Source organism: Chamaea fasciata, unplaced genomic scaffold (genome assembly GCF_029207755.1).
Source record: "Chamaea fasciata isolate MVZ Bird 193981 ecotype frontalis unplaced genomic scaffold, bChaFas1.0.hap1 SCAF_13, whole genome shotgun sequence".
In the NCBI taxonomy this organism is placed as follows: domain Eukaryota; kingdom Metazoa; phylum Chordata; class Aves; order Passeriformes; family Sylviidae; genus Chamaea; species Chamaea fasciata.
In genome coordinates this window covers 1,219,930-1,441,143 of record NW_027094098.1, presented here as the reverse complement: position 1 = coordinate 1,441,143, position 221,214 = coordinate 1,219,930, and the positions used below count along the sequence as shown (strand labels likewise).

Genomic DNA, 221,214 nt, shown 5'->3' with positions numbered 1-221,214 from the left:
ACTAAAAGGATAGTTAAGCCCTGGAAACAGGTTGCCCAGGGAAATGGTGGAGTCACCATCCCTAGAAGTGTTCAAAAAACAAGTGGCTCTTCACAATATGGTTTAGAGGGCAGAGTGGTATCTGGTTGAAGTTTGGACTTGGTGATCTTGGAGGTCTTTTCCAACCTGAATGATTCTATGACTGTTCTATGACTGATACGGACTTCTTCAGGCATCAGGTGAACATTTCAGCTAAGCTACATTTTGATACTTTAGATACACTGAAGTACCCTGGTACAAGTTTCTCTTCTCAGCATTTGTATGTGGTATGTGCAAAGGGTGCCTTGGCAGTCCCTGGGGCCAGCTGAAGAGTCAGACTTGCTGCTAAATGTCTTTTGAGACAGGTTTCAGAAGTTTTTTTGTTGGTTTGTCAAGACATTAAATGAGTTATTTTGCCTCCTGTACAATGACCTGGTTTACTAGTGGTAATGGAAGAAAATTTGAGATTAGGAGGCAGTAGAAGTCACCATAGCTCTGAATTCCCAAATCCTGTGTTCCTACATGTTTTAACTACTTTTCTTTCACATCGATTCTGTTCAAATGATCAGTATTTAAGTACTATTGCAATAAAAGAGTAGCAATCTTTTAGGCAGTGAGAGACTGGTGGTTTAATCCTGCTGATAAGGAAGTGGCACCCAGCCACTCCCCAGCTGCCCCAGGGGAGAGCTTTGTCTCTGGAAGTATTGCCCCAGGACGGTGCCTGGGGCTGTTGCAAGTGCCACCTCCATCCACCTGACCAGACCAGGAGGGGGCTGTACCTGCTGCTTGCTTCAAGAAGTTGATATTAAATAACACTGTCACCTAAAAGAGTAACACGGAAGCTGTTCCCTCACTGCACACGAAGTCCTTTTGGTTGCCCCCCATTTTTTAAATTCACACAAAGGTGGGAAGTGAGGGCTGTTCCTTTTCTCTTGTGAAGGGTTGGAGCAGCCTGAGGATAGCCCTGCCTCGAGGACAGCAATGACCATACAGCTGTACTGTTTTAATATCAGGTATTAATCTTTAATTCCACATCACAGCAGTCGAGTGAATGGGTAAGGGAAAGGAACCCAAAACAAACGGCAGATATTTACATCTAAAATTCACACCACTTATTTGTTGCTTCTGGAAACATGCTATCACAATATATACAATGAAGTACCTTTAGGACACTTGTACAAATTAATTTTTTCCTTTTGAATTTGATTTCCATTATAGATAAGATAGCTGTTTTCATTTTATTTTAAACATGAATACACAAAAGAGAAGTGGTTAGAGGTTTTCGCCTTTTTTTTTTTTTTTTTTTTTTTTAATAAGCACAGAATGCCAGAGGTTAAAAACACATTTACAGGGCAGAATACCAGTCAGACATCACAATCTATACATTTTTTGCTCAATTTCCTGTACAAATACACAGCATTCAAATGGGGTTATTTACAAAGAAGCATGACCAGAGGAAATTTTAAATATCACATAATTTGTTTCCCAAAGGCTCTTGCTCTCTCCAGCCTCCCCAGTTTTGGCTGATACTCCCTCAGAAGGGATATACAATATCCCTTACCAAAAAAAGGGTAAGTAAACTAAAAACCAAACAGAGGAAAATACGGAAAAGTATCTGAGTCTTGCATACAGCAATAAAACCAACAAAACTATTGGGGGAAAAAAAAAAAGTAGGATTCAGAGAAATTGTTTTAATTGCTTTTCTTCTACCACTGTAGCTCCTTCTCAGTTTTGTTTCAGATGGGGCCAGCAGGTATACTGACAATGGAGAGATTTATAGCAGAATTCCATCAATTTTTCTCAGGAATGCACATGCTATTTTGTTATGCAAAGAAAACCCAATGAAGGCAAGTACACTGAGGTTTCAATTAGGTATAGAACGTCAAGGTCCTGTTCAAAACATCTTGTTGCTGTGGTTTTTACAAGGAATCTTCAAATCCTGTTGGGCAAGTGCAACAACTGCTGTTGCTTCCACCTATGCCAGGACTGAGCTTGATGTTGGAGTTCTACTATGCAAAAAGACACCTCACCCTACAGAGAAATAGTAGTTCCAGGCAATATTAGTTCAAAGATTCACAAAATCTTAATAATAGTCTTTCTATCTTCTGCTCCCTTTAAGGCAAACACTGAAAAGGGAGACAGAATACTTGGTAGATATCAGAACAATAACAGAAATTTAACTCCAGAGAGGCTTAAATTTGGTAAATTCAGCAATTTATTCCACCCTTCTTTCTGTGGACCTGCCATAAATTAGGTATTTGTATACATCACCTGATTGATCTGCAAACCTTTGCAAATACATAGGAATGCCAGACTCCCCAAATGGAGTCACTGCTGTTGTACCAGGTCTCTAACCAGAGCAGGATGATAATTTTCAAATGCATCATTTGATTAGAGCTCTGGTGGGCAGGTTTTCCAGCTATCTGGGACTCAGTCCCATGGTAATTGCATTCTTGGTTCTGCAAAGTTTTTATTTGCAAGACCTGCTGGTTCTTCCCATTAAGGAAGCTCGGTAAGTCACTACATTTACTACTTTTAGTCTTGCTGCCAGGAAAAAAAGAAAGAAACCAGGGCAAGGGAGATGGAATTAAAACTTAGTTCTTTTAAGAACTTCACTGGAAGAGTCTCAGTGGGATTGGAGGATAGCATATGTGAAAACATTTCACCCTTTTCTAAGGAATTACCTTGACTTACCTTTACTGAAAACATCAGTTGTTTTCCTACATTCTTTTCTATACCAGAGATCCAGCCTGGTTTGTTTACACTGAAGACTGTCCTAGCATTGGAAAACTCTCCTTCCTGCTAAAGATGAAACACCCACTATAGGCCAGATTTTATTATCATTGTTTAAATTGTGAAGTATATAATGATTACAAGCAGCCTGTGTTAGTAACAAAATAGAGGAAGCAAGAGAGACTTTGTTCCAGCCAAACAGGCCATTTAAGAAACAAATTCATAACTTAGTAGTTTTGCATGGGCTAGAGCTTGAGAAAGAAAACAAACAAATCCTCTTAGAGTCCCCTTCATACAACTGCTGAGACCAGACTTTATACAGCCAGACCATATTTAGCCAGTTCAGAAACCATGTACTCTGCCCAGTCACTGTATTTAGAGGTAGTGCTAAAGGTGACCTGTAAAAGATTTATAATAATCCTTTTTTGCTTCTTTATGCTGTTTTTAGCAGGAGAAAATGAGCAGTTAGGCAAGAATTCAAGAAGTAAGTTGAGTGCTGTTCCTGTTTCTGGCACTAATTTATTTGGTGAAGGTCTTACTTGAATGTGCTTCAGATTTGTCAGTGGTAGGGAAGAGGGAGGGCAGTTTTTATCCTACAGTGTGCTTTGCAGTCTGCAGGTGAGAGGGTTATAAGGAAGGCTAAAATGTGTGTGGGTGTGGCAAGGGAAAGGAAGGTGGCTTGTTCATCTAAAAACATTAAACATTTGATACTATTGTGATTGAAAATTTCTTGAAAGTATTTCTTGAAAAGTATGAAAACAGGAATAAAAGGTTTCTTAGAACCAAGATCTGTTCTTTGTAAAGAACAATACTAGCCACAGATTTTTTTTTTTCCCCTTTTAAAAGGCATGTTTTGGGTTCATAGACCTGTACTGTCTTCAGCAATGTACACTGGTTTGTGTGGTGTGGCTTGGTGTCCCTCCCAATGTTCTTCAGCCCTTTCTAGAGCTTATCAGTAAAAAAACATGGAATGGGGAAAGGCTGTATTGCTGCCTGAGGAGAAAAAGAAAAAGAAATCAACCTTCCAGAAGAGAAAAGCAGCAGCTCTTACTACACATTCTAAAGAAGCAAAAGAGGAAACAAACACTTGTTCTTTACAGGTCCTGACTGTCCTTTAAGTTCCCTGACTCTGGGGTGTACACTTGATACCAGGCATTGCTCGAGTCTTGGTGTTTTCTGTCTGCTCTGAGAGATGGGAGATTCTCTCTGCACACCAGCTGCAGTGAGTTGTTGGGAGGGACTGAGGATATTGAGTTAACAGGAATGAATCTCAGCTCCTGGGTGATGGAAGTTGGTGAGAATTATGTTCAGCCCTGAGGCAAGGATTGTTGGAAATGATGCATTTAAGCCACCTTCTCTTTACTGGCTGGGTCATCAACCAGCCTGTGGCATGAGAAACTCAATTTGGTTGGTTTTGTTTTAATCTGGAATAGAAATGCTGGTGTCAACAGCCTGCCCAAAGCTGGGCATGGGAAAGGCCTACAATGAGGTTGTAGCTCCAGTAGCCACCAACCTCCTCTCATTCTGTAGCACAGATGAATAACATGATTCCCATGAGAAAGCAGGTTGGCTTAGCCAGTGAAAGCAAACTTTAAGAAATGAAACAGTACATAAAAAACAAAGGAGGCAGAATTTGTTGGAAATTATATCTTGGAGATCAGTGCATCAGCACTGCTTAGATTGCCTCAGCACCTATGAACCAATGCAGGGAGATCACTGCACAGATATGTACAATCCTGCTCTCAAAAGAGCCAAATTCTTCTTAGAATTGCCATCTTTCCACTGCCTGCAGCTCATGCACCTTCCAGCCTGACAGTTCATAGAATCCCTGATTTCAGCAATGAGCTTTCAATTCTGTACAGCAAAGAAATATGTCCCTAGTGCAACTGCTTCTACTCATGTGCGTCTCAGAACTGGGAGGAAAGCAGGTTCAAAATCAACTTGCCACATTCCCCCCGTTTTCCCCTCCACTTAAAATTGTATTTTTCAGCTTCTGCAAGTCTCTATGGCTCGTATGCCGTATGATGTGGTTAAGAAACTGCAGAAGGAATAAACTGTCCACTGCACAGAAAGTTAAAAAACATAACGGAAAGGTGTAAAAAGAAATTAAAAAGGAAAGCAGCAACCTGCCATGCTGGCCCAATTGCTTTTGTGGGCTTCAGACATAACCTTGCGGCAGTAGAAAATCGGTTTGCTGTTCTCCGAGTCCTGCTCTCTCTCTGTGTATCCAGACCTGGAATGCCAATGCCAGCTGTGTACCAGGAGCTGTCCCTACTGCTCGCTGATGCCGTGCTCCCATGCCACCCTGGCCTGCTCTTCCTTTCCACCACTCACTGGTTGGGACACTTTGCGATGCAACGGGCGATGTTTGTCATCATCTTCGATTATCATCCCCTCCTCGTTCTCCATGTTTGGCAGCCGGGAGTGGTAAGGTTTGGGGGGTAAAGCAGGAGGGTCCATGGTGTCCTGAGGAATGACTCCAGATGGAGCAGAGTGGCTTCGGCATGGCTGGGATTTGAGCGACTCCAGGACATCAGGCTCAGAGAGACTGTACCTGACAGGGAGGTAGGGTGTCTCTAGATCTTCATCTGTGTTCCAGGCCTGGCTGGGCACAGAATCCATGGTGTCTGTGCGAGGAGGTGGTTCAGAAGAATGTCCAAAATTGCTCTCGCTCAAGGAAGAGACACCACTGCTGGCACTGCCGGATAAAGTGGAGTTACTGCCATCTAGACCAGACTGTGGACTGGTGGGCGATGCAGGGATAGGATGAAGAGGGGACTGTTCGGAGAGAAACAAAACCAGGTTAAAATTGACAAAGGAGGCAGTGCTGCATCTTGTGTGTTGATCCCCATTTCAGCTTTTGACAGTGTTGTTAACAACGGCACAGTTCCATTTGCATTCCGAATGTCAAGGATTACTGGTTTACATGTATGGAAGTACCACTTGTGGGCAGATAAGTGCACTCAACGACACCAGAGCTGTTAGAGAAACAGCAGCTGAGGTGATGACTGGGGTGCTGAAATCACAGCATATGGTGCAAAAAAGGAAAAGGAAAGGACCTACAACCCGGGAGTTATTTCTATAGCATTCAGCTGTGGAATAGGTTAAGAGCTTTTAGTGGGTTTTCTCATGTGCAAGTTACTAGCATGTTAAAAATAGCGTTTCCGCAGTCAGAAGCTGCTTGGTGGGAGCAGAGAAGGGAGGATCCCTTTCAGGAGCCTGTTGTCCTACATCCCTCTCTGCTCTCCTGCCATTACCTTGCGCAATGTTCGTGCGGGCAGTGCTGGAGGAGCATCACTGAGCTGGTGGTGGAAGGCATCAAAGTGCAGCGAGTAGTGTCCTGGAACGAGACAAGGGTCAGAAATGCAGACCTGTGCTGTTTCATTGCAGCCACAGAGCTGGGTTTAGCTCTGTAATGCCAGGTAACAGCTCCAAATGCCGCCAACTCCAGCCTAAGGCTGCCTGTCTTGATGGATACTGCAGAGTGCATCTGTCACACACAGGCTGCTAAGGAGAAATTAAGTGCAGAGAGAGGTTTTTCACTGCTCCATTATCAAGGATCTCATGGCAAGGCAACAGGCTCTTAAACAATGAACATTTGAAGTTTCATTTAATAGCTTTGTAAGCTTAAATTACTGCTGAAGTTGGTCATTGGTAAGAAGCCACACCAAGCTTCAGCACTCTCACACTTAATTCTAGTCCCAAAGTACACACAAGTCCACATTGCTTAAGGACTGCAAGAATTTTAAGATTTGGAGAAAAAAAAAAAATTGAATACCAGCAGACCAGGAAAGACTATGGCTATGAGGTTGTTGTTTTCACAGAGGTGGGCGGCTAGAGTCAGCTTTCAGGTGGTGTGGCTTTGTGTGTGTGTGACTGCAGGCATTCGCAGCAGGCCTGCTGGGCACGTCCTTACCATGGGGCAGGCTTCGGGGAGGCACTGGTGGGGCCAGGATGCTCCCAGCGTGGGCAGACAGGAATGGCAGCGCCTCTCGGCTTCCGCTGTCCAGGCTCCAGCTACTGGGTGCTGCTGGCACAGCTGAAGGATTGAAACAGATGTAACTGGGGTAACAGGACAGGGAGTTTGTGGGGCCAGCACTGGCCTTCCAGTGTGCTCTTCAGCAGCAGAGACAGATTCCAGGGACTCAGTGAATGGCAGGATTGAAAGCACAGAAAGGCTACAGAGCATTTAGAGATGCTTTGTTAAGGAAGTGAGAGTTAGGTGATTGCAGGGTTAGTCTGCCCAGCTCCCCTCCATCCCTAAGCCCATTTCTAGCAAATCTGAAGAGCAGTAGGAGTCTGGCAGGTTTTTTTGCAAATCAGTGTGAAGGTAAAAATGAGATCCCACTAATGAACAGTGGCTGGATCTCAGGTGTGAGCTGTCCTGCTTGGTGGGGAGTGGTGACAAGAGAACATGACAAAACCCTCTGGAAACACAGGATGACGGCCTGTGACTGCACTGCAGGCTCAGTGAGAACTGAATAAAGGACATGAAGGAAGTTATACCTCAATCCGTCTCAATCTGTTGCAAAAGAAATAACTTCAAAGCTCCACTTTACTAAGCTACAGAGTTGACCAAGAACTTTGATGACAAAATATTTAAAGTCAACAGTTTGGCCTCCTTGCATTACAAAGTCTCCTGAAGAGATCAAGTCTTTGTGAATCAGGAAGTATAGAGAGAGCAATGCTTGCTGCATTTAACAGAGTGAATATTATCTCCATGGATTTAGTTTTTTCATAGAAATAAAAGCTCCTCCTTGACATGAACATGAACCTTTTTCAAGATCTTGAGAATTCTGTCAACCTTGATCATTATTAAAATGCACCTTCCTTTCTTCCAAACAAGACTTGATGTATTCTGAGAAGAGACATGCAATAGTTGTATGTTTATTTAAAAACAAATAAGGAACTGTAATTTCTTCAGATTAGCAAAGAAAGAAAAAAGTAATTAATTGAGCCTGTCCAAGAAAACTGAAATAAAAATAGCTTTTTCCATCTTCAGTTTGCAAAATGGAAGCCTGGAGAAATAAACATGGAGTTTGACATCTGAAGAGGATTTCTCCTTAATTAAAATGCCTGCAGCCATTTTTGATGCATTTCTTTCTAAAATGACTTTGAAAGGTTTATTTTTTTTTGGTCTCCCTAGTTCATGAGTTCGCATGCGCATGGGCTCCCCAAGGCCTAAAATTCCCTAAAGTAAAAAAGATCACAAAGTGACAGCTTCACAAGACAGAACAAACCCCATAAAATATAAAAGTAAATGGTTTTTTATTTGTTTTTTTTTTCCTAAAGAGAGAGGCATAGGAAGAAGACACTAAGAATCTTGTTAGAGAACAGGTTCAAACCAGGGCCTACCCCTCCATATAAGTAATGTGGCTCCAGGTGGATTTTCCCTGTATACATGCCAGAGTGCTCTAATTTCCACTACTGCAATTGGTGTCAAAGGGCTAAAACAGAGGGACAAGATGCACAGCAGTGCCAGCCTTGCCATATCCCAGCATCAAGTGAAAAGGACAGAAAACCTGATTTGCTTGGTCTGTAAAACTATTGCTGTGCTTGTTGTTTTGGGGTTTTTTAAAACACTGAGATGTAGAATGAGAATTTGAAGAAGAACGCATGGTACCCCAGTGAAAAATCCATTTATGCTTTCTCAGTGTTCCCTCATTCACAGCCTATTGAGTATTTAAGAGTGCTAGAAGAAGGTGAGATGATTTTGAAGAGTGGCTGCTGCCCGTTAAAACCAGAGTTTTGGCCAAAATGCTTCAGGGAAGAATGGAAGCAGGGAGTTCCCAGTGCTGTGACTTAGCCCATGTCTCTCTCTGTGACTGTTCAGTGGCTTGGTGGCCAAGTTTAATTAGCGGAGAAGCTGCATTTGAACCATTCTGCTCCAGGCTGCTGATGTCACCACTGTCACTGGGAATTACCCAGCAGAACTTGTGACACTGCCAGGAGGGGGCGGGGGAAGTCAGGGCCCTGACTGCTCACAAAATCCAGGGCAGATGGCATCCCAACAACATATAATGGTGAGGGCTCAGGCCTGCCAAGAGCACCTGGAACTGCATTCTGCCACCAGCCAGACACAAGAGCTGGGATTCCTGCCTCACCATCCCCACTGAACATCACCTGTATCTTTTGTGGCTTCTTGGGATTCTGTCTTTGATCTCTTGGTACTGAACACTACACTCCTGCATAATATCACCTCCAGACACACATTCGAGTATTTTTCCCTAGACAGACAATAAATATTTATCTACCTTCCCTTTCCAGATCTTTCTCCTGTCCAGTACAAAGATCTCACCATCTCTGTTTGGTTCCAACTAACATGGGAGCTCTTAATCCCTCAGCCCCCAGTCTTAACTCTTGTCATCACTCATTATTGTCATCATTCTGCAATTTATTCAGAACTGGTGTTTGGTTTCAATCTGGACTGCTCGTGTTGAAGTAGGGGATTCTGATTTATTCGAAATTCTAAAATAGAATTTGGATTTTGTTTTTTAAGGTACAGTTTAGTTCTGTCACAGTTACTGAAACAAAAAGACAGATAAAAATCTGAGTGTACGATGTAGGTCAGATTAGAGAATTGCAGTGGTCTTTCCTGGCCTTAAAAATCTTCTAAGATATCATTTTTCCCAGCCGTGTGTGACTGTTGCTTGCTTAGGCAGCCTCCTTGTCTCAGATTTTGATTCAGGAATTTTGCCCTCTTCTGCTTTTTTAGAGTGCTGCCTTTCAGATAATTTTTGAGCCCATCGTTTTGTCCATGGCACCTCCTTCACAAGCTGCTCCTTTTCTCTTAAACCAAACAAATTCTTTGTCCTCTTTCAGGTTTTTTTTTCCCCTGCAGGGACTCTGCCTGTTTTTTTCAAATGAATGAGCTTTTAAAAAGCATATATTCCTAATGATAAATAAAAATAAAACTACCTCAGAGAGGGATTACAAGGAATGTTTGTATTTTGAGCAATAAATGTGTATTAAAAACCAGTATAACTCATGAATAAAAAATATAATCCAAATCTTGGGCTGTTCTTAGATAACTTCTCATTTGCTGCTTTGTAAGTTTGCTTGACAAAGGCTGCAGGAATTGTTTCAACAACAAAATGCTAAACTGAGAAAGCTTTCTGAAATAGGGGGGTTTGTGCCACCCCACCCTTCTGTGAAGGCTCTGAAATGACAGTAGGTTGTCAGAAGGCCCCGTTAACTAAACTGATAATTAGAAAAGTGTGAGAGAAATGCACTCTGCCAGGAAATGAAGAAGCCCATTCGTTACTTGCCGTAGCATGACCAGAGGAGTAATATTTTAGCAAGCATGCATGCTGAACAGGAAAAGGAGTACCTTTCTCAGCCACAGACAGGTTGGGATCACTGCAAGGTTTGCATGGTCCAATCATTTGCTGGATCAAGGCGCGCTGGAAATTTGGAGGCTAAGAGAGAAGAAAAGTTAGCAAAAAAGAGTTCAGAAAAAAAAGAAGGTTACAGACCAACTGGGGCAACGTGGGGACTTTCTGTTCCCGTTTTTCAGCAACAAGGTTTTTTACCTAAAGATTCTCTGGGACCTTAGGCTGTGCCTACATTGGCAGGTACTGCAGTGCAATGTGAGTGGATCTCTAGGGTGAGGGCCCACAGTTCTGCTCTCGGGAGGAGTTATTTCAGATTAGCTCTAGCCTGGCCTTGGGCCCATTAGCAGCTGGAATACATTGTTTGTCCTCTGAAGCTTATCTTTGGTTTTGTTTGAACGTTGACTTTGCATACTTTGAGAATGCTCTGCAATGCAAACTGAAGTGTGGTAAGTGGCAAGGATCCAGAGATTCCCTTCAGAAGTGCAGGCCAGGGGAAGATTTAAATGCTTACATGTAGGCACACTTTTCAATTTGTTCAGAGAAATTAGGGCACAGATTTTTTGGAGACCCTCTATCAGGATATTATTTCAGCCTCTCATGGTTTTTGATACCTCTGGAAATCACCATAAATTTATTTAGAATCAACTGGGAGGCTAGACTGCAGGATGGATGGCCATGGTTCTAAACAAATAAAGAAAACGGTGTGATTACTTGCAACGGACCAGGGCTCACAGGATAAAGCTGGGAAGTGAGTCCATTTTCACAGGCTATGTCTGCATTTTTAACAGTCACTACAGTTTGTAAGACTCAACTATCACAGTGGGTGCCTCCAGGGGTGGATTGATAGGAAAAGTTCGGCTTCACCTCTGCAAACGATCCTAAGTTGCTGTGCTTTCCAAAAATAAAAAAAGAAAGCTTTCAGGTGGTCAAAGCCAGCAAAACTGCAGCCACGGTTTCAGGTGGTTGAACGGACACAGAAGAAATCAGAGCTGCTACCTGTCCGTTTTCCATGATAGCTGCGGGATACATGGCGCTGCTCGGTCGGTCCCGGTGGGCTGGCAGCAACATCATCATCTCCCGAGAGTGGCGGTACTTATCTGGTAGAGAGGGAGAGCCTGTAAACAAGTGAGAACAATCACGTACACGGGACAAACAACAGCCATGTCTCTGCATGCCCAGGGATCTCAGTCCTCCTGTGCTCTTGGCTCGGATGCATGAGCTCACTGGACTCAAGGAAACACGGTGCTGAGCCCACTAAGCAACTGACTGTTGGTGGGTGCATAGCAGGAGGATGGAGGAACAACTGGCTTGGTGGATACAATTAAGGACATACCACTTAGGGTGTGTAAGCTGTGTGTCCCTAGTTGTATGTTGCAAAGTGCTTCCTTTTAAACAGGAAAAAAAAAGTGGGCATCTGTGTGGAATCAGCTGTGGCAGTGCCTAATGCTCCCTTGCCCCATAAAGTATTGTAGAGTTACAGAAATGTCATAAAATTGTGCATTTGAGGACTGAATGTGGAAGAAAGGGATAAAAGCTTGAGACACACCATTCAGTTAAAGCAGAAATCTGTGGGAAAATACTTCCATTCCTTGGTTCTGGAGAGAGACAAATGTTGCCATTTAATTGGTGCTATCTTGGTCAGCTTCCTCTTGTTAAAGAAAACCAACCCCAATAATAAATAGCATATTCTATAAATGTGAGAGGCACTTTGCTTACAATGCTGCTGTAATGATGATTACTACTGTGTTGCTGTACTGAGCCCTTTGATGACACCAGACGTTTACCAATGCTTTGAGTTTTATAGTAGGAATGATAAGCTTGATTCATCTATTAGTTATCTGTATTGTTGTTAATCACAACTATATGACAAGATATTGGGGTGTTTAATGTAACAGATTCTTGGCAGGTGGAATTACTTGGGACTCACGTTCTTCAAGATGAGTGCCACATAACAATATACCTTGTGATGTGCAGCTGACAGTGGATTTGCCAGAAGAACAATTCTCATCAGTGACTTCCTAAAGTCTGACACTACTGATACACGCAACCCTTGGGATGTACAATATTAGGCAGGAACTGATGTTGTGAAGCTGCTGAAGTGAGCTGTAATTTGCACTGATTGTTTGACTGCGTCACAAACACGCACCGAACAGATGGCAGCACACAGCGCATTACAGAGCCATGCCGGCTTTTGGGGAATACATGCCCCCTCTGGCAAACTTCCACAACCACACACATTACCTGGACAGCACTCCAACATATGAGCAAAGGCATTGGTGCCGGTTGATGCAGCTTTTACCCCAGCAAAAAGCAAACATGCAGTTTTGGGGACTAATATTCAACACACAGTGGAAGGAACAATGTGTCCAGCAGAATGCAGGATAAAGTCCTACAATTGCAACAGTTCCATTTTGGGGGGGCAGACCCCAGATTAATCCACACCCCCACTCTGACATGAACAGTGGCAGAGTATCTGCATTCTAGTCCCGAACTCATTTTCTCCCCAGACATAGAACAGAAACATAATTAGACAACATTCTTTGCTTTTATGTAAAACATCAGCTTGGAGAACACAGTGTTAATGCTTTGTGCTGAGTCTTTTCCTCACAGGTCACAGATAGTCCTGTTCTGCAGGACAAACGTTAAGATGCTGAACTTTTAGGTGTGCCCAGAACTACAGCACAGCATAACCTACACTGCAAACTTTTCTCTCTTTATTTATCTTGTCATCCTTGCTGTTTTATATCAAATATGCAAACCACCTCCACATGCTGTCAGTTTATATGGGATTACAGCTTCAAAAGACCTTGGACTGCAGGGCCTGAAAAATAACATGTGCTGGGAGAGCGTAGTTTAAAAAACCGGTACCCTAAATTTATCATTAACTGTAGCTATAAAAATGCTAACAGATTATGCCAAGTGTCCAGTCTGAAAACAAATTTTAAGTATTGCTACTTTGGACAGATAGAGAGCACAACAATCGTGGCTCCTTTCAGGGACAGGCAAAACTTAAAAAATGAAGTCAAAAAAAGCTTTGAAAGCTTCCACAGCAGCCAGTGGCCATAATAAAATGCTGCAGCAGGTGCAAGGGCTTACTCCTTTTAGCATGTAGCTCGGTTCATTTGATGTGAGCAGCACCGTACGTACTTGCCAATGAGAAAGGAAAACCTCTGCTACAGCCAGAAATAGTTTTGCTTTTTAAATTATAAATATGTTAATCCACTTGTGTCAAGTATTACTTTTAAGGAATAAGTGAACATTAATGTAAACTCCAAACTCATTGAATCTCTTCTCCTAGTTCATAATTTTTACTATGGTAATGAAAAGTTTGCTCCTGCACCAAATTGTAATGTTTTGATTTAAAAAGGAAGTTTTAATGTAAATCCATGTATTCTTGCAAAGTGCTGAGTAAGACACCAGGACTCATTTTCTACACCCGAATGAGGGGCAGTGTTGAGGAAGCAGTAGGGATGCCTTTAGAGGCCAGTCAAGTGTCATGTGGGAATTGCTTTTTGAGTGCATTGGAGGAGTCCTAACTGTATTTTAAATTACTGATGAACCCTAACTCGCTCCTAGCTCTTTCCAGGCATTTTTGAGTTACAGTTTCTCTCTTTCTGAACTCTGGCTTGTGTAATCTTTTAACTGTGGTAAAGTTCAGCAGTGCCTCATGAGCCACCTCAAATGAAGCCAAACTGAACTGAATTTCTTATTGACCTTTTGCACAACAACAGTGGTGCTTCCTTGACAGGGAAGACTACTCAAGGGTCAAGCCAGGTGAAAACTGAGAGATACATACTTGTAATATAGAGTAACTACTAATGTCTATTGTTAGCAAAGAATTAGAAAATTCTTGCAGTATTCTGATTTCAGTTCTATTTAAGACTTCTGCTGTAACTTGTGTATGTTATAACTAGTGTAAATTTTGATTCCTTAATCTGCAGTTCAGTGATAAAATCAAATCACTGATCAACTTTCCTGATGACTATCCCTTAAAAATTCTTTTTAGATTAATAGCTTAGTTATTTCCTTTGGACAAGCCAAATAATCACCCACGTTGCTATTTTAAAGATCCATAAAAGGGTAATTTTTTGGAAGTGGAGAACAATTTTAATTCCTGCTGGATTCTTAATACAAAAGGCCATGGCTTCCTTTGGTCACTGATGGAACTAATTTGTTATAAAGATATCCATCTCCTCCAGAAAGGACGCTGCAGTAAAACAGAGAAGGTGGTCTAAGTGCCTGCATTATCATTTGAATAAATGAGAGAAATATTTAAAAATTAGGCTAAACCCTAGAAATACTACCCAATCATGCTCAAGTTAAAGCCACAGGTGACAACAACGTTGATAAATTTAGGTGGCCTCTATGAAATTAATTGTTGGCCTTTGTCCATTTCCCATCTGACAAGTGTTCAGCTGCAGCATCGTGACTCTTGTAGCTTTGTTGGCAGTCTCAGCAGAAAGGCCAAGGGTTGGATGGGTCATGGAGACTGAACTATCCTCTCACCTCTAGAGGTGGTCCCTCCAGGACAGAGATGAGGCACATGGGTGGGGGCAGCGTGGGGGAACTTGCACAGCTGCCGCCCATGCTGTATCTGCTCTGTGGGTAAATAGAGGGCTTCAGCCTCCAGTGGTGTCAATCCAGCACCTTTCACCAGCGCTAAATTAAAAAGAATATAAATAAATACCAAAAAAAAAAAAAAGAAAAAAAAAAAAAAAAAAGAAAAAAAAAAAGAAAGGATAGAGGTGCATTGGCAGAGCTGCACATGTCATGTCTGTGAAGTACCTTGCTCCAGCCAGTGATACTGGTCTCATTTTCACAAGCATCAAATTCACCCAGTTAAAAAACAAAACAAAAGGAAAAATCACCAAGGAGAAGAACACAGCTGCATTACCACAGTGGAATTTTAAGTGTAAGCACTTTTTCTCATTAGGAATAGCTCGATTTTCAACAGCAGTGTTGTAATAACCAGAACAGTGACTGGCACACTGGGAAACACAGATTGCCTCTGGGACCTTACTAAAAGTGAAATCCCACGAGTGGGTAATGTCTGAATGCTGTTCTCACTTAATTTAAAAGTAAACAGAACAGCAGAGAAGAAACGCTGTATCACAGGCTGCATAAAAATTTTTCAAACTCATTACTTCTCTTACTGTTTCCCATTTGAAATCTGTCTGGGTCCCATCCTTGGGAGGTGCTGTTGGCTCGCCCAGCAGCCCAGAGCCTTTGGAGCATTCATCACGTTGGTTTCTAAGCAACAGTGAATAATACCGTAAAGAGGGAAGCTGTTGGTGCTGTGCAGTCATCAGACTCAGAAAGACTGTCACAGCCTGTCACAGCGAGCCTGTCACTGGACTTCTAAAGTGGAAAACAGCGTGAAACAGGACAGCACCAAACCCTTCAGATCCCCACAAAGATTCACAGGCCAGCTGAGGCACATCCACTTAGGGAGGTCTTCCTGATATGACAGCCCTCTCCTCAGGTCCATCTTTCCTTTACTGTTATTCCAGTGTCACCTGGTTACTATTTGTCATGATTTTCCTTCCAGCCCTTGGTAATTAGTGCAGCTATATGCCTTTACTTGAAGATGTTCACTTCTCACCTTCCTACTCCATCTGATCCCTCAATTAAATAACCTTGCTGTATCTGTGTCATAACAACAGCCAGTCAATTAGGATTTGACTGGCAGATAGAGAAAAAAAGCCCCAAGACTGCTTGAGAGAAAGGGCTCTTCTCCGTATTCCCTCTCCATCAGGAGACACAGAATTCCCCTACACGGAAAAAGGGGTAAGATGTTAATATCAGCCGCTATCTCTGACTATATCCTGGATACCTTCTTCAGATGCCTGTGAAAAGAGGTGTAGAACCTGCAACTGAGAATCCAAAATGAGAAGAAAAAACCCAAAACCTGGAAGAGAAGTTATGAAAGTCACGAGATCACACGGAGTGGTTTTGCTTCAGCTGGGGAAGAAAATAATTAGCAATATCAAGACCAGCTACTGTAACACAAAAGCAATATGAATACCCCCAGAGTCTGCTTTTATATTTTTTCTTTCTTCAAGAATTTCCCAGCAGGGAAGCCCTTCTTTATCTCCACTTTTTAAAATTCGTATCTTTCAACATTCATCCTATACATCTACTTTTGTATACAAATGTTTCTGCTAAACTGCCTCAAGTTCTTTTTTGTCATAATTTCCTTAAGCTTGTAAAATGATTTCTTTGCCTTTGTCTTCATGATCTCTCTTTTAAGTACTACAACGAGCACTATTCTTGTTTTCCTCTAGACTGCCTGCCACAATTTTGTGGTGGAACAATGGAAATCATTATGAAATTCAACTGCCTGAAACCAGCATGTATTAGAGATACATTCAAAATACAGATGAAAAAAATGCTTAAATGGAGAATGAAACCATTTGTAAAGAAAAAGTATTGAAGAGGTATTTACATGTCCAAAAGAGAAACAGTGTCACATGTCAGTGTAGGTGGTGTTTCACCTGTAAGTCAGCAAGGTTGGCAGGTTTAGGGAACACCTGCAGGTGCCCCCTGACCAGGGGCTGCCCATGCTTACCTCGAGCACTGGATGGGGCAGAGTTAATCATCTGGGATGGTGCTGAGTGAGTGGAGCTCAGGCTGGAGGTGGAAGGACTAGCCTGGGGTGAGGATAAAACAGAGACATAGGTGACTGAACCTTGGTACCTGGGGTTAGGGTAAACAAGCTGCAGGAGGCAGAGAAACCATCGAGAGAGAGCTGAGCACATCAGTGCCTTAGGGATTTACCTGTCTCAGATGAGCCAGGGCAGCCTCTGCCCAGCTTCAGTGCAGGCCACTGTTAACCTGCACTCAGGACTGTGGGACTTGCTCCACCTCCCCAAACCAAGAGCAACACTATCTGCACATGTCCAACGGGGCAGGTAAACAAAATGGCACAAAAATCTCACTTGTGAAAGCAGCAGGGTGACCTTGGACTGCAGTACCACAGTCACTGTACAAACACAGATTTCTTCCCAAAGTTAATCTAGTGAGTTACTGTCATCTTGAACAATATTAGATTCTACCTATTCAATTCCTTGAAAAAGCTGTCACAGACAGATCCAAGCATGTGCACACCTAAAGTGTACTGCTCCTAAGCAAAACCCTCTGAAACATGCTCCATGCTGTTCCCAGCCATGGCTCCTGGCTGTGCTGGAGCTGTACCTGCATGTGGTACATATCCTCAGCAGTCTCCCCCACAGAACTGTCTGTCAGGATAACCAGGTTTCCTGTTTCACTGGAGGTGTGCGATGACAGAGAGGATGAGGAGTGTCGGACTGAACCAAGCATGTTCAGTGGGCTGGAAAAAAAACAACAGACAGAGCAAGGGCATAATTACTTTTTAAACCTCCTTGTGAAGTCTGATTTTTTTTTTTATTCCAAACTATTAAGTACCTGCAGTTACCTGCTGCTTTAGGTCACCTCTAGATGTCAAACACTTTTGAAGAATCAGGCCAAATAAGCTCAAACAAATCCATAAATGAGGGTAAATGTGAAAGAAATGGCAAGAAGATGACAGGTAAAATAGAAGAGTACTTAGGATGTTGAATTTCAGAACCCCAACCCAGGGTGATGTCACATCATGACCTTGGGTACATAGTTGTTTTGTTTATAACAGAACACACTGAAACCACTCACATTTTTAATGCTAAGATGAGTGGAAGCAGCTTAAAAAAAACCATTCCAAAGGAATCCAAGCACAAGATACACAGATCAAAATCCAGTCTTCCTTATTGCATCCACTGGGCCTCAGCATTACAGTTGAAGGCAATTTTGTAGCTGATAGTTAATTAATACAGCCTAGCAGGCTGCACCCTGATTTCCTTCAGGGAATTAACTTTTCTCTGTCACTCTCAACCACACACACAAATACATTGTACACTACAGCATTTTCCTAGTTTGTCCTAAAAACTAAAAAAGCCTTTACAAAGTGAGGAATTTGGAGGGAAAAAAAAAATGGTATCACCCAGACACTGTTTGTCAACTGCTAAGCCATGGGAGCAGTATAAGCTACTTGGTTTTGATAGCATAAAGAATGCCGCCATCCTGGATTCATGGAGCAATTTTCCACAGCTTTTTATGCCAGCCTTTAAAACCAGCTAAAATATAGTGACCCAATAAGAAAAATAAACACAGAAGAGCAATTAGCATTTTCAAATAACTAATGCTGGCAGGATACAAATCCCACTATTTTGTCCTTACAATCCTAATTTTTATCCTCTCTCATTATCTCAGATTTAATATATGGGTATTCAGTTTGAAAAAGCACCACAGGGTCATTTTTTGATGTACTGATCAAAACACCATGGCAGCCTTTCTTGTATTTGGCTTCTGATTTGGTCAGAATTATAAAAATAATGATGTTAACAATTTTGATCCTTCAAAATGGGTACATATTGAGTTGGGCTCTAAAATAAGCCATACAATTTTCCTTCTGTGGTAGATAAGGATCCAGTTATTTGCTGTTGGTACAACAGGAGTAGGAGAGGTTGGGACCTCCAAAGTCAGATTGAGCGTGGAGAACTGAGTGGCAGATTTGTGTTTCTGCCTCTACAGTAAGTAAAATGATGGAGTCACACCTGGAGGTGATCAGCATTTGGTGCAGCTTGGATTTCTCAACTTTCTTATTCCAATTCTCCAACTTCAGTAATAACACTGAATGAAGACAAAAGACACTTCTGCCTAAACTCACGCTGCCCCTCCTGCAGTCCTGTTAAGCACTCCTTAGCTCCTGGAGCCCTGGTGGAGCAGCGTGCAGAGCCCCCGGGTCTTTGGGAAGAGGAGAGGGTTACCTGTGTCGATGCACCAGCTTGATGCTCTCTGGGCTCATGGGGCCGTGGGACACCAGCACGTTGCTGCGGGGGGTGCTGGAGCCCGAACAGGCCGGGCTCAGCTTATCCAAACCAGGTAACTCCTGCGGAGCAAACACACTTCAGCTAAGTCAGTCATGGAAAACTGCAAGTTTTCTTCATTCATGCTACTTCCAATTATGGCACTTCTTTTTGAAGTGAACATCCAACACCTCCCAGTAATCTTTCTCTGTCTTACAGAATTCTCTGCTATGAGAGATAGCAACTGGAAATTAAGCTTTACAATTGCCCTGTGATACAACAAAGAACACACAAATATTAACAATTCTTGCTGAAAGGCCAAGTCAACGTATTTTCTACAACTGCCTTCTTGCACAAAAATCAAGAGTTCCTTTGGTAATTTCGCAGTCAAGTAGGTTCAGTCAATGCTGTTCCTTTGTGAACCTTACTGCAATCAGCCCAGTTCTTTTGTGAAGCTTACTGCAACTGACAGATGTTTAATCATATAATTCAAAAATGGAAGAGTGACTATTGGCTTACATGGTACAGGCTGGATCGCATCATCTGAAACTGGTCTATCAGTTTCTTATGCAGGGGACGCATTTCTGGGTGTACAAATTTCTCATGGACTGCCAGACCCACTCCTAGGACATGTACCTGTGAAAAAGAAAATGCAACATCGGAAACCCAAATAAACCATGTCTAAGAGAGAGAATAGAAGCCTGTCCTGCAGTTCTGGCAATGTGCAAGGAATATGCCACTGTCCATTACAAGACTGCTGGTAATTAAGCAAGCCTTGGAGTCCTGGCAAGTTCATACTACTCCAACAAGTATTTAAGTGTGGGACAAGTCATGTTGCATTGCTTTTCTTAGGAGATAACTGCAAAAGAATACTAGCTAGATTCTCTCTGCAGAGTGAACAGCGTTATGCCCTCACACAGATAATGCCCTGCGACAAAAACTCTTCCTCCCAGTGCCACGGACGGGATCTGAGCTGCCGGAAGAGACTTCTAAAATGAGTTTCTGATAATTGAGATGAACAGCAGCACTGTGACACACGCAGTCACTCCTCCTGTTCCTCATTAGTTACTTCTAAAGGTCACTTTTTCAAAGGTCAAACATATAATATTAACAATTGAATGAGATTATATAAGGTCTCAGATGAAAGAAAATAGCAATGATAGGAGGCTTAAAATGTATGTAATTCCCTACATGATCCAAAGTCTGTACAAACAATAACTAATTAATCTTCAAACATCTCCTGAGGATTGAAGGGAGATAAGCATTATTTTACAGATGGGGAATCTGAAATGCAATTCAGTGATCTGCTGAAGAACAAGACCTAGTAGCTCTATTCAGATTTGGGCACATTGTTTAATGGGGTGTATCTTGCCAAACTTTCAGTTAAGTGGGATGCGATTATCTGATTTCATTCCCATCAAAGCATCCCGCAGCTTTATCTACCAAGATGTTTCAAGGAGACGCTATGGAAAAATAAAACTGCAGATAATATAAATAGGCATTAAGTTTTCCTATATGGCTCTGTCACTTTAATCTCAAGCCTGACGTATTCTGCCTCTGATTATCTTTGAAATTTGTTAGGAAGACACAGTTCAAAATGCCAAAAATTAATGGCAGGCTTGAAATGCAGCAAGATGTCAGTTGGATAACAAATGTAGTAAATAAAATTAATGTACTTTCAGCTGAGCTTCACCTCACATCCCATAAGGTGAATGACCTGTCATAATCTCCTTGCCCACCTCCCTCTTGTTTTTTGTTTGAATGTATTTAGATCTCCTGTACCAAAAGTCTTTGCTTCTGAATGAATCAGTTGGATCTGATGTTTACACTGACTGCTGATGAATCCAGACCATGTAGCAACGTTCTTCTGCACCTGAAAAATAGTACCTGTTCCTGCATGAGTTCCTTGAGCTGTGTGATCTTCTCTGCGTCTCCGGGGTGCTTTGTGATATAATCCTTATCAAAAAAGGCCTGCAGGAAAAGGAAAAAAAAAGTGCCTTTTGCTTATGGGAAGGTGTTTCATCATAACCTGGAGTCAAAGGATGAAAGGAAAAGGTCGAAAAATCTTAGGAAAATGAAATATATTAAGATAACAGCAGAGCTTAGTGTTATTGTTTTTTAGCACTCTGGGATGCAGAGAAAATGGTCGTGGCAGCTGAGGCAATTCTGTTGAATCATGACTCTGACCAAGTTTCCCCCTGTGACAGTGATGAGCAATGCAACTAAGCCTTGTATCTTCCTGTTATTTGAATTTTATAGTTTCCTTCACATAACTGCCTAAAGCTAAAGGAATTTTGTGAGTAAATTGGCAACTAATGTAAAGCCTGAAGAGCGTTCTCTCCATGGCTCCATTGCGAAGACACGTCCCACACCCCTGAACCACTGCTGCAATTTTTCAGTATTTGTCCCTAAACCTACCTTTCGCTATGCTCAGTTTAAGTAACAGCTTGCCACAGATTATGCTGGATAATATATTTAACATCATTTTAGTTCTACAGAGAGTCTGAGATTAGCCCATCAGCAAAGATAATGGTTCAAATAGCATGAATTAGTGGTTTCTCCTGATTCCAGACCTAATCAGTCCCGCAGCCTCTATTGCAAAATGGATTTATAACGTAAGCAGTATTAAAAGAGTTGCCTCACTGTTTTACCTGCCAAGTGAGGATTTCCAGGTAAACAAAGTGTCATCTTTCAGAAACCTTGCTGTTACCTGTACCTATTTCCACGTGAGATTCCAGCTCCACTCTTGGAGCCTCCTTGCACGTGGCTATGCAAGCACTGATGCAGAATAACCAAGTAGGGGGTGTAACCCCATTTTCAGAAAATGCACGTGAGAATTTCTTATGTTGTGAAGCCATACTGTCATTGAAACAGAAATGCAAATAAACGTGAGGAAGGGTGACACTCAATGGGAAGCAGAGCCCGGCTCACCTCCTGGTACCGTGCAATTCCCCCGTTAACGGCGGCATCAATCACTCCGTTCAGACACATGCTGAGAAGATTAATGTTGCCATGCATTTGTTTATGCTGGTACTGGCTTATCAGTGTCCTCAGCTCCTGGTTTTTGTTCTCAACCACTTGAATGGCATTTTCCAAAGGACTTACTTCAACCTCAAAGGCAATAAAATAGACTTTAATTCTGTGGACACTTCACTGAGATTTATGTTCCTTGTAATAAAATGATACTCCAGGATTGTTCAGTGAGCTCCCTTTGCTTTTACTGCTTTGTAGAAAATTAGCTATATTAACAAATTCCACCCTTGGCAGTGCTGGATTTCAGGTCACTTGGTTGCAATAAGAGATGTCTTTCTGTGTACTGAAGACATGGCAGCAATGCAATTATTCCATCCTTTTGGCCCTGTCTCCGTTGTACTGTTAGCTCATACAATACCCCTGCTTACATTTAGCAGTTTTTTAGATGAAGTGGTAGAAAAAGGATGTATTTAATCTTTGGTAAACACCATTTTAAACAGCAAGATTTCAGCCCAACGAGTTTTAAGCTGCCTATCCCATGTCCTCAGTAACTCATCATTTCAACCCCAAATTACAGGAATTATGAATGTTACCAGTTCTCTTCTCTCCACTTCAAACCAACGAGAGATTCCAGGCAAACTGTGAGTCAGGGTCAGAGTGGTGCGTTCAATCCACAAGCTCTGCAAGGAGTAATTGAGGTTGTGAGGGAGGAACAGTGAATCACAACCACATCCTCTGTTACTACAGGTGCAAATGGGGCAAGGCTCAGAAAAGAATGCATTAACTTCCCGAGCATTAATTCTGTAGAAGGTCTTCCTGAAAGTCACTTAAACAACAAATCGAGAATTCAATATGCTTGAAACAACATATTCAACATTTCTATTAGTTTTTAAAACTTGACCAATCACCAGTTGTGTCATGGGACCCAAAAAGACATTGTAGACCTCTAAGTCAGTAATAAAAAAAAAAGTCCAGCCACACAAACAATGCCTCCTGGCACTAAAATAACTCACCTTTAAACTAGACAATGTTTCAATCAGGTCAGAACTCAACAGTATTCAATCAGACCATGAACTTACCCCGTTACTTGAGTTACTGCGGTATCTCTGGCTATCAAATCAGGATTACCTGAAAGGCTCTATCAGCATACAAGACAGTATTCACCTTGAAGAGATAAACACTCAAACACTGCTTATTTGCTACTTGTACCTTAAATTCATTCTCCTTGTCTTTGGGGCCCTTGTGGAAGGGTCTGTCATAGCGGAACTTGCGGATGTTGTTGACGCGGTAAAAGCTCTTGATGCGATCGGGGACACGGTCCATTTGCAGCACGTCTATGTTGTCTGGGATGGGAGTCACCGCATAGATCTGTAAATCTGGTAATTGTGCAGTCAAAGACAACTTTATCCATGTGTTAGGAAAGACAAATGGAAAATGGCAACCCACACAGGAGGCTCCATTTGCTGACGGTGTCCTTATGGTTCAAATCCTGCACTGTATCCGTGCTATTCTCACAGAAGCCGAAGAGTGTGGGTTCCATGACTAAGCTCTCCAAAGTCCCTGCAGTCCCCTTAAATGTGATGTGGTTCGGTCTTTAAATGCACTGAGCACTGTACTGGGTGTACCAAACCCCAGTACAGGTGACCAGTGAGAATACTGAGATTCAAAGCCTTGGGTATATAAAAAGGTTCAGCAGTTTTAAAGAAAGGGAAATTGTGAAAAAGTAAAATACTGATGTAAAAAAAATAAGCAGAATGGAAAATAGTGCTTTGGAACTAGTGTCTGTTCCCAATAAAATATTGGCCAAGAGAAGGTATCAGGAACACTCCTATGGACACAAACCGCGTGTGACGTCAGTGCTGTTGGTAAAGCATTAAACATGGATATAACTAAGCACAGCCCTTTCCCTTCTACATGGAACACGACCTGCATTACTCCTCGAATAAAAAGTCACCACTCTCTCCAACACCACATCCCACAACAAAGCAGTTACTGTCCGCTGCAGACAGGGTCTGTTTTTGTCCACATCCAGCTCTACCTCTGTGCTCTGCCCCAGCTCCAGGGAGAGTCTCCCCTTTCACAGAAGGATACACTGGGCATCACACTGCAGGATGGAGTCATCGGGGTGGTTTGGGTGCTGCATTGCAATGGCTTGGGGGAACTCGCTCAGCATCCTCTGCTGGAAGGCTTCCAGCCTCTCATAGTCGTGGCCCCGACACACATATTCTTTGTTCTGCAAGAAGGACAAGCATAAATTAGTGTCCTTAAAAGTAAGTTAAATTCTACTGACTTCTATATCGCTTTAAATGTTACTTCAAAACCAAAGATAAATGATAGTGACAATATACTAATGTGAGAGTAGATGTATTTTTTCCCTTCCTTTTTCCTTACAACGTATTTCATGAAGAAGTGATGAATGAGGAGACTATTCCACTGATCTCTAAAGAGCACAATACCTCTGATTCAGGAACACCCAGCATTCAGTCTCGTGGTCCCTTCTTGCCTGCTTTTCAGAAAAGGCACTATTTTTAACTGGACTACACTGAAACGTATCAGCTAAAACTTAAGTCACCAGCTTGGCTGTTCTACGCTGGGAAAGCTGCTGTCAAATACAATTTACACCAGATGGATGAAAGTCCTGAGGACCTCAGAGAAGAGAGGGAGATACACGTTTATCATTTTATAAGTTCTCCTTAGAGAGAAGTTGCAACAAACTATTCACAAAAATCACTGTTTAATCACTGCTGTATTATCACAGCCATACAACCCAGCCCTCATCGTGATGAACAAACAATACATGCTCAGGAACTCCCCTGTCTATAGCGCAGTAATACAGAAAAGCTTCACCAAGAATTCTCAGTGGCCACTTAACCAATTCCCCTTCGGCCCTAAAAGCACTTTCCTCTTGATGAACAAAATTTCATTTCTGCTAATAATGGAAAGCTGCATTTAAATATGACTCTTGAGGCATTTAACAACTTGTGTAGAGTTCTTGGATGCTTTTTGAGCCATCTCTAACTCCAAACAGCACGACACAGGATTTCTAAAGTCCTCAGTGCCAGGAATATTGTATTCCAGTGTCTTAACCCTCACAAACCCCAATTTTTATCAGTGTTAATAGCTCCTGGTGCAAGACCAATCAAAGCAGGCAAATTCTCTAATTTTGGTAGCTTAAACTCTCATACAGATAGAATCACAGGATCACTGGGTTGGAAGAGACCTCCAAGATCATAAAGTCCAACCCAGCTAAACCATGGCACTGAGTGCTGCATCCAGTCTTTTTTTAAACACATCCAGGGATGGTGACTCCACCACCTCCCCGGGCAGATCATTCTAATACTTTATCACCCTTTCTGTAAAAAACTTTTTCCTGGTATCCAACCTGTATTTCCCTTGGCGCAGCTTAAGGCTGAGTCCTCTTGTTCTGTTCTGTTCTTGTCCTCTTGTTCTTGTTCTGTTGCTGCCTGGAGAAAGAGGCCAACCCCTCCTGACCACAGCCACCTTTCAGGGAGTTGTAGGGAGCGATAAGGTCGCCTCTGAGTCTCCTTTCCTCCAGGCTAAACACCCCCAGCTCCTTCAGTCGTTCCTCACAGGGTTTGTGTTCCCAGCCCCTCACCAGCCTCGTTGCCTCCTCTGGACACGCTCAAGCGTCTCAACATTGTTCCTAAACTGAGGGGCACTTGGACTTATTAAACTTCATCTTATTGGATTCTGCCCATCCATCCAACCATTCCAGGTCTCTCTGCAGAGCCCTGCTACCTTCCAACAGATCAACACACACTCCCAGCTCAGTGTCGTCTGCAAATTTACTAATCAAAGACTTAATGCCCTCATCCATGTTGTCAATACAAATATTGAACAGAGCTGGCCCCAGCCCAGGGCCCTGAGGGACACCACTGGTGCCTGGCTGCCAGCTGGATGCAGCACCGTTCCCCACCACCCTCTGGGCCCGGCCATGCAGCCAGTTCCTAACCCAGCAGTGAGTGCTCCTGTCCAAGCCGTGGGCCGCCAGCTTTTCCAGGAGTGTGCTGTGGGAGACAGTGTCTAAGGCCTGCTGAAGTCCAAACAGACAACATCCACAGCCTGTCCTGCATCCACCAGGCAGGTCACCTGGTCATCAAAGGAGACCAGGTTGGTCAAACATGACCTACCCTTCCTAAACCCATGCTGGCTGGGTCTGATATCCTGGCATAGTAACTAGAAGGACAGGGAGGGTTTTCACCTTCATTAAACAACTTAAAAATTCAAGAAACAAGAACAGCCTTTTATTTCTTGCACTTAGAAGCTGCAGTATATTCAAGAATGTGTTTTTAATTGCTCTGGAAAAGGAATGTGGCCAAGCAGTTCTTGATCTTGTAGCAAAATTGAAGGGGAAGTAGCAAAACCAGATCTTAAAACACAGCCAAGGAGTTCAGTTATCTTTGGCTTTGCATTTCAACTTTATGCAAAGGATCTCTTGTTCTAGCTGTGACATGTGTCACTTTGTATGCATCAGTCACAGCAACCAATGGACTGGGAGAAGAATCACATGATGAATCATGACAGTTCAGTCTGTAATGCTCAAACTTTGCCGCTATTGTTAAATTTGGAGTGAGCCCATGTTTGAAGGTGAATCTCTTCATGACACTTACTGCATTCTCTGTTTTAGCTTTTGATTGCAGCAATCTAGAAAACTGTAATCCTATAAATAAAGTTATTGTGATTCTAAAAATAATGCCCTGAAAACATCTCAAAGCTAAATTTAATAAGACTTTTCAGACAGATGCCAACACAAGATCTTGAAACGTGGCTTGTCAGGCCTTACTTGAACTTCTGGTACATGGAAGATATGGACAGTTTTAATTTAAATTTACTTATGTAGAAAGGCTAGAAATAGATGCAGAATTCATAGAAACATGAACAATGTCTTTTCTAGACAAAGGGTCTTCAACAATCAAAGATGCAGAAAGAAGTGGTTATTTTCTGTCTTAAGCTATACAGCAATAGAAAATACATAAGAAAAGGGCTTGGAGTTATTTGCTCACTTTGAACCACTCCCGTATCCATTTGAAGATTTTACATCCATGTAAATCTTTTTCTTCTCCAGAATAGCTGCTTCCAATCTCTTTACAGTGTGATCCATGCTGATGTGACAGATAATGGGCTTAGTCTGTGCTCCACAATGTGTGTGCTGTATGGATCATTAGGGAGAGAAAGGAGGAGGATGACTTTTAATGAGATTGCTACATTAGTAATCTGCTATCAGAAGTACTGCTCCCAAATATAATTGCAGAATTAACAAGGATTATAATTATGTACGCTTGTGTTCGCTGGTAATGTCTCCAGCTAAGGATCCACATTGTTACAGCACTTCGCAAAGAGTCAGGGCTGAGCACAGAAAATCAAGCAGTGTCACACACTTTGGCCATGCAGGATCCCAGGGTAAACGTGAGGATCCACAAGATAAAAAGATCAGCTCGAGTCACTGACAGCACTTCAGATGTTAGGAACACTTGTGTGCCAGGATGACTGTATTGTCACTCACTTGCTGAAACATTTGTTGTCAAAAATAAAACCAGGAATGGGCAGTTTTCTCTGGAGATCTTCATGAAAGGGCAGCTCCGGGTTCACACTGCAGCACCTTCCTTTCTTTGGATTCCTCTGCAGGGGTGTTCCACACACTGCTTCAGGCTGCTGCATTCTAAATTCTGTGATGAGCAGCTGAGGGAGGAGGGGCTCAGACTGGAGAAAAGGAGGCTTAAGGGGGACCTTCTCACCTTCTACAACCCCCTGAGGAAGTGGTAGCCAGGTGGGGATCGGGCTCTGCTCCCAGGGTACAAGGGACAGGAGGAGAAGAAACTGCATCAAGCCGCACCAGGGGACATTCAGGCTTGACATCAACAAGAATTGCTTTGTGGAAAGGGTTGTCAGGCATTGGAAGGGGCTGCCCAGGGGGGTGATGGAGTCACCATCCCTGGAGGGGTTCAAGAAACAAGTGGATGTCGCACTGGTGCCATGGTCGGGTTGACAAGGTGGTGGTTGGTCAGAGGTTGGATCAATGATCTCGGAGGTCCTTTCCAAGCTAAATGATTCTGTGACTCTGATTCTGGCACTGTTCACCTTCAAGTAACATGAAACCACCACCCTTTAACCACTGGTATTTCTTCTCCTTGACTAATTCCAACTTGCCTTTATTAGCCCTGCCTGTGTTTCCATTAAAAGACTATAATTAAACCCCAATGTTGAAATCCTTGTTAAAAAAAACCAAACCAAAACAAAAAACAAAACAACCAACAAATTCATAATCAGAGGGAAGTATAAGAGAGCAGCTTTCAAAATGGCTTGGCTGTGTATGGCTCCAGCCTGTGTACCTCGATTGGTGCCACCTCTTATCAAACCATTCCTTCAAAGGGAACACAAACCATGTACCTCCACTCCTTGAAAGCTTCCAGTTACCTTGTCCTGTCACATTTGATGGCATCTGCCATCAATTTGCAGGCAGCTCTTGGAGCACTTGTCAGATTACATTTCTTCCTTGCTCTAAACTAGCAAGAAGACATTGTATAAACAAATATCCATTTTAGGTTTGATTCCTCATTAGGAAAAGAAGAAAATTTCACTTTTTAAATGGATTGGTACACCAGCAGACAATGAGCTCCAAGTGAGGACACGTTCAAAGAAGCTGTTTGGTTTTTTGTTGAAGAGAGGAAATTTTCGCTTGCACATAGCATGAGAGTCATCAGGCTGGGATTAGAATTCTGTCAAGTGAGACTTTTTCTAAAGTGTGATAATTTGAGATGATGAAAATTAGTTGTAATGACCCAACATTGCTGCAATACAGCATTTTGCTTAATATAGAGGCAATTTGTGCTGCATCTGCAGATCATCAAAAATTCACAGTGGCGTGAGTCAAATTTCTGATCTCTGTTCCCAAGAACATTCCCAGTGGACCGTGTCCTTCAGTTCAGCCAGAAAACTGTTTTCATTTGTGCAGGCGTAAAAAAAATATGCTGAATGGTAGACATCATATCCCCAAAACAAAAATACAAAACCTTAACAGCTACTCTGAGCCTGGTCACTTTGTCAGATCCTGTATAGGTTTGGCTTACCCGCAGGAAAAATGGGAATTTTCGACCATAAAAACCAACTCTGAAAAACTCCGGTTCTAAGCGCTGCTGTTCCATGATATTGTCATAATAGGTAGCTTCCATTTTCTGTGGAGGAAAGAGATAGCTGCTATCAGCCCCTTAAAGCTGCACTTAAAACATTAACATCTCAAGACTCATTAAAATATCACATTGCTCTTTTACCCCTGCAGTTTTTTGTGAAAAGACCAAAATTCTGTTAAAGATAAAAATTATTAATTAAACCAGTCTACGTGGTGGAACAGACAAGAATATCATCATACTCATTTTACATTGTGGAAGATGACATATGAATTTTTCCTGGGTTATCTTATTTTAAATTAAACAGGTCTTGCACGTAATTTTCTTTGCATTGCAGAATTAATGGCAAAGCTGAGACTGAGATCCACATTGCCTGGCTCACATTGTCCTATTCTCTCCTACAGATCAAAATCCATACCACTGCCTAGAAAATTACATCTAATTGGGTTTGCCTTAATTGAGTTGAGGGGCATGAAAAAGGATAAAACAAAATTAAGTCTTCTACAGCTCTGTGCACCAGCAGGTTTAACATGGACAAAAAAGCTGGTTGGAAAGAGGAAAAGGACTTTTATCTAGTTCCAATAACTAGTTTTGTGGCATTGTGCCAACAAAGATCAAGAGTAGGATTTCCAGACCCTTTGGCAAACTGGCCCTCAGTGGAAAGGCTCACAGGAATTTCACTGTAGCAAAAGGTGGCTTTTCAAGGAGAAGAACCAGTCTGACACCATTGCTTCCACTGCAAAGAACCCTAACTTGCAATATTGCATCCCTGAACTGAGTTTGTGCTCAGTTCCCACAAACATTAATTCCTTTTCCAGAATGGAGAAGGCTCCCAAGTCATTGCAGGAAGCATCAGAGAGTGTGGTGGTGATGTAATGGCACAGAGAGTGCACAGCCAAGCTGGTCATGTGCTCTCTTTGGGGCCACTTTGGAAAAAACGGGTTCTTCAGAAGTGCAGTTTATCAGACGTTGGTAGACAGGTGTCTTCAGATAAAAATAAACTGGATTTTTTAGAAAGATAATTTAAACCACTGTGTATATGCATGCAGCATAAAATCTCAAATTTGGATACACGTATGCTACCCCCAGGTGACAGGAGGAGCTGAACTATTTTCACACTCAGAAAGTTTTTAAATAACAACAGGAACTTCAGCTTTTTCTGATTAAAGCACGATGCTGCAAATGTGCCCTGATTTCCTCACGTGTTTGGTTGTACCAGAGGACCAGATCCTTGTAAACTGATAAGAATGCCACAAACATTTGCCTTCTTCATTTTCTCTCTCTTGTTCATCTTATCTCACTGAGGCACAAGCTGTCCTTGATTCTTTTGGAATTAAAATGAAATATGTATTAAAAACCAGGGTATTTAATTCAAAAATATATGTAAATATGCCATTGCAATAACAAGCCCAGCTTCTGTGTGTCTGTGCTGTCTCCATATACTCATGGGATTTTACTGCTACCAGACTTGGGAATTATTTCAGTGGACCTACCAAGTAATCAATATGAATCCATGGCAAAGAGTCACAGTGAACGGATGGAACTCTGTAAGGAACGCGGTTGTTTTTTAAATTCAGAATGCTCTGACAGGACAGCAAAATGCTGTGGGGAATGGTGTAAGAGTCTGCAAGGAGAGACAGTGCTGCCACTTACCCGGATCCAGCTGAGGCTCTGGTAGTCATAGAGGCTCTCGTACTGGATGGCCAACTCTCGGCACAGCGGGATGCCGAACTCCCAGCTCTGCGGGGCCAAAGCAGATCACACTCACAGCAAACACAATGCTACTGCCACCTCAGCTGAGAGCAAGATGCAAACTCAATTCTGGGGGTTCATTTGGTATGAAATGGCAGAGATTAGATGTGAAAATGCAATGCGATGAAACCATTTCCATTAAACAGCAGATCAATTCCTTCTAAAAGATGGGAACAGAGGCACGTGTTCCGTGGAAATTACACACGCATACTGCTTGTTCTGACAGTTCCTTTATGAAACTGGGAACTTATCTGGAGAAAGATAATAAAACTAACATTTTTTTCTTTGTGCCAGACACCCCTTCAACCCACCCCCAACAGCTCCTTTGCTTCCTGCGCTAGAACTCCCTGGAGTACAGAGATAGGGCTCGGCTCCCCAGCAAAGTGCTTCCCTTCCCACTGAAGGCACAAACTGTCAGGCACTGGGAACACTCCAACACACAAAACTTTCTCAGAACTGACCTGCATCACTGCAGTCAACATCCATATTCACAAAGCCACACTAATTTCTTCAGCTCCCAATCCCACACAATAAATCTCTCCTACCACACCAAATTCGTCATCCCAGAGGTCAGGAGGGAGAGCTCAACACTGGGCACACCCACACTGAGGGAAAGACTCTCCTGTTACCTCACGTGGCTTTTTGGAGAGCTTGTTTTACACTGAAATCTCCTCTTCCATCACCTTTTACCTGTACACACTTGGAAGCCTTTTGGGGGAGTGGCTGTTTCTTACCATGCTTATGGTAAAGGATTTAGAACACCAAGGTCTCAGTTGAACCTTTACTGGATTAAGTTTCATTATGCCTTACTGGGCTAATTTGCCTGTTGTTTTACATGGGACCCTGCTGTAGTGAAAACAAAATTAACGTGTGAGTTAGACTATCACCTTAAGTGTTAGGAATATGAATAGCAATATTGTAAATTCTTGGTAACAGTCATTAAAAGCAATTATGTAAAATATTAGCACTTAATATGGAAACAGTTTTTCTGGTTACATGTACCTTCACATAAAAAAGTGAATCTCTACACTGTTTAATTTATGAGTTTTCAGTGTTTCCCTTTAAGCCCACATTTGTAATGTCCGTTCTCTCCTTACTACCACTTCCTCCCTACAGATCTTTAGCTTCGGTTAATTACAAACACTTCAATAAAAACTTGCTAAATAAAATATCGTACCTGAATCAATTTGGATATTCTGATAGTATCTGTAGTTTGGGAGAATAGGAGGCCTGAGATTTATTTAGATCAAAGCAATAGATGCAATAGGAAAGGAACTGAAATATCAGTTTCTTGGCTACTCTGAATAATAGTAAGGTGTTTGTGATCTCAAATTAACAGGATTTTTGCTGTGGGTTGTCAAAGTCCACGACACACAAACTGTATCCACTGAATTGAGATCAACCATTGTCACTTAAGTGTTTGTATTTGCGAACTCAAACGCCACTGCATTTTTTATGGCAGCAGCACATTCTTTACAGAGATACTACACATAGATTTTCAGTCCTCGGCTGATCTATGTTCACTTCCAAAACATCTGGCCAAGAAGAAATGGCTTTTTTTCCCTCAGAGAGTGCGAGCAGTCTTACTTCCAAACGGGATGCTGTGACTACAACCTACCTAACTAATCTATGCTCTGGACAGAAGCAGAAAGCTCCCTGGGTGTTTTCCCTCCAGGTGATCTGAGGGATGTAACCTTTTCATGCTCCTTTTCTGATGTCAGTTAAATTAACAACATGTAACCACATCTGATTTCTCTATATACTACCTCTTCTACATGTACCATAATACCATTCCTGTCATCCTAACTCAGGCTGTCTCTTTGTGTCAGTTGCCACACCAAGAAATTCCACTGTGCTACCTGAGTGTTCTGCAGATAGAAGATGAGATAGAGAAGAAGAAAAACAATATGCAGGTAACTTCCTAAAGAGAAAATGGTTTGTAGATATTTGAAAGGAAAAGGAATGAATGGATATCCAAGTCACTGTGGCTTCCGTTTTAAAATCTCTGATGCTAATGAGTAACATCTTCACAGTACAGATAATTAATATGTAATTCCATGTGACATGCAAGTGTCACTTCCCTCTTCAAATAACTTCCTGATGTCTCCACCGGTTATTTTCCCCATTAGTGTTTTCTGTTTTGCTGACCTCTGATGTGTTTGTATGTTGTGTATTACTTGACAGCCACATTTACAGGGCATTGATTGCAGCTCTCTCCTATGGCACCAGGAACTCTCAGCTGACTGCACACAAGGGGGCACAGGCAGAGACAGTCAACCCTTCTGAATGCCAGCCTTTATTTACACCCCAGTGTGTAGATTTCTTTTGGAAATGATTCCCATGAGGCTACACAAGAGAGATGATTTCAAGTGTTGAGTATGGAGCACATGATCAAAACCCAAGTGCTTTGGGAACACTGTTTTGGGTCTCTGTGTGCACTTGGCTGCACTGAGGCCAACAGACCCTGCACTGCCATGGTGGGAGCTGGTCAGAATTGTCAGCTAATAAATCAAGCAGTGAACTGGACAGAAAAGGGTTGTGTAGTTTTCCAGCTATTGCTGTGCAGAAACATGATCAGTCGGGTTCAAACTGTTCCATTCGCGGATGTCTTCAACTAGAGAACTTCTGAGTTTTAACGGTCAAAAATGTAACTGAGGATTAAAAATATCTTCAATTTAAGTTATGTACTTGCCCACACTGCCAGCTGAGGCACAAAACAATTCACAGCATAGCAGAAATCAGCAGGAAGGGGCACATGACCAGTGAAGGCTAAAAGGGCTTTGAACACCATGTTCCTTCCCAGCACAGGGCTGCTGCTGAGCTGCTGAGGGTGGGAGTCAGTTCTGCATGCACTGTAGCAGCTCAGGCCTGCCACGGGCTGTGCCACTGGCATGTCACAAGACACCCTTGTGGCCAGTTTTCCTCCCATTCCTGTACTGAGGAAATTCTCCTATTAAAAACTGCAGAACTTTTACAGCCTTTACACTCTGCCTTGACACCCTCACTTGGTGGAAGAGGCCAGGAGCAGCATGAGAAATGGAACTCTGGAAATGCAACTGAAGGACAACGCCAAATCCTGCTCTGCAGAACCTAAGGAGGGACCATCTCAGGATAGTGCAGAAAGAAGCTGTCAGATACAAGCAGAGGGAAGCAGGTTTCTTCCATTCCCTGAGCTGCTCCGTGTCACACAGCAGGAATGCTGAAAAGGAGGATTTGGCTCCTCAGCATCTTTCACTTCCATAGTCTGAGTGACATACACACCGCTTAAGTGGATTATTTAATCATTCAGCTACCATTTGTAATAAAGGAGGATTAAAAGACAAATCACAACCAAAAACATCCAGTGGGGAGAAAACCTAAGAGGTTAACACTCTGTAATCTGTTAGGAGTTTTATAGCCTAATGACATCAGTCAAGTTTTACTCTCCTTCACTGTGTATATGGATTCACTGTTGTCAAAAAAAAGGCTCACTTGCTTTCCACAGTGCCTCTATCATCTTTGTCTAGTCCAACAGTACAGTACTGCAATATCTGCACAAGCCAGTAATTTGTTTTTAACTGCAGTCTGAAAAATCCCATAAAATTTCTGAAATGAGAGAACCATATGCAGTGTTATTACAAAAGAGCAACTCTGGCAGACACACAAAAAAAATCTTAATCACTTCCTCATAAATGGGCCATTTCTGCTTTTACACAGGAATCTGACTTCCTTTTGCAGGTTCTGTACAAAATGTTTCTGCCATATGCAACTCCTATTATCAGGACCAGGAATGAATTATCTGGAATGGCAGCCCCATAAGAACCAACTCACATTTGTATTTTAATGCCATCACAGGCATTAATGTCATTGCCATCACAGGCAAAATCAGCCCCGAGGCACACTTACAGATGTTATCACCCAAGAACATAAGCTGTAGGAATTTTCCTAGAGAAGGGAAAAATTTGAAAATACTCCAATAGATGTTGTCAATTTTAAGGTCCACCTCTGAAATGTTCCCAAAACACCATGACACAAGGGACTAAAACATCTACCTCTGCAGTAATTGAAAAAAAAAATATAATTAACTGTAGAAAACCCATACTCAATATATGAAATTGAAATGGATTGATTTTCTTCTTGTGCAGTGGATGGAACTGCACTTTAATTGAAAATCACTTTAAAATAAGTGACACAGGAAGGACTTAAACTTTTTCCAATAAAAAGACCCCTATAGCATTTGCCTGCCATTTCCTTGTGTAGGTGAAGCACAAAAAAAGTTCTCAAAGGGAGTCATAGCACAGCAGTTTGCACAGACAGCTACAAAATGCAATCCTGCCCCTCAAAAGCTGAGGAACTGGCACTCTGCCACATCAGCGGATCCAAGGCTTGGTTTAAAGGTTTAAAAATGTTCTGGTGTTTGTCCTGTTTGCCTCCCTAATGCATTCCAAATGCCATACATAATGAAATACCTTTTCTCATCTGTTTTTTTGTCCAGAGAGCCAATCTGTCATGCTAGAAACCCTTTTTTGATACAAATTTACTTCCAGACTACTGAACTGAGATGATGGCTTGCAAGCCCTAAGTCAGTCAGGAAAAGGGAAGGAAGCTGCTGGAAGAGAGAAGAAGTTGGCATACCTTCCCTTTGTTGAAGTAATGGATAATCTTACGGCACAGACCTTCCTTACGTTGCCACTCTGACTGAGATGGGTAATGCAGGAACTCTCTCAGAGGTCTGTCCTCCCACTGAAGCAACTCACAGTACAAAAGCAAAGTGAATGCAGCCTCTGTAGGAAAGGCAGTTATGGAACACTGAATCAATGACAGCAAATAAACACAGCCAATACTGAAAGGTCACAGAGCTGCTTCTGATACAGTCTGTGGTTTCTGATTTATAGTTTGTGAAAAGAATCTCAACTCTTACAGGACCATTAAATGATTCAATTACTTAAAATAGCAGGACACGATTTTTAGGTACAAATCTGTCAAGTGTCTTTTTACCAGCTACTTGATTTAAATGCACAGTCAGATGTTCAGTTCTGTAACTAGATTTGGGGCCTGCAGCTGTAAACAGAGCTTGGACAACACAGTATTAGAGTCCAGACACATTCCAAGCGCTCCCTCAGCACTGCAAGGCGAGGAAACATGACAAGTGATAATTTAATGGTGGTTTTGCTAGTCTTCCTCTACATTTCATTCTGCTGTTGTGATTTTTTTTTTTTAAATCCATCTTCTCCAAGGACACTTTAATGTAAAACTTGAAGTGTAATGCAATGATCATGTGGTTTGTGGGCATAAACAGACAGTGTTGAACTTAAGGGAAGGAACTGGGCCTCAGCTTCTTGCCTTCCCAACTGCCGTAAGTGATTCATGCAAATTCTTTCCAAAAGAATGAACCAGATATTATAACACTGGGAGAGTTCAAAAATGTCATGAGGACTTCAAGCAAACTCTGTGGAATGCCTCCCTCACCTGTGTAGTTCTCAGCCTGCAGGTGCATGTCACACAGCTTGTGGATATAGCGGATATACATCTCCTCCTTGTTAATCTCAGATTTGTAGAAATTCTGTGGAAGAAAAACCACAGTTGTTACTCTTGAGACTCTCCCTTCATTCAAGCACTCAGCAGCATCTGTGGAGATGCAAAGTTATTGAAAAGAGAACACATTCTTAGTGGGAAAGAAAAGTCATAATGCTTTTCACATTCACACTCATCTAACCCACTAATTTTATCATGGCATGATTTTTTTTTTTTTCTCAAAATGAAGGCAGTCAAAAGCTGAAAGAAGAGGTGAGAGAGGTTGTAGAACCCGTGTCTCAGGGATACACAGAACCCAGCTGGACACAGCCCTGAGGTGCCTGACCTATCTGGCCCTGCTTTAAGCAGCGAGTAGGACCAGAGCTCTCCAGAGGATCCTCACAATCCTCATCATTCTCTTCTGTCATCCCAGTGCTTGGATTCTGAAGCTACACTTGCCTGACACAGATTCCTACTCCAGCCTTTCCCATCCCCGTTTCAACAAGATTTCACAGTATCACAAAGAGATAAAGGAAACATCTTTACCATAAGGTTAACAGTGCAGCCGATCTTCTTGTTTTCTGTTTCATCTCCTTTCATACAGTCCCTGAGAAAGCAGAGCAATGTTGAAACAAACATCTGCCAAAACAGTCCTTGTAAAATAAATCTGAAGCTATTTTATCTTCCAGAGTTTCCCTGGATGACAAATGACAGATAATCGTATATTTCATTTTATGAAGTTCCTCTGAGAAAATTTTCCAGATTAGGGCTTAGATAATGTGAGAACTGAGTGTCCCCTTACAAGTTTGCATCTGCAAACAAGCACCTGAAATGAGTGTTCCTTCATTTCTTACAACAATCCAAATAAAAATCAGATAATAGGGGTCAAAAATAATTCAAATGCAAGATCTACTGTAAAAGTAAAAAACTCCTATTTATCCAGATGTAAACATTTAGTCCGAGTCAAAGGGTTGGCTTCCACAAATGCAGCTCTGCAGTGTGGTGTGGCACACAAGGATACAACCTGAGGGATTTAGACTCACTTAGTTAGATTTCTAACTTTTGCACAGGTAAGTTAAATCACAAAATTATTCTTTCTGGAATATTTAGAAATTATTTCTATTCAAACAGTACAAGAGACTAAATTTTGAAAGCAGCAACACAGGCAAACCATCTTGAGAACTACTACAGCTACTGGCTGGCAGCTGGACTCCAAGAAATGCCTCTGCATTTTCAAATTCCAACGCCACATTCCAGTTCCCTCTTCTGGGAATGACAAATCAGCTGCAGATTGAAAATCAAATTAAAACTGGCATGTGTTTCTCAATTAAGCATGGAAATAACGTATCTGTGTGTCAAAGCTGCCTTGCTGGCAGCCATTTATCATTAAAAACCAAAAGCAGAAACCAAAACAACATGACACCTCCCACTTGCCCTCCAAAAAACCCCCAAGCAGCTCCCCTGCATTCCCTTTACAAGTGTCTCCAGTACCTGGTTGTGCACAGTAGTTGTGGAGCAGTTGTTGCCAGGAAAAAACCAGGAGATTGGATCAAAGTGGTAGGGATAACAAAAAGAGCAAACTAAAAAGCACAGAAAAGGATTTGGGACTGCAGAACACCCAGCCTAGTTAGAGGGTTTCACCTCTAATGAGCAGCAGCAGAAGAAAAAACTATTTGAACTCCTGTCTGTAGGCTAAAGATAGAAATATCTGGGGCAGTTCTATATAGGTTCAAATTGTCTATTATTAAAAAAACCCCTCTGAGTGTGCATGTATATATAAATCTAAAGTTAAAACATCTCCTTGTAACTAAGTCAAAGCTCAGCTGCATTGACACAACAGTCCTGCAAACTTCAGTTCAAAACTAAATGAAGGCTGCCTGATTTCTAGTGAAATCTTGCTCATGAGCCACCAGGTGATGTGTCAGAATGCCCAGATGGAAGTTCTCCAGCCCTGCAGGCCTGGGTGAGGCATTCGGCACACCTTGGTTCAATGAGGCCTTGGGGATCGCTCTTGCATTTAACATCTATTTTGCTGAATTAGGTGAGATCATGTCAGTGATAGAGGGAATTCATGTTTTAGCAACCTGAATAAGCCTCAGTACAAAGCTCTCAGGAACGAGCACACAAGAATAAGAATAAGGGCTCTAGAGATGAGGATCGGGGATGTTTGCTCAGAACCCAGCAGTGAACTGTTGGCTTGCATGTATACAGCTTGATAGTCAATGAAAATATTCCCTGTAGCAATTAGGCACCACATCTTGGCAAACCTTTTATGCTTAGAACATGTTACTGCTGGTGCCAGATACCTGTAGTCGAGCAGACGCTCCATGAGACGAGTGACGGATGTGACAAAAGAGATTCCAGTCTCCCGCCAAGTTTCCTGCTCAATCTTCTCCAGCAAACTGTTTGGAGATGGAAAGACAGCAGCTGAGGCTTCCAGGGAAATGGTACAGTGCACACTGACTGATCCAGACAACTTGATTTCTCCCTCATAAAACAAATTCCAGAAGAATTAGCATCTTACCTGGGATAAGGCCCAAAGAGTTGGGTTCTACTCCAAGCAGCATGAAGTAAAGACAAGGGAATTACAGAATTGACAGGAGAAGGGAAAATATCCTCACATTATGAAAAAGAGCAACACTCATGGCAATACTTGATTCCCACATTATTATCTGTAGCTTAAATACTGCTAGCAGCAGTCAGAAACTGAAAAGGAGTCCAAACCTACCGCAAATATTTCTTTTTTTCTCATCCCTCCATAAATTTTCATCTCTAATCAGCGACCAACAACCCTGAATCACATTGTATTTAAACTGGAAATAAAAGCAATCTGCGCCTGCCTAGCACAGACAGTACAGTGAGCACCCATCTCACACAGTTGCGAAGGAAGAGAGAAGGCTGGAATGAGAACAATGGACATCGTGTTTAAAAAGTGAAGAAAGAAAGCAAATTTACATGCCGGTTTTCCTGAAGCTGGATTTCCAGTCAAAGAATTTGCCACTTCTAGGAAAGAAATTCTGTTGGGTGTCACATCCTCCAAAGAGGCAAACTCTTCAGTACTGGAATGATTTGCAGCTGAGGGAGCCAACTCCCTTTTCAGCAGTATAGCTGAGACAGTAGAATTCAGGGTCAACTGTTTTTGTTGACAGCATTTACTAACTTGTGGAATTTTTTCTTCAAACTGTTTCCTCATATTTTTGTCAGACAACTCGGTGGCAAATACAAACTAACTGGTTGCTGGAATTCCAGGCTGTGTTTCTGGGTAATGCATCCAATCACTATCACCTAAACATGAGTAAAAAGCTACAGCCCTTGAATTCTTAACATTTCAGGTAATCAATGTCTTCAGCTGGAGCAAAGGCACACTATTTCTCTTGCCACATGAATAAAAAAAAAGAATAGATATTTCCTTTTCTTTATCCCTGAAATAGACTCACTTTATCTGTACACATAAGATCCAAGATTTCCCAAGGCTGAATATACACAAATCCAAACTGAATACATTTCCATACTTCCTGAGGATATGCACATGGGATGGGCAGGCTTATCTAGCTTGAAATGAATGAATGTGCAATTGCAGATTCACAAATAGAATAATTGGTTCCAGCAAGACTAAAGTTTATGCCTCAAATAGCCAGTGTGCTATTGGGGGCCACGTAAAATTGCCTGGAATATATCCGGCTAAAATTCTGCTGATGATCTCTCTGGGTCACTAGAGTATTAAAAAAATTGGGTTAACTGGTCTGGACTACCAAGAGTTCAAAATAATTCCTTCTGAAATAAACTAGGAACACTCAAAATGAAATTTGGAGACAGATGAGTAATCAAAGGTAGTGAAGTGTAAAGTCAAACAAAATCTTCAAGTTTATCCTTCTGAGTTCGAATTATTGGTGTGAAAGGGAGTGGAAATACAGTGTCACAATGGACTCTGGAGGAAGCAACTGGCAACTGTTGAACCAACCAAAACACGGCTTTCAAAAACAGGAGGAAAGGAGAATGCTGAGGAAAATCTCCTTTGCTCTAACAAGAGCTGACTCAGTAGATAGCACACTGTCCCTCTAAACAATCCTGAGGCCAGGATCCCACTCACTGCTGTGGAAAGAGAAGAGCCCTGGCTCCTCCAGCAAATGGATTTTTGATAGGAGGATGATAACCTGTGCAGCCTTTTGTTAGATGCCACAGAGAAAAGACAAAGAAGAATTTAGGTCTCTATATTACTTTCAGCACTACTTTGCTGAGCTATTCCATGGAAACCTGCCAGGAAGCCCTTTCCTGCCCTCCCCAAGGATCTGTGGCTGCACAGATCAGTGCCTGACTCTTCCAACGGCCCTGCACAACATGAGGAGCACGAACTGGCAAAGCTTACAGCAGGCTGAAGAGCTCCCTGTAGTTCTCATCACCTTTTCCCTCAGACACCAGGCTGTCCAGCTTATCGATCAACTCGGCTTCCACCTGCAGAAGTGACCAAATCCATCACTCAGACACATTTCCAGTGAACCAGTACATCAGCTAAACTGGATCCCGAGCTACACCAGAAAATCCAGCACCACTGCTCTGCTGGTGCAATTCATTTGAAATCACCCAGGCATCATTAGATTGGAAAGTCATTTGTTCATTAAACCCCACTTTTTAAGCCTCTCTGTGATTATAGGACACTTCTGCTTTTTCTTTCACACATATGAAGGGCCACACCAGCATCATTATGTTTCAATAAGAAAGATTTTGAATACATATAAATTTCAACCCTAAATATCGAGTGTGATATCAGGCATTCTTATAAAATTGATTCAAGTGCAGAAATTGATGCACATGACATTAAACAAAACGATTTCATGTAGTCAGAAATCTTGCAGAAGACAGTTTCACTACTGGTGAAGACAGAGGCTCCTGAAGGCTGAAACTATTTGCAGAAATATGGCTTACTTTTATTTAAAGACAAGCATAGTTTGAGCTTCTCTGAATTTTTCAGTTGCCAAATTGCAAAGGAAGGAAAGATGGGAAGGAAAAGCAAATCAGCCAGTGGTACACAAATGGACTTGGTGCTCTTGCTGCTGAAATCATTAAAGGGAGACCTGATTTCATCCCTGAATCAGACTGTATTGTTATCCAGCCTTGCTGAAAAATCCACCTTGTTAAAGCATGAACTACTGAAGAACATTTAAAAAGGGCTTGAAAATGGATTTTCAAGGTTTTTATATTTTCTGACAAACAACTGAATATTCAAAAGGTGAAGAGAAGCTCAGAATAAAAAAAACCCTCCCTTTGTTTGTGCTCTACAGTGACAACGGGAACCAGTAATGCTTGTGTCCAGCTCTCCAGTATTATACTGCAAAGCAAATAACTCCCTGGTTCCAGCAGATAATGTTAATGAGGTTTATTATCTCTTGGGGTACTTAAACATTTATTTAATCACTAATACAGATGATTATTTCATCTTTAACCTTAGAAAGTTACAATATGTTCTTCATAAGGCAGTGTGGAAATTTGTTCCACAGGTAATTTAATAAATTCTTGGAGCTGTAGTTTAATTTACATTAGTGAGTATAAAAATTAAACAAAGATTATGAAGAATTCATCTTGATATAGAAAATATAAATAGGCCCAGAAACTCAAAGGTGACTGTAGGTGCTTATTACTGTAAATTCCAGAGAAAGACTGTTCTATTGTTATGCTAAAACAAGTGGAAAGAGGACTGTGATCAAAATGCTATTGCAATAATAATAATAGTAAATAATAACAGTATAACAGTATAATAGTAAATAATAACAATAATAACAGCAATCACGGGAGTTGAAGAGGAAGAAAAACAGGCTCCTGGTAATACTTTTCCACACAGCCTTTAATAGATCAGGTTATGGGAAAGGTCTGCTACTCTCCTGGAATGATAGATTAGATCTGGCATTTTAATGACTGTGCAAATAATTAATGACACCAATTATGATAATTTAATGGTGATTTACTCCTTCAGAGCACTTCTCTGCAGACACTGGCCGCCAGTATTGCCCCAGTGCAACGACAACGAAACACTGACATCTGAGGATCCAGAGATCCAAGGATCCAAACCCATCCTTCTTCAGCAATGCTCTGCACTTCAGAGACACAGTTTGCAGTAGAAAATCTGAGCAATTCTCTGACCACGACTGGGACACAGAATGATGAAGATTCCTCTCCCTGATTTGCAATCAGAGCTCCCAGCAGGTGGAAACTGCAGAGCTCTTGCTGGACTTAACCCTTCTCGGAGAGACGCTGCAATTTCTGAAAATAAAAACAGCTACAAAGCCTGTTCCAAGGCACGGTATAATGATTTAATTATACAATACCACTTCCTAGCTGCAAATTGAAGACAGAGAAGCAGAGAGCACTGTTTTCACAAAAACTGGCTAAATCTTTACATCCCCAATTTTGGTTCTCAGTCTGACCCGTTTAATGGCTGGCTAAGAATGAAAACCACTGGGAGCAGTGATAGCCCAGCAGTACAAAATTCTTTTCCCCATCTGTGATGTGCTGAGCACATCCCTCCTTTTCCCCATGTTCATGGGAAATGCAGTTTGCATTGGTTAAACAATCTTGGGGGTCTTGTGATAGTTTCATGAATTAGGTCTCGAATTTTCTACATATATTTACATGACATCTTCACAGTCAGAAACAGATCAACCAATACAAACTTCCTTGCTTCCAGCTGGAGCCAGCAGACAGACAGAGCAAGGAAAGGAAAGCTTGGCAAGTGCCCTCACCTGTTTGAAGTTGCCATTCTTTCTCTGTTCCCAGTCCATCATGTCATGGAAGATTGGGATCATGATATTCCGGACTTCTGGTTGTGGAACAAGTGTAACACCCAGAAAGGGGCCAATCATTCCCGGAATAAAGTGAATCTTGTGCTCGCCTGTACAACACAGAGCAATTGTAATTAAATAAAAGTCTTTGCTATCTGTCAGTGAGAAAATAGGGAACCCTTGCAGTAATGACATTTACACAGTAGTAAGCATGAGCGTTACAAAAGCAAACATTCTCTTCCTGAAAAGGAATGAAAAATCAGTATTTGCTTTACACCATTTCTTGCAAAGTCTCTAAGAGCATTTTTTAATTTCACTGTGAAAGCCTTCAGCAAAAATTGTCAGTGCGTTTTACTTGCAAAGGAATTCCAACTGTCAAAAGTAACCAAACTAAAACATACTGACTGGGGGAAAAGAGGCCAGGGGTGCTTCTGATTCATGAAGATTTTGAAAGGGCTGGTGAGAACAATGGTACTTAATGGAGCATGTTTAAATTTCAAGGAACTACAGAGCTCCTGGTCCCCACTGCTGTCTCAATTCTCCAACTGCCATTGACTGGGACCAAGTGGATCTGCTCCAGGAGGGACCTGAGGCTCTTTGCTGACAGTCTCCTCTGAGCCACACTACTGCACTGCTGCAGAGAGAAACTCAACAAAGCCTGGTCTGGAACAGCACCCAGTGATAAATGTCTGCCTGCTCCTCAGCTGAGTTTGTCCAGTATCATTTTCTGGGTATTGGACCTCTGTTATCTTAGAGGACCTTTTATTCTCTACACAGATCCTTTGAATTGTGACCAGTTCTGGCTGTATCATTTCAGTTGTGCAAGACGAATCAGGCTTATTCTGTTTTCTTGCTTCTGTAGTCTCCCTGACTGTTGCCTGAACTTTGTCCAGCTTGCCTTGGGTTTTTATTATTTTGTGTTTTGTTGTTTCTTTTAGCTGTAGAAAGCAGGACTGGGCAAACGAATCTAGAATCAAGTGCACATAGGGAAAACATTGTGACAGTAACATGATCCTTCTTCTCTTATTCCAGATTCTTACATATTTTCTCAAAGATTACAAAATCTCCTTTACTCATGGCATTTTACAGGTAGCTCCCCTTCAGCTGATTACCAGTATGGTACATTTGTTGTCTTTGGTTTGTTTTTTTTTTTTTTGAATAGCAACTCCTACCTATATTCCTACATCTGAAATGTTTGTATTTGGATTGGTGACTATCTTGCTGCCACATTATTAAATTATCCAATCTGACTCATGTCACCTCCTTTGCTCTCTTAGTGATTCACCCCTACTCACATCCTTGTATTTGTGATCTCTATCAGCAAACATTTAATTTTCCTCTAGAATACAGTGCAGAAGAGAGTTCTGGTGGGTGAAGCGCTTCTCTTCAGAGAAGCAAAGGATTCTGTGATGCCACAAAACATCAAAAAGATTTAAAAATCTGACAGAAACAGGGTTTTCCTTTGGCATTGGTTGCCAGGTAAGAGAGGGAGAGGCTTACCCAGGTTCTGCCACATGCTGAAGAGCTCATAGGCCATCATCACTCTCATATCACCATACCTGAGAGAGAACAGAGATACAGCTGCCTACGGAACAAAAACTTGCAAGGTAGTGATGTGAAAAAATAATCAAATGGCTAAAAAAAATTCAATTTACATTTATGTCAATGCAAGAATATCAAACAACTTGACTAATCACTGATTGCTGTATTGGGAGATCTAGTTATTAATTTCCCAGGCATTTCCACATCCCAGGTTTCATAATAAATCACAGATACTTATGGTAAGAAAATAAGGCTCTTTTTTGAGGTGAGAACCCAACAAAACATATCCTTACTTATCCAGAATCTTCTTCCTCTTAGGTGGTGTGGCATTTTCTAGTTGGAGACTCGGCTGGTTTATAAACAAAACTGCCAGGCTGAAATAAGAGTTCCACACCTGTGACAAGGGAAGGAATTTTTTAACATTACACTCCAAGAGTAAGTTTAAAAGAAGTGGAGAAAGACATAGACTCCTTTTGGTTATCAAGGGGTAACTTCATCAATATGTCTCTTACTATGGAGATACATGTTAACTCTTAAGGGTACAACTGGATTATTTAGAACCTGGTAGGAACTGAAGTTAAAACCCCCACAAAAGCAATGCCACTGGGTTTCCTCTTTGCTCCAGAGCTCAAGAATGAATAAACTTGGTGACATCAACAAACTTTTAAATTGTTTTTGTGTATGTTGAACGGATTTTATCTGTCAAGAATCCCCAGAGATCATGAATTATATCATGAGAGACCCCTGTAATTTGGTCTGTTTTCCCAACGAGATGAGGTTTTTGCCAGCTTGGTGTGTGCCCTTGTGCCCAGGTGCATGTCTGGCAGCTCTGAACGCGCTGCCCATCTCCAACTACACCAGACACAGGGGCAACACTCCCTAGGATTGTGTTCCTCCAGGTTTTGTGTCATCAGCCAGACAGGCCTCCGGGAGAGGAAGTTCATGAATTCCCCAGCTTCAGGAAGAGCATTGCCTGAGTTTACACTGCATTATCCATCAGTTTGGGAGACAGCATGCTCCATTAGCCCCATGCTTATGGAATTATTTGTTTCCTTTATGAGGGACTGAATTTTCCTGATCTGATCTCACACTGTATCTGTTCTACTTCCTATCAATTCCACAGCAGATTCCATTCCTGTCCTTTATCAGATAGGTCATCTTCCTGACAGACATTCTAATAAATGCTGCAAATATCATCAGCTAATGCAGAGGGCAGCTCCTGTTCCTTTGTTACTGCTGGTTTGAAAAGATGTCAGAACATTTTCTGAATCAATTCTTACTTTAAAATCGAAGTCCGTTTCTGTGAAATTCTTATGCAGGGCAGAAGACAAGTACTGAACCGTTGTAACTATGATACTGCAGCCAAAAACAAAGAAAAGAAAACAAAAAGAACATTTGAATCTGGACTACAACATATTATAGTGATTAGTGGTGCTGGGTTTACTACAGGTACAGAGAAGAGCAGTCTCTGTGTAATTGGTGATATTTACACAGAAGTCACTGTTCTATGTTTTAATGAACAATTTGTACTAATTAATGCAAGATTATGAATGTTCACTCTTATTTGAACTTTTAGAATTTACACATTTAAAATCCTGTCTATTTTGCATGGCTGGGCAATACGATCACCAGGGAAATGGAGTAATACATTCCTTCTCCTCCTGTTCTAAGCAGAAAGGTTTTTTTTCCCCGGAGGAGAGTGGCTCAAGAATTTTTGAGCAGTCCTTGTCCACTGTCTATACAATGGTCCTTTATCTCACTCTCATTCAACTCAAGAGATTTGCGAGTATTTTGCCAATATTTGATCCCGAGTTATTTTTTGTTGGTGGCTACATATACCTTAGTGAAAGGCAATTAAGGCACATGTTAGATTCAGGATAAGAATAGATAAGTAGATAAAGCAACAGTAGTATCAAAAGAAGAGCACATCTCTGATGTGATGCAAGCAATGCTCCAGCAGTACTGCTAAATGTAACTGTCAGTCTAAAGCTTTGTGGCAAAACTATGCCCAAGGGAACAGGGAACCTGCAGCATCTGAGAGAGCTTCTGTTTCAGGTGGATTTCTTTTTCTTCCGGAACTTCACTGAATCTTTACGCCTGAATTACTGAAATGCACTCCTTTCACTTCTCATTAGCAGGGTGGACTTGCAGAGCATTAAGCTCAGCTGAGCAGGCAGCCTTTAGGAGCATTTCCATGGAGTTTCCTCAGAGTGGGAATGTTCCAGCTGTCATTCAGTCAGTGGGAATTCCACAGCTAGTTTAGCTAAGGAAACTAGTGAACAATTCCAGCCACCCCGTGTTCAACACTGCTGCTGAGCCAAAGAGCACAGTACTTAACCCAGCAGAAGCAAGAAACTGAGGGAAAATGGAGCATTAAAACAGCAGATGACAACTGAATTGAGAAGTAACTCTGTGTAATGCTTTGGTGTCGTGGCTGGGGTCTGCTCCCCCTTTTCCAAATCACCAGAATGCCTCTCCTCACTTGGCTAAGGAGGGATGCTCATGGAAAAGAGCAGATGTTCAGTGCAGGGATTCCCTGACGAGGGAGTGAGAGGCCCATAGACACCCTTTGGTGTGGGGAGCTGGGCTTGCCCTGTGTGCTGGAGCTGCTGGGCCCCTCAGCCTCAGGGCAGCTCCTGCAGCTCTGCTTTTAACTCTGAGAATACTGGTGGAGTTTAACAAGCCCACGAACACACAGGTTTGGTGCAGAGTGTTACAACAGCAGCACAATGAGGACAAGCACTCCGGAGCTCCTGTCTGGATCCTCACATCTCAGGCTGAGGAAAAACACTGCCCCCAGGCTTTAGCTGCCACAGAATGGCAACACGTGACACCTGCTCCTCTACTTACTTGCTGGTGAGCAACCTCATCACCATCCAGTCTCGAGGAAAGACACTCATCTTCATCAGGTTCCGAAACACACAGAAAATCTTCAGGAGGAATTCCTGTCACGAAGGGAAAAATAATTTAAAATCCCCAGCAGTTGCAGGTGAATCTATTTTCTTGATTGTAAGAAAGACAATTAAGATAAGTGTGCTCTGCTTCAGCTTTGTGTTGCAAGACCATTCACCTGGAAACATGGAAGCAACATACATTGGAATATGGCTCTGTTTCTTTTGTTTGCATCCAATACACCATGTGCAGCTTCTTTAAAATCTTCAGTTCTACAGGGAGATGAACATTTCCCCTACGTGCATAACTGTAGTTCACTTCTCATACTATCACCCAGAGTTCCAGTGTCAATTTGCAGCTATTTTCAAATATAATGGACTCATAAACTCTTTTTTATGCATTCATTTTATCAATTTATCTGTCCAAATTTCTTTGGACAATTTGAGAACTAGCCATACCCCCAAGCCCAATAAAACTCCTACACAGGCTTTCTAAAATACTAACAGAAAACTCCATTTCTGGCAACACACAGCAGCAAAGAGCTCTTTGACACATTCAACTGAATGTTTGCTTTCCAAAAAAAAGAAAAAATCCCCAAACCTGAAGACATTTCTGGTTTTTGACTACCTGAACCTCCATGTCTGCACAGAACAACAGCAAAGATTAAATGTGATAAGTTGTTGGCCTTGCAAACTATGATTTTGTTGTTTTGTTTTCCTTCCAGACAAAATCAAAATAGCAGAGAAATTGGCAGAGCAGGGATTCTTCAAAACCATACTACCATTATGCCTTAATGGAGGGTGTGTGATTAATATCTCGGTGTAACTGAGCTCAGAGTAAAGCATTAGAAGCTCCTTGACTTTTGGCCTCATTTTGCCTGAAGTGTAACATTGGTAAGTGGTATGTGAAAAAAAAAGCCTTTCCTTGCCAGAAAAAGTATTGGAAATATTTAAACAGCCACATTTGATGGGGGAAAAAAAGAGTAATATATACAATCTTCAGTCTTTGTGCTACTCTTGGAACATATACTCAGATCATCAGAGATACAACAGTTCTTTTGGGCATCAAGACAAATTTTAGTTCAATGACCTTTCCCCAAGTCTGACATAAGAACTATACTTTAGATGGCTTTTAAAACAGCTATTAAAATTTATTATGAATTAATTTACCAAATCATTTTCCTGTGAGCAATTTGAAAGTTACCAGAAAGGAAGCAATCTCAGATAACTATCAACCTGAGATACACTGAACCCTGCAACCTAAAGATAAGAATTTTATCATTCCAATTCATCTCCCTGATTTATTCAGCTTCTCTATATGCACACAAAATATTTAAAAGCTGAAAGTCTATCCAGAAAAGACTTCTCACTGCTTCTCCATTTCATTTGTTTAAGATAACAGAGTTCCTGCCACATTACATTGTTCTTATTGTGCGTATTTGAGTGCCACGCCAAACAAAATCGTTTTATATAAAACTTGTCTTAATTTCTAGGATTAGTCTGCCTTTTAAACAGGCTGTTGCTGGGGATACTCCTCTTCCCCATCGAAGTTGGGGTAAGAAGTTCTGCTGGTGTGAGATGTGAGATGTGCCATTTCAAAATGTCAGAGGTCTGTGCCCCTCACCAACCCCTGCTGTTCATGGAGAGCCGTAATTCAAGCTGATGTTCACAAAGCATGTAGCAAGTGGAGTGGTAAGGTAACAGCATTCCCAAAAAAATATTTCATCTGCTGAGACACTTGCAACCCCCAAAAGGCTTGAAATTCTCTTCTGGCATAGAATCAATACCCTTAGTAAGAAAGCTCCAGTGGATAGTGAACACACAGTAAAATGCTATACAACAACTGATTTCACATTCACAGGATTAAAAAACCCCATGTTCCTCTGCCTGTGTGTTACATGTAACAATTACAATATCCTTTATGTCCAGCAGCATCTATCCCGGGACTCTATTTGCTGCTATAAAGATAATTGGGTGCTCTGTGGTCTTAACTGTGCTTTTGCAACACTACACCAATGATTCTAAAAGTGAAAGGAACAGAGTGCCAGGGGATGGGAATGATTAACAGAGCCAGTGATGCTGGAGGGATTCCCCTCTGCTCTCTCATTCTGAGGGAATCACCCGACAAACATCACACCCTTTTGTACCTTCAGTTCATCCTTGCTTTGGAAGTTGTCCAGTAAGTGCTGGAAGTGAGTGTCTGACATCTGACGAAGCAAAGATAAAAGGCAGGAGACATATTCTCCCTGTTGACCAAATGAGAAACTCTTTCATTCAGACAGTCTGAAATTTCATAGGTACAAAGCTTAACCCGGGGGAAGGTATAAAGGGAGGGGTCTGAAATGGCCCCAATGCCTATGAGGGGGCAGCTGACATGCACAGAGATTGAAAGTTCTTCAGGCTAACAGTTCCTGAGTTACTGTTAATACAGGGATACACCTCCAGGAGGCTCCTCCACAGATGCCAGTTTTAAAGGTCTTTAAATCAAAGCTGTAGTCTAACAAAAAATAATTTAAAATTATTAATACAGACATTAACAAATCACCCTCCAAGCATGCAGATTTTGACAATACCTTTTTCAGTACTTTAAATACACAGTGTCTGTCAGAGGTGTGACTGCAGCTCATGCCAACAGACCAGCAATTATTTGAACTAAGTGACTCCAAGCAGTAAAGCAGGTACAGCCTGGGATCAGGCTGGGCTACAGGAGGTGACTGGAAGCTTGTAAATAGATGTCTTATTAGTGTTCACCAAGTTCTGTGCTGTCAAAGCTCCAGTACTGACAGGACTGCAATCAGATTTCCTGAGCACAGTCGGGGTAAGCCTACATGAGCTACAGTTACATTCCTGTAATTCTGCAAAGCAGATACAGCCTAACCAGTTACCACAGCATCCCAAAGTGTTTTCCAAACAGGAGCTCCCCCATTTTACAAATCTGAAAGCAAAGCACAGAGAAGGTAAGCAATCTGTCCAAGAGAACAAGCAAAGTGGTGTCAAAAACATCAGGACTGGGTTTGTTGACTGCCAGTCCCTTGCACAACACTACTCTTTTTCTGCAACACAGAAAATAATTTGGAAAATGCACAAATCTAAGCCATATCTAATAAGAATCCACGTATCACCATGCTGTGAAATGTAAATTGAGGAGAAAGTACAAGGGACTGTGCCTTCCATTCTACTGTTTTTCTAAATGGCTTAAGCATCTGCCCAGAAGCTGTGACAAGGGTTGTTGCAATAAACTTTCCAGGGCTGAACTTCACCAGGAAGAAAGATGTGCTCTTCTGTGTGGGCTGGCATGTGGTAAACATCAGTAAGTCAAATGACAGCAGTAAAAGGAAACTGAGATATTACTGGGCATTTGCAAGCCAGTGCCTTCCTTGTCCTGTATCAAAGAAAATCTTGTTATCTGAGCTAACAAGGAAAGATCCAACCTTCTCTCTTGTGTGAGAAGTGCACCTTGGTGCACATCTGCCCCCAGCAGCACTGCTGAGGTTTCAGCCTTTTGCTAAAAAAACAAGTCTAAAAAAAGGATGTTCTGAACAGCAGCTTAACATTCTACATTGCGCAAAAGTGGCATTAGAGGCTCCGACAAACAAAAATACACTAAAATGGGCTAGAATAGAAAAGGGCAGAAATCCAGGAACGAAGAAGGCTGAATAGCAAAATTCTCTTCTTTTTCTTCTCTTCCACTGCATGTCAAAGAAAAATTTCTTCCCTCTGGCTAAGGCTGGCAGCCTGGGTAAAGTGGTGGCTTCTCCCACCAAGCTCAATAGCTCACTTGACTTAGCATCTCTTAATTTCTTTTGAAAAAGTATGTTGTGTTTCATTTGCATGAAATAATCAATGACCCTGGACAGAAGCTCTCCAGGGTGTTAAGCAAAAGGATTTAACCACAGAGCACTGTCATATCTGAAGTTTTGGGGTCACAACCTGATACTCATTATAGCCCTTGGTGATACCACCATAGGGGTGAAGCCCCAGGCAGCTCCCCAGCACCTCAAGTCTTAAGCAATAACTCCTAATCACAGCTGCAAAAACAAGAAAATAATCCAGAAATCCACTAAAGCTTCCTGAGCTCCACTGCTTCCTGCAGCCCTCACTAGTGCAGGGAGGAAGGAATGGGTTTGTGGCTTATTAAGGGAAAGAGACAAAGCCCTGGGCATTCATGCAGCAGAGATGATGATGAGGTGCCAGTGGTGGTGAGGGACTGAACCAGAGGTTAGAGAAGCAGGAAATAGAAACTGATTGTTAGTTACTAACAGTGATTTCTGCTGTGCACTGCGGGCAGCGCTGCCCTCTTACCGCCTCCTGAGACTGCGATTTACTCATGATTGTGAGCAGAGTTTGTAACAGCACGTCCAGGAGGCTCTCCACCATCATCTCAACCTCCTCCATGACATCTCCCTCCTACAGCAAGTGGTGAGCAAACAGTTAGAAACTGGAGAGATGGAACAGGTAAAGACAGTTCTGCTGAGTCAGTCATACCACAGGCTTGCTGGGACAGAGCTCACAGAAGTACAATCAAATTCCTCATTGGTATCCTGTCGTTCTGCCAGTGCATGTGTGTTACCTTGACAGTCTCTGATGGAAACATTCAGGGTCACAGCCATAAAGGTTAGTCTATAATCAAAGGTCTAGAACACAACAGGAGCAAATGATGTTCAGGAACCTTTTCCATGGCAGTATTATTTTAGCTTATTTCCACGATACCTTTCATCTCATTCCTTTCACACAGAACCATGACTTGGAATTGGAAATACACATCGGTATGAATTATATTTAGTATCACGAGCTTCCTACTTTAGTCAGGTGGGGAAATTTCACCACCCCCTCTTTGTAAGCGTTGCTCTTTACATGATCTAGTTACCATTTGAGATCAGAGTGTTATGACCGTCAAAGCTGGGTGTTGAAACTCAGCAGCAATTTCCAAAAGTAAGTGGGATTTCATTGATTGGATAATTTTAGAGTATTCTTTTCATGTGAACCACAAAGTGCTAGTTACTGTCTCTTGCAGAACTACAAGTCCTCGAGCTGTGTACAACTTTTAAACTCCACTGGCATCTAAGTTCTGGGCTTGCATGAAGAGAATTAAACAGTGTCAAAGCTGGTAAGGGTGTGTGTGAGTCCCCTCTCCTAACAGCAAGCACACTGTGTAATGAGGATGCTCTGAGTCCCACACAGAGCCAGACCCTCATTTCAGATGTTCTCCTGCTGGCAGCACAATCTTGTTTTTAAAAGGATCTTTGAAAAAGCTGTATTAACCTATAAAAACGTCTCACTCTTCATTTTACTAAATCAGTTGTGCAAATAAAATATTAAAATCAAGTAGCAGATTTACCAAAGAACTGGTCTTGATTATGGAGAAGATACTACTGAGGATCCCAGAGCAGATCAGCAGCTCCTTCTGCTGTCGTAGGTGAAGGTGAATGTGGTGAAGGACCACAGGCAGCAAGATGCGCCGCGACTCTGAATGAAGGAAAATCGTTTCAAAGGCAAGGAAAGAAAACATTTACAAACAATTACAATGGATGGTTTCAACAAAATTCTGTGGCATTATCATTCTCACCTTGTACTGAGTACAATAACTGAAGTGCACTAACTTGGGGTCCTCTCTACAGGAAAGTGAAACTCAGTGGAGCTTTCTATCTTCCACTTTAATTTCATAATTTCTGTCATTCAGACCTTTATGTATGAAATGCACTCACAAACTTCACCCATTTTCCACTGAGTTCCTGAAGATTTTTTAAAATTCTGTTTTTAAAGTATATGTAAGCAATGATATAAGTATATTTAAGTAAAATTTTAAGAATTAAAGAGTTACTAAAGTGTTGAGCCAAAGAAATACTTAAGTTACAACATAAAGATACTTTAAAGGAATGTGGTGGGTTTCTCACAGGACTATCCCCCCCTGTTTCTCAGGCATAAGCTGGCTGGAAAGTAAGTTTTCTTCCTGTCCTGATAAGAGCAATGCAAAGTGTAAAGTGAGATCTGGCAGTTTTAAAAATTGACTTGATCTTTTAATGTATGTTTATCAACCTTTAATAGCTACAATTTGTCTAGGATGGATTTATAAACATTTCCTACCCTAGTGAAACTTGTAAAGTATTTGTGTTGAACAGAGTTAACAGAGTTACAGAATATTCAGAGTTAGGACACAGAAGGATCATGGAATTCACAACTCTGAAGTGAAAGCCCTTGTGGAAAGAGGGATCAGTCCCACAATGTTGGCTTTATTAGCACCCTGCTCCAACATTTACCAACGATGCTGCCAAGAGAAATAATTACCAACATTACAGGCATTCAGCAGGGAATCACCCGCAACAAAGCCACTGCAAAAGCGGCGCTGCAAAAACAACCCAAGGCGTTGCTGCCCTGGGCGAGCAGCAGCCTGAGCCCCGGCTCACCTGAGAAGGAGAAGAGGCGGCTGTCGACCGTGCGGGCGATGGACTGGAGCTTCACCACGTCCATGGACTGGCCGATGTGCACCGTGCTGGGCATGCTGCCCAGAGTGCCCCGCACAAACTCCGCCACCTCCTGCACCGTGAACATCTGCAGCAGCTCGTCGAAGATGGCGGGGAACGAGTTCAGCAGGGCGGCCTGCGGACACAGGAGGGGGCTCAGCACCTGCAGTGCCCCACCTGCAGCTCAGGCCGTGAGGTGGGAACAACAGGAACACTGAATGAAGGGTCTGCACAAAGATACTACAGACTGTGCCACAGCTGGTGCTCATGGTTTGTGGGACCTGGAGCTCAGAGTGAACAAGTCACATGTAGCATAGAAAAATCAAGTGCTGTTGCAATAGTAAATCTTAGGATAAGTTGCACACATAGACACAGCTTCAAAAAGCTGTGTTTTAGCATACAGCTTATAAAATAGAAAAAAAAACTTGAGATGTCAGAACAGGAGATAGTCCAGTTTTGTTGATTTAATTTTTTCAGTTATTACAACACTTGCTTCTGATTAGAGAGTTCTTTACCATTTGTTTGTACTAAGCAACTACCTAAGACAGTTAAAACTCTTCAGAAAATATTCTGAAGTGAAGAACCTGCTGACAGACCTTTAACCAGTTCTGCCATGTGACATTCCAGGATTTCTGCAGCAGGGGTGGGGTGTGAGTCCACGTGAAAGAGGTGCCACATCATGCGAGAGTGAATGTGATTCTTGCAGTAACAGATATTTCCAGTAAGCTGGAGCTATCCTTGAAAGTGCTTCTTAAAGTGCAGAATTGGTGTCAGCACAACAGCAACAAAAACCTCTTCATGTCTTATTTCCTATTTTTCAATTAATTTTTTTCACAAGAGTAGAAAATTCCAGGCATCACCCTGTGCTCAAGTTCTGCACACTTGGAGTCCTATCAAACAAACGCCACCACCTTTAATGTTTTAAAATTCTTCCCTTCTTCTACATCCTACCCAAGCTCCACACCTGCTTCCTCATTTTAACTATTTAAATTCCTAGATGGTTGCTTTCTTGAACCAGCCTCACCTCCACTTTTCCCTGCCTGCCATTCCCACCTCCCTTCCCTGAAGCTCTCCACACAAAGCCCCAGTGATTTCCTGCACAGGTTCAGATTTACCAGACTTCACTGCAGATCTCTGTTCAGCTTTGTCCTTCCAGAGTCTCACCACTGTCAGTATTTCCTTTTCCTCAGAGATTTTTTTGTTTTCTCATTGCATAAACATTTCTGTATCTCTTCCATACTGACATAACTCTCCTAATCCATGCAATCCCAGCCTCCTTCTTCGCAAAGTCTTTTTTCCTTCAACAGTGAAATCTATTTAATAGTATTTGAGCAAAATCAAGTTATTTTTACAACTAACATGGTAGAGCTCATTAAATTATTTTAAATATAAATTTACCTCCTTCTTCCACTCATTCTCTCTCAAAATCTTCTTTTGTTATAATCAACTCAGATTACACAAACCCCCACAAGGCCTCCTGGGTGTTGTCACCTATTTGTTCCTGATCCCTGCAATGTACTAACAAAATAAAGTATAAATCGTTTCCCTAGCTCCTGGTACTCTTGGAAGGCAGTAACAGCCACAATTCCAGTCACTGTCTTTATCTTTGGGATAATGTAAGTGAAATGACAATATTGGCCCAACAAATCCTTCCAGGAGTTTTCCTAAACTTTCTATTACTTAGAAAGCAGAAGGATTTCTGTATAACCCCTAGCAATCCAAGCGTAGGCATGGGATCTCTTCAGGAAAGTTTGGAGCTGTCCTGAGGTAACATCATTTCAACAGTTCCTTGAAGGATCCCATTATTGCACAACACCCTAAAATATCCTGGAACATTACTCCTGTCCAGCTAATTGCCTGAGAGGAAGGAAGTCAGTTTTACTGTCATTCCTGGAAAAAACTGAGATACTGAGATCTCTCAAATATCCTGGAGAAGAGGACGAGTGCGAGGGAAATTATGTTGGCCAGGGCCTCAAGCATTTCTGTGGGTATTTAACAATTGTCTAGATTTCCAGAACTAATAATCAAATAAGTAGCAAATGCTTGGCTCCCCCAAACAATTTGACTTTACATAATCTTGTGTACACCCTCAGTACTGTCTTTTTAGTGTGTGGATGCCATAAATTGCTCCATGAATAAATGAAATAATCCTCATCTCCAAGTTTTAAAGTACCGGCCACTTAAACATCAAACTCCAGTTTATATGCAGGAAAAGAGTGTTTGGGGTAGGGTAAAGAGATTAACTGGGAACATCCACAAGGAAACACTTGAGCAGTCCTGGGGATCATTACTTACACAATTAAATGTCGGCCTTGTTGTGCCCCCACATTTTTGTGGGGCACCTGTCCCGGCTCCGCTCGCCTGCCCTCCAGGCTGGGGGGCCTATGGGGCAATGGGATCAGGGGGCAACACAGTGGCAAGGGGGAAACAAAAAGTAAACTTTCAAAGATTCAATAAGGACAGGCTTTACAAATTACAAAAGTCCAGAGTAAGAAATATCACGGTGAGAGAGAGGAGGAAAAAAAAAATTAAAAAGAGAAACAAAGAGAAAAAGGGAAAATCCCCCATCCTCCCAAGTGACTCTCCCTCCATATTTGGGACCAACACAAGTGGAAAACATTCACAAGATATCGTCTCCATTCACCATCCCTTCGTCTGCAAAATTCTGTGCACCGATTTCTCTTGTTCCTGGCACACCTTATTAAACCCACTAAAGGGTGATTAAATAAAACATTAGAGCAGCTGTTCTCAAATCTTTCAGAGCAGCTCCTCAAGAAAGAGATCACTCCACTGGCAGCTTCCTGAACCAGCAGAGTCACTGCCTGGTTGCAACGTTCACAGCAGCTGCTTCTTTGGCAAAATACAGCAGGTGTTCCAAACATCTGTAATTCTGCATTAGTGATTACAAACCACCTTCACATTACCAGGGAGCTCTGGGTGCTCCCTCCTGAGATTCTCTGAGCAGAGGCATAAAACAGCATGTTTGACATTTAAAACATAAACGCAGGAGCATGTAATGCAGTACAGTGGTCTTTAAAACTGAACCCAAAACTCAGCAGCATCCTTTCTCACTTGGAGTGTTGTCTTCAGCCCACATGGAATCTTCATGAAGTCCTCTGGGCTATATTAAATGATGCATTAAACATGAGCATGGGCATCACAACATGTTTGTGGTCAGGCTGCACACGATTCTGACTGTCACTTTAGCACATGCTGGAATTGTTTATCTGAGTGCAAATACATCAGTTGAAATTCTCGCTGTGATGCTGCTGTGATTGCAAGTATTGATTTGAAGTGCTACAATGACGGATTTAGAAGTTCTTGAGGCCAACCATAAGACACAGGAATGAGAGAGACATGAAAACGCAGTTTACTTCTGCGAACAGCAAAAATTTCATTCTTATGTGAGAAGTCACTTCTTCTTAGAGCGCCCCCGGCCCAGCTCACCTGTGCAAAGCTACTGTCTAATGGGTGTCTTGTTTCCCAGCATCACCAGCTCCTCAGGGGGGAAAACTCCACTGACCTGCATTTAACCCCCATGTGCCCACACCTCCCACCCGTGCAGGAACAGCTGCCTCGTGGTTTGCCAGTGGGAACGTAGGAAATAGCAAACCTGTGTGAAGATGAGAGTCTCAGAGCTCCTGCTGTCCAAGCTGAGCACAAATCTGATGGACTGGAAAAGTTCCTGGATGCTGGAACGGAACTGCTCCTCCTCCATTCCACAAGTAGCTCTGGAGTAAAGGATCCGAGATTGGACAATGAACTTGAAAAGATATTCCAAGGCCTTAAGGAGCAGGAGAGGAAGGAGATCAAGACAGAGAAAAAGAGAGAAAGAAAATAAAGGAGCTTTAAAGAGAACCAGGAAAGACTCTACATGCATAATAACTAAAATCTTGAGCTTTAGAAAGGAGAATGAAAAACAGGTTTTCTAAGTTACATAATTCAGCTGAGGAAGAGTTACTCTTAGGCAAGTACCTATTCTCAACCAATACTCTTTGATATTTGCATGTCCCACTAACAGAAAAAGTATGCATTTACATCAAAGAGACACATCTGAGTTACATAATTGGAGGAAAATTTTGATCAAGGTAAGAAACATCTGGTTTTCTCACGACTTGGCACAATGACTGAAGTGTCTGAAGAAGCTGCTATGCTTTCTTTCAAAATTTTGTAAATGGCATTATTTAGAACTGCATTTATTTGGCAAAAGGGACCAGGAAGAAAACACATTGTTCTGAGCAGCTGTAACAAGTCACCGCCCTATCAACAGTTCTGAGACAGCAGCCCTGCAAGGTGACACTTCACACACCTCCTTGATGTTGGCTGTGCACAACTGTCAGTGCCAGAATGCACCAAATATCAGGGACATCACTCCTTCCCTTAGTACTTAACAGGATTCACCAGCAAAGCAGGATAATTCATGGTTTGATGATATCCTCAAAACCCAGCACAGGAAAACAACAGGCTGGAGATCCAGCAATCATAGGCTGTACAGAAACCTTAGTACTATGTCATTGTATTCCATGGAAAATATTCTTGTCTCACTTCAAACTGGAAGTTAATTCAGATACAAATTTTGCTCCCAAGACATATTTTTGCACCCATAAGAGTCCCTCACTGAACCACCACCCAATATGCACAAGTATGCAATGCTGTGCTGTAAGTTCTAGAATGCCACACCTTTAAGGATATTGGACGGGAATGTGAAGCTCCTCATAAAGCCATCACGGATTTCAAAATGCCATTGACTCTTACAGCCTTTTTTTTCCCCCAGAAATAATGGCAACTTTGGGAATTCGTTATTATTTATACTTCTGTACTAAACCATCTCCCAGTGAAGCTTCCTTACACCAAAGAAGTTCATCAGGAAATATCAGCTGCGTTCCTGGCTCGTTTCCAGACAAAGGCCAGTCGGTTCCCAGTCAGCTCTCCAAGGCTGACATCCCTGTGCTGACACCAAACCCAGCACATGCAGTGCTCGTAGGAGCTGCTTTAGGGCTTCAGTGCACACAGCCAGAAACCTCATCTGAAGGCTCGTAACTTCAATGTGAGGATGACGTTCTGCAGTGAATCGGAGCATTTGTGTGTGACCCTCCGTAATTCCCTGTGGAAGGTGGGGTAGCAGGGCTCAGAACACTGCACTTCCTTAGCACAGACAATGAGCCCACACAGGCAGAGAACCAAAGAGTCCCCAGTGTCTGCACATACGGCTGGGATGCTAAAAACACAAACCAAGTCTTGGTAGCACAGTCAGCACCACGACTAACTTTGACTCTTGCTATCTATAACATCACAAATCTGATGTGTATTTGTGCCTAAAGGCATTCAAGTGCACTGAGATAAAATCCCAGCTTTCAGTGATGTTTGGCATGATACAAAAGGTCAGTGTCAAATTAAAGTAGGTCCCTTACAAACACAGTCTGTGTGCATGTTCATGTAATAGGTGAGCACCTCTGCCCTGTGGCCAGCAGGGAAGATTCAGGGAAAACCTCCTGAGGGAGGAAAGCCCTTACTGTTGGCTCCCTAATCTAGGCAAAGCCCACCTATAGTTCTGCTGGAAAGTAACTGAAGCTGGAGCGGCATTTCCTTGACACAGTTCCTTAATTCCTAATTTCCTCAGGGACAGCAAAACTGGCCGTGGAGCCATTCATGGAGACTTGGTTACAGAAGTCCCCTGGGAGGCACAGGCAGCTGTTCCTAAATGCAGCTTTTGTGGAGCTTTGTATTTGGGCACAATAAAGGAGCATGGTGCTGTGTTCTAGGTAGAAATTTCCTTTCAGTTATAGCTCCTCCAAGTTGCACAGGAGGTTTTGAGAATTAAGAGCAGTCTTGAGGGAGGTAGGATATTTTGGAAAACCTCTAGAAGTCTGCTAATGCCAGCATTTGAAATTAGAATGCTCTGAGACATTTGCATGTCCATCATGAATGTACGTGATGAGCCAGGAGCCGTAAGAGTGCAGAGTATTTCAACAGCAGCTTTAGGGCACTACACTGAGCAGAAAATTCAGGGGAAAAGATATACAGAGCTATCCTGTTTTCTCAAAGAACTGCTAATGCAAGGAGTGTGGTGAACACATCAAAGACCACAGAAACGCCCAACAGTAGAATCGGGCGCTAGTAATGACACATGAGCAATGATAATGTCTTTGGTACAAACTTGTTCCAAATGCCTGAAATAAAATCTGGAAACAAAGAAGGAAATCAATCACTTCACTGTAATGGGAAAAGATAAAGACCTGAATTTGGGCCTGCAAGAGGTACCTGCAAAGGCAACTGTCTGAATAAGATGTGACAGCAGTGTGGGTGGCAGAGGATGTGCTGTCAGGTCTGCACAAACTCTGCTGGTCATTTTAATTCCTGTGCTTGGAAAGGCTTGGGCTGTCAGGTCTGCAAACTGACCTCCCTCACAGAGGGAACAGCCACGCTCCAGCACTTGAGAGCCCCAGTAAGCAAAGAGCTGCCTTGGAGGCCGAGACACAATGTACCCCATTCACAAAGCAACTTCCCTAACCCAGCTGCTGAAAGGCATTCCAACATTCCTCTTGTTACTATTTCCAAACAGGACTGCTATGAGGTTCAACAAATGCAGATCACATAGGGACAATATCCCACATCTCTTTGCTGCACTGCAGAAAGCACTAATCAGTGGTTTGAGAGGCAAGGAAACCTCCTCGAAGCATTCCAGCTGGAGATCTTCCTCTCATCTCATAACTTTAATAGCTTTTTTTGCAATTAAAAAAAAAAAAAAAAAAGAAATATAAGGATAGAAAAAGAAGAAGAATGAGAAAGTTGCTAATTCCTTGAAAAGGCATCTTTGCCCTATTTTTACCATTCCATATGAATCTGTGGTAGAAAATTCCAAAGATGTCCCTGAGCATGTCAATATCTACAAAGACAAAGCAACCACTGGTGTAATGCCCTGCTATTACGTGAATAGGATCCTAGCAGGGGATCTGGAAAGTGAGATGATGGCATGGGCAGTGCCCTTCACCTGGAAAAGGTTTCAGGTATTTGTACTGACAAGTGACAAAATCCAAGTGCTGATCACTGCCACTGTTTCCAGTTCTCCAAGTGCCCAGACTCTAGGACACCAGACCCCTTGGAGGCAGAAGGTGCAGGTGGGCATTCACTCGAAGAAAAACATCTTCCTGCAAATATTGGCATCTTATATTTATGCACCTAACACACTGACTTCCAGGCTTACTGCTACACATAGTTAAATGAACACTTTATTTATTCTTCAATTTCTCTCTAATAGCACCAAAACATTCCTGGTGTTTCTCACAGCTGTGCCTCCCTGGGACATCATCCCATCACAGAGCCATAGGTCAGGTGCTGTGCTCCTTCTGAGGATTTCCGTCCAGATCGAGACTCATTTATCTGCTGCCTGAAATACCCCTGGACTTCAACCCACAGTACAATGGAGCTGTGTCACAGCCAGAAATGAAGAGCAAAACTTTGATCCATAGCACCTGTGCCTGATCCACTCAAACCTACTGTTGGTTGGAGGGCAAGGTGCAGCCCACATCAATAGAGCAGCCCACTGGCCACAGATATTAGTCCCACTTAAGTTCTCCACAGGGTTGCAAAAGGGCTTAAGGGGACTTAATTCTTTCAGTTTTTTTCAGCACAGTAATGAATCTCCCCCTAAAACTAAAATTGTGGCTATATTTATAAAAATCTGGTTAAACAATTATAGGAAGCCAGTGCCACACGACCCTTGATTCCATTTCCAGCTTCCCCAGCCCTTCTGTGGTCCCAGGGGAAGAGAGAGCAGCTCCCAGTGGATACCTACTCTCATGGCCTCCTGGATGTGGTCCTGGCGCACGAGCTCGGCGGAGCGGTCCATGTACCACTTCAGACAGCGGATCAGCTCCCTGGGGGAACAGAACAGAAACCTTCAGCACCACTTCCGACAGGCATCAAACATTTCGGTTTAGGGAGAGATCTCTAAACCAGTCTCATTTCACGTTATTTCAGTGGTCAGTTACAGCTGTCCTTGATAGTATTTACATTTATTTAAGTTTCAAAACCAGAAAATTATTTCTTATCTGTAACTGACTTGGACCATGAGGAACACTAAGAGAACATTAAAAAGATGTTATTAGAGAGATAACTTTGATAAATGTATGCTTCTAAGACTAAAATATACTTTTGTTTTAATAAGAAATCCAAGCTCTCATGTCAGTAAAAAGCTTTGAGAAACTGAGATCACAAAGAAAATACCTGCATCTATTTTGCTAAGTACAGGACACCATCTGGACTAAGTTACAAAGCTGTATTAAACCCGGCTTTTATTTCAGACATCGGACTACCAAAACCCATTTGTCTTGTCTGAAAGAGCTGCTAATTAACACAAAGCAGAACTCCTCTTTACCCTCTGAACACGACTGTGCCTTCCAGTGTTGTATATTATCTATGGATTTTCACCTACCATTGATAAAGTATTTCTATATTTATTTTAATTACACAAAAATGTGAATTGCTTAAAAGAATCAAAAGAAATTACTGGCCATTTTTTATAGCATACCATGGCCAAAGACAGAATATACTCAGATATACAAAAGCAACGGTCTAAAAGAAAGAAAAAACAACACCCTGAAGGGTGACTGTTACTGCTTTCAAAAAGTCACTCTCATTTTCTGAAGCAAGACTTTTCAACACCAGAAAATGAGGCAGAATCTTTAAAGTGACAGTGAAATTTAGATTTCTGATTGACTGAAATTAAATTGTAACCAAATAGACAGGTATTTACATAAGATGTTCTACTTTAGAAGTTACAATTAGTTCTCTAAGCTTTCACACAAGCCGTGTATCCCAACATCCTTAAGATGAGGAATGCATAAGCTCTTGGTAGCTCATTTGTCCGGACTACAGACTGAAAATGAGTTGTTGCTGAGTGTCCCTTCAGTTAAAAAGAAAAAACAAAACAAGAAAAAGATTAGCCAGTCCAGAAGGGCAGGAGAAATGCCCAGTGTGGCCATGCTCAGCCACTGGTGACATTTGGCAGCTTTTCCCTTCAGCTGTGCTGGCAAACTTCCAGGTGAGCAGCTCTGCTCTCGGGGACACTGCTGCCAGGAAGGCTGCGATCCTGATGGTGCCACCATTCCCAAGCTTGGTGATGCCACCTCTCAAAGGGAGGAACACAAGACCTACTTGTAAGCCAGAGCTCCCGCAAAGTGCTTCTGGATGTAGGTGTCCATCACGGGGCGGAAGTGGAAGTACTTGCTGTCACGGAGCAGGTTGATGATGAACACCTGTGGACGTGGAGAAGCGAACCCAACTCAAGGAATTGCACACTGCTGCCAAGCGTCCACAAACAAGCGTTCCAAACTGAGGAGCATTCAAATACATGAGCTGCTTTAAACAGTCACAGTTGTGTTTTCAGGTATGATCGGTTGCTTCCCCCACGTGAGAGCAAATACTGCTGCCCCTGGATGTGCTGCGGTCAGCCTGCCCACCTCACCCAAGATCATTACAGAAAACACAGCTGGATCCAGCTGAGTATTTCATATTTGACAGAAGTACAGTACTAGCAACACGATCATAAGGAACTTAAAACTCACTGAGCATGAGATGAACAACAATCCAGCAGCTTACCAGAGACTGAAAGACCAACAGACCGTACTTCTCTGTGTTGTCATCCAACACTACAAACAACGTGTCCAGAATGTCTTGTAGGAACTAAAATGACATGAACAAAGAATTTCAACTTAAATTGTATTCAAAAAGTTATTTCTCCCCTGCTTTAATTAGCTCATACGTGTTAATATCTTTGTGAAACACTTGGCAAGGACAAATCACTTCAGGTTCACTCATGTGATGTGACAGATTTTAATTTGATTTTACTTAGAAAAATTTTTCTCTTTGCAAGGAGTATTTTCAAACAAAAATGATAAAAAAACCAAAAAATAAGAAATATGTACTATACACCTGATTTATAATTTTGACTGAGCGTTCCTCTCACTTTAAGCTGACCGGAAGTGCTGCCTGACAACAGTGGCAAAACAACTTGCTCTCATTCTCAAATCATTGGAGTCCCAGGTACTGTTCAGCACCAAATCTGAGGCTGGGCAGTACATTAAATTCTGTTCAATATTGAAATTTTTGTTAAATGACAGAAAGTAAAGCTTTTCTAACAAGCATTAATTGGGGCCAGTTACATGTTGCCAATTGTTTCTTTCACCCTTAACTCCACAGCTTGTTGAGCACTGACAGTTCAGTGATTTTCTTTCTAAAAGCACAGTCTCCAAAAGGATGAGTGTGAAGGAGAGTGCTGGAGATCGTTAACTGCATGTTCTCTCATAATGTTTTAGTCTACTCTACTTAAATTTCTGATGTGGACAACAAGAAATAAATTATTACAATTTATGAAGTCTCTGAAACGATAAAATATCTTTTTTTTTCTGAGTTATTACGTTCTGTTCTTCATATTCTAGTGCCAAATGACAGCTGATTTATGGGGAGAATCAATTACTTCTCCCCATGAAATAATTCAAACCATATATTTCTTTTTCTTACTCTATAAAACCAGATACTTGTACTACCCTACAAACAAAGAGTACAAAACATGACATTCTTGAAGAATTCCAATATAAATGGGATTTGTGTTCCCCTGTTACTGTTACCAAGTTACCATGAAAAGCAACATTCCAGGTATGGCAACACTCAAATGAGTTCCAGTGAAGTGGCTGTAATGATAAACAACCTAAATGATAGGATTTGTCTTCAGTTTCTTCTCCTTGTTGTTTGTGTTAGAAATCAGCTTTTACTTCCAGATTTATAGAAATAAGTCGTAGGGAGAGTTCCCAGCACACCTAAGACTATCAGAGGCATATCTGGAATGTTTTGCTGAGAACACAAGTATTCAAACACAGTTGGAAGTTCCTCGGCCCTAAGGAAGAAGTTCAGGCCACACAAGATTATCATGTAGAGCAACAGTGCCTACAAAACCCGGTGAAATGATGAGCTGGCAGACAAAAGACTGGAGCACAGCTGGCTGGAGGCACCAGAGAGCCCCTGCCAGGGTCTGTGTCTGCACCAGCTGCCGTGTGGGACTGCAGACTGGAACCACTGGTGCTGAGGGCCCAGCACATGTGTCTGAGAGCATCTGACTAAGGATCAGCTCCGGTTTCATCCCACTGATTGACTGTGCACTAATGTCTCAAGTGTATCTTCCTGTCCAGTTTCACCTCATAATAAAATCCCAGCTCCTACAGGGTGGAAGTTCCCAGTGTGAATCAAAAAGCACAGTAAGAGGGAGCCTTCAGAAGTGGTCTGCAGGTCTGAACTCACAGCCTATCACAGATACATCCAAAGGCTGTAATTTCATGCAGTACCTTAACAATCTCCTCGCCGCTGACATGTCTCAGTCTTCCCAGAATATCCATCACTCGATCTGGGTAAGCTTTCCATTTGAGCAGGGCAAGCAGATCCACTGCAGAGAGAGGGAGGAAGAGCTAGAACCACACACAGAGGGAAGAGTGGCAACCCCAGACCCACCAGAGATTCATCACGTGCCACTTCACCTCTTGATGCAGTCCACACTTCTTGGGAAATGACAGACAGACAGACAGACAGACAGACAGATAGAATGGAAAACAAGAAGTACAATATGGAGTGAGTCAACACTGCTAATGGAGAAAGGAATGGAGGAATGGTAAAGTGCTTTAAAAAGAGTGAAGGCTGCATTTTCCCCTGTGTGACTTGACACAGGAGTGGACAATCCACTCCTGTCTGCTCGTGCTTTAGGGATGTTGCTGTAAAAAAATCTCATTTACTTAGCTTCTCTGTAAAAGTCAAGCAAAACAAACTCTGGATTGTGTAAAAGTGCTAATAGTGAATTGTTTTGCTCTCTTTCCTAATTCCTGCTGCCTTGAGCGGTTCTGAGGGATCAGCAACTCACCATTCTGGGTCAGTTTGGTAGAAGAGAGCTGTGTGGAGACTGAGAAGGTCTCTTTGGTGCTGCGCTGGAAGATGAGGCTGGAGGGGATGTTGGGGCAGCCGTTGTAATCCTCCTTGCAGCAGGGCAGTCCCAGGTACAGCGCGTGGTTGTTGAACGTGCTGTTCTCATCACACTGCGGGGGCAGCACAAGGGATGGAGTTGTACCTTGTCCATCTCATCCCACGTGCCCACAGCCTGTCAGCAGTTCCCCAGCAGTGCCTGTGTTGGGATTTTTGTGGGTGCACACCAACACTTTTAAGGAAAAGCTGCGCTCGGGGGCCTGGACATGCCCAGAACAGACCCAGCTCTACAGAGTGGTCTCCACCCACTGCCTCGTTAGAACTCATCAGATCTTCCAGATGCAAACTTAGTGCTGCCACCTGAAAACTGTACTGAACAAATAAAGCCAGGTGAATCAGCAGGAAGGAAAAACCCCCAAGCCCAAATCTCTTGCTGCAGGGCTACCAAGCTGTGGCACTGCAGCACGAAGCACTGGAACCCAGCACAATGTCATCTTACAAAGGCACAGAACGATGCCTTAGGCTGGTGGAAGTGCTGAATGCTCATGAACACCAGCGTGTTTGATGTCAAAATGGATGGGATTAATAGCAGATAAATCATCATCATCAGGATGGAAAAGGTGAGCTGCACCTAGAATAGAAGGCTCTATCCAAACCATGTGAATTTGAATGTATAAAACTTTGAAACTACTATTAATCTGTTCCTCACATACATCTAATAAGGGGGAGAAGGATAACGTAATGACCATTACTCATTTAAGTAATGAAGTAGAGATGAGCAGTGAAAAGTCTGCAGAGAACTGATACCTTATAAACATATAGTTCATGGATATCATCCGACAAGGTCGTGCCATCATCTCTCATCAATGGGGTGAATGCAAAACCAAAGAGCTTCTTTTCTCCCTTGTCTTTTGCTGCAGCAAGAGATGGAAAGAAGGAATTACATTTGTGCATACCCTCTCTGTCAATATATACAAGATCACTCACCAACTTCTCCACACGCCTAAAAGACAACAAGCAGCTTACAGAACAAACAACTTTTCTAATTCTAATTTCTTTTTTCTAGTTCTATGTAAAGGACTGACAAGCTTCAAATCAAACACAGACATGCCAAACATAGCAAAATCTAAACTGTTTATCCTGCAAAGAAAACGTTCTACAAAAAAAAAACCCAACACAACGAAAGAACAGCAGGGACAAACATCTACAAAGTGCTTTGCCCTGCACTGATCGGTCACCATGTTTTTAGTGCACCGTTTGATAAACTCAGCAAAAGGCTGCTTAGCAGTGTATTCCCTGCATTTCTGGCCTCTCTTTGCTGCCTTCCACCCAGTGACAGCTCCCCAGGCAGTGGAGGAGCTGGGCCCTCTTGGGGCACTCACTGGAGCAGTGTCGGAACTCGAAGCGCAGGTGGGAGCCGCGGAAGCGGTCGATGGGGATGGGCAGTTTGATGATCTCCCCCCAGCGCGGGCTGTTGTTGTGGTACAGCACGAAGGAGTGATAGGCGCTCCTGCTCGGCTCCCCCGAGCCCAGGCTGATGCAGTCCTGCCACCAAGGGAAACAATCCAGCATTAAACACATCACATCACCACCCCCGAACCAATCCATCGCCCAGTGACAACCTTTATATAATTCATGGCTTTCTGTAGACATAAAAGAGCCAGAAGCAGAAATTCAGACGCAATGAAACGTGGAATTTTTTAGATCTTGAGACTTTGTTTTGGGTCAAAGGGTGAACTAAGAGACCTGTAATACTGGATGAATCCCAGTATCTTAAGCTATTATTTAAGCTAAGTTTTCCATCAAACGCTGAGTAGATACAATAAACATCTAAGTCCAAATATTTACAATTGAGTCCAAAAAACAGGCCACGATAGGACCATCACTAGTAATATTAGCCTTCAGTGAAGAGATCCTTTAACCAGATTTCTGCTTCAGTATCTCAGTTCAGAAGTGATAACTGACCTTTCCAAGCTCTTTACAAATGTTCATCTTTCAAAACTATGACTATCCAGCCTCACTAAATATCCCAGAAAATTCTAATCAAGTTACTTCCTCAGTGGTAAGCAGAGAATTTCTGTGTAATACTCATCACCTAAAAACATAATTGGATCTAAATTTCTGCCTTCAGATATAACAAACTCAGAGATTTTGCCCACTCTAGGCTTCACAAAATACAGATGAAGAAAAACATGAACTGATATTGTTTTAGAAAACAAAAAATCCTTAGAATACAAGTGAAGGAAAATAGGATAAATATTGAAGTTCTGAAATAAGGTCAGCAAAAGGTCCTCTGTGATGAAGACATGGAGCAGGAAGCACATCTTTTAATATATGAGCACTAACCCATGCTCTAGACCCAGCAGTAACAAAGAGATCCAGGAGATATGACATCTCATAAAAGCAAGCAGAAAAAAGATAGCTTGGAGATTCTTCACTGGCATGTCCAAGGATAACGAATCCAGGAAGAAACAAGCTAAGCAGACCAAGAATAACCCATGCAATATAAATTCTGATGTAAAAACCTCCATGGAACAGTATGATGACAAGAACCGTTACTGGTCATTTCCGCAAGGCATCTGTAAATTCTATCCTAAGAAAATACCAGAAATGTTGATTTTTTTTTAATCTGCAAACCATCTGACTGACCAGTCCAGAACATCCCATTAACCAGACCCAGTGAGTTCAACCCCTGGCAATAATCTGCTGGCTTTGAGAAAGTTAAGAATTTGTGAAGGAGCTCAGAAGGGAAGAAAAGCTCTCTGGAATTCTGGGATTCAGTGCAAGGACAGCCCGCGTGGACAGAGACTCACTGCGAAGGCTCTGATCCAAACTGAGTGACTGAAGGCTGAACTCACACAGCTCAGTCCCCTCAAATAATCCTCGGCAACCACATGGGATCAGCCACAAGCCCACATTGTTTTAATACAACAACAAGAATTAAGTGTTGGATAACAACAGGTTAGCAGAGAGCAGCGCCAGTACTGCAACCCAGAACTGTAAGATCCCAGTTCTTTTCTGTAGCAAGAGTAAATGGTCGGGCTTCAACACAGCAATTCCAAAACCTCATTCTGCATTAGGCTCTTAGGAGCAAACAAAACAGTATTTCTATTTCCTCTACAATTACAGTAAAAATTCAAATTGTAACGTGAGGTTTTTTATTCCATCAAGAAGCCACCTGCTCTGGCTGACAAATGGCCAGTCTTTGAATGCAGTTTCATGCTATGAACTTCAATAAATGAATAGTCTCTCCTTCTGGTTGTTAACTTAGTTTCCATGAAGTTATACTACAACCTATAGTCTGAGGAGGGCAGACTGATAAATCTTTAATTCTAAATTGCGATCTGCAAAATACAAACATCAGACTAATCTCCAGACACCTGGTGACCCTGAGACCCAAGCAAGCAGGGGAATTAGAGGGCAGAGGCAGGGAAGAGAAGCTAAACTAGAAAAACGATCAGGAAATTTCTGTTGTTAAAGGTGTGCCTTGCAATTCATAGGCTATTCCTGCTACAGGAACAGAAAGAAGAAAGAAGTGAGAAATGCGCCAAAGGATTTTGTTTTTTTTTTAATTTTTCAGACATCTTGAAAGATACTAACAATTGAGTAAGACCGTTCTGAGAAGGAAATACTCATTTTCCTTTAGAACAGCACTACATTCTGGAGGCAATTTCACTCCTTTGAATAGGACTATTTCTGGATCAAGATACACTCAGCAGCAATGAGGAGCTGAGAAAATTCTCATTAATGCTGTGCATGGTTCTGCTAAGGGCTTCACAAAGGCACAATTCAGATTCAGATTGTGCTGCTGGTTGGGACAAGTTTAAGGATTTTCCTCTAAACTCAGGCCATTTCCTCCTGTCCTGTGTAACTCTGCACACAGTGTCTCTGTTCTCAGCTCTGCTCCAGAAAGGCTGTGGGGCAGGAATGGTGGGGGGTATTCCAGCCAGGAACAGGAACCAGGATTCCAACCAGGAATAGCAGTGCTCCAGGGTCAGTGAACTCTCAGGGTTCTGCCCACATCCACAGGCATCATGAAACACCAGGAACCAAAGATCTCCCAGACCAAGTGTCTTTGCTGCTTTGACTGCAACTACACAGAGGAGCAATACCATAAAAACAGGGACAGTTTTAAATATGTGGCCTAAATTTTAAAACCCCACAAACATCCTTTATATGTAAAGTCTCTCCTTTATGGCAAATCCTAGAATGATTTGGGTTGGAAAGGAATTTAAAGCTCTTCTTGTTCCAAGCCCCTGCCATGGGCAAGGGACACCTTCCACCAGACCAGGTTGCTCAGAGTTCCATCCAGCTTGGCCTTGAGCACGTCTAGGGATCAGGCAGCCACAGCTTCTCAGGACAATCTGTTTACCCGAATTTTTCTAATTGGACTGACCACCCTTCACACTGTTTGTGCCATGCCTGTCCCACTCTCCCACGTAAAGCCCCAATGTACTTTGCAATCTTAATAACAGGCAAAGACAATGAAAAACCAACTCCATCTCCTGAATGACCACTCCAACCAAAATCACCGAAGTTAAGACTGATAATGTCTAGAAATTATCTGGCTTTTGCGTGTAATCATCAGGCACCATTAGCATTTGAAGATGCTGATATTGCAGTTTGAGGGACTTCTCTTTGTCCTCGGCAGACTGAAATCAACTGATGATTTAAACTTTGCCACTCAGTTCGAAAAGCTTAGGCAGAGAAGGAATCTGATCTTCCTGGAGCAGCTCTGAGCACAAACGAGTTCCTTACAAGAAATACACTTTACTTTTAATGAAACCACAAGCAGTTGGAGTAATGAAAGCTCTCCTTTCAATTAAAACCAGAATATTGTGGCAATGTATTTGGTACACACTTTTAGGTGTTTAGATTCTCCACTGGAATGGCTACAGAGCCCATTTTATTGCAGTGGATGTAAAAGAAAAAGGGAGGGGGAAGTTATTTTTGATTGCTGCTTATGCTGAAATACTTCCTGTTTACTCCTCTATATTCACAACCTCCCACCCACCTCCTTGTCTTCAATAAAACTTCAGATAAAAGAACAGAGGAGGTAAAACAGGAAACATAAACAATCCCCATCCCCAGGTGGAATGGAGCCAACCCAGGGTGAAATTTTATTCCACGTTATTTTCCAGAACTACATTCAGTACTGTGACCCAACAACTCAGATTTAGAAGTCTTCCTTGGAATCACATTTCATCGTGTTGTATGACACACATTTAATTTTAGATGTGCCATATACTCCTCAGTTCTGATTACAGTTACTCTAATTTTTTTTTACTTTAGCCACTGACATCACATTTGGAAATCATGCAGGCTTTACAGTTGATGAGTATTTTCTCCAAGTCTTCTATCCCCATATAAGGGAAGTGTTCCAAATCCTTGAAGATTTATAACTGACCAAAATATCAGACTCTGGAACAAGAGGATGTGTCCCTGCAGGAAGCACCTAAGGCTCCCAGGGAAAGGAGCACTTACCTTCAGGATTTCCCCATCGGCATAGAGCACGTACATGGTCACCTCGATGTTCTTCTGCACACTTTTGCCGCCCCTTTCAAAGTCCCCCTTCTCCAGGGTCAGGTACAGGTCATTCCGGATGTCACCTGCAGGGACAGAGCGCAGCCACAGCCTTAAACTCCACAGGGGACACCGGGGGCTGTCCCAGTTCCATTCTGCAAATCGTTCTCTGTGTTCTGCAAGACGATGGCTGATGCCCAAATCATTCCAAGCAGCAAGTTAATTGTTAATAAGGATGAACAGTTTAATATCAGTGCAGAAAATCAGACCGTTGTTAGTAATGCCTTTAATAATGTGAATTCAGAATCAAGACTGGTTTTAAGTATGTAAGTGGGGAAGGGAAAAAACACCTCTTACTGCTATGCTATGCCTCATTAGCTGAGCTGGAAGTGTCAGGCTGAGCCTGACTAAACGTCCTTAGCTTCAGTCTTCCTATTTCCAATATATTTTATAAAAAATAAGTATTTTTGTGATGATCAGAATAACATTATGTTCAGTTAGCCTTTCAAGTATTTTCTATATTTTTGTAATTTCCTTTTATCATAAGAATAAAATAAAAGCAGCCTTTTTGGGAACTTGATCACAATTCAGTTCAGCTGGATTAGGAAGGAATTATAAATGTAACTTTTGCTCGATTTCTGGCTGGCCTCTGGTATCCATATGCATGGCTATATGAAAGCAGGCAGCATGGACACGTGCCAGCTTCTCACTACGTCATTCTCAGGAGCTTTCAGACCAAATTACTAGATTCAGAAATAGAAATGCTTGAGTCTCAGTATCTTGTTATCCTGAATTTCACAGACTCTACCTCACTTGGTTTGGTTTTATTTTAGAATCTGATTCAAAACTAATGTGGTCAGTTCTAAGGCCTACACCAAAAGGACAGCAGGTAACACCTATTTTTTCCTCTAAGATTTAGTTACTGACACCATTTTATGATGGCTCACACTTAACACTTCTTTTTATCTACTTGCCAGAAAGGCAAACATACTAAAGGGCAATATATAAAAATACAACACCCCTCAAATTAAAAAAAAAAAAAAACAAAAAACCAACAACAACAAAAAAAAACCACCAAAAAAACCCCCCCAAAAAACCAATGCAAACCAAACAGACAAAAACCCCCACCAAAAACCCAAACAGACAAACAAAAAACCAACCAAAAAAACCCAACCAAAAAAAATTTAAACCCTTTCAAGGCAAGTATTTTGTTAATCAGCCCCAAGGCACTAAATAACAAAGTAATGGAACAAAGCAGAGACTCCTTCAATGTCTGACTTCTTCCACTTGGAGAAGCTGATGCAGTTAAATCTCTCTATTAATCAGAAGCACAATGAAATAAGGCAGCATTTGCTTTCAGGCACTGAGGGACATCCTTTTGTGCCCCTCAAAGCAGCACTTCAAATTCTTCCTGAAGTCTAAAACCCCACAGAACTTGTTCCTTCATCTACTATAGGGAGAAACAATAGGAGCTTTCAGTCCTGCCTTTGCTTTCCATTTTATTTCTGGAGATAAGTACAACCCTTTCAGCATGGAAAATCCAGCTCTGTGGCTGCCATCAGTGTTTCCTGGTAGGAACTCCCTGTGGATGGGAATCTGTGCAGAACGTGCTCCCTCTCCTGCAAGGCGGTGCTGGGAACACCTCCCAGCCAGAGGCTGAGCTGCCAGGGGGCATCAACCAAGAAAAGATGACAGCAAGAGCTTGGTGAAAGACCTGGGATATTGGATCTGGTTTGGCTTACCAAAGCACAGCATCAAATGCAACAATCCACGAGCCACAGCAGAGAAAATTAACTGAGGGTTCAAAATCAAGCTGAGATAGCTCTATCCTGATTATAGGGATATCAAGGGAATACAAAATTCATCACAGAATCTGGTTTAAGCTGGGCCTTTTGTTTTGAAAATGCTCCTGCTTAACAGGCTCCATCCCTTTTGCTCAGCAATTTGCACAGTTAGGAAAAAAAGTTTCAATTGGTATGCTGTAAATCTTAATAGAAATTAATTGTACTCACTATAATTAGCATTTTGGAGCTTCCTACTTATGACCTCTTTTCTGGAAGGCAGTCTGGCTACACAAAGTGCAATGTCAGATAGCAAATCATTTTCCAGCCTAAATTAAAGGCAGCATTAGGTTATATATAGCATCTTATCTTCTATTAAGCTTAACAGGAGGGATATTACTCCACTAATTAAAAAAAAAAAAAAAAAAAAGCCTTTGGGGTGGGGTGTAGAGGGACCTTAAAATCAGTAGATTTGCATAAAAATTAAGGAAAAAGATGGGAAAAAATAGTGAAATATAACAGTGCATCTTCTCCTGTAAAAATAGTCTAATTGGATCTTCAAAAAATACAAAAGGTCACTACATACAGTAAAAACAGGAAATAAATCAATGTAACAAATACAAAAAGCAGTTAACCATCAGGCAGGGTGATTACTTTGGCGGAAATCACCTTTCTACAAGGAGCAATCTCCTTTTCCTAACATACCCTGAGGCCTCACACGCCTTTTGTTTTTCTCCATTTGCTTGTGATTTTGAGGGATTTGAGCTCTGATACCCCAACGGGCAGCAGAACCCAGAGCAAATGCTTGAGCACAGAGCAGCTTGTTGCAAACCCCTGCTCTGAGTGTGGAGGGGCAGAGAGAAAGCTCAGTGCCCTGTGGGGCTGGGCACGGGACAGCACCATGGTGGCATCAGCAGGACTGGCCTGGGCAGCTCCAGCCCAGAGCCAGGAACCTGGGCACATGGCTTGGCTGGATTAATTCCATTGGAAAGAGACAAAGAGAGAAATAATGAACTTTATTTTAAGATGTCAGACCTTTCATGCAAATGACTGCACAAACAGCCCTGTGCTTGTGACAGCAAATCCTGCATTTTGGGGGAAAATCAGGCTGGTACCTTAGCTTGGACCAGAGGCTTCAGGCCTTCCCAAACAGCAGCACAGAGCAAAAATCTGGGTGAGCTGTGACCTCCCATCCTCAGAACAGGAATAAAAAGGGCTACAAGGCCAGTGGGCCACGAGTATTTATAGAGCAAAGCCTGCTGATGTCGTTTGAAGCTGAGGTCTCTGTGCTGGAGATCTGTCAAGGATGAACTGAAAACCTCACAAGAGTTTTCAGAATGGGAGTTGTTCCAAAGCCCATCTCTCCACAATTGTTTTCCAGTTAAAAACAAAAGTAAACTTCTTTTTAGCATAATCCATGCAGTTTTTATAGACGTGGTTACTGACATTAATTCCATATCAAATGCCTTGAAAGACAGTATTTTCCACTATAACATTAAAAAATCATTTTCTCGTGTTATGGGGCTCTTCCTTTATCAACTCCCTTCATCTTTATTGAGGTTTTGGTTTTCTGTTTTAACCTATTTATGAAGCCCAATGTCCAACATACAGTTGTTTAAATTATAAATCATAAATTATAGCCTGGGGAGGTTCGCTTGTATCCTTTCTTATATCATCTGAAACTATTTTAATGGCAACGGGGGCAAAAAGGAGCAGTGGAAAAGAATACATGAGCCAAATATTGATTATGTATTTGCAGTATAAAGGAATGTATTGGAAGACTTCCAACCAATTTTTTATCATTTACAAGACTTAATAACCTGAAGCAGCCCAACAGCCACTCCTTGTCTAGTCTCCAGCAGAAGAAATGGGAGTTTATCCTGACAGGGTGTGTAGGTTTTCAACTGGAAGACTGACCAGTTACTTGTACTGCAAAACAGTAACCATTTACAGGAACTGTCTGCATTCAATCAAACACTTTTTATTCAGGGATCCTAAAGATTTTGGACACTGAGGACAGGAATGGTCCCTGCTTTGTGCAGAAGAATACTGTATCAAAAAAAGGTACATTATTCACAGAAGTTTCTGCAGGAGAAAGAGACATAAATTTCTGATCACTCAGTTCTAACAACTTCTTCTGAGCTGTCAACGTTTTGTGACTTTGTGGACATGTAATACATCCCTGCAAGCTGGGGAAAAGTGGCAGATCCCAGAAGTCTGCGTGCGTAGGTCTAGTTTCAACTAAGTAAAATAGCTATTTATGCAGAGAATATTGGATTTTTTTAAGATGAAAGTTTAGTCTTCCACAATTTAGGCAGCCAAGGGAAAAAACCCCAGAATATTAGTGTTTAGGTCTATTTTTATGAAATTGCTGAGCTGGTCCCTATCACTTAGGGCCCCACACGTGATGCACTGTCTGCTGGACTCTCTAACACCCCTAGGTTTGGCATCTCTTCAAAAATAGTGGCATTTCACAGAGGAGTGAACGGACAGAAAAGACAATCAGGGTATCTTCCACAATGGATTCTGAAGAAAATCCAAACTAGTGCATTTATGTCCCACCTATAAATGACCAACCAGAACAAACCAGCACCACCCCACTGACCTGAACCAAGTCACAGCAGCTCAAACTGAGGACCTGGGCCAGCAAGGAAGCGCTTTGAAGCAAATGATAAAGTGTAGATACTTCTGTTCATGTGCAGTGCTATCACAGGTTCCGGTTGTATTTGTCTGAGCTCCTTGCAGGGGAACTGCTCTGCTTCCTGAGACTCTCACATTATCCTGGACATTCCCTTTCTGGATGGCTCTTCCCTGAAGCTGCTGCTTTGGAGGGGGGTCCCTGATCTCAAACAGCAAAACTCCACCCTCGCCCGGGGCTGCAGCTGCCTCCAGTGCAAACACAGCTACCTGCAAATTACAGGGACTTCAGCACAGCTGAGGCTGGCAGGAGCAGCTTTGTGCTCATCACATCACTCCTGCAGACCAAAGGGACAAGGACAAAGTGGCCAAGGGTCTCCAGCACCCCTGTCCTGCTGTCTGTTTGCAGTCTCATCCTCCCACTCTGTGATTCTCCCTGGCTTTAGCAATGACATCCCCTGTGACAGCCCTGTGAAACCCCTCCACATTCCCACTGCATTCCTGGCACAATCCCACACTCTGGGGTCACATTCCATCCATTTCAGCAGCTCGCTTCTCTGCCCCTTCACCAGCCAGGCAGCAGGGGTTTTTTAAGGCCTATATTCTTGAAATAGCTACAGTGAGAGCAACTATTAACATAATTGTGAGCAATATTAAAGCAGCAAGGGGAAACAAAGCTTTTATCTGCTGCCTCTATGGCAAATTAAATTAGCTTTTTTTTTTCTCTAAAGAGAACATTATGCAAGTTTAACTCCGTGTGTTTCTCCAGCTTTCACTGAGCAGAACACAATTGTTTCAAAGAAAAGGGACAAGCAATACTTATTAGGTTATTTGCTACCCATTGTTTGACTTCTATGTATAGAAAAGAATTTATACAATGCCCTTTTTAAATGCAGTGATTTCCCTGGAATAGTTGCCTTTCAGTAGCAGGAAGTTGTTTTTAGTCCTTTTTGTCTCCTCCAACTTCCCACTTCCACAAGTTTATTTATGACAATAATACTTTTTATTCTCTCTGCAGATATTTTTTGGTGATAATTATTACATAATTATGTCTTTTGGTCTCATTAACACTCTTGGCATGAACATTCTGAGAATGGTTGATGGATTTTACCTTGTCCTTCCCTCAATGTGTTTTGCCACGACTCTGTGCTCTCTGACTGAACAGATACTGAGATGTTTCTCACTGATTCACCTGTCACAGTTACTAAATTTGCCTGAAACCCTGCGGTATGAAGAGAGACAAAGACTCCACCTCCCTGTTACCAAAGTTTCCCTGTGATGTTATGATTTGCTGTCTTTATCAATCCCAACATTCCATGGAAGATATGAAAATGGAAAAAAAGCAAGCAAAAAGCAGACATTACACAGAAAAACAGAAACTTACACCCAACAATCTTCATCTCTGCATCAGAAACAAAGGGGAGAGAATAAAGGGAAAGGAACAGGAGAGAAGCCAGGAAATTAAGACAAGGAGAGAGAAAAAAGAGAAAGAAACATCACTCACGAGTCAGAGATGAAGCATGCACTTTTCATCAGAGGATCAAAGGAAAAGACAGAATACTTATCAGCACATGGGCAAGGGGAGGGATGTCCTTGGGGGACTGACAAACACCAAGCCTGTGCAACAGATTTCTGCACAGCAAGTTCTGCACAAAGCTCAGCTGCAATCCCCAAGGAGCAGCACAGGCCTCATTGCTCTCAGCTCTGGGAAAGGTAAAATTGGCAGGATCAGACGCATGGCCTTAAACCCAGGAGCAATTTAGAAAAGGAACAAAAAAAACCGAACCATGAACGAACAAAACCCCACCATAACTTCTTCAGGAGGCTGGTTTGACCAAATTTTCCAAAAAAAGATAACTGAAGTCTTTATGATGCTCTTGTCAGATCACAACACAATAGGAAGCGAAGAACATTTTATCTTTACAAAAGAAGGCAGGAAGGGTTGTTGAAGAATATTAAGCTTGTTCTGCATAACCATGCAAGATACAAACCCATAAAGACCAGTTTCACTTTGTTTCTTAATGATGACCAGCTACCACTGATGTTGCTCCTATCTGAGGGACAGAAAAAGAGGGCTTGATACAGGGAGCTAATGCTACAGTTTGGATAGCAAAAAGGGATAGGAAAACAGTAATGAGACACAGCTACAGAATTTTAATAGTAAAAAAGTGCACATGTGAAAGGATTTCCTGTTAAAATTAAAACATCCAAACTTAAAACAAACAAAAAAAAAGTTGAAATGCTAGAGCTATTTACTTTCTTCACAATAGATTTCTTGGTTCAGCAGAATGATCGGTGCTTTTTTAAAAAGTACCAGGTGACATAGCCTCGATTAATTTAATCATAAAAAACATTTTTACACTGTCCTGAAAAATCTGCATCCTCTTGCAAGATACAAGTCATGAACTCTCTGTGCTGTTCTCTGGAAGAGGAAACCCTGTGTTAAATGACGAACAGTTCTGAAGCAAAGCAAGGGAGAGCTGGTTTGACAAAGATTATTAAAGCAGCAGACGTGGCTGAGAACTGCTGATGTGCATGACAGCCTTCAGGCCTTTGGTTGGGGTTTTTTTTTGTTTCTTTTTTTGGTCATCTGTGTCTCCAGTGAATTATTTTTCAACTTTAGACAATACTCATAAAGCTAAGGAAGAGTGCTTGGCCCTGGCTGTAGAAACAAAAGCACAAAGTCAATTGACAGACAGTCCTTGTTCATGTAGCTGGGCTAATCCATCTGAAAGGTAACAGAACTCAAATGTTCTATCCTGGATGTCAGGCAAGCAAAATCCCCAGCTGGATTTGTTGTTTTAAAAGCAAGCAACAGGCAACTATCTGCTGTCACTTGAGTACGTCAAACATCCTTTGATTTCCAAAAAACCCTGATTAGTAATTAGACTGAACACTGTTTGCTGCATCAGTGGAGTTCCATTACATTTCAATCTCTTAATTCTCCAGAGATTTCATTATTCTGGAGAACACCCAAGATAGTGAAAGGCTTTGTTTGGAGCCCCATTCATGACTATCCCTCTCTTCACAGCTCCCCTCTGCTCTGGCAATGTCCTCATTTATAACTACAGTGAAAGTTCATTCACCCTTGCTCAGCTGCTTTGCTTTTCTTACTCGGTGCTTGCAGACATGTACAAACTGCCTTTCCTCACAAACAGAAGCATTATTCTTACAATGCCTAAAGCTTTGCATCGAAACTCAATATATGAAAACCTCTTGTAGCACACCGGGAATCAAGGAGAAGTTCTGTGCCCTAGAGAGGCAGGAAGCATTTAATAGCAGAATGGTGATCCTTTCACACATTTGTTTCTACCAATCAGCATTTTGGCCTTACATGTATGTGTGTGTGTATATAAATATGTATATGAGTCCAATTCCAAACAGGTAATCATCTTAAAACCCCAGTGTCTTCCCCAAAAAGAACTGTGGTTCTCACAAAGAGGATCTGGAAATTTGGATTAGCTGCAATGAACGGAGAATTTTAAAAGCTTAGGGCAGGAGCACTTTTTGTATGAGCACTGCCGACCTGCTTGCTCAAGCCCTGGCCCAAAGCAGCAAATACAGGGGACACACTGTGCACTTTCCAGTGGGACCAGGGCCCAGAAAACAAACAAACAAAATTACTCAGGGGAACACTGAGGACACAAAGCTGCTCCTTCAGCTTCAGCGGCCTGAAGCACCTGATGTACAGCTTTATCCACAGAAATGGAGGATCAAGCAGTTCTTGCAGGAGAATCAATTCCCTTGCACAGGTGTGTAAATGTGACACATCCAGCTGTGATCTCAATTACAGATCACCTTGCAGCTGCTGTGTCTGTACCTCAGCCTGCAGTAATTCATCTTTTCCGTATTTGAATGCTTTGGGTTTTGCCTGGAACTGCTATAAGGTCACTGAGAACCAAAACTTATAACTGGCTTTATAGCCCACATCTTCTGCTGCTCTGTCACCACCATTTTCAGTAAATACACCTGTTGTTCTAAATCCTTTGACTCTTCAGTTTCTAGAAATGCTTCCCACCTACTCTCTATTGTACTGTGGTTTTTGAAGAGCTTCCATAACGAGGCTACTTCTGGTACTGATGTCTCACTGCAGCCCTTCGAGTAATAAAATCTGATGCTTTTCCCATTATGCTTTCACCAAATCTCCCATGTCTGTAAAGTCATCCTTCTTGCTCATCACAGCAATGAAGCAATTGTTCAAATGCTGCTAATTAGCAAACCCATTTCTTACCACACTGCGAAAGTCAAGCCACTGTAACACCAGGTTTCATGTGGTTGCATGACTGCCCACATTCTGGGCTCTTCTCTAAATGAACTCTTAGCTGTGCTGGGGCTGCCAAGCCAAAAAACATCTCCAGCTGCTGCTCCAGAGGTGAGGAGCAGAGGAAGCACAGCAGGGCTGCAGCCAAGACACTGCACGGACCAGCTGCTCTGTGAGGCCAGAGGGAAAATCCAACCAGGTCTGCACCTTCTCGGCTTCTCCTTACAAAAGGATCACATGAACTCAAAAACATCAAGGTTGCAAAGTGGAAACTCATTTTTTTCCAGGATTTGGATTGTTGGGAAGTAGAAATTTCATGCATTTAAAAAGAAACGTCTCTATTCCGAGTGTACAAGAGGGATATTAAGTGGCCGGGGTCGTGGGGAATATCAGTGCAATCTTTCCAGATCCCCTTCTATCCACGTGATTTTAACACCTTCTATCACTGTAATGTCTGTTCCTGACAATGTTTTAGCATTTGCCTCTCCAAATCTGGCATTTACTGATAAATAAGACAACTTTGTTATGAATATCACTCAAGTAAAGTGACCCATCCCAGTGTCACTTGATTGGGAGAGTATGAGAAAAGAATAACCAATATTTCCAGCTTGGAGCTGTTCTGTTTACCTGGCATTATAACATCAGGAAACCCCAGCTTCCTGGTGACAGAAACGCCTCTGTTAAAGATCATGGGGTTTTCCCTTCGGATCTGCTCCATGTCACCACGAAGAAGCTGAAGAGATATTATAAGTCCTGGAAAAAAACCAAAGAGGTTCATTGTTTCTGACCTAAGAATTAGATTCTGTGTGTACAAAGCATGCAGGTAAACTAATGTTTTGCTCCACAGTTAATTTAATACAATATATAAACACAGAGTTTTTTTCTCCCTTCGAGTAATTGAAAATTGAAATAGAGGAAACAAAACTGTTATAAGGGATCAGTTAAGAACACAGAATTATATTAAAATACAATTACTAACAGTCAGAACACTTAATTTTGAAGACATGTCCCAGGCTACAGAAAGTACTTCCATTATTTCTATTCCTCACATGCAGCAGGTACGAGCATGTATGAGCAACGCCACCTCTGTCTGAGGGACCACCAACCACACAAAGCTCTGGAACATCTCCAAAGTGCCTTTAATCCTGCTTTATGCCATGAAAAAACCTTAAATCTTGAAGTGTATCTGTTCCACTCATTTCTTTAACTGCTTCATAGAGGGATGCTGATTTTAATGAAATTCCCAGCAGTTCCTCAACATGTTTGAGGAGTTTGAACTGGCCAAACTGATTCCAGCAACCAGCTCTGTGGTTCAGTGTATCATCTGAACAGCTGGACTAGGAATAATTACACACTTAATCTCAGTCCAGCTGTTTTCTCTACTTGCTTTGAATTTACAACATAGGAGAGTGTACTGGTAAAATTATGAAGTCCAGCATTATCATACAAAAAAACCCACCAGGACTGAGCTCAGCCATTCAAGCCCAGTCTCACTTGCTGAGCACACTACCAGCTCCACATGTCCAGGAGAATTACTTGCACAGAGCAATTGCCCACATGCTTTATCTCCTGCAGTGTCACTTGGTCCAGAGTTCTTGTTGTCCTCTCTGTTCACAGCCCAGAACAACACACACCAAACCAAACCCTGCCTTGGATGCACATTTTTGCACAAGCCATTCACAGTCCTGCTCTTTCCTAAGCTCAATATCTGGGCTTTGTGACCAATATTTAGTCACCATTTTCTCTGACAAGTTACCAGGGGAACAAAAGCAGGAGTATTGTGTACCACCCACTTCCTGCCTTCTCCCCTTGAAATCATTTTCAAGCCTGTTGTTTGGCTTTAGCCAAATTTGGCAAATAAGTACATACCCAGAGTACATGAAGATTGTATAAATTTAAAGAATTCTGGGGGTCGGGATGAAAAAATGAGCATAAACCCCTAAAATGAAGGAATAGGGAGGCTAAAAAAAACATGGACATGCAGCTGCCCAGCTGGGTAGGCAGGAGAGCACTGCAGGGAAAACACAGGCTCTGAAACCATGTCAAAAATCCAAACCCTTTGAATACCATGTATGAGGGTGCCTGTGTGTACAGAGGGTTTCACAGCCCATAAGAGACACGTTCATTAGAAATCAGCCTTGACCATTTTTGCCACTTACAGGAAAATTTGTTCCTTCTATATCCTTGCTTGATATTAAAAACAAACCAATGAAAAGAAATTTTAAAATCTCCAGGGTAAAAAGATGGGAGCAAATTTGGAAGTTCAGACATGCTGTTGCTCTAGTTTTCAATGGTATGAAGAACTTAGGAAGACCTTTTAATGATGACTAGAGGATAACTTTAACTGTAGCAGGAGGAGGAGCTGGGAATGAAACCAGCTTTACACACAGTAAAACTCCAAACCTCCAAAATGTTTTATTTGCTTATTGTTGTGCTTAATCTCTTCTATGGGAGTGTGCACTGCATATTCCACTACAGTGTCTCAACATGCAAACAAACAAAATTAAGAAAAATTGAGTATTTGGACTTCACCATGATTCAGGCACTTGGTAATGAATGCAGAACTGGCTGTAATGAAGCTGAACTGTATCCTATCAGCTGCTTCATTTGGAATGGGAGAGCAGTGATATCTCTGAATTAGCAACTACAGACATCATTACATGAGGTAAACAGATAAGACAGGATTTACTTTGCCTATTTATCTGTCATTAGCTACGAAAGGAAAACCTCGCATCTCAGTGAATTTCTCTGCTACAAATAAGCAGCTGTTTCCTAAAGGAGCTGTTCAGCTGCTGTTCTGACAGACAAGCACAGGGAGGTATTTACCATAGTTGGAGCTGGGGGCTGTGTATTTGGTGCTGGACTTGCGGATGATATTTTCATGGATCTGGCACCATTCGTTTTCATTGTTACACCTAAAACAAAAGAACTCTCATTCAGGTTAAATGCTTTCTCCTGAACCACCTCAGAACACGACAGTCAACCTTGCTGTAGAGAGAATATGAAAGCTTGTAGGGTTTGGATGGATGAGAGAGATACCACATAACTCTTATTTTTAGAAGTGGAAGGAAATAAAATGTTCTCTTATAGTGATGTCCTCTCAATGGACACCTTGGTGCTGGTGGTGACTCTTCCGTCATCAAAGCTGCCGTTCTACTCTTCACATTATGACAGAATGACGAAAGCTCTGGACATTCTATCTGAATTCTGTCTGTAGAAAATAAGTGCTACACTTCTGTTCAGGAACCAAAGCACAACATGCAGGAATTGAAGTGCTACTGAGACAGGAACCAAGGAAACCAGCCCCACAGGATGGGAGAGACTCGAAGTGCCACACTGGGGAGAAAAAGGCAGAGAACTGAAGTGACCCTCTTTATCAAGCTTTTACATGAAAGATGAGCCATATAATCTTCTCTCCTGCGAAAAAAACGGCACCTTTACCACAAAGACTACTATTGATTAAAAAAGAAAGGAGAAGCAGTATGTTGCTCAAGTCTAACTGCATTTTAAATACATCTGTGCCTTATTAAACCACGACAGCCAGATTCAATGATTCCCCATGAAGTCAGCAATTTTTAACTCAGCAGCAGTAGTGAATCTCATTTCTCCTGCAAAGCAATTGAATTAAACAATTTAATTAAACTTCTGTCCTATTGACTCTTAAACGTTAAAAAAACAAAACCAACTAATAGTCCAAGCTTTCAGCTCTTAGGAGTTTTGAGAAATAAATCACTTTCTTAAACTTCTCCAAGGATATTGCCATTTTTTCCCGTTTTTTACTTGAGGAGTACAACATGTCAGCACAGCCAGGGTAAGACACACGCCAGCTCCTGTGAAGACAGTGGGGATGTTTTTGTTTGCTGCATTATGTAACTGAAGAACAGCATGGCAGAAGGAATTCGGGCTATCTACAAGTAGGAGCTGGTAATTTCCTACAGCTTCAGTCTTGCAAAACTGTGTGCTGCCAAGAATAATGAGGTAACCCTCAAAGCCTGTGATGGCACAATGACTGACACCCCCAAATGTTCTTAGAACAGCAAAAGGAACAGAGACAACTTGGAATAAATGAGACACACAGGACACGTCACTTGCTCTACTGCCCACCTCCTGTAAGTACTTTGTCCCTTCTGGGAGGAGACACCAGTTCCCACGGAGTCACACAAAGCAGATCAGCATGAAGTGACCTTGCAGAATGGAATGCAATTTACCTTCACAGGATGGTAAATTGACTGTATTTGCACTCCCCAAAACAACCCCTCAAAACCAAAACACACAGAGCTAAGGCATTAATGGAGAGTACAAACCCCCTGCCAATAATTGTGGTGGTGTGAACTAATTCAGTGCTCATCGAGAAAAAAAAAATTATCTTCACATTGTCAACACATTAAAAGTCCTTTATCCTACTCCAAATAATATTCTCCTAAAAGTAGAGAGAGAACCTATAGCACAAACTCCATACCACCCTCCCTCCTCACAGTTCCAAACACATGTCTAACCTGTGGTGATTTTTTAGCTGCTCTACCAGCCTATGGAGCATAAGTTAAAATAGATTTCAGCCTCCAGTGACTTATGCCTGCAAATTAACCTGCAATCAAGCTATCCCAAAATCAACTGCAAAGGCAGCTTAAATTTGTACCAACTGCCAGTGGAAGCTGCACTTTGCATTTCCTGAGTGCCAGGAAGGAAGATCTCCCAGCTTTGACAGGCTGGCCTGGAAACACTTGCTTGGAATGTGTCTTACTGTGCTCGCATTTTACTTTGGCCAAATACCAAGCAAAGAATCTATTTCTCCTTTGAATAAGAATTTTTCTCCTGAGCCACCCATCACCTTTGAGGCTGGCTGGTTGTGCAGCAAACGCACATTTGGAATGTTTTCACCCCACAGCAGCCCCCGGTGTCGGCAGCTGGGGACAGCAATGGGATGTCAGCTCTTGTCCAGCTGGGCGAACAGCAACAATGGAATAGCAAAAGGGCAAGGCACTCAGGCATTAATGGGTAAGAACTTTAAGATCTAAGGCTGGAGAAAGAGGAAAAAAAAAAAAAGATTGAAAGAAAATAGGACAGAAAAAAAAGAAACAGAAATAGTGAATATGGGAGACAAATCCATGAAGTTTTCAGGGGACTTGTAAGATGGACACAAAGAGTAACGTTCAATGAGCAAAAAATTCCATTAAAGATAAAAATTAATACAAAATATTAAGTCAAGTTATTTCAGAAAAAAATGGACTAAGAATTTAACTTTCATCTCACTTTTAAATTATTTTGCATATGTATTAAAAAGAATAATAAAAGTAAACCTTTATGCTTTTGCATAATGAGCTTATAACTACAGCTATGGTACTCTATCCTCTTAGGGAGATTTTAACATGACTGTGGGATTAACAAAGAGGAAAAATCTCAATTGTGAGAAAAAATATTTTTCAGACATAAATCTTTAACAATAATAAGGCAAGCTGAGAAAGATTGGTGAGGTAAATTGATTTTTTCCCACCTCCCATAAGCATTCTCTTGTGGATTCAGCAGACGTCTCCATTGACAGATTGTGGATTTGTTTCAGCCTTTGTTAGGTTTTCAGTCTCCCAAATTTTTTCCAGCTTCTCCCTGTGAAAAGGCTTTTCCAGCTGCCTCATTTGCAGCAGCTGTAAGCTTTAGCCACATAGTGTATAAAAGGAATGCTTTATACTGCTCCTTGAAAAATACAAATACACCTCTCTTCTTATTCATCTTCATGATGTTTTGGAGTTGGCCTGAGGCATTTTAACAGTAATCAAAATGAGAGCAGCAGGTAAGAAAATCAGTTCAGGGCTGTTTAAGCACTCATATTCAATTTTAAACTTCCAAAGGACAAAACCCTGTCATGTCAATTGTAGCCTATGAACAGGAGAAGGCAGGTTAGCTAAAGGAATGTGCAAAGAGAAGATGCAAGAGACAAACCTGTGAAAAGTCTGTCCTGAAAGACCAAGAGCTATCAAAGCTGCAAAGGGGATGAGCTGGTGCCCCCTCAGACACACCCATGCTCCCTCCTGAATATTTCTGCTGCAGGTTTACACAGAACACTGCAAACAGCAGTAACATAAAAGAATGATGTACAAACCTTCTAACAGCCCAGGAGGGTGACAATAGCGATAAAGAATTACAAACATCTGATTACAGAGCTGAATTCAGCCAGGGGCTCTCCCTGCCCACGTGAGGAACAACTGGTGCAAATCTGCTGAGGAATTTGGGCAAAAACCGTTGGTGCTCTGGGTGCTGTGAAGGGAATCCAGATTAACAAAATGTTGCAGATTAGCAGGAAGAAAAGGGAAGCTCTGTATCCTGTGATTTTTATTTCATCACTGTACCAAGACTTTGGGTTTCTCTAAAGGGCTGGGTGACTCCACTTGCCACTGACAAGTCCACTGTTTCAACAAGTTTTTTCTGTTTTATTTTTCAGATGCAAAAGAGGCATTAAATGGGCAACAAAACAGAAATCTAATAATCAGAACGTTCCATTTCTGTAAACATTCAAAATGTTACAGTTGCAGTACATTAACACCATATCTACAAAGCCAATAGAGCTATACACCCAAACTCCACTGGTCTGAGATAAGCTGAAACTCAATGTGACAAAAGGCCAAGACTGGCCAGATTCTACTGACAGAGAGAAGAAAGGACCATTTTCTTCCCTATAATTTCACATTTTTTGCTACAATTTTCATAACTTTTGGCTAAGGAAGAATGAAAGAGCTGACTCCGAGAGACTTTTGTTTGGACTTAAGAGATTTCCAATGTATGAAGAGAGAGCCAAGAATCTTCAGTGAACAGTAAAAGACATTTTTTTCATTTCGTTTCCCTTGAAGGTCACATTTTCTGCTGCTGAATGCACTTCTCAAAGAATGACAGAGTTCTACAACCCACCAAATTTTCTTATTACTCCCAATAGTGGCCACAGACCACAAAGCAGTGTCAGCTGTGCCTCAGCCCATCTGTAAAGCAGATCCTGCCAGTATTTATCCTCACTGACAAGGGATTTAAATATTCCCTGCAGTCTCCAGACAGTTTGTCTGCGGCCTCTTTATTACAACTGTGAGACCACATTTCATAATAAGAATTTGTTAGTTCAAAGTTCAAAATCACAAATAACTGAAGACAGATTCCTGCAAAAAAAAAATGTTGATTTGTTTTGAGAATTTTGGTCACACACTGTTGACTTCAGTTGTTTTCTCCTTCTTTTCTTGGTTACCATGAGTGGTAAGGAATAGCAGATGAGGCACGAATTATTATTCCCTTCATCAGATGAAATGCAGCACATTTCTTTGGGTTTGAGCTCAGCAGATTTTAAATAATTCACATTAATAAAAGAGCAGCTTTGCAAGTCACATAGATTTGGGCAATATTCAGTAACTTCTGAAGCATTTCACACACCTGAAACGTCTGTGGATAATATTCATTAGTTTCTACGAGCTGCTGGAATAATAGAGAAGCAAAACCCTTCCCTCTAGGAGTGACTCACGTGTAAACTTTGAGCACAAAGTCCTTCTCCTCCTTGATTTCCGAGATGGACTGGAGCACATCCATGATGCTCAGCACCGCACAGCCGTAGGGGCGCCGATAGTGCAGGTGGGGGGGCCCTTTCTTGGAGTCATTGAGCAACATGCGACCTACAAGGAAGGGAATTCAAACATCAGGGATGGACACGAAGCCACATCCTGCCTGCCGTGTTCAGCACCCCTCTGGGAACTCACACTGAGGACACCTGCAGCTCCAGGCTGACACTCCTGCCTGGCCGGGGAGGAGCTGCAGTGGGTTTTCCCCCCATCCCACGTGCTGGGCTGTGCTGGTGCCCAGGGAGGTGCTGGTGACAGCCCAGGGGTGCTGAGCAGGACTCCGCAACATGCCCCTCTCCAGGAGCCTGGGGGGCACGTCTGGGAGGGGACACAGCTGACCCCCACTGGCCACGGGATGTCCCCCACCGCATGACAATAAAAGGGGCAGGAGGAAGGGGGACATTCGTCACTGCAAGGTTCGGCTCTACACAGACAGAGGCCTGGCTTCCTGGGAAATGGCTAGGCAGCAACACTGCACTGAAAGCAGAGAATGAATCTTTTGTTTTCCTTTGCTTCTGCTCGTGGCCTTTGCTTTATCAGACTGCCTTTATCTTCACCCGTGAATTTCCTTCCATCTCATTTCCCTCCCCACCCCCATCCTGCTGATGAGGAGAGTTGACAGAGAGGCTTGGAGGGCACCAGGTGTCCAACCTGGGGCCAACCCATCACAGCTTTTCACTCCTAAACTTTTCAAACCCAGAGGTCCATTTGAACCTTCATCTCCGCCAAAAACAGTCAAGGGCAAAGTGAGGAGCGTCATGTCTGGCCAGCTTTGATTTGCAGCTCCATGACACATCTTTGCATCCAGCTGGGCTGACTACAAATCATCTGTGGATGAGCCAAGAATATGGCTTGTACTCACCAGTGTGACCCACACAGCGACTCCCTGTGCTCCTTCCTTAAAGTGAACTATTTGCACAAATTCTTATTTTATTCAACTGCTTTAAGGGAATGCATTATATACTGTATATAATATGTAATATTATATATTGGTTGTTTATCATGTTTGGATGGATCCTTCTTGGAGCACAGGAAGGAGAATTCTGAGGTACAAAGCTGCTCTCTAATTAACTTCCTATTATTGAGGAAGTTTTTAAATTGAGCAAATGATGCCAAGGCCAGAAAAATCACTGTGATAATCAAAGTGAACTTGTAACATTACACATAATAATTTGTGCAGCCCTTGCATCAAGGTTAATTCAGCATCTTCCTACAAGATTCATTTTCTACAAGCTTTTCTACAAGCCTCAAGTGATAACAGAGCAATTCTGACACGTAAGCTCTTATGACGTGGGAAGTCAGACAATGAAACCCTGACCTCTCTGACACATTTGTGTCTCTGAAGGCACATTGCCATTCCTTGGACAAGACACAAAGCTCTGTTTAGAGCTGCTGTATCTCAGAAAAGGTGTCTGTGGCTGGTAATGAGTGTGAGCAGTGACTGGGCTGGCAACAGGCTTAAAAATCCTTTCCTTGCAGACACTGCCTGGCCATTATTCAGTCACCTGAAAATCTGAAACACATGAATGGCACTGCATTACTCATTTGTTTACAGTAATACAGCTGAGGAAACTGTCTCCGCTGCTCCTGCTACATGCTGTTAACAATTTAGGCCTAATATTTAAAATAAATTATACTTAACACAGGTAAAATATGTACTTGCACCACAGACTCCTACAGCAGCAAACAAATCTTGATACATATTTGTCCAACGGCCTCTGATTTACTCAAGACATGCTGGTGTCCACCCCATGTGACCCCCATCACCAGTAAAAAGATCTCATTTGAAATTTCTAAACATTAAACAAGAAGTCCTTTTAGTTTGTCCCTCTCCTGTAGATGTGGCTTTTCATCAAAACATTCTGTTTCAGACTCAGAAAAACAAAATCACCGTTAAACAGTCATCAGTAACTTTCTAACACTTAGCTCCATATGGTCTGAATGTCAAACAGTCTATGACTGAGTTTTTTAAATGTATAAATCATTATAAAGTCAGCTAATTAGAACATACATTTAAAAGTGAGAGCTCTGTTTATTACATAAATTTCAAGCACTAAATCATACTGTACCTATTCGGATTACATGGGCAACTATGTACAAATCCCTCTTCATGTCCTTGCTGCTGAGATCCTGAAAGATTGGTAAAAAAAGAGAGACATTCCAACATAAGTGCCTGCAACAATAAATGTGGATGAAAACTCTGAAATCCCACGTTACAGAAAAGCAGGTCAGGACTTTTAAAAATGAGCTTCAAGAAAAACCAAACAATAGGAAAAGGAGAACCTACAGAAGAACAAAAGGAAAGTTGAAGACAAATAAACGTTATTGACTCTGAGAAAAAATTAAAGAAATAAATTTAAGAAAACACACATAGGACACTTCTCAATAATTCATGACTGCAGCATTTTGCATTCACATGTCAGAAGCCACCTTAATTACAATTTCCTTGGTGTGTTGCAGTTTTCATTGATAACTTCATAAACAAACAGCAACTTCTGAGAAATTCCTCCTGTTTTTGTTTGGTTTTTTTTTTTTTTTTTAGCTACAGGAAACGTCTAAGAAGCATCTCTTCCTAAAAACTCAGTTTTCCCTATGCCACTCACCTCCCTGACAAGACTTGAAACAGATACTCTGTACTGGGAGAATATTCATCCCTGTTTTAGACTAATGCAAAAAGGCTCCTTGTGCTCTGCTGGAAAGCTGCTGCTTCTTTCTCTACTAAGTGCAGTCATCTCACTGTCAGGTACTACTTACACAAAAATTAACTGGAACAGTCTCTGATTCAGATAAAATCTCGTGGTTTTCTTTCAAAAGCTCCTCAATACCCTCTGTAAAATGAAATAATGCTATTTTTACATGGAGAGGGGAGGAAATTTAAACTGTGGACATCTGAGATCTGTTATTCCTAATCTGAACCAATTTAGAATTAAGACCTGCATTTTGCTGAGAGGTAAACCATGAACCTTAAATCACACGGGGAATTTCTTTCCCATGTGCCTTGAGAACCCAAAGCTCAACCAGTGAGACTATGATGGCAATGCAACTCCAGATTATGGTGCCACACAGCACAGTAAAAGTGGCACAGTGACTCACAGCTAGGCATAAAGGGAATTTATCCTAAGGAGAAGTTTCAATCCCTTCCCAATTATGTTATATTGCTAAATTACAGCAGGCAAGTAAGAAATTCCTGGCTGTACCTCTTTGCTCTCTAAAAGCAGCTCTGTATTTCCCACGGCAGCATATGCAGGGAGCTGCACAGCCACTGTTTGGGATGCTGCTAACCAGCAGATCTGTCTCTCCAGAGCCAAAAAATGAAGCTACATAAACCATCCTTAGCATTTCCTCTCAGGCTCAATTCTGCTGCTGCACCAAGAAGGGAACACACTTTCTAGGCTTTCTCCATCACCCAATATACCGAGGTAACATATGGGAGCCTTTATCTTGCATGTCTTGGAGACATGAAGTTCCACACTAAAAGGGTTTTGACATAGTTTTAATCTCAGTAATGCCTGACAAGACATTTCAAAAAGCAAAAAAAAACCTTGGAGGTAATACTTCATGCTTTAAGAGCAATAGATTCCTGAAAATATCTGTGCTTTGACAGGGGGAATTTTATTATACCATTAGATTACCAGTTCTAATTAACAGCAATTTAAAGAATTATTTTTTCAAAGGGCAGCTGTCAAAACATCAGAAAACAGCAAGGCACGAACATATTGATGGGTTCACACTTTAGTCGCTTTTCCAATTTCACAAATACACTGTGTCACAGGCAAAAGACAAAAAATGTGGTCCCAGATGGCCTTGCATTTCAGTTTGTACAGCACAGGCTTTTTGCAAGGCAAGAAATTCTTACTATGACATGGACAAAACAACCAAAAGCCCCAACCCCTGTGAGGAATCATTTTCAGATAATTCCTCTGCAGAGAAACCATGTACATCTCCCAGGACCAGGAGAGGAGCAACTACATTTACTGGTTATTCTTAGGACTGCATGCACAGAGTGGGTATTTCCCACACCCTTCTGAGCTTCCTAAACGATACTGACTGATATGCAACATAATTTCATCATAATTCTAACTGAATGGCTTTTTTAGAAAACCACCCCTAAATTTGCCCACCTGAACTGGGTATGGAAGAGAGTTACTCTATAATAGTGGTTAGTTCTTTACAATGCTGGTTTCTAGAAAGGTCTGCTTGTGTGTTAAACAAACCTAATCACCATCACAACCACCCCCAAACCACTGGAATCAAGGGTACCTGTCTGCCACTAATTAGTTATTTCATTCAGATGCCAACCTCATAGGTCACAGAGAACAAGCTATTTAACAAAAATAACAACCTTATACAGTGTAGTTCCATTTTAATTCAGACCTAGGAACATTTCTAACGTGTGCACAGGCTGAGGTTTGCTTGAGTGAGCTTTGATCTCCACAGCAAGCAGTTTCTCACCTTTGCTATGATATGACAGCAGACGTAAAACCAAAGCTCGGGTAATTTTCATATCTTACATGAGGAGACATCTGAACCCTTAGAAGTAACAGAGATAGCAGGAAAAAACAGGGATCCCTTGAATTATCTAAGATATGGGCTGCTTGCCTTGGGGAAAGAGGAGAGTTTTAGGAGGATACTGCGGTGTGCTGAGGGAGGGCAAGGAAATAAATAAATAGATTTAAAGTCAAGATGAACACAAGCTTGGGAGCTGACCTGAAAATCACAGAATTATCTTATCTTAAAAGCATTTCATAATTAAGAAATTATGATAAGATACAACCATTGCAGAAAAAACGGTTTTTTAAAAAAGCAAATATTTATTGCTCTTTTACACACACACTTTGGAAAGTTCTTTGAACATACTGATGAAAAATACTGTTTTAGAAGTGTGTGATTTTTTGCACTGATTTTTCCAATTATAATTCCTGTTACGTAGGGTATACGTTCATTATAGTCCTTGTTATGTAGGGTACACATTCTGTAGCAGATGAGTGAGAGAGTCTGAGCACCTCCACCAGCCAGTGATGGAGTTGGAGCACCCTGGAGAGCTGAGACTGCAGGACCTTTGGTACTTTTGCACAGTGATAGGAAAGGCAGCCCAGGAGGTATCTGTGATCAGGACTGGGGCTGCCATGGCAAATGTCTGCAACCCCAGGGCTGGCCCTGCTCAGAATATGCAGCAGGTCTCACCTGGAACTATCTAATGGCCCTGGAGGTAATTTATTACTGTTATTTAAAGGGTGTAAGAGCTGGTTTGCAGATCACCAGAGCAGAAGTGTTTCACACTGTGCACCACGCTGAGAGAAACGGGACACTTGTTCCACGACCCCAGGTTGTGTAGCATGGGTGAGGGTGGGGAAGTTGGAGGATTACCACACTTGGGATCTGAGATTCCTTACAGTTATTCTGTGAGGAGTTGTTAAGTTTCAGTGCCTCTAAATGTTCATATCCTTTCTGAGAAGAAGTAGCAGATAAAATGATGGTCTGACACTTGATTCTAAGGGAATTTTAAACACAACTTAAGGCCAGCGCAGAAGGGATTTCTGACAAGGGCATGTAGGGACAGGGATAACACTTGTCAGATTTTCGTTCACAAAAAAAGTGCCTTGTTTTATGTTCAGGCCATCACAGCTTTTTCCTATGCACTGCTACCTAAGAGCACAGCACATCCAATGAAAATGGATGGAATTCAAAATTTCACACTATCTGCAGGAACAAATGCAAGTACTTCGGAATATTCACTTAGCCATAAAAATAATTTAGAAGTACATTCACTTTCTATGTTAACATTTACTCAAAACCATAACAAAGCTTAGAAACTAATTCTGTTCTACTGATTATATTGGAGAGGAAGAACTGAGTTTCCTTTCCCTCAGGAAACCTCCAAGCCCACTCCTGTGAGGGGAAAAGAAAGGGAACAGACACGTACTGTGAAAAGCGCACACATTCGATCGATCTTCTCTGGATTCCTGGGCCCTCCGTTCTTGTTTAACCTCACCATGAACCTCTCACTGAAAAACAAACAATGGTAAAAAAACAATCAGCTTTTCCTGCACATACTTGAGCAGAAAAATACAGGTACATTTGGGTTTTACTAAAAAAAAGATGCAGCGGTCGCTATAATTCCAATGTCTATAAAACAGTATTCACTGGTCCATACAAAATCACACGGAGTAGTTATAATTTTAATTAATTTGCTACCAATGCTTATAACCTCAGAGACAGCTGCAATGCCACAAAGAAATCCGAAAAAAAAAGATATTTGATGATCATTTTGAGATATCACTAAGTCAAGAACATTTTACCAGATGCTTCAACGATGTTGTAAAATCCACCCTTTCAGTAAGAAATTTGTGATGTGCTAAGTGGAGAGCAGGACAATACTAGAACTTCACAGTATTATACTGACAGTCACATTACAACATTCCATCTTCATAGCCACCTCTATCTACCTAATATATAAATCAATGTTATATATTGTATTTTAAATTTCCAGTAAGATGTAGTTTTGAACTTTCAAAACCGCGGTTTTTTTAGGGTTTTTAAAATTATCACTGCAGCTCTAATGAGCATTTCATTTTCCTACAGGAGCTGAATGCAATACTGTGTGCCACAAAATCCTGTGCAGACTGTCCCTTGGACAATGGCAGGGAAAGAGCTGACAAGTCTTTGAGCTGAGCTGTCTGCATGGATTTCATTCATTAACAAAAGCCGTGTTGCTTAGTGTGCTTTTAAAGCATCCAAAAAGGGATATTCTGGAGACTCATTTGATGGTCTCTTGGCAAGGCTGTCCTCCATTAATAAGTGGGAATCTTTTAAAATTTGCAATTCATCTTTTCCTTGTTAAAGTCATGGAGAAAATCTGGTTCCTGCTCCAATTCCTGTGCTTTTCAAGAAGTGAAGCAGGCACCACCTCTCTCACCTGCCTATGGATCACCACTCCCTTATTCCAGCACCTCTGCAGTAACAACCTTTACATTCCTTCCTTTAAGTTCCAGTCCTCCCTTGAGTGCCTTCGAGCTTGTGTGAATAAATAATTAAAGGAACTTTGAGTCAATGGCAGCACTTGAGAACTGTGGAACAGGAAGAGGAATTTGGCCAAAGGAGATCCACAGACAGGAGGCAGAGAGTGACAGGGCAGCAGTGCCAAGAAGCCACCGCAAAGGACCGAGCCAGCTCCAGTTCTCCCTCTTTTCTTGCACATCACTTCTCCTAAACCTGTGGGGTTTTTTCTCACCTCCAGCATTCCTCTAATCCTTGATATTACAACTGATCAAGAGGAGTTGACTATTATTCTGCTATTCTGTTATTATTCTACTAAGGTCTCACTGGTGCTGACACCCTCAGGATCCCTGGAATGGTCCCTGGAATGGGACTGGAACCTTTTTACACTGGTGACCCACATTATGAACTAGTAATTCAGCCGCTTCCCATTTTACAACTGCAAATTTATTTCTATGTCAGAGCAAATCTGGAAGAATAACCCTGTTTCCAATGACCTGAAAATCCACTGCCTTCATCTATCACTGCAGGTCTGTTTTTAGACAAAAATACACACATTTAGGGTCAAGAAACTTAATGGGAATTCAGTATCTTAATTTCTTCTTCTAAGAGCTACGTCTCTGGAAAATTTGAGTCTCCAGTGTGTCTTTTCCTCAAGCTTTTCTTCTGCCCAAGGACAAGAGCATGCACAGAATCTAGGCAACATTAAGTCCAGTTTAGTAAGACTGAAACATCATATGTGAATAAACTCCATGTGAAAATTAATTAAACCCCCAGTAGTAGTTTTAACTGCCAAATGAGTGGTGGAAATGAAGCATGGGAGGTACTGAGAAGCAATCTGACTGCTTGATCCTACTGCTGTCCAAAACAGCAAAAAAAAGCCACTAAATACCCACAACCAAAACCAACAACCCAATAAAAGTTTTCAGCAATTTTGAATATGCACCAAAATCAGTTCTTTTGCAGAAAATTTGAGATAAGTGCATCAAAACAGAGAAAAAAATTATCATTTTACCCTGCTGAGCTCAGACCTAAGACATGCCACATCAGAAGCAGTATCTTAAACAAAAGCTTATTTATTCCTCTTGCTCCTATATGCTGTAAGTAAGCGCCAATTACTCTAATTACAGCATCTCCTCCTGTGCTAATTCACATCATAGTGAAACCACCTCTTGTGCAGCACTAAGCCAGGGTTTACAATCACTCTCATGACTAATAATTGCTACAGCTACTCAAATATAGGAACCACTCTTCTGACAAGCAAAGTCAAACAGCTTCTTGTTCATTCACTTGAAAAGGAGGAAAAATGAAAGGAGTTTAGTGTCTCCCTTCTTGGCTTCCCCAAAGTGACTAAAAAGCAGGACCATACTGAACTCTGCAGAAAGGAAGGAAGCCATCAATGGTTTGGGATGTTACATTTTCAGTATGAAAAAGGGGACAAACAGGGAGGAAATTTACTGTTGGGTGCGCAGGAGCGGCGCTGTGCCCACAGCGAGCTTTTGTTGTCGAGATTTGTTTGTGATGTTCTTCACACGATGTGTGAAGATGACAACAAAAAGAAAGGGCTGGCAAAGAGCTTGGGCTGGACTGGTGAGCCCCTTGTATTCCTTCCTGGGCACATTTCATTACTGGGGGGGGTGTTTCAAGGCAAACATCCTGACTAGGCATCAGTTTGGGAATGTAGGCACAGCATTAATAAATGCATAATGCCAAAGCTGTGGAGGTCTGCAGAGAGGCTGCAGATCAATTTTCTGTTTGAATTGGAGGCAGGTGATAAAAAGAACATGGACTAAAAAAAATTAATACTTTAACTAAGTATAGGAGATTGGTTTTCTGAAGCAGGGACAGCAGCACATTAGGGCTTCATTCTCCTTAGGCAGAAACCTCACATCTTATACCCTTCCCTTGCCTTAAATAATGGTCCAGCAGCTATTTCTCCCAGAAACAAAACCTCTTCACCCTCTCCATTCCAATGTGCCACTGAAAGGGAAAAAGTATAAATGCTCCCTAATTTTTCTTATTTTCCTCAGTGCTTCTTATTTCCAGAGGAAACTGGGGGAACGCTGAAAACCCCCAATATTATGAAAAATACCTCAGTCCTTTTTCAAAAGCTGTATTTAATTGGGTTTTCAGAATTTAGTGTGAGCCAACCCCTTTCTAAGAACACAGGTTATTTTAAAAATATGTATTGGTCCATGACACATGTACAAGTGCACAGGAAAGGGGGTAATGCGGTGGTGGAAAAGATCACATAACAACTTGGTGTCTCCCTAGGTTTCTGACACTTTCAGTATCATGTAAAACCTTACCTGCATGCAAAATACCAACTCAGAAACAAAAATCTAAAAATGCTGGCACAGAAGCCAGAAGTTTGCAGGAATAAGCTACAAACACTTGCCTAGACAGGACAGTTCATCTCCTTTCAGTCCTACTGGTTAAAAAATAAATCATGAGCATGATACTATTTCATTTCCCCCCACCTCTGTCCCTGAAAAATTTCTAGTCTCTTCTTTAAAGAATGTTAACATACCTGGGAATAATTCCAGAGTAACATTGGAGCTGACATATGAGTGCCATAAACATTTGAAGATGCTCCTGTAAAAGCACCGTATTTTGTCCCAGATAAATCTCAAGAGCCAGCTCCACACAGGCCATCCAGGAGAGAGTCTGGGATGAGCTGGTCGCTCTATGGCAACTAAACCTTGCCAACATTTCTCTTCAAAGTATCCCAGTCTTGCAATGCAAGACCACATTTTGGGCAGTTTACTTCATCAGAGCAATCAAACGTTGCATTCTTCCTGCCCCTGTGTACACAAGCTCTACAAGGACAATATGTTGACCAGATGAATGGAATTATGTTAGGAATTACTGGTATAGGATCAAAGCATTTTCTTAAAGCTGCAAAAAAAGAAGCTTGTTTCAAAACAGAAATTAAGTTAGGAGAGAAAACACCATGAAAAAGCTCCCTGGGGCTTGGTGTGGGAAGGGGAGAGAAAATTGAACTACAGTCTCAAAACCTTACAGTTTGGACAAGCTAATGTTTGCATGGCTTAACTTGAGAAGCTGTTCCTGTATCAAAGAAGTAGTACACTGACCCAGCAGAGCAGAAGTTCTAAAGCCCCAGGGCAGCAGCATTAGCCAGTTTTCCAGAAAGCAATTACTGCTCCCCACCATCCTATTAGGAGGCTGAGGGAAAACTGGGCTCTACTATCCAGGCTTTCCATTTGTGCTGCACCCTGCAATACAGTTAATGATAACCACATGAGGCTTCTCATATTTGCTCGCACAGCTTCACACAAGAAAAAAAAATAGACTTTTATTTTCATTCCATTGGCATTTGTAAATTTGTCCAAATCTCTCGAGTTTGTCAGCTGCAAGAACATTACCACAGTCAGTGATTGAAACGGTCGCATCAGGACAGCACTGCAGCCTGATGCTTTTGAGAACACCCTGCAGGAACTTTCTAAAAAGGAAAAAAGCCTCACTTCAGGCCTTCTGAATTTCATTTCATGAGCACGGTCTCATGTTCGTGAAGAAAGCACACACCTATATTGACATTTTAATAATTCCCCATTGTGAAAAATAATGGGTTTTACTCTTGAAAGATGATTTAAGCAGTAGGAGCATCCTCTGAAAAAGCTTTTCAAGCTTATTTTCTGTTCAGCATTATTATCTTTCAGAGTTGCTAATTTTTGCTCATCCTCTTGGAAAAAAATCTAGGTCCTTACAGCTGCTGTAAGAGTGACCTAATAACAAAATCTCCCAGAGCTCCACAGAACAAGTCTCCATTCTCAGTGTGAGTGCCACAGGAAGTCAGATCGTATGTACAGAAAGAACCCGTGTCTGTGAAGAACTCAATTCCCACTTCCAGTGTAAACCAAGAGCATCTCCCAGATCCCAGCAGTGTTTGAGCAACCCATCACCGACAGCGGTCACTGCCGGGCCCCAGAGACAGGAGCTCAACTTTCAGTTTGCTCAATGCCTCAACAGTGACTCATGGACTATTTAAAAATCTTCAGTGTGTTTGGTTTTTCCCCTTTTCTTTTGTTGAGGGGAGGCAGGAGAGTTCTTTCCCGAGCTGTCTTATCCAGCAGCTCTGCAATAACCCCGCTGTCACAAACAACTGAGGCACAGTACACTGCTTTGGTTTATGGAGTGTATTTTATAAAGACATCTTAGAGAAAAGAACACCAAATCTGTGAGGGAAATGAAACTGGCCCTGAGAAAACGGCTCCAAGCAACACAGTTTGCTTCCCAGCAAATTCAGGCTTAATGCTCATGAATTATTAAATTACCACATCGGTGAGAAGCCCCGGGGGAGGATTACAGAGCTTACAGTAAGACTGTTACTGCAAACACTGGGTTTCCATGGAAACAGAAAATAATGAAAATAACTACCTGCCATTTCTCTTGCCACATTCAAGGGAAAACCACCACAATGTTAAAGTGTTATTGAGGTTTGCAGGGGAAAGGGAGCTAAGCACCAATTACATTCTCCTTGACTTCTCGTGACTCTACAGCACTCAAACATTTGACACCATCATGAGGATTTTTCTGCTATTTCCGTCATGAAAGGTACATATTTTTGTTCCTGAAAGGAGTTCTGACAATTAAAAAAGGCTTCTATTAAAAAAAAAAATAAAGAAAAAAAAAAGAGAAAGAGAGACTTCAGTCATCTAGTGTGATTCCACAGTGCTGGTGATTTTAACTAATGGAAGGCAAGGCAGAGTGACCCTGCCCGGTGGCAGGTGAGGGAAGCTTTGCAGGGAAGACTTCTAATTTTGGATTTACCTGTATTTTGTAGAATAAGGATTTTATCACCAGCTGTACCCTGGGAGAAGCTAATGGTTCTGAGGTCCGATACAGCAGCTGTCACATTTTATTCTTGCTCCACAAGAGCTTCGCACATGACAATTTCTGTCAGGAATACAGAACTGGCTTCTGAGGAGGAATTCTGCCACAGAAAGAGCTCAAGCGTAACGAGAGGATTCCATACACTAGACCTTCCTACAGACAGAAAATGACTTGGAAGTGTTTTCTCTGAGCTCGCTTAGACATTCAAACAACACAGATTTCCCTGCTGCCCCTCAACTGAGCAGACTTTCTTCCAGCTGTGTGTGTTCACGACATTGTCATTCCTCCCAAGCAGGAAAAGGGAAGAAGTTCCAATGCCTACAGCTCATTGACTTCTCCCTATTAACAACTTAAAAAAATCAAAATAACCCTGCAGAAAACTCTACATCCCTGCCTATTTGTATGTCATATTTGATCTCCAACCCAAAAAGCCCCCACTTGTGGGGGAAGGAGGATGGTGGTGGTGAGAGATAGAAAATAAGGAGGATATTTGTAAAAGCTCCTGCTTTGGAATAGTTACCTATTAATAATTCCATAAGAACTATGAAAGATAGTCATTTTATAGAAAAGAATTAACATCTCTAATAACACCACTTACTTCTCTTACAGCAACGTCCATATACAAATCCAGATAGTAGCAGCTTCTTTTGTATACACTATTAACAAGAAAGGATAAATAGGAAATCCAAGCAAATGCAGATTCCAGAGAGACATCCCAGGAATGAAAATCAGCTGAAGCAACCAATAGAGAAAATGAAAATGCATCACTTGTCCTGTGTCTTTTTCTAAAGATCTATCCACCAAAAAACCTTATAAAATACTCCACAGGTTTTGTTCTCAGTGATGACAAAACTTGTGTTTTTCACAAGTTCTATACTCTAGCAGAAAGGCTCTTTGTTCCAGCACGTGTGCAGCAGACTTCAGAGACACACAGATTTTCCATGGTCACTGCAGTGACCAGGACAAGGCCATTGCTGTGGGGAGCAATATTCCTCAATGTTTGCTGAGGTTTTGAGGAAGTTCATCTTGAGCACAATGAAAAAGTCCTACTGCTACCATTACTATTGCTATGAATTATCTATTGCAGAAAACTCAGAAAAATACTTTCCCTTGAGATACTAAAGCCACATCAAACTAAAGCACAGGAGGAGCTGATGGAGGATTAGCTATCCTAACAGTTCAGATTGCTAAAAGACAGGTAAAAATTGAAAGATGGGGGTTTTTTCATGACTAAGCAGAAGAAGGAACTCATTAGTTGGTAAGGTTAATCCCCGAGAAAATTTTCTGAATATTAAAGAAAAAAATCCAGAGTGATACAAAGTTATTTTTTCCCAGCAGACAAATCATTATACTGACAGTGAATGAGATAACTTTTCTATTTTAAAATAGTTCTGCTATTAAAAATATAACAAAAGGAAAATTTAGTGCATATTGCACAATAAAAGTAAAATATAATTGCCTGCTTCCTTACATAGCAACTGGCAATAAAGGAGCATGATAATATTTTAAAGCAATTAACGGGGGATAAATGCCCACACATTGTCCCAGCACTCCCAGAGCCATCACTTGAGAGAGAAACAGTACAGGAAAAGGATCTTCAGGTCAGTCCCATATCATGGAAGAGAATGCAGTCAGACTGGTTTGACACAGTTTTTCCTGCAGATCCTTCCACATTAATTAACAATTTCTCTTTCAGCTATTCAACTTCAACCGTATTTATCTACCCAGTGACGCTTCTTTCATTTTTCTGACCTTATTAATGCCAGTCTTACTTTTTTTTATTTCACCTGCTCCCCTCTCTGCACTGCCAGCTGCCAAACCTCCCTCTGCCCAAGCAGAGTCTGGTGCCTAGAACATGTCCAAGGTCTACAGCCCTGGCTTGGGCAGGTAGGGCTGCTCTGTACAGGTGTTCCTGCATCAAGGATGGTGATCCTGCACATCACAGCTTTGAGAGGGCTCAAACCCCTTCCCAGACAGGACTTGTGGGAAATTTGCCATTGCATTTCACAAGTTGGCTCCGTGTTTGAAATGGAAGCTCCTGAGAGTGGTAACTGTCTGCATTAGCAAGTGCCACAGGAAAATTATTCAAGATGGCATGTGTAATGGCAATGTAATTTTAGCTACCCTGTTCCTGTTAACATTTTTTAGAAGCTGATATACATTCCTATTGACAGTTTAAAAGTAAAAAAAAACCCCATGACTAAATGATGATGAGAACCATGGAGCTAATGGCCATCATCAAATACAAACAGACATGAGGGATTCCTGTCAAATTTGTCAAGGTAACCTTCAGCAGCTTGGTACAGATTTGTATTCTGACGTCTGAATTGGGAATACTGTGTCTCAAAAACTCCTACTATAGAAAGAGTGAAAATCAAATCCCCTACAAATTCATCATTTCTAAATCCAGGGTTTCCAAAAGGTGCATTTCATTCTGCTCCACCTAAACACTGGCACAAACATTTTCTTTTTATAGCCTCCCCCTGCCACTCAAGTGCTGTACTGCGACTTTCTACAGGACCAGGTTGTACAAGTGAGTAGCAACTTGAGAAAACACCTAACACTCACACACTGGTTAAACCAAACCCAGTGTGGTCATGCCCCAGAAGTTTACTTGTTTACAAGGACACATTTAAATTGATAATGATGTCCTCTAATATTTTTACACCTTTAGTACCTTGAACTGCTTACACATTTGCCTGCTGATTTTTATCACAGAAAATGATTTGGTTGGAAAGTGTCCCAAGATCCGGAGGTGAGTTACAAATGGGAAACCATTATCTCCATTACCTGTGCAGGTACCACCACACCCCACTGCAGAGCAGTACGAACAGCCAAACACTGCCCCTGAACATTTTTTGACTCAGCCTTGAAAAACAGGGGCAGATGATTTTATGTCAGATGACTTTCAAGCAGCTGAATCCAACTATCCTGCTGTAGACCCAGAGCGTTTTTTCAGTCCATAATTATGTTTCCAAACCATGTTTCTCTCCCGAGAACTGCTTTGTCAATGGTGCTAAATCCTTAACACAAGACTTGGGACAGACTGTACTGCTCACATTCTCCCCATCATCCACCCACAGACTGAGAACATTTCCACAAAAAACATCTTTCCGTATCACCTATTAGCAAGAGCTTTAAAGAGCAAGCCTATGTTTTTTTCTCATTTTGGCTACTGCTTTTAAATTTGAACACTGAAATGGATGTTTCCCAATCAAACTCCTGGCCTGTGTTGCAGCGGTTGCAATCCTGTCTCGCCCCAAAGACGTGGCAGATATTTAAAACAGACACTGCAGAGAACACCCGGCCTCTCAACAAAAGGTTTGAATGCTCTCTGTAGGAGAAATGCCCACATGGACTTCCTCAGTCACTCCCATCACCACCACCACGGGCTCTCAGCACAGCTCCCAAACCCCCAGTCACGAGGAGGTCATTGCTATAACGGGAATGGCAAAGGCTCAGTAAGTAGGAGGAAGCAAGCGGAGGGGTTACCAGCAGAAATATGCACAACACCATTTTCCATGCATAATTACTGCTTAGGCCCCTAGATCTTCAAATTCAATCATATCAGAGTTTCTCTTTTGTTTTGTTCACTCTCCATAATTAAGGATATTTCTAGATGACAAGAAAAATTTAAATGCCAGTGGTGTGTAAAATAGGGTAACTGGCTGAAGATGCAGGCAGAGAGAAAAACATGCACATGTTTAAACATAAACTTCATAAAGAAAAAATAAGATGGAAATTTATTTATCCTTTTCCATACTCAAAAGGCTGAGAAAAGTGGGATGATTCAACCTGGAAAAGAGAAGGCTTCAGAGTAACCTAGTTGCCCCTTCTAGAACTTGAAGGGAGACTACAGGAAAGATGGAGAGAGACTCTTTACAAGAGCTGGAGTGAGAGGACAAGGGGGAATGGCTTCACACAGAGTGGGTTTAGACGAGACAGCAGGAATAAATTCTCCCCTGTGGGTGCCCAGAGCAGCTGTGGCTGCCCCTGGGAGTGCCCAAGGCCAGGCTGCATGGGGCTTGGAGCACCCTGGGATGGTGGAAGGTGTCCCTGCCCACGGTGGGGGGTGGAATAAGATGGCCTTTAAGATCCCTTCCAAGCCAAACCATTCTGGGATTTTATGACAGTTAGTGGACTTACCAAGCTTACTTTCAGAACAAAAACCCCTGCTATCATACTTCTGATTGTGTAATTTTTTAAGTTCTGCATAATGCCATGCATTTCCCAGAAAAAAAAAAAAAGAGTTATTACATAGCCATCTAAACCTCACTGATTTACTGAATTTAGTTTAATTTCACCCATCAAAATCATGCTGAAATGTCAAAAAATGTAAATATATCTCTTATTTGTTGCATCTTTCTAGCACAGATAACACTCTGCATCCCTTTGTCTACCACTTTCCAGCTCCTTTAGAGCAGTTTCATCCAGCCTGTATCTCTTCATTGTATCAAGTTTAATACTTCTGGTGAGGCAGGAGATGCGCTCCCATATAACCAAACAAAATTAGTTGGCTCTGATATGATTCGTGCTTGACAAATCTATGTTGACTTTTACTTACCATCTTGTTAGCTTCTTAGTACTAACAAGTAGTTTATTTGTTCCACAACTTCTTGTGGTCAGATTTGCAGCTGACCTTCTTAGGGAGATTGAGGCAAAACTGCCATTAAATACTCCAGCTATCTTGGAAACATCTGCTCATGGCTTAAAGTCCCCTCTAATCTGTTCAGTTATTTCAAGGTTTTTTTGCTGGCAAAGCATTATAGAATTATTCTTTCGTTGTTGTTGTTCTTGATGCCCTTTGCTAGTTGTGTTTTTTCTACAAGTTTCTGTCTATTCCCATCCCTGTTTGTGCAATTTCATTTCTCCTTTATTTATACTGCCTTCCCGACTCCATTTCACCACAGAACATGATCCAGACTTCGTGTTGTTCCTATATATTTAATCTTTCCTTCACACTGAAACAATTTGCTTTTATGCTCTTCAACAGCATCATTCAGAAACAGACAACTCTCAAATGTCTTTTCTCCATACCAGTTTACCTATCTCTGATCCTTACTGACACCTTCCTTACTGAGTTTATCATCTTTACAGTAACATTTTCTTTGCTGCCTTTTTGATATTGCTCTCAACTCCATCATTCCATGATCACTCATCCCAAGGTATGTCTCACAAAGGGGTAAAATCATTGGCTATAATCCAAACTGCATCAATTATCACATCATTTTGCAGTAACTTCCACTTAGCAAACAAACTGAGGTGTTAAAGATGAGTCACAAAGTTGCTAGACTAGTGGCTTTTGTATGCAAGAAAAAAAGAAGTCCCAAATACTTAAAAACAGACAAATAAACTTTAATCCCTTTTATCTGTGCCTTCAAGTTCTATTTACTTACAAGTGTTGTCTCTTATATTTCTGACAGACTAAAAATGAATTTTTCCTTGTGTTTACCTCTAGGTCTGACCCCCCTGATGGCAGTGTTGTTACTCCTGCTGCCCATAGCTCCCCACTGTCATCCTTTGTCTGCTCCACCTTTGCTGACAACCATTAAACACAGGAACATTTTTGTATTCAGAACCTGGGAACCATTCAAATGGTATTTCAGCTGCTGCTCCAACCTCCTGATTGCTGATCCACACCTGGTGCATGCTGTTACTTCAGCCCTCGAAAAACATTGGAACTTTGAGCAATTCTTCACTTAACCTCCCTGGGAAATAACTCTTGGCACCAGCAGGTTCAGGGAGGTTTGTAATCTAGCACATGTCCAAGGCAGTAATGCTGAAAGACACTCAGCCTCCAGCGTGAGCTGCTTGAGTAAGAAATTTATCAACCTCCAAACCATTTCAGAAGTCAATTTTTCCCTTTCATTTAGAGTGCAGTGTGCAGAAGCCTTGCTTGGGTTTTTTACCTTAATGTACTATTTCCCGAGAGGAAAGAAAATGTCTTAAAGTCGATATAAAAACATCATTCTAAATCTGTAGCAATGTGTTTGTCTATTTTCTGGTTTCTTCTCCAAAAAAGAGCACAGCCTCATTACACATTTCTTCCCCAGCACTCTTAGGGATGTCAGAAAATGTAAAAATTATGCTGTTTTCACTACAGCAGACCACTGATGCTTAATGCAAGGAGCTAAGTAATAACAACTGTTTGCAGAAAAATGCATTACTACATATATTTAAATTTGCCTGAACCACTGTTTGAGCTTTTTCTCATTATAACTATAATTTCTTTTTTTTTTTTTAATCACTGGAAAAACCCTTAAGGCTGTCCACTCAGTGTCTACATACAAACTGCCCCCCAAAACAATTCATCTCCTTTCAAAGCAATTTCTGCTGGCAATGGCACCTATCCACCTGTCCCCTTCTCTTCCTGGAAGCTCTTCTCATCTAAATTATTTAATATTTTACTGCTTTGCAGTAGGAACTAGTTGGGTGTTTTTTTGGTTTTGTTTTCCATTTTCACCTTCCCCTCTTAACAGCTATTTTCTGGTCATTCTCTCAAGAGAGGAATCACAGGCACATCCTAAACTACATTAACTGGAGTGTCCAAAGAGCTGCAAAGATGGGAAGGGTCTGGAGGGGAAGCCTTTAGAGGAGCAGCTGAGGGCCCTCAGTTTGTTCAGCCTAGAGGAGACTGAGGGGAGACCTCACTGGGGCCTTCAGCATCCTCCCAAGGGACAGGGGAGGGGACCAATCTCTCTTCTCTGCGCCCAGGGACAGCAAGGAAGGGCTGGAGCTGTGTCAGGGGAGGTTTAAGCTGGATATGAGGGAATCCCATCAAGTCATCAGAGCTTCCTAATACAGACCAATTTTTAGTGGGATGTACTCTGAAGAGATACAAAACTGTTCTCACCTACTCTGAGCTTTCTTCCGAAGAGAGGAAAGAACAATCTGTGGCTCTTCCCTCACTTGGAAACAAATCTAAATCTAACTGCTGAAAAGTAGGAGAGTTTTGACTATGGCAGCAAGTGACTGTCAGGACAGGCTTTCTCCAAAACTGAGAACACCAAACAAACACGGCCAGATCAGACCAAGCTGCATTTGCTAAACTTCCAAGACACAAAATAAATGCTGCAATGCTCTTCTACATACTCTGATGTTTCCAAAACACACGTTTGTAAGAGGAAAGGCAAGCCCATCTCATGTTTGCTAACACTGGTACCACTTAGTTCAGTACACTGAGAGCACCGACATAGGGATGAATGTTAAGAGTTTATGTTGAGAGCATTACAGTGATGAGAAAAAGCTATTTTGTGACAGGCCTGGAAGGCAAGGAGTGGAGGAGAGCTAGAGAGGCACACAGCAGTCCCTTCTCAAACCAGCCCCACAGCCTGGCCCTGTCATTATTTGTGCTTCTTAACCAACAGCCCTAAAGAGGAAGCCAGGAGACACCAAGACCTTCAGTAATGTCTGGAGGCAAAATCAGAAAACAAAAAAATTCAACCATTCTGTGCCTTTAATGCTTCGCTAAATTTTGTATGCAAAGACCAGTACTTGTGATATTCCCACATAAGGATTGCAGGGCCAGCAGCTCATGGCTTACCAGCTCTGTCCTTCCAGCTGGGCCACAAGAACACACCATGTGTTTACCTCCAAAATATTTGATATATTTGCTCTGCTCAAAACTCTTTTCTTAGGAAACTTTTTAGCTATTTGACACGTCCTACCTGATCTGTTTGCCTTCCCGGACATCGTACAATGAAAAAAAGACATCTGTGTCCTCTCCAATGGTGTTGTAGGTGAAGCTCTTCAGGCTGAGAAAGAAGTGATGAGGCACCGGCATCCGACAGGCTTCCCCGTGCCGCTGACGGATCGTGTCCACCTGATTCAAACCAGGGAGAACCATTGGCACTTCTACATATTCTGTAGACTTCTACATATTCTTCTAAATAAAGGACACCCAACCAACTTGACCATTTTAACTGAGATCCTCTGCTCTCCTCTTGCCATCAAGTAAAAGCTTAATCTCAAATACATTCTGCCTCAGAGATAGGTGCTAGATTAAGCTTTCTGCCTCTATTTTTAACGCTTCTTATTTGAATAGATGGATGAAACTGTGATAAGTAGATACAAAACAAATGGTTTATGCATTGGAAATCTGATTTTATCGAGTAAACCAAGTCAATCCTATTTCTCAAATTTTGCCTTGATTCTGGTACTGAAAATGAATTATAAGACGGTACTGGGGTGGTTCCTGGTGATTTCCATTTAAAGCAGATGGACTTCAAAGTATTTTTAGCAACATCTGTTACATCATTTCTTTCGAGCAGCTGCAATTCACTTAGAGAGGCCATTCACGTGACCATTAGGATGAGGGCAGTGACTGTCCCCCTGCACTGGGCCCTGCTGAAGCCACCCCTCGAATCCTGGGGTTTGAGCCCCTCACTCCAAGGAAGAACTGAGGTGATGAAGCCTCTCCAGGGAAGGGAACGGAGCTGGGGAAGGGTCTGGAGCACAAGATGAGGAGCAGCTGAGGGAGCAGAGGGGGCTCAGCCTGGAGAAAAGGAGGCTCAGGAGGGACCTTATTCCCCTGTGCAACTCCTTGAAAGGAGGCTGTTTCCAGGTGGGGGTTGGTCTCTTCTCTCAAGGAACAAGCAACAGGATAAGAGAAAATGGTCTCAGGTTGTGCCAGGGAGGTTTAGATGGGATATTAGGGAAAAATTCTTCACTGAAAGGGTTGTGAAGCACTGGAACAGGCTGTTGAGGGAAGTGGTGGAGCCACCATCCTTGGAGAGATTTAAAGGATGTGTAGATGTGGAGCTCAGGGACAGTTTCGTGGTGGGCTTGGCAGTGCTGGGGGAACATTTGGACTTCATCTTAAGGGCATTTTCCACTGAAAAAAAAATCCAACACTTGGAACCAGGCTTAACAGGCCAGTTTGTCCTACAGGTATAAAAAAATCTTAACAAGCGTTGATAACATGAGCAACCAATCAGGTCAAGTAGTAGAAAGGTTTACATTTTGACTCAACGTATCAAGACCTGTTTATAGCAGTGAACGCTGGGGTGGCCAAGGAAAAATAGCGTAAGAAAATGTATGCTTTCAGTTTTTACAATCCTTGACATCCATTCATGCTGATCTTAATGAACAGGTTGCATGGATATCCCAAGTTCATTATGCTCATCACCTCTGAATGCATGGACAGGTAGATTCTGACCAAAAAAATCTTAAAATTTCCAGACTTACAATTCAGATTTGTACTGGTTTAAAAGGAATGTTGCTCTGGATTTTAAATTAAATCCAAGGAAATCATCATTCTTTAAAGACAGGTACCTGCGGAAGCACAGATCTCTGCAAAGATCAAAGCCACATTCCATGACCAGGACTGGATTATACTAGTACAAAAAGGATGTGTGGAACAGAAGCCACAAAGCCACGTGTCAGCAGGTAGAGAGAGGAGTCACATGGGCAGAGTGAGGCTTTTGATCACACTACACAATTTTATCTTTTAAGAACAACACTTACGAGCTCAGGAAAAGAGACCTAAATGGAATTTGAAGCAGGACCATAGTGACTTAAATACTTGGGACGCTTATGAGGAAGTGTTCTGTTGGTAAGGACTTACCCAGTAATCTCCAGCATGCCTTTACCTACATTACCAAGAACTTAAAAACAAAAAAAAATTCAAATATGGATGTTATTTACCTGTGATGTGCTCTGCTGGACACTGTGTCTACTTGACAAGTGCTGTGGAGATACAAAACAGTAAAATTTAAACCTTTTTGAAAGTAAGAAATATTTACAGTATATTTATGTAGCATTAGAACAGTGATTCTAAAATACGACTTTCCAAATGATTACCAACTTTTCATGTCTTTTTTTCACCGTGTATCATTGCTCACAAGACCACTTGCTTTCCTCAGTTAAGCTGTTTCTTTACCTGACTATTTGAATTTACAGCAAGTATTTACCTTAGCTTTTAAAGTGAATGGCTGTCACAAGTTGGGCAGAATTTCAAAAAGAAATGCTATTACAGTGCTGGAAAATGTCATTATTCCGTATAATCTCTGTCTTCTCTTGCTAAATGGGAAGATACCTCACCGCTAATCCTCATCTCCTGCTATGCTGTCTGCAAAAAGGTGCATTTGTTAAAAAACACAGCCATCTAGAAAGAAAGATGGATTTTAGACCTTGTTAAAACTTTTTTGCTCTAATAAGAAAATGAAATCCTGAAAATTGGTTAAAGACTCTTCTACAATTTCAACTGCCCAATGCCTATAAAGAAGAATCAGTATAAAGAGCTACATGTCAAAAATCTCGGAGGATGATGCTGTATTTAAAGCCTTTTATGCTAGAAGGAGATGTTATAATCAGAAAATGGACTGCAAGACTCACTGAAACCATTTAATCTCCAAAGGGAGATTTAAATACTAATCTAAATTGAAAAGGTTTCAGGGAGCTTTAAAAAAACATTAATGATCCTGCCATGCCTTTCACTGCACATCATCTTAACATTAGCATTTTAAACTGAAATATTAACATTGACACTATCACACATTATTAAACACTCTCTTCATTTGCCCCACCTCTCTCCTTCTATTACACACCCCATATCTTATTCTGACAAAACATTTACACTCTGTATCATTATTAGCAGATCAACAAACACAAGGCTTCAAAGGAGGCGAAAGTAAAAAGACTGTCCACAAAATGTACTTGGCAATACTCTTAAACTACTACGCCATCTTTCACACAGAACACAAATAAGATTTTTTTACCGCAAAAGGAGAGAGACCCTTCATAATGAGAATAAACCAAGGAGATATTGGGGTACTGAGGGAGCTGGCAGAAGTGCTCACTGAGTCACTTTCAATCCCTCACCAACAGTCCTGGATAACTGGAGAGGCCCCAGCTGAACACAAGTCAGCAGCAGGTCCAGCTGGCCAAGGATGTCCCTGCACTCGACACTGGTGACGCCACATCTCAAATCCTGCCTTCAGGTTAGGGCCTCTCACTACTGGAGTAGTAACTTTTGTTACCCAAAGTGTTGTCAAGCACTGGAACAGGATGCCCAGGGCAGTGGTGGAGTCCCCACCCTGGAGCTGTGCCACCTGGGGACAGGGGTTGGTGGGGCCTTGGCAGTGCCGGGGGAATGGCTGAGCTCAATGATCTTAAAGGTCTCCTCCGACCTAAACAACTCTGTGATTCTAAATGGCATCTTTTGACACCTGTTTACGTTCACAGTTATAAAAATGTCCTCCTTCACACTCTCAGCAGAAAAATAATGATCTCCAGCTCCATTGTTTGTCTAACTATTGCGTCACCTTCTGAATGTTAAAAGCCTTCAAGTTGGCTGAGTTGCCTATTTAATCTTTTTATCACCTGCAACCACTCAGAAAGAGCTGGCATAGAAATGACCAGTTATTTAAGCTATTCAAGGTGTCCTGACTTCTTTCGATTAATCTCTAAATCCAAGCAAGAAAGTGAGACACTCAAGCAACACAAATATGAGAGGTGGTCTGAAGAGATTCCTCAGCAAACACTGCTGATACGGAGTGCACACGGAGGTAAATCTATAACAATAAGCGGGGAAAACCTCCGGTTTTAAATTTTTCCACAACCAAAAGATCAGATTTGACTAACTCTCTGCTTTCATGCTTCAGGACCACAATACAATCACTGACTGAGTTAATTTATGTGCCCTTGCCTCTGGCCAGGCAAAGTGCCCAGAGGGTACGTGCCATTTTTGGGTACTTGGATGGGAGCATGACTGAGAATAGCCAAAATGGATTTATATGGGGGACATTACGCTGGATCAAGTGATTCCCCCGAGGTAAAAGAACCAAATCAGTAGATGAGGGAAGATTAGTGGCTGTTGTCTCTCCCCAGCTCAGCGAGGCCCTCAGCATGGTCTCCCACAGCATTCCTGCACTCAAGCTGTAAACTTAGACCTGCACGGGCAGACTGAACTGTTTGGTCAAAAAACCCAACAGCAGGATTTTCAGGCCCCAAAGGTAGTGGCTGATGGTGTGTATTCTTCAGAGGTCTGTCCTGAGACCCACATGGTCTTAAATTCCCAGATGATCCTAAACTGGGGCCAGCACACTGGCAGGGTCCTACTAAAGGATGCCAAACAAGTCAGGCGAGCACTCAGGCTGCAGGGACATTTAACAATTTACTCTTCCTGTGATCAGGAATGGAGCCAGTAGACTGAGAATAACATTTCCTCCTTTTTCCTCAGCACTGAGTAAACTACAGCTGAAATGCTGTATTCAGCAAAGGCCAGGGAAGCAGCACAAGGTGTTTGAGGAGGATGGAGGGAATGCAGCATTTTGAGTCTGGAGAAGAGAAGGTTTGTAGGTGACCTGTGGCAGCTTTCCTGTAACCATTAAGTTCTTAGCATGAAGAGGCAGCCAGGCTCTCCACAGAGCTGCACAGCAGATTGGCCAAAATACTGTGGTCATCAACTACAACATGGGATGCTCCAACAAGGAGAAATATAACTCCATCAGGGCAGCCATTAGAACACCAGAACAGGAACCCAATCCTTTCCCTTGAAGAATTTCAACATCAACCAAAGCCCTGAGCAGCCTGGGCTGAATTCAGTATTGACCTTGCATTTAGAGCAGGAAGTTTGCCTAGACCTCCCTGAGGCCCCTTCCAACCTGAAAAGCCTCCCAAAGTGATATAAAAATAGGACTGTTAAGAAATTATCCATCTCAATTCTAAAAAAAAAAAATATAAAAATTAGTTTTACCTTTAGTTTTCCCCAAAGATAGTGGTCTGTAAAGCTTGTGCAAACTTTAACAGGTACAACGTTCAGGATATCTTTCCTCATCCAAGTGTTTTCTGATGCTTAAACTGATTCCTTTCTATTGTCACCTAGGCCTATTGATTCTTCTCTTACCCATCATTAGGATGAAAAGATTAATTAATTCAGCTTGTGATTCCATTATAACCTCAAATCTCCTCTTCAGAACCGCCTAAGCTCGTAGTGCCCCAATCTGTGCTTCAGAGCCAACTACTGACGGCAGGAGTTAAAACCTTACATTTATGATTCTCCCTGGTATACTACATTTTTCATATAATTTCTTCAGTTTCTCTACATTATTTGGAATTCTGATCCTTCTCTCCACTGAAAGAATCAGAAATACCGTTTCCAACTTTGTGGATTTTGTATATTTAGTAAGCAGACTCCTTATTTCAGCATCTTAATTAAACTCGAAGGACTACAAAATGGAGGACGACCCCAAGAAATTCAGCTCATTCATCCCTTCTCCTATTTAATCAAATTATTGACAACAATTCTCTTTTTTTTTCTCTGAGTATGGGTTTTCTAATTAGCTCTGTGTTTACATTAATTTCATCTAGAACTGATGACCTTTGGAGAATTTAAATTAAAACAAACATTTTAAACCTTTATCAAAATCTAAAGATGGCATCAGCTGCTTCTCCTCTATCCACTAGACTTATCTACGTTCTGGAACTTTTAAAAATGGCTTATTCTGTACAAGGTCACACTGACTGTTACTCATATCCTTGCTGCAAGTAATTATCATTTTCTTTTATTATTTTTATTATTATTTTCCAGCATTTTTTAAAGGGAGATAATAATTAGCTCTCCCAGCTCTCTCCTGTTCTTCCTTCATCACCTCTTTTTAAGGTGTGAAATTGCCTTGCCCTTGGCTGGTATTCTGGAACCTTCCCCATCTTCTCAATGATTATCACTAACATGTCTGATGTGGTTTCTCCAAATATCCCAACTGGAATGTATAGAGTTCCAAATCTCCTGGAACTGAAAACTTCTTGATCAAGTTACCACCTTACCACAGTTTAGTGGGCCAAGAGGACATTAAAGTGCCACGTTATTTTCTTGTCTCATGTGACAATTGGTTCACCCCAGTATAAAAACTTTCCTTTAGCTTCCCAGTTAGGATCAGGTTATTTATACAAAACTGTTTCTTGATACAATTGACCACGTTTGCTTGTCATATTTGACTTTGTGCATTGCCTTTCTAATTTTTCTATTTACCCATTTGTGCTATTCTATTATACTACTCTATAATTATGGTCTTGTAAACTGGCTCTTGGTAATCTCACTTTCCCTTTCCCTCTAATGCCTGGAGGAAATGGAGAGTTCTTAATTTATCCAACCTGGCCTGTTGGTGAGCATCTTAATTTACTGAAAGAGCTGTCAATTCTCCTTACCTCCATTTTCTCACCAAACGTCTTTCTCATGATATCTTATCTACCAACATCAGTTTTCAGTGTTGCTCTTCCTCATTCCTTTCCTAACAATGCCTGGTGAGTGAATCTCATCATTCCCAAGTCAGTTTTAAACCGCTTTCCATCTTCATATTCTCATCTGACTTCTTACTGGGCTCTAGAACCCAACATACACAAACCTGTTCCCTGTCAATCTGCTTTGTTTTACAACCAAGAAAATCACAACAAAGATTTCATGATCTTCCTGTCCAGTTTGTGTCCAGTTGTTTCCCTTATCTAGCAGAGTTTTGGGTAACTGAATTCTTATTTTCTTGACTATTCCTTGTTACCAATCACATTTACCATTTGAATAAACAGTTATGAGGTGACGGCAGCATTAATTTGAAACTATTTAGGTACTCCATTTTTTTTCTTATTAGAAACTCTGATGAACTCCTGTCATTTCTCTCACACAGTTGGAAGAAATGCCTAAGCTGCAGCAGTTACACATCCAACAGCTGTGCCTTTCATGAACCTCCTGAACTTGTCCTGAAGACACATAGCCACTTCAATAACTTTATAGAAAAGCTAAACTTAATAAATCACCAGCTTTCAACATTTCTGATTTGTGAAGCGGCTTCAGACATTTGTGTCTTGTAACCCTGCCACTAAAATGTCCCACCCAAGTGTTCCTGACGTTCTGCAGGACTCTGTGTTCCTAAATGACAAATTCAATCCAGTGGCAACTCCAGCACTGAGCTCTGTGGCAGAATTCTGGAAACATATTTTCCCACCATTCAAAAGTAATATGTATTTTTTAAAAGTGCTCTGTCATAGTCGTTAAAGTCACAAACACTGTCACAGAGAAAGGGCAATTTGCTTTCCTCCAGAAGCAAAGCAACAATTCCTGACAAATGCTGTGCATCCTGCAGCCACTGGCATTTAGCTTCAGAATGAGTAACGTGGAGAAGCAGGATGTGCAAGGCCTCAGAGCACAACAGTTCTGCCAAAGAGATGAACACAGCATCACCCCGCAGTCACAAACACACTCAGAATGAAACATGAGAGCTAAAAAAGAGGCTCGAATTTAACAACTTACAATCTATCAAGAGGAGCAGTGCTAAGTCTAATGACTGAGTAAAACACGCTCGAATCTGTTGTCACAGAGAGAAAAGTCTGATGTGTTACCTCACCCACTGCTCTGCTAATGAGTGTTTTCTATGTTACATTAAACATCCTACAATCCTGAAAACATAAGAAAGTCATCTGGCTCTCACAACTATTCCTGCAAGATTATTTTACAATGTAAAACGTCACTGCTCATTTGAGAATCCTTAAAGTATTTTGTCACAAGTAAGGAGGATTCTCTCCCTGGGTTTTTCTTAAATAATAAAACCAACCCCCAAACCACATTAAAAATAACCCTAAAACAACCTATGTCACCAACATACCCTTCCTTCATTTTTTTATCAAATTGAAGTTTAAAAAAAGTAACAGGTTTTCAGCTGCTTTGGTTCCTGAAATTGCCTCCGAATTGAAACTGACTGTGAAGAGATGTGATTAGACAGCACTGTCCTCCTGCATCTACAGACTCTGGCAGCAGTGAGGTGTGAAGTGAGTAATGGTGCTGTCCTGAGCCCTGCCCAGGATGGAGCAGCACACAGACAGTCACAGGACTAAGGGATGACATAATCAGGCTGCTCTGGCAATAAAAATTGCCGATTTGCAGTACTCCAAGTATTCAGAGTCAAAAAAAGGTGCAGAATAAACCTCAAGAGTAATAAACCAATCCTTAGTTAGCAACTAATCTCACACCTGAGTCTTCACTGATGGAATTTGCTACCGAGTTATTTCCAAGCTATAATGAAGGAGAACTCTGCTGTACTGGCACCAAACTCTCCTCAGACCACAGCAAATTAGGAACAAACTTTAAAAATTACCCTGATAGACTGGTGTATGTTCATATTTCTCACGCAATAATTCTTACTTCCTCCCATGAAACCCACTGTTATATGGTGCAAATAATCCAAATCAGCAACAGCACCCAGCTTGATTACAAAGCATGCCTTTGGTTTAAGGAAAAGTCACATCTTGCACACCAAACCCATGGACCTCTCTGCCCTTAACCTTAAATACCTGAAAGTCAAAACTGTTTTAAAACAGGAAATTAAAATCTTCCTACAAGTGAGTGACACTATAGCAACATTATGTAGAAAACAACTATTTTCTTTGGAAGATATTAAGTGAGGGAGCTAAATAAAATAATTGCTGAGGGGTTTTTATTTGGCTTTCTTGCGATAAAACAGCATCTGAGGAAGGGCTTTCATTCACTTTCCTGAATTTTACATGCTGTTTCTCCCTCTAAGGTTACATCACAATCCAACCCAAAATTATCTCTATTAGTCCTACTAACAGAGTATTCAAACACAGTTAAGTTGTAAAACGCACCAGTGGCTTTACAGCTCATTAATGGCACAAATCACATTTCCAAAACAATTCCAACTCCATTATGTCCACACAGGACTGTACAAGTGACTAATAATGACAGATTTTGGAACTCATCCCAGTGAAGAAATTATACTACTTCACCTGAAAATCCAAATATTCTTATTCAAACGCACTCCATGCTTTCTAAGGAGCACTGACGTACAACAGGGACAGCCTTAATGTTCAAGCATTAGTTTTGCTTAAATTAACTGGTCTCCCTCCTCTCTCCCCTTTTCTTGTGAGCTCAAAAAGTCTTTGCAACAGGGCAAAGATGTTTATTAACTATGCAACCACTAACCCAAGCCTTTTCCACTTAGGTATTCTTCATCTGCAAATCTGCTCAAAGAATCAAATAGTGGCTCGAAGGGACTTCTTTCTGGACTCAGAGAACATTCCAAGAGTTAACACTATGTTACTTTGTAAATTGAAATTAAAATGGGTCAAAGCATGCCACTGCTTAGAGTACCAGAGACACTGTTCCAGTGGTCAGGGTGCAAATGAAGTAGACATTTAACTTACAACACCGTTCAAAACAAGAAAACGTGTAAGAGTAAAGAATAAAAATAATTTCCCCTTCTTTCCCTCCCACAATGAAAACTCAGAAGAATCTCCCACAGAATTTCTTACCATTTTATAAAGGTCTGAAACACTGATCTGATCTGAATCCACAACCTCAAAGTCCTTCCGTGGAACTAAGTCAAGGCCCAAATGTCTGCAAGAGAAGGAAGGAGCAGGGTCAGTTGGCACATGAATGGTCACCAGCACCTCCTGCACGTCCCTCCTCCAGGGCAGGGACACAGAAATACTCAACTATCCCACTCTTACTGCAATTGTAAACCACTAAACAGTGCTAAAAAAAATTTTATGCAAATATCAAAAATCCCTCTACAAACTGGTTACTTTTGTTCCCTGACTTCAGTGGAGCTCTGGCAATTAATGCAGGGGAAGCTTTCGGCCAATATGTTGGTGCAGTACCCAAAACAAGGTAATTTTGTACATGGAAATATAGTGGGCAAATAAAGCTCATACTCTGGTTGCTGCTGAAGTATTTGAGTAAGATCCTTCACTCCATAATGAAAAAGTTTCTGTGCAAATGTGTCAAAAGATCCCGAGCCTTGGGAAGCTGCTTTGATATTCCTGGTGTTCCTAAAACTTCACCCCCGTGGAAACATAGTATTTTTTCTTAGTAAGAAACAATAACTGCAATAACAATAATCATAATCTGTATTTGCAACACACACAGAATATTTTTCATTATTCTGAACAGAATTAATATTTTGGCTCAAATCAAATATATAAACTGATAAAAAATACCAGTGCAAAGATGACTTGTTAAAGAATCCAGCTGTAGAGAACGCAGTTCAGGTCACAGCTTTACAGCAGTAGCAGACAGAATAAGATATTCTTTATCCAGACAAACAAAAGCAAACTGTTAATGATTAATTAATAACTGCAGACTGCAGAACAAGACAACCTTAAAGGTGACAAACTCCAAGTTTTGCTCCAGAAGTCTTCAGTTTCTGAGGCACAAAGAGCTCTGAACATTACAGTAAACACACATTAGAGGTAAATTTTTAAAAACCACAACACATGAACGAACCATTTTCCTGCTTTTGCCTTAGGTAACTTTGACACTTCACTTCTAGACATTTCATACTGAAATTCTTAATAGTCTTAAAGAAAAAACCCAAAACTTTAGAAGACGTGCCCTCACGAACCACCTTGGCACTCCTTCTGTCACGAACCATAAAAGAAAAGCAAAAGTCAATTTAATTTTGTAATCAGAGAGGGAAACATTCTGCACAGACTTGTTCCTGATGGCAAATGAAAAATTTTATTAAGAAAAAGCTCTCTGGTACTTTGGAGTAATTGTGTGGAGCAATAACAGAAGGCCCCAGGCAATCCAGTGTCTCTTTCTGAGCAATTGGCTTAAAACAACAGCCGGGGAGAACTAGTGGTTTGGAGAAAGCTCAGCTACTTATGCTCACCACAGGGCTTTTAAACATTACCCAGAAGTTTCCAAACTCTGTAATTCTTGTTTTGAAACTTTGCCCAAGCAGGTTTTCCTTCTTTATTTATATCCCTAAACCATCACATCTCCAAAACATAGCTGAGCCCTGTTCACTTGCCCTGGCAGCACTGTATGGTCATTGCATCACCCTACTGACAAACTGGAATTTCCACGTTCTCAGTTCTTTGCTCAAATAAATTATATTTTCAGTGGAAAAAAAGGGAAGCAGTTTTCCTTCTTCAATGCAGTTTCCTATCAAATACCAAATTCTAGACTCTAATGCTACATTGTTAATGTCATGGTTTCACACTTTATTTTCATTAAACCTACCAAACACAGGTTTATCTGTGGCCCAGGAGCAGCATCTGAAAACTGCAGCTGCGACGATGAAAATGATTGCATCTATTTACCAAATGACAAAGATTAAAATAAGGACACACTAGGTGATCCTTCCCTTGCAGCTGCCAGTTGAGCCTACTTATCACAGAAAGTCAAAAAAACATGACACAAAAAATGGTAAAATCAGTCAGATCATTGAAAAGGATTTTAAAAAAAAAAAAAAAAAAAGCTACTGCTCATCAAATTCATTCACAGAATCTTCCCTGAATGTGAGCATCTAAACAACCTCCAAAACACCCTGTCATTCACATGTGTGCACACTTCCACCCCTAAAGCACACTGATAAAGGGATTTCCCCTCAGCACGCAGATACGAACAAATGTTTCCCTACTAACATTATCAAAACCGTTGTGTGTGCACTGCAGTTCCAGGGCAGTCATGGAGCTCTATATTAAAGTTCCCCAGGAAAAGCTGGCCAAGCCAATCCCAGCCCGAGGAGGTTCTGTTCGCATCATTTCAGCTCTCTGGAGAGCTGGGGTGAAGCCGTGCCTGCACTCATTACTCAGAACATGATCTTCTGCCTAATAATGTTCAACGCAACAGCAGCAGCATCCCTGTGAAACTTAATACCCTATTTTTAGTTAAATCCCTTAACACCGTGGATTTTCAGCCCAGAAGATTCTCATTCTCTAATACTATGTTAATCCTGCACAACACTTGCTCCCAGCAAATAAGGGTGTCTTGGCTGCAGCACAAACATGCAGCCGTTTACTGGGCAGGTGGAAGTTCAGGTTTGTACACTCAATTTGTATCAATTATTTTTTTGCCCGTGAAGGACTGACAACATAATGCTTGAGATGGCAATGACAGTCAGTGGCCCACTTTTCCTCCCTATTATCAAACACTGGGGGAATAGAAGAGCCTCAGCTGCCAGGCAGTATTTCTCCAAAACAGAGCTTGCACAAAAATTACATAATGTGCTGGTTTGTTTATTTGACAGTTCCTGTATCCACAATACTTTTTTTTACATGCAAATTCTTGTGCTCTTTTATTCTGACTTCACACTGAACTGCCCTTCAAAAATATTTCCCAAGTATACCTACAAAATATTCCCAAGCCTATCCATTACCTTTTGATTGCATCTGTTTGGGATACCTCCAGCTGGCATTTAGACATTCTTTCTCTTCTGCATAAAAGCCTTCACAATTTTTCTTTCTTTGGGGTATAAAAATTTTAAAAATCCACCACCTAAAATCTCTAGATAATTTTCCGTCACGTAATATGAAATCAAGCCAACTGACAAAAATAGAGGGCTTTTTAATAGTGAAAGGGACAAACACAGAACTCAAGGTTATCTGGGCTTCTAGAAAAAAATCAACTTGAGTTTAATGGTAATTTTGAAGAATAGTCCTAATTTCTATTACGTTCATTTATTTACAAGACAAACACTACAGCATTTAGAATTCATAAAACCACAAGTCAGGACAACTCTTCCTAGAAGAACCCTGCAGAAATATATTATTTGACATAAAAAAAATTCTTTCAGATGCAAACTCAATCTTGAAGAACAGATTGGGAGAGCTCATCACATCTCTGGAGAGTGCAAGGTCTCATACCCTTTGCTCCAAAAATGCCCACTTTACCTCAATATTTTCAGCTTTAATTTTGCAGCCACCACTTTTTCTTGTATTCCCTCTCTCAGTATATCAAAGCCACACTTAACATCATTTGTATTTCTCTTACACAAATAAAGATGGTGAAGGGAAAGAAAATGATGCTGGCAGTGATTCACATAAACTATGTACAGACTTGAAAACAGACTTTGAAGAAAATACAATACAGAAATCCATGGCAAATTAAATACATGAAAAAAAACCATGTTTGTCAAAATGAGACTCTGTTAATATAACCTGATACTTTTCTTTGACAAAATTAAGTCAAAACTACTACCAAAAAACTGCAGGGGCTCCAATCTACAAAGAAATTAGTAAAGTACTGATGTAATGCTACACAGGATATTATTTCTTAAAATGAAGATGATGAGATGAAGGGAAATAATCTTAGTTAGGAACTGATAAAAGGGAATTGTAGCAAATACTTCTGAGCATGGCTACAGAGAGAGGTTATTCAGGTTTTCCTCAAAGACTGACTTACAGCCAAGTTCCTTACACCTTTAATCCCAACTCAATCATTACTCCAAGTGTATTCAGGAGAGGGAAAGATGTTGTACATTCAGACAGAAATGGCAGCTGCTTTTCCTGCAATTCTTAAAGGCATTTCTTCATAATTGTTTAAGCTGGTCACTCCTATTTTAATCTCCTTTGATGTAATGACAGTTACTGCAATAAAACTGCCTTTAATTCTCCGAACAGGTATCATCTGTACTTTTAATTCTTTTTTCCAGATGCATTTTGCTAACTTTAAGCTAATTGTTACAACATTACCAAAAATTCCTATTCCTTTTATGGCAAGAAAATATGACAAGAGGATAAATCTCCCCGAGTCCCAAAATAATCCAAGAATGTGAGCACTGAAATTTAGGGCTTTTGGAAATTAAAGATTGTGCTGACTCCACTGGATCACACAGTTCCTGCCCTCCACAGTTATGGATGTCAGTAGTTAGTAGGTACTAACCAACTGCTACTGGTTTTGCAACTGCAATTCTGAGGTAGGAGAAAAATCATGACCTTAAAAGTGTGTTTCATTTTCTTTGTATGACAGCGTGAAAGATTTATTGCTAATATTTTGCCCTATGTTTTTCTTTTTAAACACTTACTGGTACCTTTTGGCTACCTGTGGATCTTTCTGTGCAGAATTTATGGCAACTATTTGGAAGATTTCTTTTAATGCAATGATTTTAATAACATTTTATGGGAAAAAATAATAACCTTTGACTAAAAAGTAATATAAGCCTACAAACTCATCTTGTTTATGGCTTTTATTTGTCAAAAATATCGAGGTATTGGTTGCTCCCTCCCTCTTACTCTGTTTCTGACCATAAACATAGAATATATATTCCACATTTATAGGGAAAGAAGTGTCTTCCCTGAGTATGCAAGGAGACCTGGATGCTTTCTGGTAATCTCCTGACAGGTGCTACATTAATCTGAAAGAATCACTCTGGAAGATCGGGTGAGATGACCTCTGATTTTCAAGTTGAATTACTTTGAAGAAAGCTTCATCTGCCCTTCTGGCACACAAGGTATTGCACATACTGCTGCAATTAGCTTTTGGCACTGAAGCAGAAGCAGAGGATTCACATTTCAAACAGAAGCTCTGTTTTTGATGTAAAAGTCTCTACAGTGAAACAGCTCTTCCTCAGCAGAAAAGCTGCATTCTGTTTTCCCATTCTTAGCAATAGTAAAAGTTGAAAGACTTAGCCATTCATATGCAAGCAAAAAGCCTAAAAAAAATAAATTTCAAAATCAAGTATCTATTTTACTTGAAAGATGGCAGAAAATGAGCTGAAGAAGTGAAGATTCAACTTTATAATGTGACTTAAATGAGATGATAAATAGCAGACTTCAGCTTCATAACGTTTGTTTCCTGCTTTACAACTTTTTCCTTGTTATTCACAGGCCATTGGACACTTCCAATAGCGTTTCAGACTTCCATAGATCAATATTATGGTCAATTGTATCAGAGTGAAACATGCTAGAAAGCAGAAGTATTTGCAATATTCCGTATAAAACCCAGCAAGATAAGCAGGAAAGAGAACAGCAGATGAGATTTTGGCTGTGCAAAAATACACAGAGAGATGATTAAAAGTGCAAGTCTAAAACCAACAAGGTGCTCATCTGACGGTAGCAAATTCTGATTGGGAAATACAAAAACCTCTGTAGCAGCAATATCAGCCCTGCATGTGTACAAACCTTACCTGGGCGTAAGTGGAATGAAGAAGAAAGCAAGAATGAATGATAGAATGAAAAACCAGATGAGTCCAGGATCTTCCTTTTGTACAGGCGAGAAAGAATGTGTAAGCAACAGAAAAAGGAATTGCTACAGGAAGGGACAACCACTATTGTGCTAGAAGAATGATTAGCAATAGTACAGGGAGTTAGCAGCAATAATTGTAAAATAATATTCCCACATTTTAATAGGCCAAACCACAGAGCAAAACTTTTTTAGTATTTACAGTAAGCACAAAAAAACCTAAGCAATTAGGATGTCTGAAAGCAGTCTAAATGAGTTTTTTCACAAAAAAAAAAGAAATCTGTAGCTATTCATCCGAGGTGTGTATCTGTCCCTTGATTTCCACCAGCTCCTACCAGGACACAAGGGATGGCTTCCAGAGCCACTGCCAGTGTATTTAAGGGAAAATTGTACCAATGTAACAAAGTGAAAGAAAATATCCCTAATTGGCGATGCCATGAAGTATGAGTTTCATGTTTGCATCACACCTTCCCAAAGAATACAATTCATTGATGATCAAGGTCAAGATAAACGTAGTCTCTCACTAAACAAGGAAACATGTTACATATCAGATGTGTGAGATTACCATTTTCTGAAAGCTGCTTGGCAATGGAGTATCTCCTGTTTCATTGTATTGTCTTGAGTAATTACAGCCCTGCTCAAACTGCAGGGAACTCAATCTTCTCAGACAACAGTAATCCACATTAATAACAATGTTTTTCATTTATTTTATTCGCAAATCTCAAGTATGACAGAACAGCAATTAACACTGTTATAATACTTGAGAAAGGGCATTACTATGTGAATAAGTCTGCAAAAATCATTTGTGTTTTTAGCAGATTTACACAGGTGGTTATAAGTACCATGGCAAAACTCAGAGGGGAGCTAGAAGAAAGTGGCAGAACTCTTACAGAAATTCTGTGGAAAAGAGTGATGTTGCAGTAATACTCCCAAAGTCCCAGACATTCAGATTTAAATACTGCATGTATCGCTGATACCATGCATCTCTTTTCTCTAAGGAATTCAATACCTGTAGTAAGATTTTTTTTTCCTAAACAAGAATCCTGAGTAGATGAATATAATCTTGAACATATTTACTGATTTCACTGATGCTTCTCCATAATTTTTATGCATTAGATTTACCTTTATAGTTTTAATGACACTCCTGTTAAATGGTTTTACATCAAAAAAGGTCTATAGGCATCTCATGGAACAAGCTATTCCCTTCACTGCTGCATTGCTGTCTGCTCTCCTCATCCTTTTTTCCTCACAGCATTTTTGCAGCTTCCTGTTGCTAATTTGATCCATAAACTCTGAGCAAAACCAGGGAGGCGTAATGCTCAAAAACAGTCTCTTGGTTCCCATTTACTCTGCTGGGAATAAGAATGGAAAATATCTGTAATTCTGCACTGCAGAAAGACTTGATGCAATCTATTGGTCTATGTCCTTCAGAGCTTTCTTTCAACAAGAGAGGAATGAAGTGCAGCAAGAGGGCTGCTAAACCTTCACCAGGGCGTTCAGGCATGTCCCTCAGAGGGGGTTTTGAGGTAGGTGACCAAGGAACAGAATCAAACAAACACAGCAAATGAATGAAAAACATTGGCCTTTGTTCTTAGCTGTCAACTTACAGGACTCCTCCCCACTCCCACATGCTCATTAGCACTAATCCCGCTGACACTGGGAAGGGAGTTGCTGTTTGCCTGAGAGTGAGTGCCATGTGTGCCATGCACAACTTACCTGTCTGATCCACATGGCAGGACACACAGGTCTTTGTCTAATGGCAATTTATTATCACTTCCACGTGAACGAACTGCACTTGCCTTTGCCTTTAAAAGAATCTCTCCACAAAATCACCATGGAGACTCTAAACCTCTGAGAAGCGTCACGATACAAAAAGTCTAAATATCACAGCCTCAGCTCCAATGGCCCTGGTTAACTGTGAGATTCTCTACTTTTTGCACCAACCATTAAAATACTTCCTCAATGGAAGAAAAAATGTGTTTTAAGTACATCTGAACACATCCTCCCAGTCTAATATTCTCTAGGTTGATACCAAGTAACTGAAGTGACCTAATCCTTTTATAAGTGCAAGGAACCCTAGGAAAGGCCTACTGGTAAACAGCCCATTTCACACCAAGAGCAAAACTCACTGCAGAAGGCAATAAACTCACTGTAAAAAGTTATACTTGATTTTCAAATAATCCCAAGTTCTCCCTGCGTACAAATACTATCGGAAAGCAAACGCTGCGTGGGGTTTTTTGTTAATAAAAGTTACTTGAGAAGAATTAGAAGAAACAGGACCCAGTACTTACTCGTTGCCCCAGTCCAGCCTCACTGTGAGGTGTCTCTTGACCTCTCGCACCTGATCCTGTGTCAGGTGCCCCGAGAGCAGCTGCCTGCGGAGGTCAATGAGCTCATTCATCACATGCCGCAGTTTGTAGAAAAGATCTACCTTATGTTTCTGTAAAGGCACATTTTTGGGAGGAGGGAGAGAGAAAAGGAAAGAGGCAGGGAGGGGGGAAAAAAAGCAGGGGAAAGAAAGAGGGGAGAAAGAAGTTTGGAAAGACAAAGTGTGAGAAAAAGAGAGAGAGAGAGAGAGAGAGAGAGAGAGAGAGAGAGAGAGAGAGAGAGAGAGAGAGAGAGAGATTAATGAGTTACCCAATTTTCATTTATTTACCCTAGAGGAACATCATCCAGTTTTTATGAGCCTTAAGATATTTACATCAAAAAGTAGTGTTAACTGATGCAATGCACACTAAATAACTTCTTATTCCTGAGGTTTAGGCCCAATCTGCTAGGAGGCCCGTTTTCTGATGGAATCTAATGCTAAATAAGAAGATGCATTAGGCACAGAAGGAATCGCTTATTCCAATCATACAGTTAATATAAAATTTTAGATTTAAAGTGATAGAGAGGTGAAAAAACTTACTCCTTTCAGCAGCTAACTGAATGGCTCTGAGCAGGCAGCAACAATGAGTCACCACAACAAAAGAGCATTTTTACATTATCTGTGATATTCCACTTCCTAAAATTCAGCCAGGTATGAGGAAGGGGGAGGGTGTGTGTGTGAAAATTCATTGCCTGGTACTCTAAAAAGGACTAAGGCAATTAACAATAAAATCCACCAGGAAAACTACTTTGACAGAGAAAAATTACCATACATAATATAAAAGCCCCCCACACCACCACCATCAGTAAAGACAAAACCAGAAAATATCCCCCAAAACTTACACAACTAACACTGTAATCCTTTCCAAAAGAACTGGTATTACTCAATTATGGAAAAAAAAAACCCCAACCTCTTCACCAAAACCAAATCTCCAAAACCAGACAAGAGTAGAAATATTTTTTTTCTCATGCAGGAAACAACTACATGTGAATCTCCAAAAAGGAAAATTGGAGGCCAACAACCAAGGCCACCCATAAGATAAGATAAAATAAGGACATGTGTCCAAACTACACTCCGTGCTGAGTCAGGACCGTGTGTCAAAGGGGTTCGTCTCCACACAGTCAGTCTCCAACACTGCATAAAACTGCCAATGTGCCACAAAGGAGGAGCCCAAGAACAAAAACAAGATCTCCTGATGCAGCTGGATGCTGGATTTTGAACAGCTGAGCTCCATTCCCACTACTTTGCAAAGCCTGAAGTGTTTGAATCTCACTTGGGAAAACACTGAGGAGATGGACTGACATGGAGACTTCATCAGCTGGCACTGCCTTGATCACGTCTCTGCTTGTACATGAGTGGGTTATAAAAGCCCTCTCAAATAAAGACACCTGCATCTACCAAGACTACATCTGATAGAGGAACGTCCACAAAGAGAAACGTAAGTGTTTTCTGTTGTAACACGTTATTAGAACACGTGTTTTTCACTTCTTTACCAAAAATAGCTGAGATGAGATGAAAAAAGAACTTCCACCTACTTGAGTTTGTTTCCCTATAAGACCACTAGATATGCATGACTTAGGAAAACAGACATCAATGCAATCCATTTTGATAAGCATTTCTTTAATTTCTCTGAACCTGATTGCACATCTGTTTTGCTGAAGCAGGTTAAGCACAGATGGCATAATCAGTTGTTCCTATCTAACAATTTTGAGATGAAAAGATGCACAATCATTTAACTCTGCATCAACACTGGCCCTGGTCCCGCTTGAAAGAAAGAAAATCAGATATCAGACCTAAGAGAAAGACATAGATTTCTGGGGCTGAAAATATTTATGCAAGGAAGATAGTCATGCATAGCTGAGAAGTATAGAATTACTCAATTTTGTTTAGCTTTAATTACTAAATGTGTTCACATGTAAATCCTTTATAAACTGACAATGACAATAGGTATGGCAAATGTCAGTTTTTATATGCTAATTATGTGAACAAGAAAAGGTTGTCACTTTTTAAAACGTAAGATGGAAACAACTGAGTTTGGTAGTATCAAAAAAGCAAATTAGGTATAGTTTAATAATAAAACAGTTGGGAATAAAATTATCATGAGAGTCAGGTCCCAAACCATTATATTCAGGCTTCCCAAATAAACCTGCTAAGAGAGCCACTTTCTCACTCCTGTGATGATGGTTCATGGTTATCAAAGCAGTCAGGCCCAGAACACAGTGCTGGTTACATCACAGTATGTTCTACGGTTATGTTTAAACAGTCATTTTATCCAGGAGTATCAGAAGTACTTTAAATACAAATAAAGGTGACTACAGAACACAAGTGTTTCACCTGCTTTAAACTGAATGCACAAGTACTGAGAGTGAACTAAACACACGGTGTCCTTCCAGAAAATCCAACGTCCAGGGCAAGGAAGGGAGGAAGAGAAAGCGGAGGCCAGCAGAGCTGTGCTGTGATCTCAGGGAAACTGTTACGAAGAGCCATAGATGCAAGATCCATGATAGTGAAGGAAAATGCTTATGAGAGAGAAAGGAGAGCTAGAACAGAGTTAAAGGTGGCTTTATTCCAGGCTTGCAGGCAGAAGGGAGTTGGAAGCAGTCAAAAATGAGTTTCTGACATCCCTCCACACACTACACGAGCACAGGGACTAATGAGCTTCATTTGGGAGGGAAGGAATGAAGGAGATGCTCTCATTTTAATGACTTCTCTCTTTCAAGATTAAAAAAAAAAGCCCTTCAAAATTCAACACTAAGCTAAGTTAATCAGGATTCCTACCCCTGTGTAAAAAACCCTGTAAAACAGATGGCCCCGGACACCACATTTACAGAACCTGCCCCGCCCCCCTCGATCTCCCAGTCTTCAGTATTAAAATCCTTCAATTTTAGTTAGAGTAGCACCATAAATAAATGCGAAGCTTTATCATCTTGTTAATAGTTAAATAAAAGATGGGCAGGTCAGTCTGATGTGTAAGCATTCACTGTTTCACAGTTAATTTTCATACAAGCTCTAAGCTCTCGTTTTTTCAGCTGGCTTTATCACATGCTCCCAGGCAAGAAGCACTTTATCAGTCCGTCCAGAATGATGTGCTGTGTGCATTTATAAACATAGTTGGCCAACCTGGAATACAAAAGTAAGGATTTCTGCAGAACTTTTACGGTAATAATTAAAATGAGCCACAAACAAAGAACCTGGATGGCTTTAGTGAATTGGGACTCTCCTCACAAGCAGCACAAGTCCTCTAACATGTCTTGTTGCCTAATTTGACCATCCCCAGGCACAAAAACATTTTCTGTGTTTCTCTGATCTGTTATAACTAACAAGCGCGCTAATCAATGTTTGGATAATCTTCAGATGTGCAGCTACCCATCAAAAAGCAGAATTCTGGCAGTATTTCCTTTTTCTGTTAATGACTCCGTATTACCTCTGCGGAGTTCAAAAGCCAAAAGATGCGTTAGGTGTGGAGCTTTCCCCACCCAGCCCCCCTCTCACTACCCCTCGCCAACGGGCCGGGGCAGGGGGAGGAAATGACAATATTTGTGAGTTCAAATAAAGACAGGGAGCTCACTCACCAACCACCATCCCGGCAGAACAGATTTCTCTGGGGGAATTTATTTATTGCCAGTTCCAAGAGAGTTGGGCGGTGAGATACAAAGACACCAAGAACCCTTGTCCTCAAGCACCCCTTTCCCAAGCCTAATGATCTTCCCTTTACTCCCAACTCCTCCATCCTGCACAGAATCACCTCCTCCCCACAGTGGCAGGAGAATGGAGGGGTCTGTCCACAGCAGCTCCTCCCCACAATTTTCCCCTGTGCCAGGGTGGGTTCTGCCCACACAGCTCCCAGTGTGGACCTCAGCTCCGCTGGCTGTGGGGCTGTTTCTCCCCTTTGTGCCCCATCTCCCTGCCCCAGAGCTGCTGTCCCAGCTCGGCTGAGCCCTGTGGAAGCAGCTGGAATTGTTCCCTCAGCACCATCCCCACACCAACGCCTGGCACAGGAGCTCGTGACCCCCAGCAGCCCACCTGGGCCATAAATCCCCACACACCCCAGCAGATACCAGGCTCCATTTCCATGCAATTCCCTCAGGTGCCTTTGAAACACCGTGGCTGCCTCTGTCATTCTTCTCCAAATCAATGCCACATAGCATGAAAATATATATCAGACTGGTACATTACAGCAGATGACCTATTTATAGTCATTTTGTTACCATGACTTCATTTACCACCACGATAAAGTCAGGATTTTGCCTCTTTGAAGAGCAGTCCCTTAAGACATTTCCTATAAAGCTGCCTTAAGCTGTAATGGGGGACAAGGGTGGAAAAATTATTTTCCTTATGAAAGCAAGTGAGTAGCTTTCCCCAGGTTCCTTGTTAAGGATTTTGGTATCTACATTAGATATTAAAGCCTGCAAGCAGCAGCAGCACATGAAAGGAAATACTAAAGCTAGAAACAACACAAAAATCTTGCCTTTCTTCTCAGTTTTGTCAGGATGATGTTAATTAAGCAAATCACTTTACATTAAAACTCTGTTGGAATTTAAAGCTTTTTACAATATTTACAGCTTAATCTTACTCAAAATCTGTAAAATTATTATCAGGAAAACCTTAAGCATCACCTATCGAATTAGAGAGCATTCAAGTGCCAATTGATCAATAAAGGTCAGAGTACAGGTCAGTACAAAGTTGTGTCAAAAAGAGGGAGAGGAATTGAAGAGTAAAAATTTGTGTGGGAGATGTGGACTGCACACAGGTGTCCTGACTGGCACCCACAGAAAAATCAATTTGAGAACACAATTAATAATTGCACATATTCATCAGTTCTCCATATGTGCCTAGACAGCTGGTCCTCTTGGATTACAGGACTAAAATGGACTTTAAAAACAGTTAAAAACACAGACAACAAACAGGAGAAAATAACATCAAGCAGGAATAAAGTTAATAAGTCACAACTCCTCCTAATTAAACCTACAAACCCCATTTACTAAGGGTTGAGGTACCATCCTGGGGTTTTCACAAGAGGCAGGGTTTGAGCTCACCCCTCTCTGACAGGACACCATTAAACACTCAGAGAGTCACTGGATCATAGAAGTGTCAAGGTTAGAAAAGACCTCTACAACTGTGAAGTCTAATAAACATCATTAGTCTTCCAAATCAAGTAACAGACTGAGAAGGGCATCTCAGTTTAGGTTTATTTTCGTTCTTCTATCCTGAAAGCCTCTATTAGTTCTCAATTTATTCATAAGGATGCATTATCATGAATTGTATTTATTTTGTCTAATGAATATTCATAGCTTTTAGTGTCAAACAGAAATCATTTACTCCAATAAAAATCTAAATTGATTCTCTACTGTATTCACAGAGGGCATTTCAATTTACAGTGTGTAATAAAGGCCAGTAAATCAGAGTGGCAAAAAAAAAAAAAAAGTTCTTCAGACTTTTGCCATTGAAAATGAGCAAAATAGCTCAAAATATTGACATGTGACAAGGGAAGAACTTAAGCAGTCAAAAGAATGATGTAAGATCAATAAAGAAAGCAAAAGCAGAGAAAAAACCAACAAAACAAAGCTTCTACAAGATAAATAGAGATGTTGCTACAAGCTTTTCCTTTATATTAAATAATGGGCTTGAATTACCATATATCATACCTCAGTACTACAGTAATTTTTTTTCTAGATATACTATGTCCTTATGCTTCTTCCAAAGAGCTCAAAAGCTGACAGATATATTGAATTTACATCAGTAACTTCACAAAAAGGTTCCTTGCACTCTTGGCAACAATCCAAGGAGAAGCTAACAATCCTGGCTTTTCCTGAGCAGCAAAATAAAACTAAATTCTCAGAAGAACGAAATCTGTGATATGAAGCCCTACATCACGGAGAAGCTCACTGGATCCAGGCACCTCACACTAGCAGTGTGTATGCAAAGTTACACCCCTCCCTATTCCCCCCCCCCCCCCCCCCCCATTTCTCCAAAATGTATTAGAAATTCCATTTGTGCAGTGCTTGTGCTGACCTCCCCCTCTCCTGGGGAGCATTTAATATGCTTTACCAGAAACCTGCTGCAGCAAAGCAACAACTGGATTGCCTCCAAAATAATTTCAGAACTCCACTGGATTGGATTGCACATTAAAAAAAAAAAAAAAAAAATTAAATGCATTCAAACTCTTGACGATAAACTGAAAACAACAATGGTTTGTTCTGCTCCAAAAGCAAAATGGTGCATTTAAATCAAAGCTATCTGTCAACACATCCAAAAACTTGGTGGTATCTTTTATATGTTGCAAACCAAATACCCTACAGCCTTTCACAACTTTAAACCCCTTGCACAGGGGAACTCAGGTAGCACTGCAGCAAGAGCAGCACTTAAGGAACAACAGGACACAGGAGGACAATCCTCAGAATGTTAGCAAAGCTCTTTTGCCTTGACAAAAGCTGCTCTCTTTCCTCAGATCGCCTATGAAGGCCAGTGGGTAATATTTAAACCTGTTGTCACAATGCTCTCTCTTTAACGAATCAACCCATCTCAGTTCAGAGCTCTCCACGGAATATTACGAAGAAAAATGTTTTTACAATGGGTTAGTCCCAGTCTACTGCTCTTCTTCAAGAGGAGAACTTTTCTCCTATTTGTTTGGATCACCCCCCAGACCTCAAATGCTTAACTCACACTAATGTACAATTTCGAGCCTATTTTTTACTTGTAGTAACTCAATACGGCACAAACAACTTCTCCCCTGTAAACATCAGATATGCCACACATGTAAATAGCTCTGAGTACAAGTTATTACACTCCCTGGCAGTCAAGATGTGCATCTTGACTCTCATGTCTCCTCCTTATTTACAGCTTCAGATGCCTCAGTTGTCTAATACAGCAACTCGGGGCAAGTACAAGATGACAACATTTAACAGTGACAGAAACAAGTTAAAACAAATATGAGACAATTCTGGTGTCTGACACTTCCCGCTATCAGTTTCCATACGCTGTTGCTACTCTTAGGCATCACCATCATCAGGAAATGCACCTTGGCCAGCATCAGACAGGTATTCTGGGGCTAAATTAGCATTGCTTAGCTTTTCTGGTTCACAGAAAAAATGGGATGCAAAGAAGGGAGATTGGTCTTCTCCAGGAAAAAATATAAAGGGCCCTGTGGGATAATTACTGTGAGAAGAGGAAGAATTTGGTTGAAGAAATACCCTAAAGTTGCCCTCAGTCCAGAGCCCATCGCTACCCTGGCTGCTGACAGCTGAGGGCTGGAGAAAACCCTGCCTAAGGAGATTGTGGTACAGCCTGCAGTTTACCATTGCTTTGTGGAGATTGAATGGAGTTCCTCAGTCTTTAGAAGCAACAGCAACATTAACCTCCTTTCCTAACATCATCAACTTTTAACAAAGCTTAAAGAAATGGAATTGAAGGGGATAAACTTAGAGGTTTAATTCTTCATTTCTATAATACTGCAAAACAAGTGACATGAACACCCCCTTTTCAATCTATATTACATTTATTGAATTCAGTTCCAAATCCTTTGAAAATTAAATGTACTTATTCGTTTTACGCTGTAAGAACATCTTGTTCTAGACATTCTTATATGTAAGAATGTGCAATTGAGGATAAATTTCCATTCTGAGGAAAAAGAAATATGCATGCAAGGCTTTTGCTATTTAATTAAGGATGATTCCCCCCCAGTCTCCATCATGACACAGATGTGTTAGGACACATCATGGAGGTAACACATTCTGCTTTATTGTATTTCTTCAGAAGTATGACTAACAAGACTAGATAAGAAAAGTTAGCCTTCTGAAAGAAATACACCAAGGAAAGAGCCCAAGAACAGGAAAGGGTTTCTTTTTCCCTCTATGATCCTGCTTTTTGTCCTGCTCCCTCCCCTCAGGATCCTGAGCTCTCCCATCTCAAGGGCTCTGCTGCTCAGGATGCCTTTGACCTTCAAATCCCCAAGCTGCCCTCCCCCGTGTGTAAACACGAGGTCCCAGCAGTGAAGGAGCTTTAATAAACAGAACTAGAACTGGTGCCAAATGCTCCCTGCTCACATCATCACCTTCTATTGTCCTCATAGACTTGTGTCCCTATTTACATTAAAACCACAGCCACAACAAACCTTTCCTTTCCAAAACACATTTGCTGAATCATGGAGAGGGAGAACTGATGGCCTTGAAATACAGCAAAGGTATTTCCTCTCCCCTCAGAAGTTCTGGGCCAGCAAAGCTTGGAATATTGGTGAATGTGGCTGGAAGAGGAGCACTCCCAACTTCCTGCTGGGAACTCATCACAGCCATCCCAAATGCCTCCTGCTGGAAGCACTGAGTGCCAGCACACCCCACTCTTCCTGAAGGACTGACTGGAAAAGGAGAGGGGTTGTGACCTTCACCTGATAAGGATCTAAACCTGGAGGACATGGTTGATACTAACTGGTGCATTTACCTGTAAGACAAGCAACAAGTGGAAACATTCTGCTCTAAAGAAACTGAAGCAGTATTGGATAAGTGTGGATGCCTCTCTATTTCACACTTTCAGAAGACTTTTGACTATCATTTAAATGGAAAAGAAGGGAAGGTATTCAGAAGAAAGCTTCCTACCCATAACTAAATGGTTACATTCTTTTGCAAATGCAACATAACCAGCCACAAAAATCAGTATTTTGAGGTTATTTTCTGCATGAAAAAGAATTATATTACCTTTCACATCAGTTTTAAAGTAGAGCTAAATGCTATTATTTACACTTTGACTAAATATGATATATTTATTGAAGTGGTCTTAATAAATAACACTCATACTAATGGATAATAGTCATGCTAAGTTAAAACTTGCATGATAAATATCTTTGAAGAAATTCAAACTGATTACAGTATATTACAAGTTCTGTCAGATAAATAGTTTCCCTTTAGCAGTGCCTTACTGTGCCAAATTTTCAAGCTGAAAAATACATTCCCTAAAGCATTTCCACTGCATTTAAATCAAACATCTGCTCTTCCAATGCTATTTACATTCTTAACAGGGAACTTCACATCCAGCGGGGTTCAAGGATACAGCCTGATACCTTTTCCCAGTTCCTCTCACACAGCGTCCCACAGGGCACAAAATTAATATTCTCCTTCACACATTGGACAGCTCTAGAAGAATTATTACTGCTTTGGACCTGACAAACACAGCAGTTTTTCAGAGAAAAAAGCTCAAAAGAAGTCCCAGAGTCTGTAGGACTGGGTCAGTACGAGTCATCTTGAACATTTCTAACAATTCTTTGTCTCTGTCAAAGTCCCTGCCAGTCACGCAACACAAGTTCATTATGTTAGAAAAGATTTTGCCAAAAGCCATTCTGAAGTAGCATTAGGGGCACTTAAAACACTAAGGAAGAAAACCACCAACAAAACACACACCATTATTCCCACAAAATACAGAACATAGACCATTATTTGCAAACTGGTTTGATTAGCGCATTTTGTAATTAATGATCCTGGGCATGGTGCCACCATTTGTCTTCCAACATTTCTGTGAATTCCTAAAGAAAATTGCTGACTGGATTTCAGTGGTTTTCCAACTAAACTGTCTAATGGAAATTCAAAGCAGTAAAGACATCTCAACTATGCCTCTCATAGACAGGTTCCAGTAATTTTCAGTTTTCTAAAAGACATCATTTCAGCTTCAAAGGAACAGTCAAAAGGAAAAAAGTCTGTGGGTTTGCAGAATCCAGGACCACTGGACAGCAGAGCAAAATCCCTGACATGGGAAACACGTTTACCCAGCAATTCCAATAGAGATTGATACGATTCTACTGCTCCGCACAAGTTCAGCACAACTTTAATCCTTCCTGGAAGCCCTAATTTTGTCTCTATAAAATAGAGATACAAAATCATAACTTGGCAGAGCTCAAAAAACAACACAACTGTTCTCTAAGATTAAGACCAAGATGCACTGAAAGTATGCACACCTTACTTGTAAGCTCAGGATTTTTTGGAAGGGAAGCTGATCACCCAAATGGTCTTCTAACTTAAAAAATCTACATATTTCAAAATTTTCTGTTGTGCATTATAATGCAGTTATTTCTGTTCAAACACCAGATATGAAACATAAAATTGTGAGAATATGAAAATCAAAATTCCCTTACACATGAGGATTTTCTCATCATTGGAGTAATGATTCTTTATGGCTCTTTGAGCTATTTCAGTATATGCAAACTCCTGTTGATTTATCGACAGTTTAAACAGTAATGCTCAATGATGGCTGACACACTTTAGGCCTCCCACCATTATTAAAAAAAAAAAAGAAAAAGAAAAGAAAGAGAAAAATGCAGGAGAGCCACAGCCCGTTTCTGCAAAACACCTCTGATGTTCCTACTTTGGACCATGACAGGAGGAGAAATGAGGTGCAGAATAAAGGGATTCACACACTTGAACCAGCAGCTGTTACCAGTGACTACATTAACTGTCCTTTCCCTTGCTCAAGTCTGGATTTTAGTGTTTATACGTGATAAACAGAAGATTTCTAAAGAGGAAGATCCAAAGAATATCAGTTGTGGCAATAACCAGCACCATTTGCCTGGAGCCTCGATCTCAGAGGGGTCATAGACCAAGGCTGGGAGAGCAGGAATTGGGACATTTAGGAACCCAGGACAGACATTTCTGAACCTTGCAGGCTGTGGTGGCCGTGCTCAGGTGCAGATCCCATCCCGTTTTAGGGATGATGCCTCCAGAGAACAAATAACAAATGGAATTGCACTGTAGGATCTACTCAGATACTCTGTGAGAAGAGAGTTTGGGTTTCAGAACAGCCAGAAATGCTGTTAGGAAGAGCCAGATCCATCAAAGTAAGATTTATATAAACGAGTCATTTCTTCTGCAGCTCCACACATAGCCTCAGGAAAAATACTGGGAAAATAATAACTGATTCAAATGCAAGCTAAGCTACTTCACCCCATGAAAGAACACGTGAAGGTGAGGAGCTTTAAACTCTGGCACTGAGCTGATAGCCATCCCATAATACAGCAGGAGTGAAAACAAATTACAATTTAGCAGTTAAACAAGAAGCACAAAAAAGAAAAGCATAATGGAGCTAGAGAAAAGCAGAATGCAGCAAATAGGATGTAAATTATAAATTAAGCTTGTTTCTAAATATTTGCTTTCACTCATTCTGTAAAATATTCGACTTTTTGGACAAAAAAAAACCAGTTCAAAGATGAGAGGCAGAATTACAAATAAAAAGCTAAGGGACAATAGGCAAAACTCCCAGGATAAAGAATTAATTCCAGCCTCTTCAATTTAAAAATGTTTGTTCCACACTTGTGACAAAAACAGTGCAAATATTTGTAAAGGGACCTGTGGCTGGCAGCTGTTGAAACTGTAGATTTTAAACAAAGATCCAAATAACACCAGAACAAAAACATGTTTTTTGACTCTGGGCATCTCATTATTCTAAAAAACAGTATCAAAGCATTCCCGTTAGTGTGGAAGTGCAGGTAGCTCCTGAGCTTTTTTCCATCTATTTTAAATAGGGTCACCTTCTGAGGTAGAAGTTGGGTGTTTTCACCGGGGCTCGGGATGCTCCACAGACAAAAGCCAAACGGAAAGGAAGAAAAATATCACTGCACAGGGAGAATGGTTAAAAGCTCCAGACAATAACTGACAGCCAAGCAGTGTCAGCAGCAGTATCTGCTGCCCAGCATGTCCGGCAGAGCAGGGCCCTCCAGGACACAGCTGATTGCCAGGCTAAACCTGCCTGAAAGGCAAAGAAACTGCTCCTGACTCACCCTGACACCTTTACCAGGCAACTGAACCATTTCTGGTGATCTCCCACTCAAAGATATCCAAAATATCTGCTGTTCCCTACAGGGTTTGAAACGTAGCAAAGCCCCAAAAAATAGGTATTGAATGTCAATCGTTTCCACAGCTTCTATATAAATAGGCTAAAAGCATGTCCTCTTCCCGGAGATAAGTCATCAAAAACCACAAAGAATGCATTGAAAGGGGTACAAGAATTAGCACTTTATCTCTGAAAGGCATCACTAGACAAAAACTCCTAAAAAGCCATTAGCCTTTTGCATGCAATGTTCTTGCCTGAAGGAATATAAAACACATCAGTGCAGCACATCCCTACCTCATAGCATATTTTTTTGTATTTTAGTAATGCTGTTTTTCAACACAGCTGGTCCTGACTAAACAGATTTAAAGATTCATCCATTCCAAGACTATAAAGGATTATTGTGATTATCTAGTCTGACTTCCTGCAGGGCACATGCCATAGAAACCTTCTCACAGATTGCTGCAACGTACTTCCTCCAGGATAATGTGGCAACAAATAATTTAAAATTAAATCCGGTCTTGTTTTAAAGATATCAGTAATAAAGAAACAACTGCTTTCCATGATTAATTTATCGCTAATCACCCTAATTATTAAAAAGTACCTGCAATACTATTCCAAATTTGCATGGCTCTGTTTTGTAAATACTGGGCTTTGTCCTATTTTTTTTTTCTTTGACAGAACTGACAGATTGTTGACAGATTACCTCAATTATCAATCATCTACCTGCAACCCTCCTCCACATACCCATTTACTAGTCACAATAGGCCGACTCCTCACTCAACTGCTGCGGTTTGTCTGAGCAAATACGCAAAGTAATCTCTTCACTCTGTCAGGCTTCTGCTGGAATGTTATTTTCTACTTTCATTTATTTATCTCTCTTTTTTTATCTGATACATCAAGAAGATGTGGATAAACAGGTAATTCTTTCAAGCAATAATAGAGAATATCCAGAAAACATGGTATTTTTTAAAGGCTGGATTTGACCCTGACTTTTTAGTCTAGAAATGGCAAAAAAATTACAAAAGTAACTTAAATCAAAAATTTGCAGCAAAGAGAAATTAAATGAGCTCTTACCCTTGTTCATGGCAAATAGGATAAGGAATAACAAGCAGGAGGGAAGATTGAGCACAGGCTTCAAAAAAAAAAACCTGTAACACATATGGGCCAAAAAGTACTGAATTTTTGAGAGGCTGCAAAATATCCACTGTTGCACTTTTTTTTTTTTTTTTTTTTAAGCAGGTAACACAAGCACAGGTTGAAAATGCCACAGCTAGACATAACCTTGTTGTAAAGGACTCAAATGGATGAGACAAGCTAAAGTGGTTACCCCTTCCTAAGACTCCTGGCCATCGTGGCTCACCTCTGAAGCTTTTTGGCTGTTCCCCGTCTATTCTGAGGAGGACACTGCAGAATCAGTAGCAGCTGCCCAGCAATCACCTCATTAATTTATACAGAGAATTTTTCAATTATTCTCCCCCTCTGCCCCTCCAGATGCCCACTGTCTAGAAAGGCAAGACTCCTTATCCTCTTAGCTGTCAAAGGCAAGGAAGAGGCTGATGTTAGATTGGTTTGCATCAATAATGTTTCATCATGTTAAGTATCACTGCACCTCAGGACACAAACACCATCTGTGGGGCCTTTCTATATTTGGACGTATTGGAGTCGGTGCTGTTTAAATGAGCCAAGTATCTGACAGAAACCACACAATTTCTGAACTAATCATTGTTTAACTTCCTATTTCTGCATCGTCAGCAATTCCTATGTCACTGATTTCTCCTGATTTCTATTAATAAGACTAGTGAATAACAGATTAGAACACATCCCTGCAGGTCCTATTACAACCAGCAGCACTGAATAAAAATTCTCCATTTTCAACTGCTTTTTTATCAATTCATCTGTTTTTAAACCACTTAGTAAGTACTGGATTTAATTCTACACTGTTAATTTCTTTAATAATTGTGTCAAGGGAGGGTTAGTTAATAGCATCAATTACTGGAAATTCCAACCAGATAAAAGGAAAAATGTTTATCCCTTGTGGGTGGTCAAAATCTAGAATAGACTTTTTCCAAGAGATGCAGGTTCCTCAAAAATATTCAAAACTTAACTGGACAAGATCCTCAACAACCTGCTCTAATAGGGTCTGCTTTGAGGACAAGGTTGTACTGGATACCCCCAGAAGTTCCTTCCAATCTATCCGGTTGTGATTCTGTGCATGGAAAACTGAAGACACAGCAGTAAAACTCCCTGTGAGCCAGGAGAATGTTCTTCACCTAATTCTATCTGATTTTTAAAGCTGAAACTCCACGATGGTGATAACAAGCACAGCAACAAACAAGTTCCACAACAGAAGAGCCTGCAGTTACAAAAATAATAATTCTGCCATTAGACTATTACCAACAATATAAAAACTTTTTGTCTTGGCAAGCACTCAGTTGTGACATTGAAACTTGACACTGTGGCAGCACAGCCCTTTTATTCCACCAGAAATTCCTGTCTGAATTGTCTTCTGCTTCATGGATGCAACATGGATGGAGTTGCACTGCAATCTTTCCTATGGCAGGAGCTATAGAATCACGTTTCTTCCCTCTGCACAGCCAAGAAAATTCATACATATCGAAGAAAATTAATTTTTTTGTTAGTCTGAGTTCAAACTGGTAAAGAGATTCGATGTAATAGGGTAGCGGGGTAGAAGGAAAGGAAAGGTGATGGCTTAGATTATTCAATCCATCAGAAGGTCCTTGGCCAAGTCAACTTGAGGACTTCTAGCAGAAGATGTCCCATAAGGCACAGCTCTTTCATTTCCTCTAATAAAATGGAGGAACTCATTTAGAAAATGGTGCCATTCACTGCACAGAAATGTTCTCAAAAAAGCAGCTGAGATAGTACCAGCGTTTGCACTGGGAAGTGTAAATGTACAAATGTTAAACACAAAGTATAAATGTTTCAGCTTATTGTACATGTAAGAAAATTCTGGCTTTTTTTTGGGTAAAGCCTGTCAACTACCTTGATATGCATTTCCCAGATCTACTGACAAAAAAAATCCCCTTGGAAAACAGCAGTGGAATGTGTTAGAGGTAATAAAAAATTTTATCTTAAAAGAGGGTATGGCTTTCCTAGGATAAATAAAACTGACAACTAGAAAAGATTTGGTTTAGATTGCTTCACACGAGAATTCTTTTCAAAAATGGAAAGTACACAATGTCTATGTTTCCTCTTCCTGCAACTATTTTAATACCAGCATTCTGTTCTTTAGTTAACACAGCAATGCAGTGGCTTCAAGAGAAGTATCAAATCACAATTATGCTCCTTCCAGAATACTATGCTGTTAACAGAATAAGTGTTAAACAGAAGCCTTGCATTTAGCTGTGCTTCTAATGTAGACTTACAGGATGACAGCAGCAGTATCACAGTGAGAGCTGACAAGCCTGGCAATTATTGTCAGATCCGAGACAGAACACTCACCAGCTACTTCAGAGTATGACACCAAAATCCAACAACAAGCCTAAGTGGCTCATTAAAATCGTACTCGTGACTCTAAACTTGTCAGTGATGCTGTTAGTTCCCCAAAAACAAACTGCCATTCTGTTTCTGCTCTGTGACACAAGGACCAGACAAAAACTGGCAGAAAACTTCTTGTTCGGTTTGTATCTTCTTAACACTTGTTTGGTCACAATATTTTCCCTTTTTGAAAGGCAACTGGATATCCCCGTTTCCCTATCCCTTCTGCCCCTTCAAGCAAGCACTGCAACATCTCTTGACATCACTCCTTGGCAGCTAAATGAATTGTCCAGTAAATTTTTTAACTGTGGGAAAAATGAAGTCAACACTTTTTCTATTGTCCTCTTTCATAAAAGTTAAAGTAACAACTAAACAACAACTGAGTCATTTAGGAAAGCAAGAAATACCCAACAAAATTTAGGAGATAAAAGAATACACACTGAAGTTTCATCAAAATAAAGACTGGGATTGACTGGGAAGTGCCTGACAGGAAATCAGGGAAAGGGAGATGAAAAGTTAATGACAAGCTCAGATTGGGATCCTGTAAAAAAAAGGATACAAAAAGGGACAGATGATGGGAAAGAGTCAGATGGAAGAAATGGGGTAGCTGAGTTCACTGCAGAAAAGTACAAATCAAAGTTTCCCAGTATTTAGGGCGGGGTTTTTGTCTGTTGAACATCTGAGGCCACTGAATAATTGATAGGGGTTCTGACAGACTCAGGGGCTGCTCCTCGGAGCACAGCGATGAGCCAGCCTGAACTGAGCTGCCACCCTGCACAAGGCTTTGAGAGCTCCACAAAGGTGAGAGAGAGGGTTTGGTGTCTTCTAAAAAAACCACCTCTTATGTAACAGGCACCTCCCTATTCAAAGTGAAGGTTAGTTCCTTTTTTTTTTTTTTTTTAATTATATTTTGGAAATATAAAGGTACACTACATCTCTGAGGATCCAGCATGTCTCATAACTTCCAAGATCTAAGGTTTCCATCACCTCATACATTTAAGTGAAATTAAAATATACTAATAATACCTATATACAATAAAGTTGTTTGGTTGTTACAAGAAAACCCAAACCCACACAGTGAGTAAAACCTGATTTTCCTCTTCCCTCTCTTCCATTCTAACAACTATTCCATAATTAACGTTTTTATTTATAGTAATTTTCATTAACTATCATGAAAACCTGCCACACACCAGTTTCTTCACAGCATCCCCTTCATTAGTGAACACACAGTCAGAAAGATTAAAAAGAAATCTTTGCTGCTGCTCTTTCCCTGTTTACCCAGAAAATAAGATAATTTTATTTTAGTGTCCCAAGCCACTACTCCATGCTACATTTTAGAAGTTCATTAAATTCCATCTAAGCAGCTTTCCAAGCATGACCCTCTAATGAGAAAATAACAACTCCATTTGACAGTACCAGTAAAGGCATTTAGCAGCACCCGGCACTCCCTGGGCACAGTCTCACCTGCAGAGCAGCTGCAGTGGAAGGTAACTGGCCACAAGCACTCCAAATTAAACTTTAGCTATTCAGATCAAAACAAAAATTTCGATACCAAAATTGTTACTACTTTACCCCTTAAAAATGGCAGCTTCTCTGTGCACTCTGCACAGCCTGCCAGGTCACGTACAGGCCAGAAAGACTTCATTAATTATTACCTCAAGTAATAAGTAATTCTGAGACTACTGAAAAAAAAAAAACCACAGAGAAAGGCAGAGATGGATTCCCAGAATAAAATTACCACCTTCAAACCTTTACTGGCTTACCCTAAAAAATTATCAAGTGCTGTCAGTAACAGATGTGGAAATGTACAACCCAAGGATCACTTCTAGGACTGTAACGCCTGTTTATGTGCCTGTACACAGTAAAGTGATCTTAAGTTAATTTATAAAAGAAAGTTGGAAGAATTATTCTTAAATTAAAGACACGGATTCAGTAATATCATCATCATAAGGCTGCATTTTTGATAAGCATCACTGGGAGGGCACTGAGCACTGGATCGAACTGAGGGGAAGCTCAGACTCCTGATCAGCTGTCAAGCAACTGCTCTGTGCCCACCCCACTGCTGCTTCCTCAGGGGCAGGGTGGGAATGTCACAGGCAGGAGGGGACAGCAGGGGACAAACCGCCTCTTCCAGCAGCAGTGCAGCCTCACAGCAGTGGGGAGAGCCCAGAGGGGTGTTAGGTAAGTGTCCCTTTGCTTGTGACAGGATGCAGGCTCAGCTCTGCTCCTGAACACCTCTTGCACAGACTACAGAACAGGCATTCACATACCCTCCATCAACTCTGAGGACACTGCAGGAAGAATAAACTGAAATCTGCTCCATCAACCACAATTTCATTTAGATCAAACAGCCAATGCTTGAACAGCAAAGAACATAAAAGACACCACTGTTTGCCCTGCTCTGTAAAGCGCTTTGAACTCAGACTTCTGTCGCTTTGCTGAAACAAACACACACTTCAGACAACAAACTCGAGGCTCAGCATCTTCCAGATTTATGAGAAGCTCTTTTAGCTCAGGGAGATTGCAAACCTCACACCCAGCTCAGCAAAACACAGTGAAAAGAATTAATATAGTTATATGAGACCTAGGAAGCCCTGTGCCCATTCACACGAGCACACCATCTTAACTGCTGTGGGTAAGACTTTGACCAAAGAGTAGACCTTAAATACCATTTTCATAAGCAACTAAAGTTCTTTGAACCTAAAGCTATTCCTTCTCCCTCATTCCTACAGTAGGGGAAGTTCCTGGATTTCCTGGGTCTCTGCAGCTGCTGGGCAACACCCCAAAGCCCCTCAGCCACTGCCCTGGGGGATGCAGGATCTGGCTGGGCATGCTGGGGCACCTCCAGCTCTCGCTGTGTCCTTGCCAGCAGCAGTTGGTATTGCAGCAACACAAACTACAGACCACAGCCACAGGAAGCCACTGATACAAAGAGTCCCAGGTATATTATCAGAAATTCATATAATCCTACACAATTTATGTTTTCCAGTATTCCAGTGACAGTTTTTTCTGTAATACGTACTGGATCTCATCTAAACACACTGGATCTTGACCTATTAGTGGCAGTGAGCACTGGCAGTAAAAAGAAATGAGAATCTGTTTTATAAACTGTTAGGGTGTCCTAAATACCTTTTGGAGTTAATTCATCATATCATCTGATAGATGCTCTGATTGTATGTTAGAAAATGACATACTGCCTTTGAGGGGAAAAAAACAACTTTCTCACTAAACAGTACAATGATGGCAGTGGCAGCAACTAAAGACTTGGAAATCAAACTTGGCAATCAGAATGCTTTTTATATTTAATCAACTTTTATGACTGAACCCAAAGCTGTATCTATGACCAACCAGCAAGCACAAGGCTCTACTCTAAATTAAAAATGAAGCAAAACCACCATGAAATTTACAGGAAGACGAACACAAAAAAACTACGAGAAGCTGAGTTCCAGTACTCTCTCAGAAATCTCTCCCAATTTCATTTCCCTTTCTTTGTATTCCTTCTATTTTAAGCAATCTCTATGTGTAAAACATAGCATGATTAATTTATATCAAATAATAAAGCTTTAGGAAACAGACAGAAGAATTTCTGAAAGGAGAACACATTTCTCCAAAGGCCATTAATCATTATTAGCTTAAAAATAAAGATGTAACAACAACCATTTAAGAAATTATGTGAGCAGTTTCCAAAAACACAATTTATATTAGTTTTCCCCTTCTTCATTCTAACAGTCACAAAAAACTGTGTTATGAGAAATCTGCTTAAAGAAAAAGTCAAGAACTCAAGAAAATGTGGATAAACAAGAGCTGAAATCAGCCTTGCTTCCTCTGTCTGTACTTTACAGTAGTGTTTGATGGTATGACCACATCCAGAACCTCTCTTTATTTTGACTGACCCAGGAACAACCATTCAGAATATCATTATCATTTGTGGCTCAACATACAGTTCTTAGGGCTCAGTTCACTAAAAATTATTCAAACCTTACCATAAAGGTAGATATTTCCCATTCCTAATATTTCTACTGAGCATCCAAGTGTTTCAAACCTACAATATTTTTATGAAAACGTCTGCAAGACTAGAGATGTATTACCTTGGTTTTACAGAGAGATTGAAGTTCTGATCAGAACCCTTAGTGACAAAGCAGACTGGACTGGGACCACCCCTGGTTCTTGGGATGTTTGCCTTTGCCACCCTGCTTAATCCTCTAGAACAGTTCTAACTTACCTATTATCCCTACATTATAGCCAGTCATGTGGATGGAAGTTGAAATAAGAAAGAAGAAACAGGTCTTTAATAATCTTGAATATTTTCACGGCACCATTAATACCTCATATAAAATTAATTGCCAGGCTTACTTCTGAGTTTTTAAATTAAGATGCATTTTTTTCCTGTTTGTTTATCAACCAGTGCCTCCTCTCCAGCCAAATGCAACAATGCAGAGCAATCAGATTTGGCAGCTGGCTGTCCACTGCTGCAGCCTCAGTGTTTGCTCGCTGTCACTCCAGTCACAAGGACTTAGTCCACTTGTGCTACACTGAACCACAGAACACTGATTTTTTTTCTACCCCTCTCACCTGTGAAACTTTCTGCTACCCACTCCTCTTAGGAAACAAATATAATTTTGTTATATATATATTTAAACTACCATAACTATGAATCATTGTAATTGTTATATGCTAGTTGCCTTTTTCTCTGGCTTAAGGATAGAACCGGCAGAAAGTGACACAAATCAGGATAAGAGGAAGGACACTTCTTGATACCACATGGGCCATTCAGGCTGCCAAAAGGACAGATGTTCTTTGCTTCCCTACCAAAAAAACATTTTCTGTCTTCTATGAAGTTAAATCAAAACTGTCTTTTTAGTTCCAGTAAATGCCCACTAGAGATGATCAGCCTTTTGCTTTGTAAGCTCTATCCATGGACAGCACCTTGTTCACTCCCTCCAAAACACCAGATTGCCAGTCTTTCCTAGCCCTTATCCCCCACTCTTGATTTTTGTTCTTTTAAAACCAAACCAAATTGCTCTGTTTTCTCAAAATACATCTTTGGAATACTAAAGCCAAACCACACTACCACTTGCCTCTATTTCAAATGCAGTTCTATAACATCAGCAGACTTGGACCAGTTCAGGTGATTCTCTTCAGTGACAGAGGAAGCAGCTCTCAAACTTCTGCTCAATTTTTTGATTAAAACATTCTTTCCTTTATTTAATGTAATTCAATGTTCAGTATGTTTACAGTGCAAAAGAAACTGAAATCATCTGCAGGTTCAGCCACTGGTTCCCCCTGAGAAAATTCTGTTTCCCTGTTGATTTCTTCCAGCTGGTCTTAAACCAGCATCCAATAAAATCAAATTCCCATGTTTTAATATCACACAAGCACTTTACATGTGTACTGTAGCACTGCTTGCAGCATGCACACTGGATACTGTTCTAAGAGGCAAGAGCTCCTTGTTAACTACAAATCAGCTAATACTTGAAAAATTTCATCTAAAAAACCCCCTCCAAATCTCCACACAATTTGCTATGAATGTCAGCATCAATAATACAACTACTCTGTTCTATTTACCAAAATAAAAGACCGTATTAGAACCTCCCATATCAATGACTAAATAACATTTCCCTACAAAGCAAGAGATTATAAAATACCCTGCATGTCATTTGTCACAGCAGGACTTACTTGCAAAGGACACCAGAAGGTGACTTACATTTAATTCTGTCTCTGCTTTTACAATCTATTAAAATCCATCCATCTCCATGGTAACTCAAAACATATATTCCTCCCACACAGTTTGATTGATAGTTCACAGTTTTTGTTTTATAGTCAACCTTTTGTTTGTTTGAAAATACATGAAAACTGTCTAGTTGACCCTAATAATCTTAAATGATACCATAAATCTGTATGTGGCAGTAAATGAAAGGCACTGCATATACAGCTCCTTGCTATACTGTTGTTTAAACTCAAGAAACTGCCATAATACCCTGTGGTCTTCAAAGCAAAGTAACTTTCAAATCAATTAAAATAGATTTTCAGATTTTAATGGTATAAGACCTGCTTAAAAACTAATTTTATTTTACTGTCCTAAAAACTTACACTTACTTTTAATTACTTAGAGCTCAGAGTCCTCCACAAATCAAGTATGAGAGACTGACTACATAAAATTTCTTAAAATTAAGGAAGAAAAAAAAGGGGGAACCTGCTATAACCTGGAAATATGAAGCACTCGAACTGAACTTCAGCAAGTTAGTGCTAGGGGGAGAAATACTAAAATGGATTGCATTTTACAGCAGGAATCTAATAAACATTAAGTGTGATTTCTACATGAATACTGCTCTTCCAAGAAAGAAATGTAGAGAGAGGTCATGACATCCACTAAAGACCTCCAAGAAACCATAACTAATAAATAGATGTAAATTCAAGCCTCAATTTGACAAGGCAAGAGAAGGGCTTCTACTCAACTTTCCAACACACCTAAGCAGCATAAAAGTTTCTGATTTTACCTACAAAACCTTCTAATTGCTTAAGATAATGAGCAGATATAAATCACACTGTGACATGCTTACACTGAGGTATTTATTCTGGTCCCCACAATTCAAGAAAGATGGGACAGACTGGAGCAGGTCCAGGGGAGGGGCACAAAGATGATGTGAGGGCTGCAGATCCTGGCCTGTGAGGAAAGATGAAAGCAGCTGGGTCCTTTCTCCCTGTGAATCCCAACCCAGTACTGCAGTGCCAGCACAGCCTCCCTAAGAGGATGGAGGCTCTCTGTCCACAAGGAGACACAGGGCAATGGGGTAAATTGCACCAGGAGAGTTTTCATCACAATATAAGAAAGAAACGGCTTTTGATAAGAAGAACCATTCACTGGATTTGGAAAGGGCGTCACATAATCTCATGTCAGATCCCTTTCTGACAAAAGGCTGGGCCAGATGATATTTCAAGGTCACTTCCAGCGTGTAATATTCCATGATTTATCTCCAGCTTCCCCCTCTGTGAGTAAAGATACTGAATTATGAAAATATCCACCTTCAGCATACAATGCTGAAGTGTTCATCATTCTGCATTCTCCAAATCATTCTGCACACACCCATCACAACCCAATCAAGTAAAAACTTCAAGTATTTTCTAGTAATCAAATAACAAATCTGCAATAAAAGCCTCAGATTCAGTTGCTAAGCAATGAGATGATTTCTCAGTGCACTGTTCCCTCTGAGGAACTGAAGAACTAGATGCTCCTGGAAGTGGAAATATTTACTCTTAGTTTCCCACAGATGCTGTGCAGCACTTCAGGAGACTATCAGCTGCTGCAAACTCCTATCTGAGTTCCTGGTCACTCCACGAAGGTTCATTCTTCACTCCAAACATAGAAAGATATAAAAATATCCTGCTGAACACTATTATCCAGATTCCTGTCTTCTAAAGTGATAACTGAGTCTCTCTGTTAGTGTCAACTGAGGCCAGACAAGCTCTTCAGACTCTTTTAAAATGACTCTCACAAACCTGAACAATCACCCTAAAGGAATTTTCCTTCAAGGTAACCTTGAAGATAGCATGAAAATGAGAAAGAGGAAAGAAGGCCATGTATACAACCAATAGTGTTTCTGTACATCTGTCTTGGTACAAATACCTCATTTTCTAGGTGTTTGCTTGCACAAAATTTAAGAGTGCATTTAGTATGCTCAGCCTTGACTTGAAGGAATTCTGTTCCTTGAAGGGAAACCTTCTGATGCAGCACATCCATTTTAGGTCATGTCACATTTTTTCCTGTCTACGCATTTCAGAAAATGCATCAGCAATTCCATGTTATATCAGATATGGAGCAAAGCACATCTCACTGAATAAAAATGTCTCCTAGAACACTCCCCATAAGAGTAAACTACCTTAGTGATTCAGTGAATGGCACTTTTCAAGATGAGTTTTAACTAGTGCTTCAATTTTAGGGACACCCAAAACCACCCAAATCACATAGCTGCAATTGCATCAAGTCCTGCTACCCACTCCGTTCCTTAATAGGATCCCTTAGGAAATTTAAATGGAGCCAATGGAAAATTGGTTTCACACTGAGCTGGCAAAAATTCCATCTATTCCCAACACCATTAGGTCTTACTCCTGAAAGCAGACAAGAAGTCTCCCCACACATCCCCCGCTCCCCTTTGCATAAGTAAAAGTAGCAAAAGAACGTTATTGATCTGACCAAACTCTAAATTGGGCAATTATGTTTGGTCTCTCCACAGTCATCTGCTCCTTCAACAGAAATAGTCCTCACATCACATCTTAGACTCTGAGGAATTTTTTCACAGTTAAAATAGCTACTGTGCACCAACAGTGAGTTTCAGTGATCTCCTTAGCTGACTTAAAAACTCACAGGAGTCTTGTTTGACCTAATTAACAAAAGCTTACAGGGAACTTGCAGATCCTTTATTTAGAAGTAGTATAAAAATAACAAATCTTATCAACACATACAGGCTAAGAGAGAAAGTTAACAACCTTACTGGTATCATTTTGCTGTCTCAACAGAAGTCAGTAGACTGGTGTGGGCAGCTACCCGAGAGCTGCACACACCCATTTCACTGTAACGAATGCAATTTTGCATCTTTATCCACCTCTGTGCCTAAACAAGTCTCCCCAAGGTTTGCTCTTGCTTTTCCGCTCTCTTCCTTGTCCCTTCAAAGCAGGCACAAGAACAGGCTCAGCTGCTCACAGAGGTACACTAATAATCTCACTTTTCCTTCCTCCTCCACTCCAAATTAAGTACAGCATGGGGGAAGGGAATCACCGGCATCTTTTGCTTATTGCCTTTGCAATACTGGGAAACAATAAGTAAAACCCTCTTTGAAATTTCTTAGGCTTCCACAAAAGGACATAGTTATTGTGTCCAAATGAATCCAAAGAACAAGGGAGAGTACTGAAACCAGGCAAAATAACAACACAAGATGCTGTGTCTGTGCACCTCCTGACAGTACCCAAACACACGCACCTGTGTGGTTAGCAGTAACCCACACTATCGTCAACTCCAGTGGCTACATAGTGCAGATTCTAAACACTGAGATCCACACTCAGTGAACTTCCTCCCAGTGATTTTTACAACAGCAGTGAAAGTAGGAAAACCCAAACCAACTAGGTCAAACAGAACTATAGTGGCTTTTTTTGTTAGAAAGTAACTACAAAACCTCATTGTTTCAGTGCTCACCTCTGGAAGCCTGGATCCAGGATACAGCCTGCATACAGGCAGATCAGAAGGCAAAGAACTGCTTTCCATTTTTCAGTGGCATGACACTGCCTTGTCTGCACACGGATTACATAGTGAAATAGGGGGAAATGTGCTCTTTAGATAGAATCACAGAATGGTTTGGGTTGGCAGAGACCTTCAAGCACACCCAGTTCCACTCCCTGCCATGGGCAGGGGCACCTTCCACTGTCCCAGGCTGCTCCAAGCCCCATGCAACCTGGCCTTGGACACTTCCAGGGATAGGCAGCCACAGTTTCTCTGGGCACCCTGTGCCAGGTCCTTACCACCCTCACAGTATAACTCTTTTTCCTTGTATCTAGTCTGAATCTGACCTCTTTTCCTTCAAAACCATTACCACTTGTCCTATCACTATGGGCCCTGCTAAAAAGTCTGTCCCCAGAACCATTAAATTCATATCATCTTTACTCCTTTATTAAATAATAAATATTTAAGTTCTATTCTTGATTACTCAATTATTAAAAAAAAAGATTATTTTTAAGTAGGCACAGAACTTTTAACAAGGTCATATTTTTTGCTAAAAATCCTATCCCATGTAAATAACAGATTCTGATGGTTTCCATCAGTTTTATTTGTATTGCTTTCCAAATGGAGAAAAACCTCTGGCATTTTCAAAAAACTTGCTGTTTTGTCAGCATTTAAAGAGTTATAGGATCAGAATCCAACTACTCAGAGCATAATTCATTATCACAGCAAAGCAAAGAACACATCACACATCTTCCTGTTTCAAACTGATTTCAGGCACAGCCCTTTCTCTGTGAACTCATTACAGACAAATGCCTTTTTCTCCTCAGACTAAAACCTGGCTTTCACCTTGACAGCAAAAATTACAAGAATATCACAGCCCTGTGTAATGCAATGATCTCAGGGTAACCCTTTGAACATATATTTCTCAGAAATCTAAACTGAAATTGCTGCACAACTCCCGAAACTCAAACCCATTCAAGCTTCCCCCTGCAGTTTATTCCCAGTACTAGCACGGACTCTGTGCTCAGAAGGAAATGAGGAAGATTCCCAACATTTTACACCAACTAATTTTCTATAACTGTCTCAAAGCTGTGCTTTACTTCACCCTTCCGTTTCTCACTGTTCTCCTCCTGCCTCCAATTTTCTGTCAGCAGAACTTCCTTATCTTGGAACAACATAAAATCCCGCTCCAGGCAGCGTTTGAATCACTGCAGGTTTCCTGGGTATTACACCCCAGCTCCCATTGTTTAACTGAGAAACAAATACAAACCTTACAATACACCCCAACAACATCACCAAGGTAATTGCTGGGAATTTTTAATTGGAACCAACTTGGTCTTTCAAACCATAATCCAGGTAGGGATTCCACCAAAAAGCACGAGATGAACATTCGAGCCTATTTAGAGACATTCAGAGAGGCTGCCACATTGTTTGGGAGCCCCACTGATCAGAGAAGGGCCCTTGGCAGACACTGACCTAGTGAGAGTGTCTTTGCAATAACCAGCACTTGAATTTCCCCCACAATAAGTAATTTTTCTACAAAGCTGACTAGGCACAGCCGCACCATAAATAACGTTAATTACATTTCTTAGATGATTCTTATTACAGTTCGGAAACAATAAAAATTTCTGCCGGTGCTGATCCAACAACAAACAAGGATTTCCATTTAGTCTTTCAATATAATTTAAGGTATGTCCTTACACAGCTTCCAGCGTGAACACCAAGGATAAAATTGTAATCCCAGCTCTGCCACAGGCACCTCAGTGCATTTCCTCAGGATTCCAATGTACAGCCCACACATGGGACAAATGTCCGGTACCCACTTAACCATGGTGAAAATTGTTCTTCTGCCAGGAAAGCTGTGGTACTGTATCAGTGGCCTGGAGAGAAGAAATCCCTGAAGGTGCTCAAACATTGGCAGCTTGGCCCACAGAAGCTGGGGAGTCTCCATTCAGAAGGAACTCAAAACCAGGCTGGGGCAGCCCTGTCAGCCTGGTCTTGCTGGCCCTGCTTGAGAAGGCAGCTAATGATCCCAAGAAGTCTCTTCCAACTGAAACAATTCTGCGATTATTTCTATATTAGAATTTTTAATTTTTTTAAGTTTTTGGAAAAAAATACCCCACAACACAAAACAATGTATTTTCTACTCAGAAACTCTGCCAGTTTCTTTCATCATGGAGCAGATGCTTCCTTCCAAAGTTCTATGAGAACAGTAAATTCTTTCCCGTTATTTAAGAATATAATAATGCTTTGTGCAATGTTATAAGAAATATAATGAGCTACAATAGAAAGCAGTCCCAGAAAGAAAAATCAGTAAATGAAAGTTTATAGCTACAGCTTTCTCCCTCCTTCCCCTCAAGGAACTGGTGTTAACAATAAAAAAGAAATACTTTAGTAGAAAGAAAGCTTAACACATTTGTAGGTAAAATGGTTCCCCTTTTTCCAATTTAATACCATTGCCAATATTACTGTTATCTTCAGCTGACACTGGGGAGAGGGGGAGAAAAAAAAAATCTTACAGGAAGAAAATAGAAAAGATGACTTTATTCCCATACACCAGAGAGGTAAGTATGTGCAATGGAAAAAGGAGGAGTACTAGGCATAAAGAATGGTATAAAACATGGTATATACCACGTTCCCTGCCCCTCCTCCATTAGATCAGATGCTCCTTTCCAAGAAAAGGCCTACAGGGACATCTGACCCCACAGAAGAATCAGGACCATCAAGAGTAAAACTGATTCCATAAGAGCTGATTTTTTTTTTGAAGTTCAGAAGGCAGCTGGTTATGCTGGAGATGCACTAAACTCCTTCCACTGGATCATTCCTGGGTTTATTTCCTAGACGTGTAACTGCTCCCACTGCAGGTTTAAACGAGGAAACAAGGCTGCTGCAGCTCTATGTAAAGGTATTTCTCTAAAGGAAGCTTAGACCATCTACAGTTCTTGATCCTAATCCTAAGACTTGCAATTACTCAGCTAAAAAGAGAAAATAAAAAGCAGGAAAAAAATACCTTCAAATGTTCAAGTTTTTTATCTGCAGTGTCATGAACTTTGGCTATTAAAATGCAAGAAAAGAAGAAGGATGAAAGCAGGAGACATTACATGGCAGCAACTGAAAATTATATAAAAAAGATGTGTATAGAATTCAATACGCTTATCCTGGTGTTTACTTCTAATTTATAGAAGAACAATTGTATAAAACCTCCCATAGTTTGAGCTCTTCTCCTTTCAGACTCTAGACACTAAAACAACTACTTACAAACTGTGCTGAATAATTTTTGAAGTCTTTGACGGGACTTACAGAAGTATTATATTATTTCTTACATTTTTAATAGCACTTCAAAATCGTTGCCTTTTTTAATAACAATGAAGTTGTCAGATCTAAAGGTAGAATTTCAGAAGGGCAGAAATTTCCAGTGTAGCCCACGTGACTCTCCCATGATCCATTCTGCTGCAGTTAGGGAATCCCTATTATATACAAGGAATCCAACAATTCTGATTTTGATTCTGATGGATTTTGAATGCACAAAGGCAGGCAACCTTTCTCCCAGGGTATTAGAGATGTGCAAGGAGAGGAGCACTGCTCTTACCACATACAGCTGTTTCCAGAGCACGGCCCATTCCTGCAGCGTTGCTGTGACTTCAGTCACTACAGAATCTTCCAGAGGAACAACTGTTTCATATTGCCTGTAGAAAAAGAGGGGGGAAATTAGGAAATGTACACTGGAAAAAGTAAAAAAAAAAAAAAAGAAATGTGGCAGCACAGTAATTTGTAGAATTCTAGAACCTGAATTCGTTCAACATAAGGAGAACATCTTAAGAGGATCATTTTGTCTGTTGTAAAACTGAAGCAACTCCAGAGTCATAGCAACTGCTCCTCCATTACATTCCCCAAGATTAAGCTTATGTGAAGCATTTCCTGGTTACCTGTTCAAAATACATCATTTCATTCTAATCAAGGTCAACGGAAAGTTTTCATTACTACAGCATGTTTAATTAACTTGCCTGTAGAGTGGGGTCCTTCACAATTTGGGTCCTGTCCCTAAGCCAGTCCACCCCTTTTTCCCCCCTCCAATAATGTTAGCCAATATCAAAACTACCCAAAATACCTGCTGTCTACTAACCTGTCCTATCCAGAAGGCTTTTTCAACACTGCAGATGAAATCTGAGGGATCTATCCTCTAATTTAAAGAATAAAACCTGCTCCTTTGTGGTAAACATTTTCCAAAACCATTAAAGGAGAACCACATGAGTGGTTTAGACTGGAAGGGACTTCAAGGCCCATCTCATTCCACCCCCAGCCATGGGCAGGGACACCTTTCACTGTCCAGGTTGCTCCAAACCCCATCCAACCTGGCCTTGGACACTTCCAGGGATGGGGCAGCTACAGCTTCTCTAGGCAAACTATGCCAAGGTTTCACTACCCACAGCCTAAAATACGTCTTCCTTAAATGTAAACGGTCATCCCTTGTCTGATTCCTACAGACCCTGCCAAAAGCCCTGTCCCCATCATCTCACAAGCCCCCTTTAGATACTGAAAGGACACAAGCAGCTCTGTCCAGAGCCTTCTGATGCCTTAAGTTTGAGCTTTCATGTATTTCAGATTCTGTGCTGCCCAGGGGTGCAGTTCTGAGCCTCAAATAAAATGTCAGTCAGCTCTCTTCACAGAGCAGGGAGACAAAACAAATCCTTTTCCTTCTGAAGACCAAGGACAACTTTCAGGCCCAAAAGCACAAACAAGGGTGGGCTGAAGAGAGAAAACAAGAAGCATGAGACCTCACAACCTGAAGCTGTAATTGGACAGTTAAACCCCAATATGCAACTGGACCAAAACTTATAAAAATGCCACCTCACGACTGGTCTGCCATTTTGTGACCATGCTTAGTCCACACTGGGTGTAGGGGTCAGGCTCTCGTCCTGCCCAAGGTGCATCCTAGAGGCCTGTTAATAAATAACTGCTTTATTCTCTAGCTCTATCCAGTCTCAGGTTCAGGTCAGCCTTCCCTAGGCATCACTTGTCTCCTCTCCAGGCTGAACAACCCCACCTCTGCCAGCCTGTCCTCAGAGCAGGGGTGCTCCAGCCCTGGGACAGGCCCTGGAAGTCTCCAGGGATGTTTGGGGAGGGCAGGGGGCATGAGCTGCGTGGTGTCCAGCTACCTGGAGGTTCAACACATGCTCTGTTATTTCACAAGTGTTTATAGTGGTACTCGAAACATATTCTGAAATATAGGGCTCTTAAACAAAACGTGAAATACCTGTGCCCCTCTGGTTCAGGAGCTGCACGACATTCTATTGTATCAGTCGGAGCATGAGGCTTTGACACTTTTAAACAGTATATCAGCTTTCTAATAAGTACCTGAACTGGTTGCCCTTCACAAACTCTAAACTAACATCAGGGACTAATTAACTACACATCACAGGGAACTGCTCCTTCCCCTGAGGAGAGTACACATTAGGAGTGGTTATTCTATGCAATAGGTATCATTTTATTACACCCCAAAATTATGAAGCGTCAGTATTACAGCTGCCCTTACAACCTTTACTGAGGCACTTTGGGAACAAATCTATAATTCAAGACTATCAGAAGTCACCTGTTTTTCTGCAGGTAGTTCACTAAGTGTCATTTAATACATTTTATCTTCCACATTTAATTTGTTGCCTCAGGTCAGTGTCTGAAACATTGCAATTATAAATCTCCCCACAGCAGCCTTTATCTGGAATATGCAAGTAAAAGCAGCAGTGAAAACACACGATAGTGATTTCAGGAGTCTCAGTCAACCTCACAGGAAACTCTGCAGGTTGCAGAGCCCCCAGTCAGTAACTCCCCTGACATGACATTGCCACCAGTGTTGTTATCCACACGAACTGAAATAAACCCACTGCCAGCAACACACGAGCTACAAAGAAAGAGAAAGGCAGAAGTCTTCAGCAGTGCACTTCAGTCATTCTTTGGGTGAGGTGAGGAGGGCTGGATCCTTCGGAAAAGGTTCAAGGGAACACAGCTACCTGCCAGCTATGACTCTGAAAATCTGTAGATAAATGAGATGGGCTGTCTACCGACTGGTGCCTCCATAAGAAACAGGAAAATACAGTATTTTGCCAGTGAGAGAACAAGCAGAAATGGAAGAATATAAGTAGAGTTCTTTAAATGCATGTGTTTCAGATGATACCTCTAAAGTTCCAGTTTTGTGAGCCAAAGCAAACAAGAGTAACCATCAGACTTGATTCTTGCTATATTAAAAACAAACAAACCATCCCCCCAACTCTGTAGAACTATATTTAATTTTCAAACGCTCATACACAAAAAAGATACAATGAACTAAAACATCTCTAAGTTTCAATAATTATTTGTTTCCCTTCTAGATAAAAAGCACCGGAGCTTCTTAAAAAGAAGGAAAAATACTCACCCTCTGTTACTGACAATTGCCTTTTTCAAGTGAATATAATTTGCAGGAAAAATCCCCTGCAAGAGGAAAAAGTCTGTACGTTAGAAAAATACATTCACAGTTTTAAGGATTGGTAACCTAAGCCACAACAAATAACTGCCAATATATCTATTAAAAACCCCCTAAACAACCACTGTGTCAAAGCTGCCAGTCGAAACTCTACATTCAGATTAATAACAACTGACTGCTTTAGTCTGTCTTAGACCAGGACACCCCACTGGACCACACCTCCACCTGGGAAGATCAGAAAAGCTCTTCTGCAGTTTGCAGCACAGTACCAGCAGCTCCCAGAGCAGGCTGATGCTGATTAGGGGTGACACAGAGAGAGGCTTAAAAAGACAGATTAAACAAAAGCTAAAAGCCCACCATCAAATTTGCATTGAGCTCTCATGGACAGAAGTATTCTATTACTTGCATACCCTGGAGCTCTCAGTTTTCCTCCCTTTCCAAGGAAAAGCTGCTCAAACCCACTTGGGATACCTCTGGTTATTTGTCTTCTGCTGTTCCCATGAGGGCAGGACTCTGACCTCGCCTGTGCCAGAGTGCTCTTGTGTGTTGAGACATGGGGAGAAGAAGGGGTATTTTAATCCAAACTTTTCCAGTGTTCCACATCCTCTGTAAAGCACACGGCCCTGAATCCTCACAGCAAAGTCTGCCAGTGTGTAAGAACAGCAACCTGCACTTCAGTGGGAAATACAGGGGCAGCACTGGAAATCTTTGGATTAAAAACCAGCTGACAGCCTCTGACAAAAATGTCAGAAATCAAGTGTGGGCTTTCAATTTTTAGAGCTTTAAAACCATACAATTTAGGTAGAAAAATCTTTGGGGGGAGGAGGGTTGGAATGGAATACTAAGTAAAGAAGCTTCCAAATGCTAAGGAAAATTCCTTCTTGTTCATAGGCAAGACTAAAATTATAGAAGGAAAAAAACTGAATCTAAGAGGAATGGCTTCACCAGGAAAACAGCAAATGTGCTTGCTTTCAGCCACATGAAAATCCAGAAAAGGAAGAAATGACACTTCAGTTTCTTGTTTGGTTCACTTCCAGTTAATGCTGCCTATTTCTGGTATCTAAGAAACCAGGGAAGGTTTGAAGGGCTCTCCTATCAAAACTGAACATATACACCAGCAGAAATACTGACACACACAGTGTGACTGCAGACGTTTCATTAAAGGAGTATTATAGCCATGACAATGTAATACAGGTAATCTTATATTCCACAATGCAGGTAAACATGAGGAATTTGGTACTTTTCTCTCTTTAAACACAAGCAATATTTAAAACAACAGATAATGAAGTAAAGCTCATACAGAAGCACCTACTGGCATGTTTGGATACAAACATTTAAAAAAAAAAAACTTAGAATGTCCTCACAAAAACAATCATACCAGAACAGTCAAAAAAGTTCTCCAAGAGCAAAAACAATGGGAAAAAATGGAAAATAACAAAAGCTAATGATTAAACTGCAAAAATCTGAAACCCCCCAACAATTTACAAAATCCTTTTTCAACAGACTTTTTTCAAAATTATCTTAGATTAATAAGTTAACTTATTAAATGTGTTCTTAAAAATGCTGCATTTAAGCAATGCAATATAACCCACCTATGCTTTTCTTAGGGTAGGGTAGGGTGGGGACAATCAAATTGGATGAGATTTATAAATGTTGAAAAAATTACATGTTACATGTCAGGAAGGTTTCTGATCCTTTGAATGATTAATGAGTATCACTCAATTTAAAAAGAAATCTAATCCTCCCACAGGAAAAAAGTTAGAGAAGGAAAATGAAAAGTTTACTGCATTGCAACAGCAAAATAGATTTAATCTCCCATTTTATTAACAAATGTATTCATGCTTACCTTGACACAGGGCTTCTTAATGGAAACACCTCTGTACCAACCTGAAACCAGATAAAACACATTATAATTATTTGTGGCACTGCTTTCTCTACACAGAAGCAAACTGACTACAACTACGCAGTTACTGAGATCACCTAAAACACCAGCTGTGCCTCACATAGGTGGAGTTTTTAAAAGATTTTTTTGCTAGGGTTTTTTGTAGAAATTACTTTTATTTTGCTCTGCAATGATGACAAGCCCTTAACAACCAGCAATGCTCTTGTTTCTTCCCACCAGAAATAAAAGCAGACTAGCTAGTCCCCGTACTAATAACCCTTAGTCACTGTGGCAAAGATTCATTCAGTGCTCAGGGAAGAGTCTGCACTGAAGTCTTCTCTTCCAGGCTGGGACATGAGTCTTGTTGCAGTGTTTATCTTGACCAAATCTCCAGACTTCAGAAACCTGTAAAAGCCATTATCATACATTCCTAATGTGCTTTAAACAAATACAAATTCTTTGCATGTGTTTGGTCTTACCTATGTCTGAGTAGAGAACAGGCTTTAGGATCTAATTTACACACCTGGTTATTATTATTATTGTATCCCTCATCAGGAAACAGCTCCAGACAGGACAATAAATGAGGAGTAAACCACAAAGCTGCTAAAGCTGCAAGTTAAACAGAAGAATCCAGTTCCTGCTGCTTCCCACAGGTGACAGCAATATCACTGCAGGATTCAGCTGGGAATAAAGGGACTGAAAAGCTCACCCAGCTGAAGAGTGGAAAAGCAGCACCCCGTGCAGCTGGGCCTGGAACAGCCCCAGGGCTGCAGGGGGACAGTGAGTGCCAGTTCTGGGGAGGGGGCCTGGCCCTCCACAGCCATCCCAAATTCCTGGGCAAACCTGGCCAGGCCCAGCTCCGAGCCCAGTTCAGCCCTCAGGTGTCAGCCAGGACAGCCCAGGCCTGCCAAAAGCCAACACTTCCACAGCAGCTAAATCCACATCCCATGAAAAGTCCTCTCATTTTCCCCAGTGAATTCCCACTTAGTGTTTTTCCCTCCCTTATTTAAAATTGCATTGGCAAAACCTGACAGTAATTTGCTATGGAGATTAGAGAAGAACAGAACAAACTAACTGGGTAGTTTGCCTCTCTCAGAAAAACGACTTCAGATTTGGCTGAATTATGATAAGAGTCTCATTGAGAGGATCAGATGTGGGGGAAAAGGCCTTGAATTTGTTTTAAAGACAGCCTGATAGTCTTGAATTTTTATTGTGTTTTAAAAAGGGAATCTAAGTCAATATGAATTCAAGACAAATGCAAACATTAGTACAGAAGAAATTAAAATCCATCTTCTTCATGACACAAATTTCTCATGAAGATAGGACATAACACAAAGATTTGTTTTCCTATGAGATCACTGTTCATATGAAAAAAACCCAAACTATTGTTTTGAATTCATTTTAGTTGATCAAACATCAGGGCAATCATATCAATATATACATATATGCACAAACAACACATACAGATCCTTAACATGAGTGATTTCTAGAACGCCACACAACTGTGCCCACACCTGCTCTTGAGCAACAGATGCTGCATATTTTTAAGGTCACAGAAAAAAACAAATGCATTTATCCTGTGATTCACTGTTACTAATATTAAATACCAGTCTGTACCTCAGAAATAACCAGACATTTAAGCACTAAGACAAACAAAGTGACAAACTTCTTGGTAAAGAGGGAAAAAAGTGACTATCCAAGTTTGTGAACAGACCTGTAAAAGAACAAAACTCAGTGAAGGGAGTGACCATTAACAATCAGATCTGCAGGGCAGTAAGCAAAACACATCTCCAAAAAACAATTTCCTCATTTAAGTTTTTGTTCTTCATTCCGATACAAATTTCCAAAGCTTGCAAGCTCTGTGTTTACAGAGCTGTGAGAAACAGGCAGGGAAGGACCCTTAGAAATCAACCAGCTCATCCAAGCCACGTCTCTAAATCTCTCCTCACATTCAGTCTGGTTTAAACAGCAGCCAATCATTTATTATCAGGGCAGAATAACACTGCACTCCCTGTCTGTGGAAAACCATCCACCCATCTGTAAAACCTACATTCCAAGGTATTTCTGCACCAAACTCCAAGGAAGCTCTATTTCTGCTACTCCACACCGACCAGTTTGAAAGCAGTGGTGTTGCACAGGAAGAAATTTCTTCTACAGATCAACACTGGCCAGTAAAACTGAGGGTAAAATGTGAAATTCTGGTATGATACTTAGAAATCTAGCACATTTATGTCAAGTGGAGATGGCAAATCCTCACTGGACAACCTATTTCAGTGGCTCAGACAACATATCTGCCCTTTACCACCTGAACTTTCTTCGATGCTATTTGAATATTAGTTTTTCTTTTTCTTTGGGACATCATGGAAGATATTTTGTTGACTTCCCTCTTGTAGTTTCCTTCATATATTTGAGAAGTTGTCACATTTCCTTTAATCTTATAAATTGTGCTCTCCAGATCTTAGTTGGTTTGTTTTGTTTTTCCTTTTTAATGTGGTATAGTTTTTCCAAGTCACCCCTCTCTATTTTGAGTTTCCTTCAACTTTGTGCAAGCAAGAGACAGTGGAGGAGCTCAGCAGAAGCTGAAATCCTCACACTGTAAAATGCACAGCTCATTCTGTATCACAAAGCAAAAGCTATGGGAAAAGGTACAATGGTTTGTTGGGTTTTTTTAAAGGTGCATTTAGAAAATTCCATCGGCATTACATTATTCCCTAAACTGAACTAAACCTGCATTCTGGAATTAGTCTAAAACACATTAATATTGATGTAATCATTTATCTTAAAGAGCATTTATTTTGGAGGATTTAATGACAATAGTCATCAAATCCAGGCAGGTGCTTCAGCTAATTGTGATCCCAACAAGCACTCCCTGGTTAGACACAGTGCTGACCAACGGGTTTAAGATGACACTGCACTGCAAACAATAACTGTTCATATTTCAGAGTTATGGCATGCATTTAATTGTGACACATGGTCTTTAGAGGGTACTGACTTCACAGAAGTGGTGAAGCAGATGGGATTTAAAATCAAGAAGCAGAAAAACACAGCTATAAAGTGACAAGAATTTTGTGAATAAATTAATGTGAAATAATGATCACGCCTGCAGTGAGGCTGGGAGGGGACACAGCTGAGAGAGCTGACCTGAATCAGCCAAGGGATATTCCATACCACACACATCATTTGGTACAAAAAAACCAGGAATTAGTCTATCAGAAATGCCACTCTAAAACTACCTGTACCTGTGGAAATCCAGTGGGGGAACTTGAAGCCACATTAGAGAATCTGCAAACTGTCGGATAAAGACTGAAAACCCCTCTTTCCAAGGGTGTCACACTCAGGAGTCTCAGCAATAGTGCAGCCCTAGTTAAGTTGCAAAAGTAGCTCTGTGGCAGTCCTGTACACCTCAACCTCTTCATTTCAGTGACTAGAAGAGCTACCAATGATTTTTTGATCTTTACTCGAAAGGGTGTTGAATGATATTCTTTCTAAAAGCCATCTCACAACCTTTTTCAGATTTCCACTTAATCCACAAGAGGTCTGTCCCATGGAAACAGTACACTCCTTTAGAGGACTCAGTAACAAAAAAGCAAAAGGGTCCTAATTGAAAGATATTGATCTATTTTTCAGAAAAAAAAGTTCAAGTATCAGTGTTAAGTAAAGAATAATGAGCTGCAGACTGTCGGAAAAAAGGAATTCTGCATATAATTTCTTGACAAAATTCTGAAAATAAATTACGTAAGTATTTATGGTAAACCCTAAAGCTAAAATTTTTCTTAAATAAAGTACTGCTAGTAGAATCTGCTACAGGAACTCGAGCATTCTTTGTCCTACAAAAACAAATGTACTTGGCAATAATGTGAGTAACCCTCACTCCTGGAGCAAAGCTGTGTTCTGCATATCCAAGCCAATAAACAATTGGTTTTACCTTGTTATCTGCATGTGAACTGCTGTGCAGAGCTAAAGGCACCCAAAGTGACCCAGGAGAGGGACAGAAGCAGTGCTCAGCAAAACCTTCCTGATGCCTGGAGCGCTCTGTCCCAAGCTGGCTGCTCCACGCACGCCAGGCAGGAGGAGCAGCAGCTGAATCCCTGGCCCAGGCTGCCAGTACCACGTCAGGGAGCAGCCTGGGGCCAGCAGAGCCACAGGAATATGCTGACCACGCTGCCAGGGCTGACACGACAAAAGGCAAGGAGAGACGGGAGGTGTTTCATCATGGCATTGGCTGTCAAGAAGCCACCCCTGGGCTCTGGAAGATGACTTTCAACAACAGGGCAAGATCTGCCGCAGCAGAGCTGTGATCATGAGAGGCTTCACCTCCATGGGCACATTCCACAAAAGGCAAAGAGGGCAAAAAGGATGAAAAGGAGGGGGGGAAACAGGAAAAGGGATCTCTCACAGGAGACATCTCCCTCAGCCAAACACAAACTACTGGGAAAGAGTCACTTTGGATCAGGCAGCCCCAGGAGAGCTCCTGACTCAGATGGGAGGAAACCTGCAGCAGTGACAGCCTGCAGTGGGACTCCTCCCTCATCTGTACGGCACAGCTTGGAACACGGCAAAGGCACCACTTCTCAGCACACTGAATTCATCAAGAATTTTAAAAAACCCTAATTGCAAGTTATATCTGCTGCTTATGTGTCCCAAATACCTTATTTTGACCACGCCATCAACTGCTGGAATAACAGAGGGAAACTTCAAATATATCTTATGCATGGTTTAAGAACACACTTATTAACGTACACACATGAAAATCATGTAGATAAATACTTGTGCAGATAGCAGAATTTGCACGGGCAAGACAATATTCTTTTACCTGGTGCTTCAGGCATCAGCTGGTGCTTCCATTCTTCAGTGAATATACAAAATTCTCAAGGTAATAATTACAGTTACTGAAGTTAGAGCATTTTTAATCTAAAGAAAATTGCCTTCTAGCCATAAAAATAAATGGACAAAGCAGACATCTTTAATCTAGTCTGAATGCCACTAGTTACTGACAGCCACAGCCTGTGGCAGGGCTAAGGCCATGTGATTTCAAAGACAGGGCGCTCTTTAGAATGCAAAGTCCAAATGTGTACCTCAGACCAGGAGTGTGCTCATGCTTTGCCATTTGACAAAAGAAAACTCCATCTTTCAGCATTTCCAAGTGCCACACTAATGCCCCTTCAGCTCCTCCAGGCACAGCAGGCGGAGCAGAGAGCTCCACTTGGTGTTCCAGCTCTCCCTCGTGCCAAGATCAGAAGTGGCAGGGCTCAGAGAGGGGAACAGAGAAAGAGGGAAAGCTGGGAATGACAAGCACAGGTCCAAGTAGTGTCTTGATGAACATTTCTAACCTTTCAGTGAGACCAGTGGAGGATCTGAGAGTCCTTTGTGAACACTTCATGCTTTACAGATGGTGTTTGACAGAAACAGCGGAGCCTTTGGTAGCTGCAGAGGAAAGGCAGGTACCAAGGCCATGGCTTTGATTTACGGGAATAGTGGGGCAGTGGGAGGCCTTGTCAGGCTTAGGAAGAGAGAAAAACCGGTCATTTAGATATTTGTGGTCTGGTATGAAGGCACACAGAGAAGCAGGCATACAAATTCGGTGAAATCCAAAAGTTCCAATTTCAAGCATGTGACCAAGATCCAACTTAAAAAAGACAACTCCATTTCACTCAATTTAATCTAAAAATGCATAGACAACCACAATATTTTTAAACATTTTATCATTTCATATTTATATTGATTAACCTTAGAGACAAATACATGCGTGTGGGTGTGTGTCTATGCACCTACATTTGTTTCTTTACTCTGCAAATATCGATAAAACTTAGCTGCAGTGGTACCCAAAATCTTGAAATAGGAAATTCCCTCCTCTTTCATTCAATTGCTCTAGAAGCAGTTTCTTTTAGAAAGAAGACTAAAAGACTGCTTCTTACTGCAGTAACTGCTTCTTACACCAGTCACTACAGAAGAGCACTTGCTCTTTTATAATACAAATACAGTTATTCAGTAAGTTATTATGATTAAAAATAAGCACATTCAGAAGTATAGCTACTCTTTGAATCTTTGTCAGCCTTGAATTCTTTGGTGAGTCTGTGAAATTACAGTTCACATCTCTAGAAGTTTTTGTGTATGTGAATCTTTTCAACTCAGACAGAAAAATCCCTGCTGCAGACAATTATGCATAAGCTATTCAAGAAGCGAAGCTGAAACAGCGATGGATCTCCTGTGACTCTCACAGCAGTGACCCTTATTTTGTGTGGGTTAACATTATTTTATCCAGTCTGTCTACACAAAAGAATCCCCAGCAAATAATGCAGAAGTAGAGGACCCTGTTAAACAACCACTTAGACAAGAATGCTTAAAAAGCAACTGCTTTTTTTTTCCCCCCTTTTAAGAGCCTACTTTGCACATTTAGTGTGCTTTTTAGCATAATTCACACATGCAAGAGCTGCAGCACAGACCATCTGAATATTCAGATGAGCTTCATAGTGTGGAGTTCCAGATGTTATTATCAAAATTACTGTATATTTTTATACACAAAGTCCATGGTAAAGGCGCCTCAACTAAAATGACAGGATAGAAGGGCTTAAAAAAACAAAACCAATAAATTCTGTACAAACCTTCTTCCATCCATGAAAACCCTGCCTGAGGATCTCCTTTGTCAGCAATTTGAAGACTAGCATGAGTTGCTTTTGAGGAATCATCCTCAAAACCACCAGCAAAGGAAATACTCAAAGCCTAATTATTTTAACACTGTAAAGACAAGTTGGATTATCCATTTGTTTTCCATAAACAACCTGCTCCTTGGAGATCATGCTTTTATTTCCCAGCTTTAAATATTTTCCAGAAATGGTTGGAAAACACCATGACTGCTTTCAACAATACACAGTATTTAATTCCCTTACAGTTATCCCACCCTAAGCAAAGAGATGCTTTTTTTTTCCTGAGCTTACACCACATTCTTATTCACAAGACCTGGTAGAATAACTACAGTCTGCCCTCAGTGTGAGAGCACAGCTTAGCCCATCACACCACTTGTGGTTTTTAAAAAAGCATGGGATTGTTTACAGCAAGCTTCTTTGTGGCTGATTTTCTCCACTGCACTGCAAAGCTCTCATTCAACAGAATTTTTACAAATGTACGTTACTAGAAAAATTAGCATAGAAAAGGTGACTTTTTTGTGATGATTTAAATCAGTAGGAAAAACACCTGAGTACAAGAAAAAGCATCAAGAGCAAAAGAAAAGTTCCAGGCACGAGAGAGGCCAAGCAGAGTTTGCTGACAAGCATGCAGAAGGTCTGGGGAGCAACATTAACACTGGAGATGAAAAATTATTTTAAACTGAACAAACAAAAAACCACATGTACAACTTTGTGGAACGTTAATTTGGAATTCAAATTTGTGGATCTGGGTTTTGAATTTGTTTAACACTTCAGGATTAAGGTTACATTATTCCACCTCGACTACAGTGAAACATGTTCTTATACTGTATCTTGTCAACCTGCTTCTCACCAGACATGTTTTACAACACTTGCTTGAACATTAGGATAAGAATAATTCCCCTTTAACATACAACTTCAAATCACATCCTTCATTGTGAATAAAGCAGAGCATTAGGACATTCAATTTATTCACACACAGACATCTCCAGCCACATAAGAACTATAACATTTACAATGGCATTTTGCTTTAGGTACAAAAACACACATCGAGATAAACGCAAAAATCTCCCCTAAACCCATATTTTTTCTGGTATTGCTAATCTATTTAATAGCTAGTATTGTCCACCTGTTCAGATGTTTCTAAGTAATTAAACTGATACACTTAATAGAAATGTGTAACGGTAACACTGAGAAAATACAGTAAAAAAAGATACTGATTATTATATACAGTACATGATGAAAATTCAGTGTAAGACCCAGTTACAATACAACAATCAGGTCAGGGTTCAAGATTTTCTGGACAGATGGTTAACTTCAAACACACTGACCCCCTATCAGACTGGATTAGTGCCAAGAGCACTCAGCCTTTCCTACGGAAAGTGGGTCAGAGTAGGTTTTATTCAAGTGCTTTGATTTGATGCATCATGATTCCCAAAGAACTTAATTCAAATCTGCTAGATTAAGATATCTGTATATTCTTACATAGAAAATGGGGTTCCTTCTTGGACATCACACTTACCTTCACATTTCTCCAGGATCTGGACTGTTTCACCTAGTTCCAGGACCAAACCTTGCGGAACAGTTCCTCGGAAGCTGCATATCACTAGAGGGTGGGGAAAAAGAGAGAGACACATATGAGGCTTGGATCTTTGTGTGAATTTTCTTCTAAGCATAGCCCTGTAGCTCACTCCCTGCATAAAAATAGCTCTTACATAGCTGCCCAGAAAACCTGTCAGCCAACTTGTCCTGATCAGGTACCTTTATTCCGGCCCTTATCAGAAATTAAGCTCAACAACAACATAAAAGCTGAGCTTTTAAAAAAGAGTTTTAAATTAAGCAAGGCTTCTAAATACTTGAATCAGCAACCTCTGATTCACACTGCACACAAAGATTTCCTTGTCTACAATTCTTACTCTCATCCACAACCCATCAATGGAACAGGCTGCCCAAACTGCAAAGCTTACAACAGGAACTCAACTCCAGCAATTACTTTTCTCCAAGCTGAAATTATTTCAAATACCATCTGTGCATCTAATACACTGCAAAAATCCTGTAATACCATACATTATATTTAAGCAGATATATGAAAGAATACATAAGAATCTACTTTTTATAAGCACTAATATGATAACACATCTTACTTTTCCTGTATCTTTAATTTTCATTAACCAGGGAAAATAAGAACCGATCTTAATGCTTCAGAAAGTATTTATACAATAAATAAAAATACAAAATGAAAAACCGTAAACACCAGCTTTAAAAATTCACAGTGTATAATGATATATTCTTCAGCTGTATTTATCAAAATACAACAGGGACATGGGCATGGGCAGTTCCTCAAACATGAGATGTCAGAACAAAGGGTGAATTGCAGGTAAGGACCTACCTCCCTGCAGTCGCAGCATTAAAAACTCCCCCAGAGCTTTTAATTTACTGATTTAATGCAAGCACTCCAGCGCCTTGTGGCAGGTAAACACACCGTCAGGAGAATTCCCCTGCATGTCACCTGCACACCCCGGAGCATTACAAGTGGAATTCCACGAGTTGAAACAGTGACCCCCAGTGGGCACCATCCTTTTCTCCAATTCAAGAGAACCCTCCCTTGCCGCGGTCAAGATGTTCCCATGTGATGGAGGCACATTCCACAGAATATTCTGAGTTGGAAGGGGCCCACCAGGATCATCGAGTCCAACTCAAGTGAACGGCCCATACAGGGATCAAACGCACAGTCCAGGAGTTTTCAGCACCACGCTCCAACGGGCTGAGCTCAGCCCCTCCCTAAAGACCCTCCCATGCCAAAGCCAGGAGTCCCTCTGACTGCACACAGAGCACACGTGCTGAAGCCCAGGGGAAGAACACCACGGAACCCAAGACTCCCATCTGCACCATGGACCACGAGTTAGGACTCTTGAACCTCGCCTTTCTAAGAAATAATGAGAACTTCCACTAAAACAAAATTGCATCTTAACCCTATACACACACTTCATAACGGGCAAGGGTAAGAAAGAACAAATTACACCCACGCAGAGGAGGCCAATACAAGAAAGAGCGAAAAAAATACTACAGGGAACTAAATGGCATCAAATGTTTGCACTTCCACTCTGAGACTCAAAGCAGGATTTAATCCCAAGAGTTAAGAACTCAGAATTTCATCAACAAATCTAAACTGCTCTCTCAGCTCTTTACGGCCCAGCAGAAGTCACCGTCAGTTAAATGAGGCTTTAAATTCTTGTTTACATCAGAGCCAGGAGGAACACAACAACTGGCTCCAGACTGGAATAATGCAGACAGCATAATCCAACAAAAGCTAAGCTCATCAGCATTCTGGATCCATTCTTCACCCATGAAGAAATCATAAATATGGATTTCAACCAAAGAAAAACTACTTAAAGCGTCTCCCAAAGTGCAGGAACACTGACAACTGAAATGATGAACTGGCAGGACATAATCAAACCTCCAATGCCTTTTGCTTCTTTTTTCTCCCTTTTTTTTTTTTTTTTTTTTTTGCCCCTTCAGTATTTTAGATAGCTGAACCCTTTAAGTACAGAAATTGTTTTCTTTTTTCTAATTGGCAATTCTACCAAATCAAGAAAATACAAGTTGATCTGCAAAATACTGCAAAGCCCTGGATTAAAATGTGATTTCAAACCAACAAAACCACTAAAACATTCATGTATGTTTCAAAAAGGGGAATTTCAAACACCTTGGGTAAAAAGCTACCTTTGAAAACACCAGAAAACAAAATGGAGAAGTGTTAATACAGTAATGAGATATTCATTTAGATACATTATTAATTTTAATAATTAATACAGGCATGATCATATTAAAAACCAGTTTCCAGACCATTTTCATCTTTTCTGAACATGTCATGGCTCTCATGACAGAGACACCAGTCATGGGACATGTGGGTGTCAGCGGATGGAGACAATAGAAAAGTTCAATCATGGAGGAAAAACAACTCAGCTGGTCTTACTCAGCCAAGCCCAAAAAGAAGCAGTAACTCTGAAAGGTATCATTGCATGCTAACACTGCATTAGGTGCTCTGAATTGGCAAACAGCAGCTGACTTCCTATGACAATTAGTTACTATATTAAAACTACAGAATCAAGGATGCAGCTGGGAAAAGAAATTACCGGCTCTTGGCCATCAAATACCTGCCTGTTATGTAATAACACAGGTGAGTTGGGAATAAAAGCTAAAGGAAAGGTACCAGGAAAAGACAGTACCAGGGTTTTTTCAAGTGCTGATAAAATATTTCTTTTAAAATATGGTCAGGAATGGTGACTAATATATTTAGTCTTATAGGAGGTAATTCTAATAGATGTGCTAGTTTACAGATACAAACTCTCCATTTTTAAAAGGATCCCACTGGTCACACAAAGAACATCTGATACAAGGACTCTACAATATGGAATCAGCTCTTTAGGATTCAGAGTGCCCCATTAATAAGATAGACAAAGCTCTTTCCTTAGGTCTATTTCACGCATAAAAAGGATAAATAAGCAAAAACCACAAATCAGAAGTGAACTGATCCCATCAGGTCTAGATAAAATCTTGGTGATCATACTCAATTAGAAAATTAATTCTCATACAAAAGTAACACCTCCCCTTCATTCTGAATACAACAGTATAGAATCTAATTCCTTTTGTAATCACCAGTAAATATGTTAGTCTCTTCTGTTTGACAGTTTTTATAATCAGTCCATAGGATTGGTGAACAGCAATATAGATATTATCAAAACAGTGGAAGCCAAATCTCTAAAGTAAATGATTTTCCAGCCACACTAAATCGAAGTCAGGAAAAATTAAAGAATCCAAATAAATTGACCCAACAGACGAAATTTCCTTGCTAAACTGTGCAACAAGAACAAAAAATTAACATTTCTGAAATAAAAGAGAATTTAAAAAACTCCTGATTATGACAGAATCACAGAAATTTAAGGCTCTTTTATACTCTGATTTATTATTCCAACAGTTACTTCCAAAAAAGTTATGGATGTTACGCATTTGTTAGGCTAAAGATGCATTATGCAAGACAATCTTATTTATGAAGTCCCTTTTAGGTACACAGTTCTTCTTAGCAGCATTACTTGAAAAATATGATCACAAATATAAATGAGAAATACAGAGTAATACAACTATTCTGAAGAAAATAATTTACAGAGAGGACTCTTGACAACTGATTTCTTTCCTTGCCACAGAGAAATTCTTTACCCTACATGATCACCTACAAACTGCCCATCAGTCCGTAAGCTTCCATCATGTCTTACAAGATTCACGTCCTTGGTCACCAGAATACACAAGTAAAACATCATCCAAACAGGCACAAAGCAAAGCTTTTACCCACCAGTTTACAGATCTGACTGATCCCTCTTGGACTCCGGGACACACTGCTGAAATATTTAATATCCATTTTCAGATATGAAGCCCCCTGCCATCATTCAGGTCTATAGGGAGGTCGCAGTCCCCCTCACAAAGTCATTTCAGCCAGCAGTTAAAGCCAACATTCTGCTTAAGAGGAAGGCTGTGAAAAAGCACCACAAGCCACGTGATACAGGAATTATCTCCAAGACTGAAGTCCCTTATCTGTGGTACTTAAACTGGACCCCAGTGAAGGAAATCCTTCCCTCTTCACCTCCGGAGCTGACCAGTAAGAAAGGCATAAACCAGTTCACGCAGGCAGTGACTCTCATGCTGTACCAGAACACATGAAGGAATTGTGGGGTACAACATATAAGAACAGATGGCATTGGAATAATGGTTTCAGAAGTCAAGGATCCAGGGGATGACAGATTTTTCCCTGTCCATGGGTATGGCCTGACACAGTATAATACAAACAGCTGCACTGCAAGTCACCAGCAGAAGAGAAACTGCATCAAAAGATAAAAAGGACCTGTTAAGCCAATGCATCTTTGAACACCTTAGATTCCTCCTGTGCTCCACCTAAAGCAGCTCCTGGCTATGTGAACAAAGAAAATCCAGTAGATACAATTCAGGAGGTTTTACAAACTATGCTCTCAAACAGCCCCTGCCAATAGCTCTTGAAGAAATTGCACTTGGCTGTGATAAAGTGGGAAGGTGTTTGCACAGATAAATAATCAGCAAAGTGATGTGAAATAAAGCAGCATCATTAAAAATTTTCCCTTAGAGAGGACAGATTAAGCAGCAAGCTCTGAAGGGATCTCTGTTGGAATCTCTCCTGTTTCAAGTACTCCTAAATGACCTCAAAAAGCTCATCATTTAGAGAAGCCACAAAGTTTCTAAGGCCACTCAGGCTATTCAGAGTAATAAAGAGCTACAGATGGACCCAAGCTCCACAAGCAGAACTGGCAGATGAGCAGTGCTCAGTTCAGCTGTGCGGTATTCCATGAGGGATGAACAACCCTCACCTCACACACAAAATCATCTCCTCCCCTGCTCGTGCCACATGGAGTGGAACCCTGGAATGTCAGAGGTCTTACCATAAAACTCAGTGCTCAGCCACTGTCAGAGACCACCCCACATCACACATAATATTGTCTTGGGGAAAAAGGGCGGACACCATTATCCACAGTTCTGCATAAAATTCCCAACGAATCCCCTGTGCCAGTTTTCCCCTCTGTCAAAAGCTAATCCTTCACCAAAAAGGACGGAACAGCATAAGAAGAGGTAGAAAAGAAGTGAGAGAGGATACAGCACGGACTGAATAAGGACTTTTATGTGATTGTTAACCAAGATAGGACTTCTGTACCAGGAAGGCTGAAAGGGTGGAGAGGGGATAACTGACAGAAGGTGCACAGAGAACTGCTGCTATTCACCTCTTCCAGTTCAAAAAGCAGAGCAGTGTCAAATGGAGCAGCAGAGCTCAGGACTTTGTTAAATACTTCCCCACACGGTGCATAAACTGTGAGACTCCTCATGAGATACCGTGGGTGACAGAAATGAAATTACCATTCAAGTTCCGAAGCCAACAGGACAAACCCATGGATGTGTCCCAGCCCCGGCTTGGCAAGGCCGTGTCCCGGGAGGCCCCGGAGCCTGGGGAAAGCTCCAGCCCTGAGGGAAGGCACGGCCGGGGCAGGACCGGGGCCGGGACGCCGGGAACCCCCTCGCAATGTCCGAGTCACCGCCTGAGCCTCTGCTGTCCTGTGCCGGTGACTGCTTTGCGACCTCACCGGAACACCAGGACGGCAAAGAGAACGCAGCTCACAGGGAAATGCTCAATCAGATTTCACCCGCGTCGTTGCCACTTTCTGCGACCAACCACACAGGTGGCCTCATTTTTGCTGTGATAGAATTTAAAATGTGTCTTCCTCTTATAATTGTTCCCAGTTCAGGTTCCTGTGTCCCAGCCTCACCTGGGCTTCAATGCTGCCACTGATCATTTCTTTCTCTCAAATGAATGTCAATGCCCTGATAACCACAGTAACAGAAATGTGTCACATTTGCCACATGAACAGTGAGAAAACCCAGGACAACAACAGCGAAACACCAGCGAACTACCCAGCCCAACACATCCAGCTGCTCATTCCCTTAAAACATCTTTTTTTCTTAGCATTTACACAAAGTTATGCAATGAACTGACAGGGCTAGATGCCTTCTCATGTACTTTCTCTTTTTTTTTTAACCTATTTCTACACATTTCAGAGAAGCCTACAAAAATATTTTGATCTTGCATAATATTTTATTTACGCTACACAGTATCAGTTCAGCTCATGAATAATTTGTTTATTTTCATAAAGGAAAAGAGCCCTTTCCCTCCCCACTGTCCAAGATGTAACAATGAAAATCAGAACTTAAATAAGTGAGGACTGAGAAACAAAATCAGTTCAAGAGACTTCCATGCTTACATGGTTTCTTTTTCTTTCTCCAAATCTAAACTATGTGTCTCAATCATTAAATTTGGCTTTTAAAAATTATTATTTATTTCCCAGGTTTTCACATCCACAACAGAAATCATTGCTACTGGAACAGATCCAATATTCTAAAACACATTTTGATTTTTCTTTATCATAAGATGTTGGTGACAATATGATTTAATGGACTCTATGGATTAATTTGGGCGGAAAATTTGTAATTTTGTGAATTTTCAACACAACTCCATTTACAAAAGATAGATCTTCTTGCAGTTTGTTAACAGTTTTTTCCAGTTCTCAACTCATTGTTAATATTATTATCAGTCTTACTAAAATTCTGGTAACTTGCAATATTTTTAGATGACACTTGCAGAACAAATGTTTCAGGTTAAAGTATATCATTTAATTTTTATTAAAAAATTACTGAGTGCACTACAGTCAGCTTGCAGTTATTCAGGTTATACACTGACCATCCCTCAGCAGATCTTCAGCTAAAGCCATTTGAGGAGGAATGGCAGGGAGAGTACACGGGAGAGGCACAGCTGCAGTTGTACTGCTCCATATCCAAAATACCTTGACAAGGTATCATCACACCCAGCAGACACTGAACTGCGCTCTGTGCTACAAACGTCAAAGTTCTCAAGTTCTCTGACAGTGCCATTTACGCTTTATAACACAGAAGCATCTTTTAAACTCACACCTCTATCACACCAGCTAAGAATTTGGAGTGTGTGTTTACTTGGGGTAAACACAAACTCCGAAATTTCACACTCCTTATACAGCATTTTGTATTCAACTACTACTCATTGTCAGCAGTTAACACAGAACACAAGTCAGTCCCTGAGTTTAAGATTGATTTAGACTGATTAGTATTAAAGCTTGAATTAAATACTAGATCAACATTAAATGACCTGACTGATATTTAAGAAAATAATGTAATTACTCCAAACTGATAAACTAATGTTACGATGAGCATGTATCTTTCCCTAAAATAATTTTTCATATTAATCCAGCTATTAAAAGTGTCTAGTATGACACAATACATACTAGGTTTATCAGCTGAAAAAACCAACTTTATTTTCTTCCCTGTAATACCCAGGTGATAATAAAGGCTCCATGGAACCCAAGAGAGACCAAAGATGGCTCTAAATCCAACACCTTTTCTCTAACAGAGGCTAAAACAAGGAGAGGAAGGATGAGTATTAAAACAGGGCAGGGATGTGGCTTCCCCCAGCTTGAGACATCTGTGGACTGGGTCTTCCCAAAAGACGGTTTTTATTTGTATTAATTTTATATAGGTATTTAGTAGCATTTTCTATCCATTTTCTTCTGCGGAGACACCCAAATGTTGTGGAACCGCATCAACTTTTAACAGCCCCATCAGCCCAGAGCTCCACACGACTCTTCCATCACACAGAAACAGGGGCTCCCTTGCTCGGTTCCTGTGGCACCAACACTCCCCGGAATTGTCTTAAACGAGCAAACCAACAATTTTTATCCTTCCACTCCACAGTATTTGTGTTTTGAGTGTTTTCTAAGCTACCTTTGCTTCATAATGTATTTTCCAAGGGCAGATGTGGATTTTTTACATTTAGGGATGGCAGAGGGAACAGCCTCTAGGCCAGGGCAGGATGGCTGGGCAGGAAAACCAGCACTGATACAAATTATCCCAAAGAGGACAAGAGAGAGGCCGGATTTAGGTTTATCTTTTTGTGAGGCAACTGTGTTGCACGACCACGCCTACCGGCAGCACTGAACTAACACCTCCCCAACCTCCCGGTACCTTCCAGCCTGAGCCTCTCTCAGAACCACAAACCTTTTCCCAGAAAAAAAAAAAATTAAAAAAATAAAATAAAATAAAAAAGGAGTAGTTCTTGAACACAGAAAATTGTGGGTTTAATAATTTAAAATAACAAGATGTAGATTATGAAGAAAAAAACCCCCAACCCTCTTCACATTTTTGTAACAAAATTAAAGGCCAATATGATTAATTTTTTTCCTTTGTGGAACTGCTTGATTAAAGCTGGCAGATTCATAGATTGCACAGTTAGAGTCTGATAATACTTGACAAGGGAGAAGAACCATAAGGAAATGAAAAGAAAAACATTTCCATTTTATTCTACAAATACCTACAATAACGTTTTCACCCTCACAATACACCCTCCAAGTATTTAAATGATTAATTGCGGGTCAGAGTTTCAATAATTTGCCAAAAATGAATCTGAGACTTGCAGATTTATTTGCAAGCCCAGGCCTCATTCAGCAAGTATGTTCACAAAGAATACAGCGAACAGACCCCAGGTCCAGCACTTCTAAAACATTCAGCTGTTTAAGCAAGATGACAACATGAATAATTTACGGATGGAAGAGAGGCTATATCCAATTACACCTTAAAAACCCAAATAAAACATGAAGTTTTTGCAGAAGGGGCATCTCTTGCAGAATGTACTGGGTACACACGGCACAGAGCAGGGCTCTAATGCGATTGGAATTGCCAGGCACTAATGTAATACACACACACAAAAAAGATTACCAAAAGCTGATTAAAAGCCATCCAAACATTACAATCGAAGAGTAGGGATTAAACAAAAGACATGATTTAGAAGAGGTCTAAAAATGTTTTGACCTTATTAATGGTCTTTATGATCTTTTATGCCAAATCTTGATGAAGAAGAACATACTTCAGAATGGAAAGCAAGGCGTTTCACTTTGGGTTCTGTGTATTGCCAAAATTACAGTACAATTAAGTGAAGGTATTTCAGGCTGCTCGGGGAGCAGTGGCAGTTGCTAGGCAGCATCTGCTCCTGTCAGAGATGCTTCTTTCTTTGTGCAGTACAGAACCTCAGCCAGGAATACTGCCACCAATGGATTATTCCAAGGCAGCTTACTGCCATCACATGGCATCTGCAAAGTGCTCACCCGCTGCCTAGCAACACCGCCTCTTTCTACTGAGTCATACTAGCACCAGGAAAATATTCCTGCAAAAAAAGAAACAGATGCCTGAGAAGAAAGGTGATCATTCAGTAGCGGAGCAAAGGATTGCAAGCATCCTTCCCCTGCCCTCCAAGATAAAAATAGAGATTGGGCTCAAAAATCATGAGCTGTTTAAAATAGTTTTGCACATCCTGGTGGCAGGAGGTGGGAGAAAAGCAACGGACCAAAAGCCCACGGTGTTGTCCACTGCCTCAGCTGTGTCAAGGAACTGGGCATGAGCTTCCAGCTTTGCAAGGATCTATCCTGCTACTTCATCTTCTTCCTGCCACTCTGTCACATCAGTTCATTCAAGTCCCTCACCCATACATCATTCCCTCTATGCAGGAAGCGAATGCAGCAGGTTTTTTCTCCCTTTTAAAGGGAGACAAAGGCTGTTTCAGTTTGTGAAACCTTCTCCCCCTTTCTAATACTCAACAGGCAAAGAGGAGAACACTGAGCACACTCTGCCCGGAGAGGTGAGGAGCTGCTCTGCACTGCAGTGTTTCACAGGCTGCAAACGAGGGCCAGTTGAAAACTTTACTGTTCAACCCCAGGAAACAAAGGAAGAAACCAGTCAAGTTTTGACTCTCCTGGAGGGTGGAGACTGCACCACCTCTCCAGGCACCTCGCTCCAGGGCTTTCCCACATACGCCGGGGGAATCGCTGTCCCCGACTGGAATTTGCCCCTGCGGCTCCCCCTTTAACCCTGCAACTCTGACAAGTTCCTGGCTCTGTCTTCTCTGTACCTACCTCCCTAGACACATCTACCCATGAGCCAGTCCTTTCCTATGCTCCATTTCCCAGGCTGAACCACTCTGGATCTGCAGACCCTTCTCTCTCCTCGTGTTTTCCCCCCTCCTCACCTCATCCCTCGTACTGCGAGGTGCAGCCCCAGAGAAACCAAAGGAGGAAAAGATCATTTCCATCACCATGCTGGTGCCCAGGAACACAGCCAGGGATGCGGCAGCCTTCAGGAGAACACCACTGGCTCATGTTCACACATGCAAAACCTCGGGGATCACCCCAAGGCACCTTCCAGCCTGTCCCAACTTGCACAGGCTACAGCGTGAGACTTTCAGACCTCCAGCCTGTTAAGTAAATTCTTAACACATTAAAGCTGCCTTGGCATTTATGGTCAGTTTGCACATTTCCAATGAGCAGCAGGAAGGGATGAATAAGGCAGATTAACAAAAAGTACGTTTACCAGCATGCAGCTCCTGCATTTTAGCCTATACTGGCTGCCACACAAGAACTATGCTGAAGACAGCTATTAAACCTATCAATCCACCCATAAGAACTTTGAATTTTTTGGGTTGCTACTAAAATACAAAAAAAGAAAAAAAATTGACTCACAAAATTGAAGATGCTTTCTTTTCATGATTTTTAATTCTTCCAATCTTGACTGAAGCAAACATGCATTATTTAATGCTATTAACATCATCTGAGGTGTAGGGGAAATCCTCCTTTTCTCTTTTAGTGCCCTCCACACAGGATTATTTCATTATTATTATTATTATTGTTTATTTTGTTAGCACTGATTTTTATTTATTAAGCTATATTTTTTCCCCTGTTAAAAGCAGAATATGGAGTTCTGCCAGAAATACAGTCACTCCAGAAGTGGGGGACAAAAAACCAAAACCAAACAAACCCAACAAGATCAGCAGTTGCAGTTTGGGGCCTTGCTGTGATGAAGAAAGAGAGATAAGCCTGTTTTCTACCTTCTCTGTCCCAGAGTCCAAAGAGAAGCTGTTTCTGCAAAACCAGTGCTTGAAACACAATCTTCCTTGGCATAAACCCCTTGGACCATAGAGACTACCAAACACTTACCTGTTAAAAAGAAAACAAAACAAAAAACCAAGCTGCCCCTCCCCAGCAGGAGGACTTTGGTCCTAATTCTGCTCAGATCAGTGCACTGGGAAGGGCTGAGCTGGAGCAGAGGGAGGCTGGAGGGTGGGGGGCTGCAGGTCACCACGCACCGCCAGGGAGCTTCCTCAGTGGGCACAGCCCGTCCCCGGTGGATGCGCTGCACACACAGCAGGGCCAAGCACAGCAGCCAAAGGACCTTTCCAGGTCCCAGGACAGCTCTTCCCACTCAAACAAGTCCCCACAGGATCACCTCTTGAACAGAGGCACAAGCATGGAGAGGATTCCCCTCATCTCTCATCACACCAGGCCCACAGGTTGTGTCCAGCTCCATTCTGTACAGCAATAGCAGATGTCAGGGCAAGACCATTTCCCAAAAATGCTGATCATGCTCTAACAGGTCCAGCAGAACTCCACTGCTGTTTCTGTGGTTTATCAAAATTCAGGTCACCAATCATTCAGACCGTGAATATTTACAGAGAGAAACAAAACACAAAGATGCACCAAGTTCAAACATCAGTTTTCAGTAACCCTTTTTTCCTGTAATTACTATATTTTTGGAGTATTTGCCCCGGTCTGGCTGATACTTTCTCACCTGAGCCTACACTCTGTCTCCATGTAACACAGCCACACATCCACAAAGCAGTGCCTAGGTGAGGTGGGCAGCTCTTTGCAGACCCTTCCACAGGCATTTTTCTCCACAAAGGAAGAGATGGGTGAAACAGAAACACCTCCTGCTATCCCCCCACATCCAGACTCAGTTACTGGAAACAGACACTGCTCCCTACAGCGAGTATCCAGCACGGTCTGAGATATTCTCCTATGAAAGGCTCTCTGCTCCCTTCACCACTTGCTTGGGCAGCCCACCCAGCAAGGCAAAGGACCATGTGCACTGACACTCAAACAGTCATGTATTGCCTGCAACTGCCTTCTATTTAACAGTTCTGGGGTTCTCTGACATGGATTCAAAGCTTTCCTTATCAGGTTCAGAAGACTGAAAGTGCAGCACAGGTACCCATAAACATCTTCTTCATAAACATTTTGAGAGGGAAGAAGGGCCCTGCTGCTCAAAAACACAGCCACAAGAGGTTTCCAGAACAGTGAGGCACCTGCCAAAGCACTCTGTGCTACACTCTGGCACCTTGGGCAGCTCAGGGGCTTACATTCAACAGAAAGAAAATAAAATAATTCACCACTCCATCAACTGCATACTGCCAAGACTAAAAGCATTTAGTGCCTAAGCTTCCTTGCATTGAAATAAAAAGAAAGGTTTGTCTAGATGTTTCAGAGAACACCAGCTTACCTTTGAAAGCACAAAGGCCTGCTTTTAATCACCAAGAGTTAGCTGGCACCACTTGTCATAAGCTTTTCTTAAGGCTTAATATCCAGAAAGACTCAAGAAAAGAAAAAGTCGTTAAAAGCTGAAGAAGGATGGAGGGGAGTCTTATCCTTGGAATAAGTAATCACTTCACAACTGCACTGGAAAGCACTCAGTCTGCTCAAAGCCTCCGTTCCCTGCCTTCCAAATACATTCCCTAAGTATGGACTAAGGACTTAGTGTTTGAACAAACACGAAAACATGTCTAAGAGGAAGCAATTATGGCCAAAACAAAAAAAAACACAACCCTTTAGAGATGCTTTCAGGATCTCAGAAGACCTCACAAAGTTCATTCTGACACAGAAAAACTTGGAACAGAGGCTTGATTTTAATATCGGGCACTTGAGTGAGATATTTCATATTTGCCTTGAAGTTCAGTGAGCAGATTTTGAAACAGAACAAAAGTGAGAAATGTTGTGAGATTAAAGATTCATAACTTAAAAATAATCGGTGGGAAAAGGGCTGTCAATCACAATTGCTTTTGGACCAAGATCCCATGGTATGCTTCCTTTGGCCTCTTCCTCCATAGCACAGCTGAAAGAACGCAATGAACTTAATAACCACACAAATTAAAAAAAAATTCTTGGGAGAAGGAGGAAAAAGTTGCATCAGGCTCTTCAAGAGCTAAATAATTTTCCACAGACTTCCCGTTCCTCGGTGTTTTCACACCCACATCTGAAAAGTGCTCCTGTTTCTCAAGAGAACAAATCTATGGAACACACAGAGCCACCAATAACACCAGTTGTTGGACACTAAGAGTTACAGCTCTTCTGTATGAGAACCATTTCCAAATAACTGTTTCACGTGTCAGTCAGAAAAGCTTGTCTATCTACATGTCACTGTGCATATGAACACTGAAAACTTCCTCATTTCCAATTATCCCTCTCTTGTGGGTTTTGAAATGCCAGCAAATACATGGCAGACAATTTTACAATTACAAGTTCTGGTAATAGGTCTTACCTGTTTCCCCGATTTCCCTGACTCTACATTGGAATCTGATTTGATAAGGGCAGAATTGCTGCAAAAAGACTTCGGAAGGGTAGTGAGACTCAAGTCCAGCTGAGCCGTGGCACTGACTGTGCCCTAAGGAAGTGACTTTCAGAGGATTAATAAAAAGTCACCCTTCCTCTCCTCCCACATACACCTGCAAACCACAACCTGCACCATCACCCCACACTCACACACCAACGTCCTATTCCTTAAGCGGCTCAAAAGAAAAGTCCCTCTTTAAATTTACTTTAAATTTCCTCACAGATTTCACTCTGAACAATCTCCCTTTCTGTCCTATAGGCTTGACAATGAATTTAAACCCAAAGCACACAAGTAAGAAACACCTGATAGAACCTGATTAACCCTTTTTAAGCAAGTCAGAAGTTTTATCTGCACTACCATGCACAGAAATTCCAGTTTCAAGTTCTTCCCCACCCAGCCCTATTTCCATTAAACACGCAGGAAAAGTTGTCCAAGATTGTCAACTCACATCATAAAATGTCTCTTGGTACTGGATGTATTGTCAGGTGAGGACAGAAAGCCTGAACACCAAAATACTTCCACCCTTAGAAAACCATTCTAAAACCAAAATTCCTTCTGCACTGGGGATAAACCTGGGGAGGAACTGCTTTTGTCCCCACCCTATTGGCCAGTGGCTGAAGTTCTGCAGGTCTTAACTGAATACCTAATCCAGCACAACAACAAACAAATGGAGAAAATTGCTCTAAACCCCATCAAATCATCCCAAGTTAAACCCCATATTGCACTGCCATCACTTCTTACTCCAGGATCACTTCCACACTCCCATACAAACCATGCAATGAACTGTTAAACACACACATCTCACTTCCTGCCTTTGTGAGCAATTTGCTTCTCAACTTCATTCCTCCTGTATTTAAAAAGTTTTGGCCAATTTCTACTGCAAATGCATTTGCGGACAACTGGTATTTGGATAATCTCAAAGAGTGATATCTTCTTATAGGTTAATTCTCATCCAGTTCTGCAAACCAGCTCTTCATGAGAGCTGGTCTGACCACACTGTCTTTGGCTTAGTCTTTTCTAGGACAGAGGAGCCAAAATACATTAATCTCTTGCCACAAAACAGGATATTTAATCTCCAAGGTCTATCAGCACCCGCAGAATTTCAGATTTATCCTAGACTGGAGCTGGAGATGCCCACCACATTAAATGACACTTGAATAAACTCTCCTCTCTATACTGACAGTGTCCCATCGGAGGCATCCTGGGAGCTGCTCTTTTCCAGAGACATTTCAAGGTGTGATTCATTTCCCATCCAGTTAAATATCACACACACATTTCCTTTATGATCCCTGACTGACAAATTCCTTTGCTCATTCTTAAGGCCTACAGGTAAAAAAAAAAGGCCCTTAGGAGCAAAATATTGAAGGGAAATTACTCCAGTCCCTGGACCATCCCTTTTTCCTAACAGGCAAGTCCCCAGGTAGCAGCACCACTTCCCAAAGCAGCAGAGCACAGAAGATTTCCAAGTGCATCCCTGCACGTAGCTTTAGTTCCAAGACAGATCCCTGAAGAATATCCTTAGTCACCTCCCTCCTGCTGCCAGACAATTACATCTCCTGGCACAGGGACACAGGAGAGAAAATGAAATATAACCTGCGTCCCTAACACAGCACTGATGCAGGGATTGATATTGCTTCCCATGTTAACAATGGACACTTTCCTAATTTGGGAGAGGGGCTTTTCTCTACCTCTCTGAAACTTTTCATCTTTAAGCCAGTAACAAACCACTCCAGTACTCCAGTGAAACCACGGTGCCACTCACAGCCCCCTCAGCAGCTGCCCCTTGTGTGAACAAGAGCAGGGTCTTATGCCAAAAGCCCTGGAGAGGGAAGGAAGACTTTTCTAAGTTCTGCAGTCTTTTCCAAGCATAAATACAAACTGGAAATCTGCAAGCCAAGGTTTAGTGACGGGGGCAGGGGGGGAAGAAAATCAAGATACTGATCAAAAAGTTGCAGTACAAAACTGTAACTAGGACATTGTGATGTTCCAACCCTTCTCAGTAAGAGCAAGGGAAAGTTTAGTTGTACGTATTTGCGCCTACGGATTTATTTTTCATTGGTAACAATTAAGCAGCGAAAATAACGATCTGAAAAGCATTTTTAAATAAAGCAACAGATTTTAACCCTAAATCTTTGAATAAACTAAAAACAGTTCCTGTTAATGTAGGCAGGTCCTTCTCCTCTGTGACTTAATACATACATATTTAATATGGTCAGCCACATAAAGTGGCTTGTTGATACAGCATCAACTACATTAAAAAAAACAAAACAAAACTTTCCTGAGAGCTCCTTGCACAAAAATAAAACAGCAAAAACTGACAGCCTAATGAAATAATCAGCTCTTACACAGTTGCCAAATGTTGTTTACTAAAGAGTTCTATTTAACTTTTTCTTTTAATACATTAATATTTAATACTTTCTTTTCAAGACTAAAGTAACTAATCAGATCACTTTAATAAATATTTTCTTAGAGACAGAAACTGCTTTAAAAATACTAAAACACTAGAGGGCTAGAGAGAGTTATCTGCAATAATCAGTTCAGAATTCTTATTAATTGTGTTCATAACTGGCCATCTTAAGCACCTGTGGAAGAACTGCCTGCTTTGCTTCAGCAAGTCTCAAGTTTTAAAAGCAGAGTTAGGATTAGAGGCACCGAATATAAGTATTTCTAAATAGAGGGGAATTACTCAACACAGCTACCAGGTAGTTGCTATAGCAGCTGAGAAATAAAACCAAGGAAGATCTTCAAGGTTGTTAGGAGAACGTTTCATTTATTTAGAAATATCCTGAGCAATCTTTTAATATCTTTGCTGCAGATGCATGCAGTGATTTGTATGAGAACTGGGCAATGCAACGGTGTTCTACCACTGCAAGTGTGGGAAACTTCTCCTGATTGCAGACAGACAGGGACAGAGAACTTCAGAACTGGACAAGATGCACCGACATCCCCATCAGGAATTTCACATATTCTCCTGCAGCCCAGAGCCTGTGGCTGCACAGGAATATCTGCTGTGGGGCTCCAGCGAGCACAGGAAAAACACCTTCAATACCGCCTGGAAGCCAGTGCAGAACACAAAGCCCTTCCAAAGCCACGTGTTGAGAGGGGAACGTGGCCTCCTTCTGAGGGAACAGTACCTGTGAATTATCACCTCTGAGCCAGGAAAGGCAACAGAGCACAACTTACTTTCCACAAAGACAGAACAAACCACTTGAAATGGGACTTTCCCTTTCCTGTCCAGGGCCTGCATGCCCAGATGTTCCTTTCTATTCCACCAGAAACCTCTTTATGGTATTCCAGTTGCAGATATAACTGATTTTTCTTCCACCCAGCTTACATCAACAGCGACAGAAAGTTTATTGCCTTCATCCAAAGGCAAATCTTTAAACTTTGCATGGTTTAACAGCAGCACAGACAAAACACACAGTGGTTTTTTGCACAGAGACTGCTCTAACCAAATCCAAACTACTCAAGCCCAAAGGCATAAGCTCAGAACAGTGACTCATGCCAAGAAGATTATTTTTGCACATATTACTTGTGGAATCAGGATAATTTACACTGCTATTTTTCCCCCTCCTTTTTATATTTTTTCCCCTTCTTTTTGGTTTTTTTGTTTTGTTTGTTTGCCAGTGCACCTCCCAGCAGCAAACCCTCAGGTCCACACTTTCTGCAGAATATTTGCTTCAAAATGCACAAAAATAACCCCTCCAGCCAGCAATGACAGATCTACTTTTGAAAAACTGTAAATGCCACTCCTCACTTGTAGTAACTAAACTCCAGATATAAGCAGCATTTTTCACCTATTTTCCTTCTCTGGAGGATTATCAATAAATTTCAATTACAGCAAAAGTAATTAAAGCTACTCAAGAATAAAAAGGGCCTGCCTAGAGATCACCAAAACTTGCACAACTCAGCCATTACCTCAGCCCTACCTACAGGTGAGTTGTCTGCAAAAGAAAAATCCTCATCCTTAGAGGAATATTCTCCAGCCCAGGGAACACTCACTGAAATCACACTTGTTTTCATTCACTGCTCTCCCTTCCACATGCCTCTTCCAGACTTGTTTACAACCTGAATGAAGATTTCCCAGCTTTTCAAACGTCTGCATTAAAAAAAAAATTAGTTCACCCATTTTTTGGATCAAGGTAAAACAAGGATTTTCTTATTTGAGCACATGGGCCAAACAAACACACACAACACTGAATATCAAACCCTGTGACACGGCAAAGAAAAACAGCTACAGAAACATAAGAAAAACAACAAGATTTGGAAGACAGATTAACTATTTTCTGAAGCATCCATTACAATTAGAGCAGTCAGCTTCATCCTAGGGGAACAGAGGTGGCCTTTCACCAGCAGATGAGGTATGAACAAAAGTACGGCACCAACCACATTAAAAAACCACAGCAAAACAACAACTTTGTATTCCTGGAGCATCCAGCTGGGATGTAACAGGGCTTGTTAACTTCACAGACTCCCAGTGACCAACAGACACAGCAACAGGATTGCAAGCAACAACTTCCAGGTGTTATTTTCTGCCACTTGTTTATATGACCCTACACTTACAGGTTCTCATCTGATGCTGCATTTGATTTTAGTTTTTTAAACAAAAGTGATTTACTTCATCTCTCTTTCCTTCCTCTCTTCACTACGAAGACAAGCAGGATGCACTAAGCAAAATATTTCCTGCACAAGATGAAAAATTAACAAGAAAGATTTTTTTTAAATATAAAATTGACAGAAAACGTTTTAATAAAGAGGCATTAAGGCTTCTAATTACTCAGGAGTTACTTGCCAAAATCCCACTTTTAACAGTTCTGGTTAACAGATCGTGTAGCAAATTGGTTGATTTTTTAAAAAATATTTGTAGAAATCAATCGGCACTTCACACCGTGGAACTTAGAAATCAATATGCACAACTGGTAACTATAAATTTAATGAGGTGTTTAGGTAACTGATCAGGGTAACACTAGGAGCTTTTATTATTATAAGGCAACAGTTTAAAAAAAATTAAATCAAAATGAGCAAAAGCGAAGTAAAAGAAATTCTGTTATCTTCCATTTCATTAGATGTAGCATTTCCGCTCTTATCAGGGATTTAACCGCTAAAACAACAAACCAAAGCCGCCAACGGGGATGCCTCAGATTAGAGCAACCACGCTGCCAGAGGACTGTAAAATGTGATTTACCAAAGCAAGGAGAAGGCAGCGCAGCCCGCGGGCACAGCGGCCCCGGCCCCGCCGCAGCCCCCGGCCCGGCCGCCCGCCGGGCCCCGCGCCCGGGCAGGTGCAGCACCGACGCCCCCTAAAGACACCGCGGCGCCGCCGGCCCCTTCCCAACTCCATCCGCACACCGCCCCGCTCCGCAGATGGAAACGCAGGGAAAAGGGAACCGCGCGCTTAAGTAGATTAAGGGCTCAGCGACTCGTTTTCTGATTATTTGTGCGATCCCGACCCCAGCGCGGGCCCCCGAACTCCCGCTTGTCTCTCGCCTGGCCGCGGCGGCGCCGGGGGAAATAACGCGACCTGAGGCAAACGCAGAGCACGTCCAGCGGTGCGGGCAGGGCAGGGCAGGGCAGGGGAGGCACCGCCGGCAGCCCCCACAGCCCCGCGGGCAGCGCTGCCCCCATCCCGCCCCCGGCTGCACCTGAGGGGCAGCGCCGCGATCACCGCCGGCTCCGGGGGAGGGGAACTGCCGCCCCCCCACGCGCGCAGCGCAGCCCCCGGGCTCCGGCGGGGAGAGCGGGGATGCGGCAGCACCTACCCACGCCGTATTTCTCCTCCTCCGTGGGACTCCACATGCTGCTGGATGGCTCGGCCGCGGCCGCCGGTCCCCGGGCAGAGCGCGGCGGGCGGGCGGGCGCCGCTCATCGAGCGGGGGCGGCTTCTCCTCCCCCCGCGCTCAGCGGGGGCGCCGCGCCGGCAGCCCCCGCCCCACGCTCCGGCCGGGGCTGCGCTCGGGGGTCGCTTCGCCGCCGCCGGGGGGCGGGGGGAGGTCGCCCCCCGCCCGCCCGGCCGCCCGGGCAGCACCGGCCGCCGCGCCGCTCCCCTCCGCGGCCGCTCGTCGCCGGCCCGGCGCCTCTCCTCGCGCGGCCCTCGCGGGCTCCGGCCCTGCCGACGCCGCGGCTCCGCGGAGTTCTGCGGCCCCGGGCCCCCTCCTCGTCGTTCCCGCCGCCGTCCTCCTCCTCCTCCTCCTCCTCCCAAGTCGCCGCTCCCGCCGCCGCCGCCGCCTGAAGGACTCGGGGCTGCCGCGCCCCCCCCGCGCTCCCGGCGGACCTGCCGCGCACGCGCGCCTCGCGCCGCCCCCCTCCCCTCCCCTCCCCTCCCCTCCCCGCGCGGCCGCACGAGGCGCGCGCGGGCGCGAGGCGCGGGGGCGGCGGCGCGCGGCCTCTGAGGGCGGCGAGGGGAGCGGCCGGTCCCGGGACGCCCTCACGGCGCTGTCCCCGGCCCCGGCTCCATCCCGTCCCATCCCGTTCCATCCCGTCCCCGCCGCACCTGCCGGCCCCAGCCCTCCCGGGAGGCCGGCCCGCAGTGCAGCACCCAGCCCGGCCGTGCTGGTCAGCGGCGGCGCCGGCCCGACCCCCGCCCGGCGCCCCGGGCTGGCCGTGACACGGCCCGGCCTGTGCCCGCCATTGCCCCGAGCCCCACGGCCGCGCTCATCTACCCCTGGCAGCGCCAACGCAGGCACCGCCCGCGCTGAGATCAAAATTTGGCCGATACCGTGTTTAATTTCCTTGTCAGTATTATTAATCTCCAGAGCTTCTAAAGAGCTGGCGAAATTCGCAGTTTCCACAATGAGCACGTACCCAAAACGGGAAACGGTCTCTAAATCTCTTTAGAGATTTCATCTCTTATGTTCAGCTTCCACTTCCTTCCATAAAAACTGAATTTGAATTCTTCACAGCAAAGGAAAAGCTGAAATAAGTTATACAAAAGTTTTCCTGCAACTGACTGCAGTACTCTGAGGGAGCAGCGCCCTTGCCCCGGTCACAGCCTCCCCAAAGCTTAGGGAAAAAAACCACTTTTTATACATCCTTTTCGGAAACCGTTGTAAACAACTTGCTTGATGTGAAGTTTTAGGATCGCACTAAACTTTTTAACAATATAACTTCAGATGTACCCAACACTTTTAATAGAATATCTGTTCTCTGATTATATAATAAAACAGAATGAAAGTCATCAATTTGCACTACAGAACTTGGGTTGCTGTGGAAACCTTCATTATTTATTTTTTTTTTTTTACATGTGCAACTACTGTTTCCCCACGGAGCAGGGCCAGGTTTCTGTTTGGGTTTTGGTTTGGTTTTGGGATGTCGGGTTTTGTTTTCCTGTGTGGAGAGCAAACAGCAAGTGGCCAAGGAGTAAGTGTGCTTGTACATTATTCATTTAGAAAAAACAACTTGCTCTATCCTACCTTAATTCATATTCACATTTAGGCATTTGTATTTACAATAGCTCCGTTCCTTCCCTTCCTGATGCACTCCCACAGCATGCAGAAATAGCTTTTTGAAGGGACAAAGCATGACAAAGTCATTGAGTTGCATCTGTTGGAGATAGGCTGCTCCAGCGTTTGAGAAACTGGTTTTGGTTTTTATCTCTGTATATGTCAATAATAAATACCTTTGCACCTCTTCCTAGTATTTTGGGAGCAGAAAACCTCTGCAGTGACAGGAACTGGTTAATTCTTCCAGGCTCTTTATTTCCCAGTCTCAGCCCCTCGAGGATTCTTCTTGCTCCCAAGCTGACCAGTACTTAAACTGATACTTTTCTTGCTTAAGAAAAAACACAGCAGATTTTTTTTCCAAACTACAACTATGTCTGAGTAGACTCTTCCCTTAAAGTAAACTGGGAATGAAGGTGAACTTGGGAAGGCAAGTGAGAACCTTCTAAGGTTAGATAAACTCTGAGGAAGACACCAAAATAGCTGGAGAGAATAGGACCTGCAAGGACCTCATTGCATACAGAAAGCACTTTATTTAAAGGCCATATGTATGATCATGGACATAAAAATGCCAACCTTAGCAGGGACACTCACACTGATGGCAGATTACCTGTATTTGAAACACAACACATATTATTGCATGTTTATTCCTGCCTCTTTTCTGCACCTCTGCTGGTGGTACCTATTTTCAGAGAGAGAGTCAGTAGATGACCATATGACCCACATGACTTCAAGAAAAAAAGAAGTCAATGTACTTAGCTGTAGAGTCAGTGGAATACAAGTTTGCCTAAATTAAAGTTACCAAATATATTTACACCTGTTCCTCTGATCTCTGCATTCACCCCTTTAATGAGGCTCCTATCACCTCCACAGAAAAACTGATTGCTTTAGTAAGCACTCTTAGCTTAAGTGCAGCAAGGAAGAAACATCTCATCCTCCCACGGAGGCAGAGCCACAAATCTCCCAGGCACCAAGCTGGAATTCAGGATTGCCCACGTGCAAAGGAGAGACCAAAGCAAACAGTGACTGCTGCAGAACAACTGTTTCTGCTGTCTCTTCTCTCTCTTAACAGAGCTCACTCCTGCCAGCTTCAATACTCATACTACTGTGGAAAGCACAGGAAAAGCACAAAAGTACTGTAGCAAGCAGAAACAGAAATTCTCAAGGTTATTGCCCCAAGGTTTTAATATTTTCTTTCTTCTGGAACTGTTTTCATTTTCCCTTATAAAGTTTGCACGTTGAAAACACACCACGTATTTGGAATTCAAAGCCTACTTCTAGTTAAGGCTTTGTTGAAAAGTTTTTTTAATTGGCATCAGCAATCAAACCAAATTTTTAAATCTGATGTAAGTGTCAGAGCTCCTATGAGAAGAGCTTCAGCTGATGGTAGGCATTGTGGATCCCCAAAATTAATGGTTTTCAGAGAAAAGGGGCCTTCCCGTGCAGAAGTTTTTGAGATGTTGTTCTGTCACGTAACTCCTGTGTTGCACTGTATTGAAATAAAGGCAAATACAAGCTTCAAGACCTTGTTTAAAAGAACAAGTCAAGTCAGCAGAAAAGCACTAATCTCTCAAAAACACTGTCTAAAGTTACTTAATGTCCACTGTGTTCAGGAGCTGTCCTGCCAGAGGCATTGTGAGTTGCTTATGGTTCTGCTACTGCAAACACAGTTGTCCTTATCCAAACAGAGCAGCCAGCAACGTTTAACACAGTGTTAATTAAAATACATTCGAGAGTTCATCCTATATTGTCCTGTCTTGCCATAATATAGATGTGATCTGAAAGACAGCTGGCTTGGGATTGGAGAGATTTGACACAGTTTCTTTCTCTTAAATAGATCAAGGGAACTGCACAATCCTTTCAAACGCTCTGCAAGGGACAATGGAAGGTCAGAGTGCAGAAAGCAGAGAGATTCTTACACCTCCCTGCAAAGCAGCTTTCTCTCAGTTATCCCAGCCTCAAGGTACCACAGAACATATCACTCTCCTGCCCTCTTTTTCAGGTAAGTGCAGCCCCACACTTTATCCTTTCCCCCCATTCTCAGGCCTTTGGTCGCTGGTAACTTCCGTTATTACTTCAAGCCTCTCTTTCAGTAAGATGGCCCAGGACCCTTGCGATCAGAAGAAAAATCAGGGATGAATTTCAGTTCCCTGTGACAGATCAGACAAGTTATGTGATTATATTCCCTCCTTTTCTACACTTGAGGTTCTGACTTTTTGTTTCTTTAAAGTTCATTTTCTTCCCCTGTTGTTAAGATGAATTAAGCCACGGAACATCTTGACTTTCCCTTTAAATTATAGACTCCTCACCTTGCAGGGAGAGACAAAGAGATGCAAAGAAAATCCACTCTATCATCATCTGTGATGACCTCACAGGTCCTTTTGAAGCACCAAGTGTTTCTACTTTATGCCTCAAAATAGGGATTCTTGTGTCCCAAAAACTGAGCTGTTCTTCCTTTGGTGAAGTCACCTTCTAAAACTCTTAAGCAGGAGGCCTCAGGTTTTGATGTACAAACCAATATTCTATTTTTTGTCCTATGGCAAAAGGCCATCTCATGGATTTCTCGCTTATGAGGGATCACACCAGAAACTTAGGAATCTAAATGCAGCAAATGACAGATTTTCTCTCCAAGGCATCACAGTGTTTGTGCCCACAATTTCACACACCTAATTATTGTTTAATTGGGATGATTTCTGATTAGTGCTCAGGACTGGGGAGGATGTTAAAGTCCATTATCTTAAGATTCTTCACGAATTTTTAATTCAGGAGTTCCTTCTAAACAAATCTGCTCCCAGCCCTCAACATTACTTAGAATGGCAGGAAAGGAAAACAGAACTCCATATTGCAGCAGCATTCCCAGCTTTCTGCTGTCACTCCATCATTTATTCCTTACTGAGTGCCTGAAGAAGGAGCTCATGACCAACAGCAACCAGCACACATTTCACTTCACCATGTGAGATGCAGCAAACACAACTTTCTGGTAATCCTGGGAACATCTCAATTCCAATAGTTCTGGTCTTCCATTCCAGCATTTTTCTTTCATGCAAAATGGAAGTCAGCACAAAATATTCCAGCACTTCCCCTGTTTTTGGTGTTGTCTTCCTCAGAGCAAAGGTAATCTGAAGTCATGGGGGGCAGAAAAAGAGGTGTTTTCACATCCTTCCAGAACGTTAGAGACGTGGGGTTAAGCCTCCCGATAGAAGTCCCCATAAAAATGGCCACTACAGCCAATTTTACACAACAGTTACAAATATACTATTAAAAGTTACTTTCACTCTATTTGTAACATTGCTTGAAAACAAATTATAAAACCAGAAAAAACCAGGACTTGCAGAAAGCAAGCATAGATCAGTGTGGTTGTGCCAGCACCTAAATCTTTATGTTGCTTGCATAGAAGGTATCTGGATTAAATCAGGAGAATAATAATGATTTTTTTTCAGCACAAAAGTAGAGAATGGACTGACTAATACCTTAATACCAATATGTCAAATATGACTGCCAAAAATTTATAATGCAGGTGGTAATTATTTAGTCGGATGGACCTTTATTTATATAAAAAAAATCACAGATCATGCTGAAAAATTATTTTCCTGGTACTAAAGAAACAGTATTTTGCCCTTCAATTAGTTTAAAAAAAATTTAAAACTTCTTGTACCATGAATAATTAAGAAATTTAAGGAAAATACTATTGCAGCTTCATTCTCACTTATCCTTAATGCTCTCACTACAGCAAATTACCTATTAAAAGGGTGAGAAATCATAGAATGTTAATTAGCACTGTTGGTGCAATTTATACCTTTTCCTATTAATTTCTTTTAATGTTCAGGATATAAGAAACCCTACCACAAGTAATAATTAACTCCTGTCTTATTTTGTGAAATGGGAGTTCAGAAGCATTTGTGAACTCTCCTTGTGAGTACGATTTTTCTGGTCTTGTTTTTTTTTTTTTTTGCATTTCATCTCTGACCTTATGCATTTCTTATCATTTATGTATTTATTGCCGTGAAAGAGATCTCTTTCATGCTGAGATATTTATACTATTGAAAGACAACATCAGAGAAGTGGTTCCATCAGTCATGGAAAAGAGCATGTTGCCATTCCAGAGGCTGATTAAGTGACTTGAGCTATCACACAACCAGCCCTCAGCCAAATCCCTACCAGGGGGGGCAGGCTTTGGCTGGGGATTTTAAAGCGCTCTCTCTGATGCTCCGGCTTTGTTTCAGGGGCAGCAGAACCCTGGTTTGCACGCAGCATCTAACACATCTCCAGGGACGCGGGGCTGAGCGTTCCGGAGCTGTGCGCTGCCGTTCGCGTGCGCGGTGCTGTGCGAGGGGTGACACAGGTGTCGGGCTGGGCCGGGCCGAGGGGCAGGGCAGGAACGCCGTGTCCCTCCCGTGCCGTCCCTCCCCGCAAGGCCGCTCTGTGCCACGGCAGCCCCGGCGGCCTCCGGGGCTTCAACCGCGCCGGGCTGCTTTAGCCAAGGCACCGCCGCCTGCCCCGCCGCTGCGGCCGCTCGGCTCCTCGCCCGCTGTCCCTGGTGCTGGAGCTCGGAGATCTGCAGCCGAGCTCCCTCCGCGCTCCGGCAGAGCGGGGAGAGCCTCTCCTGCCCCCGCGCTCGGCATCTTCCAGGGAGCCAGCCCTGCCAGCGCCGGGGACAGGGAGCAGCGTGGGCTCCGGCCGGGTCCCTCTGCAGGGAGCGCCTCGTGATCTGGAGATAAAAGCAGCAGTAACATAATCAATTGGTGAAACCGGAATTTAGAACTACTGAGATGGGTAACTTGAAATCATGCCGGACCTATCTGGGTTCATCCCATTTTCCCTTATGGGAATGCTGGGGCACACAGTGTAGCTGTGGGCACAGCTCTGCTGCTCAGCTGACAATTACAGAAACGCACAGTCCTGGCAAGATGCTCAATACCCAAGGAACACTGTTTAACATCTCCTACTATTTTACTGACCATATTAATCACATATTTATATCTGAAAAGTAAACATTCTATGTGTTTATCTGTAAAATTATTTTGATGACTTTTAGTTAGATAAAACCATTATTTTGCACATATGTACAGTCAAAACAAGCAGTACATTTTTATAGTAAAACAAATGGTGTGTTTTTATAGTATATAAATATTACAAATATTTTTTTAAAAATTTAATTTTGTTACGATGGGAACAATTGAACTGCCGTTAGTTTGACAGAGAGCCAAATCAGGTTTCCAACTCCTCGTTTCATGTGCCCAGAGTGACAAGTAGTTGACAGTTAAGTGTTCAAGTGTTCACATAAGCTTGATATTCCAAAATTAATTTGAAATATATCCTTGTGAAAGGCATTACTGTATTCCAGCATTTGAGAGGTATATTCTATAAGTGTTCCCAGCATGCCAAAAACACTTCAGTCTTCTATAAAGCAGACTTGAAATTTTGTGTCAGGCATGCCTCAATACAATGACATCCAAAGACACCCACACGTGTCACTTAGGTTAACTGGGGGGGAAATCTGACAGGAATTTATTTTATGAGCTTTGACCTATGTAATGAAACCAAGTCTTCTTGAGCAGAATAAAAGAAAGCAGAATATTTTGTTACCTGACACAGCAGAACAATGAGTCAGTTGTAGCAATTCTGCAGACTGGCACGTCCCTGAGTAAAGAGGATGAAGTTACTGTAAATCCATCCAAATACTCACACATCCAGCTCTGGGAGTGAATCAGCACACAGTGACCAGCAGCTGATTCATCTAAATAAGAAAAGCCCGAACACCTCAGCTGCCCCCACAAAGAAGTAATCAATAATCACACAGATTCACTCTCCTGCCATAATGTACTACCTCACAACGGGCCAAGAGCTCTCAAATACACCCAAGTGGTGTCTTCTGCTGAGAAGCAGGGGAATGACACTCACACATCTTCTCAACGGTGTTGAGTATTCCCTTTTCCTTAATGCCTCCTGACACTTGAGCAGTACAATGGGTACAGTTCTGAGAGCTGCTCACCGTGCCAAAAGGACACGGATTCAGGTCCCCCCAGCCCAGCAAGCAGCCCCAGGTACAGCCCAACAGTAAGGACACACTGACAGCTCATTCCTGGGAGGCACCTTCCTGAAAACCAGCAAGGGATGTCCTGATGTCTTGAAGTGACTGAATCAGGTGATTGAATCAGCCAGCAGGAGCACCAGCCTCAATTAGGTGGGCGGTATCCACATGGGGAAAAATTGCCATCTAAGATTGCTTTGTGCAAAGGCAAGAAAGTGTCCTGAGCCTTCCACAGAGCCGTGCAATCAGATTGCAATTCTTTATGTTCTGTTAACATATCAAACAAATAGCAACACAAATCAACATAGCTGGCAGGAGCAGGAGTGCAGAGCTGTCCCCAAAAGCCCTCCTAGAAACATTCCCTCTGAGGGCAGGCCACTAAAAGAGGGAAGTACATTCACATTAGAAAGCACTCAATGACAGGCACAGGGTCTCACACACAGGAAAAAGACCAAGGAAAGCAGTTTAAAATGATCCCTCGGAGACCAGCTATGACCCAGGTACTCTTTCAGCCACAAAAGTGGAAGTTTGCAGACATTTTTAAATCCCTTAATTCCTTCAAAGGGAAGGGAAGGCCTGGAGAAGAGTCTGCAAAAGCTGTTTTTTACACACTTTTACCTACAACGTGATACAGACTAAAGGATAGATTCAGTTAAAAAAAATATTTTTATATATGATTCATTAATTATCCACCATCAGGTGGAAGACCACCAGGTTTTGGACTGACTGACTACGGCCACTGAAACTGTCCTACAGAGAGGGAACAACCTTACATATTTATTTAGCAGTATTAAACCCAGAAATCAATATAGAAATAACATGCCTGGCAAGCAAAGTGCAAACATAGACTGCAAACAGATCTCTCAACTAATTGAACCTGCTCAGATTATGAAGATAAAATTCAGACAATTTTTAATAATTCATTTTTTCTCCCCGCTGGTCTCCAAGAGTTTACACTCAGCACACACTGCTACAAATGTGTTACTGTTTAGAATTAGAAGAGCGCAGATTCTGATGCAACTTTTACCTTTTCCTATAAATATGAAAGCTTTTGGCCTCTGGTGCACCTCTCATTCCCCAGTGCAGTTCAAAATGCTGGGTTGTTCTCGGGGTGCTTGGCCATGTCAGCTTGGGCTGAAGCAGGACAGCTGCTCCCTGTCACCCTCCAGACTCAGCACAGAGTGAAGATTCCAAGCTGCTGTCTGGACGAGCTGAGGGCAGGATTTCGAGGATCCAGGTAATCTTCCATTAATGCTAATTCCATTGCAAGCTGGTAAAATCTGTTCTTCACCCGCTGAAAGAAATTCACTGCTCCTTGCAAGTTTATTCGGAACTCATGTTAATTGTTGCAGTTTGCAAACTGCTCATTCCACCACAAATATGAAAAAATGTAAGTGCCTTTTATTAGATAAACTCAGGTTACTTTGAGGGGAAAAAATGGACACATTTTTGGGTGCAAAAGCCACTGAAGAAATAATGTTATTAAAATCACTACCAGTGCACAGCAATAGGCAATGACTGGAATTTATTACACAAATATAACGTTTTATAGTTGGAATTATGCAATACAGTTTTTCCCTGAAGAGTATAAAAATATAACTAATAAAAAGAAAAATAACTAATAAAAAGAAAAATAAATAATATTTAGGAAGATTGGGAAATATTTTACTGTTGTGTGTGAGATTGCTGTCTGAATGGCTAATAATTAACGTGCATGTCTAATGCATCATTTAAAATAACCTGATGAAAACTTCTAAGGAAAATGATAATGAAAAGTGATAAAAATAAATTACTGAAATAAAGTGCAGAAATATAGATTTACTTCTGTTATGAAACAAAGAGAATAAAAATGTGAGCAGCATGGACAAAACAGAATTTGTCTGAGATGAAATAATTTTGGAGAATAATGAGCAAACAAATGAGTTTGCTCAAAATTTTCAAGAGCATTCTAACACTGGATTTAACGAGAAAGCGCTTCAGCTTTATTGGTTCTAGAAATTGTGTCAGGGTAGGAATTAACTCTCTGGACAGCAAGGGGAAAATAAATGTTCCTGTTGCTGGTAGCACTCACAGCTGCCACCTTTCCTTCCAAAACATTTAGGCAGTTCTCATGAAGCGATACCACTGTGGTGCCTTTGGGATCTCCACAAGAAGAGCTGACCAAACAACCTTGGAGCAAACGCACAGAAGATGATTCAGTTTACATCAAACAGAATGGCAAACAAACATTGGGCTCAGCCTTGACTTCAGAAGACTTTTTGGGTAACTGTGGTAACTGTTCACTGAAAACAATTGGGCTGAAAAACTTTTGAAATTGAAACGTGAAGGTTTAGAATATATTTGATTTGTAAACAGATTACTATTTCTAAAGTGTGAGTACCAACAAAGAGATTTCAGTGAAACTGGGCTCCAAAGGAACAACCACTCCGAAGGAGGTTAAAAGTGCAAATGAAAATCCTAAAAGGACTTTTAAAAGGTATGAATTGGAGAGAGGCAGGTACAACTTACAACTGTAAAATATGAAGGGAGAAAGTCAGAACTTCCAGAAATCAATCTGAACTATATCAAGGAAAGGACAATAAAATAAAAAGAATTTTCACACCTGATTTGTTTTTAAAGGCAAAAAATGGGAGAACATTACAAGGAAAATGAGGCAGATCTTAAAAGTAATCTAGAAAATAAAATCCCCTTCTTTTACAGTTTTCTGCAGGGTGTGAGGCAGCTTCATGTGCTGCATGGCAAATTAACACCCTTTGGTGTTAATGAAAAACCATGAAAAGATTCACGGGAAGGAGGTAAATGTTGAAGAGTTCAACACAACTGGGAACAGCCACTCCATGGCTCCAAATGCTAAAATATCTGATGCCTTCATGCCCTGTCCGGAAATCAGAAATTTGTAATGTATTTCACCTTCACTTTCCAGTCTTAAAATGAGACAGATTCAATACTTCCATTTAAATGGAAGAACAAGTGATCCAAGCAACAACCAAGCTGCTGAACAATGATCAGAAGACAGAGTTGCTGGTAGATCATTACCAGTCCAATGTCCAAAACAAGATCTTGTTTTGCAGTAAAAACTCTGCCTTCTATTAGATTGCTGCTGTAATAAAATAAATATTTTATCCAAAGCATTTTCCCCTATTTTTTTACTAAATACATTTATCACCATTTTCCTTTGGAGAGAGGAGTAATTACATGTCATGTAACGGTGATAAAAGCAGACAAGAAGTAATATAACCTGCCTTTTTGCTGCTGTAACCAGACAGAGATTAGGCCCAGGAGCCAAAACTCTGAATGAACCCAGAATGAACATTAAGGAGCTTGTGTGGGAGCTGCCTTGTTCTTCCCGAACACAGAACATGACTGATGCAAACAATACCCTCTTATAGACACTTCTGGAGAAATTTAGCACAATATTAGGAAATAATGCTGAAGCCAATAAACCATCTTCTGATCGTAGCCAAGAGCTGTTGCAATTTTTTTTTCAAATATTACAAATACTATACTAGAAGAGATCCTATAAAATCAGAGTGGATGACAAGAAATCTGTACAGTGAGGCTGCTTACAAACATAAACAGGGTGAGCTACCTGAAACGAAGAAGTCCCATTTTTCTGTTTTATTCTAAATACACGTTTATGGGAATTGCAGCCACTTGATTCAGTGGGCAATCAAGGCTATGTGATTCACTCAAGCAAGCTATAAAATAGTGATGGATCCTACAGAGGGAGCTTTGCATTCCAAAGCTGTGAGACATCTGATAAATTCCAGGAAATTATTTCCACCAATTCAGACCTTCACAATCCACAGATGTCTAATTTCTCTAGGATTATTTGCTGAAATATTAAAAAAATATATATTTACAACAAATATGAATCATAGGAGGCTTCCCACTAAATGTCATCTAAATGTGTTTGCTGAAGTGTTTTTGGCACAGGAGTATTATAACACTGAAAAACATAATGGTAATTGTCATTGCTAAAATCCCATTGATGAGTGTCCTGGGCATTCCTGATCTAATAGAGATTAATACAACGCCCTGGAGATTTCACTGCTGCCACCAGCAGCAGCTCAGGCCACACGACTGGAATGAAGCAATCTGAGCCTGATCAGCTCCAGAACTGAGCGCCACAAACCCCACAGTGCTCTAAGCCCCAGTGAGAGCCACACGGAGCTCAGGTGGATTCAGAGGAAGAGGAAACTGTTGGAACCCTGGAAGCTGAGAATTTTCGGCTTTCTGTGCTGGCAGGCACTGACTATAAGGAAAACGCTGCATGTGACCTGAGGCCTTGGAAAAGTTGACTGATAGCACTGAGATTGTGGGTGTGGAGTTTGAATAGAAGCGTGTGATAGCACAGGGTGGAAAACTTAGAGTTGAAGGCTTTAGCATATAGTAATATATATAAATCAAGATGGAGGATTTAGGCTGTAGGCTTAGTCCCTCTTATTCCACCTTCCTCTTCATGGGTTTGGGTGACTTTTTTTAATTGGGTAGAAAAATCCACATTGCGGACCACGGGCGGTTGGTTATTGGGTTAAAAGCGAAAATAATTTAGGTGTCATTTCATTATTGGACAATTTGGGCTTAAAAGACCTTGGAAAGAGATAGAGACAGAACCATTTTCTACTTTGTTAGCAAGAACTCACAACTTTTGAGAGTGTAACATAGATAAGAATTAATAAACATCTGAGTCCGAACACGAAACTGCATCTCCCAAGCATTAATCCCAGCTCTAACAGAAGAAAAGAATATAAAAACCCCACAGGAAACATTTCCCTCTAGCTGATTTGCATGAACTCAATCCCACCACAAAGTTTTGCATCCCTCTCTCTTTGCAGCATACTGTGCCGACTTCCGATATCCACCCTTCAGAAAACAGAAAATGTTCAGGAAAAAGAGCCAAAAGAATTTCATTTGAGACCTGGGAAACAAAAAAAACCCCCTCCAAATACAGATATTTAAAGCGATCCATCTCTTTAGCTCTGTCAAAGAGAAGTGTAAGGTCTGATATGATCGTGTCTGTAAGTGCATGCACAAGGACTTTTCTGATTGCTCTTCAAATCTGGCAGAGGCATTCTAAGGCTCAAGGCTGATGAAGTGTTCAGACCGGAATAGCTGCAGTCTGCTAACCATGGGAATAAGCAGCACAACTTATGGGAAGATGTAAAGGTTCTTAATTTCTTCAGCCTTTCACCTAGGTTGGCTGTCACTGGGAGAAACATCCATTAGCTCAGCGTGAAGGGCAGTCTTGTAATTCTTTGGGGAAGTCCTCAGATCCTTCCTTTCAAGGGAAGTTACTGTTACTACTTTCTATAGAACAAATTATTAAGTAGGTGATTCTAACAAAGATTTATTTTAATTATTGAAAATAAAAATATATTTCTATGAATATACTAGCACATAGAGGTATTATTTTAAAATTACCTCACTAGAGGCTACCTCTACACTATGGAGGTTTTCTATCAGTAAGTGCTATGTTATGAAACAGACATTTCTAAAAAATTAGAAGCAGTTTTTGCATCATTTTCCATAAAGAATTCTATTTGTGCATGAGTTAAAGGAGAGAAGACTTATCATTTATTGCCTGGAACAGCCTAACGATACAAAAGATCACCACAAAACAATGCTTTGGCATTTCCAGAGCCAGGGAAAAAAAATAGCTGTTAGGATCCTGTCACTTCCCTTATTTTTGCAGCTCAAAACTTCCTCCAAGGCTTAATAAAACCGAAAGATGCTACAGACATGACAACTCCCACTGGGACATCCCTTGGTCTCAGTGGGCAGCGCCTTCTCAACGTGGTATTAAAGAGAGACCTAGAGCTTCAGGTGTTCATTAAGAAATGCAGCTGCTTGAATCTGCCCAGAGATTTGGAATGGCTCAATAAATCCCAGAAATGATGGCTTGGCAAACAGGGTGTCAGAAAGATGGTCAATACTGACCACTGGAATTCACAGGTATTGGCAGTTTTTAAAATACACAAATCAAATTATATCTACTTGATATTACTTATTTTTGTTTTGTTATCTGGCTGTCTTCAAACTTGTTCTTTCCTCTCTAACTGCCATCAGTCCCCAGTGTCCTCAAGCTTCTTTTCGCTTAGAGAAAAGGGCTTCTAACACTATAATTTCTAACAACTTTTCTAAACACGTACGGCTCTTGAATCATACAAGCCTTGACTCAATTACCAAGTGGCTCTGACTCAGATGTTCAGAATTTTTCCAATAAGATCATGACTTTCTGCTCTTTCAATACCAAAGTGACTTTGGGAAACTAAAAGCAGTCACGGTATTTTGCCATCTGCATACTGGTCCCAGTAGCCAAAGGGATATTCACAAACAGACCAAGGGGGTGTCTGTGGAACAGCTCTCATGGTAAACCTGGAAATACTCCACTTTGAGCAGCCAGTTCTGTTTCTACCCAGTGTTGGCCTTCTGAAACATGCCAGGCGTATTTCTACTTGCTGCGCACAACATTTGGATTATGCCTTGCTTCTCTGATGATTCACTGGGTCAGCTCATGCAATTTATGTTCTCAGGGATTTTTTTCAGATTAGGCTGAACCTGCCACAATTTTATCATGTCAGCAGTCTCTACCAATTACTTACGGTGCTAAACATTTGCTGTAGCAAAGGCCTTGATTAAAATGCCAAAGGAGCATCAAGCTCACTTTTGCATGAGATTTTTAATACACAACTCCATGAACTCGGCTGCCTGTGGAAAAGAATTGCTTGTGCTTGTCACAGCCCTGGAGTGAGAAAAACTCAGTCAGATGCAGAGGATTAAATCTGGGTAGACGAATCTTGCATTTTCTGACAGTAGTTCTATGGAGCGAGTCAGCCAAGGTTTGCAGGGAAGCAGCGGGTTTGGGAAGTACCTGTGGTTCCAATGTAGTCCATCCTTCCTCAGGGGTCCTTCATTTGAGTGTGACTCTAATGATTCCTGGAGCTGTAACTAGAGAGAGATTTCAGCCTGGGCACACCCTGCAAAGTCAGACTGCAAATTGCTCCTGTGCCTCTCCTGTCCATGCCCCCTGCTCTGGGTCTTCAGATGCAGGGACTGATCTGAGCCAAGGTGGAGGAGCACGACTCTCACTCAGCACAGCTGGAACAGCTGCCAAGAGCCTCAGTTCCTGAGCACAGCAGAACAGAAATGGGGAACAGGCAGACAATAATAGCTGAGCTTTTAGCCTCTGATCCTGCTCCTCCAATGAACTTCCCACAACTGGGGCAAGCAGGAGCCCCTCAGACCATGGCTCTCCTTTGTGTTCAACATTCACATCCCCATCAGCTCAGTGTTCCTGAGAACTGAGGAACTCCGGCACAGCAAAGCCCTTGGTGCCGAGGACACAGACCCTGCAATGTGCATCGCTTTGCTTAAGCCCTGGTGTGGACCAGCAACTGACATTCTCCAACTGCTTAATGGGCATCCACAGGTGTTCCTGGAGTGCACATCCACAGGTCTTTCTGGACTGCATATTCTAGTTTAAGTTTAACCAGGAGGAATTGAATCTGTGTGCTCTGGGACACCACTCAGTGATATGAGGCTAGGTGCAGTAAGTGGGAAGGACTGACATATTTACTTCAAAATTGCGTTGAAGGTAGATGCACTCTGTGGTAGAAAACCGCAGGTCAAGCTTTATAATGAATGTTATCTCCTGGTAGACCCTGAGATTAAAACAAGAAATCAAGTAAAAAGCAGAGAACACTGTTTTGGAATACAACGTGAAACAGCTCAAACTTTCTAAATACGGTGTAGAGCATTGGGCTTTGCTTTGAAGACATCTTGACACACACTAGACAGCTGACATGAAATTACACACACGATGGTACTTTCACCACAGTGAAAGGTGTGCTAGAAGATCCTGCCTGTCTCACAGAGTGAACACATTCCCCTGTGCTCTGGGCCAAAATCAAGAATCAGTGAAGTAGGATGAGGAGCTTCTGTATCCTCCTTAGATGGCAAAGCCACAAGGTATGGCATAGATAGAAGATTCAGCTGTCCTAGGAGCAGATCTAATAATAATTGAGTAGGGCATTTATCACAGAAAACAGAATCATAAAATAGTAATTTACAATTAATCCAAATCAGGTTAGAGATAAAAATATCAAGCTAATTGGCTTGCCAGGCAATACCGAGTGGGAGGATCCTACAGGATTTCTGGAGCCTTGGTTCCCAGTGACTCTGTTGCTTAACAGAGTAAAGCTGGTTTATGTGAAATATGTCCTTCAAGAACCGCACAGAAAGGAACAGTTACAAAGAAATTCCTCAAGGAAATAAATCACAACTTTACTACTACCAGGACAATCACTCACATGGCTAAAAAGAAGTGCAGTTTATTTAGGGATGACTGTGTTGCCAGACTAGCCAAACAGGAGAAATTGCAGTCTGAAGCTCCTATGAGAAGCCAATTTTCAGGGGCTCTGGTTCATAGCTTTCAATTTTACCCCCACTGTGAAAACTGATGCTGAAAAAAATTGTATCAAATTCTGAACTTGTATAATTGCATTTCAAATTACACACACAAGTCCACAGTTGACTAGCAAAATGATCTGATACTTAACCTCAACAGCTTTGAAGAAGGCCATTTTTTTGTAATTTATTCTCAAAATTTGTTTCATAGGCCATTTCTTTCTCTTGTTGTTCCAATTCTAGCTTTGAGATTGCTGGTGATCCACATCGGCAAGACATGACCCCAACAGAGATTTTCAGAAGTATTCACTTCACTTCAGAGCTATCTAGAGCCTTGTTACATACGCCAAAGGGACTCCTTATCCGCCAGCTTTGAGAGAACTTGAGGAAATAGACTCCTGGAATTGACTGCATGGCTCCACACCAGCAGCTACAGCCCAGTTTTCCCAAATGCTTCACTACCCTGCAGAGTGCCACCAGCAGAAATGAGCACTGATGGTGCTTGCACAGCAAACAAACTCCGCAGAAAACCTGGTCTGGGACTCCAGAAACCTGATGAAATCAGCGAAGAGCGCTCAGAACTGAGGCATAAGTGTGCTGGTACCTGAGGCTGCTCTAAGAACTAATTTAATTAAATGGCAATAGCAGTGCAGACAGGAGATGTGAATCACATTTTAGGGATTATCTAAAAAGGAAACTAAATAATTGCGGTTTATATTGAGATGGGAAGACAAAAATGTAAATTATACCTATTTAGGTACAATACTGAGTTGGGCCTGATTATGCAAGTTTTAGAGATAAAAGGATTTTGAAGGTGCAGCTTTAAGTAACACCTAAATCTTATTTAAAGTCTAGGGAATTATATGAACATGTAGCTGTTTAAATATTTTGTCATTAACTTTATAGTTCAGAGCAGATTATCTGAAATATTTAATAAATGCATTTTAGCAATCCACTAAATACACAGTATATACTTCAGGTCCCTGAAGTTGATGAGGGTACCACAAGGAAGACATTTATTTGAGCCACAGGGGTTGCTGCTGCCACCCAGGGAAAGGAGTCACCAGTGTGTAGCTATAATTAGAGGCAGTGTGATGGCAGAGGGAAATGGGGAAAGGACAGGATGCAAGATACAGAGAGTTCTTCTGAGGTGTCAAAAAGTCTCACTATAGCTCGGGAGACAGGGTGGGAGTGGAGCACATAGAGCTACTATGATTTAAAGTTTAGCTGCAGAGAACTCAAGGGATAAAACCAGATGAAATTCTACTGAGAGCTTGTGACAGGAGTCCCCAGTGAGCCAGAGCAATCCATCCCTGTGTGCTTGGGGTTTTGTACATGGGGAGAAGAAAAAGGAGAATCCATGCTGCCATCGATGGGAATAAATGATTAAATGTGCACAAACCCAGAGTCCGGTGACACACACACATGGGGGGTGTTGAGACTTTCAGAAGAAACAGAACAAAGTTTTGGGAAAAGATGTTTCAGCACCACACCTAGAGAGCACTGTTAAACTTCCACACACCCATGAAACAAAATTGGAACAAAGCAGTTTCATTCCATCACTGGCAAAGTGCAGAAGAAGCAGGACTTGCAGGATTTCCCTCCTTTGTTTTCTAAGAGCTGTGGTCAGAGGCTTCACTGGATGGTGCGTGACCAAGAGCTCCTTGGAACAGCAGCCACCGTGTCATTCAAATTCCAAATGTAAGAGTAACATGCTGCTGTAATAGAAAGCAAGCTAAAACATGTCATTAGTGGCCTTTCACTGATGTAATTTAATCAATTTGCAGCTTCAGAAGGAATGAACATAATCCCATGGACATTGCCAGAAAGCCTGAGCTACAGTGTTTGGAAACAAAAGGTCCATCACCTTTCCCTAGTTATGTGCTAATGCTTTGATTTCCAAGCTGAGGATTAAAACTCCCTGAATTTCCCCAGGTAACCACACTCTGCACGCTCCATGCTTATTTGCTAACACTGAGTAAAACTCACTGATTGCTGTTTCTCTAATTTGGAAACTCCTCTAAGGCTGTAATCACTTCAGACACTTTGCACTAGAATTGCTTGGGTGACTCCAGGTCCTAGAGACAGGCTCTGCTCGGGTGCCTGAGCTCTGGCTGTGAGCAGATGTGCTGCCCTGCAGGAGCAGCAGCACAGCTCCCACCCCTGCTTCTGACAGCAAGCATCTGCAGGCCCGGCAGGGGCAGCTGTTCTGGCAGAGAGAAGGAGCTGAGCGTCCCGTGGTGTGTGAGTTCCAGAGAGCTCACAGAGCTCCAGATCCCAAAGTCAGCGTGTGCAGACTGGCTCGAGCACTCTCAGCTGCCCTGGTTTGCAAACAGGGGCCACACGAACTTCAAAAGCTCTGTTCGCAAGAGGCGGCACTGAATTGGATGCACGCACAACAAGGAGTTTGATCCAAGAAGTTTCACAAAACTCGGTTTGAGCATAGCCACAGCACGTAAACAAGGACCCAAGGTCTCCAACCCTGGAAAATTTCCAAGGTATAAGCATGTTGGTTCTTTCTGTTCCTTCCTCAACCCACTGATCTGCTGAGAGAGAACAGAAGCACTTCACAGCCAGCACCCTTCAGTGTGCATTTTCCTGTATTCCTGATGAATATATTTTAAAAAGTTTCACTCTGTGCATACTGGCAACAAAAGAAAACATTCAAAGATGAAAGAGGCAAAAAGAAAATGGAAAAAAAAAACCTATAGATTGTCTTCCTTGGGGGTTGGAGTACATGATCTCCAGAAGTCCTTCTCAGCCCTAACGATTTATCCTTTAATGACTTAAGTTGTTATTCACACACCTTGATCCTTCTGAAAGATCATTTCCATACAAAAATATGGACAAATATAATTGCATTTCTAAGCTAAACTTCTTCAGCATACCCAATGCTTGTTTTCCCAATGTCTCGGCACAGTTCCTGCAACCCATATCCTTCACACAGCAGCAACACACATTCTTGGTGTAAATCTCTTTAGCTCCATCCAAATAATTACTAGCCGAGGATCTGGGCTAATACATCCAGTAGATAAATTGTCTTCTACCAGACTACAGTGTCTTCAAAGCTATAATTTATCTGCATGTTCTACAGAACAAGATAAGAGTCTCAGGAGACATTTTTATCAAAGAATCCCAGTCCCAGTCCCTCCACTCTCTCCCCTCCCCCCCCCCCCCAAAAAAAAAAGACATCCAAACTTGCCTTTCTGTACAGAATATTAAAAACTTACTGAAAACTTCATGTGGCATATGGGGGACAATGTTCTACTTCGTTGCAGAACTGAAGGGATGAAAAGGGGAACAAAAATGGAAGGTCAGAGTTTTAGAATTGTTAGAAAAGTACATGGTTTATTTGCTCAAAACAATATGGATAGGAAAAAGTTTCTGGGAATCACAGATGGAAAATGATCCACCCTGAATAAACAGATGAAACTTCTGTCTTTCACCAGCTACTCCTAAATTTTTCTCAAAGCATTATTTCTTCTCCTGCCATTTTTGTGTACTGTGAAAACAGTTTTGAATACAAACCAGTCTGTTCATTAAGGCAAATTAAATATGGATAAAAGTCTTATTGCTGGCAGTATCTGCTGAGTACAGCCACCTGTCTGTACTGAAATCTGCCTGCATGCCATACCAACTATCACTCCCAGCAATTTGTCTAACTTCCCTTTCTTATCCAAAAATAACCCAAAAATATGAGCACCAGCCTCCTGCACTGCTGCCCCTGCCCCAAGAGCCACACTTCTTCCTATCCTGGGCAGTATCCCACTTGGAATCTGCAGGCAGTGGGTTTCTGAGGCTGCACACATTGTCAAGAGCGACGATGAAGCACAGATCTGCACACGTGGCATTCACAACAAAATCCTGCTAGGATACCTTGTGATGACGGATTGGAAAGTTAAAAACAGGATTATTCAACTAAAACGAGAATTTGCAGTGACAGAAACATAACATGCACTTTCCTGTTAAGGAAAAATCTGGGACTTGGATCAGCACGAGAACAGAAGGAGAAGAGGCACAGCACAGCTAAACCAAAATGGTGTCAGCAGCACGTCCACAGACACAAACACCACTGAGGGAGATGACGACAGCTTGGTAGCCAGAACTGTGAAAGAAATTGCACACAATCCTACTCTAGCAATGGGGAAAGAAGGTTCAGGGTTTCTAATCCTCTCTAACAGAAACCCTTACATGCAAAATTCAGGTAGCAGAATGAAAACGATAAAGACTTGCTGTGCAAGTTTGGGGTGTCACACAGCTACAGCAGGTACGTGAGGAGAAATTCCTGCCACTCCTAAAAGAGCTGCAAGAGCTTAAAAATTTATGAAAACGTGACAAAAGGGAGAAAATACTCGAACTTGTGCGTTCCTTTCAGCACTGAGCTGCCTCCACAGCGTTGTCCTGGTTTCCTGCCCCATGGTGAATGGGAGAGGCTGCAGGTTCACACCTGCCAAGGCCCTTTGGGTGCCGTCAGTCCCAGTTACCAGCTCTGGGTTTGAGATCAGAGGCTGGTACAGCTCCTCTGCCTGCTGAAATAAATACACGGACTGCACTGCAAGCAACTGCAGGAATCACTGACATCTCTGCCTAACCAAACCAAGGCACCTGAGCCTCTGCCCTAGAAATGATCTCGAAGACACAGACACAGCTCCAGGTCTGCAGCTGTTTCCAGGATTTTTTTAACTGAGAAGAACAGAAGATCTTTATGGCACTAGTCAAAGGCTTACTCTGAAACTGCTTCAAGCACTGGCACAGAGAGACATTTTCTAAACATATACTACTGGAGAGAAATGCTTCCATAGCACCATATGGATTGGTATGATATATACATGTGTTTTTTTGCCATTGCCTTGTAAACTACAATAAATTAGGGCATGCTTAATCACCTTCAGTGACAGCTTCTGCATTGAAAGCAAGTGTTAAGTTTATCTTTAGCCAAAGAGAGGAAATTTCTTTTATTTTTGTAAAATTCTGCCCAAGGTAAATGAAATAAGAGAATGATGCTTAGGAATATGTTTGTCCAGTTAGATGAATTCTACATTCATCAGTTAATTGCTTACAGATTATATATTTCCCCCCAGGTCAACCAGGATCTTAAGATATAGCTATCCTTAAGGTTTCAGCATTTTCTGATATAGACCATATGGTTATATTGGGTTTAAGCCTCATTCTTGTCATATAAGAATGAAAATGTTGCAGTTCCTAAAGAAAAAAGGGAAAGCAAAAATTTAAGGGGGAGAGAAGAACAGGGTCCTACATATCTTTCAAAAGAACTACAGTTTTAGAGAAGAATTATCCACTCTAAATAACAAGCTCTTTCACTGCCAAACCTCTTTTACGTCCTAGCCTCAAGGAACAGCTTTTTATTCAAAACAAACAAATCCAAAACTTCTCTTAGGAAAGCAAACAGCCAGAAACCCAGGAGGCTCTGCTTTGGTAATCCTTCCTAGGCAGAAAGAGGGGAGAGGGACCGGGAGGAGACACAAAGCAACATCCCTGCTTCCAAAAGGCTGCTGAGTCATGTGACAGGCAGCCAGCTCCTCATTTTTGTCTGTTTTGTCCTGTCACATTGGAATGCAGCACGAACGTCATATGCTACTGAGATCAATATTGCCGGTATATTTGCATCTCCCCCAAAGCAACATATTTCCCACAGTTTTTATTTCAAGTTCGACTGAATTACAGCGATTCCTGTAAGTTATCATCCTTCTAATGGCACGATCTGGCGCTGGCGCTGCAGGAGCTGGGGCATATTATGGACTGTTTCACTTTGTTAGCTGAGGAAATCCATTTAGACTTTTATGCTGAGTAGTGCAATACTAACACAAGGAGATATTTAAACAGTTCAAGAAAAACACCTCTGTTTTCACTTTCACAGACATTAAACAGGGTTTATTTCCTTCTAGGACTCACTGAAGATTCGGTTATAAATGTGCTAAAGCAGGAAAATACTCGTCATTAAAACCGTTCTGACACTTGACATCAGGAGATGCAGTTTTTAGTTAGTTATAATTTTGCCAAACCTGACTCATTTAGTCTGATCATTCTGATGCTGAATATCACCTGCAGGGTAATTATTCTTCCTTTGCAGACAGATGGTTTCGGTGGTTGTGACAACAAAGCCAGAGAATGGAAAATTGTTTGGCTAATACACAAAATAAGTTCGGGCAACTTTTGAAAAGCAACCAACTCAATTTTCACCAAACTTTCAGTGCTGGACGATGGCCATGCTGCTGCTGAAATCCACATTCCCAGTCCGTTCACTTCCTCGCTCCATCTTGTCCCAAAGCTCTCAGGCTGCTCTGCTTAAAAGAAGCCAATGACCACCTTGGCAGATGTTTAGACAGCAGTCCCTAGAGAGCTGCAGAGCACCAGACAAGCCTTCAGTGAACTCCAAAGGAATAAGTTAGAATCATCTCCAGTTTTAGAAGAATACAGAGACTCCAGAGCAAATAAAAAGGAATACTCTCACAGTTAAAATGGCTCGAAACTTGAGTAATGGCTCTTACCTGCATTAATTTTTATGCATAAAAGCTTTGCATAAAACACAAGACTGGTCACTCAAGTTAATCCAGTAGTCTTTATGCATAAAATATTACGTCTACTGCACTTTTCTGCAGGGATATTTTCATTTCTTTTCGATAGAATAAATGAATTTCAAGAAGAAGCCTTCTTTGTTTACTCCATATCTTAAGCAAAACCAAACAAAATAATCCTGCAGGTATTCTTTACTCTTTGTGTTATTATTGTATTTCCTTCACAATAAAATTCAAGTGTAATCAAGTTCCAGCTGGGAAAGAGCAGAAAGCACGAGCTCCTCTGGAGCCTTGTCAAAGGAAGGGAGGCCTCAACCACCCACCCCGGGACAGGGCTGGAAGGTGCCACTGGAGCCAGGTGTTCACTGGGACATCACAAAAGGGACAGGGAAGTTTTCTCTGCCCAGTTGCTGACTGTGCAGAGCCAGGGGGCTGGAGAAAAACCCCTGCCCAAGGCAGAGCGAGGGTAGATGAGGTGATGGGGTGGAGCTGCAATGAGATCCCTGCAGGAAGAGAGAACTGGAAATTAAACATCAAACCAGGCCATTTTCCCAGGCCAGCAAGATTCTCAGACATGCTTACACAAAGGGAAGAACTCCTACAAAACAGGCCTTGAGGTATTTGTATTTTAAACTCCCGGAGTCGGAATTTAAGGAGAGAACAATTGTGCAGAGAGAAGCCAAAGTTTCGTGAATATTCAAAAGGATCTTTTCTGTCACATCACACCCACATAGTGGCCATTAGAGATGGCAGAAGGGTTAAATACACCTCTCTGCAACAAAGGGGAAACGTCACTACTGGAGCCTCTTGCTTGGTGCTGGATCCACTTTATTCTGAAAATAGCATGTGCTAACTGGCAGGACTTGCCAGCACAGCTGAATTAGTCAGAAGAGCTGTCAGGGAGGTGGGAAATCTCCAAGGCTCTTTGCGTGCTCCAGGGCTTGTTTCGCTGTGGCACAATTACAAATACACAGCTGTAGGATCCACTGTGCTGCTGCCTCTGAAACAATAGTTCAGGGTGTACTTTCTTCATGAATTTGGCAATTAATGCTAACAGGAGCTGCGCATACACACGCACACTGAGGGAAGCAGAGGCTCAGTTTTCTCCCAGGTAAAAAAAAAAATCTCACACAGATGGCCCATGCTTAAGGAAAGAAGTTCTTCAAGCCTGCAGGTTTCAGAGTTACTAAAGCTGGCTGATTCTTTGAAGCCACTGCTCTCTTTCATTGCTCAGGACTAGTAACAAATTTGTTATTGCATTACAGCCAATCCATAGGCAAATGTAAACCTTCACAGAATATTCACACACAGGCTGTGTAATTACAGCAGAGAAGCCCATTACCTTGCCTGAGGGGCTGCCAGCTCTCACAGAAGTGACCACATCAGACCAATCAGCCATAGACAGAGATTCAAAGATCAGGGCTCAAGTCATGGTAAAAGGGATTCTGCAGATGAAAATCATGAGGTTTGAGCTAAGCTGGCCTTTGAATCCTTTAATCACATATGCACAGTACATTGTACATTAATTATACTGAATATTCTTTCCATATCTTTTGCATGGAAAGTAAAAAGGGTTTGTGCACTTAGACCTGGTGGTTTCCAGATTTTTATTTAGCAAGGGGTTTGGGGGGAACTCTTAAAAGAGGAAAAAGGAGAATGAGGGAAATAACTGCAAAGACAAGAACATGTACATAGAAAAATGATGATGAGATCATTAGACAACCTTAAGAAATTAGCTACTGATTAGTTCCTAATTATGGGTGTTGTTCTCACCACCTCTGTCAGAAGTCTGCTGGTGTAACATTACCAGCAGCAACCACTCACATATCCTGTTCTTTGCATTTCTGGAATTAAATCTTTTCTGATTCACCCTGAGGATTTTGCTCTCTGGGAACAAACCAGATGGGCTCTTAGAGATCTTGAAGTCGTGGGAATAGTTCCTAAAGCTAATGAGACTTACAAAATGCAAAGGTTGTACGAAGGCCGAATGCATCTCGAATGACCAATGAACAACTCTGGAGGCTCCAGGTTTTCCTTTCTTCTCTTCCTTGGCCTTCCAGGAGAAGCAGGTGAAATACCTGAGGCAGTGCTATGGCCAGGCTGAGCCGTCCAAGCTTTACTGAACCCAGCTAAGCCTCCACTGCCTGACTGCAGGTAACGAAAGCAAGGCTACAGAAGTTAAAGCTGCCGTAAGACAACCCAAACCAGCTTGTCCCACTGGGGTTTGGGAGGGTTTAATACCCAACAAATCCAAGTTGAGGGACTCCTGCTTTACACCTACCAATACCTCAGTCCTCAGACTTCAGCCTGAGCAGTGCTTGGGCCTGACCTCAATGCGACTGCTTCTTATGCATCCTGCATCTTAGACAATGTCTGATTAAATGAGACTAAGATATTCTAATATCAGCTTTACACTTTGCCTTCATAACCGGTGGATTCATTTGCAGTTACACTCACTTGAATTATATTGTTGTTTCAGTCTAAGCTGAATCAGTTTAGTTACTGCATTTTTCACCTTTGAGCAACTTAATTTATGCTTATTCTATTTTCAATAAAAACGATTAAAAGCATGGAAAAAATTACATTTCCTAGATTATATGATTAGCTATGAACACATTGGCATAGACAACCTCAGATAAGAAATATCTAAGGGACTTGTCTTGGCTTATAATGTAAAATTTATTTATTTCTAAAGGGGGCTATGACCAGAATGCCACAGTCCGTGCCTGTGAAAAACAGACAATGTGGAACCAGATGAGAAATAATGGAATTATGAAACTGGAGAAGGGACTAGTATAAAAACTGTAAGACGGTTTAAAAAAAAAAAAAAAAAAGGGCTAAAACCCTTACAACTGTTCTGAATGGGAAAATGCTGTGCATGAAGATGATCACTACTGGTGTTCATCAGCTTTGCATCTGGGACTGTGTTTATTTAGTATTTTAATGAGTAGTGTTGGTTCAAAAAGTAGAAGAGCACTTGTGGGAGTTCCTGGTGACTGAGGGAGGCATAGTCAGCATGTGCTGAGGCTACAGCATATGCACAGGCTATTGTACACAGGAATTTTATTTGTGGAGGATCTTCTTTAAGAGAATAAATAAGAAGGATAAAAATTTAATAATACACAGCTACTTGTAATACAATAAAAAGGTTGCCATGAGCCTTAGCATTACCTGCGGCCAGTGACAGAGGAAAAATCCTTCTCTTTACTAGGAAATCTGAGGCTGATCCCAAGTCCCCTGTGTACCATGGGCAGGACATGGGAGTGCACAGCTGGGGAGAGAAAGGTCAGGAGGAGGCAGAGAAATATCGACCACTGGGTAATTTACCTCCTCTAGAACTCTGGGAGTGGGGTTTTATAAGGAATTATTCCCTCAGTGAGGCCACTTTGAGGAACCACTATAACAAGATGAAGAATTGAAAGCTTGTCTTTTTTAAGAAGAGTAGAACAGCCAGCTTGTCTATAAAACAGGTGAAGAAGAGAGTTGTTATTTGTTTTAAACACTTTAAAAGGACAAGTGAGGAAGAAAGGCTAAAGCATCTGCATCCCAAATCAATGGCCAGAAACTGGCTGAAGTAAAATGAAAGCTGGAATAAGATTCTGTTACAGTCTCCAAGAAGAGCTTCAGGGGCAACTTAGATTTCTGAGACTAAGCCTAATCCACTTGCCAGAAGGATTTATACTGATATGATTGCCCATGATAGGAATGGCTTGGACTCTTGACCCAAGTGATGCCTCTTCCATTTATTTCCTCGGAGCTTCAACAGAGAGTGGATTTCCTCAGGGCTGGCTCGGTATCACTGTGTGTTATCTGACAGAAGACAATGTGCTACTTCAAATCTGATGACACATGGCTGGAATTTCAATTACACACTGCCATTTTAGAGGGCTCCTAAACTCCTTTCAAAAGTCAGGCTGCAGTTTTTTAAAATGGATTTGAGGGAGACTTGTCAGAAGTGGAATATTTAAAATGACCACTCAGATTTCTTTAATTTTAATCCTAAGGTTAATTGAGTAGCAGTTAGTTGGTAAGCCCAGGGCAGAATTTCTGGTGTTTTGGTTTCTCCTTAAGCAGTGGTTAGCAAGGTCACATTGAGCCCATCAGATTCACTCCCAGTTTTAGGCTAACGCAGTATTGGTCACGGCGTCTTCCTAATATAAGACATTGAGCTGATAAACATCAATTCACCTTACAGGTAAATATTTCAGATTGCAAACCCTCTGGGGTTCTTCAGATAAAAGCTGTGTAAAATGTGATCTGTCATAAGATTGGTACAGCTTGATTTGGGGTGCAAAGTAGGAGTTATGTGCCGCTTGAATTTTCCTTGGTGGATCAAGTCATCTTTCTGCATTTTGGTGTCAAGGATTTTACAAGGTTACAAGTCCTCAAAAATTAATCAAACTAGTTGAAAAGCTGACTTTTCATGACAACTGTAATAAATGGTGTGCATCTTCTGAGAGAAAGGAATTTGTGAAAGAGAATTGCACTTGCTAAACTCTTTTTGTCAGAGATGTCTGTAAATAAAGAGTAAAAAAACCCTTTTTCTGTACAACCCTCAGCAGGGAACATTAATGGGCAAAAAACCCCAAACAAGGCAAAGTCACTTTACTGCAGTTTAGGAACTTCACTGGTGGTGTATATTCACATTCATTCAGATAATAAAACATTTTAATGGAGAGGAAAAGAAGTCACAGCATTGCCAAAGTCATTAGAAAGATGAAAACATATTTTTGAGCTTGAAAAACACAGTTTCAGATGGAGGCTTAGGAAAGAATAAAAACTCTCCTTGTCCAAAGTTCAGAGCCTCCTAAGCATGAAAACAGTAAAATTGCCTTTCTGTGTTCTTATTGAAATAGAGAACAAACTCAAAAAATAGGCCAAAACCCAAACTCCATTCAAACCTCAAATTATGGAAACACAATGAACAGGTAATTTTTGTCAGTTTTTTCATCAAGAAAATGAACCACAAGACCAGATTTTTCTTGAAACACTACTCCTATCTTTTGTCTTTTCCTTTTGTTCCACCCACAACCTCTTGACTGATTTGAGAACTCATCCAGATCCTACAAACTCACAAAACAGGCAGTTTGAAGGGGAAGCACTGATATAACACACCTTCTCAGAACAACAGAGTGAGTCCTGATAAACAAACATATGGAAAAGAAAAATTGTTTTGAACCCGCACCACATTAGATACTGGGGTCATTCAAGTGAGATGGGAATAAGAGGATAATATTTTTATTAATATCAGAGCTTACAGAACTACCCCTGTCATGTCTCCATATAAATTAGCAGTAAAATACTGCATTTAAATATTTTTTTAGACAATTGCAAAACCCCAGACCTCGCTCTGTGATATACAATGCAGCCATCATTTAATTCCTGCAGAAATACTTGACTGATATTACTCTACCAGCAGGAGAGATGCCAATGAAAGTACTCACTGGGCTGGCCCAGATAAAGAGAGCTCTGTGTGGGATGGAGAGGGTGATCACCCCTGCTCCCCCACTTGGGATCACATAGCTCATACCTGGGAAAGAGCTTTCTGCACAATTCACACAAAGAAGTCAGGCTCCCAAGAGCAGGTGTGACAACAGAGAATATGGAGAGTGATGCAACACTTCAGCCAACCAACAGCAGAGACTGAAGAGTTTTCTCAAAAATCAAATCACCCCTGGTCTAACATACCCACTTGCAAAGGAATTTCAAACCTGGCGTGTCTGGCTTCAGGATAAATCCTCACTGCACGGTGGGCCACAGAGTGATGAGCTGAGTTAGTGCTGGAACTGGAAACAGCCAAGGGTGACACAAACACTCATCAGCTTTACTGGGGTAAAAGTGGTTATGGATTTTATCCCTCTAAGAGAGCACCAAATATCACCAGCCCTGAAGTGAAACTCAAACCTTGCATGGATGGCCTCTCCATCACCCTATGAAGTTTTACTCCCTCTTATTCTCTCCAGCCTCCTTGATTTATTTTTGTTGGTTGTTATTGGGTTTTTTTTCCTAGCCACTGGCAAATTTGTAATCTCATGGCAAGAGCACTTCCCTGGCAAAGGAGTGACAAAGGTTTGAAGTCCGTGGAGTCCACAAGAGACAAAGAACCAAGATCTCTCACTGCCATGTGGGGCACTGACCACCACTGCTCTCCCTCTCAGCTTTGATCCTTCTTCATGCTGACCCTAATAGTGCCTCTGTGTGTGCCCCACCAAGGTCAGCCACCTCAGAGGCCAAAGACCCCTGAGTTTATTAATCCCACAGGGAGAGCATTATGTACCAGGGCACTGGGCAATTATTTTGAATTTCACTGAGTTCTCTCAGGAAGTGAGAGGTCAACACATAATTACAATCCCCTTGCCCTGCTGCTGTCCTTTGGTAAGCAGTGGAATCTCAGGGAGGCCAGAAAGTGTCTGGTTTTTCTATGCATTGGCATTCTGAACATGCCATGCAAAAAAAACCAGGGGATCAGTAAAAACTGTATTTTAGAATAAGTTATAGAGTTTGCTTTTCCCAACTTCCAAAAAGGAAACAGCAGTTTACAGAGGAAGCACTCTCTTGTGTTCATATTAACTTCCTGAAGCTATACTATGCAATGTTCTTGCATTAGAGCTCAAGGAATACTCAATGTCATCTTCTAAACATCCATGGGATTTGGGCAGATTTCATGGGAGATTCATGTTCGCTTTAGGAAAGAAACACAAGTACAAATTTACGCATTGCAGAGTGCAAACCACATCCAGCTATGCCACAAGAAGTGCCCAAAGAACCCATCTTACTAATTAAACAGTAGTTCTGGAGGAAGAACAAAAGGCTTTTTCCTTCTCCCTGCTCCTAAGAAGCCCTTGAAGCCAATTCTGCCCTTGTGCAACATCGCCTTCCTCAGAGCAGCCACCCAGGCCCAGGTTCCAGCCAAACGAGCTCAGCCAGAGCAAAGGGAAGAGCTGTTGTTTGCAGTGGTCAGGAACCAGGTGCCCTGTGACTATTTCTCAGTTCCTTAACTGATGGAGCTCCTGTTTCTCCCTGAGCATGCACATCCCTTCACCAACACTCTCCTGCACACGACTCACAGATATATTTTACAATGCGAATAGAGCTCTGAAGTTTGATCTACAGTAGCCTATAACTGTTCTTTAAGCAGTGTCCTTAGAAACAGACCCTAAACTTCCTGGAAATCCCCAGATCACAAACTGGTAACTGCTCTGACCAGGAAATGTGGTCTCTGTTTCTAGAAACCACAGGCTGGAGACGTGGGGAGTGAAATGGATTACAAATGATTCACTTCCTCCTCACACAGGAATGGATTCCCTTCCTCCATTTACTCATTGATTTTAACAGTGAGTAGTTGCTTTGTTGCTGGACTAACTTGCACAGAACTTTCAAACTAGCCACTATATCAGTCTCTTAGTGTGCTCTGGACAGAAGTTTAAGTGCAAATAATATTTATATATTTACTATCAAATATGGGATTTTCTTACTCAAAACGTTCTGTATGAACACAAACAAGATGGGTTCTTGTTCCATTTCCCTGATGTCTGTTCTTAGGAAGCTCTTCCAGTGGTTTTCACTGCACTTTAAAAGCTGGATTTGGTTCCACCACTGTCTGAAGTCAGGGGACCCTGGACTTCCAATTCCCACAATTTTTGTCTAAATTGCAATTCCTATTTGAAGTCATCCCACTGTGCACCCTGGGATGAGTAAGAGTTGAGACCCATCAGTTCTAGCTGCAAAAGCTGCAGGGTCAGCTCTACATTCATACACCAATTTTCATCTTTTTTGCCTTACAGTAGGGCAGATAGAATATATGGTACATAATACTTGGTTATTTTTTTTTTTCTTGCCATATGGACTTCAGTTAATAACACAGAATTTGAACCATAAAATGTCTTTAAAAGTTTTCCCTCCCCAGTTTACAGGAATGGAACTGTCTGCCCAAATGTAGAAGAAAACCAGATAAATTTCAATTACACTTGAGGTTTTTTAATCTTTTTAAGCTACTTAACTGGAAGACAGTTTATACTATTTCCCAGGAACTATTTTGGAGAAACTAAGTTTCATCTGGACCCTCTATTTTAAATTTGTGAAATTTTAATGAAACCAACAGGAATAAAGGAAACACTGAATGCTTTAAAATCTTATTTTCCCTGACATAAGTCAAAACCACTTTTAAGACTTCATGAGAAAACTACACCAGAAGGGACCTCTTTAACCATAATCTCAATTTCTAATGAGGAAGAAAGGATGAGCAGACACAAGGCAAAGGTCCTGCTCTGAGGTGCTGCTTTCCCAATGAATGCTGAAGGGATTTATGTAGGGAGGAAAGGAAAGAAAGAGAACACAGGTCAGAGAAATAAAGATGAGAAAGGAGCAAAGAAAGAGGAAAGAGGCACTTCAATCACAAAATGGAAGGTTAGGAGCAGATTTCTAATCCTGGTCTGCTCACCAAACTTCCCCCAGGGAAAATCACTTAATTCTTGTAATTTCATTTGCCTCATTGATGCACGATTTGCACTCTACAAACAACTTACTGTTCCTCAAAGTACTCTGAAGCTACTAGAGGCTTATTAATAAAGATGAGACTGAGTTATACTGAGGGAGGAGAGAAAAGAGAAATTTAGAAGAAAGAATAACATGGAAAGGATTTGCAGATGATTTGAGTTATGGTACAGCAGTAAGAGAAAAGCTGAATCAAAGGGATTCAGAAAAATGTATCAGCAAAATCCTTCCAGCCCAAGCTGTCTACAAGACTGACCACAGAGAGGTTTGTAGGTGACCCACTGGTGACCTTTGAGTCTTTGTCATTCATGATAAAGGGTTACTTTCCTAATCCTAATTCATTTTCAAGCACAGCAGATTAACAAGAAGGGATCACTATCAAGCTGAATAATCTCCTAGCTCTAAATAATCACTGAAAGAGGAGCAGAAAAGGAACCACAGTCATTTCCTTTTAATACTGTGGATGAGGAATATGCAGAAAGCTAACACAGAAAGGTGCTAGCACGCTGTATTTTCATAACAATTGGATTTTTTTTATCCTAAAATGAACCCAGCCAAATTTAAAAATGTAATCTTATTTATTTCACCCTACAGTGTTACCCACATACAGAATTATTCAAGATAAGGGGAAAATTATTGGTTGTCTATCTAGCAAGTTAAATCAGATTAAAATACTATCTGAATTTTAAACAGAACTGTTCCTACACACCCTTTTTTCAGGGGAATTTAATTTACTTAGAGAGAATTGAGCTGAAAGAGCCAGACTTGCTGAGTTCTCAGCAGCAGGGTGCCCAAATTCAGCTATGCTGTGTTATATGGCTACTTTTCAAATTTTCTTAGGCCCTGGAAGTCGCCTTCCTTTGCTGAACATCAAACACAGGACACTCAAGTGCTGTGGCTGCTCCTACAGCTGTTAACTCAGTTCCTGCCAGCTCTCATATGCTCACAGCAAAAATTAAACTCTCCAAATTTTTTTTACGTGTACATATGTGTGAACACAGACATACAAACACACAGGTTCCTGAATTTAGCTGAGAAAATGGCAACACAATCTAAAATCCTAAATGTTTAGAGAATTAAAATATAAACCATAAAACAGAATGGGAAATTTGGCGATTTCACCTTGCATCAGAGGAAGATAAAAACTAAGAGATGTTAAGAGGTGCAATAATGCTCACATTATGCAAAGAAACACCTGAAATGGGTGAAAAACAAAAACACACTGGCCAATACCCAAGTCAGTGCATCTGCTGGCAACAGGCATTGTGTCTCTTAGTATAGCACCAGGAGCATATTTGCTCAGATCTCGTCAGGTGCCCCTCATTACTGCCTGGCTTTCTCCAAAATCTTGGGGATTTTTTTAAGAAATAATGCAAGGTCTAGAAAATTTAGAGCACTTGGGATCTTATTTTTCTATTGCTCGCAGCATAACTTTCATTAATCAGCATAAGTTTTCCTTCCTGTGGGCAGGAATGCAATCTACCAGAGTGGAACACAACTCTCCCTTTGATTCATCGGTTAGACAAGGCGGGGAGAGAGGAATTGGCAACCCCTGCTGTTTCTAGGTGATGCTGTAAGATCACTGCTCAGGGTTCCTGAGCACACAGATAAATCTTCCCCCTGACACAGCAGGGAAAGAGTGAACCAGGCATGGAGGGGCCTCCCAACTTCACCTGTCAACAAGACAAACTCAGCAAACCTTGCCTGCTCCCTGAGATTCATTAGGCATTGTTTCCAAGATTTGTGTGCTGTTACTGCCTGTCCTGTGATGTTTTATACTCATCTGGTCACTGAACACTGCCTGTTCTGTAAAGCTGAATTCCAGCCCAGCAGGCAGCCAGGGGAGAAAAAGAAAAGCCATTCTAATCAGAGAAAACAACAGGGGCATAACAGACTCATGGATTTTAAGCTGTGGCATAAGAACTAACTTTAAAGTATTACTTCCATGAGTAATTTCACCCCCAAATCAAATTAAACCAAAACAAAATGAAAAACACAACGAATGAAATCTCAAGAAAAGAGTATTTTTGAGCTTGCACACAACTCTAACAACACCAAAGCACGTGTGCGAATCAAAAGAAGTGATTCTCATAGGAGCTTCTTGCAGGTAGCAGTGGGCTGTTCTCGCCGTCACTGACACGTACCTGGTGCTTCCCCACAGAGCTCTACTGCTGTGTCATCGTCCTCCCATGTCCCTCCACCTCCAGCATGTCCCTGATCCACCGCCTGAGGAGCATGGGTCTCTCCGTCCCTCCCTGGCAATGCCAGTCTGCTGCCGCCTGTGTCACCCACATCTGGATCTGCTGCGCGGGAGGTGAGAGCTCCCTGCCAGGAACTGCTCTGCACAACTTGCCAGAGGTACCCCTGAAGTGTTGGCTGGGTTGTTGTGCTAGCGAGGTCAGTGTTCATCACTCAGCACCAACTTCTTTATTGTCCCTGCTGCACACCATGGAAATGCATTGCCTACAGGTGAATTACAGCCACAGTGGTACTTTAGCCCAGCAACACTCTAGACACTCACTTTAGGATTCATTCAAATCTCCCCTATTTTTCTTTTTTTGTTCATTTTGTTTTTGTTTTCCTTCTAATATCTGGAGATGGTACCTTGTCCTGCTTCTGTGATCTCTTGCTTTTGAGATTGATTCTTGGTAGCAATTTTCTCCCATCTGCATATCCGTGCAACTTGGGGGCCCTGCAGCAGAGCATAAACCCATTCTAAAAATAAGGTGGCCTCACAAAAACCTGAAGCCGTAACAGAAGAGCCCTGGTGAGCCATGAGCACATCACAGACAGCACAACAGAGACTGTGTGGCACACAGCAGCCCTAAACTATTCTAGGCACAGTTTTATCTTAAGCAAGCAGATAAAAGATGACTCTTGGTTTTTCAATCTCTAAAGAATTAAAAGAAATTCACCTTGGATTATGGTAGGGATCATTGTATGCAAAGAGACAGACAACATATTTCTCTATGGGAGTAATTTTTCTGATGAACTTATTCTGATATTTCTGTGGGCTCCTGGTTACTCAAATTAATGATTCGTGACTGCTTTCAACATTTGCAGTATTAACTTACTGGATCAGAACCAAGGATTTAGAGCTTCCTTTTGGAAAACCAGAAAAAAAGATCATCCACCAGCATCTCTATGGAGGCTTTACAGGTTTTAAATTTCGTTTTGGTTTGGGGGCATGTCCTATGTGGAAATCACAAATAATTATTCAGACACGCTTTTAAATAACTTACCAAATATGCAGGTACTGATAATAAAGTAAACAGAAAAGTGCTAATCTACAAGCTACTAATAGCTACTCATACCACTTACTTCTTAAGGGGAACTGGACTGCAAACTCCATGTATAGGTGTGCCCATGGATAAAGGGAGAGGATATTCAGAATGGAAGGGCATTCCCTACCACAGCTGTCACCCTCCCACAAGGGAGTTGCAAATGCAGGTGCAGAGAGCTCCTGACACAGCTCCTGGAGCATGGATGCCACAGCTACAGATGCCAGGGTTGGATGTGGAACTCAGACATATTTTACACCAGGAATGAGTTTGAAGTAAGTCTCTGGTAGCGCTGAAGCAGGCAGAAGGAAGCTGTTTGTAACAGCTCTGCCTTATAGCCGAGCAAAGGACATCTCACTGATGTGCTGAGCCTGCTTCTTGCGCAAGTACTAAGTTCGCATGGTCTAGCTTCTTTTCTAAATTTATTTTTAATCCAGAAAAAATGTTCCTGGACTTTGACATTACAGGGAACTGAGGAAACCCTTCTCAAGGCTCAGGATCTGTTAGCACAGCATGCACAGGCCTATTATTTTTAAGAACTCCAGGAATTCACACCATTAAAAAATTCCCTAGTCTCAGAAAGTTCATCAGCATAGTGTTCAGTTCATGATTAGACATGGCGGAGGGTAAGAAAGCATCTGCCATGAAAGAAATGAAAGGCCTGGAAGAATTTGGTTTTGTTTTAATGCACTGTGTGTGGTTACCAGCTAATGAAGAGTAAAAATTCCACTATGTGCAGAAAAGCTGCCCTACAGAGTCTGAGAACAGATGACCTTGGAAAAATGTTGCTGGCCAGTCTATTTTAACACAGACAAATGGTGATTTTACCTTTTGTCATCTCCATGCAGAACTCTCAGTGAACTTCCGAGGGAAGGCACACTGCCGCAAATATCACAGTTGTGTTCCCACTGTATCTCTTCCCTATTGTTTTTCCCTTAAACTTGGATCTGAACAGAATCAGAGTCATTAGGTTAGAAAAGACCTTTAAGATCATCGAGTCCAACTGTAAACCTAACACTGCCAACGCCACACTAAACCATGTCTGACAGCTCTGTCCTGCTCCCCCTGACACCAATTCCTGAGATGCTGTGACCCTCAGGGCAAAGGAAGTCATTCCTGAACGAGGATCTGGACACTGCATCCTGATCGAATCCACAGGGACAGAGGAAAGGATTAAGACAGTTATATTATACAGAATAATTTAGACAGTTTTCAGTCCAGATCAGTCTCTGCTGGTATTTCCTCTAATTTAAAATAATATTTGAAAAAATGTTAAAAAATACTCTGGTAGTTGGCTTCCTCTGCTAAACTAGCCAAACTAGAAAACTTCTTTTCTTTAACTTTCCTTCCAATTTAGAACACAGCCTTTGATTGCTCATGCAGAAAGCTGGCTTGTGATTATTGGAACACTGATATTTGGTATTTTTACAAATTAAAATTCTCTGCACGGCAGGGACACATAGAGAACCACCTTGGGCCTGTGCCATCATCTTTGTGAGCACAGAAAATCACACTATTAGGTTGTAATTATTAGATACTGACATTCACCTGGCTCAAGATACATTTTTTGTTATTTAGTGTCAGTTTAAAGT

At 41.5% G+C, this 221,214-nt stretch overlaps 1 protein-coding gene across 4 annotated transcripts; it reads right to left on the bottom strand.

The window, feature by feature from the left end:
- Nucleotides 1-1,014: 1,014 nt before the first annotated feature.
- On the bottom strand, nt 1,015-185,625 carry DOCK3 (dedicator of cytokinesis 3). Of its 4 annotated transcripts, XM_066195815.1 has the most exons (56): nt 185,196-185,625; nt 165,875-165,958; nt 157,676-157,716; nt 155,782-155,837; nt 152,965-153,061; nt 124,785-124,933; nt 116,838-116,922; nt 109,224-109,265; nt 107,246-107,400; nt 93,652-93,733; nt 89,798-89,858; nt 87,635-87,782; nt 82,969-83,057; nt 80,770-80,895; nt 77,266-77,283; nt 71,425-71,549; nt 67,323-67,485; nt 66,748-66,854; nt 65,882-66,053; nt 65,316-65,413; nt 63,577-63,660; nt 63,133-63,233; nt 61,772-61,853; nt 57,590-57,760; nt 53,920-54,112; nt 52,854-52,981; nt 51,818-51,922; nt 49,663-49,761; nt 47,475-47,569; nt 45,905-45,980; nt 44,918-45,018; nt 44,583-44,641; nt 43,044-43,192; nt 40,676-40,761; nt 38,834-38,860; nt 38,616-38,711; nt 36,856-36,916; nt 36,265-36,358; nt 35,431-35,579; nt 30,718-30,804; nt 29,008-29,112; nt 24,011-24,152; nt 23,129-23,295; nt 22,513-22,599; nt 21,878-22,057; nt 20,834-20,917; nt 19,466-19,582; nt 18,908-19,029; nt 17,280-17,415; nt 16,654-16,735; nt 14,592-14,744; nt 11,082-11,200; nt 10,082-10,169; nt 6,668-6,790; nt 6,009-6,091; nt 1,015-5,529 (listed from the first exon to the last, which is right to left on the bottom strand). In XM_066195815.1, the coding sequence occupies exons 1-56, from the start codon at nt 185,230-185,232 to the stop codon at nt 5,023-5,025; spliced, it is 6,273 nt and encodes a 2,090-aa protein (XP_066051912.1). In that variant the 5' UTR covers nt 185,233-185,625; the 3' UTR covers nt 1,015-5,022. The 4 variants fall into 4 exon arrangements, with proteins under 4 accessions (XP_066051912.1, XP_066051911.1, XP_066051913.1 ...); XM_066195814.1 differs by lacking the exon at nt 77,266-77,283 and having other exon boundaries at nt 51,776-51,922; XM_066195816.1 differs by lacking the exons at nt 38,834-38,860; nt 77,266-77,283 and having other exon boundaries at nt 51,776-51,922.
- Nucleotides 185,626-221,214: the final 35,589 nt, after the last annotated feature.

Bases quoted from the DNA above. Each gene is read 5' to 3' on its own strand.
- DOCK3 (XM_066195814.1), bottom strand. From the start codon at position 185,232: ATGTGGAGTCCCACGGAGGAGGAGAAATACGGCGTGG. The intron at 67,486-71,424 runs GTAAGTGCTCCT...CCTTGGTGGCAG, and splicing joins CCGATGGGGAAATCCTGAAG to GACTGCATCAGCCTGGGCTC. The intron at 16,736-17,279 runs GTACAGCTCCAG...TCCTCACCCCAG, and splicing joins AGGATATGTACCACATGCAG to GCTAGTCCTTCCACCTCCAG.